The sequence below is a fragment of the Eleginops maclovinus genome, chromosome 2, assembly GCF_036324505.1.
Source record: "Eleginops maclovinus isolate JMC-PN-2008 ecotype Puerto Natales chromosome 2, JC_Emac_rtc_rv5, whole genome shotgun sequence".
NCBI classification, from domain to species: Eukaryota; Metazoa; Chordata; class Actinopteri; order Perciformes; family Eleginopidae; genus Eleginops; species Eleginops maclovinus.
Window position 1 is genome coordinate 5,254,651 of NC_086350.1, and position 254,261 is coordinate 5,508,911.

Here is a 254,261-nt window from a genome sequence, read left to right on the forward strand (position 1 = left end):
AATGTCTCCACAGGTTATGGCTTCAGACCAGATGGAAAGGTTGGGGTTCTTTGAAAATAACAGACAAAGCAAATGTTTAATCAGAGACATAATTACATTAGTATAAAGTAATACGTGTTAAGAGCAGACTTAAAAACACAGTTCTGCACAATTTAAAATGAAATTCATTTACCTAAAGACAAATGTGACATCAAAGTATATAACAATGCATTTTTCCTGAGGATGTCCCCAGTATTTAACTTTTAAATTACAACTCAATCCCTCCAGTCACACACTGGTTTTGTGCCTCTTTTTTTTTCTCAAACTACTAGTAGATCAAATCATTTTTTTCATCCCCAAACTACCTTATGAAGATCTAGCATCTGTAAATGTGCCTCTACTTTGCCATCTGCTGGACAAGCAATGTTACAACACAGTTCCTGAGCTTCTCCTTTTTTTCTGTATTTTTTATTATTTGATAAAGTCTATACTCATTAGAACTCAAAAAGCTGTACAGACTGAAAATGTGATTTTAATCTAATGTTCTGCATTTAGGTATGAATGGGTCAGGTCTTCATTACAGAACAGTTACCAGAAAAATCTAATGAGATAGTTTGAGAACAAAAAAAGGGCAAACTGTATCTTATCAATACTTTAAAAGTGTGTTAAAGTGTTGAATGCAAGCTAAAAGAGGAAAAAAATCAGGGTTAACTTTATATTATATGCTTCGAATAATAAACAAGTTGTGCCTAACTGAATTTTGTACTAAATCCACTTGCTCCCCTGCTGTATAACTGAGACTGGCCGTAATAATAGCATCATTTCCCATAAAATAAGTAGTTTGCATGATGGGTATTTGTACATATATGGGTCTTCTAGTGAATTAGATGGCATTTGATGTTTGATTACAGTATTTATTCCATTAAAAGTGCTGAAAGATTCAATTCTTACAATGGAGACATGACTGCTGTAGAGGGAGGAATATTTAGTAAAACATAAAGCATGAAATCACTTCCTGCTAACGAAGGGAAACCCAGGTGTTGGTGATTACATCGTTAGCTAATTAGCATGCTGATGATAAACACTGAGATGCCTCTAATTACTATCTCAGAAAAACATAGATTTACATTCTGTAGCATTTATATCTTACAGCACATTTCAAAAGAAATACAATTCTTACCAATGTTTAGATGTAGACTGGCTTGGTATATTTGGTTTGTATTTGGGGTTAATAGGTTTTAAATATTTCTGTATGGTACATTATTTCTGTCCTATTCTGGCTATGTTATTAAGACACATTTTAAACCCACAGTGTCTGGAATCGGATAGCATTTCACATTATCTCCAGTTTGTCTTATGATTGTACTTTAAATGTTTGTTATTCAAATTAAATTGCAAAATGGAGAGAACAACACATCTCTGGTCAGTGTTTGGCAGCAGTCTTGTTCAATATTTGACTTGAAGGTAGCATGGACAAATTGTACCGCTCAAATCATCCGTTTGCTCGGGAATCTGACCTCTGTGTGTGGATGTCTGTGTTTGATGGGAAGATGCTGCAGTTATTCTGAGCTCCAGACTGAGTGACAGACAGAGCCTGGAGGAAAGACACAGACGGACAGGCGGAGTGACAGACAGACCGTCAGCAGATTCCCCACAGAGAGAGCGGTCACTATAAGGTCAGGCTCTCCTCTGTCCTAAAATAAAACTGATGGAAAGTGTGAGAGTCTTTATCAATGATGAGAAAATGGCTTCCATGAGTAACATTTCTCCAGTATAATTAAACTGTAAAAGAGGCCCTCTATGCTTTTTGGGGTTGTCCATGTCCTGTAGTGTGTTGAATGCTGTAAATAGCCTCCATTGGACTCCTTTGTTTAATTCTGTGACATCACTGTGTAACACTTGAGCTACTATTGCGCTCCGCAACTTGTACCAATCACAACAGAGCCGGCCAGCTACCCAATCAGAGCAGAATGGCCTCTGGTTTCAGACAGAGGGTGAAAAGAGGTGCTGCAACACAGGCAGTATGAGAAAAATAAAGAGCTTTTTGACCATAAAAGCATGGAGACATGTCACAGTAGATGTAAAAAATACAAATATGAACCTGAAAATTAGCATAATATGCTTCAATACTGTATGTCTACATCTGCTAGTACCCTCCTTTTAGTTCAGAGGGTGCCATCCTTTTTATTTGCAACAGTTTAAAGATGAAACATTTGAAATAAGGCCAGAATTTTATCAGAAAAAAGGAAATGGTCAACGGTAGGTGCAGAGGTTAAAGCTTTGACGTTATCCCAAAGACATCTGGTGATATCTTCTGCTAGCATGCTGACTGCCTTCAAATAAAAACAAAACAATGAAAAATAAAACATTATAGCTGCTTCTCTCGTACAAACCCACATATTGTTCTAGATAAATTGTAGATCATTTTGTCAAACATTTACAAAATGATCCACAACTATTAGGATTGTTAGAAAAAAGACAACTACAGCTTCAGATGAAAGCAAAGCATTTTATTAGATGATGAATCCAATATTGAAATACAGAAGGCACTGAATTATTTTCTGTCATATCAACGCAAACAGTGATGTGTGAATGAATACAGATCTTGTGTTGTGTAATGAAGACTAAACCATAAACAGGAGATGAATTGAAGTGGATGTTTTTGAAACAGTATATGAAAACAACACGTGTGCATGTTGTTTAATATAAGGAATCCTGTAGAAAATATACATCAGTACGAAAAATAATTTAGGGCGTCTTTGACTTGGTTCAAGTAGACAGAGCGAGCTGAAACTCTTTCAAGATGCAAAGAATTTATTAAAAATACAATACCATATCTGCATACTGGTGATGTTTGGAGGCTGGTTCTCGTTAAAGAAGGGTACGTTTAACTTTATACCGTTCTAGAATAAAATGAAAATCAGATACACTACAAACCTGAATAGAGGGGTACAGTTTGAGATGTTTTTCCCTTTCCACAGCGACTGATTTCCATACTGTTAATCTACGTGATAAAATAAACAGTTTTGTCTCCGAGTATAAGCATTGAAAGCAAATGAATAGGCTCAGCCCATTATAGCATCTACTTTTATTCCATTTCATCAGCAAAATGCTCCATTTCCGAGTCAGAAATGCTTTGGTTTCTTAGGAAATGAATCTTGAAAGGCAGTGAGCGAAGAAGAATTGGAAGCAGCATCATAATCATGTATATTATAGGAAACAAAAATCTGATGCAGAGTGAAATCAAATGATCTCTAATTGTATATTTCCTCCATATTCTTAATTAAAAAAGAAATTAAATTAGCTGTTTACAAGCAGGAAAAAAGCAGAGTACTCTATGGTCGGATGTTAATGTAGAAATTGGTCTTATGTGATACCAAATACCAAAATATACAGTATTTCAACACATTTTCTGAGTTTGGTTCCAGAGAAAAGTTAAAGGCACATGTTTAAAACATTGTACTGCACTCTCAAAGGGATGGGGATTTTTTTTAATTAACCTCAGATTTGAATTCATATTTACAGTCATTTCCCCGAATCTAAGGCCAGGCAGATCACAATTAAGAGCATGAATTATAATTTTGTTCGTTATTAATTTTGCAGCACACTTAAGAGATGGTTTGCCAAAAATATTTTCAACAACAAAGAGAATTCGTTTGAGACAGAACAACGCACTTCCATTATTTATATTACAGGATCAGGGTCCACTAGTGTGGAGGAACAAAAGCGTACTGCGCCCACAAGAAGACATGTGATCAGCATGCCAGCACACACACACGCACGCGCGCGCCCACACACACACGCACGGGCGCACACACGCTTATATTACACTGAAGAGCATTGCCAAAAAAGTGCACCAAAAATATACAAAGCCGGGACAAACGAAATAGCTATCAGTCAACTTCATTCATGCTTTCCACCCCATAATGCACTTGATGTGTTACTTCCCCCCCTCTGGACTGCTTTTTACATACAGAGCCGATGCAGGCAGGAGACATGCTGGAGGTGAAAAAGTTACCATGGGGAGTTACATGTGCATTGACAGTGGGAGTGAAAGGAGGGAGGCTAATCATGTAGACTCACCTAGCTCAAGGTCTGTACGTTATAAAGTGAGATTAAAACCTGCCGCCTCCGATAACACCCAGGAAGTTCTCAGTGAACCTCAGCTTCCTGATACATTCAGCTCTGATTTAGTGAATCATCTCGACTTGATAACATATAGACCTTAGTTTCCCTGGAAGGCTCCCTGTGCGGCGGAGCTTGCCGCTCCAGAAGCAGCCGTCTGGAAGGTTTTGTTGGTGAGGACGCCCTGCGAGAACTCCTGCTGCGCCTTCACAAAACTGGCCCCGGTACGGCGGTACATGCTGTGGACCTGAAGAGAAAAGGTGAGGAAAGGACTTAGGGTTAAGGTTGCAGCATGATTCCAGTTCCACAGTATTCCATGGTATGAATATGCAGATATCACACAGGTATTTGCTTATCAATGGTGTTGTTTGGGGAGTGTGGGAGTTGAAGGTTAAGAGAGGAACAGGCTGGCTCGGCTGTTTGAACCTACAGAATATCTTGAGTGAGAAGCTTACTTCTTAGTTAGACACATGCATTTTCCAGCATTTTGGACTACCTAAGTTGCAAATGTATTATATCTTTAACTTAAACACGACATCTATAGCACGTCCTGGCAGAGGGATCCCTCCTCTGTTGCTCTCCCTCAGGTTTCTGCCATTTTCCCCCCGTAATTCTGGGTTTCACAGGAAGTTATTCCTTGTATGATGTGAGGGTCCAAGGACAGAGGGTGTCATGTTCATATTCTGTACAAACTGTAAAGTCCATTGAGACAAAAAATGTGTGATATTGGGCTATATAAATACACTTTGATTGATTGATTGATTGATTGATTGATTGATTGATTGATTGATTGATTGATTGATTGATTGATTGATTGATTGACTGATAAAAACCCTATGCTGAATTTGTCTGAGATTATAAGAACATTTGCAATGTTGGAGTCACAGTGCGTAACTCAAATGTTAATTAAACAACACTTTTGCATACTCTTTATTATATGATTACATTAGTCACACAAATGCAAATAAAGTATCACACAGATTTGTAATAGCTAATGCATAGCTCTTTCAAGCTATCCTAACCTGTAAAAAAACAACACACAACTAAATCAAACTCTCCATTTCAACAGGAGATTAGTCAAATGACTGCTAACACATTTCATGAATGGTATAAAAAAAAAGTGCTTAAGTCTCACCATCTTGAGCAGGATGATGGAGAGCACGGAGCAGATGGTAAAGAGGATCGCCACGATGATCATGATGGCTCCCACCGCCTTGTTGGTGCTGATGATAGTGAAGGCAGCGATCCAACCACTGCAGGCAACCAATACAATAACAGGATCTCATAACCAACGCTAATTACACTGCAGGTCATCTTTAACAGGATTCAATATTAGGGTACACAGAGCATGTCATCTGAAGATGGGTTAAAGGAAGACAGAAGGGAAGTGAAAGAAAAGCTGAGAAGAGACGGAGAAGAAGCAGCACAGGTTACCAATCTTAAATGTGGGATAACATCAATCAATGACGAGCAGAGTAGATGTGGATTTATCACAAAATGTATCTCACATATTAAATAAACACATATGAAAGTGTGTGCTCTTTAACATCCTAAAAGTGCCTTTGTTGTTTTCAGAATACGTTGTTGAAAGTGCGCTTCAGCTTGATTTGCATCTCCTCTTGACTGCGCTGTTTTGATGTTATGCAAAGCCATGATGAAATGAGACGAGTCATTATGAAATGAAACAAAAGGGAAATGAAGAGCCACTTCGATGAGGGTCACTCTGGAAAAGTGTTGCTTTAAAATCAAAGGTGTTGTTTCAGCCGCAACCTCAGCCTTTTTACATTAAACATCACCAAACGAGTCTGACAGGTTACAATTAAACATCAGACTCACTGTGGGCCTTCACATGTAGAAATACATATATACATATAGGAAGCATATAGGAAGGACCACAAACACCATTATCAGAGCTGGGACTAACACTCCAGGAAATTCATGTTTGCAACCTTGTAAGGGGGAGTTTCCTCTCCGTCATTCATGTAAAATTCATGCTCCGGCTCTCAATGAAAGTTACTAATCAGCACCCTTAAACCAGCCGACAAGCTAATGTTAGCATAGCATGTCATGGGCAGAGTGGAGTTCAGAGCTAGACAGAGGAAGAGCTGCTCCCTTGGACCTATTCCCTGTTATCGAAAGGGATGTTATTATCCTTTTTGGGGTTTTCCCTTTCCTGTAGCGTGTTATACATGTTTTGGTGCATGTAAATGGTCAGCAAAGGCTATAATCCTAAAGAAAATTATAATATTATGTCCTTTTTAAAGGAAATCAACTGAGCAAATGACTGTATTAGAAAAAAAATTCCATCATAACCATACAGCTCCGGAAAAGATTAAGAGACCACTCCATATGTTTGTTCAATCTTAATCTCTACATGTATGGCAGCCATTCCAGTGTTTGTTGAATTCCAACACAGAAACATGTTGTCAGTAGTTTATAGAATACACTACAAAAATATAACAATTTAACTCAAAGACATACCTATAAATAGCAGAACCAGAGAAACTGATAATGCTGCAGTGGTCTCTTAATTTTTGTGAAACCGGTAACTTGTATTTTCCAAAACCAAAATACAAGTTAATAAAGACAAAGCAGGAAGAGAGGGTCGGCAGAAGGAAGCAGAGACAGAAAGCAGCAGAAACTTACAGAGTTAGCAGCGGACAGAGAGGCAGCAGGCTACAGGCTGAAGGAGGAAAAGTCTCTGTCAGAAGAGATGAAAGAACGCAGGAAATGAGAAAAACTGAAAGAGGAAATCTGCTCAGAGGACAGCTGATTGGAAGTGCTTCTGAACCTAAAGGCAAGCAACCAAAGGACACGAGACATTCTTTTAAATCCATCAGTAATCTGTAGGTTCAAAAGACAAGTGTTTTTGCTTTTAGTTATAATCAATTTTTTCCTGAACCCACGTATTCGCTTTTCCTGGCCAAATAAACAAATTAAATGAACGGGATTTTGAATTAGACATCAAATCTTTTTTTCATTTTCAATGTTCTGCCATCTGAATTTGTCTTGAGTTTGACAGAAATGTCAGCCCCATATATCTGAGCACATGAACCCTTCGAAAGTCAACATGTAACAACAGCGTGTGACTGACCTGTTGCCCCACTTGGGGATGCCTACACTCTGGATGATGAAGACCGCCACTTGGCAGAAAAACACAAAGAAGAAGAAGAAGAAGCTGAAGGAGCTGTCAGTCCTGAAACGAGAACAAAAAGCAGGTCGGATTAAGTATTACACATCCAGAAAAAACTAAAAAGTTGATTAAAAAAGCAGGAGTTCTGCATCTCTGACCGAGTCGTATAACATTATGAGGTGTTGAGGTAAAGCACGAGACTGAGTCAAAGAACAGGAGCCATTTCTCTCAAGAGTCCATGTATTATTTCACAATATTAGATGACTGTGTTGTGATTGCTATCTATTGAATACATTTGTTTGTGCTCATTTTTTTAGCCTGTCCCTTAAATTGTAATGTGCTGCAAGAGAATATATGGTATTGCTTTAATTTCCTTAAAGTTATTTGCTTGAAAGACACGCAAACCAAGGAAAGAACTGCATTTTTTTAAGGCCATCTTTTAATTATAGACACGTCTTATTTACAAAAGTTAAAAGAAATTATGAACATTAAATGATTTTTCCTACCAAGTTACATTTAGCACTATCACTGATGAAATAGCTCACTATGTAGGGTGGGTTTTTAATAAATGTATAAGTTCTTTAAGTTGCATCTTCTTTGGCCCTTTTTGCATCACTAATGAGGATTGCATGGAAACACAATGGCTTATAGTCACACGGTTTTCTTCTCACAGTTATTTAGCTTTGATTTACTTTTGAAGGAACAGACAGTATCATATTTCTTTTCAAGATAATTGGCAAAGTTAATTGGTTGTGGTATTACAAACACAAACAGCTTTGATGAGAGGACGCTCACTTGAAGGCCTTGTAGACGGGCCGGTACCAGCAGAGGAAGGAGCAGGGAGCGAAGAGTATGAGCCAGAGGATTGAGAGGCCGAAGTCCACCCCGTACGAGGCATCGGTGGTGAAATACGCCAAACACGCCAGCAGGTTGAGGAACAGAGTCACACAGTTGACTGAGGAAGCAGTGGAGAGACATAATGACGGTCAAAGATCATAAAACTACTGCTCAGCACACACCTATCGTTTAATGTACTCACACATCCAGAGATAGTACATCATCTTGCAGACTCTCTGGTACTCGACGGGGATTTCCTCTGAGAAGTCCTGATAGAAACACGCCTTGATGGGGAAGCTCTTGGGGAGTGGAGGCCAGTTGTTCGCTTTACCTTTCGGGACGAGAGACAGCATATTCCCAGTTTGATATCATTTCATTTTAAGCAGCCATAGAAACAGTTGGATCAGATATCTAATGGGATGTATCTAGGAAGTTCAAGAACAGCGTGTGTTTGTACAGTATATAGAGCTGTGGCTCTGGAATAACTATACAGCTCTACTAATGGAAAAAAGAAAGCTTTAACAGAGAATGCAGATTGACTGAATAGCTTTCGCGGGGCAAGATAATGCACTCTCCATCTGCTGCATCTTGTACGTGCATTCTTTAAACCGTAGTGTATGCATAAATGTTTTCCATTCCCCTCTCTGATACATATTGCAGACATTCCACATTGTTTTCCAGTCTCAGTGAGTTGTGCTGCAGCTGATAGTACCGCAGAGAGGGGGCTGATGTCTGCACTGACCTGTGGGGCCCCGGCTCTGCAGTTCCTGCTCTCTGCGGTCCAGCTCCGCAGCTTTCCTCTCCAGCTCCTCCTGCTGCCTCAGCAGATTGGCCTGAGCTGCAGCAGCAGTCGCCTGAGGAGGAATCGGGAGAAGAAGAGTCAGAAACACTTTACTCAACAAAAAAACGTGAGTGAAGAGGAATTTATCTTGCTGGCGTAAGTGCAGAGGAACACCAGCAGCCCCCCTGCGTTTCTTATTACATAGAAACAGTAACAGGACATTACACAGGAAACAATGCAAAACCAATCATTTCATATATCATTATACTTTCGATACAACATCCAAGAAAGGGCTGAACCATTGTGCATTATTTCAGAATCTGTAGCCGTTCTGAACATTACAAATATTTCATAAAGGCATATTGTGTTCATTTTTAAAAGTCGAAGACACTATTATAAATATTTATGATCCCTTGTATCTGATATCTGACTTAGCAGGAAAAGGAAGGTCGAAGGTGATCTGCAGTACCATTCATGAATATCTATGTGAGTATCAGTGAAACCACGCTCATTATATTATTGTGTAAGTGAGATTATTCACTATTTTAGTTGACCATGTTCCCTGTTCTTTCGTACTGCCATTATTTTGTAGAGACATACAGCGGGATCAATAACAGAGTTGCCATTTATATGACACACAAAATGGAACAGGACCTGGGGAAGTACTGTACTTGTGAGTAGTATTTTTGTACTGCAGCAGCTGAATGAAGGGTAGGTTGAGCATGTAGGAGACTGACCTGTGAACTGGGCTCTGTGGATGGCTGTAACACGGCGGGCTGGTAGGGAGTGGTGGAGGCTGATGTGGTATGAGTTGCTAGGTTGTCCTGGATAAACAATAAAAAAGCAAACGATTACTAGGAGATGTAAGAGGATGACACAACAAGAACAGGAAGAGACAGAGACAAACCGGGAAATGAAGGAGGGCAAGGACATGTAAGTAAGGAGGGTAGGGTGGACAAGAAGGGGAGCATTAGAAAACCAAAACATACATAAAAAACAGCACAAGAGATGGAGGTCCAGATCAAATGAAAGAGGAAAGGGGAGACAAAATTAAGGACAAAAGGCTAAGATTGGGTAGTAACAGGGGATTCAGAAAGGATAAAGATAAAATAATGAAGGTAGTGAAAGATGATGACTAAGAAGAGAACAAAAAGTCACATTCAATATAGAAAAGAAGAAGAAAAACAGGTAGATAAAGACACATGTTTCAGATGTCTTACTGTGGGATTAGCAGGGAAAGGGTTGAACTGATCCACTGGCTCTATGTTGACGCTGGTCACCTGTGTTACCGACGGGTCCTGAAACACAACAAAACATGAGTCTCTTTGATATCACCTCAAACATATCGGTGTAAACCTAATCAACCAAACACATTCCAACAATTTTGACTTACATACTGGTGGTATGTGTGATTGAATTTGAGTTGTTAGTAACAGATGCAAAACAGGTCAAGATTTTCAAGCACTTTGTTGTATCGGATGAATATAATACCTTTAGTTTTGGTGGATTTTGATGGAATACATTACTCTGGGCTTTGAGAAATTATAGCCTTCATTTTATTTTATTTTAATCATATTTCTTCAACGACTAATGGAGAAAATAATCAGCAGATTAATCAATCTCTAGCCCAGGTCAAATCTGTAACTGCATTCTGTTGCAGCAGAGTGGATTATGGGTATTGTAGTATACTAACTAAATCACTACACAATAAAACAGTTTAACAACACCATCAGCTTTTTTTGTGTGCCAGCTCCTTTATTTGTTTGAGGTCGCCTCACATGACAACCCGTCACTCACTGCACATGTGATTACAAAATGTGACGCTACTCACACTTACTTATCTGCTCAGCACACATCTGTTAATATACCCAGCAGGAAACACAGGGAGCATTTTCACACTTTTATACTGTTTGAATGGGGCATTTAGGAGAGAAATGTGGCTCAAAAAGCATTTTAACAGTTCGAAAACTCTATTTATTCACCTTCAACGTGTGATTTTCAAAAATATAATTTTGCCTCGGTAAGTTTCGTATGATAAGTGATGTCTTTTAAGAAGTGTTTTTTGATCAACAAAGGCTATGGAGGTATTCAAAGCAGAAAATTACGCAAAATGTCTTATGCCACCATAAACCACAGTCTAACATTAGGAAAATACCTGCTGAGTCACAACTGTGAGTTTAAATGATTGAAGAAATCTATACACGCCAAAATGATGACAAGTAAGCCTCTCTGAAATAAGGATTAAGATGGGAGAAGTGCAAAACAAGACGACACTGAACTCAAAATAGCATCAACAAAGTGTGTAAGACAACACAAAACACTTCTCCATTGATACTGATGGGAAGTTCTTTAATGTTCAGACCTAAAATTGGTATTCGTTTTAACTTAATACTTTGTCAAAGTTAATTAATCAGCATCATATTCTGGCGTTTAAGTCTTTTACCAGGAAACAGGATGTGATAAGCAGTGATTGCCCAGGTGTGGCTGTGGTTCCCATTTCAAAACCACACTGGGATATTACTAAATAGACTTTATATTGCATATTACATCCTTACACTGCCAACTGATTTAGAAGTTCATGATCATAAAAGGACAGATTATTGAGTTGAAAACAGCACGTCAAGGTCATAAAGGGAGGAAATTTAAATAAATATGCAGTCGCCTGCAGTCTTGAATGCATATAGGCCCTTGATAGTCACTGTTACAATACAGCAAACGCATCATAATCCAGCTGCTATTAGGTTATTTATTCAGTCACTTACACACCCAGCAAACCAACAGAAACCTACTCCCCACTGACGTCACGGCCATTGTGCACCTGATGTAAAAAGAAAATGTGACTCTGCACTACTGTAAGAGATCTTTTCAATATAATAAAGATGCGTAATATAATCATAAAAAATCGTTTTACAGACTCTGTGTCCATTCTGAGCGAGGGAATACCCATAAAGCCCCATAAATGTAAATAAGGCAATATTTAGAGCAGCAGAAATAAACATGTTTTAAAGTTGACTGCAAAATATATTCTCTTTAGTTGGGCTGGGCAATATGTACACATTTAAATATCATCACATGTACCACTACCATGACCATTTACCAAATACCATGACATTTAAATAACAACTGAGTGAGTTAAGGCAAATAAAGACAGCTCGAACAGCCTGTAAGATTAGACAAAAACATCATTTTATGTAATGCAGCTTCCAAACTTTAAGACCATATCTAGTCTCATATCAGATCAGAATATGGGTATATTGCCCAGCCCTACGCCGCATATAATTACCATGCTCATGACAATTAAACAGGGGGTTAATCTTACAGTATTTAGTCCATTTAAATTATAATAAGAGAAAAAGTATGCATAATTCCTTTCTGAATAGTGTGAGTCGTGTTCATGCTAAACTCTGTCTACATTTTGCACACCGCTCCTCTTTAAAATACAATCCACTGTAGTTTGCCATATATTGCCATATTTTCATTGTCCTTAATGTTTTAGTTCTTTAGCTTTGAATGTTCTTGTAGATTTAAATTTAAATTGTGTGTAAATACTTTAGCACACTACTGTCTTTAGCATTTTCCTTTTTATTTAAATGCCAAACAGTTTCTTTAAAATACTTTTGACCTACTTACAACTTCTTTTCTTAGATTGTTTATGTTTGCACCACCAAACACTGAAACATGATATTGTATTTTTCCAAAGGCAGTGTGATCTCTGTGGACATTATCAACTCTCAGCAGTGATTAATGTGTTCAAATTAAATTCCCCTTTCATGCTGCATTTCAACCCCGGCTTCCTAAAATTGGAAGCTTGTCATGACCATGATGTTACGCTTCTAATTCTCCTATCAAAGCAGGTAAGCAGCAATAGGGAAAGGGTTTTGCCTTTTAACGTTTTACTTACATTTCAAACTTCATCAACTACATACCACCTAAAAAGGGTCACATCTTAATAGACAAGTCTGTTGAGGATCCAGACAGACACCATGGATTTTCGTGAATTAGGAAAAAATAAAAAAGATAACCCTAAACCACTGTGGGATGTGTACAAATATTAATTAAATGAAATGAATTATGTAGCATTATTGAAGTTTGACATAAATTAGACCAAATAAGAGTGGGATTTCTTGCCCTTTGCTGCCTTTTGAGGACCATTTTTATTCAGTGTAGTGCATGCAATAAATCAAACACCCGAGAGCCTGTGTTGACATAATGTAAGCAACAACAAAGCATTCATCTTGTCTTAACTTTCAGAAAGTCTGGAAAACAGCCTTCATTTGTAGGGATACAACCCAAGGACCATTTCAATTACAGCACATTTGACTTAATAATCAACCACTGTTAACATGGAAGCAACAAGTGCTGGGTGGCCTTTATGTGAACATTAGACTATATGAACTTAACGCAGCAGTCTATCCTTTAATTGAATTGAACACAGGTTTAGGACTTAATAGACTTGAAGGCCACGCGTAGTTTAGAAATACGTTACACAGCAGCACCAATGGAGGAATAGTAGTTAGCTTGAAATTGAGTGTCTTATGAGTAATTTACAGAACTCTAAAAGTATCTGAAACAATACTAAATATTTAAGTAACACAATTCAATGATAAACATCCATTTAAAACTGAATACTAGCGGGTTTCAATGTGGTTAAAAAAGGGTTTGACACACATTCCAGGTTGGCTACAGTTTAACTTCCTGTAACCGAGCTCACAGAATGCTCCGCCCTCTTTTTTAAACAACGCCCGCTGATTGGTTGAAGCACTGCCAATCATGGCATCTTTGTCCAATGGTATTCAAGAGAGCAGAATTAGATCCCTCTCCGACAACGTCGTTTCCTGACGTGCTGGCTACCTTTTAACTAACGATATGTCAGCAGCAACTGTGCCTTAAAAGCTTAAATAGAAACTTAAACATCACACTTACATTGAAAGGATTGTCAACGGCAGGATCTGCGAACGGGTTGCTATCAAATCCCGACATGTTGATAAGGCTTTGGGCCTGTTTGTCCTCTCTAAACGCAGAATAAACAACAAACTCTTCTCCGTCGTTTGAGTTGCCTCTCTGCCACTTCCTTCGAATGAATCCACGGCGCATGCGCACTATGCCACTTGGACAGTGACGTGTATTCTTTTACTTTTTTTAAAAATAATTTCTTTATTAAATAAAATTAGTACAAAAGACAAAAAAAGCAACATTAAAAACAATTCCACTAACATAAAAAATGCCAGGGGGACAATATACATATACATAGGCAGAGGACCTTAATAATTAAAATAAATAAAATTATGGAGGTGGACAAATGATTGTCTGAGTGGCCTTCTTGATTTTAGAAGAGTACATTGTTTTCATGTATGGCTTGGTTTCATTTTCAAATACCATAAATCAAGGTTTATCGTTGAATATATGGATATAAAATGTTTGCTAAAAGAATGAGTGGGTTAATAACTTTGTTGTCATTACATTTATTGAAACAGAACAAAAGCAAAACATCAGAGCACATTTTTTAAATAATAAATCTACTCATGTCCAATGTCCTCATTCACCAAGAAAAGCACTACTTGAAGAATGCAGTTTAATATATAGTAATGGGTATCAGAAGTATAATTAATCTATACAATTCAAAATAGAAACTGTAAAAAGTGAGAAAAAGAAACTTAAGGTCTACACAAGCAATAAAAGAAAGCAGGGTTTATCAGAAATCAATCAAAATCTGAATAATTTACTCATCCCTGGGGAAATTGGGTTTCGTGACAGCCCCACTTAAGAATGAAATAAATAAAACATAACAAGGTATAGTTATAAGAAGTTAAAGTACATGTGTGCACATTGAATTACAATATATTACATGACAATACAAACAGTTGTATCAAAGTAATAATAATAATAAAATAATAATAATAATAATAATAATAATAATAATAATAATAATAATAATAATAATAATAATAGTAATAATAATAATAATAATAGTAATAATAATAATAATAATAATAATAATAATAGTAATAATAATAATAATAATAATAATAATAATAATAATAATAATAATAGTAATAATAATAATAATAAAAATATGTTATTTATACGCAAGTAAAGAAAAACAAAAAACTAATACATAATAAAACTTTTAAGTTGTATGAATCCTACATTGACTTTTTTGTAGAGCTTTAAAGATTTTTTCCCAAAAATGATAAAATACTGATAATCGCATTTTCGTTTTTCCGTGACGTATCTGACAAAAAGTATTGAGTGGAGCCGTGACGTCACCGACGCTCTGACAGGCAACGTTGCAGCCATGGAGGAAGTGAGAGGTGAGTGAGATCTGATCCTGCAAAAAATAACTCTTTATATAACCTTCTGCTCCGTTACATTTAGCAACCTTAATCTGCAACCCATTATTTACATATCACCATACCTGATACGGGTTATTGACAGAATGAGCGTGAACAGTAAAAAGGCTCGTTGTTGTTGTAGCAGCATCCACGTTAATATTTCATTCGGCGTTTTGTTTGTTTAAAGAGAGGCGGCGAGTGTTTAGAGCAGCAGTGGCAGCGCTACAGTGAAATAACAAGTCGCAACGCCTTTTGACCACGTATGCAATGTCTGCAGTGTGCTTTTTAACCAGCAAACCTACTTAGTTTCTCGCTAATGCAAACCAGCTTACTGTGAGTGTTTCTGTCATTGCATCGTCAGCTGGCCGGTATTCTGCCAAATAACGTACCCCATGTTTTACTGATTTAAAATGAGGCTGTACAGTATATTTAGGCAGGTTGTGTGTGATTATTTCCCCCTGTTAAAGTAAGCCACGCCTTATTGAACTATGCAGTTGCCAGTGTCGCTACTAATCCAGTTTATTAACGTCCAACCTGTATTTTTAGGAGGTAGTGCTTTCAGAGATTTTCAGAATCAGAATTCCTTTAGTCGTCCCACAGAGGGGAAATAATATAGATGGAGACAAACACTATTAGATCGAGGGCATGCACAAATGATTTCAAGAAAGAAAAGTAGCAGCAGTATTTATAAAATAAATGAAGTGTAACATGAACAATGTAGTGTGGTAAAAGCTATATAACAGAAGTTCAAATTATATATTACTTACAGATTCTTGTTAGAGTATTAACATGTTCATCTAAGTAGTAAAACAGTAATAATAAAACACTTTACCGCGTTCATATTGCACATCAAATGTTTCTTTCTTTTATATTGGGTAACAATGTGCTAATAGGCAGTCAGTGGTAGACACACAAGCACAAAATGATGCACCTGTGGGAAGGGGAACAAAAGAGCGGTGTGTTTTCACAGGTTGTAAAGGGACTGGCGGCCCCTGGAATACACTGGGTTCACTTCTGTATTTACCTTTAGTTTTAAGGATTCCAGCACTAAATTTGGTCTCTCCGTCCCCAGTGTTTCCCCTGACCTGTGCTGTGCAGAACTATGCGTGGGGGAAGCTCGGGCTGGACAGCGAGGTGGCCAACCTCATGATGGGTGGTGACCCGGTCGCTGTTGTAGAGGATCGAAAGCCCTATGCAGAGGTAAGGTATCACTGGGAGAGTTACTGCTTCAAATCACTGATTTAAAGAAAGGAAGAATAGAATGCATGAACATGTTTTTGACTACACATTGCAGGTTGTACCAGAATGATTCTGACTGTCATTTAAAAATAAGTAAACATGTAAAAACAAAACAGAACTGTAGCATATATTTTATTTTGAACAGCAGTTTCAGGTCAATGAATTTTATTCAAAGCACCTTAACAGGGTTGAAAAATTGCTTTTGCTCTTCGGATTTCAGACCTAAACACTTACAATTGATTGGACATTAAATTGTAGTTTTGCTATTCGACATTTGGTCTAGATTGTTAAGATAACTGCTATGTGTTGTGATGGAAATAATACTCTCAGCTGAATAGTGTCTTCAAGATGTAGAAATGACACGTATCTCTATTGATTCCTTCCAAATTTAACAAATCAGATGAGCAATGTGAAATATTTTTCCGTGTTTGAACCACAGTGTTTCTTTCTAAGTGTTTTGGCAGAGAGCCTGGTTCCCTCCATGCTTTCTCTTACGTACTTCTTTATTTAGCTGCAGCAGCTCTGCAGGGTTTGTCATGAAGGTCATTATTTCAGGCTGTGACATTTAAACGTACCACAAGCAACATTATTGTCACATGTGGTTATATTGACTGTACTGTTTATAGTCAGACGGTGGTATAGATGTTAAACCTACATTATAGTATGTGACCTATTGTGAGAATTGACCATGATCCTTGTTTGATCATTTATAATTTATATTTCAGTGTTTTTATTGATTCGACATGTATGTGTGCAGAAAGAGAGTGCAGGTCAAAGTTATTGTGCAAAAGTGCAAGAGTGCAGGCTTTATGTGCAGTCCGGGTTGTTGTCAGTGAGTTACATGGTTAACCCCTTGTTGTGCGGCCTGATGGCTACAGGCACAAAGGAGTTTCCCAGGCGCTTAGTGCTGTGCTGAGGTGGGATGAGTCTGTGGCTGAACGTACTCCTCATCTTCACTAGCTCTGCATGGAGGGGTTGTGAGGGCGTAATATCATGTTTTCTTGCGAATAACCACCTGTGTCAACCTTTTTTCCTCACATACCTAACATCGGTTGCAGGATTAAGCCTCACTGCGGCATATTGTTTGTCCACCAACAAGTGTGTGTCCTTGAGAGACAGTATCATTCATTCACAAGTGGTATACACTCTGTGAGATGGATCGGATTATCCTTCCTTCTCACTGGAGATAAATCACTTTGGATTAGATCAATTGATTTAATGCATGATACTCTGTCTTTCTCTCAAAGGGGACAACTGGGATTCCCTTAAAAAGCTTGTTTACAAAGATAAAGGAGGCAAGCAACAGAAATGCCAAGTTTACATTTGAATATTAAATCTGGATGGGTTCATTTTTTATCTGGATTCAGCTTAAGGTTTCATATTTTTCCCCATTTGATCAGGATTTTGACCGATCACCCAGTCACCTGAAACCTACTTCTGCCTCAACCCACTCACTTGAAAGTCCAATATTTGACTTTACCCATCCCTCTCTGCTCTCTCTCCCAGCTGTGGATGGGTGCCCACCCAAAAGGTGATGCCCAGATTAAAGACAACAGGATCGCTCAAACCACGCTGGGCGAGTGGATCGCACACTTCCCCGCCTGCCTGGGCTCCAAGGTCAAAGACACCTTCCAGGGTCAGCTGCCCTTCCTCTTCAAAGTCCTGTCTGTCAATACTGCCCTGTCCATACAGGCACATCCCAACAGAGTGAGTATACACACACACACACACACACACACACACACACATACACACACACACACACCAACGCAGTGTTCAAATTCAGCGTAAAATGACTCATTTTTCACCATGCTGTTTAAAATCTGAACCAGAAAACTGTAAACCAAAGTTCCCATAGAATATAAATGGGTATCAGAATATGTTATATTTATTTAAATATAAATTGAGATACATTTCCCTCATCAGAAATTGCATTGAGCTCCATACCACCTGAAGACATTGTTACTTAAGACATTGTGTGTGAGTGTTACCCAAACCTTAAAGAGGAAGTGCACACATTTAACACTTAAAAGTCTGTCTACAGGTCTTGATGAGCATTACTCCATGTTTGTTGCCTCCTTGGTTCCAGAGACAGCTTTGAAAAGTCTAATAAATGTCTTTGAGTGATGTGACTTTAGTCCAGCAGACCTGTAGAGCTCCTAATCGCTGCTTTAAGTTTGCGCTACATTAGCTGCTACTAGCAAGCACCAAAATGAACTGAACAGACTTCAGTCCACCCGCTTTCCTCCCTCACTTCCCTCTCTAGTAACCCTCCTTTTCTGTCTTCATGGTTTGGTCAGGAGTTAGCAGCTCGTCTCCATGCTCAGTTTCCGGAGCATTATCCAGACAACAACCACAAGCCCGAGATGGCCATCGCCCTCACCCGCTTTCAGGGCCTCTGCGGCTTCAGACCGGCGGAGGAGATCCTTGGGTTCCTCAAAAGTAAGTCCCGAAATCCCACAGGATCATTAAGAGGATTTGGGATTGAATTTGTGGCAGTTACTAGAGAAACAAGGACGGAAAGATGGTGTTTAATGGGTTCAAACACATACAGTGTGTTATATTACGGGTGAAGGGCTAAAGAACTGTACTTTTAAGGGTATAAATCAAATGAATTCTGACCTTGTGCATGTGTGTGCGTCCACCAGCCGTTCCAGAGTTTCATGCTCTGGTGGGCAACGAGGCAGCAGATGAGCTGAGGGGCAGCGTGGGAAATGTGGTCCACATGAGCCAGGTGCTGAAGAAGTGCTTCACCAGGATGATGAACTGTGAGAAGAAGGTGTTCGTGGATCAGCTCAACATGCTGGTCAAGAGAGTCACTGAAGAGGGTGAGGAGGCTGAAGGAAAGCTGGAAACAGAGACAGATTTACTGGTTTTAGATAGTGGTTAGACATTTAGCTTTACCAGAGTTTAAAGTTAGAGGTATAGCATTTTATCCACTTCTTTTCTCTGTCACACTCAGTTGTTTTTTTGACCATTAGACAATTACTTAATATGTAGCTACAATCTTGAACCCATTAACTGAAAAAATAGGTTTTTGTTTTTAATTCATACTATAATAAGACTCTGGGCTTCTACATGTAAGACTACTGTTTTTATTCTATATATTGAATTACATTTGGGGAAAAACAGCACCATGTGCCCAAAGAATAGTAGTAAATACAGGGTGTTAAGTAAATGGCTGTATCTAAGAAACAAGAAGCACAATAATGTATTTGGTATCTATCAACTCACAACATGTTAAATATCAAAGATAAGCACACATGCTGTCTACAAATATTCCATATGGAAGACATACTGTATACCAAACATTCTGTTTCCCTCATTTTATAAAAATCTCATGACTTTGATCATTGATAACAGTGGGATTTTACTTGTGATCTAAAAACATCAAAGCTGTACTGTTAAAATGATTTTGTTTTCTGTAAATTTGACCAAACTTATCTATCTGGTATCTGATGTCCATGTTTTAGAAAGAGAGATATCCATCAGTTGTAAAAAGTAATAATCCACCATTCTGTGGTACTTAATGAAGCACAAGTAACACAAGTTATCATTAAAAAATGAGAGCCAGCACCATCATCGATAAGACCAAACACTGAAATACATTTCATCAAGTGTCCCAGACTAGGAAGGGGAGTAGTGCTTTGAATTACCACCAGGATGCGCAAAATCAGAAATGTTCTTACCCTACAGATGGGATTTTGTAAGGCAGTTGTTTTTCTTTTTTAAAACAGTTTTCACTAACTAAATAACCCTCATTATGACCCGTTCAGGTGCAGCAGGGAAGGACACATCAAGCAGCAACGGGGACCTGCTGCTGCATCTCCACTCTCAGTATCCCGGAGACATCGGCTGCTTCTCCATCTACTTCCTCAACCACATGCTGCTGGAGCCGGGCCAGGCCATGTTCCTGGGAGCCAACGAGCCTCACGCTTACCTCTATGGAGGTCAGATGATGCTTTTTGTTGTGCCTCCAGTGCTCCTGTATAACAGTGAGGCTGAGTGGTGTTAAAGGATAAAGCTGGTGTTATTCTATAGTTTCCTTTTTGTCAGAAATTGTGACAATGCGTTCATGTCTCTCTCAATATTTGAGAGACACACCTACTCTGTCTGGGGCACTTACCCGAGAGCCCATCGGTTCCTACTGAGAACATAGGTCTTTTAGAGTGGCTCACAAATATAACATTTCATATTTTTCAAAGCTCAGTTATTTCCTTTGTAGGTTATCTTTGACAAATGTCAAGAAAAGATGACATTTGGGACTATGTTCTGTCGAATTTCCAGCAGCAGGACAGTGTGTGTGGAAATAGGACAAAGTAAACTACAGGCTGCAGGGGTTTTTCTAGAAGAAGATAGTATGAGGATGCTAACGTCACGTCCGGTCTTCATGTCTTAAAGATGCTGAGTCATATATTGCATCTCAAAGAGTTACGTTTCGTTTCTTCCTCTACAGAAAAATCCCCTATTCAGAGTTCCTGTAAAATCAAAGCTGTCTCTGCTTTCTGACGCTTTATTTCACAAGACTTTCATATTTCTGGAGTAATTGTACAGTTTTTGACAAACAAAAATATTGTTTTCTGGCACTACTTTAGACAAAAGCATGTGTTTGGTGGAGATCACAGTTATTTGGCAGGGTTGACCTTTTGTAAGTTCACACCCAAAGTCAAAAGGCATTCTTGAGTTGTTGGAGGAGCACGCGACATAAGATTTTCATTGCCAACATATACGCTGTATCTGCTGTGCATATGACAAATAAAACCTTGAAACCTTGAAACCTTGGAAATCACTAACAACAAATGTGGAGTAGAGGAGAACAAAAAGCTCCTGTAATGCTTTTAACTTCACAAGCTCAACATTGTAAGAGTAATAGAGGATTGATTTTCCTGTTTGAAGGAGAGTCCACTGCCAATTCTGCTTATTTAAAACTTGCTTTTGCTTTTCTGTGTCTTCATCCATCCATCTAGACTGTGTGGAGTGTATGGCCTGCTCAGACAACACGGTGAGAGCCGGCCTGACTCCCAAATACATCGACGTCAACACGCTTTGTGAGATGCTGAACTACAGTCCGGCCCCCGCCAGCTCCAAGATCTTCCCCTGTGTCCAGGACGCCTCAGACCCCTGTGTTTCTCTGTACGACCCCCCCGTGCCAGACTTCACTGTCATGAGGATACAGGTAGAAAAAAATAAATTATAGAATGATAACACTTTAGGAGAAACAGTGTATATAACATATGGGGATTTGATTGGTAATCATAAACAATCCTCACACCTGTTATTGCAAGTCAATATGTCAGACGTGAAAAAAAGTCTGTTGTGGTCGCTTCAAGTTTTGGTGCCTCACCCATAATGACATAACTTGGGTGGTGTCGAAACTTGAAAGTGTATTTATTGGTCTCATGTTACATAATGAATACACTAGCACTAAGGAAAACATCATCAACATATTCCAGTCAGGGAACAGCTACACAATATATAGAAGAAGACAAGAAGAAGAATCACAGTATCGATATTGCTACGATATTGTTGTTCTTTCATAAAATATTTTGGGGGGGGGAGTGTGTGGAAGAGAAACTCACTCGGGAGGGAACTTGGAGATTTTAGCCCTTGCAGACCATTTACATGCACACAAACCTATAAAACCCTAAAAAGCACAATAGGGCCCCTTTAATAAAATAAAAAGGCATTGCTTTACAGTAATGAAGCCTTTAATACCAGGAAGAGAAACACTCATCCCATGTCACGATATTCAAAATCTAAGACAATATTTTTAGCCTCATAGCAATAAAATATCAATATATCGCCCGTCCCTTACATAGAGACATTCTCACCTGGTTTCCTCCCGTCCTCCTGCAGGTCCCAGCCTCGGTGAAGCAGTACACTGTTGCCCCTGTCGACAGCGCCAGCATCCTCCTGGTCATCGAAGGCGACGCGATGGCGACCTCCGCTGCTGCCCTCTCTGACATCACGCTGAGGCGGGGCACCGTCCTGTTCATCTCGGCCAATGAGAGCGTCTCCCTGCACATCACCTGCCCTTCCGGGATGACCATGTTCCGGGCCTGCTGCCTCCTGTAGCAGCGAGTCCGAGGCTGTGTGTGAAAGATTCCTGTGTGTGTGTTCCTAAAGGTCTACGCTGACATCAGGATTTAGCCCAATGATCGCTGTGCACCTTACAGTAGGCAGTACGTTAAAGGAGCTTTCAGACACAGATGCCCCCTCCCACCTAAACCCGACCTTCTCCAGCAGTGTTCTTTAGCTTTAAAATCTACAGCTGATTTGAACTGTCTTTTTTACCTGGAGCGGTGTAATTTACATCTGATTAAAAAAAAGCAGAGGCTGTGCTCTCATGAATTCTCTAAAGGTGCTGGACAGAGGACAAGATTATGTTGCATGAAAGGTTATTTTTGAACTAGAAAACCACCTTTATAATATCTATTTGGTCGCTTTTCTGGAGCTTAAAGGGACTTCAAATGCTCAGAAGAATTTAAAATGTGCAATTCAAGGACCGCTAGGTTTCACTTTCTCATGATAAAGATCATAGAATATGATCAAATCATCTAGAACAGCACATAAATAAACCTTTGGGCCATTTAAAAAAACAAATCTTCACACCTGAGCAAGCTCCAACCACAGTGAGATGCAGTTTGACACGTCGATAAAGCTATTAAATAATCCTCAATGCTCAATTTAAATCTGGTCCTTCTTCAGTGTTTATGACATTTTCCTTTTTAGTCATAACACACTTACAGCTGCACGTTTTAATCCTATTATTATACTTTAAAACAGCACTGAAGCAGGGTGGAGGGTAGGTTCACAGTGGTGCAGTACACCACCATCACTCACTGCTTTGTACACCTACAGAACCACTGAGGACTGAGCATGTCTGTTATATGAACCAGCAGTCTTTAGTTTAACATGTAAATATCTAGACCTGGATGAAATGTATAGTTGAAACAGTTGAGGGTATATACAGTAGTGTAATACTGAGAGACCTGTGCATGTTTGACTTTGAGTAGTAATACTGGAGAGGGGCTTTCAATCTCGACCGGGGATACATTTTATTAGCTTTACCAAAATCTCTCTTTATTACCTCCACTTTTTTATTTTTAGATCTGACCAACTGTGATATTTTTGTGGGAGAAATCTAAAATTAAAAGACTGACATCTGAGAAGAAAAGTTGGATTTTATTTCCATTTTTTTTTTTTTACATGGGGCCCTAATCTACTTCCATACAGCTGTTCTGTTTCTCAGTCAGGAGGGGGAATAACTTAATTCAGTTAAAGTAAACAAGGACCAACCAGGACTTGGGAGAAGGAAACAAGATTATATTTTGGCTAAACTAGATAGACTGAAATATATATTTAATCTGATGATTTAAAAAAGACCTAAATGTCAATATTTTCATTGATAAAAATCATAGAAAGTTAAGACTCAAAAGGCCTTTTAGTCAACTAAAATGTGCCTTTAAAAATAAAGGATGAGGTTGGCTAAATGTGATGGTAAATTATAAAGGACATTTGACCAGTGCCGGCGCTAAGGGGGGGCATTCGAGGGCCGTGCCCCCCCTAGCGGTCATTGATGCCCCTCCTACCAGCTGTGAAGCATATTCTCGATCTGTCACAATCAACTATAATTGACGCTGAGTTCGAAGTTGCTAAAGAGTTTTTTAATGTCACAAAAGCAAGCAAGCCCCCCCCCCCGCCAATGACCCAATGCCCCTCCAGTAGATCTGCTCTGGCGCCGACTCTGCATTTGACACAGGACTAAGACATGGTAGCTTATAAATGTAAGGAAGTGAAGTTGACCCTGGAAAGTGTTACTGATTTTAACTGTTACAGCGCATGTTTACGATATGGAAACACTTTTTAAAATATGAAACAATCATAAAGATAAAAACTAACAGAGGGCCATTAACCACCACCGTCCCATTATGAGCGACTGTATTTTAAAGTTACCCATGAATGAAAATGCACTACTGCTGCTCGATGCTTACTTATACAATTTGACCGAAGCCCGTTAACACAGATCTTGTACATTGTGTACAACAAAATGCTGCATTCAGTTTTATAGGATTATCGTAACAAACATGTCTGTGTTTCTAAGTATGTGAAGCTGGGTTTTTTTTACAGGTGTTGCATGTGTTGTTGTTTGTACTGATTCATTAATACTTGACCTTACATAATAGGTGAAATTAACCCTTGAATGATATAGTATTGTAAGGTTTTATCATGTAGTGATCCAACCTGTTGGTAGAATATTGGAAGTACATTATTTCAGTATGGTGCAAATTTCTGGATAATATTCGACTTTGTATCGGGGTCAATCTGAATTAACTCAATCAATGAAGGGAATTTTTTTGTTGTAATTTATCTTGAATTAATTATTGGAGTGAATGCTTTCACTGCCTGCCTGCCTGCCAGTGAGTAGATATGTCTCCTATAGTTTGAATGAATGACTACAGGGAATGATCCAATGCTTTTTCCCTACTTCATGACCATGTGAGTGATGTCGGTTGATTTCTAAGCTTGTGCACTAAACCTTTTTATTTGTTGCTAAAATTGTTGAAAAAGGGAAGAATATTTCTGATGTTTTTAATTAAAATCATGGTCTTCTTGATTAAGAAACCATTCCTTGAATTCATCCTGCTGTTTAGTATTCATGTCAAGCAATAACTGATTTAAATATAATTTGAGTTTTAACTTTTATTCACATTCTCGCATCGTTGTTACTGATCTTGTTTTGAGTCACCTTATCGTTTTTAAGACACTGTATGTCCAGATTTTGCACGTTTGTTAGGTCCACTTTTAACTCCTGTCCTTCACGGTGCTGAAGGCCCGAGTGGTTTAACTTAAGGATTTTCTTCAACTCTGCTCTTGGAATATTTCTCTAGTAAAGAGGCATGGTTTAGGATTTTTAAATATGGTTATGCCTGGGACTGCAAATAACATGGGTGTAGAAGTGGTTTAATAAAGCCGTGTTCCATTACTACAAATGAACTCCTTTTTCTTGCATCTACAGTTTGATGTACAATTTTAAAAATGACATAATGGGCCTGTTCGTTATAATAAGTAGATGTGTCCCAACCGTTAGCTATCGCTGATCCAGACGCTAGCCGCTATGGTGAGAGCTATTTCATTCTGTCCTGTCTCTACCCGACACAGAATGGACGATTAAAGCATATTTCAGTTTGTTTACACCATGGGTGTCCAAACTACGGCCCAGGGGCCATTTTGAACCGGCCCTCAGCAAATTTGAAAACTATAACGGAATACAGCCCACAAATGAAACTTGTGCTTGTCTTATATTATACTTCTTAAATATTTATGTAAACATATATTACACAGTATTCATGTGTTAATAAGCCCACTTTTCAAATGCATTCAGTCAATTCAAGTTGAAAATATTTTCTAACAAATCTGAGTTGATAAAAAAGCACAATAACTTATTCGCATAACAAGCTTGAAATAGACCCTTCATATTTCCCCTTATTTTCAGCAATCTGAGGCTTCGGTTTTAAGGAATGAGCTGCCAACAAGATAAATGAAACCCTACAGAGAGCTGGGATGTAGGCTGTTAGCATTTTCCTACATTTGATTGATTTTGCTAACTTATAACCTAACTTATGAGGCACTATACATCACCTCGAGTGAGGGGCCCACCCCTTTGTATATTTTTCTGTATGTGGCCCTTGGTGAAAAAAGTTTGGACATCCCTGGCTTACGCTGTTTATTTAAATCAACCTAGTATAACAAACTGTCCAACTACCGTTCATAGGTGTCACACTCTAACAAGTCCGTGTTGAAAAAAACACTACATATCAATACAATTGTTACAAGAGCTGTGTGGAAGTAATCTAATCTGCTGCGTACTTCGTATTGAAGGTCAAAAAAGTCCTGAAATCAGTGAACATGCTTAAAATGCGAAATAATCTTAAAATACCATGTGCTATCTTTGTTGTAAGTTGTTTGATTTAACGCAGAGAAATTATTTGTTTACTTGCTTACAGACATAAGCAATGAGAGAAATGTTGAGGCATACCTGATTTAATTTGGAAATGCTTGACAGGAAATACTTTTATTTTGAAGTGCAAGTCTCTGTGTTTTCCGGATGTTGAAAAAGAATCCGAGCTGTGGTGCGCATGTTTCCGCTACAACCACCGTTCTACTTGCTGCATTCATTCAAAGTGAATGTTCAGTTTGGACTTGGCCCGCTTTGTTCATTATTCCACTACACAACGATCTTTGACTTTAATGGTATCATCTTATTACATTATTCCAAATAATTGACCAAAATATTCACGTATTAACAAAGCAAAAATGTTGCATTCGGGACACGTAGAAATACAATACATTTATTAGCAGATTAATTAACATTTTAGCGCAGGGAAAAATTTAATTCAGATAAAAACAGAACACATTTTCTCAGTAACAGACAATATACATTTTAATTTTGCAAATAGAAAATAATTTCCACAACCCTCTTAAGATTCCCATAATGCAACATATTTTTTTGTCTCTTTGAGGTAGGTATTGTGCAACAGATTTCAGTGCATGTATAAGGCAGTGGTAACAAACTAATGGCAACCTCATCTACAGGGTTTCAGTGCTTTTTTGTTTAGTGCTGCATTAGGCAGAAGGAAGACTTCTATGTGCATGCATTGTCTTCAGTGTACGCTTCTCTCACCTTTCAAAGTCATGGTATAATCCCATTTGTGCTGCAGTTAATTTTTCATTCTTTCCACCATCAATCATTTGAGGTAACTTACAGCTTCACAAGACAGCAGCCATTTTTTGGTATGTGTAATGAATACATCCGGATGGTTTCACATGTTCTCATGTGTGGCTTCGTCTTCTTTACTCGCTGTAATCTTCACCGTCTGTCGGAAGTTCTCCCTCAGGGAGCACTGTCCTTTTGACACTTTAGATTTAGCAGCTGGTTTGTCTGTCATGGTGTCCAGGGTAAACAGATGCCTGCAGATCAACTCTGGCGTGGGCTGAAGCACACTGTACAGAGCCTGCAATGCCCGCACATCTTCCAAAGCATCATGGGCCTTGTAGTTCACACCCAGCAGCTCCATGACCAGGTTCTCCTGTCGGAAACTCTTGAGGCCACGCTCCTTCAGCATCTCCCGGGCCAGAGGCAGAGTGTCAACACAGCCGGAGACTGCGGCCTCAAACTCTGCCCTGAGGTCCAGTTCATCCAGAGCTCGAGCCAGCAGCGGACAGTCGAAGCGGCGGATGTTGTGGCCGATAACGAGAGGCCTTCCCAACATCTGGAGGAAAGCTATGAAGGAGACCAGGACCTCTCGCAGGGAGTTGGTAAAGACAGGCTGGCGATGGAGGTACAGTCTCTGTCTACGGACCCTGAAGCCGGTCACTTTGGACGCCCCTCGCTGCATTTGATAACGAGGGATGACGTAGAGGTTGAGTGAGTCACCTCCACTCACTGCAGCCAGCTGGACGATCTCACAAGTCTTACCTGGAGGAAAAAACACAGCAGAGCTTCAGGGGAAAGTATTCCTGGGGAATAGGCCTACAGGTCAAGCTTTGACGAATTACAGGCTGTAGATTTCATCAATTTAGAACCAGTCAAATACAATTCAGAAAATAAAACACCTCACCAGTCAATGTGCTTCACTAAGTAGAATGCAGCACTGTCAACGGGATAACATTTCTGATTATTTTCTATATAACCGATTTGAATTATCCAAAAGCAGGAAATCTCAATTTTTTGAAATGATCAGAAACACATGATTATTACATACATTGTTAATGACTGTAAAATAGTTCAGAATTAACTGATTGATTATTTAGCTAATCAATTAGTTGACTGATTGTTGCAGCTCTACATTGCCCAGATGGGCCCTTCACAAGTGGGGATGTAAAGGTATGATAAAACAGTATATATAATACTTTTAAACAGACATTATATACAATATAAAGCTTTAGGGTAAGACTAAGTAGGCATTATGCAAAATGTCCGTACACTTTTTACTGGGTCATTCAATGTAATGATGAAAGTCAAACTGAATTAAAAGTTATGCTGTTGGTCTCCACTGTGATTTGTCTGAGATAAATTGCCTCGATAAAACAAGGACACTTTAAAGCAGAAACATTAAGTTGTATCTGTCTGAAGCAGGTCATAAGTCCATATAAAGTCTCATTAAAGTATCTTACTCAGTCCAGTTGTCTCCAAGTCGAAGAAAACCAGCCTCTGTTTTTGAGAATTCCCTGCTCCGTCTGAATCTGAGCTCTGCATCCTGACACATCCGGTTCAAGAATATGACAGCCACACAGTTTGGTAAAATAAAGTGAAATAAAGAAACACTAGATACTCTACCAGTTAGTATTCATCTACATATCATCGTCAGTGGAAAGTCGCCTGAAGATTTTCCCTCCGTGTTTTTGAATGGCAGACATTTTCAAAATAAAAGCATCATTAAAGTTTAATTCATATAAAACAACCTCAAACAAATGAGTTGCAGTCTAGGCTCTAAACATATACACTGACTAAAGTGTTTATGTTTGTAGCAAATGTTACTCGTGTTTATCATGAAAAAAGCAGCTTTCCAAAATTTCCATTGGGTTTGCGCATGCGCGAAGGAAACAATTCTTCTTCTGTGAAAAGATTTCACAAACACCAGCGTCTCAAGCTCAGTGATGCTCCCTGCAGGATGTTAATGGAAGCGCATCAATAAATACTTACAGTATAGCCATACAGTGTACACTGGTAGAAAAAGTACTCAGATCTTGTATCTAATTAAACGTGCAAGTACAAGAGTGTAGGAATACTGTTAAAGGTACAATCTATGCGATCAAAATGTTACTCGGGTAAAAGTACAAAATGATTAGCTTCAAAATAAACTTAAAAGTACAAAAAGTAAAAGTACTCATTATGCAGATTGGCCCATTTCAGAATAATATATATTTAATATGCGTTTATTATAATTGTTAGGAAAAATATCAATCAAAACCGGCTTGAGAATCAATGATCATGTCCCAATGTATTCTTCTTATGACCTGCGTACGGCGTATAGGTTCTCTTTACGCTAGTCAAATGTTGCTCTCTGCCCTAAAGGAGACAACTCTAAGGGAATGCAGGAGAGAACAGTCTCTTTTCTCCGTGGATAAACAAATGAATCAAGTCTTGGCACCTCCTGTCTCACGGGAGGCATCTGCAAGGTCAAGCACAGTTCCAACAGTATAAGATAACAGTAGCAAACTGTATTTTCCCCCAACAGTAATTATTGATGCATTAAAGTGTTATCAAAGCTGGTAAAGGTGCAGCTAGTTTGAAAGACTTTGGATTCTGTAGGGTAGCTTGTGAATTTACTCCAGGTGTAACTAAAGCCTGATGTAGGTGTTGATTATATTTCACATCATTAATCCATATGTGCAAAGAGCAAATGAGTACAAAATGTACCTCTGAATTGTAGTGAAGTAGAAGTACAAAGTAGCATAAAATGTAAATACAAGTATCTCAAAGTATAGACTAAGTTCAGTACTTGAGTAAATCTACTCAACACCACTGAGTATATATCTCTAACAATTATGTTGTTGGTGGATATAAAGCCACTGAATGCTCAGCGTAAATGAGTACACCCCCTTTGAAAAGTAACATTTTAAACAATGTCTCAATGAACACAAAAACTATTTTCAAAATGTTGACAAGACTAAGTTTTATATAACATCTGTTTAACTTATAACATGAAAGTAAGGTTAATAATATAACTTAGATTACACATTTTTCAGTTTTATTCAAATAAGGGTGATGCAAAGATGAGTACACCCCTTTTTAACAAAAATCTACCACAGGTGAGTCTAATTATTCAAAACACAGGTGTCCAGCAGACAGTTAACTATAAAAGGGTGTTACTTAAAGAAAACTCCTTCCCATTTCATGTTGTTAGCAATGGCACCACATGGAAGAGAAAGAAAATAATTTCTATACACCACAAAGGTGAAGGCTACAAGAAGATCAGCAAAGCTTTTGTGGTGTATTAAATCTGGTCAGATGTACAGGTAGTTAAATCGCTCCACATATACAGTTAGGCACTCTCAGCGGTCATAGAGAGTGCAGAGAAGAGGTTGTTTAGAAAGTCCCATGTGGGGTGCCATAGGAGGTTGCATAACAACATCTGGAATACGTAAGAAAGAGACAAACGTATATCTCACCTTATTTGGGTACACGCAAGACATGGTGGACAAACGTATAGCTTTCTCTAAAAGAGGTCATTCTTGAAGAATGGAAAAAGATTGATGTACTAAAATGTTTCCAACTTGTTCATTCCATGCCTAGAAGATTTTAGTGCTGTCATTAAAAATCATGGAGGCCAAACAAAGTACTAGTAATTTTTGTTGTGGGGTGTACTCATTTTAGCATCGCCCTTATTTGAGTAAAACTGAAAAATGTGTAATATAAGTTATATTATTAACCTTACTTTCATGTTATAAGTTAAACAGATGTTATATTAAACTTCGTGTTGTCAACATTTTGAAATTGTTTTTGTGTTCATTGAGATATTGTTTAAAATGTTACTTTTCAAAGGGGGTGTACTCATTCACGCTGAGCACTGTAGTTGTTCACAAGTTCATAACTACGGGTTGAAAAGATAATAAATATAGTGATATATGATGTTGTAAAAACAAAGCATGCCTTGAGGTTGCTTTGCATGATTGTCTTTTAAAGAGCAGACATTTCTCCCTGAATGAGGGCTAGAAATGAGTGGAAAAAATAAGAACATGGATAGAAGAATCAAATTAAAGTTTAATCGTAATTCGTGGGAACATTGTGCTACAGTTTCAAGGAAATAAAAAATTCAAAAGTGTTCAAAAACACTTTCGAGCATGACACAGAACATCGAACAGTATGAGCAGTATTTAACATAGAGTTCAAAGTGTAACATGCATTATTTTGCTAAAAATCACAGTGTATTTATGTCGATCTGTACCACCACCTGTGGGTGCATGATGAAAACACAAAACAAGACTTCCGGTGACGTCATGACCAAGGCAACAGCCTGACTTCAAAGCTCCTGAGGAGAGTCTTTTAAAAACTAGCCAAAACGTAATTTAATTTTCCTTTTTAATTAAAAACAGTCATACCAAGTAATCATTATGTCGAATACTCGAAAAGAATCGGAAAAGAAGACCACCAAACCACCAAAGACGACTAAAGACCAACAAACTGATTCTGGGCTAAGCTAAGATGCTAGCATGGCGGCGGTGCTAACCGAGCTACGCATATTAAGGAAAGAGCACACTGAAGCTTCTAAGGAAACCAAAGAATCCTTAACGAGGGTAGAAACTACTCTTAGTGAGGTGGCGGACAGGACAACACAACTTGAACAACGAATGACAGACGATGAAGAGAGACTGGTTGACACGGAGGAAAAAAATCAGCGAAATGAAAGAGCCCTCCGCTATCTGCTCCACCGAGAAGCTAGCGTAACTGCCAAGTGCGAGGATCTCGAATCAAGAGCGAGAAGGAAAAACCTACGCATCTACGGAGTGAAAGAGGATGAAGGAAATGACAACAACATGTTGGATTTCATAAGCGACCTTATTCGAACATCACTTGCGTTGCCTGAGGACCTGAACTTGAACATCGAGAGAGCACATCGTTCTCTGACCATGAAGCCCAAAGACCCGAAGAAACCACCCCGGTCCATTATGTTATTTCCTACTTTTTGGCGATCCTGCAGCCTACAGGCCATAGCAAAGACGTTGGACTTGCGTATAGCCTCTCGCACATAGTGCACACACCCGGAGAGACCGGTCACAACTCTCCGTCCCTGTGGAGACTGATGTGTTTTAAATCAGTCGGTTTTTTGGAAGTCAGTTCTTTCTTCCTGTTGATTGTGTGTTATTGTTCTTTACATTGTTTGTTTATAAATGTCAACGGTTTATCTGTGCAGTCATATAAGGTGCATCATGTTTATATAGAAGAAAGGGTGTTTATTTTAAAAAGTAAGAAGGGGTACAGTCGTCTATATGAATAAGTTAAATATAGTCAGCTATAATGTCCATGGTTTAAATCATCCCATAAAGTGGAAAAAAATATTCAATCAGCTGAAAAAAACACATTGTTCAATTGCTCTGTTACAAGAGTCTCATTTAAATGAAAATGAACATAAGAAATTAAGAAGGGAATGGGTTAGCCTAGTATATAGTGCTTCACATGGAAAGAAAAGAGGGGTGGCCATTTTAATAAACAGAACTGTGGCTTTCAATACTGAAAAGGTGGTACAGGACAAATTAGGAAGATTTGTGATGGTAGTGGGAATTGTGGGAGAACTTGAATTCTCGATTCTAAATATATATGCCCCAAATGAGCATGACCCAAGTTTTTTCAAAGAGCTGGCAAATAATATAACAGATAATTCCAAAGGAATGTTGATAATAGGAGGAGACTTTAATGCAGTACAAGATGGAAAGATGGATAGGACACCAATGGAAAAGGGACCTCCAAGCCCTAAGACACATGTTAAATAATTGTATTTCTGGATTGGGTCTTGTAGACCCATGGAGAGTTAAAAACCCCAAGGGGAAAGACTTCAGTTTCTTCTCCAATGTCCATGGTAGTTATTCTAGAATTGACTTTTTCTGTATTCCCCCACAATATATGTATAAGGTAATTGATTGTCATATTGAACCTATAAACAAAAAAGATTTCCTTTAATATAAAAACATCTGTAGCTTTTTTTTAATGTTTAGATCCACTTGGTAACGTTCCAGATGTCTTCATCGTTGGGATCCCAAATATTGAACAGTTTTTCCAGCAGTTCGGCATCGTCGACGGCATTATGGCAATTGTATTCCCCACCCAGGAAACGGTGGGCCAGTTTCTGCAGAGAATAACCATGCAGATCAGGGTAGAGGTCCTTGCTCAGCAGTAAGGTATCCACAAACCCAGACACCACCTTTTTGAACCGCTTAAAGAGGGAGAACTTGGCCAGCAATCTCATGAGCACAAGTTCATCAAATCTCCTTGAATTGTGGGCCGCCAGCAGCACGGGGCCGTGGAAGTCGCCAAGGAAGTTGATGAAAGATTTTAGAGCGCGATAAACAAACACAGTTTTCACACGCTGTCCGTAGACAAACAGGCGGCCCCCACTGACTGTCATGCCCGTCAACTCTGAAGCTTTCTCCTGGATAGGGATGCGGGGGAGGATGTATTGATCGAAGTTGTAATCTTCATAGCTCGCCCCCAACTGGGTGATGTGACACCGTTTAACGCCTGCAAGCAAAGAAGGAATTCAATAAATTAAAAATATAAAAAGATGTAGTCAAGATGATATAGCGGTCATCTTTTTTTCAGCAAACTGCTTAATGTTTCACATTGGAAGAAGTGGCTGAAAGCCACCATACACAGACATCTTGTGTACTTTAGCATATTAGCGATGATTTCAACTACATTATTACAGAATACCTTAATGTTCTGTAATATAAAGGACAGATCAGCAGAAACTTAGCGACCAAATTGAGATACATTCTTTTCAACTTTAAAGACTTTGGTTTACGACCCTCACAAATTCCTGTGACCCAGATAAGAAGCAGACCCTAGGAGAGCTTTGAAACAATATAGGATGGGGGCTGGTGGAGGTGTTTCATCCTTATCCCCCTCCTAATCTGTGTCCATTCTCCCTCACCACATCTAAAGATCTCCTTAAAATAATTAAAAGCAACCAAGAAAAATAATACACAATTAATTGCAGAAAACTAATTATGAACCTTTAAGCTCAATAAAACAATACAAATATTAATAAATACTGTTAACAAGATGATCTATGGCATACGGTTGCAACAAACAACCATTTGGACCTCCCACCCACTTTAATTTTGAAATATATCAATGAAATTATGTTAGCAGAAATGTCTGTGTTCATTTCAGGAACCAAATCTACACGAGCCAGCAACATGTTTTAAATTGATCTAACTATATATAACATATACTATATATGTGAGTATGTTTGCTAATACTACAACTGAGTTTTGTGTTTGTTACATTATGCAGTCAGACCACTTTTGTAAATGCAGTATCAAACTTCAGTGTGGACATGTCCTAGGGTGCATAATTATGACCATACTCAATGTTTTGACGTTAGCATCCACTGAAACTTACAGGACACAAGAACATTTTATGACCAGAAGGATCACAATCTGGCAATTTGAGGGAGTCAAGGCAAGAGGCAGCAGAGTAATGTGTGTGTGTGCGTGCGATTTCCTGCATCTGTGGATGTTCATGTCCGTTGTGTCAGAATGAGAAACAGTAATTCACCCCCCCCCCCCCCCCCACACACACACAGGGTTAGTTCAGGGTCAATTCAGAATTGTGGGTACATTTTGAGTTTAGACAAGAGTGAAAAAAAAAAGTTTTTTTCTGTATTTTTTTCTTTCATTTCTCAGAGAGAATACTTTATATTTTACTCTTCCAGTATTTGCCACGCTTAATCATGTAAGAATTTTAATATTTTAACAGATAATCGGTGAACTAAGAGTAAAATCTGTCAACTCTGTTATGGACAAAGTGGGTTGAATATTTATTGTACTAAAATGCAATACATGTTTAAATGATGTCTTCCCTGAGAGAACATTTGTCCCTATATCAATTAATTAAAACTTAAGCTTTCTAGGATTAATATTATTTTTTCAGGAGTTAAAACACTGAGACGTTTCATTGAAAAGTTGCCAAGGGCCCTTTCATTTTCTCATAATTATAGATTTAAAAATTAATCAAATACTTAGAAATGTCCTGTAATGAGTAAGTTAGTCATGACACATCTTCTGTTTTTTTGTTGACAATAAAATGCATTTAATTGTCTTTTTTTTTTAACAAAACATAGGACAAACAGAGTTGACGTGACTCGAACAGAGTTGACATAACAGAGTTGACACACCATGAACTAAAGTCCAAACCAGTAACATTGCAATTTTAAAAACTTGTCTTTAAAAAATGTGAACACATTTTACATGACTGGTAGCAACATCTATAAAGTTGTACATTTTAAGTTGTAAATTTGTTTACATTGTCAATATCACAAAATCACAATATAACGAACCCCCTCCACCCCCAACCCACTTGTAGGCCACCATCCTGTTCATCTATAAACTCATTGATTTGATCAATAACAATGCAACAAAATAATAGTCCCTGCATAAAAAAATATTCAGCAATTTCAGACCATATTTCTTTGTCTATTTCAACATGGCGCGTTGGCACTTTGGTAGGTTGTGGGATGATTCTGAGGGAAATTGTAAAAACTTGTCTTTCAAAAATGTGAACACATCGTACATTAACTGGTAGACTGCATCAGAACATCTATAAAGTTGAAAATGTTAAGTTGTTAATTTGTTTACATGTTGTCAATATCACAAAATCACAATATAACACCCCCCTCCACCCCACCATCCTGTTCATCTATAAAATCATTGATTTGATAATTGATTTGATCAATAAGAATGCAACAAAATAACAAATGCACCCTGCCCCCAGTCCCTGCAGTAAGAATTATTCAGCAATTTCAGACCATATTTCTTTGTCTATTTCAACATGGCGCGCTGTCACTTGGGTAGGTTGTGGGATGATTCTGAGGACATCATCAAAGGGATACCATAAAGTGTCCTCACGAATTGGCCTGTAGAACCTATTTTTCCCAGCCTTGTGCATGCATGTGACTTTTGCATGCGTCTCATTGACCTCAAGAATGGTTCCAGGATAAACGTCATCGTCATATTTAATGACGCACCATTGTCCAATCATCATGTCTTTGCTCCCCCACTTGATTTCTGCTGTTTGCTGTTCAGTGCAATCAGAGGAGACTGGCATGGGTTGTTCTTCAGTGCTATCAGGGAGGACAGGCTGAACAGGAAATTCAAATTTCTGCTTCAAATCACTCCTTGTTCTGCATCTTTGCTGAGCCTTTCTCCAATATTTCCTCTTCTGCCTCTTCCCCCTTTCAGTCAGAGTAGCCACTTGGCCAGTTGACCCTGCATCCCTTCTCTTCATCCATCTCTCCCTGTCTTTTTTCAAATTCGCTGCCCTCCTTTCAGGGTCAGCCTCTCGCCGTGCCCTGTACTGCCGTTGCCTTTCTGCTGGCGACACCATCTTCAATTACATTTTAATGACCTGGAAAGCGACATCACACATCTCACCTTTACAGAAAAATAACTCTCAATGATATATTAACTACAGCAAAATGGTCAAAAGTGACTGAAAACGTGACTGTTAGTCGCTGTCAACTCTGTTATCATGAAAATGTAACAGAGTTGACAATAACAGAGTTGACATTTTCCACCATTTTGTGTCTAACTCCATGTGCTATCTTAGAACCAGACAACACATGCCATGACTAAAACCACAACTTTATGAATTTCCATCATATATATATTTTGTAAGAAATGATGGAGAGATTCACTAAAACATCATACAAACAGAGTTGACGCTTAATAAATATACTCTTGGTTTGTTCTCAACATTTTGCACAAATTATTAAGAGAGAAAGATAAACATACCATTGTTCCCTCCAAGGAAGAGAGGAAAGGGAAGTGACATGACTTGGTGCAGGTCACATGGTTTTATTTGAATGCTATAGGTTTTTTTTATGTAGTTTTATGCCAGACATAACAGAGTTGACAGAGCTCTGGGACAGGTACATTTTTTATTTTTTAAATATCAAGATCAGCTGTGTTAGAGGAAAATAACATTCTGTGCAACTGATTATATACATATTTATAGATTTATCATAAAAAATCTGCAAATTTTGGTGAATTATGTAATATTTATTCAAGTTGAAAATGTGAATTTCTGTCCTGGGACAGGCAATTTTGATGGTTTTGGAGGGTGTGGGAATCATTTGATGAATATTTAACAAATAAATTGTGCATAAAATGTACTCCAAACATTGTTTTTTTTTTACATACAGTCTATTTAGTGATAATATTGAAAGCAGGGTCTGAAAATATTTTTTTAGGAGAAAATAATTAACATTGTTTTTGCTGGGACACCAAATGTAACCGCAATTCTGAAATGACCCATATGTGAAATAATAAAAAATGTATCCTAATAAGCAACTGTAATAAGTATTAATAAACACAAATAATGTAAATGTTAGTTACACAATCCTGTGGTCTCCAGATCAAAGAAAACGATGGTAGGACTATCCCAACAGGCCATCTGCACAAATCAAAAGAAAAACAATAAATAATCAAAATAAACAGAAACGATATTGACACATTTCTCAAAGCATCAAAAGACAGTACTCAAAAAGCGTTTTAGCTTTCAAGATGTATGCTAGTTAATTAAGAGTCGCAGTGAAGTTACTTCGGCCATTAATAAAGTGAGAAATGTATAAAAAGATGCCAGAACTCACCGTGGACGCTGCAACAAGTCTGTCGGTGCCACAAAACCTTCACAAACTGAACTCAACAAAGAGGAATCTAAATGTTTTTGTTGAGTTTTCTTTTTCGTCGTGTGTTGAATGATCTGCCTGTTCTGTTGTATCCGGCGCAGCAGCAATACCAGCCAAGGTTCCAGAGAATGGGGTAAGTTTCTCTCAGTTCGTTTAGTTTCAGTTTCACTACCGGTGTGAGATAATTGACTTTATTTGGCCCAGAGTTTAGGATGCTGTCGACCCTGTTTTGTGGGAAACGAATGAAAATAAAAGGGTATATTGGTTTTAAACTAAATAAACATAGTGTCCCAGACTGCATGTGAGGAGTAGTACAGGGGATGACTCTGAAAATGGGGAGTGTAAGAGCCAATTAAGCACACAGTCATATTTGGGGAACATGTTTATGTTAGCTTGACATATTACATGGTGCCAAATTCCATTTATACTGTTATTTTTGTATAGTTTCGTATATAGTGATATAGGTGGATTATGCTAAGGTTATGTTTCTGTTTACTACTTTTTGATGTAAAATGCTAGGTTTCCTATTTCCAACATGGTATTAGGGCCTTGAACGCAGCTTTCAGGACACATGGGGAAAAAAGAGTTTTAGGAGCTATGCTGGGCTAGTTGGATGCTGGAAGTCTGCAAGATAGGATCGCAACAACTTTTTGACCGTGTTTACTGTTACGTGTTATATCAAATGTTCAAGTCGGTATTGGACCGAACGAGATGTATTTGTGGATGAAAATCACCTGCAGTGACGCTGTATTTATTTTTGAATAAACCCTCGTTCAAGTTGACATGCCTCCCGTGACTACATTGGGTCTTCACAAAAGGTTTGGAATTAATTGGAACACAAGTCAGAACCAAGAAACATTGCAGACTAAGTGGCCTAGGAACTTTGGACCATATTAAAACGGCCACTACAGGGAGTGTTGACAATCTGCTGTTTAAGTGGCCTTGACTACTACAAATCCTGCCTCTTTGAAATGTACCATTGTTATCTACATTTAGGATTGGTTTTAGTTTGTTTGGATGGAAAATAAGTATTTCTCATAAATATTTTTTCTAGACATCCAAAACCAGAGTCAGAAAGATTCAATACAAATTGTTAGAATAGTGGACACTTTGAGGTTCAATCGCGGTGAAGCCAGAAAGCAAGAGAACAATGCTCACAGGAAGAGAGTGAACAGTGTACTGACATGATTTAAGCTCTAACATGCAGAGGCATCAATTCTTAGCGATAGTTGACTGTTTTACAATGTTTATTACTTTAAAAAATGTAAGAATAAAGTGTGTTTTCAATTGAGTTAAAATAAGTTTAATTTCATAAATGGACTTTCACATGTATGTGTGGTGGGAAAAGGGAAATGATCATGAGATGACTGTTGACTCTTGTGTATGACATTGTGGATAAACTTGTCCTCTGCTGTAACTCGTGACACCAAGGATGCACTTGTCTTCTGTTTCAACTTGTTGCCCATACGATGCATAATTGAGCATGACTAATCGTCACAAATGCGTACATGTAGGCAGAAGTATAACCCAGGATGCCATTCATTTCGTTTCCTGTGTACTATGACAAGAGTGTGCCTTTATTTTATGGAAAGCCCCTTTGTGCAAGTACTGTTGGCTCTGTTCTTTTAACAACTTGTCCTTTCTTACGACTGTGCTTGTTAATAGTTCCCTGTTAGATGGTTTCATCTTTGAGATCCTTTGTACTAATACATGTGCATACCCTGATGAAAGTGTTGCTCGCTGAGTTTGATTCTTCTGTGAGAAGCCTAATAAACTTAGATAGACAAGCCTCATTTTTTCTGTTCCCTTCATTGAAGGATTTCCACCACATATTGTTATATTCAATTTGATTAAAATTGAATATAATTTCTATAATCTTCATTTGTTTTTGTTTCTAATTGTTCAATAGTATAAACTGAAATGTGTAACATCCCTTTTAGAGAAAGTAAAGGGGAAACAGCTGATGAAGAGAGGGTGGAGGGGTGAAGGTTATAAAAGATGTGTGAAGAGAAATGGGGTCTTTTGGGTCTTTTTGCCTTGGATAACTTAGGCTTTTTGTTTTTCGGGAGGTATCGTACAAATGTTTCATACAGTAGGCTATATTGTAATTTCCTGCCTTGGGTAGATTTAGTCCCAGTTTAAATGTATACAGCATGTTAACTACGGCTGTCCTTCCTGGGCCTTTTTACACATTAAATACAAAAGACTGGCAACCGTATGTCTTCTCTAGCATTTGACAGACAGGAGGTTGCCACTGGTCCATTATCGGGTTAATTATCATGCGGATGTTACCTGTTACAATTAGCATGTCTAATGTCTCTGTGTTACCTGCTGTATAAATGACTTTTGGTTTCTGTGAGACGGGGTCAGATCCTTGTACCACACAATGGTGCAGGGTTATCCGTCCATCCAGCTGGAATTGAATCTGTGAAATGCTATCACTCTTTATTAAATAACACAACTTCTGAAGCTTGTAGGTGTGTTTATTTCTTACCAGAAGATGAAAGTGGAATTTCCACCACAAGAGGCTTTTGCCTTTTTGGGTTTGACCTTGTCCCTAACATAAACTCTTGTATTTTATTGTATTTTTTGGGATCCTTTTATACTGTTGTTGGTTACACATCCTGTGCAACACACATCCTATGTAACAAACAGAACCTCCCGGTTGTCTATCCACTCCAGACCAAAGAGTGTGTCACTACATTACATCTGGAATTATCCATTTTTTCGAAAAACCAATAAAACCAGTTTGTACTTAAAACATCTCAACACAATTTCTGGTCTCATGTGATCTTTGAAGGTGTCTGCTTGTTCTTAGAGTAAGCTAAGAATACCCAGAAGTTGATCATTTTAATTTCAAATGTTATGGGAAATAGAAACCATACGAAGGTTAAACTGTAGTTTCATATGGGTAACAGTGATGGATTTGGTTTTGATTGATGCTGAGATATGATTTGTGCTTTGCTGATATTGTAATACCAAGGATGGAGGGTCACACCTGAAGATACTAAATGTTGTGGCATCTGGACGAGTGACTACAGAATATTATAGGTTCAGCAGAAGATAAAGGTCATGCAGCGTGTTACTAATAACTTTGTGATGAATCTTTCTGAATGGGACATTTCTCAGGCTGAGCACAGCTGTGCCGGTGAACAGAGATTAATCTCAGCACGCACACATCACACAGTAATGTCATTTAAATAAATAACTGACTAAAATCACTTTTATGTTACATGTTTGCATGGCGTAATGTCAAAAAGTGCATTTTCCTCATAATGCCTGTGTTGCGGCCTGAATGGTATGGATTTGGACGAAAAACGCTGGGTTCAGCATTCAATTTAAAGAGGACATACACTCAATGTGTCCCACCCCCTCCAGGACAACCTGTCCGCACTGTGCAGCTCCTTCAGCGACAGGCTGCTGCACCCGCGGTGTCTCACGGAGAGATACTGCAGGTCCAGCGGTCAGACTCTATAACCATCATGGCCCCCAGTAGACCCCCACACATATAACTATAACTATAACACCCCCTGTTGTGTCAATGACTGTGCAATACATACCTGGCTGCTATATATGGTTTCTGAGGCCTAGTTTTGTGTATTTTGTCAATTGTGTGCTTCTTGTATATATTTTTTGTATCTTGGGTGTGATATTAAGCTGTCTTTGGCTCTTTCTGCTGCACTAATGAAAATGTCCCCTCTGTGGGACGAATAAAGGTATTCTGACTCTGATTATGAATAAGCAAATGTATTACGCCACCTACACATTACACCTACAGGTGCTTCCCATTCCAAATTCCTACTTGAAACTTTGTGCTTGATTCTTCGATTCTGTCCAATGTGGTGTCCTGTCTGGCTTTATTCTAGGGCCCCTGTTATTCTCGTTGTATTTGCTGTATTTCGGGCAGATTGTAAACAGCTATTGTTTAAGATCTGTCCAATATAGTAATGTCAGATACTATATGCATGCATGCAGGGCCGGCGTTAGGCACAGGCGAACTAGGCACCCGCATAGGGCGCCGAATTGGTGGGGGGCGCCCTCTAGTGGCGCCCTTAAGCATACATCTTTCTCTTAACAACATTGATTAACGAAACAAAATGAAATAAAACCCTGGTGAAATAAAACCTGATTAAAACAAAAGAACATGGTCCTGCTGACTGGCCAACCCTGTCTGACACAGTGAGGACTGAATTAATCAATCATTTAGTCAGATCTTGGCCAAGTTTGACCCATTCCTCAGACAACATGTTGCTGAGGCTGAAAGAGGAGGAATGCACACAACATACTTAGGGAAGACTATTCAGAACGAGTTGATTGACTGTATTGGTGACAGAATTGTGCAGCATATGAGTAGGGAAATAAAACAATCAAAAATATTTCTCAGTCATTTTGGATTGTACTCCTGATGTGAGCCACCAAGAGCAACTGTCGGTTGTACTTCGAACCGTCGCGATACAAGAAACACCAGCAGTAAAAAAGTACTTTATGGGGTTCATTGAAGTGGACAAAGCCTCTCAACCCTCATTCTGAGAGAGCTGGAGGTGTTTAACATTCCCTTTAAAGGATTGTCGGGGACAATCATATGACAATGGTGCAAATATGAAGGGAAAGTCAAAGAGAGTCCAAGCCAGACTCCTGAGAGTAAACCCTCTGGCTTTATTTGTTCCATGTGGAGCCCATACTCTAAATTTGGTGGTAGCAGATGCATCAAAAAACTCAACCGAGGCCAAAGATTACTTTGACTACTTACAAAGGCTATTCACACTATTCTCTGCTTCCACACAAAGATGGGAAAGCCGGATAAACAGTGTCCAGGCTGTAAGGTTTCAGACAGCCGAGGTCAGAGAGGCTCTGCTAGAGGTGAGGAATACAGCCACAGATGCAGTTATTGGAACTGAGGCACAGTCCTTGGCTGAAGAGGTAGGATCATACAGATTTTGCATTTGCAGTGTGGTTTGGTATGACATTCTTGCCAAAGCTCAGCATGTCAGCAAAATGTTGCAGCCTGTGTCCATGCAATTATATGTGGCTCTTCAGCTCCTTAAGACTGCAGAAGCCTTTCTCACCACCTATAGAGGAAATGGATTTAGTTCAGCCCAGGAATCAGCCAGAGAACTCTGTGAGGAGATGAATGTGGAAACTGCTCTGAAGCAGAAGAGGCTGCGAAAGAGAGAGTACTCCTATGAATCACCTGATGAGCCAGAGGCGGATGCACTCAAACTACAGGAAATGTCCTTCTTTAATGTGGTGGTTGATGTGGCGGTGGCATCATTGCAAGATCGTTACAAAACCTTAGGTGATGTTGAAGATAAGTTTGGAGTGCTGGTGAACTTCCCAAATCTCCCAGAATAAGAGCTCACAAAGAAGTATGAAGCCCTCAGTCAAACCCTGAGCTGTGGTGGGCAGTCAGACCTGCTGGGAGGGAATTAGCAATGGAAATGCAGAATTTTCCCTTTTTTGCCAAAAGCTAGCAAATCTCAGTATCGCCTAGGGCAGCCAATGGGCTAGGGCCGGCCCTGCATGCATGCGCTTTCTTACCTAATGAAAATAATGATAAATGAGGCTTTACAAACAAGCTTGCTGGTCTTTTGAGGAGACATTTCTCAACAGATTAAAGTGTAATAAAAAAAATAATCAGAGTTTCTGGGAGAATCAAATACAAGTTTAATCTTTATTATTTAAAGTGCAAAAAATGTAAGACAAACACTTGTGATTTTGACACATGTTACATTAAACAATAAAACTAAGCTTTATGCAGAACGAACAGTGTAACAAAGAATATTGATTTATAAATATAATATATATTTTTCTGTATCTTATATTATTTTTTAAGAACCAACTGCATTGGTCGAATAGGTCAGGTCGAGTAGGTCACCCTGGAGATGTTCCTTTGGTTGGGACTCCATGAGTTGAACAGCTCCTGCAGCATCCTGGCGTCCTCCACTCCGTTGTGGGCGCTGTAGGACTTTCCCAGGAAGTGACGCACCAAATTCACCTGAGAATAACTGCTCAGACCCCGATGGAGGTTCTTGCTCAGCGGGAAGGTATCCACAAACCCAGACACCACCTGCTGGAACTCATTAAAGAGGGAGTGCTTACGCAACCATCTGGTGATCACAGGTGCATCAAACCGCATTGCACTGTGGGCCGCCAGCAGCACAGGCTTGCGGAAGGAGCGGAGGTAGTCGAGGAAGGAGGTGAGAGCATCCACAAGAGAGACAGTTTCCACCCGAGTCCCGTGGAGAAACAGACGCCCATCCCTGAAGGCCAAACCTGTCACCTGTTTGGCGCTCTCACTGAGGGGGCGGGTCGGGAGAATGTAACGATTGAAGTCCATCCGTCCACAGATGGCCGACAACTGGATGATGTCGCACACATGAGTGTCTGAAAGTAGAGGGAAGGAACACATGGAGGTTACAATATGGAAAATGTACATAAAAAGAAGAATTAGAATCAGAAATACTTTATTTAGCCTGGGGGAAATTGTGGGAGTTGTTGCATTTTAGAATAAAATATTACAAATAAAACAAACATAAGACAGAATGTGTAGTAGAAAGATACAACAAAAAAAAAATTAAGTCTCATCTTTACTTATGTGTGATACTTTTTCATTATATTTTGGATTATTAATCTCAGACTGAATCGTCAATGGAATTGTAAATCATTTTTAAAAAGTTGTTTAAAAGGTAAATATTTGTCTCTGAATTGTTTTGACTTGCATTAATGCGTAAACATGTTTTGTGTGTACACCTGAGTTACTTTTAATCATCAATTGACAGAAAGAGATTATTATTATTTAAGGGTAGCCGGCGCCCTCTAGTGGCATGTGCAGACATGGCATGCTCATACGTTACGAGTTTCAGCCGCTGCCCATGAGTCATTTGCATAACAGCATCAGGAACTTCATTTTAAAGTCACGATGATTGTTTTCTCAGCTTCTGGTTTTACCTACAGCACGGCTTGAAGGGTTGAACACTTCGACGGGAAGGTTCATTTTAAAAACCAAGACTGGAACTTGTGTATTATCAATAAACTCAATGAATTCCTTTATTATTTAGTCTTCAAAAAGTCCTTAATACTGACAAATGTAGCTGAAGTATTGAGTCCTAGTCATTGTATCCATCACTAACATACACATATGGAGGTCTGTGTGGCTCGGCAGTAGCTGCTTTTGCAATTCAGCCCTAAATGTTGCCGGTTTAGTTTACATAATAAATGTGCATGTTGCTTCTTGTGTTAGAGTCTGTAGTGCAGCTGAGGCTTTCCTGTGGCACAAGAGGAGCCTTTTTGTGGTTTGGCATGGACGTCATCTGTGCTGTAATAGTTTTTGTGTAACGTCAGTCAGGTGATACTCCACCCTTTTTATTAGCAAACAGAGACAGATACATAGGGTGCTATTTGGAACCAATAAAAACAGGAAGTCGTCCTTGTCACCTAATAAATGACAGTTGGCGCGTGCCTGTTAACAGGAGCAGCCTTGATAAAACAACTATATGATGTTGGCTTATATTAATGGGATTTTTATATATCCAGTATACAATGAAATATTAAACACACAACACTTTTATCTAGAGAACAAGGTGTGTATGTTGATTCAATGCTAAAGTATGCACTGGTTTTAAAGCAAGTCAATTGTAGTCATTCATTTTGTGCCATATACACATATAGGACAAAACAAAATATGACTTTGACGTCATATTTTTAGTTATAATAAAGGCAACAACATGTGGGTAAAAGTTCTAAAGAGTTGAGCATATCAAATAGGAACCTTTAAACCCAACGAAATAAATAAATGAATCATAAATGAACATAAAAAGGCTGAATATTATAAAATGTACTGTTGTGAAATGAGTGAGGGATATCTAAAAGGTGATCTAATTGATGACATTGTATTTGTGACAAATAAACTGTGGTGGATAGTAACAAGGTTCATTGTACTTTACCCTATTTTTTTCAGATTATGCTACTTTATATTTTTTACTCCACCATATTTATTTGATAGCTTTAGGCACTAGTTACTTTTCGATTTAGGTTATCAGCCAATACAAAAATAATATATCAATTATTGAATAAACTTTGACAGCAGCAGCAAATCAAGCAATTCAAATTAGCTCTAATTTTACCAGCTGTAATAAACACACCAGCATCAATAATCATAAGCCGGTAAAACATCTTTTATATAGTTCTGAAATGTACGCATAGCGAGCACTTTAATTTACTTTATGTACATTTTAATGCCAATCATTTGGCAGTCACTTGTAACAGTGTATGTTTACTAATTAGTATTGTAATTTTTACTGAGTACTTCTTCCACCACTGCTAATAAGTATGAATAACCAGAAAAACAAACATAAAAATAATGACAGTTACCTAATCCAGTGGCCTCCAGGTCAAAGAAAACGATGATTTTGTCACCAGACATCTGCAAGAATTAAAACAATATATAAGCATGAAGAAATACACCCAGACAGTAATATCTATTTCTGACACAGCACTAAAAATACGTTTATAAAAGCTTTCAAAACTTAAGCAAGCCAGTTAAAAGTTAATGTGAGGTTATTTTGAACGTATTTTACCGATAAAATAAGGAATAAAATATGAGGAATGAACTCACCTTGCAGTGTGTGTGTGTGTGTTGTGTCAGCTGAGTTGAGTGACAGATTTCATGTGAAACCAGCTCGGTTTTATTGTGCACCGGGAGGAGTTACCATTAGGTGAATCACTGCCACATCATATCAACACCTATACGACCCTAGCATTGAGTTTCATTTAGGTGGAAAAGAAACTCAATGTTTTCCATAACATCCGTCCACTGTCAGCTGCATAACTGAGCAGTGTGCGTGTGTGTGTGTGTGTGTGTGTGTGTGTGTGTGTGTGTGTGTGTGTGTGTGTGTGTGTGTGTGTGTGTGTGTGTGTGTGTGTGTGTGTGTTTTAATATCTGATCGCATGGCGACAGGCTAGCCGCATATTTGCAAAACAAAACCTAATTTCACGTAAAGGTGGAAATTTCCCTGCTACTCGTTTAGTTTCAGTTTTGACCCAGCATGAAGAAAGAGGATGCACCTTATGTGACTTTTTAAACAAAACAATAACAAAATAGCATCCGATAGAATAAAAACATGACAATACAACAAATTAAGATGTTGTGTTCAATAATATAATGATAGTTAATAAACACAAGTTTAAGAGGTAATATTAAGAGACCTCTCCCTGATTTTCAGTTTATCTTATCTTATTTTCTCCATAAATCCATAGATAAAATCAAACAATATAATAGAATACACCTATAGCTTTAATGTAAAATATCAGACCAACCGGCTATTCATATTAAGTCCCCCTTAAATTGATATGTGAAAATCGATACCAAAACAGCGCACCGTTTTTTGAGCAATAAGACTGATACCAAATGAAATAGCAGATGAACCACACCATGAATTTACATAATACGCAGTGTTGAATCAATGACACGGATACACCCAGCCGTGTCACCTGAGGGCAAATGACGTCATCTAATCCTCAGTCTGAGCAACGCAAAACCTTTTGACATGTGATGGTGATACATTAATGACTAAGGCCTTCAAACTGCAGCAACTAACACAACAATCACCTGGTTATTTTGGATAATTCATACCTTAGACATTTCCGTTTTTCAAAATCTTTTCTCTCAAAAACGTGTCTTAAGAAAAAAGGGCTAAACTGGATTTAGAAGAGTATTTCAATTTCCTCATTTGAATGAGGATAGGGCCCCTTTAAGGTTCATAGTGCTGTGTCGCAAAGATCACACAGTCCTGTTGGTGGCAGTCACGTGAAGAAATACCAAAATTCACCAGCAGAGTCAGAGTGAAGAAGACCTCAAACTAGTGAAGTGTACATTTTGAAGTTGTCTGTTTTGCTTTGTTATGACTTATCTCAGACTAATGGAAAGAAACCAATAGATTTATCCCAAATTTAGCACAAAAAAATAATAGAGAATGTGTCATTTTTATATTCAAACATAAACCTGCGGAAAACTTGTTAGGCAAAAATGTGTCTTAATGTACTGAAGAAGATGATGTATATTTACCATACTCACCTTAAACACTCCCAGTGTTTTTGTAATTGTCTTTCCAACGAAGGAATGTACATTTCTTTTTAGATGTCAAGAATATCCACACTGTTTTACTGAGAAACAGAGCATAGCATGGCACCTTTAACTTTACCCTATAGTGGAAATAAACACAATTGTGTGCAAATATAGCTACGTGCTGAAAATGGTAATAACAGAAATCCCAGACAAAATATTACTCCACTCTCTCGTTTGGCTGCAGTTTTGCTTTTTTAATAAGCAGATGAATTTCCCCCATAAAGTCTTGTTTTTTTACAACCATAAACATGTTTGTATCATTTAAAAAAGAAAGAAATATAACACAAATTGCACCTTATACATACTGTGTCCAGAGTGGCGCAGACTGAGAGACACAGCGCTTTTTTTTTCTCACTTCGTAGCACAAACATGACAGACCTAGTGTGGCCTGTTAAAATGTTGCCATGATTAATAGTAGATAATGAACCGTACACAGGATAATATATCCTTTTATAACACCTTTTATAACAGATTCTTTTAAACCAATGTACACCCCAAAAGCATGATCATAAATAGTACATACACTGTGTATAAAAGAGGAACAAAAACAACCAGAGAAAGCAGAGCATGCTTTCCAGTGACAGGTACATTCACTTTTTTTTTGTTTTGTTGCCTTATTGACAGCCTGGACATGTATCCCATTAAATATCAACTCAAAGATATTCGACCAGGAAGTGTCCTTTCAGCTCACCTCTGAAACAGTTTTTTTTTTCTATCTTTACAGGTCTACAGTTTTATGTTGTAAAAAGACAACACACTTGCATTAAAACGGAGATCAGCACGGTCTTCAAAGAGACGTCCAGCTTCAAGGGAAAGTCGTTTAACACTGATTGTGTTGTGAGATCCGGGCAGAAGCTGCTCAAAAGCATCGTATCACAGACGCTGCAAGCAAGGAGAGATATTGCAGCTAAAGTACGGAGACATCTTTGCTGTTAAGCTACTGAGTATGCCCCCGTAACAAAAGGAATATTTTACTGTTAGAATATGCAGAAACATGTGGACGTCTGAGTTAGATGCTACTTGTTTTTGTCTGGTTAACAGGCAGAGTAAATAATGCTACTTTTCACAGCCAGAGCGGCGAGAGAACAGGATGGAAGAAAAAGAAGAAGAAGAAGAAGAAGAAGAAGAAGAAGAAGAAGAAGAAGAAGAAGAAGAAGAAGAAGAAGAAGAAGAAGAAGAAGAAGAAGAAGAAGAAGGAGAAGGAAAAGGAGAAGGAGAAGGAAGAGAAGGAGAAGGAGAAGGAGAAGGAGGAGAAGGAGAAGAAAGAGAAGAAGAGTATTCTGGGTGGCTCGGAGGACATTGTGGACGGTATGAAAGCGTGCAATGAGTGTTAGACTTTTTAAGGATTAGATAAGTCTGAGTTAGTGTCACCTAAAGTCATTTTCACCTTTGCAAGTAAACATGTTCAGGGGGAAACACTAGTGTATGTTTAATGAAGACTACACAAAGTGGGAGCTGATACAGAGGAAGGAATGACTCATTCGTTCATACCCACACACACACACACACACACACACACACACACACACACACACACACACACACACACACACACACACACACACACACACACACACACACACACATACAGAAAGGAAAGAAAAAATGGCTTTCATCTGAACAAAAATAAACAGTATTGACAACAAAAAATGACATCTTCGACATCAATAACAACACCTATAATACAGCAATAATATATATATTTATATAGATGTATACAAAAGAAATTCAAGTCCTGACGTAGTAACACTGATGGTTCTGAGTAAAACAAAAGGGGAAAAAAAAGCTTGCAGAGACAATACACTTATGGCTGATTGACATTTGACACCTCAGTTAAAGTAAACGTGACACCACCAGACTCGTAGCCCGTGAGCGCACACCCACAGCTTTACTTTCTATTATTATTTCTCGACAGTACGACCCGAGTACACCTAGCGCTGGCTCTGTTCATTGTGTAACAGGAAAAGAGAAAGGAAAGCACTCAAATGACGGTAAACCGAGCAAAACACCCAGCACAGAAAACAAAAGTGGAACCTGAATTCCTGACACTTCACATTGTCAAACTGAAAAACAGGAAGTAGAAATATTAAACTATGAACAAACCAGGGGCAGCACTGGAGTTTCTTTCTATGTACATTTGTATCCTCTGTAATAATAATAATAATAATGTAACATATTTCTGTACAGTCTCTTCAAACTGCCGTAAGGGAAAGGTGATGATGGAGATGCATGCAGCCTCGGGGCTGGTGTGTTCTGTGTAAACGTGAAAAGCAGACTTACTCGGCGCAGGTTACAGACAAAGCGTCCGCCAGTTCAGTCAGTATGGCTACATCTCTTCTGGGTGGCTTTATCCACCTGCCCACATGCTAAAAAATAAAGATGGGGCCCTGTAAGATTTGGCTTTTGCAGGTGTGGGTTTTTCCTCAATCGTCTCAATCCTTGGACCGACCCCTGGTGCTTCGGCACTGAGACACATGCCTTCACTCGGTTCCAGAATCCGCTTTCTTTTTGTCCCTCTTTTACATTTTCCCAGTCCTTTTTTATTCCCACATCTCACTGCTCTGACTCTAAAGAAGAAAAGAGGCATTAGGAGGCGATACTAAGCACATATCTTGCCTCGTTAAACCCCGGCCTCTCCTTCATCTTCCTCATATCCTACTCTTGTGAACCCGGCGGCTCCTTCCCCTCCTCGCCTTCACACCATGAACTCATTGCTGCCGTACAGTACCAGCTGTTGTGGCCCCGAGCCGAAGTCCGAGTCCCTCCGGTGGCTCCCCGAGGGTTCGCGAGGCGAGCTGCGACTCAGCCTGAGCCTGTGGCGGCTCTTCCCGGCTCCTTGGCCACCCTCTGCTTCTGCCAACGGGGCCCCCAGACCACAGGAGGAGAGCAGGGGGCCGGAGGAGGAGGAGCGGAACCGGTAGTGAGGGGAGGGAGAGCCGGAGGCGTTTGAGGACAGAGAGGAGGATGGGTGGTAGGAGGAGATGGTGGAGATGGAGTCTGCAGAGTCCTGTGAGTCGGGCTGACGGCGTAAAGCTCGTCGGCTTTTTGACTCTGATTTTCTGCCATGAAAAGCTGCAGAGAGACAGAGCAGCGGAGGATTAAAACTCACTCCCATAACAAATACACTTTTGTGTGTGTTTTGGAGTAATTAGTAGGGGCACCCACACACACACACACACACACACACACACGCATACCAGAGGGGTCTGATGTGGCTCCTTCTGTCTCCATGGTGATGTTCTCAGAGCTGTCTGCTGTGCCGATGGAGGCTTCAGATTCAGGAGTCTCATCGTCAGACGTCCGCGGCTCCAGGATCAACATCTCATACGTCAGCTCCTCCCTGCACAAACACACACACGCACACAGATACCAGGTTACAAGCTTATCTAAATCATTTGATTTATAATTAAACTTAAGGGTGTTTCTTTGCTTTTTAGAGAGACCATAAAATCCTGCTAGCAATCCCTATTAAAGATAAAGGTCAGTGTTGTCCTGATAAGAGATGATGTGTTTGTATGTCCCTGAAGGGATCAATGTGACAGATTGCTTAATAATGACGCACTATAAATAAACACTGCTACTAGTTTACCTGGAAAAGTGGATTGTTTGATGCATTTCCTTAAACTAAAGTCCCAAAAGTTATGTAGAAACAGCTACTCAGATAAAACCAAGTATTACAACAAGAAACCTGAGTTTTCTATGACATTGTTTTTGTGGATTTACTGTATGTCCTGCACTGAAATCATCCGTTTCAGGGTATGCTTTTACAGTACACCTTCCCTGTGATTTCATAGTTTTTTGCACAAACGTTATGAAACAAAACACATCTGGCTTTGTTAAAGATTAACCAAGGGTGACGCCATACTTTTCTTTCTGCAGGCTCTCGATCTGCTCGGTGAGGATCCTCTCCTCCTGCTGCATCGCCATCTGCTGTTGATCAGTCAAACCGGGCTCTGCTGCTTCCTCTGCTCCTCCTCCTCCTCCTCCTCCTTCTTCTCCTCCACCTCCTTCACCTTCTCCACTTCCTCCACCTCCTTCACTTCCTGCACTGTCTCCATCCACCACCATTGGAGGCACTTTAGGGCTGAGAGGCGGCGATAGCGTGTTGGTGCTGCTTGGCCGAACGCGGCCTTTGCACTGCAAGTTCACACAGAAATCACAGATAGCATGTTAGCGGAGGCCAAGGATAAATAATAATATCAATAATCAGTGTTCTGTTGACATTGACAGCGATGGAGTACAGACAGCGGACTCTTTATAGACACGGTTGGATGTTTTGAACAAAAAGCGACTACACATTTTGACATTCAGTTCACGAAAACACGCCTAAATAAGAGGTCAGCTAATTATCACTACACACACACACACACACACACACACACACACACACACACACACACACACACACACACACACACACACACACACACACACACACACACACACACACACACACACACACACACACACACACAGGTAGGCATTACCTTGAGTTTAGCTGTGTTAGGCTGCATGATAATAAGTCATGGAGCAGAAACAAAAAGCAGTAAGTGCTGCACCCTCAGACCGGTAACATTAACTTTAACATAAAGAAAACTTCAGTACTGTTGTTGAAACGCAAAAAACATACATCAATTACAGTCAGAAACATCCAATAATAGTATACATTTGTCCCACATGAACAGTAATGCTAGCCTGATAGCACTGTTGTCATGTCTTACAATGGATGCCGAATGCAGCTAGCAAAAAGCTAAGTAGTTAGCTTAGTTTGATTCCACAAACAAAAAGCAACAACGCCACGATGGAAACTCTTTTGACAGTTATTTGTACACAGCAGAGCAAGTTAGATGTGGAACCGTTTCTTAGTTTGAATTCAACAATGTTATCAGATGCGACTCAGATGCTGTCATGTAACCATGTTGCAACACAACAGAAAGGAACACACAGACAGAGGGTCGGACAGCTAATAGAGAGCTACAGACAGACGGGACGGGGACTGTGACGGACGGTATGAGTGGTTACGGTGTGAGACGGATCAGACTGACAGACAGGACAAGTGGCGATGGCGTTGTTGGACATGAGTGAGAGGGGCATACATACCGGGGTGGCAGTGCGGGCTATGCTCATAAACCTAACAGCAATTAGTATGGGTTTCTGGAAGGAGGGGGTGGGGGAGGAAGGAAGGAAGGACAGATTAGGGTTAGGGAGCGGTGCGGGAAATAGAGTAAGTATGGGTTTAAAGACAATTTGGTTGAAACTGAGCTTGGCTGGGAATTTATTTTTTCCTTAACTATGTGGTGTTTACATGTGAGTGCATAGCAGTTCAGTACTATTGTAAAATATCATTCAGAGATCCTGAATTTCGTGGAAATCTAGAGATTGGAGGTGACATAATGTTGAGAAATGTCACTAATTTGCAGTTTTGAATGACAGCTACATTTAATTTACATTTTCACAATTATATACAGTTCAAATGTGTTGCGAAATGACTACAGAAGAAGTAAAGTCAGCTGTGTTTCTGCTTTCTTTGCCTGTTACCTTGTTTTCTCCTTTTGCTATTTTATTAAGATGCATTCATTTAAATGTCCAAATAGATTCACAGCTGGCGAGGGGCCCGAAGCTACTTTTTCACTCTTTATAGTCCTTTTATTTAAGGAAAAGCTACTGATAGTTAATAGCTGCTGTGACTTTGAGGTAAGTTAGAAGATAAGGAACATGCAATAAAAGTAAAAGGGCTATTAGTGAGTTAGACATATTGCTATAGAAGGGAGGACTGTCGCACATGTGTAACGTTAAGAGTCATTTCTATGTAAGATAATATGCTAACAGCCTTATCTTTACTATGCAAAGTGTCCCGCTGTTTATATATTTCTAATGTATACCCCCAAGTGTGTGTTTTTGTCCACTTTTTGCTTGTGTATCAAAAAGTTTTAATGAAAGATATATGAATGAACTCCTGCCATGGCTGTGTGAAAACCATGCCAGCGGAGTCACCATTTAAATGATGAGTGAGAGGAGGAACGGGTTGGAAAAACATCCATGTCGATGCCACGCAGTGAGGATTATTTTCCATGAACATGTTTGTGTCTTGGTCTATGAAATGAGCTGTTGACAGTAGTCTGGTCTTACCATGGACCTCCTGATGTGGGTCAGCCTGCTCTTGGCTTTGCTTTCTGCAAACTCCAGACTGCTGATGTCCTTCAGACGAGCTTTGTACTTGCTCATTTGCTCATTGATGATCAGCTCCACACACCTAAAGGGAAGAGATTCATTTAGATTAGAACGGTATTCAGAAACGATGTCTCCCAAACAGGATTTTCATCCTCATGAAAAAAAAAACAGGATTTCTATAGGGGTTAATACGTTGAAAAGGCAAGGGACTCCCTGCCCTAATTTCCCTTTTCTGTATTTACATTTGTATAATTTGTATTATTGGATCATCTTCTGAGGGTGGAAGATTTAATAAAAAGTTGGTCACAATTTTTTTTTAAAAGAATCAAATTCAAGTAAAATTGAGGATTCGGTTTTTGATTGAGGTTTCGGTTGCACCAGTTTTAATAGTTAATTACTCAGTGTGTTTAAAGTCCTTCTTGTGAAGCTTGATTCAAATTAAATGATTCAGCTTGCAACACCAAACATCATTTTAACCATCAATTTAAAATGATAAAATAGCACAAAATACTGTTTTCGTTCCTCTTCTTTTCTCTTTTTGTCTTTTCTTTATTTGTTTTGTTGTAATCACAACTGGTATCCACTGTGCAAAATTTGTGCAATACATAACCCTGAATAAAAAACAATCTTAATGAGTAAAGCCTTTTGTATATAAACGGGTTGCTGCATAAGATTATTGTAGATTGATTTGAAACTTTATTGATCTCCCAGGAGGAAATTCATGAGCTACCCGGCAGATAGAGTATTGGTAAAATGAGTTACACTTTAACCAGCTGCAACATCAGAGTGATACAAGGAGTATCAAGTTATGGACTATTCTCAAACTGTGTCTCTACATAAAGGGTTGGTGGTAACATTAAACCATCACAACATTTGTTTCAACATCTAATTGTAGTTTACACTTTGTGTTTAATCTCTTGTTGCAACACTTTAAGTGGGAGACCAATAAGAAGTCATGCAGGTAGAAAACAATACACCTCAACCTTTAAGAAATAGAGATGGAATTAAGTGAGACATTTACTTTGTTTACTATATTTGTATTCTGTTATTGGCAATTATATTGTGTACAAGCCCTTTTCTATCCTATCCCTATAAAAAGTTGTACATATTTTTTTTTAATCACATTTTTGTATATTGTGTGCACCATACACCAAGGGATTCCCTGTAAGTGAACAGTATACTTGACAATTAACCTATTATGATACTGATTCTGTGAGCCAAAGAGTTGTATTAGGAGACATCAGAGGATAATTGAGGAGAGAGGACGTACGCTGTGGTCTTGCTGATGTCTTGGACACTCTGCAGCGGGTCGATGGTGTCGGGGCAGCGGAGGATGCAGGGAGCGAACACGATGGCGAGGGCGTTAGCCGACATCCTGTTAGTGTCCTCCTGCAGGGCGATCCTGAAACACACCACAGTGTAATCCTGTTAATCCTGATGTGGATCTCTCCAGAGTATGACACACAGATGAAACAAAAGGCAGGGCAGCATGTGACGAGAAAGCTACTCCAGTGTTTGAGAGAAAAACAAATCAAAGAGGATCTATAAACCACTATCAGACATTTTGCTTGAAGGGGCTCTACTGTGACATGTTTACATGCTGTTCAAAGCATGTGTGTGGGAAAGAAACTACAGGAAACTTTGGAATTTAAGCCTTTGCCGACCATTTACTTGCACAAAAACGTATATAACAGGAAAGAGAAAACCAGAAAATGAATTATAGGGCCTCTTTAAAGGAACTCAGGGTTTGGGCAGTCCTCAGCTGTTCAGGAAGTTTTTTTCCACGTCTGCTTAGCATCAAAACTAAAAGCTGTTCCTTAAACATGATGATTTTTTATCACTTCACTTACCTGACCAGATGGAAGATGAGGCGCTCCAGTGTGCTGAGGTGAGTCCTGCTGAGCTGATCAATCACAGAATACACTCCTCGGATCACCTCCCGCTTATCTGACTGACCTGAAAGATAAACAAACACACACCATGAGACCAGGTCACACTTAAATGTGTCAAACTCTCAGTCGGAGCAGCCTCTGCACAGACAAACAGCAACACGGAGTCACTAAATAACTGATTATAAACGTACCCATGGCCCTGAGGAACTCCTCGTACAGTTCAAAGGTCATGAGAGGGCTGGGCAGGTCACGCAGCCACTGTTTGAGAACACTGGCGATGACGTGGATGTTGTAGTCATCCAAGTTCACAACGTTCACATCTGGTAAAACACAGACACGTTACATTTCTGTCACGGTATTCACAGTAGCCTACAGAACATTTGAAACTGGTAGAAAAATACCCAGTAGGAGCAGGAATAGAAGAGGAACATGTAGTAGTCATAGTAGATGAAGAAGAACAGAATATATTTGAGTATAGTGTAGAAAATGCATAGTAGGTGACTCCTTACTCCTTCAATCCTCACGTTAGCTAGTATTATAGCAGTCGAATCACAAAGTGTATTGATAAAAACTCATAATTAATAATGAGAAAACACAGGTGTGTGAAATTAAAGTTGTCAGTGTCAGGCTGACCTGTGTCGAGCCCCTGGCGCAGCTCTTTGATCTTATTGGTGGAGCCTGACTTCCTGTAGATGCCCTCGGTGTAGAGGCCGTGCATCTCAATGTAGTTGATGAGTTTCTCCACCAGCTGCGGCACCGCTCGCTCCTCGCTGGTCAGACGGGACAACTCCACACCGTACTGCCTGGACGACAGCTCCGGATCGTACTACACAACACAGAAACACGTCACTCTGCAGTTAGACTACCGTGTGTAACTTCAAGATGAATTGACCGCTAAAACGTGCTAACATTAGCTACTATTAGCTTCAAACCAGATCAAATAAGCCTGAAGCAGCAAAACCTCTGAGGGTATTAGACCGAGTACTTACCTTTTTTATTGCTCATGAATTTAAATGTATTATAATAAGAATCAGAATAGCTTTATCCGGCCCACAGAGGGGAACTTTACAAGAGATAATAAGACATTTCATTAGTTTTTACAAAAATGTAGATGTTTTTTGCTTAAAAACAAAGGAGTTTGCTTCTGTAAATACTTAGATTTAATGAAACAATAACAGATGTAACTTCTCATAGAAGAAGATCCAAACACTAACAAACAAATCAATAAAAACAATTAAATGTTTTTTAAATTGCTGCCAGAGCAGCAATCATGTTGCTTATTCATTTTAGTATTTAACTACTGTCTAACTTTATATTTTAAAGAGTTTCCAGAGAGAATATCTACATACATATAGCAAAACCAAAAAATATTGCCCAAAATTTGACAGGCAAACATTTATTTGTTGTTATTTAAATGACATAAAGCGACACAATAAATGAAATAGGCTTACATGTGATACCTGTTTTGATTAGTGATTAAACTGATGTACTAGTATATCCATTTCTAGTGTGATTGGTTTTGTGTTTCTGTAGGTATTTGTAAGCAACTGTGACTGACAGAATATTGCTTTTTTATTTGACTGTTTTTAATAATGGGCAGGTAAAATAAGATGTTCTTGTCCCTGCTACTTTCCACCATGTGCTATACAATTTGTGTACATGTTTTGTTTTAAAATAACTGCCATGTACTGTAGGGAATAAACAAATAAATAAATAACACACTAGTGATATCACAGCATCCTGAAACCATAAACCTCCAGATAAATAAAATCTCCTCTTACCTTTTTACTGCACTTGGTGGTCATCTTGGAGCAGCACTTCCTGTGGCAGGCGTAGCGACACACTGCAGACAACAGATCAACACAATGAGACTTTTAAAAACCTCCGCACAACAACAACATCTGCAGTGAGTCCGTCACGACCTCGACGAGTCAAGACTCTGCTGCGCAGCGTTGAGGTCTGGCACATGGAGACAGTAACTTGATAGAAGATGGATTTATGAGGTTTAATCACATTTTTCTCACACTCAGTGAGGCAGGGCAAGTGTGTGTGTGTGTGTGTGTGTGTGTGTGTGTGTGTGTGTGTGTGTGTGTGTGTGTGTGTGTGTGTGTGTGTGTGTGTGTGTGTGTGTGTGAAAGAGTAGGAGGGAGTGTTATGTTCTGTGTGGGTGGAAATAAAAGCTACACAGGCTCAGGAGTGCCTACGAGTAAGTGAGTTAGGAGAACATTAGGAACTTCTAGTGGTGTGTATTACTGTCTTTCTGTGTGTGTGTGTGTGTGTGTGTGTGTGTGTGTGTGTGTGTGTGTGCGTGTGTGTGTGTGTGTGTGTGTGTGTGTGTGTGTGTGTGTGTATGTGTGTGTGTTATTGTCCATACTTGCAGATATTTACAGTCGGCTTTTATGGAGACTAGTAAGGTGCAAAAGGCAAGAAAACACCATTTACAAAGGGAAAGCTCATTTCCTTACCTTTTGTATTTGGTAAGTGTGTGTGTGTGTGTGTGTGTGTGTGTGTGTGTGTGTGTGTGTGTGTGTGTGTGTGTGTGTGTGTGTGTGTGTGTGTGTGTGTGTGTGTGTGTTTTGTGTCCAATCCTCACGTTTACAGACGCAGGCCCGGTCCATCATCCAGATGAGGGAGGAGCAGTACTCGCAGTACGTGGGGATGCTGTACTGAGTGGATTTAAAGATGTGGCCGTTGTGTTCTTCCACCTGTGTGAGTGTGTGAGTGTGTGTGTGTGGGAAGGGGGGGCATCAGTTAGTTCAGCACAATCATTGTTTTATGCAATATTTGTCATTAGTATACCATTAAAATAACCACTCACAATGTCTGTTTCCTTCTTTCTTGACTTCTTGCGTTCTCGTTTAGGAGCCTGGACGAAGAAAAGTGTGTTACTAACATTTTGAATCATTGATATCTATAGATAATAATTGCATAATAGTTATCATCATTTCCATTAATCAGTTAACAGCTTTCTCACCCTGCCGATGGTTCCCTCCATGGGCTTGTACTCGGTCATAAACTCGTCCAGGAACACCTTGAAGGTGTTGACCCACACTTTCACGGGCGACTCGCACCAGTCCCTCTGCTCCAGGCGCATGGTCTTCTCCAGGATGTGCTCGAACAGGGCGTACAGATCCTTGTAACGGATACTCTTCCCATCGTCCATCTGGTGGGGAGGACAGGAAAGGAAATACTCAGAATCATCACTGACCACTAACGTACCAGTAAACACTATTTTGGGTTTTTCAATTTGAGTTTTAAACTTAATGAGTCCCAAACTGAATTTTTTGGCAACCACAGGAAAGCATTCGAGAGTCAACACAGTATTCTTTACTGTGACTGACTTCCCTATCTCCACCTTTGTGATGCACAGCTGTAAAGACATCGCGTGGTGCTTAACGCAGCTGAGAACCAACAGAAAGAGAAGAGCATGGAGGACTCACTGCCAGGGCGGTGGAGTACGAGTTGAAGATGTTGATCCTGAACTCCCTCAGAGCTTTCTTGAAGACGACGTCCACCATGGTGTCCTTCTTACCATCCTCTGACTCCAGGTCGGCGATCTGCAGGGACAAATGGTAATCAAGTTAACAGCTAAGCTCAAGACAAGTTATATATATTAAAGATAACAGAGCTTTTGGAGAACCAAACACAAATACTACCTCGGTAAAACAGTGTGTGTGTGTGTGTGTGTGTGTGTGTGTGTGTGTGTGTGTGTGTGTGTGTGTGTGTGTGTGTGTGTGTGTGTGTGTGTGTGTGTGTGTGTGTTCAGGTACCCCCTCTGACCTTCTTCATGAGGAAGTCGTTCATGGTGCGGTAGTCGTGAGCCGAGCTGAGGATGTGCAGGGCATCGTTCTGCCACTGCGCCGGCTCCAGAGCGATGCTGCTGATCTTCACACTGCGACGCCTCCTCATCTTAGGAGACGGCTCCTTGTTCTCCTTACTGTCCCGGACCCCCCGAGAGGAGGAGGCCTCCAAATCTGGACTATGAGGAGGAGAAAAAGGGCCTTCTGGGAGGAGGGAGAAGGAGGTGGAGAGAAGATGGATTCATATTAAGGTTTTGTGTTAATAAAGATACTGAAATAGTATCCTGTTCAGAGGTACTTATCATGACTCCTGCACTCCTTTTGGAGGAAGGCAACTAAAACTGTTTGCATATAAAACACTTTTTACCTTGTGTTTCTGCAGATTCGCTCCTGCTTGCATCTCTGGACAGTTTTTTCTCGCTGTGTTTCGTCTTACTCCAGAATCGCATCCTTCCTTTCATCCTGCTAAAGCAAACAAAACACAATTAATACATTGAATTAATTCAAGAACACACAAAGGCCCCCAAAAAACTGTCCTTAAATCATGTGCTGTAAGTCAATTTTGTCTCTGGAGTTGTAAATTAAACCACCACCATGTTCAATATAAGGTGAGTTTGCAAATGTATTAGATGCAACGAAAACAAGGAGGCAAAGTGTTTTACTACTTTCAAATTCACCCCTACAAACATAAACTCTTGAAAGCGTAATTTCTCTTTTGCTACATCATGGTTAAAGCTGATTAAAACAGTTAATGCTGGAGTTATCAGGAGCAGAATTTGTGTAAAAATATGTTATTTTAGACTTCATGGTGCCCTTACCTTCCATCCTGACTGGAGGTTTTCCTGAGGACTTCCACCTTGCCCAGGTCTCCTGAAGACATGGTCTTATGGATCTTCTTCTGGTCTTTGTGGGACGACTGGAGAGCAGAGAGCAACACCCGGGTGAGAAACAAAACATTATGCAGGGTATAAACTCCTCCAGGTGTCTTTTAGACGACAATGTTCAGTTTCCTGGAAATGACAGGTTCATAAAAACCATATTACTGCATCAGTGCATTGGATTTAAATCATGTAAAGCGGAACGTGTTAAGGTTAATAACTGCTTCTGGTTCAAGTGATAGTAGATTTACTGCTATATTAAATCTACTGAATCTGAAGAGATGGAGGGAATTCATCATAGAATAAGGCACTGATGTTGAGAGAGAAACAGAAGTCATGCTTTTTAAGATCCTGTTAAATAAAGGCTGTTAGTGAGAAGTCTCTCTGCTCGAGGTCTCCGGCATGCAGGAGTAGCAGACGGCGTGCAGAGCAACACGAGGCGTCGTGTTTTCAGGACGAGATCTTCAGTCCTTACTGTTAAAATCTCTCTGTGTTGTTTATAAAGAAGATACAGGGATACTTTCAAGCATTTGGAGTTTGAATGTTTTACTTTTCCTTCAATACAACGATCACACTGTGAGAAATGTTCTTTAAGTGACTAATTAAAAATAAACTAGCTCCATCTTTCCTTGAGAACTAGTGCTGAAGCCATGAGTCAATGATTTTCGATTTCTTGATCAATGGAATTAGTCAGATCTGAATCTCCATTAATCATTTATTCACCAAAAAACAACAAATACTTGCTTGTTTTCAGCATCTAAAAATCGTAGTTTTGCGCTTTTTTAAAAGTTTCATAACATCATTTATTGCAAATCTTTATCATTCTGTGATTTAAGTTGGTGAAAACAGGCAAACTGAAAGATTTTCTTTGCATACCTATCCTATTTGATGTGTTTACTTGTCTGACAGTTTAAAGATTATCTATCTTCCTAGTCAACTGTATATAAATCTTTTCTTCCATGCCAGTTTATTTCGATTTTTTGAGATGTCGATACTTTAGAATTGTTTATTTCTTCTTTTTATTTCTAATTATTTGCTATGCCTTGCATTGTATTATGCTGCTGCTACACAAACATTTCCCAGTTTGGGATTAATAAAGTACTTCTTATCTTATCTCATCTATTACCAACACAATATGTGTGTATTGAAGGAGAAATAGGAGATTAAACTCCAAAATGTTCTAGTATCCCTTGGTAAAGATTTGTTTTTGTAGCTGAAAAGAAGAGTGAAGCCTCGAGGGCTGATTTTCAGACCAGCAGCCACCAGAGCGACGTGCAAAGCCGGTGGGCCACGGTAACGAGGTGTTGGAGCGGCGCGGAGAAACATCAGAGTGATTGGTCGGACTGTAGCTCGGCAGAAACAGTCCTACAGGAGTGAAACGTACGACGGAGGGGGGGGTTAGCAGTGTTAAAAGGCTCCTCCCTGCCGCTCGTACAGCTCCACCTGAGAAGACGGTGGAGGACAGGGGGGCAGAAGTGGACAGGAAACAGTCCGTTTCTTGGAGGCCACGGGACCTCCGCAGATCCGGTGTTTTACCATGTCGGTGTCACTGTGACAGTCGGCCTCGGGGAGGGCGTGCGGGGGAGACAGGGAAGGGGGCAGCGTGTGGGAGTGGGCGGGGATGTAGTATTCGTCGTCGTCATCGGACTGCGTCGCCCCCTCAGAGTTACAGCGGGTGAGGAAGTCGGAGCGCGTCCGGGACATGCGCGCTTTCTTTTTGGGGCCCGGGCGACCCACCTGCTACCAGGCAACCACAGGGACATCAGGTCAGCTGCTAACATCAGTGTGTGTGTGTGTGTGTGTGTGTGTGTGTGTGTGTGTGTGTAACCATGTCTATTGTATTCAACAAAAATGTATCTTATTAGAGAAAAAAATGGCTAATCTTTTGCTCTGGAAGAAAAAGCTGTTGTTATTTCCACAGGTTTATGTCTATATCTTTCAACTGTACATACTAGCTGTAGGTGTTGCTATCTTCTTTATAAACGTCCATTCTGGATTGATTTCTGAAAGTCTATTTTCTGTATTCAAGGACAGAGAGCTGCTGATAAAGAAAGGTTTATGTTCATTATTACGGAATACAAAATAGTTAGTAACAGAAAGAGTATTCTGCACACATCAACACACTTTGAAATAAGAATCAAACCATGTGCTCGTGGTGTGTGAGGAGCAGGTGTGTGTGTGTGTGTGTGTGTGTGTGTGTGTGTGTGTGTGTGTGTGTGTGTGTGTGTGTGTGTGTGTGTGTGTGTGTGTGTGTGTGTGTGTGTGTGTGTGTGTGTCCTACCTCTCTTTCCTTTCTGGATCCAGATTTAGAGTCGTCTCTGAACATGGCGAGAGATCTTTCCTGGTTCACCAAATCCTTGTCTGACCTGCGACACAAAACCAGACGTTCAACATTTAACAAAATAACAAAACTACTTTTTCTTTTTCTTTATTCTATTGAAGCTTCTACAGAAAAATGTAATTAATCCAGCAGAAAAAAAGCATTAAAACATCATTTTTTGGACAATATTCAGCCACAGGCCTTAAAGCTATGCTACTGATTGAGTATTTGAGGTTTAGTTATTTAACCTATTTTATTTGTATTTATCTGATAAGTGTTGTTTCTGTGATTAAAGTTTATTTATGTATTTGTTCATTTATTTGGATTACTTTTACTTTTATGTCCTTGGCAATTGGTGAAGACTGGGTAGAAATAAACAATTAAACATGTAGAAAAACTAATTCATGCTTTATTTGTTTCTGTACACCTAACGCTCCTTCCAATCAAATAAAAACATGCTATATATGTTAGAAGCAGCTTTACGATATATCACATTTACATGGATTTTTCAGTATGGTGTCAAACTTACTTGGAGAACGGCAGCTTGCGCCTGGGAGGGGAGAACACGCTGTTGGAGGGTTTCTCCACCATGTTCACGATCACAGTTTGGGCAGAGCTCTTCTTCTGGGCTTTTGGGGGTTTGGTGTCCAGCACCGGGCTCGGGGCGTCCTGCGCCGGGCGGCTGGTCTTCCTCTCCGGTTGCCGTGGCACGACGGCGGGAATGCTGGACCGTGGCTGCAGGACAATCTGGATGTCCACTTCTGAGGAGAAGATCCCGGATTCTGGACTCAAAGACGGGACCTCGGGAGGTTTGTCCACCTCACAGACATCACTCTCAGGCTGGGTAGCAATTCCAGGAGGTTGCTCCATCTCTACAACCTCTGGGCCGGTAGCGGGGGTCGTTTGGGGACTGGATGCTGCTTCAGAAGCTCCTTCTAGGGTTTCGGCTGCCAGCAGCTCCCCCTCCTCCAATGGACTCTCCTTCTGCATACTTATCAACACCACCACAGGCCTCCGAGACGTGGACTCCCTTCTCCCGGATTTGCTGGGGCTTTCGAATGTTGGTAAATGAACTGGACTTTGGTCAGAAGCGATATAAAACGTTGCCCTCCCACCCTCTGCTTTGATTTGCTGCTCCATCGCAGGCTTTTCATTAAAGTTAGCATCTCTCTCGTGTGCTTGCATATCCAGTGCTTGGGAATGTGCAGCTGGCTCGGAGAGAACACCTCCAGAGCCTTCGGTCTCCATGTCTTCCACACTGAGGAGCTCAAAACTCCCGTGACTAGCTGGAGACCCCCGGGGGGAAAGTCTGTGAGGGTCTTCCAGAGGACAGGTGCTGGTTTCAGGGACGGACTCTTCCTGCACACTGGTGGTCCGGACCTTCAGGAGCTCTAAGCTGAACTGTGCCTGCTCCAGCTCTCTCATTCGTCGGCTCTGTCGCTTTGACCTGATCTTATCGCTTGTCTCGTCCATGCTCCTGCTCCGCTCCGAGTCCTCCTCTCTCTCCCCCTCCCCCAAGTCGAGCACAGCAGGCTGCGAGTCTTCGGACAGTTCTACTGAAATATCCTGATCGTAAACCTCCTGTCCTGAGGAGGTGAGGTCCTCCATGGTTCCTGCATCCATCTCTGCTGCTGCTGCTGGACTCTGTTGTCTTTCATGCTGCTCCTTCACTTCCCTGAACCTGAGGAAATGACCAGTTCAAAGCAGGCAGATCATTTAATATAATACACACACTATGATTTTTCTGGAATACAAATGCGCACCATTTTTGGTTTCTACAGATTTATATTTCAACCTGCAAGAAACCCAACCATATTTTCACTGTGGTTTTATTACTAATTTCCCAACAACTAGAACCTATTCCCCCTAATTACTCACCTGAGTCTCGCCAGGTGTCCCCGGCCTCTCGCCTGCAGCAGCGTCACCGTCCTGAACGTCTGACAGTAGCGGCTCCTCTCCTTGAATCCTCTCCAGGCGGTTTGGATCCTTATAGCTGCCAGAGACCTGCGATGCCGGCAGTTCCTCCAGCTCCTCTGGATGACGACAGCAGAGTCGCGCCACTGCAGGAACCTCCGGCGCTGCCTGTAGCTCCTCCAGGCCGCCTGCAGACACACCGCCGCCTCCTCTTCCTCCTCCTCCTCCGCGTCCCGGTCCATGATGGACTGTTTGAGGAGGCAGCATCGCCACCATCGCTGCAGAAGAAAGGAACATGTTTATTAAACGGAAATGGAAATACAAGTTGATTGTTTTCACATTTTTCCCAGAATGGAGAGTAGACTTCCAACCCAATCATTCTTGCTTTTTTTTAATGGAAGATTTGCCTAATTACTAGTTTTTCTCTTTATTTTTGATGTATTTCAATACTTTAATCAGCAAGTATTTCCCCTTTCTGTCCCCCAAGAAAAACCTTACTTCCTTTTAAAGGGGCCTTATCGTGCTTTGTGGGGTTTCCCTTTCCCGTAGTGTGCTGTAATGTTTTCCAAAGGCTAAAATACCAGAGTTCCCTCCAAACACATTTTTTGTTTTTGATGTTTAGTTGTGATTTTGTCAGACAGAAGAACTATTGAATGTAAGGAAATTAAGATATTAAAGGGTTTCTACTGTAAGTTACTCTTTACACATTTTTAATGAAGTTAAAATGTTCTCAGAATATGATATAACGTGTCTAAATGGTAGAAATCTATTTAGGAAAGAAAGCCGATCCCTCAAGATGACAAGTACATAACTAGTATTAACAGCAGTAAATGCTAGAGTAATAACTGGAAACTGTATGCATTGTCTTTAATGGGGAGGCTGTTGTTACATCCCTGTGTATCCGTAGTAAATGAACCACTATTAATCACTGAATGAGTAGTCCTTAATGCACTACGGAAACTTGGCTGTGCAGGATTGTTGAACTGATTCATGATGCACTTACAGCAACCGTCTTATTGTTTCAAGTGCATAAACGACATCTCAGGATCTTGTAGAATATCACCTGGATGACGAAGGCGGCTCTCCTCATTTCCACAAAGTGCTTCCTCTCCAGGACGGCCCTGAAGCGGCGCTGCAGGGTGACGATTCTCCGCAGCACTTCCTGGTGGAGGAGGGTCTGAAGACGCTGCCGTTCCGCCTCCCGCAGGAACACCTAGATCACAGGAACATTTCAATAAGCCTGGTACTAAAATAGATATGCTCGGACATCGAAGACAAAATGCTTTCCAGAGTCCGTACCATGGTGTTGCCCACTTGATACCCAGCAGGCGGCAGGTGGATCCGTCGGAAGAACTCCCTGATGCCTGACTTGGTGGGGCTCGTGCCTCGGGGCAGCAGCACGTGAAAGTGACGCACAAAGTCCTGCAACACGGGGAAGGTGTAGCAGCTTTAAACACAAACTGTATTGCTACTAGAGTAATACCAGAGTATCTCAACATCTCGCCATATTTGTGCAGCAATACCAACTAAGATAAGATCAGAATCTGCTTTGTTTGCGAAGTTTGAGTGGAGCATGAGTCATAACAGCTTGCAGTGTACGTCTACACACAGTGCCAAAAACAATAAGCAGCAGGGTACAGACAGCTTAAAAAAGATATTAAAGCTCAGTAATATAACATATTTGCATACAATATGGAAAGAAACAAAGAAAGAAACAATATAATAAACATTTAAACATGGACATAAAAAGGTTAATTAGCTGACAAATGACACAACTGACACGGCATGCATTATAGATCTGTAGTTAGATGGTAGAGGTGGAGGGTTACCTGGAAAGTGTACTTGATGCTGTATCCTGACTGTCGGATCCGCACGGTCTCCAGCATCCCCGTGTATCTGAGCTGTCTGAGCACCAGGCTGTCATTGAAACGCAACGGCAGCTGACATAAGGAGAGAGAGGAAGAGAGAAAGGGTATTTAAATTAAGTCAGCAGTCAGTCATTAGGAGAAGCTGTTTTTAAGAATGGATGCAGCAGAACGTACCTTCTCAGCGTTGGAGCGAATACACTTCACAAAGTACGGCTCGGATTGGTCGAGAGTCTCCATCAGCTTATTGAGGGACGCCTGCACACACAAACACAAATACAGAGAACAATGTTGTGGTTACAGATTTAGATTTTTTACACTTAGGTATTTCTACTTTATCTTCCATCCATGTTTGACTTAGGATAGTAGGATGTTCTTGTACACTTATAATCATTATAGACTTTTGCTGCTGAGTCACTTATGTTGTTGTAAGTCACTGATCGTCCAGCAGGGGGCGGTGGCAGCACTGACCTGAAACTGAGCGCTGATGCTGGGCGGCTTCTTCTTCTTGTGCAGGTGAAGCAGAGACTTGGTGATGCGGTCGTGGAGCGTCACGCTGCTCAGGTACCGCAGAGACTTAATGTCCAACAAGTGCTGCGATCACAACACCAGAAAATAAATGATGAATCAAAGAACTCCAAGAATCCTGCTTCAAATAACTGCTTGATTTAGTGTCTTACCTTGGGAAGGCTCGGCTTGCTTTTGATGTTTTTGTTCCTCCTACAGGTGGAGAAATACAGAATTCATTCAAAGAAATTAACAAAATAATTCAGTGTATGGCAGCAAGTGTGTGTGTGTGTGTGTGTGTGTGTGTGTGTGTGTGTGTGTGTGTGTGTGTGTGTGTGTGTGTGTGTGTGTGTGTGTGTGTGTGTGTGACTCACAGTAGGATGCCCTGAGCTCTCTCCAGGAGTTTGCTGCTGGTCGAGTTGATGAAGATGCCTTCTTCTTCCAGGGCGGGACTTCCTGTCGAGGACACACGGCCAGCCCTGGAGCTGCGACCGTTACAGCCGCCACCAAAGCTGTCCCTTCAGGGGGGGGGGGGGATGGGAAGAAAGAGAGGGAGGGAGTGATCTTCAGTTCATCTTGGCAATAATAGCAAAGGAGAAATCTAAGTCGAAGAGTAAATATAACTTCCTCTAACCTTTACAACGCACTGAAGACAGCAACAGACAAACCCTCTACACCCTTGATCGATTTTTAACTATGAAACGTTTTGGTTTGTACTCACCAGCTGGCCTTCTCATTCAGAGCGTTGGTGCCCTGAAGGTCTGACAGAGGAGTGCGGGGATTCATCCTGTTGATACCTGGATGGCAGGAGAAGAGAGAAAAACACATAGCATCAAGACACACCATCCCCTCATCTTTACCAACAATAACCCGATTGCTTTTCCCACGGACATCCTGTGTTTGACCGGGCACTTATTATCCAACTTCCCTTCCTTCATCTCTCTTTATCTGGCTAATACTAAACCTTCATGTTGCTCTTGACTTAGACTGGCTTTACTTTTCCCCAGTTGGCCCTAAGCATGTTGTGTGTGTGTGTGTGTGTGTGTGTGTGTGTGTGTGTGTGTGTGTGTGTGTGTGTGTGTGTGTGTGTGTGTGTGTGTGTGTGTGTGTGTGTGTGTGAGTGTGTGTTTCATTGGTTTTGGCAGTACAGTATCAATAGAAATATTGCTTATGAAAACAAGCAGCTAATGAGCAGGGTGTTTCCAGTTTACATTTGTGGTTTTCTCTTAGTCTTAAACTAAATGCTTTTACCAAAATATTCCAGTAAAGAGCATAAAATACGCTTATTATCTTTAATAAATAAATAAATAATAATAACACATAAAATGTATATAGCGCCTTTCTAGAAACCTAAGGTCGCTTTAATAGTCGGGTAGGGGGGAGTAGGGGAAAAGAGGCAGACAGGTTGGGGGGGGCAAGTAGCGGAATAATAAACCTATGAAATGCAGAGAGTGACATACTTCAGATAGATACTGGGTTCCTGCAGGTTTTAACAACTTTAAGATCTTCTTTAGACCAGAAGAATAACATTTTTAAAAAAGGGGCTAATTTTCAAGTTTCATATTTGTATTTTAGAGAGATTTTGGGGATTTTAGCCTATAGCAGACCATTTACATGCACTAAAACCTATACAACACACTACAGGAAAGGCAAAAAAAAAAGAAGCCATACATTATACATCTGATTTGACGAACATAGTGGTATAAACACAGACTAGTGTGTTGATACTGATGTGTAAAATCAGTGGAATTCCCCTTTTGTGTCAGAAACTCCTTGGGGGAATTTTCTCGGAAATCAATTCCAGTTAAATAGAACTGGAGTGATGAGCATGAAAATAAAAATGCTGCTTTACAACATGTGACACTCAGAGGTTAAAACACACAACGACACACTCAGTCCCGCACGTACGCACACATATGATCAGCCAATGTGTGACAAAGGATGACCAGATAATCAGAAGGCGTCTTTAAACGCTGCCTGGTTCACACGGGACTGATTCATTTGTCTGATCGCTCATGCGTGGGAATAAAAGGGAGGAGGAAATTGGACCAGAGCTCGAAATGACCCACATGTCTGATTTCCAATATCTTATCACCAGCTCTAATAAAAACCAGTTTAGCGAGGCTGAGAATCCTAAGAGGTCCATTATTCCCCAAGTTGAACAGCAAAGACTTTTTCGATTCAACCTGGAATTAATTCCTCGAGCTGAGTGAGCGGCTTCTCATTGGGATTTTAAAAGTAGGAGCACATCGCACCTCGATTTAACAGTCCTTTATCGACAGGAATCCATGCTATTATAAACCCTATTAACACAGAGCACACTCGTTAGTCTGCTTGGATGAGTCCAGTTTTAAATTACACTCCTTTTTAATTTTGAATCCAGTTTAAAACTATTTTGATCCTGAAAGGAACAACTTCTAAGAAAAGCTGTTTCTAGGTCATTGTTTTAATATCTCAATCAGAGCGCTGAATGAAGCTAAATTAATTGGTTTTCCTTCACTGTTATTAGATTTGATGTTTAATGATTTGTTCGACCCAAATAGCAACAGAACTAAGAATAAAATGTCATAAATGTACTGAATGTAAAGCTGACGAATATATCAAATATTCTTTATATTAAAATATAGCTTGGTACAATGGCGGCCTAAATATTTTTTTTTTGTATTGCTTGTTTTTTATGAAGTAGCCCATATTTTTTGGAGCTAAATTACTCAATTTTTAATAAGAAAAAAGGTGAAATCAGCTAAAAGTATTTACAAAATGTGTGAAAATCAGCCTACAACTTACCCTGTTTTTTAATTAGTTAAATGCTGTAGAATAAAACATGTCTAAGCTGACAGTTTTACTTTTCTGTCTAAATTAACTCATTTATTATTATCAGATATACTCGTATATTCTGAGGTTGACCCGGTTAACTGTAGTTCGTGTGGGAACAATGTCCTCCTGCTGTTGGAAACAGCATGATGCGTTACGACATGACGTTGTGAGATATTTGGGGTCACTTACTGTATTTCTCTTCTTTGCATCTTTGCAGGATCTCCAGGCTCCTCTGGTGAACCGGGTGATGAAGGAAACTGAAGCTGTCGACGGTTTTCACAACAGCGCAGGGAACTGCTGCATCATTCCCTGAAACACAGGGAGGGGGAGAGCAAAAGGAAAAGAAGAGGAGAGTTAATGTTTAGCACAACGCAGATTCATTTTAGAAAAGGTTAAATAGAAGAATACACAAGAATGAAAAGGAGGTAAGAATGTGAATTAACAAAAAAGGAGGTCAAATAAGATGGGAATTAGAGAGGAAGACCAAAGACACAAACTCCTCTGAGATAAGTCAATGCTGACATTTTCATACACTCCTCTTAGTTTGAGAAAATAAACACTGCAGAAGAAGAACAAAACATCTCACCTCCCCAAACACACCCTGTTGTTCTCGGTCCAGTTTAAACAGGAGTTAGGACATCAGAGCATGAGCAAAGCTTTCTTTGAATCACAGCTTGCTTATATAATGTGTTTGTGAGTGTTGAAAGATGAAGTTAAGATCTCTATTCCCATATAAAATCCTGCAGACACATTATATTAAGATCTCAATAAGTGTTCCCTGCTGCAAACTTTGGAATAAAACCCCCAAAACAACATTTGTTAAGTAATTGACGTTTATTTTGGATCAAAACTAAAGTTTAATCATGCAGCTCGTGCATATTTTCATTATAGAATAAATGTTAAATGTTTTATTCATTTGATTAGTTTAATGTTTGGACTAGAAAATGTCAACTAGTGAATGACGTCCGTTGGAAATTGCTACTGCATGTTTTGTCTGGCTTACAGTCAAATAATTGACTTACTTGATATAAAATAATCCCCATATTCAGATGGCTATTTTTTTTACAATGTATTTCAATGTTTTTGTCCACCCACTAATCAACTAATGGGCTTATTCTCCATAATTTTAGATATTATTTTTGAACATCCGCAAGGGCAGTCACCTTTAACTGGACTGAATTAAGCGTAAGTTTTGGGTTAAGTGAAACATGGGTCTTTTTTTTTTACTGTAACTTGTCTTTATTTGTTTCTTGCATAGCTTTAAAGCTTATGGCTTTGAAACATAAACTATTCATAAAATAAGCAACAATCACTTAAAAAAGTATTATGTTATTACTATTTATTTGCAGCCAAAGCTTACCTGCTTTAATTAGTTTTCATTATTTTATTTTATTCATTTATTTTATTCATTTATTTAATTAATTTTCATTATTTTATTTTAATTATTATTTTTTAATTTTAAATTTTCATCATTTAATTTAATTAATTAATTTAACTTTCATTATTTCCTTTAGTTTAATTATTTTATTTCATTTATTTATTTAACTTTCTTTATTTTAATTGTTTTATTTAATTTATTTAATTTCAATTATTTAATTTTTAATTATTTAAATAATTGTACATTCTTATTCTATATGGAAATTGACCGTAAAAAAGGAAGCTTTGAAGCAATTTACTGCAGCTCAAAGTACGGCTATAAGGGATTATTAACAAGAAGAGTGAGAATATGTTTTCCGGGCTTTCAATTTTAAAGCTGCTCCTAGTTCCATCTTTTCATTGAACTTGAAGACATTTCCTCACCAGTTTTCTTGTGTGTGTGTCTGCGGCCGGCCTCCCTGAAAGCCACCATGGCTCTGAAGTACGCCCGCAGCACGGCCCAGCGGAAGGTCGCCACCGGGTCGATTCCCATCAGGCTGCAGATGAAGGCGTTCTTGCTGCTCTTGAGCAAAGCCACGATGTCGGGGCGCATGTGGTCAGTGTTCTTCTCCCTGAAGTCCTGAACAAATGGAAGACACATGTGTATCCACTCAGGCGTTAGTCACTCCTCTTAGGACCGAGTTTTGTAGCATCATAATTATACACAGACAGTCAGAAACAGTCTTTATCTTCCTGCTGATATTTCCTGAGCAAACTAGAACAATTAGGGCAATTGTTTCTATAACTACATACAAAAATCAAACATCAAAAATCATTAAAGAGGAAAAATATTGCCTTTTTTTTGTTAGAGTTAGACAATATATGAAGATAGCTTAGTTTAGCATGTTGTCATGTTGTGTTATTTACTAGGGAAGATGTTCCTCAGACTTTTACATTAAGATGTGCGCCTATGGTTATTAAAGTTTAATCCCCCCTTGCTTTAAAAGTGCTGTGGAAACTGATTTTGGACAAAGCAAGGCTAGCAGTTTCCCCTTGTTTCCATGCTTTGTGCTAAGCTACGCTAAGCTAACCATCTGCTGGCTCCAGTCACATGTTTTCCAGACCTACATTAGAGCGGGATTGATATTCTTATCTAACTTACAAAAAGAAAGTGAATAAACATATTTCCCTACATCTACAACTATAACTTCGATCTCAATCGGAGGAAAACGAAACAAACAAGTCAGCGCTTATTTATGTAATTTTCTGTACACCTTTCATTGCCTCACATTATAAACCAGATGCAGAAACACACCAGCCTCTCTTCTTGTCTTCTCCTGCCTCATGTGTCTGTGAGTAAGACTAAAGCTGTGCTATGATAACAGAGCTATGAACTATAAACCCCTCAACATATTCTCCGTCTCCATATGATTCGAGTCAGCTGCTCCTTCACTACCCAGCCGACATCAGACACATTTCACAACTGTGGCTCTCGCTGCACATTTCACACCAAACAACTCCTGGCTCTCGGCGATACGTGGGATACGTTTCCACCGCCACGATAACCGACTGTTATGGATTTATATTATACAGTCACACAACAACACGCTCGCCCCGTTCCAGCACATGTGTTTCTGATCACAGTGCAGCTGGAGAGCAAGAAGGAGAATTTAATTTAGCTGAAAAAATAATGAACAGAACAACGAGAAGGTCTGCTGCAGGGATTGATAAAGGTGCAGGTGAGGCGTCCATCCCCTAATTACAGCTCTCAATTTAGTCTTTCACCTTTTTACGAGTTCTTTAATTGATATTTTATGTATTGGGAAAAGACCACATCCTGATTTACAACATGCACCACACCTGCTTCACTTCTGTTTAAGGGGCCACATTATACTTTGATTCATTGTTAGATTGTCAAAGCTGTCTTTCTCAAATATCCTGACATGCAACAGCTGCAAATAAGGTTCATAAGGAACTGCTTCACTCGCACCTTCACTTTTCTGGAGCAAAAAGATTAACAAAAACGTTCTTTCTTCAGGTAAATTCAGCTAGTTCTTCAGGATACTACTCTGTGGTCAGTCTCTCAAAGGAAGAAGAACAATAACCAAATGCAGGTGACCGTGTGATTGATTTGTAGCATTTGTATTAATATGAATTTCAAAGATTAAACACTGCGTAGATAACTGCCGAAAACCTGCGTGGTTTGAACAGACCCATAGAGTTACCTGTGAGGCTTTGCACCAGCTAAAAGGTCATTTTTCATTCAGGTGATAACTCAAACACTATTATTATCATCTTGCAGGATGCCAAGAGAGTGCAAACCAATAACGTACGTGCATTCTCCTACAAAGAAAACCAGCGTCTGACAGGCCAGCGTCTCACCTTGACTCCGTACTTGACCTTCCCGGCGTAGTGTCTGATGATGAAGGCCGACTCCATGACAGCGGGGAACTCGATGTAGCTGTTTCCCTCATGCTGACGCTTGAACTTGTCCAGCAAGGTCTGATTGGAGGCCTGGGGGAAACTAGAGGCAACGGGGATAGCGTTAGACGCATGTTCGATGCAAAATAACGTACATTAAAGCTTTTATTCTTAACGATATCACATACAATAAAAAATATAAAAACGATCAAAGGGGAAATTTCAAAAATGAAGTCTCTGAAATGACCACATCTTAAACTTTAGACGTTTCCCCCCCAAACATTATTTATCTGGAACTCCATCGGCATTAACACACAACAGATGTTCATCTACTTTTGTGTACAAAGCCTTTCTATTGAAGTATTGCTTGATTTCACGCTGTATTTCTCCCTTTTTCATTATATTTTATTTCATTTTACATCATTTTATTTGTATTTTATAATCATATAAAAAGGTCTAATGGATTGTGAATCTGTTGTGATTTTATTATGTTTTCTCACACTGTCATGTATCTGTTGAGACCGCTGAGACAAATACGTTTTGTGGTATTGGAGTATATAAATACACAATTTGATTTCATTTGATTTCAATAACCCTCAGGGATTAGACGTGTGTCACAAATCTATTACTTCTGCTCAATTTTACCCACATTTGCATTATTTCTTTTGCACATTTGGACATTTTATTTGTTTACCCTCAACCTAAACATACCTAAAGGGATGTTTCCCATCATATAAACCTTCCCTTGGTATCTGAAACCCACTGCTGGTTGAAGTGTATCCGCGGGGGTCTTACAGATTGACGCTACTGTAGAAATAAACCCCCCACACTCGCCCTCGATCCAGCAGTAACCTAATCCACGTCTCCAGAGGCCCTGCAGCCTCCCCTAACTGTGAAGGATGAGATCTCTAAGCGTCTTTCTTTCTCTCTGTGTAATCATTTAGCTTGAAGCTTCTTCCAGTGGCAGAAAAAAAAAACCCAGGAGAGACCGGGCCCCTCCTTATTTCCTTCTATAGAGATCCCCCTTTGACCCCAATTCTCCAGAAGTGCTTCCCAATCACACACACACACATGTATACACAAACTGTACACACCATTTGGTCCATTCCACACATAATAAGATCCAGATGAACCAGCTATCCTAAGTGGAGACTAAGATGACAGTTGACGATAAATACGGCCGTGTGTGTGTGTAGCGCCTGATGTGTTTTTTTATGCAACGAGGGTGGGAGGAGGGCTGAGTTTGATTTATGGGGGAAGAAGATGCAGGAGGAGAGCGCTTCACAACAGGAAACGGAGAGAAAAACGTGACCCAGAGATGCTGGCGGAGGGATAAAAATGTCTTTATGCTTTCACTGAGCTCTGCTAGAAGCTCCAGTGTTTGGTATCAATCAAGCTAATGAGGAGAAGTCCTGCACAGGGAGCACTCCACGGTTCACCAGCTGGGGGATAAAAGGTGCGTCTGCAGAGTGATACCAAGAGAGCACGCTACAGTGAAATATGTTTGTCTCTCCACATAACTCACACGAGCTAGGGATGTGAATTATTAATGAGTGGAGCAAGGGATGGGAACCATACACAGGAGTTCACACTTTAACTTTGACACCCAACACCCTCCTATTGATGCTCTTATCGGACGCCAAACAACCACAAATAATGGATGTAAAAACAAAGGCATGATTCCTACAAAACACCCTTTTTCTTATGTTTGATGCTTCTTAGAAATATCATTTGAAATAGTGGAAAATGTGTCCTGATAGTGGGGCTAAAAATAAGGGACTTAGGGTCAAAAACACTCATGAGTAAAGGTTATCAAAACTCAGCATTTGTTATGATTTCCAGTAAATCGAATTGGTAACGGACAACAATAACCACAAAAAAATCTGATATACTGTATTTAGAGAACTGAGATTTTTTGCAGTGTTTTGAATTGGAGTAAGCATACAATGCATGACTGAAAAAACCTAAATAATATTTTGCATGTAAAACTCCAGGAAAGCATGCCATCCTACAACCAGAAGTGTAAAACCTTCTATAGTGTAAACTTGAATTCAGCAGGTGGCGTACTTGCACTCCTCGTCCAGCAGGTGGAACAGCGCTGTGGGTTTCTTGCTGATGAGGTTGAGGCAGCCGCTGTTGTCGATGTACTCGATGTGATGCCAGGTGATGCCCTCTGCACGGTACTCCTCCTGCAGGGATGGAGGAAACAGTTAGAGAGGAAATTCATTTTGTAGAAGTTAGTGACTGTGTTTAAACTTTACCTGAATAAGTCTTGACAATTTACCATACATCTTGATGTTCACACACACCACACTAACATTGGGTATTAAAATTGTATATTAAAGGGGCCCTTTTATGCTAATGTTCATATTTGTATTAAATGCACTCTACTCGGATTGGTTAGCTGGCTCTGTTGTCATTGGTCAACCGCTAGATATGTCCCGCCCCTTAGCCTATAACGTGCAATGTGTTGGAGTCATAGCCAATAGAAGTGTCAGATAGTGATAGTGATGTCACTATGTTTCGGAAGTAAACAAAGTAGTCCAATAGAGGCGTATCCCTCTGGGGGAACTTTTGGATTTTAGCCTTTGCAGACCCTTTACATGCACACAAACCTAAATAACACACTACAGGAAAGGAAAAACTCCAAGCAGCAAAACAGAGCCCCTTTAAGAGGAGAAGGTCATGCTTTCCTCTCTTCAGCACTGAGAGGTTCAAGTTAAGTAGTTTTCCAACAACTATCAGGTGCCAAATTTGCTCTTGACTTAGAGGGAGACCTGTTAGAGTAAAACATGAAGTAAAGTGTGGCTCACATCCGCGAGAATTTACTATATTTGTGTGTATTCCCACGGTATGAAACCAAAACGTCTAAGCGATGCTTTCACAGCACTAAAAAAACCTGAATCCCCCCCATGAAAACACCTGGCTGCTGGTGACGTCTATTAACCCCCATGGGCCAATGACAATGAAGTATGAGCCATGGCATTTTATTACCCCTCTGAGGGACACCAGTTACAGTTAGAAAAAGGGGGAGGACGTGGGTAACGGTCTCCTTTCCGTTAAAAAAAGCTGAATTTAAAGATGTGCAAACAGTCTCTCTCCAGGCGCTCCGCAGGTCACTGTGTGTCTCTGTTGGACTGCAGGGGAAGAGCGTGCGCACTCAGCAAACTGAAGTATAAACACTAAGGGTCAGCACTAGCGGGGCAGGGCACCCAGCTGCGCGAAAATAGAAGAGAATGAAGGTGTTTGTATCAGGGAAAATCAATTACAACAACGATTACAGAGCTTATGGCAGCCGACAGATTTCTGCAATGTCCTTCATAGCGCCTAATACCGAATGATGGAGAGAACAACGCGCTGCTAGTTACCTGTTCTTAAAGTGTTGCCAGATTAAGAGCAGTGGGATCATTAAAAACAAAATGGATTTATCCCTCTGGGAAGCACATTGTTCTCTGAATATCGGGTTACGTAATATCGTGTGCAATGCTGACAAACGGCTCCTCTGAGAGACATGAATGCACTCAGTACATTTCAGTACATTTCATGTTACTCTAATATAAATGTTGTGCTTATGGTAGTGGTGGAGCATACAGTAACAACAAGAGTCTCATCCCGAGTGCCATGCGATTTCAAACTATAGCATTACAATAATGACGGAAAAATGCGACTGAGTTGGGACCTGATCACTGAAACGAGACAGATGTATTAAAAAGCAGACACTTCTACACGTCGGCCCTCCCCTCTTTTTTCAGGCCGCTGAATCACCGACGAGGCGTTCAGAACATGTCGTATGTTTGGTTCCTCTCACCTGATCTAGCAAACATAACAAGAGTCACATGATCTTGTTTAAAAATGTCATCAAGCCGAGCACTCACGGATGAGTGACTCGGGTAATCTGTCTGACTTTGTTGTGTCTGCGAGAACACGTGTGTTGAATAACGGGGAAAATTGGATGCAGGCGCACAGGTTGAGAGATAAACACACGTGCACAGATTTACATAAACTGCCCAAACGCACTTCATGGGAACCATTCCTCATACTGTACTCCATACTGTAGGCTTTGTAAATCCCTCTGGGGAATTTGCATATTGCCATTCAATGCTTCCTCTTTTTAAACTGCAGAGAAATTCTGATATACTGGATATATTTTCATTCACTTATCACATTGCACTAACTTTTTGTAAAGATTTATTTTTAGTTTCGTACTGCGAGTGCCTTCGTGTTTCTCATCCTGGTTTCTATTGAGGCTCGGTTTAAACTTGAAGTCCAGTACAATGTCCAGGTGCTTGTACTTTATTTGAGTAATGCTAATTTATTCTTAAAATCCACTACAAGAAAGAGGCAACACTTGCACCTGTTACTTCAGTTCTTTCAACGCGTAGTTATTATGCAGAATGAGATTATTAACGTAACCAACGAACCAATCATGATGCACTGTTGTAGGTTAAACTATCAACAAGTGCTTTACGCAATAATTATAATCCAATAATATGATTCAACTTTAAGATTCAACTTTATTGTCATTGCACAGAGTACAAGTACTAGGACAACGAAATGCGGTCTCTGCATTTGACCCATCCTAGTGTAGGAGCAGTGGGCTGCCATTATGTACGGCGCCCGGGGAGCAGTGTAGGTAACCAGTGTCTTGCTCAGGGACACCACGGTGGCACTTGGTCTTTCGGGGACTTGAACTGGTGACCTTCCAGTTCCCAGGCCAAGCCCCTATGGACTTTGCCACCACCGCCACCATTCACTTGTTACGTCATGAAATGGGAAATAATCAGCTCCAACGAAGAGTGGAACAATGAATATGCCATGGTGTGTTTGTGGTGGTATTTGGTTGTCAACCTATTTTTTGTTTATGAAATATTGAAGTGATCCAACTGACTGTATCCTCATTTCTTCTGGGTTTTCGTTTTTGTCTGAGATGGGAATGTCATCTCCTATATGTTATTGTTATGTCCATGTTTGTGTTTTTAGCCTGTAGACAAAAATTAAATAAAAAAGGATACATTTGTTGGATTTACTGTTGGTAGATTAAGTATAATTTGATGCTAATACTTACTTTCATCCAACATTTTAAATGCAGGACTTCATTAGCAACGCAGTATTTCTTCACTGATGTAATGCTTCTTCTACTTCATTAAAACAGTCCCTGGTTTCCATCATATGCCTCCTTTAATGAGGTTAGTTAGTGTACAAAAGAACTTGCAAAATTAGCAATCCTTTCCTTTAACGTTTCCCCTGACCACAAATAATAATAAGTAAAGAGAGACATGACAGATTTTGGGACGCAGCTGAACATAGAAATGTGTGAGCAATAACAGCTAGAAGACGTCCTGCTGAGCTGAAGAAAGCAGGGTTTTATGCTGCGGTCGACGAGGTTGGCCGTCCCTCCATATTTTATTGAGCTCTGAGTAACAGAGGCTGTTTGTGCTGCGATCGCTCTATCTCTTCTTTCTTTATATATTTCTCCCTCCCTCTGCGCCCTTCTCTCCTGTTATGACAGCAGAGTGTTTTTATTGAGCAGACAGGAGGAGCAATCAGGAGAACTGGAGCAAGTGCTGGTGTGTTTTTGAAGCACACACACAGAGAGAAACTGTTGGGACTAACAAAGACGTAGATAGAAGAAAAAGACATGCTGGCTGTGTGGTGTTTAAAGCAGCCCGATTATGACCATTTTCACGTTCATATTTGTATTGTGTGCCTCTACTGGGACATGTCTCCATGCTTTAATGTTCAAAAAGCTCTTTATTTTTCTCATACTGCCTGTGCTGCAGCACCTCTTTTCACCCTCTGTCTGAAACCAGAGCCCCGTCTGCTCTGATTGGTTAGCTGGCCTGCTCTGTTGTGATTGGTCAATCACTTCAAGATGTCCCGCCCCTTAGCCTATCACGTACAGTGTGTTGGAGCGCAAGCCAATAGAAGCAATAGTGTGACATAGTGATGTTGTTATGTTACCAAAATAAACAAAGGAGTCCGAAGGAGGCGTTTATCTACATTTGGGATTTTAGCCTTTGCAGACCATTTACATGCACCAACACCTATAACACACTACAGGAAAGGAAAACCCCAAAAAGCATAAAAAGGCCCCTTTTAACTCTGTGAGTTCTGTGATCCGACAAGTGAGAGTTGGACCTTTTTTGACCACCATGACTCACCAAATCACATCAAGAAATAACAAAATCTGCATTAAAACATCAGCTCTGCTTTCACAATCTATGAATCAAAAAAGTATCCTATTAATTACTCCTGGACAAAGAACAGCAGAAGTCTCCTTTATATCAGATGAAGGTAAACCTTTCCTCATGTGCTTTATTTCTTTACAGATACCTCACAAGTTAAACATCACACGTGTTTGTCTAAGGCGGTGGCCGTCATGTTTTCTCTTTAACGTTGATATCGTCCTCACATAGAGAAGAAATCAAGCACCAATTGGCACGTTGACTGTAAACACTTGAGGCTCACACACACACACACACACACACACACACACACACACACACACACACACACACACACACACACACACACACACACACACACACACACACACACACACACACACACACACACACACACACACACACACACACACACACACACACACACACACACACACACACACACACACACACACAGCAGGACTTGGTTGGTGTGGTCCTATTAGCTTTGGCCGCTGTTCCGAAGGTAAAAAACACTCGCTGCTGATAAGACCAACTGATTGGTCGGAGGGGAGTAAAGCCCGCAGGAAAGACAGGAGGAAAATCCCCCTGATGGAAAATCACCTCTCAAAGTCAGACTAACGGACAGGAGAGATACCATGTTGACACCACAAGAACCACAGTTATTAGCCTGTGTTTTCTCTAAATCATTTCTGATGTAGTAAAGAGTAGAAGGTTGAAAGTACTGGGGTCGGCGGTAACTTAGTCTGTAGGGACTTGGCTTTATAACCGAAGGGGCACTGGTTCAAGTCCTGATCGGACCAAAAATAAACTGTTGACTGGTAGCTGGAGAGGTGCCAGTTTACCTACTGAGGTGTCTTTGAGCAAGGCATTGAACACACAAATGCTTTCTTTGCTTTGACACCTTTCAATGCATCTCGAGTGCAGCGGTTAAAGGCTGAGCGCAAAGGATCAAACAAGGTGTGGAGCGCTTTCCCTCCTCTTGATGTCAAACTGAGGGTAGAGGGGTTTGGGGCGTGAACTGCTAAACTTTATTCAAAACAAAAATCAGTTCAACCCTCGATTAGGAAGCTCTACCGTCCTGCCTCTGAGGGGCCTCTGAGGGGCACCTCCACTGTTGTCCTGTCAAATAAACTCAGGACAGGCAGGGAGCCAAAAGGTTGGGAGGACCCCGGTGATTACAGGATAATAAACGTGAACTCTCCTGGAACAATATCGGTCAGAGTCCTGTGAGGGCAAGCGTCTCAGAGGCACTTTGACACTTATTAGTTGAACATAACACGAGAACAAAAACCCTCGAGAGAGAGGTTCAGTAAAAACAGAGACAGCGGTCACGGAGCACCTGCTGACACACAGGGACAACACCATCAGTAAACCAATATGAGGTAGGAGGGCTTTTATGATAATTCAGTATACGGAGTTGTAAGCCAATTACCTTTTTGTTTGCACCAATTAAAACACATTTTTTGGGGAAAAATTGGGATTTTATCCATCATAATACAGTTTGAATAAAGTAGTTATTCCTTAAAATATTTATTTATAGATCAATTTGAAAAGACACTTTTCAGAAACAATAATGTAGTGCATTATTTGATGTTTGTTTCTGGCTTTTTGGTAAAGTTGATAAATAATAGAAAACACACAATACACAGTTTGTGTAAAGTTGTCTTATAAACTTAATAACATGATTTATTTCCATAAGTGTGATTGCCTATTTTGGGTTAAGTATTTGTAAGGGACTTAAACGTAAGAAGAATAATATATATTGTTTGGTGCATATTTTTGCCTTAATGGCAGCTCCTTCAACTGTTTCGATATTTTTAACGCTGAATGACCAATAGCTTCAGCAGCAGAACATCTAACATTAAATTGAAGCCATAGAGTGCTTAACCATCCATTTTTAATTAACAGTAACTCATCCTGTTTGTTCGTACACGTTACATCCTGCAGTGTGTGTGTGTGTGTGTGTGTGTGTGTGTGTGTGTGTGTGTGTGTGTGTGTGTGTGTGTGTGTGTGTGTGTGTGTGTGTGTGTGTGTGTGTGTGTGTGGGTGTGTGGTGTGTGTGTGTGTGTGTGTGTGTGTGTGTAGACCCTGAGGGCTAACTGTCAGAAACAGATAACAGGATCATTACTGCAGCGGCAGCCTGTGATCTTCATAGAGACTGAAGGGACGTTATTGCGCTCGTTTACAGAAACACTGCTCTCTCTCTCTCTCTCAGTTTTTTAACACTCTGTTCTTCTCCTTATTCATTCAGTGATTTGCCCGCCTGCTAAGTTGCCACAGCCAATCAGGACTCAGAATGAGGACGACAAGAGGCGACAGGCTCATATAGATTGAGGCTCATTATTTCCTCCGAACGTCCTTCATCTCTGCTCTCTCTCTCCTCTCCCTCTCTCTCTCTCTGATCTCGCTAGTTCAATTGATAGAATTTGAAAAAAAAAAATACACACTGAGTATTAAGTAGCACTGGGTATCTGAATGAATGAGAATAATGAATAAATAATGTAGCTACATGGTCAGGGATCAATGCTTCAGTAATATTCAATTTTAGTCGAATGAAGGGCAGGTCTCTCCGATAAACAGTGATGAAATTATACCAGAAAAGAAAAGAAAAGAAAGGGAGGGTGACGCCATTCAGAGGCACAAACAATCCAATAGTTGGAGAAAATAGACACAAATATGAAACGTTGACTGCAAAGTTAACCTAGCTACATAATTATAGCTGCTTCTGCTGTAATGTTTGGGGCATTGTGGCTGTCCAGCACGAAGCCCTCTTGCAGTGCAAAGAAATATTTAACAATGCATAAGCAGCATTACAAAAGCAGCTCCTCACACACATGTGATAAACAGTATTGTGCAGAAGAGGAAGTCATCTTTTTTTATTTCAAGTTTGACGCAACTGCGATCAGTCCATTCATCGCTCCATCAGCTGGATCAAAACCGTGCAAGCATTTTTGGAAGAATTCGTGGCAGCAACAATAATGTGTTTCTGCGTGAACTGATGTCACTACGATACGAAAACACACTTTAGAAAGAACGTTGTAAACATCGTCAAACAGATACAATGACGTGTTATCAGCAGCTGCAACAATAGCCATGCTCTGAATGGTAGAAAATGGGCAAAATGGCATTGAGAGAAGAGGAGAATCAAGTAGAGTAGAGCAACGTGTCCACTCACAACGGTTTGTTTGGTTTGATTTATGAAAAGCTTTTTTGTATTTTTGTGTGTTTTTTTCTACGAATGACCTGCAACAGGAGCGATCACTTTGCCACGTGTTTTAGGAAATAATGATGGGGTTTATGTTGAAATAAATGGTCAAATGTTTACGTATTTAAACATATAAATACGTAAGTAAGTTAACAAAATGTGTTAAAATAAGCGAACACTGACTTCTGGTTTCACACGAGAGCTGAACAGTAGTCTACTGGGTTTAAATCCTGTTTTTCTTTTACCCATCCATTCACCACAGACTTATGCTAGCTTTATTATGCTATAATTATTCACTAGACTTCCTTAAAGGCTGCCCAGTAAGCTCACAATGAAGTGGCTTATATACAAATTGTTGCATAACTTTTTGTGTGTGTATTAACGCAGAAGGAAAGGGTAAAGCTTGAGGGGGGAGTAGAGAGGAGCTTAAACCCTACCTGCTCCAACTTGAAGATGTGTTGGTTGAAGTAGTGCTGCAGTCGTTCGTTGGCGAAGTTGATGCAGAATTGTTCAAAGCTGTTGTTCTCATAATCCTCAAAACCGAAGATGTCCAGGACTCCTATCGACAGGGTCTGGAGGGAAACACACAGACAGCTCAGTTTCCTTCTATATTTTACACATTTATATGATCAGGATATTAAAACAAAGCCCTGTGGCAACGCTGGTGTTAATTATTTAGAGATATTTGCATTGTGTTTCGTTTTACGCCTTATTCTTTACAGCGCCGGTGACCCCGATGCCCCCTGGGTGTCAGTGAGATTCATGACATCATATTTCATTAACATGCGCCATCTGAAGGAGGCGTCCACTCGAAGGGGGACTTTAATTATGAAATGGGCCGTAAAAGCTGTTTCCAATTAAAATGTATTTTTTTCGGCCGTGTTTTATTTCTCTCTGAAGGGCAATGTAGTAAAAACATACATGAGCACACACACACACTTTAACTGTTATCTGTACATAAGAACAACGACCTTGACAGGAAAGTGCAACCTCATCGACCCCCTGACAGCCGAGAGAGAGGACAGACACACACACACACACACACACACACACGGATGATGTCAGTGCCAAGGGATACACACACACACACACCCACACCCACACCCACACACACACACACACACACACACACACACACACACACACACACACACACACACACACACACACACACACACACACACACGCAGTGAGGGCCGCAGGGGGTAAACTGAGCTGAGGGGAACCTGATGCCATCTGCCCAAATGTTCCTGGCACACACACCCACCCACACACACAATTTTCTAATCCTTTAGATGCACCCACAGGGTTTGACTTGCCAGCTGCCACTCCAACACACACATATACACATATACTGTACACACACACACACACACACACACACAGTGGAATTTTTATATCACACTGAGAAAGCCATAGCAGAGAATAAACTCATGACACGTGATAATAATAACATGTTGTTTATGTTACTCTATTCATGAAGTTTGAAGCAAAGAAGATCTACAAATATTGTGTTTTGTTTGTACAGTAAATATGTGTGTGTGAGTGTGTGTGTGTGTGTGTGTGTGTGTGTGTGTGTGTGTGTGTGTGTGTGTGTGTGTGTGTGTCACACCTACCTTTGAGTTGTCCTCTAGGTCCTTGTTGTTTAGCAGAGCATGGTTGGTCCTGAACACGATCCAGTCAAACAGAGCGCTGTAGAGTGACTTGGCCATGGAGTCTCTCACTGTGCCCGCCTACACACACAAACAAACAAACAAACAAACAGATACACGTCAGTTTTTTCATGATCCAAATCATATGGATTTCTAAATCTGGAACAGGAGCCAATACTGTTTTCTATCCTCACCCAAACTGAGGTGCAGTAACGCTCAGCTGCTGCTCAACCCTTTTTTCAGTGTTCCAGTGTTGCTATGGTTGCCCACAAGTGCAGCAACCAATTAAATGTTTCTGTGTTTTGTTTATTGACTTTTTCCGTTGTCTATCTGTGCTGTGCGCTGCCGTTTTGCAAAGTCACTCTGCAGGGTGGCCGTTGGACGACAGGAACCTGCCGACTTCACTACATCAAACACAAACACCTGCCAACTTAGGTCAGAGCTTCTCCTCAAACACAACAATAATGGTTCCCTTTCTCCTCTCTGGAACTGGATCAGTGTCATGTTAAATGTGTGAAATGTGCAGAGAAGAGGTCTAATGAACTGCTCTCACAAGGAGAGGCTGAGTCATCTGATGGGACTCACTGAGGGAACAGAAAGAAAGAAACCACAAGGAAAAGCAGAGCAGCTCAGAAATACTGTGGTGAAAAAATGGAAAGTGGAATGGAAAGTGTTTTGAATCAAAAATAGGACTGTCGTTAATTTGACATGGCCACTGTTTTCACATTGTTACTTACACGAATAATTAGTTGATGACTGATAATGATTTCCTAACAAGTGTTTAGGTCATTTATAAGGATTTTTAAAAAAATCTTTTACATTTGCTGTTGAATCACATTGTTACTCCTAATTTACTCCTTTACCAGAATTAGGTTAATAAAAGATATCAATACAAATCTCATTTCTGTATGGTACATTTCTAACTATTGCCAGGAGGCTATTAGCTTAGATTCCAATAAAAACTGGCTGAGGGGAAAACAGCTGACCTAGTTCTGAATAAAGTTGTTAACTGTTTTGTTCCATTCAATTACTATTCATTTAGCACATACATGGGAAAGAGACACGTTTTTGGTGGTTTTATGGAGTGCTTGTTATGTTGTAGCCAGGCTAGCTTTGTTCCCCTGCTTCCAGTCTCTATGCTAGGCTAAGCTAAGCTAATTGCCAGATGGTTCATCATACTTAGCATTATTTTATACACATGAAAACGCTATCAATGTTCTCCTCTCACCTTCGTATCAAAATACCAGTGAATAAAGAAACCATAAATCATCAATATGTGTATTAGGATACATTATTAACAACACTAGAGTAGCACCAGGCTGCCAACATCAGCTAGCATTCATCCCTCTCACGGGACAAAAGTAGCCTGCCTTTTAGCTCATGTACCATCAATGCTAACAGTCTGAAAACAACCATTCATCTGTGATTTAGAGTTGGGGAAATGCCAGGCTGTTGTTATTAATAAATTGTCAAAGGGTTAATGACATCAGCCACATTTTATTTAAAGGGTAAACACGGGCTGTGTTAAAGCTCCCGCGCTGCTCATGACTCTGAGTTACTGTTCATATGTTCGGGAGCCTTGCTGAGCGAAGTGTTGTAATATTTTAGGTGTTTTCATTCAGGAGCCAAAGCTTTAAGTGCCTCCAGACCTTCAGATCAGTATTTGGACAACTCTTTTTATGGATCGCCCTTTTTGATCCATTAAAACAACACTGCCAAAAGGAGCCATTATTACGCCTCTACAAGCCAAAGAGCAACTATGCTTTCTCTTTAGGCATGATGAAAGGCATGCTAAGCTAACATAAGCAGAATTAAATGGAGACTTGGACACCAGTGCCGGGTGTTTGGCAGCAAAACGTGTTATGATTGAATGGTGAGAGGAACAAGACAAGAGTCTGCTTAACTAGGTCAAACATTTTCATGGCAGGGGCCCCGAAACAACTGCATTAAAACACAGATCCCAATTTGAAGAGACTAATCCAAATCACAGTATAATTTAGCAGAGATTTAAACCAAAACCAGGGTGAAAACACAGACTGCTGTTCCTAAAAGACCCTCTAAAACCTTGAGAAAATGCCCCTGGATTTCACAATTTTACTTCATTAAACACTTAACTGTGGTTTAGTGAGGACAAAAGGATGTTTGGTTTGACTCATGTGAAGATGTTTACCAGAAAAAGCATCTGGTTTCACAACAAATGTGTAGTCAAAGTTTGTCTAATGCATTACCATCCTTCCAAACAGCTCAAGAGGACGCTCCGGACAACATCTGAATGTAAATTCCTTTCTAACATCTTATCTCAATCATCAGTCCGGGAATTAATTAATGTCCTTCACTTTTTCTGTTAACTTTGCTTAATCATAACATCTCTATCAAAGCTGAAATGCCAGACGCATGCAGAGCAGATTTGTTTTCGCGATTCTATGGAGGAAGAGTATTTCCACCAGTAGGAGAAATCAAATCAGCGCTTTGCTAGTGCAGGATCAGAAATGTGACGTCATCTTCCTCCATAGATTTATCTATTTCATACTCATGGTAGTAGTTTAAATCGAAATAAAAGATTCACAATAGAAATATGACTCTATTTTTAGGTTCCTTTACGAAACAGAAGCAGAGAAATTGACTTTTACTGTGCCTGCTTGTTCTCTAAAGACATATTAATAATATAAATAGATGCTCTTTAGATTTCAGTAGCTTAAACACAGTCTATGTTTTTTTGATTTGGTAGTGGATCTCATATCAGTCAGTATAAACATGAGAAATGCAGCCTTTCTACAATCATCCCAGAGGCATATTTCTTCCTTGAATTGATTTGCCTGATTAAATGAAGATTTAAACTAAAACTATCAGCAGCATACACTGTCACATCCCTGTTTCTGAGGTAAACAAGTTCAGACAAACCCAGTTGGTGAGAGGAAGTAGGTCTGAAGCTTTACGAAACAATGACCAGAAACTGGCACACAATCACTAGAGGAACATTAGCAGTGAATACATGTCCTAGATCAGTTATATAATAATAAAAATATATATTTAAAAGGCCTTTGTAGGACGCTGATGAACCTTAGAAACACCGCCCGCCAACAGCCGTGATGAAGCAAAACTGTTCGTTATAAAAGCCGCCTCTCACTTTTGCATTATTGATTGTTTGGAGTATTTTTAGCTTGTGACGTTCCTGCTCCCACAAAGTTATGTAAGAGTGTTATGAATAATACAACATTTGATGACTATTTAAATGCTTCAGCAGGAACTCTGGGGATTGTCGGATGAGATGTGAACATTTGACGTGCTCACTGGGCATGAATTGTCTCTGTGTTTGCCGTGTAATTTAATTATTCACCACAATGGGACCCGTTAGGAACTAGGAGGGAACATGGCACGAAGCAAATGTGTAGAAAATGTTTTGCTGGAGGGCCATTCAAGACACTGTCGAAATAATTAACACGACTTTATGTAAAAGTCTTTTGTAAAAAGGTCCTGGCTTTTATTCAAAGTATTAGCCGGTGTTCATGATTATAAGGCTCTGCTGAAGAAAGGGAATTGTTGTTCTCTTTCTTTCCATTTATTTCTCTCTCCTCGAAACAGCAGGAGGTGTGAACCACCAGCATGAGCTCACGCTACACGTGGCCGGCTAGCTTTCTCCCTGCAGGAACTTTTGTGTGTGTTTCACCACAATATGCTGCACATGTTTTTAATTTACATTTATGGAGTTGTTGTTTTTCTCTATCAGTGTACATTCATTATATTTTACAATCCCTCAGCAATGGGTGATTACCTTTCCACTCATTATAAGTAGAAACTGCAACGCCTCTGAAACTTTTAAGATGAATTGAAAGCAAATGAATGAGCGTCTTGTTGCTCCCACCTCACTCCCCACTGCACCATGTCTGCCTTTGAACAGGATGAAGGAAGTGGTTGAGTCTATCTGGAGTCACATCAAATATGTCAAAGTCAGATATCACGCCTTATCTTGACAGACCTGGGTTCACACGCATGTGCACCTTAACACACACACATGCGATCATGATCTTGCTGCTCTACACAAACTCTGATGTTTTTCCTCACTTCTCCAGGTCTTAAAGACAGAACTTGAGCTTTACCACAAAGTTCAAGATAAAAATTGCCGAGCATGGCTGAATAAAAGCTGGAATTCCCCATAATCTTACCATAAATGTTATCAATGATTGTACAAAGGCCCATCTGTTTTGATCGGACATTCTGTAGAGGTTGCCACCGGAAACTAAGTATCAGCATCACTCCTCCATAACAATTCTTCTCAATGATAACTTAATAAAGGTGTTTCTTTTAAACAAGGTGATACCCTTTAACATAACACCATATATTGTTATATCCTTCATAATTGGTTTCAGTTGTATTTCTCTCTCTACAACGTCTAAATGCACAGTGAATTTTATATGAATTTAACAAGATTTAGAATCTACAGTCCACAAAACAAGCTCAAAATGATGTTATCATTTGCTAATCATCAAAACTAAGGCTATTGTGTAAAATGTAAGTAATCTGGATGACAGCCAGGCAACGATCCCAGATTGTCTCAATTGCAGAGCATGACTGAAAATACAAACCATGTTTCTCTACCTTTTCTGAGAAAGCATTATTAGATTAATGCAATCCTAAAACAGGAAGAGGAGGGGGATTTTTGATTAAAAAAACATGTCTCTTTAATGTGCAATATCAATTATCGAGATTTAAGAAGAAGACAGAATAAGGGGAAGCTTAAGTGTTGTACTGTGATGACACATCCATTCTTCGAGCAAGGCTGAAACAATATAACAAACCCCAGATTATGACTTCCTTGGAGGTTGCCAAGCACAGTTTCCCTGCATGAAATGGGAAATAGTTCGTCTCTCATTATTACTCAAAGTGTTTCATAAATGCATTCCACCTGACTCAACCACGGCCCATCCAATGAAGTCAGGAATCTTATTGGCTCAGGTTGGGGGAAAAACCGGCTCCTCTCTACTCTGCAGCCCACCGAGGTTCAGCAGGTCACGAGCCAAAGCCTCCACATCTCAACTGTGGGTGGATGGGACAGCTGCTTAGCACACTTACTCAACCTCCCTCATCCAAGTAGGAAGAATTCATTTCTGAGAAGAAGCGGCAACAATTGCCAGGTTCTTTTTCTCCACATCTCCTCTGAATAAAAGCAGGCGTGTTATGGATTAAACAGGTGGCTTCAGCTCGCTCCCACGGCCCGAGTCAGATCAGAGCGAGGTTTCATTTCCCCTGATCTCCTGGTGGGCGGTTATAAATTCATCTTTTGGATGACCAATTTCAGTGTTACAGGGAGTGAGGCTGGTCTTCACTTCTTCAAAAGCCTGTTTAAGTGTTTTTAAAGGATTAAAGATGTAAGTATAAGTAGTAGTAATATAAGACCTGGGAAGAGGCACATAGTTCTGTTAGCTCAAATAAGGGTTATTGGCTAGAGGATGCTTATTACAAATGAGTGGATAGGTGTAGGTATTCCTGACCTTATTGCAAGCTAACTTCCAACGTCAGCTCAAAGGGGCCCTATTATGCTAATTTTGAGATTCATATTAGTATTTTGTACCTCTAGTTTGACATGTCTCCATGCTTTAATGTTCAAAAAGCTCTTTATTTTTCTCATACTGCCTGTGCTGCAGCACCTCTTTTCACCCTCTGTCTCAAACCAGAGCCCATCTGCTCTGATTGGTTAGCTCGTTTGCTCTGTTGTCATTGGGTAACTGCCTGGAGATGTCCGCCTCTTAGCCTATCACGTACAATGTTTTTTAGCACTAAACAATAGAAGCGCGTGTTACATAGGGATATGACTGTGTGTGGGAGAGAAACTTTGAGATTTTAGCCTTTGCAAACCATTTACATGCAGACAACCCCCTTTAAATTAACCCTTTTTGTATCTGTCAGTCATCAGTAGACAACATGAACTGTATGTAAAAAGGGATCTCTTGTTGCAGAGCAAGTTGTTTAGAAGCAAAAGCAAAAGAGTGCTTTATTCCCAATGCATGCTCCCAAATATTAAGCTTGGAAATGACAAAGTTAGTCTCTAGATGCTGAATATTTGAGAATGGAGCGGCAAAGATAGCATTTATGTATTTTAAGCAAGATGCACTTAGGTCGAAAAACATTTTAAGAGTCCATTAACAGCTTATTTTGAATCCCAGAATTGCTGGGAGAGCGATACAAAACAGCTATATGGTGACAAGTAAGAAAGCTGGGGATTTCCCGTTATGCTATGCTATCTTGTTTATTCAATCTTTTCCTTTTATGGTCAATGGGGGACTTCTAGAGATCCAAAGGTCGGCGCCTCATTCTCTCCAGGTCTTTCTATATCCCCTTACCCCTTGCTCCTTTCAAGATAACACTACCTTGTGAAGAGCAGGAGGGAACTTCCATGACTTGACACCATAACCTGCAGGACATGGCTTATGGTAGCTACAGCCCCCTCGTCTAGGATTACGTTTCTGATCATGTTTCTGATCACATTGTCTGAGTGTTTGTTACACAGCTAGTCAATAAAAAGGGGAAGTATGTGTTTGGAGAAAGAAAGACACACTCAGAATCTGGCTTTTGGACTCCATACTGTATATTCCAGTGGAGGTTGCACATTCCTCAGACCACACCACATGACTGTAAGGATCGGGGGGTGAGAGCGGGAGCTACCATTGTTGGGCTAAACTAACACTTAGATCAGATGGGGGGATTGAACTAGCGTAACTATGAGTAGCATTTCCTTCCTCAGAGAAAAAACGATTTCACTTCTAAGATTTACCATCAAAAGCTCTGGGGACAGAAAGATAGACAAATAAATACTGAATAATCATTTAAAAACAAACAATGACACACTCTGTGATTTTGAGACCTTTGTTACGGTGCATTTAGACCTTATGGAGTGACAATAAATAAACTGAAACCAATACTAAAGCCTATAAAAGTACATGGTCTATATAAAGGACAGGAGTCTATCCAAACCCAAGCTCTACCAGAGTTTAACCTCACATTAAAAACAGATTTATCAAGTGATCACAGATTAAATTACGGGGATCTTCATCAGTCATCTGAAGCCCGATGGAGGTTCAGATTCTGTATGAACGAGGTTGCCCTGTTCCTTGCCTCGACAGGAAACAGGAAGTTGCAGAGGAAAAAACCTCTATCAATAGAGCCTTACATAGAGAAGTGGGGGGGGGGGGCTGGGGAAGTACCACAACAAACTCCCCAGCATGCACACACAAACACAGAATCTCCTCTCCAGCTGACGCACTACTAATGCTTTCTTGAGATTGACTGGATTTCACGCCCATTTCGACTGTAAGTGGTTATATGTGTTGAAAATAACCCTCAATGTTTAGCAAAGTTTCCAAAAAAGCGTATTTGCACATTAAAGGGTTTTACCAGTAATAGGTAATCAGTTTTATGACAGATGAAGGCCAGATAAAGTCTCTGTAGTTGAGACTGAAGTTGTTAGATGTCACATGTTGTATGTATATGCTGTGATGGATAACATTTTTTACCTCAGCGAGTTTGTAGGGAACGATGAGCCTCTCTCCGACTGTCACCGTCTTCCTGGTGGTCAGAGCTTCCAGCAGCATCTCCTCTTTGACCTGATGAGGGAAAAAAGACAAGGTCAAGGTCAGTGTTTGGTGTCTCTAATACCATTATCAACCAACATTGGCTCTTTTTTGCTGGCCTTTTCTATTTCACATAAGAACCTGCGGAAAAACATGTGATCAATTCCCCTTCCCATTGGCATCAGACGAGTATGTGTAACATTTAGAAGGGAAAGTAAACAGTGGAATTGTTCTTCTTATTTAGTCTGTTTATAAAACCTACAACCCAGTTAGTGTTTGTTGGAAGTGTTTGAAGTTGTTTGTGTTGAGTTGAACTAAAGTACGTTTTCCAGTGGAGAGCCATTTTTTTATGTTTGGTATATGAATGATGTTATTGGTCCAGAATATATTGACTTAAATACATCATAGTAATATTTAAAATACATAAAAGACTGCTGCAGTATAATTTGTCCCAGGAATAAATTCAAATTGAAACCATTTCCATTAAAGACAAAAGCCAGATGGTTTTTTTTTTGTCCGGTGGGAGAAGTGATTCAGAGATCGTACATGTTGCCGGAGAGATTGGTTGTTTAAGTTGTGACCTATTCAAGTCAAAGGATTGCACACAGCATCAGTAGTAAAACAAACCTTGTTAGCATTAGACGTGGCTACTGATCATACCAAAAGTCCTTTCTCTGCGGAGAGCTGTGAGAATTATTTCTGTGATAAACCTTCTTTGATGGTTGAAAGCGATGAAGTCATGGGAACAGTAAGAACAAAAACATGCAGCAATGTCCGGGTCCAATAATGTCCAAAGGCAAAGTTTTTATTAAATGGGTTGTCCAGAAATGTAATATTGCTCTTTCATAAAAGCTAGAGGACTCACAAGAGACCGATAAAAAAAAAGAGGAATGGTTAAAATTTAAACAACAGAAGCTGAGCTAAAATCATTTAGATCCATGTATGGGTCTGGCTCCCAATAATGCAGAATACTACATTTCCCATAATGCAACAGATTTTTTTTTTTTTAAGACCATGCCTCCAAAAATAAATGTCCATTTACAGAACGTGAAGTAAGGCATATAGATGTGATGGTTAAGGAAATGCATAATACAAATTAGAGGGTAAATGTGGTAGGTAATCATGACACCAGTGCATGCTATCCTAACATAAAGCAGCTACATTTTAATATTTCGGTATTAAAATTTGATTACAAGTCTACATGTATGTGAAAAGGTCTCTCGTGTTTCTCAGGCGAGTTGTTTAAAGATGCAACAGGACGTTTTTTGAGCAAAAGAGCTCTTTAATCCCAATGCACGCCAACAAAGAAAGTGACTACAAGCTGAAGGTATTGGAAAATGTACTGGCAGACCCCCAGGAGTTACAGGGGAATATAAAACAGAGCTCAAACATAAGTTAATATCATAAACACACATAGATAGCATTTATGTTTTTTGGAACAAAACCCTGGAAGTGGGTTGAAAAGCGCTATGTGAGTTCAGTCCAATTACGGCTTGTTTCTACTTCCCCGAATTGAATCTGTTCTGAGAGCAATACAAAAGAGCTTAATGGTGACGGGCTATAAAACTGGGGGTTTCCCGGTGTGCTACTGTATCTTGTTTTTTCAATCTTTCCTTAGTTTGTTAAATGGGGGACGTTGAGAGATGTATGTAATGCAGGGTTTCTCTCCAAAAAATTATGTCATTTTAGTAATAAATTGAACTTTGAAAATAAGTAACATATCAAATAAAATAAATTAAAAAGAATATCAACCTAAAATTAAATTAAAAATAAAAGTAATACTATAAAATATATAACCAAACAACAAAAATATACTTAAAATTATAATACAAAATAATCATAAGCAAGAACTATGCGAAATGTGATGAATATCAAAGATATGCATTACGTACATTATAACACTGGACAATGAGTGTATACTGCAGACCATTAGACAAGATGTCATTACACTAACTGTTTAAACAAGATTATTATTCATTTAACATATGTGGTACACTATGCTGGACATGTGCAAATACTTTCATCAATGTAGAAGCTATTTAAACACAGACATTTGTTTATTTCTATGTAAGTCGCCTCTCTCTATTGACTTTCCAGGAAAAAGTGTCACACAGCAGACATTACCCTGATGACAGAAGACTTTATCCACATCACTCATCCCTAACGATCTACTAAGCTGCTGCTCACAATAACTGTGCTGATTATAACCGACGCAGCTGGCCAAGATTAGCACGTGAACACCGCTCTCTGCCCCCTCTCGCACATTCGTACAGTACGACACTATGTGGCGAGTTCACACTGCCTCTAAACTTGGCCCCAGACGAACCATTGATGACAGGGGCCACAGTGAGAGAAGCAGATGTCACCACACCAGCTCCTACATCTACAGGGATTACGGGAGTGGGCCAAACAGCTGCTGCCCAGACCATGTGGGTGTGTTTGTGTGTGTGTGTGTGTGTGTGTGTGTGTGTGTGTGTGTGTGTGTGTGTGTGTGTGTGTGTGTGTGTGTGTGTGTGTGTGTGTGTGTGTGAACACATGTGGCAGCATGTCTTTGTGTGATGGCCTGACGTCTTCATGCAACAGTGTCATAGCTAATACCATTATGGATCTATTTTTGTCAACTCGCTCCTTTTGTTCAGGCTTTGACATGAACAGACGGGGGGGGGGGAGGCTGTGTGTGTGTGTGTGTGTGTGTGTGGGTGTGTGTGTGTGTGTGTGTGTGTTTTGAGGGGTGGCATAATCAGACTTCATTTCACACTGCCTGGTAATCCCTCCACTAAAAGCAAAGCCTATTCTGCAGCCTGGAGATTGGTCTTTAGCCGGTACATATCCATGTATTAGTCGCTTGGTAACAGCCTTGCAGCTCCGGCTATGATCACATCCCTAACACCATAACACACAGGGGTTTGAAAGCACTGGTCTGGGGTCAGTGATTCTGTTGTTGTTTAATCCTTTTTAACTTTTCCCCCTGAGACATGAAAAGTTGCTGATTCAGAGCAAATCTTAATCTCTGACAGATGCTGTTGTCTATTTTCTATGTTTCATAAAGCAAACACCAACATTCAAATACCCTTAGCTCCGCCTCTTTTCTTTAATACACCAATCACAGCTGTGCGTGAACTTGGACATCACCAGCCTTTCCGCTTTTAACATTACATGTCATTGAAGGCTGAAATATTCATAAAAAATGCTCATCAAAAACTTAATTTATTGAAAGAGTTTCAATTAATTGGTATTTTATTGTAACTGCTATGTCTGATTCTGATGAGGCGGCCTTGGGCTTATAAACTGTGTTATCAGATACTGTTTTTAGCATCAACAAATGCAGGCTTCAGTGTGATTTGTTCTCACAGTAAGCTACTCCCTGTGGACCGGTTACTAGTTTGCACAGGAATGTAATGCGGCAAGCTCAAATCACTCAACGCCACGGCTCAGAGGATCCAGTCTGTCAGCCGTCCATCAGCCGTCTACTTCCTCCTGCAGTTCCACATCCACAGGAAACAGGAAGTCCTGACTAGTTTCATTCCTATTCAGTCATCAATCCACACATGACTTCTACCACACTGATAGCTCACATCCTATCCTGAGTGAAATTACATTTTGCATATCAAAGCAAAGTACGGACCGATTCAAAAATAGTTCACTCATTCAAATTACGACGTCACTAAAAACCACTACTTGCACTTTAGCTTCCCAGCGGTGCATGACCCACGCGTAACTGCTTTTAAGAAACCTCAACAAGCCATTTAGCGTCTTCTCTGATGCAAAGGGTCTTAAAATAAAGTCATGCACCACCAATAAAGTGTAAGTGCTAAGTACTTTTGATGGCGCCTGTCTGGTCTGTACATCCTTTCTGTTAGCATCAAGCTAATTAAATTAGAAGATAAATTCAAAGGCACTTGCTTTTTCAATTCACAGTTAAAAGAAAGGAACCCTTTGACCTTGATATCCATTTCTCCTCCCTCATAAACATCAAACATTTGTACTTGTTCTTTCTGGAAAACACAACATTTAACTATAGCTGCATCCAACAAACAAAACCATTGCCTATGTTTTAAGTATCTGCCCTTTAAGTCAACTGCTCACGCTTATTTCCCATTGGGTGACCCCTCTTTTGTCCCATCGAAACATGATGTTGCTGCAGGAATGTTGCCAAATTAAAAAGTTCAGATCGGCCTCCAAATACAGTTTTAATGTGACTCTTTGTTTGTTTGATGTCATTGGGCTGTGTTTTGTCTCTCCTTCTTTCTTCTTCTCCCTTTTAAGAAGGTTTTATATATCCCTAGAGACAAATAGCCATCGCACCAACTAACAGACATCCAAATAAACTTGGACTTAAAAAGCTAACCCCGAGCATGTGGCCGACATGTGGCTGAGCTCGCGTCACTGAACCCTGGACCTCTGGAGAGTCAAAGAGCCCAGCCTGGATGTTAAAGGGGGAACCAGACCGGTTCTCCTCAGTCATAACATCCCCGCCGGGCTGTTGACAGGAGTCTCCGGCACACTTCGGACATGTTTTGTCAGCGACTCAACAAGCACATCCGGCCCTCGTTGCAGTTTGTAACAGGGACAGGCCACCATCCCTCAACCCGAGAAAAATCAGAACAGCATATGGAAGTTAGAGCCGTCCTCCGATGCAAGAGTGTGTGTATGTGTGTGGTTTGCAGTGTCCAGAATGAAGACACATTCAGCACAACATCATCCATTTTTTTTAACCGCTGTGTGGCACGTGAACCGTGGCCAGGAAATATTTCCGGTCATCATGTGGGTGATTAAGAGTCTAAAGAACCTGCAGACCTGATGATTAGTGTTGGATAATTACAGCATTTTCTTCTCGATTAAGGTCATGAAATATACATCATGCACAGATCAAAGCCTGAACAAATGCTTTTAACAGTTTAGTTTTTTGATCATGCAATTATTGAACCAATAAAGTGAGGTTATAAAAATATGTTAACCAGCGTGAGACTGCCCACTACGCACACACATTGTAGTCTACGAGGCAATTTTACGTCTACAGTTTGACCAAAACATTGTTGTTGAATCCAGATGTCGGCTAAACTTCATTTGAACTTTATTTGCAGAGACAAAGTGCCGCCACTGGGCAAACTAAATATGCAATTAGTAAAGATTGCATTGTGCAAGCAAGGACACTGACCAAACAATAAGCATCAATAACAGACGTTAACATCTAAGCTAGAAATGTGCAGGATTTAGTGAAAAAAAGTGGTTTACAAAACACTGCTGTTTTTACACTCATTAAATAGGATTTGCCTATGCAGGTGATTTGAGTCAACAAGGATCTGTTGTTCTTGCTGGGAAAGCTTGCCCACGCAACAGCACGGCAACACAAGAGGGCTGGAAATACCTTCAAAACAAACACTACTTTGTGGAAGCACCGGATGGTTGGACGGCTCTTTGGGACCTGAAGCACCTCTTTACTTCCACTGTCACCACAAGCACTACTTGTGTTCGGAGAGCTCTTTCCTACAGAAGGTAATCCTGGCATCAGGAATCACAATGCCTCACAGGGTTTAAAAACAAACACAGCAAAAGGAAAACTCATTCAGACTCCAATGGATGGATGTTGAAATCTGTAGAGTTTCAAGTATCTCCAGTAAGCGTGTAATAGAATAACTTTCGGGAGACAAAATGGCAGAGAAAGTATTTAGGGAGAAAAACAAGCTCTGCGGTAAAGCCCTGCTCCAATTCTTCATTTTTATTATCCTTCACAGTATTTGGACTGTTGCATTTCTGCAGTCAAGTCAGTGAAACACAATGTTCTGTGTTTTCTGACAAGGACAAGTGGCTTTTCCATTGGATTTCCAGATGAAAACTGCATTATTATTAACCATTCCATGGCATTACATACAACGTGTTCACGGTTTATGGATGGCCAACATATGAACTTGTATTCTTAAAAAAACGCTGCATCATGTCGCTCACCTCGAGCAGCTCGGAGACGATGGGCAGGCCCTCTGGGTTGCAGATGTCGATGGAATCGTCTCTGTAGGTCTTCTTCTTGTAGCGGATGTTTCCCAGGTGGAGGATTGCGGACAGCAGGGAGAAGATCCTGCAGACAGAGAAAAAGAAAGGCACTTATTGTGAAGACATTAGCTAAACTACTGTCCTTTTGAGCATGTTTTACTGCACTTGCTCAGGGTTCTTTACCAGGACACCTCGTAGGGTTACATCCTGTGACATTTCCACTACTAGATGTCTCTTTATAAACCTGAAACTACTTATCTGACTAAATATCTATCCTTAACAGTTTTAAGAGTGGATAGGACATAAACTGGATGTCAGTTTTACTCATAAATTCGGTTTCAAGCCGAGCATTTTGAAGAACATGACTGTACAAAAGTTCCTAACCAACAACCTTTTTAAATATTACATTTAAATTACTTTAATGACTTTATTCGTCTCTTATTAAGGAATAGTTTACATTTTGGGAGATAAAGTACTCCTATTTGTTTGCGTACTTTGACTAAGATGAGAAGATCAATACCACTTGTTTGTTTTTCAAATACAAAAGTATTGACGAGTACCTGAACGAACATCAGAGAAAGAGAGGAGGGGTACTAACACATAGATCTGTGTGCTTCATAATATTCTACCCCAAACAAATACATTTTAGTCTACTTACACCGCTTAATTTCACCGACAGGGATGAGTTTTTATGATCATTTATGGGGAAATGCAATGATTGTTTTATTCTAGCTGTCGTTGTTTTCTTTAATTGTGGAAGTCATTCTGTAATTCTCTTTAATTGTTGTTACATATTTTCAGATTTCAGGCTGGAATTTGTTGTCCAAGTTCCTCTAACCATGTTGGAATAAAAGTGCCTTACTTTCCCCTTTTTGGGTACCTTTGATTCTGTGACTGATTATCCATAAAACCGATCAATCATTTATATAAATAGCAGCCGAACAGCTCCTCTTACTGTTTGCGTGTGGTGGGTAGGAAGCCGACCATCTCCATGGCGAGCTGCAGACGCTCAAAGTCGTGCTTCAGATCCTCTCCTTCCACTGTGAAGCAGTCCTGCTGGTGTCAGGTGGAAACACACACACACACACACACACACACACACACACACACACACACACACACACACACACACACACACACACACACACACACACACACACACACACACACACACACACACACACACACACACACACAAACACACACACAGAGAGAGAGAGAGAGAGAGACAGGGAAGAGAGAGAGACATCAGCATCATAATGGATTCTTTTTATGAAGTTTCAACATATACACTTCGGGCTTAAACCTGCATGATAACAATCCAAACTACTCCTCTGCAAATAAAGATGACTTGGAGCTTTGTGAAACTAATGGACGGATGTTTCGGAGCTAAATGAGGGTATCTACTGTCCTGCAGAATATACATAGGAGTGTGTGTGTGTGTGTGTGTGTGTGTGTGTGTGTGTGTGTGTGTGTGTGTGTGTGTGTGTGTGTGTGTGTGTGTGTGTGTGTGTGTGTGTGTGTGTGTGTGTGTGTGTGTGTGTGTGTGTGTGTGTGTGTGTGTGTGACTAAGCAGGGTTTCCCCCTATACATCAAATGCTTCAAAGTCGGCCTCAGCTATTACATGAAGTTAATCCACCATAAAATAAAACAAGTTATAAAATATAAATATCATATAATCATTCAAAGTAAAACTTGTAGAGTCGGTTTGGAAAATTGATATTTTTGGTCTTAAAAGTTTCCTCAATCTATTATTCAGATTCATTGCTTATGATTTAGAAACCCATTATTATCAACATCATTATTATGAAGTTGGGTCTTCATGTGATAATGTCCTTTTCTGATTTGCTGAAGTCTAAAGTATTTAAAGAAGAGAAAGATAAAGAGTTGATTTTGACGTCTTTGAATACTTTATAAGTCAAAGGATCCTTTTTAATCGTTGGAGTAATTTCAAGGCACATGGTGAAAGTTCAAATTAAGTCCCGAGTCAACCGTGTTTAAGTCCAATTTAAGGTTCAAGTCCTGTATTTGAGTCTCAAGTCTTCAAATTTGTAATGCCTTAAAGTCCTGTGACCCAAATCCCATCTTACTCATCAGACGGACACATCTTTAATGGATAACCACGTAGAAACTCAATTCTCTAGAGGGGACCTAACAACGTGATGGCCACTTCTGTTAAACAGTTCTGGGGAAACCCCGCTTAGTGAACACATGAATGCATTTCTGTGTAACCGGTTGACACATATCTTACAGTGATAGTTTCGTAGTGGAAGAGTGAGGTATATACTGTAGATGTGTGTGTGTACAGTGACTGTGTGCGTGTGTCTCCTCAGGCCCTCCGGTCGGTCAGCATGTCTCTGTCAGGCTGTAATTAGCACATACCACAGCGATCGGCCAGCGAGAGAGACACAGGAACCCATAATCCACACTCTCCTCTTCTTCTACGCTTTAACATTCATCGCTCCTCTGCCTCTCTATTGTTTCCTTCTGGCTCAGAGCTACTCAGGAAGTGTGGAGCCAATAATCGCCGTATTTCTCCTGCGAGCTTCTCCAGTTGCAACAAAAGGGTTTTGAGCCTTCTCCAGCCACGGTGAGACCCGTGCAAAGGCAGTTTTCAAATTGCTGGGTATGTAAGACCTCAGTGCCAAGCAGCACAATGTGATACTTTTAAGATAGTTAAGAAAATAAAGAGATCAATTATGGCCTGTTGAGAGGGAATACTGTGGTTGAAAAGCAACACGAGGTGCTTCTTGAGTGCAGTAAAAGGATGATTAGGAAACAATCTGCTCTTCTTCATACGGATTTTAAACAAAGAAGCTCTTCTCACTCACAAAATTGTGAATGTATGCCAGTTGCAACACTTCTGGTGCAGGCTTACACCAAATTGAGTCAAGTCGAGAGCCCAGCTGACGCAGCACATGCAGCCTTTTAACAGATCGCTCGTGGATCCAGTTAAAAGTTATGTGCCGTCCGGCCGAGGCTTACTTACCATGACTTAATCATGATTTATGTCAACAAGGTACCCTGTTGATTCTGTGCCAAAAGCAGCATGCCATCCCGTCACTACACATTCCACACGACCATAAACCATAGACACCAAAACAAGCACAAAATGCATTAAAATGTTTTAAAAAAACAAAGCCACAGCGGCCCGAAACCAAACACCCGACTGCACACATCAAACACAAACATCCAGAACATGTTTGGTCTTTGGGATCTTTAGTCCATTTTTCATGAATTCACATTGGTTTATTTTCAGTTTTCAGCTCCAGACATTGCATCTGGAGTCTGTATACACACTTGTCTAGAGCACTGGGTGTCTCTATTTACTGCAGCGAGTCCACCCACCCCCCTACATTTGCCAATGGAAGAGGTCAAGGGTTAAAAAGACCCGAAGGGCTAGTCAGATGCTCAGACAGCTGTCAAGTGCTGCTGTGTGTGAGTGTGTGTGAGTGTGTGTGTGTGTGTGTGTGTGTGTGTGTGTGTGTGTGTGTGTGTGTGTGTGTGTGTGTGTGTGTGTGTGTGTGTGTGTGTGTGTGTGTGTGTTTATGGGTTTGTCAAGACGGTGACATCATTGCATTGAAGCGGGGGTCACAGACTGATGTGGTCATTGACCGACCCATGAGGGAGACAGTGTGTCAGCAAACAGCGATGCGGGATGGTTGGGTAAGGAAAAAATATGAGAGCAAAGAGCCGAGGGAACAAGCGTCAGGGAAGTTAAAGGAGCAGTTCAATTACGCAAAGGAGCTTTATAGGCTGCCTTTGCAAGAGTGAGAGAAGTGAGAGGGAGAAAAGGTTGTGAAGGCAAAGTAAATATATTTCTATGTTGTGGCCCCTAGTAATAACAAAGCAATTCAAAACAGCTTAAAATAAAACAAAAAAAGGCCAAATAAGACAAAAGTTTTGAAGAATACAAAAGAGGATAACGATTCAAAAACATGAAAAGAAACAAGTCTATGGGATCAGGGCGTGGTTTAAAAAAAGCTAAGACTTTCTGAAGCAGCTAGCCTGATTCGCTAAAGCTGACTTGATTGCATAATGTTTTAATGCGTTTCATTAATACGTTGTTACAGGGTCTATTTATCGACTCACTTCACTTTATGGCAGTAGGCTGTAGTCTGGGTTTAAGGTTATCGTGCAACTCCATCAAAAAGCAGAAATGGTCCTTCTTACATTTGTGTGTTATGTACACAAACTAAATACAGTATGTGAAAATAGCATCTTAAGAGTTGTAAGTGTGTGTAGTTTTTTACATTAGAAACAGCCACGTAAGCAATTTCTATGCTAAGCTAGGCTAAAACACATCCTGACTTTAGCATCAATCATGTCGATCCTTTATTTTCACTGTTTGTTTTTATAATGCTGAAGTATTTTTTTAAAAGGATAGTTTTATTTTGACTATCAAGTATTCTTTCCTATAGGCTGGCTCTGAAACACTTGGAGAGTTGTAGCTTTCTCCTTTTTAGAAAACGGAAGCTGCTGCTTCGTTCACAAAAGTTGAAACAGTTTGACATTTGACAGTGAAAAGAAGAACTAAATCAAAATCAAAGACCTCTCTAAAATCCTCAGCAGCACAAGCTTGGTTTGCATTTTTACTATGTGAGAAAAAAGCTTAAATGTGTCAATAAATGCTATTTTAATTTGAGCAATGAAGTGTTTTTTGGGATTTAGGAAATGTACAAAGACAGATTATGTTGTTTTGACATTTGGATCATTGCATCCACTGGGTATTCAAAGGACGACAGCATTTCAGAACCCCATAAAGAATACAATCGTGGGGAGAACAGATATTTAAAAAGTGCAATACTCCTTTAACTTGATGAACGTGAAACAGGATCTACATCTCCTCAGAAAACCTCTCCTGGATAAAAAGTTCAAAGGAAGTGGGGGAGAACAAGCCAAAAATCAAGAGGGAGACCAACAGATGAGTCGTATTTATTCTGACCGACTCTCATTTCTAGTGTTTGCTCGCCGGCAAAGTCAAAGTAGCATAATCTCCTATTAGGAGAGACTGAATCCCTGAACCACACACAACATATCCCACTGACCAAACATTACTCAGGTGGAGACAGTGGCTCAAAGAACGGCAAACACACACACACACACACACACACACACACACACACACACACGCTGGACCAACACACACACACACACACACACACGGACACACACACACACACGCTGGACCCACACACTTAAAGGGAAGTTTCAGGATGTGATCGATCCCTATTTAAATAAACTGCATGTAAGGAATTTATCTTTTAGGAAATAGCAAGTAGTATTTATAACTTATACTAATTATAAGTAGACATTTCACTCCTGGTTGATTATACCTACATTACAGAAAGGGTTGATAGTCAAAGTTACTGTTCAGATGTAAAATGACCTTCCTCTCTACATATTTTAGAACCTTTTTGACACCATTTATGGTCAGGAACTCTTTAAATAGTGCATCGTGCAGGAGCAGGATCCACAATCCCCTAGCTGGACTCTAGTTACATATCGACACACGAGCGAAACCCGGCATCTGTAATTTTATCTTATTGATCCAAGCATCACTGCTCACTTTCATTCGCCCGAATAATAGCTATATTAAGTTACTGCGTATGCAAACCTAACGTTTGGCAAGTAAGACAGAAGACATTTGTTAGCTTTTACTGTTGTTTATGTCTTTAAACTATTGGATTTTCTCAATTATCTATTGGGAAATTACTTTTAGTATTGATTTCTACTGACTTATACATGCCTTATACTACAAATACCAAAAATGATATCCTAAAAACTAAAAGTGATTGAAAGAAATTCCTCCTCAACCCATTGCGTCTGTACGTGAAGACATATGCCATTCATCTGAAGTCTTCTTAACCTACCTTAGTCCAAATCAAATCTGAATTATATTTCAGGCTCACAGATTTTTCATGTTTTTTAGCTCTTGAATTCAACATTATGCTAAGGTGTGTTTTTGTTATAATAACCCTATGATTATTCCTTCCTTTTCGGTATATTTAAGATAATTAATACAAATGTTTAAGGTGTAATCCTGAACTTTCCCTTTAAAGACAGCAGATCCCAGGTGTATCTCTAATGTCCCGACAGCAAAGCATCCAAAACCAAATGATAGTTTAAAGGGATTGCTTTATGTTTGAGTTTTATTGAGCTTATTCCCATATTGAATATAAAGTAGTGGTAGCTTTGTTTCAAATGAAATAACAAATTAAAGAGCTCAATTTCACCTAATCTTAAAAGGAGATGTGTTTTTGACAGAAAACCTCCGATATGTCTCCGATTTCAATTTCAAAATAAGGAAATTAAACTCAAATCACGATTAGAAGTGTCAAGTTTTACTAACACCTCAAATTAAATGTATACAAACCACATAAATATCTTAAGACAATTACAGTTTTTAAGTCTTTACATTGAAGGGATCCCTTTAAACGTTTTGTTTTCTGAGTGTGACCAGCTGAGGTCACTTCAGGTTGCCTCTTTGCCTTTGGTCCAAAGCAGGCGTGCGTGTGTGTGTGTGTGTGTGTGTGTGTGTGTGTGTGTGTGTGTGTGTGTGTGTGTGTGTGTGTGTGTGTGTGTGTGTGTGTGTATATGTGTGCACAGCGGTGAGAGAACGAGAACAAGACTGGCACCAAAAACCCCGAGCACAACGACACACCCAACGACACACCCAACGACACACACAGACGAGTCGTCATCCACACGATACTGACCAGATCGCTCTCATAGTAATTGTCCCAGTGGAGTTTGTGCGATTTCTTTGTCATCTGGAAGCAAGGCAGAGCGGGTTAAAGAAGGCAGGGATTACACTCAACAACAACAACAACAATATGCACACTGAGAGAGGTGACACATGCTGTTAATGTGTGAGGAAAAAAGTACAAATCCTCACACACATGGAAACACACACAGCCAGAGCTACAGTCAATTAATCCAGAGGTTTGAATTGGGTTATATTTCTGAAAACTGCTTCAATTATTTCACTGACTTTCTTTCATTATTTACACAGGTGAGTTACAGGTGACAGGTGAGTTACTGCCAGAAACGGAGCAATGTTCATTTAGAAATATTTCAAAATCTGCTAAATCTAAATCTTGCTTGAGTAAAAGTATGGAAGTTTTAATTACTACTTACGCATTAATCTGGAATTAGCATTTTACTGTATTAGCTAGTTGAGTTAAGAGCTATTTTTTACTTTATTGTGTAGTGTCCAGTAATTGTAGCTGTCAAATAAAGCATGATAGCTGTCCCTCTGACACGCAGACAATAAAATAAGTAACATTTAGTACCTAAAGGAAAGTACAGGTACTGATTAACGTCCAAATCCTAATAGTCAAACCATTATATATATTATTTATTGTCGGACGCCGAGTGAATCCCTCTCTTTAAACTACTTTTTGTTGGTCCAAAGAGAGCCATTGTAACGCTGGATATAACATTACCTATTCACCACAAGGCATCGATGTAATACAGCCCCAGTTTTTGGCTATTTACATTATATCGGACGAACTGTTTACTATTAATGTATTTCTAATGTCATATTATATTTGTTATGGCACTCTTTAGCAAACTTTGTGTCTGGTGTTTGCTGTTTTTGAGGAAGTGTGAAGTGGGTTTAAGAGGTAATTCAGTCACCTGCTGCAGCCGCTAAATGGACATTATTATTGTTAAGAGAGCTGAGAGCTAAACAATGAGCTGTAACTCAAACTAAGCTCTGTTCAGCTAATCTTTTATATTGAAATGTATATTATTATTATTATAAATACTGTTGGTTACTTAAGGATTACAGAAGATAGGGAAACGTACTGCTGAGAGTATGACAGGAAGACGGACACAGATGAACAAACAGAGAAGAGAAGAGAAAAATATGGATAATCATTTTGCTCCTGTGACACCATGTGTTTCAGGAGTGTGTGTGTGTGTGTGTGTGTGTGTGTGTGTGTGTGTGTGTGTGTGTGTGTGTGTGTGTGTGTGTGTGTGTGTGTACGCGCGTGTGCCTGCATGTTTGTGTGTCCCTAACAAACACCAGGCCTGCTGCGTGTGCACTCACACACGCGCGACCGCCGGCGCCCTCTGCGCACGAGAGCGAGTCAGCGCCAGATTAACTCCTGAGTATGTGTGGTTGCCATGGAAACAGAGCTGCGTAGTAACAGGAGGATGAGGATGAGGAGGGTGGTGGTGGGGGGGGGGCGGAGTTTGTTGTCGTGGGGGATTAACGGAGGGGTAAAAAAAAACAAAAAAAAACTGTGACTTTTTGGGGAAGCCAAAAGAGAAGAACAAAGGAGATTTTCTGTTGCATCCCAAGTGTACCGATATAGGACGAGGGAAATTAAGTCTTACACATCTGCTGCCAACACACACAGATGTACCGTAAAAGATGCACACATATGGGCTTCTGGCACGTCAACACACGTATTTTGATGACACACACACACACACACACACACACACACACACACACACACACACACACACACAAAGATACAGGGTTGACATTTCATGAGATCAACACTTCAGAGGAGCGATCCAGTTCTGATAAATGAGTGAAGAAGAGAGAAAAGGAGGGAAAGGAAGATGCTGATGTCCCTATAATCATCTTCACCGTCCATCAGTGTCTCTACTTAGTGCCTTCAAGCCTCATTTTTAAATAATAAAGTACTTTTCTGACATTTAGGATGAATTTTCCCTATTTGTGAAGAGAGAAATCCTTATCACCACTTCAAATGAATTCTTCGTAGCGCAGTAAAACTAAAACATCACTTGTGAGAAGCGAACAGTTTTGTTTTTATGTGTCAATAACGGGTGATTTAGAAGGATTTGTGGCATTCACCAATTTCCTCACATTGGATATGTTCTCCTAGGTATGAAGGAAATATGTGAGCGGTAGAGTGCTTTTAATTCAAAAGAAAAAAACATTAACATATATACTTTAAAAAGTCTCATTTTGATTAATGTAGAGTTTAAATATGAGGCCAAAATTAACTAAAAGATAAGGAATAGACACAATGTTTTCCCCAAAATTACAAATGAGGTATTTGATGTTATTGGTTAAGATGGCTCACTTTGTTACTCACACTCTCAGAGTCACTTTCACTTAAAAAGTCATTTGATTCAATAACTGATGTTTATCATCTTTGCTATCTGCGACTTCTGATCTCAAGACAAGAAGTCATATAACATGAAATGCTTTTTAAAATGGCTTAGTTCTGATTTTGTGGATCACTTCGTTGTATGTTGAACATGTGAGACTCATTGTTATTGCTGCGTCTTTCCATGACACCTTTGAAAAACGACTTGAGATCTCTGTCGTGGTTTTATATTGGTTAATATACATAAATCATAAATGTTAATTGTAGTCATTGTAAGTAGATGATTTTCAAGAGCATAGTGGCATTTGGCAGCAGCTGTTTCCTCTTTCTTCCTCCTTTGCATGGTGGCAGAAACAAGATTTTAATCATATGAAAGCACACATATCAGAAAGGCAATAACATGTTTCACAGATTTGTATTTCTATGTGCACTGAACACTGTGTTTCTGCTTTGGTGTGTGTGCGCACCTGGTTGAGGTAGTGGTATTCCTCAGGTTTGAGCAGGTGGAAGGACTTCCTCTCCTCCTCACTGGCTCCGGCCAACAGGTAGTAGAAAACATGGTAGTTCCTACACACACACACACACACACACACACACATAAAAAACAATTTAGAGGGAGTGATTCTACAACATGAAATATTTTTCCTACATTGATTTCTTGAATCATTCAAAATTCCACGAGAGGTGAAAATGAGGACGGCAGCTTTCACGTCTGACACGACGCCTCGGGGAGAAAACCCCATTCAAAGATTTGGAGAAGAGTGCAATGAAAACCATCTGTCTGCTGCCTGTTCCGCAACTAAATCCTGTAGCATTTAACAAATAAGTCACACCTTCTCAACCCGGCATTGCTCACATTTCAAGCCACACAAAGCAGCAGCAGCAGCAGCAGCAGTGTGTTGTGTTGGCTGCAGGACAGGAGATCTGGGGCTAACGCTGAGGCTCCGGCCAACGCACAGAGAGGTCATTTCATTACATCTGGAAACAAGCTTCACTTTTCTGCACAGAGCCTGATGGAGTGGTGGAAAGTTAAAAAGCCCAGAGCGGATATTAAAGAATCCCGTTCTGTGAATGGTGGATGAGGAGAAGGATGATTTTAATTAAAAACTAAGATGTAGCACGAGTGGAGCTTTCATTTTAATACAATACTAAATATTATATTTTCCAGGTCATTATTCTGGTGAAACTTTGAAGCTTTTTGACATCTTTCCTTTTGGATCTTCCTTTTCTAAAGTCACATTATTTGGATTGTCTTTGTTGTATTGTATTATGTTATTTATTGTTTGCGCACATACTGTACATGTAATGCTGTCTAGTCTCCGTTTCTCTTGCCGATGTTTTGATTTTTGTGTTTCTGTTGGTTTCCTTTGCATTGCAAGGTCAGCGGGGGTTAAACAGTATGCTCTTCAGCCTGTTAAGCACCCCTAAGACAAATGGGTAATTGTAATATTAGGCTATATAATTAAAAGGTGATTGATTAATTGATAAATGTATGATTTTCATGACCGTCTTCTCTCCTGTTGTTATTTCAGCCACGTTTAGCCAGGAAATAGGACCTCATGAAGATGCTACCTTGTGTTTTCTTTCTGTGTAAACTTCAAACATTTCTCAAAATAATACATTGAATCAACCCAACAGTATTAACTCTTAATAAACATTCATTCTAACAAACACTGCTTCTAAATAAATCCCCTAGCCGGCTGCTTCTGAAATCCCAGCAGTAAACAGGAATGCCGACATGTGCAGATCAGGTTTCTTAATGATCACATTGTTTTCAGGGCAAAGGGGACTCGTTATTTCCCCGAACACATCCATTACAGACATGGATACAAAACCTAAACCAGTGCCCTTGACCCCAAAAAGATTTGTGCTGACCCGCCAAAGGGATCGACTTCAGGCTGAGATTAGGCTAGCTGTTTGTGCTAAGCTAAGCTAACTGGCTGCTGGCAGTCATATTTAGCATCCAGATGGGAGAGATTATTTCATCATGTCAATTCTGCCACTGTTAATGATCCTCAGTGACAGAAGGATACAACACAATATATTAAAAGTAAACATACTTAGATGTTTAGGCAGAACCACGTTATTTTAATACAGTTAAAGCTCTTCACTTGAACCAACGCCCGTCAAGGTTAAGAGCCATGAAGCCTGAGAGCGTTACTGGAAAGCGCAGCTAGTTCTTATTTTCCTCCTCTAAAGGTCGTACAGAGGCAACCTGTCATGATGCCGGAGTTTTAAGATTTAAGATAGTTTGCATTTCATCATCAGTCTGTCTTCTCCCCCACCTCTGTGCTTCGTCTGGGGGGTCCCGTCTTCAGTTTCTACCCTATCAATATGGCTGCCAGCGCCTGTCATCAGCATGAAACAGAAACCCCGGGCCAATCAGGGTGAGAGGGATTAGATGACCGGCGGAGGCTTTTACAATGTTTCTTTTCCTTCTCGTAAAAAAGAAAAACCCATTACGCTGGTGGGATCAGAGTTTTTGTTTTGTTTTGTTTCTCCTGTTGAATGATACGGAGACGGACCCAGAGAGTTTGTGGTCTGAGAGAACAACCATTATTCTAGGGATGTGGGTACAGGTGGAATTTCCTATGCATGTGTTTATGTTTAGGTGTTAGCTGCATTATAGGATGTTCAGAAGAAGTCAACAAGAAGTGAGAGCAGACAGGGTAAACTAAACTGAACACATAAAAAAGAGGAAATTATCTCGAATAGTTCTGCTGTGTAATTGAATGACTGAACTCAGGGACACATGATAGTTTTCAGTGTTAAATTAGAAATCAGAGGGAAGAGGCGCATCTCAGATGGACACCTGATATACTGGATATCCTCAGCTTGCAGAAGAAATTAAGGCTATTTCAGTTTTGAGTTTCTGAGACAAAGAACATATCCATGCAGAGATACGGATTTGACATCTTATCTCTCAACAAGTAATAATACGACTCAAAGTTTCACATTTATCTTCTTTTAATTTGTGGCTGTACTGAGGTTCCTTAAAGGGGCCCTATGATGCACATTTTCAGTTTCATACTTGTGTGTTGTACCTCTATTGTGACATGTTTACATGCTTTAATATTCAAAAAGCTCTTTATTTTTCTCACATTGCCTGTGCTGCAGCACCTCCTTTCGCCCTGAGTCTGAAACCAGAGCCCAGTCTGCACTGATTGGTCAGCTGGCCTGCTATGTTTTGATTAGTCAACCGATTAGAGATGTCCCGCCCCTCAGTCTATCGCATACAATGTGTTGGAGCACCTTTAAATTGTTTACTGGAAGACAATGTGTATTTCTAAAGGAAGAGAATGGCTTGAACTGATTTTCACGTGGATTTGTTTATCGACTGACAATAAAAATGGCTTTCTGCTGCAATAAGATTCTGTTAACATGATCCAAAAATGATTTAGTGGATGGAAAGTGAAAAGCCAGCAGAGAGTGCATGTAACAATGATGGTGAATTTGCACGTTATATCCACAAAATAAAATAACATGCTGGGACGTTTCGGTACAAAATCTTACCATGTGAGCATGTCAGAAATGTGTTAACTACATTACAATAACCTGGTTCTAATAAGTCAACACAAAATCTGTCAGATAGTAATTAAATGATCAGTGCACAGAGAGATGTATTCAGATATTTCATCCCCTCTTCCTGCTCTCAGTCTGACGCGCTCACCTCTCATTATGCTCCTGGTACACCAGACGGGATTTCTCCAGCAGGTATTTCTCCACATAGGCTCTGAAGATGAAACATACAGACAGGGATATTAAAGTTAAAAGAGCCAGGTGAGAAAACAAAGCTGAAGCGGTGAGACTAAAAACAGCTGGTGATAAGGAAACAACATGCAGGGAATAAGGTTAAGGTGCAGACTAATTAAAATAGATATTAAGAAGCAACGAAACTGCAGAGAGGAAAACTTTAAAACAGTCAATAGGGAATATTAGTTTAGTGTCAATTAAATGCATTTGTGCATAAAATAACTTTTAAACTTCTCAGTCTGAAGATGATTAACTAATTAAGTCCTATGAGAAGCGGTTTTAAAATGAATCCAATGATCATTTTTAACTACTGTATAATGAAAACAGAGGTATAAGCATTTCAAAACAAACATGTAAATGACAGATAAAATGTCAAGATATTATGCGACCTGTGTAAGATATAAATCAGCTGTTTATTTAATCAAACAATTTACTAATCATAACCAAACAGACTTTAAAAAGTTTTGAATCACCATTTATAATTTATTTTATGTTATCAGTCAGTCACAAAGTATTTTAAATGTATGATTCGTGCATTAACTGTACACAGATTTCTATGTGTGTGTGTGTGTGTGTGTGTGTGTGTGTGTGTGTGCGTGCGTGCGTGCGTGCGTGTCTCTCACCCTCTGACAGTGCCACTCTCCTGGTAGTTGACCTGGATGAACTTTCCGAAGCGGCTGGAGTTGTTGTTGTGGGCGGTCTTAGCGTTTCCAAAAGCCTGAGGAGAGAAAAGGGCACGAATCAGCATGTAGACAGATATATAGTGTGTGTTTTCAGCTCATTTCGATTCAGAAACATGCTTATCAACAACTTAGAGCAAATAAAGAAGCACGAAAGAAGTTGTCATGGTCTTAAAAAAGCAGAATTTCTAAAGATATTTTTTTATGATGGGAACTGGACTGTGTTACAGAAGAAGAAAAAGCTACCAATCATAGAACTCTATTAGAGGTCATGAGGCTCAGAAAGGGGCCTACCAGAGGCAGAGGCACACACACACACACACACACACACACACACACACACACACACACACACACACACACACACACACACACACACACACACACACACACACACACACACACACACACACACACACACACACACACACACACACACACACACACACACACACACACACACACACACACACACAAACTTAGACACATCAAGCATGAACTAAACTGCCAAATTCCTATAAAGGCAAACACACTGCTAAGCTGAAAACAGACACAGCCACTGCTCATGGGAGTGTGTGTATGGGCACCTCTGCAAACACACACACGCACACACACAAACACACACACTCTCACACACTCTCACATAGTCCATCATTAGAGGCCCCTGGAGGACTCCCTCAGGTTGTTATTAGGTGTCTCAAGGGCTCAGTGGAGCTGGTTAGTTAGGGGAGAGGAGAGGAGAGGAGAGGAGAGGAGAGGAGAGGAGAGGAGAGAGGAGAGGAGAGGAGAGGAGAGGAGAGGAGAGGAGAGGAGAGGAGAGGGGGGAGAGGAGAGGAGAGGAGAGGAGAGGAGCGAAGAGAAAAAAGGAAAGGAAATGAAAGTAGACAAGGAGAGAAAAGTATAGGAAAAGACAAGGATAGGAAAGAAGAGGAGAGGAGATGAAACATGGAGAAAAGCGGAAAGGAGAAGATAAGGATAGGAAAAAATGGTGGGGAAAAAGAGCAAAAAAACTAGGATAAGAGAAGAGCAAAAAAACAGGACAGATGAGGAGGATAGGAGAGAAGAGAAGAGGAGAGAAAAAACAAGGGGAGACAGCAAGAGGAGGAGAGGAAAGGAAAGGAAAGGATAGAAGAGGAAAGGAGAAGAAACAGGACTGAGAGTGAAAGACGAGGATAGGAAAGAGAGGAAAGGAAACAAAGAGAAAAGGCGAGGAAAAGATGAGGATAGGAAAGAGAAGAGAGGAGAGGAGAGGAGAAGAGAGGAGAGGAGAGGAGAGGAAAAATGGACAGATGAGGATGTCATAGGAAAGGAGAGGGAACCATGACAGAAGAGTAGGAGAGAAGACAATGTGAAAAAAGGGGAGAAAACAGAGGGGACAGAGTTGAAAAACAAGGAGAAAATGAAGAGGACGTGACAGGAGGAGAAGAAAGGATAGGGGATAGACAAGATAACAAGAGGAACAAGGAAAGGAACAATAACAAAACTCAACAGAAGGAATGAGAGAGAGACATTGAAAAAGATGAAACAAGGTAAAGACTAAATACGGAGCAAGAAGAAGGAGTGACACATCAATTAGAAGACCAAACAAAAGATGAAAGGGAAGGAAATGAGTACAGGATGGAAGATCAAAAAAAAATTGAAATGAGATTAGGGAAAATTAGATGATCGGAAAGAAAGAAATCAAACATGTGAAGATGAAGAGAGAAACAGGAGCAAGAGAAAGAAAGGGAGCAGGCGAGACGTGAGAGACATATTTTCATATTCCAGCTCCACTGTTCACAGAAGCAGGGCTGAGATTTCAGGCTGATGCAACGAGTTTGTTGGAGTTATGATAAATGACTGGGGGAGAAGAGGGAGGGGGAGACACGGAAGGAGAAGTGGGCGTCAGATAATTGATTGTGGCTGCTGGGTGAATACTACCGCTCTGGAGTAACACGCTTTATTAAAAGATGAATCCTGCTGCACCTGATTCAGGCTTTGATCTCCGTGATGATTCATTTAAACCCCCCCCCCCCTCTCGGTACATCCTTTATTTCCAGTGTTTCTGCTTCCCTACAAGAAGATACTGTACATCCATGTTTATTTTTCTCTCCTTATTGAAGTTTTATAAAGACGAGTCGATGGGTTTAGCTGTATCAACAACAGCGAGAAAAATGGACCGACAGCGAGATCCCCTTCAATCCAAAATGAAAATCGAAACTGCTATTTACGTGATAATAACAGAGCTTTCATCCTCAATAATCCACTGGTTATGAGGGCCCTTTTGTGGCAAAATAGTTCCAGTTTAGAAGGAAAATCCACTTCCTGAAATGATTGAGTGAAATGAGCAGCGTTTCAAATGGAAACTGTCAGAGACAATTAAACGGCTGCTGGGGAAACAAATACAGCGTGTCTGTTTCTGTTTTTACAGGAAGATGTATGGAGCTCATGGTGCATGCATGTGTGTCGTGTGTTTGGATGCATATAGTGTGTGTTTTTGCTTTCTACATGTGTGTGTGCTGACAGATATTAATGAGCAGCGCGGCAGTGTCTGGATGATTTAGTGGTGAACTCTGCTTCATGGTCAACGCCTGCTGTGACCACAGCACAGGAAAACACACACTGTGAATCGGTGATTACTCTCTGTGTGTGTGTGTGTGTGTGTGTGTGTGTGTGTGTGTTTTTGTGTGTGTGTGTGTGTGTGTGTGTGTGTGTGTGTGTGTGTGTGTGTGTGTGTGTGTGTGTGTGTGTGTGTGTGTGTGTGTGTGTGTGTGCCATAGAAGAACCGAGAGAAAGAGATAGAAGGGTGCACAAGAAATAAAGTTGGGAAATTAAAACACATCAAAAAACTAATTTCTTTTGGGGTTTTTGCATATTTCATAAATAATGTATAACTTAAACTAACCACGTTTTCTTTCACCTCCCTACAGTTTAAATGCAAGGCAATAAAGCCCCTTGTAAAGATGAAAACAGCAAACATTTTGTCAATTAATTGATCATTAGGAGGTTTTTCCTTCAGTACTGCAGCCATACTTTAGTTAAACCCAATACAGTGTGGTTGGGGTATGGCAGGGTCAATTTTAAGGTAAATATTGGAAAAAGAAAAAGACTTAAAGCTCATAGAGTCATGTAGCAATTATTCTGATATTTCATTCTGAATCATATTGTTTCCTCAGTTCCCTGAAGCATATCTTCATTGCCAGATGTCGGCTTATTTGAAACATAAAGCAACAAAACCTGTTAAGAAAATACTGCAGAAAATATCAGTTTTCTACAAAAAAACATGCACAGGAACATGTCTCGTCCATATTTCTTTTTCCAAACTATCCCATCTTAAACACATTACATGGCTCTGCTTGGGTCTTGGTCTAAATTAATGGCAGAAACAAAACACAGCAAACTGTGACTTCATTTTTGATCTCTTTAAGAAACGACATGTAGCCTTGAGGGAAACATCTAGATCAAGCAGCACTGACTGGATCCATTCAGCGCTCCCAAGGACTTAAAAGACTTGTATGTTGTTTTAATTTGGAAAACAACGTGACTCAATGCAAACTGAATTAACCCCATCCTGTGGTGCCATATGCACTCCAGAAATAACTGACTTAATACTGTTGAAAACATCTCGCTTCATCGTCCACCCACACAAATGAAAGATACAGCGTTTAGCCGGCCATATGTTGGATTTAATTTTGAAGCGAATGTGCTGACCCCTAGGGCTTAACCGTGCTCTGACTGAGTGTATGTGTGTCTCTGTGTGTGTGTATGTGTTTAAGTCCGTACTGACAGTATGCTAATGTATGCCCGTGCCCCCGTCGGCTCTTCCACGCTGTCACATTACATTAGCCAGTTGTTTCCTCCGCCGCTGCAGAAAAGCCCGGCTGCTCAACCTCAAAGGAAGCAAGCAGCGGTGCTGCTGCTATTTTTAAGACAGGACTGAACATTCAAGATTCAAGATTCAAGATTCAAGATTCAAGAAGCTTTATTTATCCCGAGGGAAATTGAGGTGCCTGTTAAATGTTAAGGGGACAAACTGGGAGCTAGCTTTTCTAATTAGCATGTCAAGACCTTCTTCAAAGCAGTGGCAAATACTAATTCTAATAACCCTAATGCTCTCCCCGACGCTTTTTTTTTTTGGTCTTCTTCTCCAGTACAGCTGCAGTGTTTCCCTAAACGCTCTCAAAAACCATTTGGTGACCTAGATTTTGAGAACAAGTGGAGACGTGCCAAAACCACTGCTTGGCTAGCTTCCATTAGCTAGTTTATAGTATGTAGGGCTGAAATAATTGATGCTGGCTGCAGCGCGCTGATCACCAGGTGATGCTGACGTCTTGTTTCAGCAGACTGAGCTCTGAGTATCCAGGTCAGAGGGGGGTGACATTATTTCCAGCTTTCCAATGCATGGTACGTCTTTACTCGACTTGACTCTGCTCACTATTCATTTATTTTCCACTAGGGAGAGCAAGTCCTTTCTCTGGTATCACCTCAGTCAAGGTTCAAAGGAGCTTAAGCAATACTAGAATGTGACGTTTAAACACTAAAGCAAAGCTAACTCCTAGCTATATACCGTCATACAATGGAACTAAAAAGATAATCCAGAGAATCAAGGGCTTACAATATCTCCTAAAAGAAAATGTCCCGCTTGACATCAGTATACGCACTATAACAATCTGAAAACATTGGCCATGAGATTTACTTGCTGCAGAGACCTATTTGTTTGGCCACTTCCTGGATTTTTGTTTTGTTTTACTGCATGTACATTTTTGCCTTAAAACCAGCAGGTGGGTTGCCGTCTTCGAGCTCCATGCTGCAGATTTACTCTGACAAACCAAACCAGAAACCCCGCTCTGCATCCAGCCTGTGGGTGTGCAGGCGGCGGTGCAGCACAGACACACAGTCTGTCCTGTGAGTGTCAGTCAGGCTTATTCCACACGCTGACAAAAATGTGTTACAGATACAGTAAATGCCATCGCTTACATAGACTCAGGCTTGGTGGGAGACACTAACCCCATTTGCTGCTTCATTAAACAACTATTACATGACAGGAGAAGACAAGCCAAGTTAAACTGTGATTACACTTAAACAGGGAGACGTGCCAAACTGTGCTTTTGACAGCTTCATCAGCAGTGAAACAGCAATATGGCTAAGGGAACATACTCGTACACACAGACAGGAGTTCAAAAGAAACTTGACTTTAACTAGGGCTCTGTAAGAAGAAAAGTGGGAACGTTTTAATGAAACAGACAAAAAAAAGCAGAAAATAAGGGAAAAGTACTCTATTTCTAAAAGCACATTAAAGGGATGTTCTGTAAGCGTGTTTCTGCCCTGTCCTATAATCAAAGGCTTCCTCTTTCATAGGCGTTTTGGACTGCTTAGTGCCGGTTTACTCCAGAGCGGCTAATTTCAGCCCGCTGGGCCTTTATTAAAGCACACATCTGCTGTATAGAGCTCATCTGCCCTACAAGCACATTACAGTGCGATGAAACTGCAGACACAGACAGTCACAGCAGGATGTGGAGAGTTAGACTCAGTTAGTTTACCTTAAAGTCTGACAAATATCTCTACATAGTGTTAAGCTTCCCTCTCAGTAATATGCATGGCTGCAAAATTGTGTTTTTGATATAATTGCTCTAAAAAACCTCACATCAACTTCCATCTGATGCATATTATGTCACACTCGTGCTTCTATTCGCCAGCGCTCCAACACATTGTACGAGACAGGTTAAGAGCGGGACATCTCTAAGCGGTTGACCGATCACAACAGAGCTGGCTAGCTATCCAATCAGAGCAGACTGGGCTCTGGTTTCAGACAGAGGGTGAAAAGAGGTGCTGCAGCACAGGCAGTATGAGAAAAATAAAGACCTTTCTGAACATTAAAGCATGGAGACATGTCCCGGTAAAGGCACAAAATACAAACATGATAAATGGAAGAAGCCAAATTGAATTTCAAAATGTTCCCCAAACACGGCCAAAATAAAATTGTGATTTGAATCAGGAACTATCTAGACAAAGAGGAAGTTAACGAGATTAGAAATCAACCATTTGCTGTTCTGGTTCTTACTACAATTGAATCAAAAAGACAAGACTCACTCACTTTGTTTTTGGGGCAAACTGGTGACTAAAACCAAACAGAGTGGGAGAGATATCAATTCCCCTCATGATGTAACTTTGGATCATCACCTCTGTCTCTTTATATATCTATCTTTCCCTCCCTGTTTATTTCTGTAAAACTGCATGAGGAGCAGCAGAAATCTCTCAAAAACAATCTCTCTGAATGGACCAAAAAGCCTTTTACTTCTTCTACATTCACAGGAGTTTTTAGCGGGATGACATCACATCGCATTCCTCCAATAGCAGGTGCAGCTCGGCATGCTGGGAACACAGAGCGTGTGTGTGTGTTTGTTTGTCTGTGTGTGTATTTTTGGTTTGGAGTATCTTCAGTGCCAGTAATTTTCTTTAAAGTGTGGTCTTAAAAAGACATGCTTATGCAGGGGAGAGCAGGTGCTGTAACATTCATAGTATGCGACAAATGACAACAATGTGAGTGTGTGTGGGAGCATGAGTGTGTGTTTTGGCATTCAGCTCAAGTGTGCCGCCTCCTTAATCGGTTTGCGGCTGCGTGTGTAAACCGCTATCCCGTACGTGTGGACGCTCACAACCTCTTATTAAATAGACTAACTGATGATTGTCACACGCAGCTGAAGGTTGACTCATGCAGTGATGGGAGGAGGAAATGCTTGATTCTTTACAGGAAGAGGGAGGAAGAGAGGTGGTGTTATTACATATTCAGCAAGGCTGTATCTGACAGTCCATTTCATTATGAATAAATCTGTCTTATTCAGCAAATCAGATAGGGAAACATGCTGATCAGAAGTTCACAGAGACCTTATACTTGTCTTTATGATTTTTTTCCTGATATAAAAACAGGGTAAAGCAGTCAACTCACATTTAAAGGGGCCCTATAGTGCTTGTGTGTCCCTTTCCTGTACTGTGTTTAGGTTTGTGTGCATGTAAATGGTCTGCAAAGGATAAAATCCCAAAGTTTCTCTCCCACACACTCCCCCCCTACTTAAACGCATCCATGGGACTCCTTCGTTTACTTCCGTAACATAGTAACAAGGCTAGCTAACCAATGAGAGGGGCTCTGGTTTCAGACAGAGGGTAACGAATGAAAATAGCATGAAAGAGCCCCTTTAATCAGCAAGCAAACAAAGTTTTTTAATGGATTAGTTTGTTGACAAAATGGATGTTTACTTGTTGATTTGTGTCTTTTTTTTAGCAAAACCCTCAAACTAAATATACACCAGTATCTAAAAACATTGGCAGAAGCTGCACGTTGTTTTTACTGCAAATATTCAACTAACTAGGAAAATGGTCTGTGGTGTATGTGTGGGTTTTTACTAAGTGCAATTTAAAATAAAATACATGTAAATCCTTCATTTTTATTTTATTATACTATATAATCACATCAAGAAAGCCAGTTCGGAAAAAATCTCTTTGTGGCTATCTAGAGTTTTGCATAGTCTCATCAGGAAACATTTCAATTCCTTACACAACTGACCAGACTTCTATGACTCCATGTAGAAGTTTAGGGCAACATAAGTCGGTGCATCGGCTAAATCAAGGACGCTAATTAATGCGAACAAGTCTAAAAAAGTCTCCTCTGTACGACAGGCTTTTTACACATCAGTGTCACTCCAGACTCCCTCTCATCCCCTACCTCCCTCCCTCCCTCTCTTGCTCCGTTTGTTGACCTTCCTATACTACAGACACATGGGATGAGCCCTCCTTTCCAGGAAAAGAGGAAATAGGGGAGGGAAAAGGAGGTGAGGGGCAGGGTTACGTAATGGTGACAGGTCACACTGTGGGGGCCCTCCTCGTAACAGACAGCATGTGTGGAAAGGAGGTGAGTTTGTTTTGGTGAAACAAAGAAATCCAATACAGTGTTTGAATATGGCCCCCAAATATGCACATATTTAAGCAAACATTCACTAACGCCTACGAGTCAAAACACACCCATAGTGGGAAAAAGTTGAAGACAAATATTAATATTTCATGTGTCAGCTTCGGATTCAGGGGGGCAGTTTGACATTTCGGGGGACTCTCATTTTCTTTATGTTTAGAGTATGATAGAAGGTAGAAAAATATGAATCTACAGGAAGTTAGCTTAGCTTAGCATATAGACTGGAAATAGAAGTACAGCTAGCTCTAGCTCTTTCAAAAAGAAATGTAAGAATTACAAGTCAAGCTAACCACTGACAGATATGACAGATATATACAAATATTTCCAAAAATACATTTAACTGGTTTCTGATGACTAACAGGTGACATCACTGTACGAGACGGTATCGTTCGCCCCCTGATGAGCCATTATTTACTGCACTGTATTGACTGGTTGTCTCCCTGTCTGCTATAATTACCTCTGTATTGATCAGCCAGTACATGTTGTGGGAGTATTATTATGTACTTTTAAAAAGGGGCCCTATTATGCTGTTTAGGGTTTCCTTCTCCTGTAGTGTGTTACAGGTTTTTGTGCAAGTTAACAATCTACAAAGGCAAAAATCCCAAAGTCTAAATCTTTCTGCTATTCACTAAATTTCCCATTAATGGACATAAGACTTTATCCAAATTGAATGGTAGGTATACAGCATATGACGCATAACATGAATCGTATCGCTAGGTTATTCTCAGCTTTTGTAAGAACCAGCTTCATCCTGGCTCTCCATGTGGGTGTAGTTATTGGCTAATAGTGCTCTCCCATTAGGTGATTACGCAGTTTAGTTTCATGTGGTGACTGAGAGCAGTTACCGTCACTTACTAATGACTCATGCTTGCTTGGCATAACAAAGAAAAACCTTGCTCTGCGACCATCATCAAGCTGAGTAAATGTTCAGTTTTTATTGCCCAGTTTGACCACACCACATTTTAAACTCAGTAACAAGCTGATATTGGCGGTGGATCCACAGAAAGGGAAAGACAGACATTGTTTGAGGTTGATTTAGAGTTCCAATAAAACTAAAATGTGTTTCATGTACTTAACAGTGGCATGCATCATTAAAGTAACGGACAAATTTGTTAGAGAGCATACAGTGTGTGAGAAAAGATCCAATTTGCATTCAAGCTCATAAACAAGTCGCATTTTTCTTGGCTACACAGGAAATGTTGGCACTTTCCAGAAAGAGCATCCTTAAAAAGACAGTATAGACTCTCTGCTTGTGTTATGTACATTCAGAATAATAAAGAGGCTAAATAGCTTCCTGTGTGTGTGAAGGACAGAGTTTCTGTGCATGTTCAGGATGTGCCTGCATGAATGTAGAGTATTAGTCATCTGCAGCTTCTCATTTGAGTCTGTTGTGGATTTGTCAGGGTCATCCTTTCAACACGGGCCCATTACTCCACTCGCACATATTCACACACACACACACATGAACGGAGTCACCTTTGCAGTGTAACTTTACTTACAAAACATCTCTCTCACACACACACACATAGAAGAAGAAAGTCAAAGGAGGTTAGGCACACAAAGTTTCTGTATGGTCGAGGGAGGCACACACACAGAATAACACACAACAAACACAGATATCTGTAATGCTGTACTTGTGAGGACCCTCCGTGATGTGGTGCATTGCCTCTTCTACCATTTCTACCTCCCTTTGTCTTACAAGTTAAATTGAAATGAAGTCTAATTCAAAGAGACATCAGTTTACTTCACAGACTTTGAGCAGTCATATCAATCTGCAGAAAAAAGTCTGGTCAATTTAACCTCAGCGGTGGCTAAAAGAAAACATTATATATCCTCCTTCAGGAAAACTCAATGGAATCATTTTGGAAAATCGATTTTCATATTTGTGGAGTGTGAGAAACTCTGGATTCATAATGGCTGAACTTTCCCAAAGTAAAACAGCTCAAGAGGAGGAAAGAGGTTAAAAGACTTAAAGAGCTGGAGGTCAGAGAAATCAACAGAAGACAGTCAGAAGTAAACACTAACGGGAACACGGTACGGGCTCTGGCAGTGTTTAAAGACTGGTTAAAGGAAAATAAAATGTGAACAGACTTGGACAGTTACAGAAAACCTCGATCAGTGCTGCCGTCATTTTAAGTTGCGTTGTCGTCACCGCAGTTCCAGCCGTTGGTACGCAGTAAAACCAACGATTTTGTGTTAGCTTAAGCAATCTGATCAGTTTAAATTAATCATTGTTTAATCAAAAAAGTAATACAGTAGGCAGAATAATGTGCTCAATAAATCAGTAGATATATCTTCAGTGTATGTTTTTTCCAATTAAAACTGTTTTGATTTCCTTGAAGAAGGAATGTTAGCTTGTCTCTTAGCAACAGCAGTTCTAACATGTCAGTTAAATGCTGCCATGGAAACGAATCCCTGCTTTCCCCCCAAAAGAGGCTTAAACGCTGGATACTGTTTTTATAAATTGGTTCAATAAAATCCTCTTTTGTAAACTAAAATAATATAAACAATATCCTCTGTATGAGCATAGCTTTTCATTCCTGACAAGCAAATTCATTTCTCAGTCAACTTTATTTTGTCTTTATTCTGTAGTCAACGTTCAGACAGACAGAGAGGGGGGTGCTGGGTAGGTGGATGGCAAATAACAGAGGTACCCCAATTAAATGCGTGGTTATGTGGTATGCGTCTTAGACCACATGCCACAAAAAGTAATTCTAACCCTAACCCTTAAACCGAGTCTTAAACCCCAAACGGTTCTTTGAAGATATGAGGAATGTAAAAAATGTCCTTAACTTTACAAAAATGTCCTCAGCCTCGAGGTCTAAAACTCTAATTATTCTCCACAAAGATCCACGCACACAAACAAGGTAAGCCGTGTTGCTGAAGAAAGGCAAAAGCAACAATAAAAATCACCTTTCAAAACATGTTGCCAGCCTCTCCATCCAAGAGTCTCACATTTAATAGCCTCTGTATTAAGACTGGAAAGTAAATGTCTCTGACATATTCAATGTCCTGCACATCTGTACAGTACACGTGTTGAGAAGAGGACAATCTTACACACACACACACACACACACACACACACACACACAGACACAGACACACACACACACACACACACACACACACACACACACACACACACACACACACACACACACACACACACACACACACACACACACACACACACACACACACACACACACACACACACACACACATTTTCTCCCTCGCTCCATAAATGGTTGCTGTCACTACACTGCTCCGCCACATCTGGATCTCATTGGCCTCAGGAAGGGCTGAAAACAGAGGCCCAATAAAGTCCTCTGCCCACTGCAGAGGACTGTCAACAGACTCCACCACTGTCCACGAGGAGGAGGAGGAGGAGGAGGAGGAGGAGGAGGAGGAGGAGGAGGAGGACAGGCCCAGAGAGAAGGGGAAAGAAAAGAAGTGGGAGAGTGAGGAGAGTATGGGAGGAAAACTATAAAAGGGGAGAAGTAAACAAGGAGAAGGGAGATGTATTGGGGGAGGAGAGTGAAAAGGGAGGGAAATGACAGAGACAAATATTTGCAAAATAAAATGTAAAAAAATCCATCAACTCCCTTTCTGATATTTAATTCAAGTGGACATACTGCCTAATTAATTAATCAGTAAATGTCATTTGTTTTTGTTGTTGTTCCTTAAAAGGATGTCTGTAGGCCTACAGTAACTATGTAGCCTAGCTAGAGCTGGTTAGCATAGCAAAGACAGGAAGAATAAAAAATAAAACAAGTACAAAATGTTCCAAAAATATGGTTTACTAGCATAAAGTACATATCTGGGTTGGCCACATTGACTTTTTTCTGTTATTAAACTGCAACTACATAAAACCAGGCAAGCCAAAGTTTCTTTCATGCTAAGCTAAGCTAACCAGCTAACGTCTTCAGCTTGGTATTCACGCTACAGAGCTATATCCCACTTTTAATTTAATAACTCTAACTTATATTACAGGCACGTACAGTAACTGTGAGTAGAAGCAGCAATATCTAGCTTTTACCAGATTTAAGATATATCAGTTTTAGTTTTCTTGTGCACGAATAAAAATCGTACATAAAAACAACTTAATGGAAACCAACAGAGAAATACACCCTCGAATTTAACTGATGAAATATCTATTAATCATAGAGCTCTTATAACTCCAGAGCTGTGTGTGTGTGTGTGTGTGTGTGTGTGTGTGTGTGTGTGTGTGTGTGTGTGTGTGTGTGTGTGTGTGTGTGTGTGTGTGTGTGTCTCATTCCAGCCATACCTCGTAGGCTTAACGTTGTCTGCCAGTGTGAGTGCGTTTTAACCCTCTGCCCTCCAATATATATATATATATTGAATGTTGAATGTTCAATGTATATAAAAAAACAACTTCCGAAGAAAAAGACACACCTTTCACCAAACATCAAGACGCCTAATCGACCCCATCCCACCCCTGCTTCGATCCAGCGCTCTAACGCTGCGCAGCTTTGCATCGTTTGGCAGATCCTGAGAGTTTCTGGGAGTGTGTGCGGAGCTGGCGGAGAGCCCGCGCAGTGTGACTGACAGAAAATGTAACTCAGACTGCGAGGTGGTGTGGGAAAATCCCACGACTGACTGTGTTGAAGTGTTAATCCCTCGAGAGCTGTACTAAATGCTAAACTGTGCGCTTGTGTGAGTTTGTGTGTGTGTGTGTGTGTGTATATATCAGTGGTGGGCCGTCAGGGCCAGCAAGGCCTTCTCTGCTGGCCTAAACATCATCAGAATATAAATTAAATTTTGATACATTTTTTCCACAAATACGTATTAAATTATTCCCCATAGTCTATTCTCTTCATTTTATAGCGTTCGTCTTGGCTGCGCTGCTTCCAGCCTCAGAACGAGATTTGGAGGGCTGGCCTTTATGTTAGAGCTTTTATCCAATCATATTTCAGCCATAATGTGTTGCTAGGGTCAAAGAAATCTGCTCTTAGGCCTTCAGAATCAACAGTGCGGGCGCCTGTAGCTTAAAGTGAACGCAAACAAAACTGTGGCGTTAACCAATCAGATTTCGAGGTGGCGACAACGGGCCAGCTAGCAGGCGTACGCTAACGTTAGCACGTGCACATCTTCTGATTGGATACGCACTATTGAGAGGCAGAGCTAGGCAGTAGGCAGAGCCATACAGTCTATGGGCAAAGCTAGCAAACAGAACTAGAACTTGAGCGAGCTAATTTGTGTAGATTTCTACAAGCTATTTTTTTCAACCCACAATGGCTGAAGGAGGAGAAGAGATCTATTTGGTAGAAGATATAATTACAACGCCATTTTCAAAACGAACTTTTCAAGTAAAGCTACACATCTTGAAAAGGGAACGACCAACTCCAACGCTAGCGAGCCTAGCACAGCAGGGAAACTACGAGCGGTACCCCTGGCTCACAGTTTCCGAGAGGCACTGCAAATTGTACTGCCGGGAATGCCTGGTATTTGCAACTGATCGATTTGGTGTTTGGAGCCACACTGGATTTGCAAACTTGAGTTGTCTAACCAAGGCAGCAACGAGACACCAAAGCACGGCTGGGCACTTGGAAGCACTGGTGCTTTTGAAAACCTTTGGGGACACCCGAGTGGATCTACAGCTCAACGAACAAGTGCGCAGGGAAACGGAGCTCCACAACGAAAGGGTGAACAAAAATAGGGAATTATTGAAAGACTGATTGATTGTGTCCTGTTTTTGGGTAAACAGGAACTTTCATTTAGGGGACACGATGAAAGCGCCGAGTCCAGAAACAGAGGAAACTACGTGGAGCTTCTTTCTTTTCTTGCTGAGAACAACACAGATTTGCATTACCACCTGTCCCCAAACAACATGTTTACTGGGACGTCAGGCAAAATACAAAACGACCTGATTTATGCTATTGCTGAAGTGATGGGAGAAGAGATCAAAATAGAGATTCAAAAAGCACCCTTTGTCGCTGTTATGGTGGACGAGACGTCAGATGTGGGTAATGTAGCACAGCTGGCACTTGTCCTGCGTTATGTGACAGACACAGGTGTCAAGGAGCGGTTTGTCAGATAATCTGATTAATTAAGTTAACTGTAAATGCTGATGTATTGATTATAAATGCTTCAGAAATATTAATATAACTCTGTTGTACTTGACTATGTTAAGGTGATGCAACGCCCGGTTATACTGCGTTTCTGTCTAAATGTATAGTTTCTAGAGCCATGGCGTCATAATGATGGTATTAAGAGGTGGAATAATTCAGGTAGGACTGTGTAGGACATCACTGAAGGCCTAGGTGTGAAATGCACGGCCCGCCACTGGTATATATGTAGTATTTAAGAGATGATTAATATAGGGATTTGGTAGGGAGGAGTGTGTGTGGGTAGTGTGTGTACATACAGTAACGTCTGTCAATGCAGCACCTTTATGTTTGGATGATGTGATGTAATGAGACAAATGTTTGCTTGTGTGTGTGTGTGTGTGTGTGTGTGTGTGTGTGTGTGTGTGTGTGTGTGTGTGTGTGTGTGTGTGTGTGTGTGTGTGTGTGTGTGTGTGTGTGTGTGTGTGTGTGTGTGTGTGTGTGTGTGTTCACTTCACAAGGTCACTTAGACTTTATAGTGTGTATGAGCCTTTAGCAGCTGTAAAGAGCAGTATATGTGTGCTACATGTGACTGTATTAGACATTAGATGTATCTGAAATGAACCATTGGGATTTTTTACATCTATTCTAACATCAAAAACACCTCTTTCTTTCTCCTTAAATACAAGTTACTCAAATCACACATCTTGATTGGCATTTTTCCTAAATTAAAAACAAGACAATCATCCGTCACACCTGAGAGCAGCAATGTCTGAAAATGTATGTTGCCTTCAGTGATGAGAAACCATGCTGTATATACAGATTGATGATATTTGTCCAGTAGTGTTTGTGTTTACATGCTTGTGCTTTGTTTTGCAGGGGAAGGGAACACTAATAACCACCTCTGGCGTTTCCTCTCTCTCTCATCTTCTCTTCCTCCTGCTCTGCGCTCCTAAATTAACCTCATTAACTCTCTTCCACAGGCCCTAACACACTCTCTGCTGCTTCGTTTCCCCGTCATCAGTGCAGAACCTCTGCTTATAAAAAATACAAAGGAGGACTTGGGCACTTACACAACCTCATTGTCACATGTAGCATTAAGCAAATGGGAACAGCAACTAAGACATGCATTAAATATATTCAAAGATACTGCAGATTGTACACACAATGGCTTTGTCTTTAGCATGCATTCAAACCAAAAAGACAATTTAACCTGAACTTAAACAGTGAAATCAGTACAACAAATACATAACATCCAGGAAGTCCGGTTGGAATACCTGATTTGTGCAATTAAAGGTTAATCTGCATGCTGCATAGGTATCATGGCTGCAATTATTCACGTTTTCATAGTGAGTTAATTGCGGTGTAAACAAGTAGGAATGTGTGCCTGCATAATATGTACTTGGCCTACAAAGCACTTTACTAGATGTCGATGTGACTTCTGTGGTCAGTTCCCATTTCCCTGTGACTTTCCTCTAACTTTGCGTACACTCTTAGCATCGCATTTCTCTAAAAACCATTGGTTGACTTGCTCTACATGTCCCCAAAAGAGTAAGAGTGGTTACTTTGGATGACAAAACATGCACAATATGGCTTGATTAATGCAGAATGTATTAAGTGAGGTAGTGAGGGAAAAGAGCTTTCAAGCAATGATGAAGCACTTTTAAGGGGACAGGATACATTAATAAGAGCCATAGCATCAAAAGAAGCTGCAGTATTACGAGACAGAGACAGAGTAGTAGAAAGAATCTCATCAATCACATCAGGACTGTCTTAAAGGTCAACTGTGATGAGAGGGAAAGATGCTAAGTCATTCTGTATTTCTGGCTGTGGGCTGAAACCTAATTTCTACAACAAGAACCTCACATCACTCTCTTACTGCGGAATCACATCACTCTTCAAGTGCAAGAAAATATTTTCTCTGCTCTACACTTACACACTTTGTCATCGTGCCATTAAACCGGCAGCTAGCAGAGCCTCCAACTAAAAGAAAGGCAAAGAATAAGGCATTGTCCTTTTGCCAGGACTTAAATATCTATAAAAATATTGGATTGATGTTCATGAAATCTTGCAATACCATGCATGATCCCCCAAGTGGAACACTGATTGATTGACTAACATTACCACCCACAAGTCCATGATGCATGTGGCTAAAAACCTGGATCTCTAAGACTAAACAGTAGGAATAGCAGCTTTAAGTTCAGCTCTCACTGTCTTTTTCACAAACACAGCTTTATGAGATAAACACGCTGGATTCAAAGCTATTTTGGCCAGCCGGTCCAGTTTCCAGTTTGGCCATTTCCATGTCCAGATCATATTTCATAGTGTCCAAAAATACAAATAAATAACCCCGGCTTCACCTGAGAGTAACCCTTCTTGTCATGACTCATTGTAAGAGCCAGCATGGCAGATCTTGTGGAATTATCGTGCAATCTCGCTGCCTGTGGATGGGGTATAATGTTACCAAAGTGCGAGGGGGAGGGAAATGGGGAAGTGGAATTAGTGCTCTGTATGAACAGTGGATTCAGCACACTAATGCAATAAAGGAGCATGGCATTTCCTCCGGTCTTATCCCTCTCTCTATCTCTCTATCAGGGGAGACATCGGAAATAGGTGAAGAAACCTAAATCGAGGCACGCTCAACTTCCTGTGAGACTGCTTTATTTCATCTTTGTCTAGTCTTGTTTAACGTGGCCCTTTAATGTTCATTGTGAGCCTTTGCAGACCGTTAACATTCACAAAAACCTATTTAACAAACCACAGGAAATGGAAACACCCCAAAAAGCATGATAGGGCCCCTTTAAGTTTGGCTAGATTTTTTTTTGTTTTTTGTTACTGAGCATCCACTCACCCTTTTTCCTCCTATCTTTTACTTCTTCTTTCTTTCCTTCGCCTCTTTTGGCTGCCTTCACTTCCACCCCTCTCCCCTCTGCCTAAGCTTGATTACTTTAACTTCCCTTGTTCCATCTTATCTATTCCTGTTTCTTCCGCTGACCCGATGTGTTTCAGACTTCAAAACGATGCTCTTACTCTGTGATACAAGCAGCAACATCTATTTTTACATCAGCCGGCAGTCAGAGATGCCGCAAAAATGCACGGCGCCAATGTGAAGAGTGCAACAGGCCACTGGAGCACTCACCGCATGTAATCCCAAAAACCAGCACACACATATAGTACACACTCATAAAAACAAACACACAGTCGTGGAGTGAAGTCCTCACAACGGTTCATTTAAAGTGAATCCACGTTTACCATAAAAACAACAGCCGCGCCACAGGATTATCCAAAGTGCTACTCACAAACAGCCGTGTCATGATGCTGCCGAGATAGCAGCAAGGCACCCATGTTTATCTCAACCCAGTAAACAAGCATGCATATGATAAGAGGGATGTTGAAGAGCATGTTAAACAGGCATGAGATTGAAAGTGCAGTCATGTAATTGATTAAACACAAACGTGAAACATATTTTGAGCTTAAAGTTACTCCTACTTTCAAAGAAGTCTGTGCATGAAGAGAATAATAACATCAATGCCTGCGAGTACTCAGTCTGAATCAATATCTTTCAATTGCAATGTTTATAAAGTTCAACGTAGCTCAATATCTCTCACATGTATTCATTCCATAATCAATCACTAGGTCTAAAGTCATGTTATATATGTTTACACATGATTAAAAAGACATAAGAAATAAAAAAAAGAGCAGGAAACTACAGAAGATAATCAAGCTGAATTGCAGTTTTGGAATTACTTTATTATTCTACTTAAAAATAAATAAAAAATGTGAGCAGCAATTAATGTTTGCAGGCAGGTTAAAAATAAAGTGATGGTCTTTTTAAGGCTCGCCCAACTAGGATAAAGCCTGCGTAATACCACCCAAATCAATACAATGCATGACACTGTGAGATGCTTCCGATATTTACAAAAAGAAACAGATACAGCGTTATCTATTTATTACTTTTGACAGATAAAAAGGGGACAGAACTTCATAAAAAATCACAAATTAGTTAAGAATTAGCCACCATTTCTGTTTCATAATTTCAGTTTTTGGATAAAATCTACATCTTGTCTTCATGAGAAGTAAAGGCTGTTAAAAATGAAATGTAATCGCAGCTTTTCTTAATAAATTTGACACAATTTCTCTCATTATAAAATAGTTATCGTGAAGAAAGGCTGTCCCCTCCATCATCAGTATTCACTCCCATGTGGAGTCTCTACATCAGCAGAATCTCACCCAGTTCAGATTACTCAAAACGACCACCAAGCACATTTCTGCTCGCTCTGCCTAGTAAGTGATGCCGGGTGACTTTACAGTGACGCTCCTCTGTCGTCCTGTTTGACCTCTGACCTGTGAGTGCCGCGGTTGTTAGGATGGAGCGGGGTTTTGTTTGGTGTTTACTGGGAGGAAGCGGTAAATGCTGCAGACCTGGACTATTAAACACCTTAAAAGGTTCTTAACGCAAGTCGGAGCTCCAAGGGCACTCAGACGCACGTCCTCATACCTTTTGTTTACAAGCTGCTGAGGGGATACGGCAGGAGAATTGCTTTGCCCCCTGGAGGAATTGTTTCTGCTGCACCGCTTCAGCACCAAAGAGAGTCAAATCTGTCGGCATTACCGGCCTCATCTCGATTTCACTGAACCCCAAAACTGGGGCACGGGAGAATCACACGCTTGAAAATGACTCTCTCGCTCTCTATTTTCTAGGCATGGATTTCATCCTCCTTCTCTCATCTCCTTCCTTTACTGTCCTCTCTCTCTGTTATCCTCCTCCCCCCCCCCCATCCCTTTTATCTCCCTCCTCCCCCCACATGTGCCCCCAGTGTTGTAGAGGGGTGGGTGGGATGGAGAGAAGATGAAGGCAGGGAAGCCGGAGCTGCAGAGCGCTTTCATCTTCTCTCTGCAGGGCTGTTGCATCGAGGGGGGAGACACAGCGAGGGGGGAGACACAGCGAGGGGGGAGACACAGCAAGGGGCGGCGGTGATACAGCACATCGGTACTGTATACCACAAACATATTTTATATAGTTATAACCATCAGGTATTACATTTTACTTTGCAGGGTGTTGCAGAGACATAACTAGAGTCCCTTTTACAGAAATCAGGTCAAGTCACATGCATAGAGTCTGTTCAATTTATTAAAGAAACCCTACATTGTAAGCATTCAAAGTGAGAGTCCTGCTTTATTTCATGTTTATCTTGGACAAAGGAATGGGGATTCATGATTTTATCCTGAAAAATTAACAATTTACACATAAAACACTAATAAAATAACACTAAAGCACACTGGGATTAATTTCCCTTACAGTTAAGGTAGGTAATTATCCGTTATATTGAAAACAAAGTGTCTTAAGTAAAGTAATTATAAATCATAGGGTCCCTCTGCATAGAGATAATGGATAAATACAAATGTTTTAAAGCAACATTGTTTTTTTAATGATCATTTTTCAAATGTGGTGTTATTTTTTACTTCCCTTCCATGATATTTAGCAAGACAGTAATTAAAGGTCACACAGAAATTCATCCTGATCAACATTGATGTTTTATCTGTAATGAAATCCTATCGATCCCACCCCCACTGTGTGCGTAATATGGACTGAAAGCTATAGTCATTCTTTATTGTTCTTCTCATGTTTGTTTTTTTACGGTATACAACAGCAACAGTAGCTTTCATTGCATCATTCACACAGGAAGAGGAACTTGTGGTATGCAAGATGACTAAAAGCAGAGATGAAAAGCTAGGACTGATAGTGTAAGGACTATAGAGGGTTTAGTAGGTAAGTGAAAGCGTGGAAACATGAAAGGAGCGTTGTAAATAATCCATTTGCAGCAGGAAACAGCAACAATGGGAAGAGACGGTGCAGATCTAAACACTAACATGCTTTTCTTTGTGTATCAAACACAACAATGATGCAGGTACAGTCCCACACACACACACACACACACACACACACACACACACACACACACACACACAGGTGTGTGTACACTAAAGCGACAAACCAAATCATCAGCTGTCTGGAAACAAGTTTAAACTTCCACCAGCCACTCCTCGCCTTTTCTTTCACCCACTGCCACACTCAGCAGGCCACACTCTCAATGGCACATCTGCACCATTCATCCCCTCGTTCATTTACCCAGAACACCCTGCTTTGCCTTCAGTGTTTAGACTCACTGTACTTCATTTGTTTACTGGTTTAGGGGTCTGAAACCTGATGCATGAGGCTTTACGTACATGTATAGAGTTTTGTTATGTGAAAATGTACACAGACGAGGATTAGGATGTCTGTTGTCACTGATCCTGAAACACAAAGCTGCTCACAAACAAAAGCAAAGTAGTGTGGGCTGCACACAGACCGCTGAAGATGACCTCATGCCAATCTCATAACATGACTACTACTCAACTTGCACCACAGAAAAACTAAATCACTTAAAGAGGCCCTATTAGGCTCATTTTCAGGTTCATATTTGTATTTTGTGCATCTAGCGTGACATGTGTACATGCTTTAATGTTCTTAGCGTACAGAACAATACAGCTTACAAAGAAGAAATACAATCTGATCCTTTTACAACAAACAGAATATGAATCCCATCTTCTTTTATGCAACTCAAAAGGGAAAACAGTTACCTTTCTGTTTCACCCCAAGCCTGGTTATTTAATTGCAGTAATCTCACTCTTGCAGCTCTTTCTTTGTGCAAACCCTCTCTGTCTTTTATTCAAACTACTTTCTGCTCATGAAATAATCTTTATGGAATCTTACAGGGACACTTCTTCAGGAAAAAGAGGTCCTTTTGTTGTTCGGGCGATCAGTAAATGGCTGTTTGCGCTAGTATTACATTCAGTGTACAGAAAACAAGATCATCTCAGTCGAGGATTTATTGATGGATAAAACTGTAAGAAATTGATCATTAAATGATGTGTAATCAGAGCACTTCAATGTGTGAAAGCCTCACTAAACAGCGTCAGATTCATGTTATAATGGGCATACTTTTCCAAAAATCTGCTCCCAATAATCTTGAAGACATGATAAAGTTAAACAGAAACGATTTATGCACGGCTTCCCGGCCTCTCTGCTGTAATTGTGTTTCCAAAATGCTACATACAGTTTGGTTTTAAAACTCCCACACAAGATGCACACCATTTTGTAAAATGTTTTCTTTCATATCATTTCTGGAAATCTCCCTCTCCTGAACGTTTGGTCCATCAAATGCTGCTGCCATGCTCCGAGGCTACAAATTAGTCTGAGGCAAACCTCCCCCAGAAACTCACAAACAAAAGCGGGATTTGTTTTCTTTACAAACTTAGAATAACTCCTCAAAGGGTGGATCACAACCGCAGCATACAGAGAGAAAAGGTAATGAGTAACATGCTGCTGTGTGTGTGTTTGAGACTCAAAGCAGAAAACAGAACAGATGTAAGTTGAGAACTTTCTAGGAATGAAAATGAAGTTATGAACAAAAGAAGAAATGGATACACAGATACTGATTACACAAATTACAACAGGCGACCCTTCTTGCTGATAGATGACGCTTAATTGGATTTCGATTTGATTGATGACAGTCTAGTTAACAGGTTTAAATAGACGAGTCCACTAACGTAGATCTAGTTTGCCCAATTGCTCCCATCATACCAGATGGCCTCGTGTCCAACGACGACTCCTAATGTCTGTAATCTCATCTGGGTCTGATTGCTGCGACACCACGTAAGCAGGCACAGATCGAATCAGGCCCATTTGGACTATCAATTTCCTGTAGCGAGCCTTTCACTAAGTCTGGTGGGTGGGGTCGCACGCAGTCAGCAACACAGAGGGAAAAGGGACATGAAGAAGAAGAGACGAATGTGGCTACTAGCAGAGGAAGGGCATTTATTCAGGGTCGCAAAAGATCCATCTGGTCATGCTTTTATTTTACTATAGGATAAAAATGTACTGATGCTTTTCTACCTGAGAATAACATTAAAACTTTTTCGATTAAACTGATGATGGCAAATAAATCCAGGCATCAATCATGGTGGATTTACACAGGGATAAAACGCTGCCACTGCATCATTTCACAAAGCAAGCTGCATCAGAGCAGCTACAGAGAATGTCAGCATGTGAAGATTAAAGTACCAAAAGGCTCAGATAGGATCCATATTTATAAATCATAAATCTAGGTTTATAGCAATGCTATTACCGTGTTACAGATGAGCATGTATTTAAATGATGCTTCTTGAAGAATGATTGACTATTGTTTAATGGCATTTTCTCACTGACACACAGTACACTTTGCAATCATCTTAATCATCAAGATATCTGATTTATTTCCCAGAAAAATAACAACTTCACTGCCTTATGTAAATAGTTAAAGTGGCTTGTATGTATTTCCCTGTCCTGTAGTGTGTTTTATATGATTTAGTGCATGTTAATGGTGTTCCCTCCCGAGGGAGTTTCTCTCCCACACACTCCCAGCCTGGCAGAAACCCCTCCATTGGACTCCATTGTTTATTTCCAGAACATAGTGACCTCACTGGCGCTTCTAGTGGCTAACACATTGTACCTGATAGGCTATGGGGCGGGACATCTCTAAGTGGTTGACCAATCCCAACAGAGCCGGCCAGCTAACCAATAAGAGCGGACTGGGCTCTGGTTTCAGACAGAGGGTGAAAAGAGGTGCTGCAGCACAGGAAGTAAGAGAAAAATAAAGAGCTTTTTGAACATTAAAGCATGGAGACATGTCCAGTAGAGGCACTAAATACAATATGAACCTGTAAATAATCATATTAGGACCCCCCTGTAAACGATTACATCAACAGTTTGTTTTATTCACTTTGCTTTACAACATTAGCGCAAATCAGTAAATAAGGAAATACTGTGCTTAAGGCTAAAAACTCAAATTTCCCAAAGAAACGGTAACCATATAGACATCAAATAGGCAACAGAAACAGATTAGTAAATTAAAACGGAATAAATAATGTCCCCGGGCTGCAGAGAGGATCAGCGAGTGCAGAAAAGTTGGCGGCTGATATCACGCTGAACCTCTCTCAGGTCAACAGTGCGACCACAGAGTGTTCGAGTACACCGTGTACAGCTGTATGTGGGACTAACGCACATGCTGCTGAGCTTCCTGAGAGAGGCAAAGAGAGACTGCTGCGGAGAAAGACAGCATGAGAAGGAGATGGGGATAATCCAGCGAACAGATGTTTGGGAGCGCATCGCAGAGCGGTCACTGCCCAGAGGATACGGATTATAGGGATGGAAGTGCTAACAGGAACATAGAGGGCCTGAGGTGGGCTACGAGATTAGCCACTATGGCTACCCAACTCAAGCGTTTTTGAGGTGAAGGCCACGGCTATTGTTAAGCCACGTGTAATGAGAGTGAGACGCATTCTACTGCTGCTCGAGAGAAGCTGGGAGTTCGCCTAGTCCATTGTTGTAACACTGTAAATTGCCTGGTAAATTTCCCGTCTGCGGAACTCATAAAGGAATTCTGATTCTGATGAAAAGTAGGACCTAGATATAGGCCGTTATAATGAACCTGAGATTAGCTTTTTCAGGATTGCCAAATGCTGAAAAAGATGAATGAAAGCTGATGGGAGAAATCACTGCGGGATGCACAGAGCTACACTTCACTGCAGTGCAAAGCACAAAGAGTATAGTCTTGATAGCAGAGAGCTTTTGGTTGTCTCATTGTGATTTAAAGACCAAGGACAACGTCTCCTTTTCCTGTTGCAGAGGAGAGCTGACCGCTAACACGCTCTGACAGGCAGCTCTCGTCCACACCCAACACACACACACACACACACACACACACACACACACACACACACAGTAAAACACCTCACACACAGCGCAGTGTTGCCCTCGTTTAAGTGGGAATAAAATTGGCTCCACTACCGAACAGACATGCCTTTAGTGAAGGTGCTTTGCCAGCTCCGTCACAGGGATCCCGTTGGTCTGTGAGGTTCAGTGGGTTCAAACACAGCAGCTGTCTGTACAGTAAGTGTGTATGTACAGCAAAAGGGATTTTAAGTAGAGCTGCAACCATTCATTGACTAATGGATGTCAATCCACGAAAAAAGAAACCCCAACTGTTTTAATAAGCGATAAATCGAGCATCTATTCATGCAAATGTGGGCCCCAACCCTCAACAATTGAGATTACCTGCTTTTCTCTGTTATATCCAAGGAGATAATATCTTTAGCGTTTGGACAAACGAGACAAGACAATTTAAGGCATCGCATTTGACTTTAAGAACTAGTTTTGACCTTTTTTACATTTTATAGACCAAACGATTAATCAATTTATAAAGCAAAACAATGAGAAGATCAACCAGTAGTGAAAATAATTGCTAGTTGCAGCCCTACTTTAAATATGTAACCATTTCCAATCCGAGGGGCTGTGGTGCTGGTCAGCTTCTCAAGTCCTACCACTCTACCATATACAGGCCTTTGAACACACACTCTTAAAACCAGAGGGCCGAGGCACTACCTGGAGCCATCTATCAGCCATAAGAGACAGGCCTGTCCCTGAGGGCCTGGAGACTGGGGGGGGGCATCTGGATGGGAACCATCTGGTAAAGGGGGGGGGGGGGGGGGGTGCTCGGCGACTAATGCAGCAGGCAGGTCTGCTCACCACACCACCAGAACAAAGACGGGCTGTAATCTGGCCCCTGTGGCCCCGCAGGAGCCCTCGGTCTGTCTGCTCCCAGATACAGCAGCACACAGCTGGGGTCGCTCTCAAAGACTCAGCCGGACTTCAGGAGGATTTGAGGTGCGGATGTACGCTTGTCCTGAACAAATCTGATTTATCTAGACATTTCTGAAGCAGGGAGGAGCTGCCTTCACTCTACCCATGACAACATTGATATACTGGACAGAAGGGACTATGATTAAACAATAAGTCCAAGTTTTATTCAAACTCTGAAGGACAACTTTACAGATTTAGCGGGGATTAAATGCTACTAACATTGTCTTTGTCAAAGAGCTCCGTTGTTGTCCATTAAATGTTCACTATCAAAACACATCAATGAGCCACACAGTTTACACCTTATCATCATTAAAATAGTCACTTAATTTGATATATAAAGATGGATATTTGACCTCCACCAAGTTTTTTCCAGCTTTAAGGGAAGATAACAGGAACACTACAGGTCCAATTTTCATTAAACTTGCTACAGTGGAAAGGTGTGGTGTTGGCCAAGGAAGGATCCATTAAATATTGGAGCGGATCCAAATCAAAGGACAGATACAAGCATAATTCTTGCACTAATGGAAACGGTCTTGGCGGCGGTCTGCGGTCTCTGAGTGCCTTTTCAGTTAGAATTTAATCATTTTCAAGCTGATTTGGCATTCGAGATCTTCCCATCAATAAGTCAGACAAACATGACGGAACAGTTGTCAGTTCACTGAATCAAAAACATAAAACAAAGATGTAGAAAGTCTTGTTCAGTGTCCATCAGCAGCTGTGGACCTTGAATTGGACAAGATCATTTATCATTTACTGGACGCTTAAACCAAAACTATGAAGCTGTTTAAATAATGTCTGTTTGTCACGCACAGCATGAGGTTTGTGAATATATTTTCTGGATAAATCTTTATCTTTTTCTGATTTATGAGTCTAGCTTGAAGTCTGTCCAGCTTGCATCAGAAACAGGAATGAAGGAAATGGGTGTCTTCTTCACGAATCATTTTATTTCACAGCCACGAACAGAATGATGACAGCTGAGCTTAACACAAAAAGGTGTTATTATCAGCGAGTGGTGACACCCGCAAAACCCTGTCACACAACTGTCTGCAAACACCAGGAAAATGTCTGACATGTTGTGTGATTTAGTGTCCAAAACCAGGCTTTCTTAAAGACTATGAAGCACTAAAAGACAGACTAGGAAAGCAATCTATAAAGGTCTGTCCCTCAAGATTTTCTTAAAGAAACACACTTTTGAAATCAAGTCATCTATATAGAGTTTGAAAAGGATGAAGTCATTTCTAGAACAGCTGGGAACTGGATTGTTTTTAAACCTTGCTTGAGTAAATTGCACATTTGTAGGGACTATTTTCAGCTGTGGACTAATACACATTTAGTGCATACTGGGGAGTATTTACTGTAAAAAGTTGGTATATGAAGGATAAGGTCATTAAGTGACACTATTATTGATAATAAGATGTGCGCATTGATGTGTTTTTAATAGTGAATACTTAATAGGACAGAAATGGAGCTCTGTGACACAGACAATACTTTATTTTATCACTGCAAAATGTGTAAAATGTACCTTTTGAGTCCACATAAAATTCACAGGACACTGAATATGAAACTTTCCTGTACGTCTGATCTTTAATAATAATACACAGACATATAAAAGTCAAATATAACCCTTGTTTGGTTGTGTGAAATTCAATATGGCACGAGAAAGAGCATCTCAGATCACCCGACCAGACAAAAAGGAGTACAGCAGCCAAGTCCTTCCCATCAGCCACCAGCTGTCTTCCCGTCATCACCGTCCTGCCGTACAGTCATATCTGTGCTGTCGCCTGGGTCTGAACGCAGCTCACATTACACTGCCGTTACAGGCCATCTGCGGCGCGTTATTAAAAGGCTTTTTCAAGACACGAGATGATTCCTGCGGGCGATCAGAGCAAACAGAGAACCGTTAGCTGACACCGCTGGCGTGATGTAACTCTGACCGTCATTGTTCACCATGTGGCTGCACCACTGCTGCTGTGCTTCTGAGATGCGATCTCTCACACACACACACACACACACACACACACACACACACACACACACACACACACACACACACACACACACACACACACACACACACACACACACACACACACACACACACACACACACACACACACACACACACACACACACACACACACACACACACACACACACACACACACACACACACACACACACACACACACACACACACACACACACACACACACACACACACACACACACACACACACACTACAAAAGGCTGCACTGTAGCCAAAAGGGTCACAAGACTGATCCCTGCAGCGGCCGACGTGTCCATCAAGAGCTGAGGGTCGTCCGTCAAGACAATACAGCTCACTGAGCTCAGTCACAGTGACTCAGCTAAATGCTGGGAGTGGGACATGGAAAATGTGGTGCTGCTCTTTGTAGCCACACACACACACTCACACAGATTGTCCTTGAAAGAGGGGGTAAGTGTGGTGAAGGTTATAAGAGTCAAGTCGCTGTCATAAGTCGTCAGATTGTGTACCTGTGTGGATGTGTTTGTGCAGCACAGTAAAACATTGCAATACAAGAAGGGACAGCTATTCTGACTAAAATCAATGTATGGATATGGATATGAATACAGTAATGAGAGCTGAAACAAGAATTTCGATTGACAGAAAAACGTTTGGGAGGATTGATAACCGTTTAAGTCATTTGAGCAGAAAAATACGATACATGTTTCTACTTCAGCATCTCCATTGTGAGAATTTGCTGCGTTTCTTTTATAGTAAACGGACTGGATTTGGAATTTTGCTGGCCCATACAAGCAATTTGACCTGGGAAATATACACAGGAACCCCGATAATTAGCAGAAAGATCTATTGAGGGCTCATGTTGTTTTGCTGTTGATACACAAATGATATCTTCTGAATTTTGGAAAAAAGAGAGTGTACTCTGTCAAGGTGTATATTTATTCAGGAGGAACTGAGCATACAAGGCGAAGCATTTTACAAGAAGAAAATAGGTCCGAGCAATGTACTGGAACTTAATTCAAGTAAGTGTGTCCATGTCAGTGTGTTTGAAACAGCCCTGTTCTGCTTCAAGCTATATTTGTGAGCTATGATGCGTTTATGATCCTATTTGCTCGAGTCTGTTGGTGTAAGAGTGAGAGTCGTCCACACCGGCTCAACGGATGACTGAAATAGCTTTCACCTGCAATGCTGTTGACCTTGTACTTCACTGTAACACCAGGTAAAATGCAGAGGTGCATACAAGCGTAAAAAAGCCTTCACTGTTCAAACTGACAATAATCCCCCTTTGGATTAAGCCTCAAAGCACACCCTATGGTGCCATCAGCTTACCACGTTTACATTGTTCAATCAAAAGTGGAAGTCCTAATATGATTGTTTCTATAATATTTAAAAAGAACAAGTAGTATTTCAGCCTCCTGCAGGTTTCCCTGCCTCGCTCCTTTCGTCTAGTTGACAGTAAGCTTCTTAAGTGAATCCAAACAGAAAGACTTATCCGAGTCTACAGGCACTTCCACAAATGGGAAATTAATGCCCAACCACAGCATCTCCTGCCAGCCCAGAGACACAGTTCATCCGGAGAAATGCTTTCATTTTTATTCCAGACGCTTCCTCACACTTGTTCCCAGTTCATTTACAATTCTGGATGTCTATTGCCTGTGGTAGAGACTATTATGCTCATTGACACCTTTTTATAAACAGTCCATGGTCAAAACAAATACAGGTGTCCTTGTTTTTGCAAAGTATCTACATCCTTGGTTTTCCCACAGTTCTCCTTCGGTTGTCTTTATTTAACATTCATGCAAATAAAACCGCTATCACATGTTTCTGTGTGAACTATTTTGGATTTGTAAATTAATTTCTTCTCAGCTATGAATTGTTAGGTAGGTATTTACTGTAGATTTGTAAGGTCATATCATTCTGATGCAACATTTATCCTAAATCTGTCAGTACTGCACAACCCTCCGAATTCTGCACATTGCACATTGTATCATACCTATATTTCAACCATATTCGATGTAAATATTGCTTTATTCTAAATGTAATTATCGTTTTCTTGATAAAATGTACACATTGATTGTTTTGTCCAACAAGAGTCCTAAATATAAACTTTTAAAGAAGTATTTATATTACGATGATGTCAAATACAGAAAATAAATAGAGAGCCATACTCTAAGGGGGTAGATTGGAGTAGATGGACGGACCATATAGAAGTGATCAGCAACAATATCAGTAAACCAACAAATTGGTCAAAATTGACTCCTGTCATGCATTTGAAATCCATCCATAATGCCTTGCTGACCTCATATTGGCAGCATGACTCTGCCTCAGGCAAAAATTCCACCTCTCACAAGCTTCAGGGCAGCAGCGGCAGCATCTGACCGAGGCAAATGGTTCTGTAATTGGCATTACAACTCTGCGGAAACCAAAGAATTTAGGCTGGTTCAACTCTGCAGCCTCGTTTCTTGGCTGGTGGTAAACTTTTTTACCCCAGAGAGCTACTTCTCAAAGAAACACGTCTCAGCAGCCCATATAATAATGCCCCATAATGCATCCAGCTGTTGTTCACTGGATGGAAACAGTGCATTAATGTGGACGCTGTGTTCAGCTATGGGAAGTGTTGGGAAAGCTGCAGCTCCCAGGAGAACAGCTGGTGTTATGTGTTGTTTATGTGTGAGCAGCTGCATGGCGGGAGTCACAAGTTCATACAGTGTGATGTTGTCACTTTGCATATTTGTCCTATCAGATTGTCCTATTCATAAAAGAAGCTTTTGTAAAAATACTTAGCTGTTAATAATTTATATATATCGCAAATCCGATTGCGCTTCATGCAAAATTGGATCAAAGATAAACACACTCTTCATAAAAAGTCAATAATTAATAATACTAATATGAGCAATTATTGTTACAACTTCCTGTCAAACAGCTACAGGGGAAACATTGCAAAACATGTTGGTATTTTGGATCACTGAGGCATTGTCTGTCACTGTACTGTCACCCCACTCCCTTTGCTTGTTGCACCTTGTCTCTCACATGGCGGTCAGACAGGTGATTGATGGGGAAGTGATTACATGGGACACTGTCATGCTACCACACACAGGCCACCAAACAGTATCTAGTTCCTCAGAGGGTTAATGTTCCTCTCTATCTTTGTTATTATCAAAACAGGCCTTTAAGTTCTCCCAGCGCTGTCGCCTCCGGCACCTGACAGGTATTCAGTCACCAGCGTCAAATCATTACCTGCAGAGATGTACGACTACGCCACAGCTATGTGGTGAAAATAGCAATCATTTGCACCACAAGTAATACATCCTTTTGTTTGAAGAAGATTCTTAGGATGCACAGCAGCAGTTACGCGCCTCCAAAGCAGCTGTTCTGCAGGACATTTGAAATAAAACTCGAGCCAGAAAGCCATTCATTCTTTACGTAAGATAAGTGTAAACACAAAGCAGCTGCGGATACAAGTTTCTTCCCCCGGAAGCAGCCAGGAGGTCCAAAAGGTGATTCATGATTTCCAGATGACAACCCATATATCCAACTGACCGTGCATCTGCTGTGTTTGACTGTACAGACCTGGGACGCACATGGTGTCAACACGCACAGCTGCGCTCTGACATGACATCCCCATACGTCCTGACAGGAAGCTGCCAGAAAACAACACACCATTGGTAGCTCACTGAGTCACATTTAAAAGACTGAAGAGAGCATGTTGCCCTTGAAAAGACCTTCCTCAAACATGAAACTCCCAATGAATTCCCATAATCCATAATCCATTATTGATTTTTAATCCAGGGACGGATTAGGCGAGATTCCATCAGGAGTTGTTTTTCCTCCGCCAATGCAGAGATTGGATCCCCAGTTTCTGGGTCAAATAATATGTATAAGACTCATATGTGGTAAAGCCGGGGCTCTATATAGGTTTTCCCCCGCACTCCAGTTTCAGAGGGACATTTCTATAATCCATTTCATGCCTCGTCTCATGAGCTGACATTCCAACCCGAGAAATACCCTGCTGACTTTCATCGGGCTTTTGTCACTTCCTCTCGGGGGTGTCTAATTCACAACATATGAATTGCATGCAGTTTGGATTGATGCTTTCTGTAGGACATTTTACACTGAACAGTACCATATATGGTGATCGCTGAGAGACAAAGACAGATTATACAACAGTATACATGATAGCTATAGCAACACAACAAGTCTAGGTCTTGTAGTTTTACATTATTGATCTCAATTTCCACTCAACCTTTTAGTCTGTGTCTTGGTTTGTCAAGAGATCCTTAAAAAGATATCAGAAAAACAAAGCTAGAACGTTTACTTATTTATCTGCAGTCATTAAACAATCTCTAGAGCCTGAAGTTCTCTTTGCGCGTTCCTATATGCCTTTTTGGGAGGGCAGGACCTATGGACCATGAATTACATTTAAACATGAGCTCCTCCCCATCAATCCACAGCTAAAGTTCATAAACAGGTTTCTGAAAAAGGTCCCGCAGTACAAAAGAGGCTATTGAGGTGGTCCTACAGTCAAACCCTACAGTGAGGTACAATGCACTCACAGCGACCCTGGGCCATCAATCCTCATCAGATATTATTCCTCACAAAGAATTGAAAGCAAGTGTCATTCTGTATTAGTTCCTGAGATACTGCTCATGGCATCTTAAAGATAGAACTGCAGATTTCAACCCCAACCATCATGTGTTCCTTCATCAGAACCACATTTAGTTTTTAGTTATTTTGCTGACAAACCAACATGAGCAAATCCTCCTCGTCATTTTTTTCCGACACTGCAGGTTTTTTTCAAGCGAGTCTCTTACCTCCAACACAGGCCCGGCTCCCAGGATGATCTGCTCCACCCCACTGGCGAATCCCTTCTGGCTGAGAGCAGTCAGGTGATGGATGAGGAAGTTGGTGCTCTGGGTCTTCCCTGACCCACTCTCACCAGAAATGACTATGCACTGGTTCTTCCGTCGTTGCAGCATGGCGTGATACGCCACGTCCGCAACAGCATAGATGTGAGGCTCCAGCTTCCCCAGTGTGTGGTTATCGTACAATTTGACATATTTAGGGTTATAGATTGGCAGGAACTGAAAAGGGTTAATCACGATAAGAATACTCCCAATGTAAGTGTAGATCTTCTCCTGGCGGAAACGTGCTCGGAGGCTCTCCAAAATAGTGCGCTCTGTTAGCTCCGGGAGAGCACAGAGGTCGGACGGAGGGTCGCTCCCTGCAGGCTGGGGGAGGAAACCCCGCTCCACCAGGCGACGACGCTCCTCAGTCAACCGCAGCCACATCTGCAGGCTGCCGCCATAATGAATAGATCCATCCAGGTTCTTCTCCCGCAGGAGGAACCGGTAGTCGTCGCCACTGCACAGGCCACTGCGGTTCTCCAGGGCGCTGCGGGGCCACAGCATCATCCGCTGAACGGGGCAGTCGGAGGGGTTCAGGATCCACTCCTCCCCACCAAACTCCTTCACCTCAGCCAGCACGTAGCATTTGGTACGATCCAGGCGCAGTCGTTCGATGAGGCAGTCGATGGCTTCAGCAGCGGTGGTGTTCTTGCGGGCACAGACGGGGCAGTAGATGGTGCCCTCAGCCAGGGCGCCCGGGTAGACGCGCAGGCTGAACTCCTGGTCCTCCAGGCGCCGCCGCATGCTGCCAGTAACGCTGGCCATGTTGCCGCTGCTAGCATAGCTGCAGCCGCCATCTTGTAAGCTCATGGTGGTGTAGCAGGTCCCATCAGTACAGCGCTCTCTGGGCCCGGAGGACTGACTCAGGACATCCCAACTGGAAGAGACAAAAGAGAGGAGATGGAAGATGTTAGACTTGGCGGCAAAAAGTTCAAAGGAGGAATGTAATGGTTTCTGACATCACTTTATGACCTCGGGCATTTCAGTACATTGAGTCACGACAGGGTCAGTAGTGTCATGGCGATTTCATCTGTCCCATGACACAGTGGGTCGACTCAATAGGCTTTCTGTTTTGGATCGTAAAGGGAACTACTATCACAGACGCCACAAAAGAGGAGCATGAGACAGAGTCAAAGCGATAGACAAGAACTGATAGCTATTCAAAACAATAAGGAACAGTAGCTGCTTCATGAATAGAAAGGCTAACCGCCAGCTTATCAGAGCCGCATACCCTGAGTGTGTGTGTGTGTGTGTGTGTGTGTGTGTGTGTGTGATAATCCAAGGGCTCTAGCAGTGTGCCAAGATTAACAGCTGCCACCTTCCACACAAAAGTGGCTGTAATGAGAGCACAATGGTTTAATTCACCACTTCCCTGTTGATAGTGAACACAGCACTCCATTCTCTCTCTCTCTCCACACACACACACACACACACACACACACACACACACACACACACACACACACACACACACACACACACACACACACACACACACACACACACACACACACACACACACACACACACACACACACACACACACACACACACACACACACACACACACACACCCAAGTTTCACAGACTACAAAGCTTCAAATGTGATAGACTGTAAATGACTGTTAATTATCCTGCTGAATATGAGAATACTCCAGCACTGATATAAATAGCATGTTTGTAATGCATGGTTATCTCATTAAACTGGGTATTCCACATTACGTTTTAAGACATTTTCAGCTGCTTTTACTTTAAATTATAATATATAAATTGTGCCAAACCAGACTGAAATTCGATAGAAGTAGTCAGACGTTTTTGCAGCATTAGGTTCCAAAAATAATGTTAATAGAGTAGGTATCATTTCCTTATTGAAGGTAGATATAATCTAATTCTTTAATTAAATTCTTAGTAAGGGAGACATGCAAATGTGATATATATATATATATATATACATATATATATATATATATATACATATATATATATATACACATGTATAATAAATACAAAACTGCTCTGATGTGGGAATTAAAGCGTATTCTATTCTACTGCATCAAAACCAAATGCATGAAAGTGCAGGTTTTGTTTTGCTGGATAGTCTCTAAGGAAATAGTAAAAGCCATTACCCTAAAATGAATGTGTATTACTAAAGGTAGACTACCGACAAATGTAGGAACAAGAACTCACTTTAAATGTCAGCCCAAACCAAGACCCCCGCAGTGAATGCTTCTTGTTCGCTGCACTTCCTCATCTCATATCTGGCTTCATCTCTCTCATGCTGTTTCTGCTTCTTCCTGGTGTCTATCTTCTTGATATTCACTTTTAAAACCAGCAAATACATTACATTTTAACCAAATGTCCTTTTATCAGGAACCATGATGCAGGACAAGGCATTGAAAAAACACTTTACACTGAACTGAGGTCATTATTTGGATGAGAACATGTACCACTGTCCTTTTACGGTGTCTTAATTGAATCTTGCTCATGTTTTAATCATCTCTTCCCTTGGATGACTTTAAATTTTCTTCACCCCCTTTCTTCAGCTAAGTGCATGTGGTAGACAGATAGAGGACGAGGGAGAGAAGGATGAGAAATCCCAGACAAACCCTCCTCTCCCTCCTGCTGTCTGCAGTGATCCTGACCACCTACAGCAGTCTGCAGCAGTCCTCCACTACCAGACACAGACAGGGAGAGAAAGAGGGAGGAAATAACCAGCTGGGCGTCTGTGAGAAACAAAGAGGGGAACTCTTAGGGATGAAAGACCTAGCAGAGGCAGACAGACAGAGATGAGAGAGAGAGAGAGAGTACACAAGACTCAAAACAAACGTCCCCCACGACCGATGCATCCGCTCGTTGAGACGCTAATGAGATGTTCAAACCGGTAACAGGTCAGAGTTCAAGTGTATTATGCAAAATGTACATCCAGTGCTCATGGATTGCACGTCAAAATATGATCATTAGCATGTGAAATACAGCTAAATTAAAAAAAAGGGGATTAAAATTCAGGCTGACTGAAATAAGCAGCAAGAAGATATATCCTTATTTTCTGTGGAGATATCCACTAAAACCTCCAATTTCTTTTCTTCAAGATTGTGCATCAGAGCCAACATGGGTCGGAGTTAGGAGAATCACAACCGGCCAAAGTGAACCCCAGTACCCAAGAGTGCTAGTAGAAAAAAAGGACAATACAAGCCAACAGGAAATTAAAAATGCACTAAAGAGTTGTCTTGTAAACAAACAAAAATGTGATTCATTCATAGAAAACAGCTCCATGGCGTCACTGAGATAAGCTTCAAATTAGCCTCTGGTGTAATGCAAGCGTGGTTAGCATTCATAAAAGCACTCATTTTCCCTGTTTACCTATAAAGGGACCCCTGCCAGACCAAAAATAAAGCCAAACATCCATTCAAGTTGTTCCCCATATATCCATTTGTCAGTGTCTATGGTCAGCTCACGTCAGATCGGTGATTCCCTCCCTTTTTCTCTGTGAAGTTAGCTGGAAGTGATGTAATGTAGCCTCAGCGTTTTCCTATGAAGTGCTTTGGACTTTAAATAAATGCGTGTCAGCAATCATAGGGTTACTTGTGGGCTCTGATTAAAGTTGGTATGCATGTTAATTGTTGTTTTAATGACAAAAGAGCAGCTTCTCAGGCAGCTTAATGCAGTCAACCCAGGAAACAAACACACTGTAGTCCCTTCTTGTATCCTAGCCAGCTTAAATCATCACTTCCTAAGGTCTTTATTTCAATAGTTAGCCCTTTTTGGTTTTATGAAATTCTCAGTGACTAAAACAGGTTGTCCCAGCCTTGATCCAGCTCTCCGGTTGCTTCATCTTCATCAGTTCTCTTCCTGAGCTGTCAGTCTAACTCAGGGAGTCTCTAAGATAAGAACTAGTGACTTATGACTGTGGACTTCATGTCTTTGAGTCATCGGTAAAACGTTACCTCGGAAAAAGACAGGCTACTTTCACAATGAGAACAGATGACAGATACAGTAGCATGAGAAAGAGTGTGTGGGTTTCAGTAAGTGAAAACCAACTGTCCATATTTCTTCATAATGGACCAAATAATACATGCTGTGTGTCACCCAGGGTATAAAATAAAGAAAAAGCAGAAATACAAAAGTATTCACAGTTGGTCTGAGCTAATTTTCCCGGATTACTTAGCTTGGGTCAACGCAGTTATGCAGACTTTGAGTAGTTATTAAATGCTGGATCTGAACCAGTCGGAAAGTGTGCAACCACACGGGGAATGCACCATGAAACAACATGCTTTTGTTGCCTTTTTTCTTTCACTGATTGATAAAGATCTGCACATTTTCTACATAGCTGGAGGTTTTGTTCTCCAGGAAAAATGTAATTTAGACACAAGGTAATTGGGTTTGTATATTTAGAGTCAAAGCAAAAGTGATTTTGTTGTAATTAAAAGGAAAATACAAAAAATAAAAGATTGAATCAACATTAAAACAAAAGGAAACTGACATTACAGTACAGTAAGTAAGTCTGATACTCCAATTATCTCACGGAAATACCATTCACAATCACCACAGATGAGACCAAAATAAAAGGATATTGCGGCTTACCAGTTAAAAGGATAGAAGGGGAATCTAAATCCCTGCTTCTGGTAATTTTCCCCAAAAAAACAGATATTTCCCGGTTTAATTCGTCCCTGCCTGGAAAGCTATGATCCCGGAGTAAACCTCCAGCATAAGATCACCGGACTGTCTGCCGAGACTTCAGGAGAAGCTGCGAGGATCAGGGGTGGGGACTGATGGATGCTCTCTTACGGGTCAAAAGTCAGAGCGAGGAGACCAAGGTTACATACCAGCTGAGTCACTGACAAATCACATGTGAGTTACGAAGCTGGAAAGAAAAAAAAAATCGTTTCTGGCATTTCTCACGCGGTGAGGTCACGCAGGCAGGAACTGGACGGCTATGAGACGCGTTGCACAATGGACAGACGTGACCTTCATACTGTACGTTCAGCACTTACAGCGACAGGGTTTTGATGATGATGGATGGTAGCTGGATAGTGATACAAGTCAGGCAGAGGGAGGAAGGGAGGAGACGACACGGGAGGAGAAGAAAGGGAATGAAAAGAGGCGGTGAAGTGGAGGAGTCTGTTACGTCTTGTTTTGACACGGTCCAATGCGAAGTGCTGACAGCGAGCGGAGATAAGGCTGAGGCCGACGCGCTGGAGGAATGAGTTTTGTGCCGTAAATTGGAGAGAGATTGAAAGGACGTTTAATGAGAGGGTGCCCGTCATGAGACTGGTAGGCAGGTTCAGCCCCGGGTCACGGCCATACAGAGCCAACACTCAGGTGGCTAGCGTTAGAAAACAGAGCTCCTTCCAAGAAAGCATTAATATTTAAAGAGAGAAGGAGACAGATGGAGAGAGTTCATAGAGGAGAAACAGCAGAGGAGATAAAGTGACAGACAGGAAGAGTTATTTTTACGAGTTATTTATTGATCATTGTCTCCAATTTCAGAAGAATGTCAAAGAAATTGCCAATAAAAGCTTACTATAGACCAATTTGCTGTTCTTAATTGACTTTTACTCTCCAACCAGCAGTCCAAAACTAAAAAATACTATCAAAGATGACTAGAAAATATTATTTCTATAACTTCCACATGAATATCAGAGGAATATTACTCAGAAAATGTGTAATATTCAGTTTTTAACTGTTACTTACGTCTTTATTGACAATACCTTTCAACACTTTCTTTCCTTTATTTAGTTTACCTACTTATCCATCTATCTAGGTTGTTTTTTCTGGATTGGTGTGGTTCGTTCTGAACCGAGAAATATGAACATGAAAGGAAGTTCATCGTCTTAATGACGTTATCTGTCCTCCAGCAAGAAATATGACAAGGAAAGCTTAAAATCCACAGATTTTAAAAGACAACAACGGCAAATATTTGTAAGTTTTGGTTGAGGAAAGGACAAAAAACATTCATTTATTTCCATCAATCATCTAGTCATAAGATTGTTTCATCGTCAAGAAGAAAGGAAAAGTAGATTCCTGTTTTAAAATGTTTACACTGTAAATATGGCTTTGTGGCTTTGATCCAAGCAAGAAATGTTTTGTCAACTACAACTTCCCAGAAATCAGCATTAAGAGTCTCCTCCATGAAGCCCGCAAGTCTGCATTGTGGTTGCAAATTGCCATTAGTTACTGCATTAGACGTTTATTAAGGGCATTAATGTCTTTTTATTTGTTCAGGAAGAAACATTACTACTTGGGTACAGTACAGCTTCATCAGGAATGTGCAAACTTGACTACAAATGTACTTTAGTAGTTCCTAGAAATCTTTGGTTAAAGGGGCTATAAAACATAAACATAAACAAGATTTCTTTCTCTAATAACTGAGAAGAAGAGGTATGCTTCCCATCTTTGAAACTCCTTCACCTCCAGACTGCTGTGTGGCACGGCGAGAGAATAAAGCTGATATTTTACAGCAGCGGGGCTACCTCGCAGTAAATTACTCCGCCTCTATAACAAATGCATCACAGGAGACAGGGAGTCTTTAGGATCGTATAAAAAAGTTGAGAAAGCTGCCAGCGACCGGCACGCATCCAAGATATTAAACACAGATGAGAAGCTCAACTCGTCCTGCAGGTCTTCAGGAGTCTCGCTGGAAACACCCCCTCCTCTCTCACAGCCGCTTCTCACCAGTTTAACAGCAATAAACACCAAACCTCAGCATTCCTCGACACTGCTCACACACACATAAACACACACACGTTCACTTATCTTTAAATCTTTAACACAGAAGGTGTGTTTTCTCCCCCATCCCAAAACTGAGGGTTTACTTTGCTTATTATGACAAAAATGATTGCATTAGTGGAGTAGCTACTACCTGTGAACTGTGACTAACACACTTAATTCATTTCTGCCTCCACACACACACACACACACTCACACTCCCTCCCGCCCCTGATCACTCATCAGAGAAGATCATTAAAGGATTACAGGCATATTCCCAACTCCCTGTGGGTTTACTCCTCACTGCTGCTGATCTACAGCAGGTACTGGAGCTCCACACACACACACACACTTACACCCACACACTACCAAAGCATCAGCTCAGACGAACACCACACCCTGTGTTCATACAATCACCAACGGCCCCCGGATTCAAAACTAAGAAAGGTGTGTGTGTGTGTGTGTGTGTGTGTGTGTGTGTGTGTGTGTGTGTGTGTGTGTGTGTGTGTGTGTGTGTGTGTGTGTGTGTGTGTGTGTGTGTGTGTGTGTGTGTGTGTGTGTGTGTGTGTGTGTGTGTTTTGCATGCAGCTGGTGCTATAGAGGCCTCAAAATCAACTGGAGTTTTGTCTCGTTCGTTTTTATGCAGAATATTTGGAAGTCTTTCATCCTCTTTTTTTAAATACTCAACATGAACAGTGCCATTTGTCCTGGATTTTCAAAATAAATGAGCCACATAATGCCAAACATCTCTTCTTATCTTCGTATCATACTACAATAAGTTATTTTGTTCTTCTGATACTTGAAGGTCAGACATTTTCTTCACACTATATGTGGAAAATGAAGGTGGAGGAAGTAAATACTTAAAATTGTTCTTGCCTTAAGTGTCTACAGTTGCCGATGTGTCCGATATAACTTGTAACTTCTGAGAAAAGCAGCAGGATTTTAACCTTACTCTCTCTAGCCCTTTTTTATTCTTTCTTCAAAGAACTACACTATATAGACAAAAGTTTTGGGACACCTACACGTCACACCCAAATGCCAAATTTGTATGCATTAATAGGAAGTTGCTTCACCCTTTGCAGCTCTAACAGATTCCACCCTTCTTCAGGCTTTCTACAAGATGTTGGAGTGTGTCTGTGGGAATTTTTGCCCATTCATCCAGAAGAGCATGTGTGAGGTCAGACACTGATGTTGGACGAGAGGGCCCGGCTCGCAATCTCCGTTCTAGTTCATCCCAAAGGTGTTCAGTGGGGTTGAGGTCAGGGCTCTGGTTTTTCCACACCAAACTCATCAAGCCATGCCTTTATGGACTTTGCTTTGTGCACTGGGCCTTCCTCAAACTGGTTCCACAAAGCTGGAAGCATAGAATAGTCCAGAATGACTTGGTATGATGAAGCATTAAGAATCTCCCTCACTGGAACTAATGGGCCTAGGTCAACCCCACAAAAACAAACCCATATACCAGAGTGTCCCAACATTTTTGTCTATAGTGTATATCCAACAAATATCAAATGTACAACTGAGCTCAACGCCATGATCGTCTTTGGAGAGAGATTGTCTGAAAGTAAGCACTGTTATCTCCATCAGTTAAGCCCGTCTCCTAACTCACTGCGGCCCGTCTATGAAGGCTTTTTTTATTTATATTTTAAACACTTTCCCCTTCATACTTAGTCGGAAAACTTATACGTTAATAAGAAACAGTGAGCCCTTAAGACGTTGCCTCTCCTGCAGCATGTACTGCTGTGAGTGTGAATGTGACACACTGTGTTAGTGGAAAACAGAAAATGTGTTCAGGCAACTGTCCCTGGAAAGTAACATGGGAAAAAAAGAGCTAAATGATAAATGCCTTGCCTTGTATGTGCCTGTGTGTGTGTGTGTGTGTGTGTGTGTGTGTGTGTGTGTGTGTGTGTGTGTGTGTGTGTGTGTGTGTGTGTGTGTGTGTGTGTGTGTGTGTGTGTGTGTGTGTGTGTGAATTCCTGGATTCCAGCAGGCCAGCAGAGCTCACAGGAACTGAGCCCACACAGACACAAACATCTGCCAGAAACTCATGCACGCAGAGACACAGTGCCGAGTCATTCAGTGTGTGTGTGTGTGTGTGTGTGTGTGTGTGTGTGTGTGTGTGTGTGTGTGTGTGTCAAAGATGCAAAAAGTCTTGGTCCAGACGCAGCAACACCTTTAGCATGTGATGTAGAGGAACAATTAACATAAACAAAGGGGACAACTGGCCTACAAAATATTTAGTACACAATAAAACAACTTTATCTTTGTATGATCTGAATACCAGGGGGGGGGGGGGGGAGTAGAACAACCAAAGGAGGATAAACAAGATAAAAGCTAGAGGATAAACAGGAAGTGTAAGACAAGAAGAAGCCTGTTTAAAGTACTTGTGTCTTTACATGTCATCAACACACATGTGGTAAGGTCCATTCAGAAGGTCATGTGTGTGTGTGTGTATGTGTGTGTGTGTGTGTGTGTGTGTGTGTGTGTGTGTGTGTGTGTGTGTGTGTGTGTGTGTGTGTGTGTGTGTGTGTGTGTGTGTGTGTGTGTTTGTTTATGGACTCGATGCAGAGAGCTACTTCCCCATCCTCTGCACTATTACATTTCCCATTGGGAGATGACATCACCTCGACCTACACTACTCTCCTCCTGGCACAGTGAAGTCAATATACACACACACACACACACACACACACACACACACACACACACACACACACACACACACACACACACACACACACACACACACACACACACACACACACACACACACACACACACACACACACACACACACACACACACACACACACACACACACACACTAATGGACCATCAGTTTTTTAAAAGCACCCTGTGGGGAAATGTATTGATTGCAGACCCCCTCCTCATTACACTCAGATATCTTCTAAGCATATCTGTTGCCCGTGGTTACAGGCTGATTGAAATGAGGTAGTGCAATGTGCATCCTGTAACTGCTCTATGATTGTGTTTACTTCGTGCTGCATCATTGTTACACTGTCTTCAGTCAAGGACTATAATGGAATTCCCCTTTGGTTGTGGGTCAACATGACACTGGAACTGGTTTTTTGTTATTGTGTCTAAATCCCAAAATTATTATTATGAGCTTTTTGTCGACCTGATGAAAGCAGAACAGGCTGTAAGCAAACCATAACATCTTATATCAGCTCCTAAATGTGAGTAAACTGTGCTGCACAAAAGAGCAGGTTGTCTCCGGCTCTCTGCTTTTCTATTCCCTCCCAGGATACAGCTAACGAACCCCCGGAGACACAGACGACTCTATAAGTGATGAACAGCGAGCGGTTATTGATGCAAGGTTGTGGCGGGGAGAAAATGAGGACTTCGCCTGCAGGATGGCGGGGTGTGTCCTGCAGACCTGAGGTTTAGCCTGAACATGACCGACAGGAAGCGAGCCTGAAAAAGACGGCCAGTCTGTTTGTGTCCGGGTGGGTTACTGTGCATTATGTCATTAAATGTGACGGGTCGAACATAATGTTGGTTTCGGACAAAACATGGGTAATGCATCCTGTGGTTAAGTGTTAGGACAGACTGATAGGTTTGTACATTAACAAAGCAGGTCCCATAAAGAGGTCTCACAAGGGTCACAACCTCAACCTGTGTGATGCATATTTTAAAGGGTTAAGAGATAATTCATTATTGTTTTCAGAGGAGGTTTTATGTAGTTACGTTTGTGTTTCAGCAGGTTTTTGAAGCTGTTTTCCTGTCGGAGATATTTATGCAAAAGAAGATCAAGAAGCTCTCTAAAGAGTGCAGTGCTTTGAGCTAAATGCTAATGTTGAGCTAATGTTTACAAGCTGTTGTTAAGCATGAAAAATGTCCATCATGTTAAATATGTTAGTTTAGGGTGTTGATAACATTCACTAATTAACAAATAACAGCTCAGGCTGATGGGAATGTTCTTATTTTTGCAGGAATTTAAATAAGAACATGTGCCATGTTATGGTAATGCCAGTTATTAACTGAAACCCATCTTGCCAGAAATTGCAACTAAAAATGTGGAAATGTAAAATAACCTTGAACTATTTCATCCAAACATCAGCAATATTACTTTTGCAAAATGTTGTGCAGGAATAATCTGTAATTTATACCAAGTTTTCATTTCAAACTGCACCTAAAGTGATTGCTCTGCTCTTGCACAATAAAAGTGGATGTGAGTTTAAGCCAAGGACTAGTCTGGCCTACATTTCTCTCCCACAACCTGAGCGAGGCCAACAGAAACAACCCCCGAGTGAGTTTGCATTAAAGCAGCTTTGCCCCAGACCTGCAGAATAAGAGATGATCTGCCCGCAGATTTGGCTCTGGAGACGCGAGTTATTGCTGAGTAACTACTGCACACCGCAAAGCTGTGGAAAATTGAAGAGTATCATTTAATAGGGCGGGCAAGAACAATAGACACGTATCAAAGCGTGCAGAGCCGCTTCAATATAAGCGAGGAAACCTGCGTCTGAATATGTCAACAGAATGACCAATCGGCTTTCTCTACAACCACTGCACCATCAACAGCCCAACTTTCCAAACTACCAAAACCAATCAACCCTAACAGGGTCCCAGTGTCACTAATGGCTCCATCATCCTCATTGATTCTCCAGTTTCCACCTCTATTTCCCGTCGGTCCCGCGGCTCTATGCTGGGATTTGTGTCTGCGGGACAGTGATCAATACCTGCCTCTCTGTTCAGTGCATTAGATGTCCATATGTTTAATTTTTAAATAATCAATGTGGAAATAAAATCAGATTTTTTATTTCCGAGAGCTTAGAGATGAACGGGCCGGGGCAGGACAGGCTAAACTAGTTGACATCTTTAATTTCATACTACATTAATCACTCAGCTGTCACGGTAATGTATGTCCATACAAATATGAGACCAATTAAATGCCCACAAAAGAAGCAATCCTCTTTCAACCTTTAATTTTTTCACTTCCGCTTCTTTCCAATCATACCAAGGCTGAGTAATGCTTGCGGACTGACGGCTCCTCATGCATCATTTCTGTGCTGTAATGAATGGCGGGTTCGTGGCGGTTAGGGAAGATCAAAGAAAAGCAAGTCTGGCCTTAATAATGGCCTTCACTGCGCTGGACCCGAGAGAACTAAACATGTCACGACCGGCATGTGTTTGTACGGGGAACAGAGGATACTCGCTTTTCAGTGCAGATGCAAACCTCTGCTTCTCAAACCCTTCAGGCTTTTGTGATCTTGCAGAAGCTTTTCAGGAAAACGCAGTCACGTAAAGAGCTGTGTGACGGGTAAAGTGAGGGTTTATTCTGAACACTTCCTCTCTGCGGGCCTGTCACATCGCTTTCACATCAACAAACGGCCACACCTTTGTGGATGGACAAAACAGCTCAAGAGCTAACCCGTGTATACATTATTGTGACTGTTTAAAAAGCAAATGGATCTGAGATGAAGAGGTCTGAAGCAATTCAAATAGAAGCAGCTTAAATCAGGACACTAGTTGCCCCACAGCCAGAAAAAGGCAAAGACAAGCAATCCACATGTGCCACAACAATTACCAGTCGCATGTTTTTTGGCAAAAGATGGTGTTTGACAACCATCAGAGGGGATGTCCAGGTACATGTTTGTGCTCCAGCTTTGACATTGGCTCTTAAAATACATGAATTCAAAATGACGTGCCTTCTTCTGGAGCACCCGCCTTTTTCCTTGTTGTCTTTGATCAGGATATAAGCCGTACGTCTGTAGTCAGTCTTGTTTTTAATTCTAACAATTCCCCATGAAGAGACAAAATCTATACTGAATGTATCCCATTACAAGTAGTGCCTTGATAGCCCCTTTTCAAATGTATTCCTCTCAGCTTGTCATATCAGCAAATTGGTGTAAACACTGAAAACATCAATAAATATAGTTCCTGCCAAACTGTCTCTGCTGCCAAATAAATGCCAAGTAAATGCAATCCACAACAATTCTCTGAAGCTCTAAAAGTGTATTTTTATCCATCTCGAAAGGCGCTATAAAAACGTTATCTATTATTATTGTTATTATCAACCAACATTACTAAAGAGATGTCCGTGAAACCGTTGACACCTTCACCTGCAAACTAGTCTCCAGGCTTTCAAATGTAAAGTAAAATCCAGACATTAGTACACTTCATTAGGACACTGTCCCAAGTGCTTTAAACCTTTAGTGTTTTTATAGGTGGCTTTAAAGTAATGCACCCAGGAAACTAAGGAAAGATGTTACAGAGTGGATTATCTTGGTGAAAAAACAGGATTAGTAATGTGCTTTGGTTTTGCGGAAGCGTCAAATATAAATGATCTGTCGAAATGAATGACGCGTGTTTGACAGTGTTGGTCTTTTGATGCAGGTAAGTACAGCACAGAGTGGGTCATAATTGCATCAAAGGCACAGCTGAATTATACCAGGCTGCAGCTGGAGTAGAAATGGATTGTTTGGATGATTAATTGTCCTTTAAGGTTAATTGCTAACAATGATAAACGATTAAGACCACCATTAGGAAAAAGAAAACCAGGTGAACATACAGAACATAAAGCATGAGGATGTGTCGTTTTAGAGCTTGATAGGAAACAACAGATGAAGAAGACTCCTGTCACAATGAGTCACGATACCAATCATGGAAACATGGCGGTTAAGTAGTGGCGTCATTCAAGTGACGGGAAGAGGAACCGCTATGTTCAGCAAGGACAGACGGAGGAAGATGTTCAAGGTCGACCCACTTAGCAAAACACCAGATGAATGTTAAGAGCATTTTAATAAAAAAATGAATGGATATGAAGTGTTTTAGGGGTTAAATGGGAGAATACACAAATAACTATCAGTTCCCAGGTGTAAGATAATGGCTTAGAGGTCCCTTATTAGAGTAAAAACATCACATATTCTTGGTTAAAGACCCATGTCGAATACATTCACTGGGGGACTGTAGGAATTTCTTGGGCTAATGTTTAGTATTATTGTTGTCTGGGCCTTAATCCAACCCCAGGCAGAGTTCATGTTTGTAAAAGGGAGAGGGGGGTCGTCCAAAAAAATGTGAGACCACTGGACAAAAGATATTTGAGCTCTGTCAGAGAATCTTCACAGGCCTGTAAACACTTCATTCAAACGCTGAGGCGGGAGAAATCTCAGCCTTGACCTCTGACTCCGTACACAAGGCGACAGCATGTACGACAGGAGAATAAAACGAGGAGGTTCATTAAAGGAAAGACTGATTACCGTACGTGCTTAACTGCTACTGCAGCTTCCAAGAAATGCCCGTTTGACATTTTGATTTGTTTTCTGAGGAAATGCCTGCATTGTTGCTTCAAACCTACCTATTGTGTGAACCAGACCTTGTGTTTGAACCAGGCTGCACACAATGCGAGGGCTTTGCTGTGGTACATTCACTGGCAGCCGCTCCACATCGTCTTACTCCCTGTGTTTCCGCTCTCTCTCTCTCTCTCTTTCTCTCTCTCTCTTGAAATTAGAAGTTTATCTATGTTCTCAGTTTTCATTTCGATGCCCCGGCGCACCTCCCTTTTACACCCGAAATCCAAAAGGAAATGAGTCTCTTATTAGGGAAAGAGGAAGATGCTTCAAGGTCCTCTTTTCGTTCTGGTGAAACATGACACGATAAGAAGCGAGGCGAAAACACGGCACTGTGGTCACTTTCACTTCCACCTCAGCCGCAGAGCGCTCTGCCTCGCTTTTGTCTCCTCCACGTGAATCATTTCCTGTGATGGTCAGTCTAAATACACCAAGATTAGCCCACTCCTTCAGTGTCTCTGGCCTGCCTGAGAACAGGACATTGAATTACGAGAAACCTGAGAGTCTGAACTTGCAGGACGGCCTACAAACCTCCTTGACAAGCTGCATTGTTGGCTCTGAGCAGGTCAGACAGCGGGGGAGGGGGCGATGACGAGCAGAAGAGACAAATGTCAAGAGCAGATCTGAAGCTGTGGTCAAACGGCAGGTAATGACGGCTCTGAGGCCGCAGGACTGGTTCAACCCTTCATTACAGCCGCAGACCTGCTGCAAATGAATCGACTTTGAGGAGGAACATAAACTGAGGCTTTACTTTAGATGTTAACAACAAAAAGGCTTTGCAATGCACAGGAAGGGAACTTCTCAGCAGACTAAAAGAGCACTGAATTGTCTCAGAAAAGCCAAAAAAAGCCTCAACCTAACATGAAACTCCTCTCCAAAGCTTCCCCACACTTTGTGTTTTGCTGCGTTTTCACAGGCATGAACATTTTTGTTTCCAAGTGAACATTTCTGGTTGCTGCTGCTTTCCATTTGGGAACAGCAGGAGGGCTTTACTGTGAAGCAGCTTTAGGAAGTGTAAGGAGCTTTCCTTATTGGTACTATGCAATCCTTAAACTGTTCACATAACATCATCTATGGACCTTTTTGGCATTAATTAGTCAGTGGATTAGTTTTAAATATTGCAGGGAGTAAAATGTTTAATAAAGGGCTGATCAAACAAGGTTCATAACTTGACAACACCTCTGGAACTAAATCTCCAACTCAGCGCTACTGAAGTCCTGCAAAGGACACGTACATGATATCTAAAACTGACTGAACTGATGTTCCTTCAATCAATTAACTTACTGACTATTTTCTTGGATTAGATGTTGTTAGAGTCAGTATTTAGATTTTATAAATAAGGCCACCTATTGGTGACGTATATGTAGTCCAAAAAGTATAAAGGACTACAATTCCCACGGCGCCACCCTCTAAATGATAGATGGGCAACCTGTGGAAAAGTTATGTTATGTTTCTAAGTTATACTATCCTTTAAATAGAAAGAAAGAGAGACAGGGCTACCTAAGTTTCATTATTTTATTAGAGTTTTGCTTCTTTTGTTTGTTTTGCTTCTTGGCTATTGTAAAGGTATCCTCTGGGGCTTTCTTTGTTATCTGTGTACAAAGTTCCTTATTTTATTTTGAGCAAACATCACGCAATGTGACCACCATCTGAGGCCAAAACAAGTCACCACAAATGTAAGTAAAACAAATACAAGGAAAGAAAAACGCGTTAGAAAATGTCTGTTTAAGGCGTCTAGTGGCTTAATAGGAAAAGAGAGAAGGAAGCCACGACAGATGTTATTTAACAGAATCAGTCATAAATTACCAAAGCTCAGGTTAACATTTCCATCCTGCTTCTATAATTCAAGTTAAGAGTCCATCAATAGCAATAAATATTCACTTTGGAAAAGCTGAAACAAGTTCATATTTTAGCATTACTGCTCAAAGAATGACAGAACAGTTCGACCAATTATCAAAACTTCTGCAGATTCCTTTTCTGTGCAGAGCTTCACTCTATTTTCCAGTGCCACATTTTCCCAGATATAAAGTTGGCAGTATCTGCAGCACTGATCATTCACTATCATATTACATTAAAGCAAGATACCACGAAGCAAAAACTGACCACTGTTCTCTAAATGAGGGCCGATGGTATTCCCGAAATGTCTTCCTTGTGCACAACTAAAGGACTCTTCTGAGAGGAAACACAGCAGAGAGAAACAGTGAAAATGAACTCTGAATGATCCCTTTTAATTCAATAACCGTATTATGTCCTGAACAACTACAGTTTCAGGTCTACAGGAATGGAGCGAGAAGCTGAATGTGGATCTGATCCTCATCTTCTCTCTGCGGTCAAGTGATTACGTTATTAAATGAAGACCTCTGGCCCTGAACGCTCCACTGCGTCCTATTATTGAGAAATGGATAAAAAAAAAGGTGCTAAAAGAGAAGGCTGCTGAGACGGTGTTTGGTTCTGACCCTGGAGGCAAAGATGGGGACACAAAAGGCTCTTTGGGCTGAGATGACTCTAAATAGGGTCGTAAATCAAGCTCTTACCTCAACAAGATCAGCCGCTGGTTACAGTTACTTACTCTCACCTCAAGTATGTTTTGTTGGAGTCGCTCCAAAAGATTTATAAACTAAAGCTCCTGAAACAGTCAATCATGCATGAGGGCGTTAACTTGCAATTTACTAAATCTTCCATCAAATGACTTTTCATATTCATACTCTTCTCTTGCCGTCTTTTGATTAGAGACTTTGAATTTACAAGATACATCTGATATCTTCTTTTGAGAGTCCTTAAATATTTCACGCTTTATTTCCAAAAGGAATAATTCAACATCTCCTCATCTATTTGCCAATTGTCTTCCTTGTTTTCTTAGACCTGAAAAGAGAAATACTACTCTCGTATCTGATTGTCAAATATGTAGAAAGAAGTGCAGTTGTTTTATTGTGGATTCAGTCAAGGAGGTTAATGTGCAAAGTCAAAAAATATACAGTTAACTACCACTTCAGAAAAACTATCCTCTTTACTTCAGTTTTGTACAGATTAAAATATACAATTCACTGAGTTAATACGTGGGATTGAGAGGTGCTGATTTTTGGAGGAGCAAAAAAGTCTATTTCCTTGTGTTGTCTTCATGCTAAGCTAAGCTAGGTAAGATAACCAGCTGCTTCTTCATCTTACTGTACAGACACGAGACTGGTGTCAATATTCTCTTCTTAATCTTTGTTTAAAAAAAAGGGAATAAGTATGGTTCCCAAAACATGTTACTGTTGCTTGAACATTTCGGTAGCTATTTATCCAGCAAAACATTTGGTTTTGGTTCCAAAACCAAGGTTTCATATCGGCAATACTACAGCAATAGAAGCAGCTCAGCTGGGGTGAGATGATAATCGATAATGGAGCTACAGAAACCTTTAAAGAACCATCTCGCTCCGCTTCTCCTGAAACCGGATGATTGGCCCAATGTTAAACCCTGGTCCTGTTGTAACCATGGCAACAGCCTTGGCTCATTGACCCTCTCTCTGAACCTCGCAGTCCGATCCTGGGCAGGTTTCGATACGACCATAAGTCAGAGAACTGTATCCTCTGGGGTTATATCTCAGAAAACAGAGACGCAGTGTGACGAACTCCCAGCTGCACGCTCCAAACTACTCACAGGATGTTTTATAAAAGCTGCGTGTCGCCTGAAGACCACATGTCTGCTTTCTGTCAGCTAGAAAAACCTTGGAGAGAAGATGCAGAGGAGAGAGACTGGTATCAAATTATTCAGCCGTGCTTGCCACATATTTCTGGATGATGTCAGCGATGCGCAGACACTTTCACTGCAGCGATAAAGCTAAATGGCTAACAGCTATATATGATTTGAACATTTAGACGCACAGTCACAGTCAGGGTGACATTTTAAAGAGCGACCAGTCTACTTCCTGCTCAGAGAGCCTGAGGGAAGACACAAGCTTTTCACGAGTGTGTGTATGCCAGTGTGTGTGTGTGTGTGGGGGGGGGGATATCAATGACTTGGATTAGGTACACTCCATTTAGTCCCAAGAATGCAGCCAATAGGCCAAACACATCTCCCACAAGGACCAGCCTCGGGGCACGCTTCAGAAAAAAACAGGGTGGGACCGAAGGTAGTCCCCTTCCATAATCATCAAGCCCTGGCTGTTATAACCAAGCCATACACATCAATTTATACACACACACACACACACAGACACAGCTCTATCCTGTGAATTTTCACACACATGACCACGTGCTGATGAATAATACAAAGGACATGTGTGAGAATCCGCAACGCTAACAGACAAGATGATAACATCCTCATCAATAAATAAAGTATGCATGTGATGGGGTAATGGAGAGGAAATCCGCTCCACCATGAGGATCCTCTCAGTGAAGAGACACGCGTTGATCATGTGGAACAAGTGGAACAAGTGGCATGAAGAAAGAGGAAGTCTGCTGGTAAAGGTGATTAAATGCACTCCTATTTCAGTCCAACATCACATTAGTACTCAGATTTGAGTGCCAGAAAAGTGATGAATAACTGTATCAACTGAAGAACCAGAGCTCTCTGCTTCCTTTAAAGACAAACCACAAACTCTGGCCACCACCGACACAGACACATAAGTTAAAAACAGCCACAGAGTGCGTCACAATGTGCTGCAGCAACAGCTAGTGATGAAAATGTGATGAAACTTCACATCAACTGACAAACACATCAGGCCCAGCTTTTAGTAGCACACCAAAACTAAATGTCCTTTTCTACCATCTTTCTTTGCATCGCAGGAATTAATCCTGTTCAGTTTTGGATCATATCCCAGCATGCACTTGGTTAGAGGCATGGCATAGACCTGTGCAATCCGTAAATACCTCCTCTGTTTTGATGATGCAGCATTGGTGCTTTGAGAGGCATCTTTAAGGCTGTGATTTTGCAAGAAACTGGTGAAAAGACATGCATTATGAAACGGGAGTTAAGATTCAACATATTGCATGAAATCTGAGTTAAAATGCAAGAATAAAATAAGCAGGAAGTGCATTTATCTCAGTGTCTGTAGCATCCAAATCCAATGCACGTTTTGTCTTATCTGAGCCACTGTGTGCTTCAAATCCTGCAACAAAACTATTAATAAAAATGTCATTCAGTACCACAAAAGATATAATGACCCTCCCCTTATGTAAATCTTCTGAAGTGCCAGTTTAATGGCATTTTATCTTTATTTATTTTTGTACATATGGTGTTTCTATTATTTTGTTTACAACATCTATATCAAGGGGGGCAGGCTTAACAAAAGAAACCCCTCTCAAACTAAAACTGAACATTACCCCCATTTGTTATAATTAAATCTAGACTATGCAAAAATGCTCTATTTCCTTTTTGTATATTATGAATTTGTCGGTGGAACGACCCAGTTTTCTCCACATGGATCATTAAAATGTTATCTTACACACACACGCAAACACCAACACGTGTCCAACACATTGCGCAGAACTGGTAAAACACACACACACACACACACACACACACACACACACACACAGATCTTGAAAACAAAAGGCACATCTAATCACACATGGTCCACAAGGCGATGTAGACATGTAGTGCAGTCGACGTCTCCCCTCCCCCTTCCATCCCCTTCCTCCAGCCACCAAATCCACTTAGAGGCCAGTGTGTGTGTGTGTGTGTGTGTGTGTGTGTGCTGATTGTTTTCTCTCTGGCAGCAGCTGCTCTGCCTCCCTCCTCTGTCTCGACCACCTAATCAAGCGGCAGTCAGGCAGAGATGGACTGGAGAGGTGGGAGATTTAAATTCAGTAATCATCACTGAAGCCGCCGGATCATATGCACAGGGGTATTGAATACTGGATCCAATAGATTTCCATGTAAATAAAGGGTCATTTCTAACTAAAAAGGTAGGATAATAGGACATCAAAATACAAAAAGTCCACGTTATGTTTGAGCTGAAAGAGGAAAATGACTCTTTGATGCTTCAGACGTTTCGGTTTTGCTCGTATGACCTCGTGTTTTCTCAGAAGACCAAAGGTTGGAAACCTCATCTGCACACAGGAAGTGTGGTATAGTATCGCTGGAGGGTTTCACAATTTCTTTCAAATCCATTTGCAATGATTGTCAAGTGTGGGGGCATCACAGCGCTGAGGTAAATCAGCTTTAAAGGCCATGATGTCATCTCATTTTCACAAGCCAATATATGCACGGATGAGATTGTGTTCAAAACAAGCACAAGCACACACACACACACACACACACACACACACACACACACACACACACACACACACACACACACACACACACACACACACACACACACACACACACACACACACACACACACACACACACACACACACACACACACACACACACACACACACACACAGAGTCTTAACCAGATCGATGGTGTAGCTCAGTGAACTAAGGGAAAGGATTATAGAAAGGACAATCCTGCAAATTGTGCCAAATTATTAGTTTGATAATCAAAAGTGGATCAACACACAAAGAAAACGCTCTGTTTTCAGGTTCTCTGATGAGAGGAATACCTTGTTTTCTCAATTTTAAAATCATAATAAATGTAATATTTACTCATTCAAATGTAAAACTTGGTCAGCCAAAGAACAAAATCTGACTAATTTTATTACATTTTCTTATGTCTTTTATATTAACTGATTACAGCTGGCTGTAGAGTGCTATTTAAAGCAAGATTATTTAACATCATTTTGGATTAAACGTTTGATTTGTCAGTCTATATTTTCCCCTCATAACAGTCACACAGTGTAGTTTTAAGGTTTCCTCTGTAAATAAGCACTCAGGTGTGGGATTAAAACAAACAAGCAATGCAGCAACAGCACAAACCTGGACATTCTGGCACACCTAAATAAAACTTTTGTGATCGTGCAAGTGTATTATCTTGAACATCATTGCAGGGTGGATACTTCAGCTCTCTTTTTCTGTTGCTTGCACAGCATCCGACACAGAAGAAGAACAAAGAAATGAATGAACAAGATAATGAACTGCCATTTTTATACAGATGGGAGATACAGGCTAATCTCTGACAAGGCAAGAAAGTCAACATACTGTAGTTTAATAGTGTGTGTGTGTGTGTGTGTGTGTGTGTGTGTGTGTGTGTGTGTGTGTGTGTGTGTGTGTGTGTGTGTGTATGTGTGTGTGTGTGTGTGTTTGTTTGTAGAGCATTTCATGACTCAAAGACCCTTCACCTTCATTCACACCCATGCAGCCGCAGCAGGCCATGCTTTCACACCTCGCCCGACTGAATTAAAACCTGCTATGCTCACCTTGAACCTCAGCTATTAAAAAACACACACACACACTGAAACAAATATACTAATATACTTTCTGCTTAGACTTTTCAGCACTGTGACAACAGCCAACCAAATTGTGGCTCCTCGGAAACGACCAGCCAATCGCCTGCCTCCCTTCGTTTGTCACCGACCAATGAGAGTGCTCGCGTGTATGGCTCATTTCACATGAGCAGCTTTCATCATTGTTCCGGAGGAGAGGGTCGTTCGGCTGCCTCAGAGGACACGGAGACCTTTTCATTAACACAACAGCTGTAAGAGTCCCTGCTTGACGCATAAATCACATTTTACCCAAGAACATTATGGTCTGCAGCCCCTTATTCAGTCTCTACTGCACATCCTCAACAGCTCTTTGTTATCAGGCGTTATTGTTGCATCAGTGTGCGTTTGCTTACATATCTTGTATTTCGCACATTATTTCCAGATACATACTGATTTTGTTTCTTTAACTAACAGCGATAGTCTTTATCATTTAATCTGCCAATTATTCAACATTTAACAGATGTTTTGTTTTGTATAACGAACAGTCTTAAACCCAATTATATATCAAATGTACTGACAGATGACCAAGAAAATCTGAAAATGTTCATATTTGAGAAAAGAAAACCAGTGAAATCACTGCATTTTTACCAAATAATAACATTTAAATTCATAAATATATTATCAGAACGCTTCCCAATTAGGTTTCTGTTGAATGACTAATCAACTCAGCGCTACTGCTCTAGTGTTTTTTACAATGATAATACAAAAACTATCATCCTTAAGCTACCTACTGAACCCAAATTCACACATGTTTCAATTAATATGGCATCTTTCAATATTACAGTAAGATGCAGCTTTCTATATGTGGTTGATAAAGCCAGTCATCATTTAGAAATCAATAAAAACAACCACAGCACAACTGAACATGTCACATTTCCCCAGGAAAATGTGAGGGGGAACTGTGCAGCAGCCCGCCTGAAGCGACTGAGAATATTCCTTTTTTCATTCAATTTGACTAAATAGAGTGTAAAATTAAATGATGAAGAATCCTCCTTACCTGAAGCTGTCTCTGATGAAAATATTATTAGAGAAGCAGCTCAGTGAAGAACCAGCAGTGACCCTTATTGTTTCCAAGTAGCTGATTATAGGAGAGCGAGAGAGAGTCTGGCTCCTAGCAACTGCTGCCTGTCAGCGAGGCTTTAAGAGGTGTGTTCCCAGTATAGACCTGAATTAATCAATGAATGCATTCATCAGGGAATGGATGAATGATCTGTAGAAGAAAAAATTAAGGAAGAAGAGCGACGGTTTGAGTCCCTGCAGAGAACGTGTCATTTACATATGTATCATGATGAGAAACACACATGAAAAGGAAGCCAGACGATGGAAACACAGCAGCTGAGTGTTTATGGACACAAACGAGACAGAAATCAGCCAATGAGGAGACTAATAGAGTATGGAGCACGACTGTTGCTAAGCTGCTTTAGGAATACAACTGATTATGATACTTTATTAGCAGTTTATGTGTTGATTTTTGTCGAAACTACGTCATTTAGTCTTTAAATGGTAAAAAAGTACAAACGTTTCATTCAAAAAGTCATCGTTTCAGCTCTAAATTGTTTTATTTACATATAAAGACGAGGGAAACAGAAAGGAAGGGTCTGAAAAAGAGTGTCATGATACTTTGTCTTTTGTGGGGTTTTAGTGTTTAAGGAGCCAAACAAAAAGGAATCACCGTTAGTGAATCTAACAATGTCAAATGTGAAGATTATAATTAATGTCATTTCATTTCCAATCAAAGTCACTCAGCGCCGAATCTCCAGTTTTCCTTTATGTCTAAACAACCCTCCCAAAACAGAAGAAAGCAGCGAATACTGAAATGTATTAACATTTAATCATAACCCAATCAGGAAAAAGAGCCAGAAAAGTGACAAAAACAAGTCTTATTTGTCTCCTTATGTCCTGCTGAGTGTTTCTGAAGACCAATAAGAAAGACATCTTTAATATAACAATGATCTTAAGGAGGAAAAAAAGATTCTGGCCTTGTGTTTAACAGCATAACCACATTACAGGCTCCTCTGCGTCACCTTCTGCGCATTAACTGAGGTGAGATAAAAGTGGGTTATTTTCATTTTAGGCAAATTAGCTGCCAACCTTATTCTGAGAACTATAACCAAGAGCAATTTCTTGCAAACCACAAATGTTTTTGTCTTAAGGAGGATGAAAGTCAATCCTGTAGATCCCGTACCTGCAGTGTCCGATCTACATTTCACGTGACTTTGAGCCAGAGAACCGCCGGCTCCTACCTGCTATATCCGTATCGTGGCGTCCTAGTTTAGAGTCGAGCACCGAAGTGGGACAGACTGCAGAGCGGAGCAGCTTTCAGACAACCTTGGCCGAATGACTAAGCTTTTAGTGCCAGGAAAACAGAGACAGGAGGAGGGAGAAATGAAGAGAGGAGAGATCTGCAAGAAAACACGAACAAAAGGGAGAGGCAGACGAACAGAAAGCTGATATAAAAATGTGTCGGTGTTATTAGAAAGTATTTATATAAGTGTCGATTACAACTACAGTAATAAAAGTAACACGTTTTTGAGCTTTCACTGTGAGTTAAATAAACATGTTTGAGTTTATTTGAGTACCATACAAGGACTAGAATTAGGGCTGCAAACTAAGGATTGTGTTTTTGAGAATACTTTCTCAGTTAATCATGTCTATAAAATGTCAAAGCATGTGAAAGATGTCCTATAAAGCCTGAGGTGACGTGTCTGAATGTCTCATTTTGCACAACAAAACACCCCAAACACCAAAGAGACTCTCGGTTTACTACAACATAAAACTGAGAAAAACTGAACAATTCTCACAAATTATGATTCCATGCTACTCTGAAACATCTGTCCAGAGGCAACATATGAACAATAGCCTCTTGGATAACTCTTCAAGCACTTTTCCAGCAATGTGTTTTTTACATATTTGTAATAATACGCACTATCCCTCTTGAATGAACTAAGTAATAAACATGGAGGCTGGAATAAATGTAAGTATTTGCTGTAGAAAATTAAATAATGAATGAAAAAGAATATGACATTTTCAGAACTGAAATCATTACGTGTTGATGCACAGCTGCAGCCACAAATAAAAGGACGCGTTTCAGACTTTCGTTTGGTGCTACTTCATCAATCCTAGAGCCACACCCAAGTCCTCTGGTCTCAGCCTGCTTTGTTCTGGCCAACACTCTTTCTTCTCTCTCTCTCTCTCTCTCTCTCTCTCTCTCTCTCTCTCTGTCTCACACACTGCCAAAGTCACATTGCAACGAAGTCGGGGCAGACAGCAGGTCACACGCTCGTCCTGCCTGCCATTTGTTTCGTGCATGTATTCAAATTCCTCTCGCGTGTGTCTGTTTCTCTCCAGCAGGACATCATTTGGCTACAACCCGCAGTCAGTCCACAGCGACTGAAACCAGACGTTGCACAGACGGCACAAATATGAAGCAGGCACTTATTAAAGACAACAATTTAGCTTTCAGGGGGAGTGACATGAGCGTGGAATAACGCAGCCTCCAGAGTCTGCAGGCAGGCTGTCAGAAATGTTTAAAAGCAGAACCACGGACACATGTGATATGTGACATTATCGGCTGCCTCCGAACCACAAAATGACACAGTGCTAATTGCAGAGGGGGCGAGAGTTTTGCGTATTACTGACTTACCCTCTAAGGTGTTTTTTCACAATCTGGCTGGCTTTAGAGGAGAGTGGCTGGCTGAGCTAGATCTGTCCATCTGAGCCACAGCTCCATCAATCTGCTGGCAACACAGTGAGACAAACAATGCAACATCAGCACCAGCAGCAGAGCTCAAACACACGCTGTAAGTGGCGTTCGAGGTACTAGCTTTTGGGCTGGTTAGTGACCGTCATACATCATGATTTCCACACATAAGTCGAACAGATGGGAGCTTTACTGCACCTCTTTTTGGAATAAATAAGAAGACTTTTCAGTGTAATTTGTGAATCACATTCTCCGAGCCTCAAACCGGCGTCCATTGTTTGGCTCCCGGCTAAACTCAGGATAAAAACACAGTGTCCTTGTTGGGTAAACAAAATGATTAATGGGATTTTTAATTGATCGCTTTAGGGAAATTCCCTTTGCTTGTCTGCAGACCTCTGGGCGGTCGCGGGGTCAGCTGTAACGCAATGACCTCGAGGCTTTCAGGGATCCATGGAACGGATCAAAGACACTGCGGCAGGGCAGATGACTCCTGGCTTAAATGATTGGACTGGGGTCATGTGGATCATGTGGATGGGCTCTGAACCACCCAGAAGTCGACAAGGAGAGATAATGGAAATAATTCTTATTTGATTCTTTTGGCGATCATTCCTGGTGGTAATGATTATATTGTGACCACCATGTTCATGTCAGATGATCATAAAGGTTTTAAATAGAGAAAAACAAGGTTATCTTGGGTCATTTTGAACAAAACAAAGTTGAATGCTGACACCAGGGTTCACAGATTCTCAGTTCCTGATTCAGCCGTGCTCTCATCTTCCATATACTGTATATATATATATATATATATTATAAATGTTATAAGTTTAAATTAGAAACTGTGAAGGCGAAATGTGAGTATATGAAAATGTTTACAGCTGGTTTCTTTTGCACTTAAGTTGCCATTAAAAGCAGTAAATGCTCCAAATCTGCAATCGGAAGTTGGAGTTCACTCAAACTGAATCTCTCTATTAAGATTCTGCTTATGGATCTAGATACTTTGGGTGTTTTCAACCTCAATGATTGCAGTTTGAAAGCTAAAACTATGCAATGCTAACTAAAGTTCCTTTAAAGAGGAACTATTCAGCATGTTGAGGTTTCCCCTCTCCTGTAGTGAGTTATATACATGTATTTGGACACATTTGTTTACTTCCAGAACATAACAACGTCACTATGCTTCACTCGCACTTCTATTGGCTAGCGTTCCAACACATTGTACGTGATACGCTAAGGGGCGGGACATCTCTAACAAGCTAACCAATCAGAGCAGACTGGGCTCTGGTTTCAGACAGAGGGGGGAAAGAGAGTTGGAATCCGATAGAAACAGAATATAAAGAAGCTAGAAGCACCGTCCTGTTTCTGCAGAGCGAGCCTGTTGGCAGGTAGATTTAAAAGGATTCCCTCCACATTTAATAACACCTAAACTCCTTCTCTTAATCATCCCTGCGGCCTGTCAAACCCTCTGCTCTCTTCTCTCCATCTGCAGTCAGCAGAGCAGGACGGCAGGGAGCGTGGCGGTGCTGCTCTTTGCCCCCGGGCAGTGCCAGGGGACTGATCCATGCCCTGCACCAGCTGCTGCCTGTTGCAAAGAACAAAATCCTGATCTCCAACTCTCTAAATCTAAATATCTCTAATCTTTTAACACTGTGTTTATGCCTAAAGCAGAAACAGCCATAGGAGGAGGTTAAATGAATAATACAAAGAGATGTGAGAAGCGATAATAGATGCAGAAATTCACAGAGGGCCGGCTTTGAACAGCTGAAAGAATAACAAACAGCAGCGTCCTGCGAAGAGTCAAACCGAAAGACTTCTGCTATCATGCTAACAATCTGCCCCAGTGAGACTTAGTATACTGCAGCAACTCCTTTGAGGGAGACTGTGGAAAAAGTAAAAGAAATTCTGATATTGTTGGACAGCCAAACAAGAGAGAGGTAGGGTTTCTTGCTGGCTGTCCTTTCTGTTGTGGACACACAGTGTCTTTAAGTGTTATTCTCTCAAGAAACCCGACAAGAAGAATGTGTTCATGAATAAACCTCGACTATAGGGGAAGGCGTCAAAAAAGGAGCGAGTGTGTGTGTGTGTGTGTGTGTGTGTGTGTGTCTAACACTGTGGTCAATCTGATGGGTCTCATAAACACTTAAAGATTGGCAGCATCAACACTGTGATAAATCACTTTACGTCTTCATGTCACATGACTGTCACAGAGGTCAGCAGAAGTGTGTCAGCGGTCACACCATAGCTGACTGAGTCGATATTCAGGAGCTATGCAGCATCCTGATTTTATTTAATGCAGCAGCGTGTGTGCCTATGTGTGTGTGTGTGTGTGTGTGTGTGTGTGTGTGTGTGTGTGTGTGTGTGTGTGTGTGTGTGTGTGTGAATGCTACAGGGTGTTTGTTAGGAGCAATAAAGGACACACAGTGTGGGAAAAATGTGGCCAAAGTACGTAGGCAACACCCATAAAGAAAAACAGCATAAAGCAGCATGTTTTTTTTGCTGGGTTTCTATTTTCTAAATCATATAGAGTGAATTAATCAAACTCAGAAGATATGAAATAATTACTCAAACTACTTAAGAGATAATTCAGAAGTTCTTCTCTGTCTATATATTGTGGACACATCTCATAGTAAGACCAAAACCAACAAAGCATTTCTTCCACTCTCAAATTTTTCTCCCATATTTGTGACTCTCTGGTTCCTCCTTTAGACATATATTTGTCTTTATTCATATACTTTAACTTTTAAACTTAAGCTATCTTGGCATTGAGATTTTTTTTTAATGATACTCTGACTGGAGTAAACAGTACAATGCTTGGGGACTATTTTCAGCAGCGGATGAATACACATCTACTAAAGTTCTCTATATACTGCAGCAGGATGTGTACGTAGGATCAACACCCAAGTAGACCATCGTGGCCTTGTTTACCATAATTGTAAACTTGCCAAATGCATAGATTTATGAAAAACACACAGCGATGCAAACATACTAAGAAGAGGAAGACATGCTGATTATTACGCCACTGATAGTTGCCTCAAACGCCCATAATGCATTGCAGCAGCATGACCTGTTTTTGTTTAGTTTTTTTGAATGTGAGCTGAGAGACTTTTCTTCTCTCACTTGACAAAGCAACACATAAATCCACAGCTTTATGCATCTACGTCATGCTTTGGGGTTGAAAAGCATTCTGGGAAATCACACTGCAGCAGATGCATATGAACACAGAAAATAAAAACAGCTTAAACGTCAATTACAATACGCCTACTATGAACATCACGGATTAAATATGTCTTACTGTACAATGCATTGCCTTGTCTTTTTAAATAATACAAGTCTCTGCTACAATTTAAGCAGCATTTCCTGCAAGTTACAGGCTTTCAAGTCCAAGATTGTGCAGATGTTCTCTGATAAACAGCAGTGATAACAATGGAAACCCAACTACTTTACTGTAGTATCAATTCAAGTGTGTCCGAACAAAGGCAGATGCTATTTAAGATGACCAACACACACACACCACTACCTCCAGCACCATTGTGGAAGTGTCTATAAATACACCTGGTTACAGATGCATATAGCCGCGCTGACACGGTATGTGAGACATCGACCTCATCCTGGTATTGTCTTTCATGAAACCCTGAGCGATGCGGCAGCAGGTTTGAGTGTGATCCGACTGCTCAAGCGAGGGACGCCGCTGGAATGGAGTCGCAACAAAACAACACAACCATTTTTCTTAAAAGCCATCACTTCAGGAGGTCAGACTGAAGAGAAAAGCGGGTCAGCAGGGTTGGCTGACTGAAATCATTTTTTTTAGACCTTTACAGTAGATTGATGTTGGAAGCCCTCCCTAAATCTGCTGATGAGATTATCCCCATGATCGGATACAGACTTCATCCTCAGAGCCGGTAGATTATGATACATCTGTGAGAAAATTGATTGGATGTCACCGAGTATAAGTAAAGGTTAACTGTGAAGTGATTGTGTTTTATTGAAAAAATGAAAGAGACTATGTCCACATTCCTATGACGCTGGGGTGCTGCAAAAAATGGCGCTTTATTCCCTTAAAATACAACATAATACAGCCAGTGATTAGATGTATCACACAACATAATTGGGGATACAATTAGCTTCTTTAGATGTGTTATTTATAGGTGATAGTGTTGACTATTTCAACAGGGTTTCAATGGTGTGTTTACATCATGTGTGAATCATACATTTTGTTTATGTGCCCCTCAGTCTGCATCCAATCAGACACAAAGCAGACCCACTCAAAGATATGGGATAGGAGCATGCATTTGCTGACCAACTGAAGACAAGAAAGTGATCTTCTAAGTGCCCTGTGCATTTATTCAGGATCATTTGGCAGTCAAACGCACCAAAGTCACATTGAGTCTGGAGAGAAAGTAGCTTAAACAGTTTTAAAAAGTAGGGGAAATGTAGCAGTCTGAGCTAACCGACCACAACATTATAGCACCGTCATCTCGTCACATTTCTGATTCCGGATTTAAATTGTGGTTTCGAATCAGTGACCGCTTCCTAAATATGACATTCACAAACCATTTCCACTCCTAACTTCTCCAACTACACCTCAGTAAAGAAGCTCAAATCAGGAAGACATATAGGCACAATTTTCTTCCTGTTTATGGATAAAAGGTGAGAATGTAGTGGATTAGAGACGGTTAATGCTGAAGTAAGCTCAAACTGAAGATGCACTGGTCTTCAAACAGCTCCATAATGCTATATGAATTATTAAACTGAAAGATATTCCTATTCAAACACCATTATCCTTGCATGTGGTTGCTGTTGTGATGTTTTTATCCGACTGTCACTAAGTAGGAACAGCCACTGGCTCCTGCCGTGACGTCTTCATGAGTTTAAAAATTAAGCTTTAGGAGCCGCTCATGAGCGCCTTCACTGGGCAGCTGGAGCTGTCAGAGCAATGTTTTCAGTCTGGTTCTCGAGAGCTTACGTAATAACCTGAATGAAATGTTAATGTCAGCAAAGTTGACATCGCAATGAGGGAATTTTCCTGCCTGAATGAGCAGCAGGGGAGTCAGACTGCACGTCACCTGCAGGAGGTGGGAAGAACTTGTCTGTCCTCGCGTTTCTAAATAATTCAACTGTAATGACTTTATCTCCTTCCCTGTGGCATTTCATGAACATCGTCACGTGCAGCCACGGCTCCTCAGTGCTGTTGCTCAATACTGACACTTCAGAGGAGGACGAGGACGAGGAAAGGGGAGGGAGGGTCACCTCTTGAAGCATTTGGGCTTGTGGACAGAGACCTCAGGGGGGCTGCTGGTCTGGCTGAGGCCGTGCAGGCTTGTCTTAACATGTCAAGTGACTGAAAACAACCTCATTTCAGCTCCAACTGAAGCGTTGAAGAAACAAACCAATATTGTTTGCTACTGTTTTATCAAGTCTGTGAACTCTAACATGAATCATCGTGTTGAAATCACATTAAAAATAGGTAAATCCTCCTGAACTGCTGCTCTTAATCATTCAACATTTACTGCATTGAAACACCTTCTGTAAAGCACATTGGAACACAATGACCTAGATGTAAAGGTGTCACTGCATATGATCTGTATAATTAAAACTGATCGTACTGTCCTCTTAATTTGACATGCTTCTTGACAAAAGCTGCACCTACCAACAATCCCGGATTAGTTGTAGCCTGTCAGTGTTTGGTAAATTAACCAGCAGAAAATATAAGAAATGCCCAAGGAATCATCTGCATATTCAGTTTTTGGTCCACCCTACAGTCCAAAACCAAAATATATGTGGTTTGATTTCATACACGACTCGAAATCTGCAAATGATCACATTTGACGAGCTGAAATCAGAGAATTCCTGGCATTTTTATCTAAAAATGACTAAAGGTGCGGAGTCCACTGACTGAAGAAATACTTCAATAATCAATTCAGCTCTAGCCTTCAGGATGTAACCGCACACTTTTTGCTATATGACAATATATTGTTTTGTTTTGTGGTGTATTAAATCTGTTCAGATGTACCCTCAGTTTATCTGTGGCTGTTTGTTGTGATCAACAGGAGACAGTTTACACACCTCTACACAAACTACATTAAGCTCCATCCATTCACAGCAGCTGAACATCCTGGTGTCCAGCTGTAAAAAGCCTCAGCCATGCCCCATCAGGCAGCAGCAGCCTGAACGCCTCACACATGACGAACAATGTCACAACCGTCCGTGGGCACCTGGTAGCCCAGAGAGCTGACACAGAAACAGAAGACTCTGCAGAGCTCCAACACTCCTCTGCGACAGTAAAACCCAGCTCTACATTATGTATCATCATCCATTTCCAACAGTGCGTCACGTTTATTACTCCGCTGCACTGTCAGAGACACACACACACACACACACACACACACACACACACACACACACACACACACACACACACACACACACACTGAAGCCCAGATGTGGCGTCCAGCATACAACATCTGTAACTGCACATTTACGCATTATGTAAGAAAACAGCGTGACATTTATACGAGGCGGTGGCGATGGAGGGGTGAGGTGAGAGGGGAGGAGGGGGAGCCTGGAGCCCTGGGTGCTGCTGCTGGAGGGTATATTGACCATACCGTTCCATTTCTTTCATAACCATACGTGGTGTCATAACACATTTGAATGGGAGAGCAGCTGATGTTAAATTGACAGACAGCGAGAAACCCGCAAAAAGGATGTTTGACATTCCGAGCTCTGCTATATTCTCTGACAGCAAAATGTAAATACTGAGGATTTAAAAAAGGGGGAAATGGTGCTTACCTCCTCCACTGTGCCTTCAGTCTGCTGCTCCGTAAACCTCCCCGCTATAAAACCTCTTTTTCTGACGAGGAAGAGCAGGCAAGCCGTGCGCCTCCTGTCCAAAACTCTGGCGGATTTTACCGCAGGGAAACGTTGTCGTGCGTAATAACAGTCCGCACCGCGTCTGCACAAATCTCCCAAAAACCCGCAGTAGATATGATCCCGTTTCTGTGTGTGTCGTAGTCCTGAGAGCTTCTGTATTTGTATGAGGCGTCCTCCTCCTCCCACAGCTCCTTTCTGCTGCTTTTTCTGCTACAATCGCCTGCCTGTCGTCGTACCGGGCGTGCACTCGCACTGCGCGTCCACGTGAGGAGCGTGCAGGGTGGGAGTTAATATGTGTTATGGGTGGGTGGGATTTGGGAGGACCCTCCTGTGTGAAATAACAGTAATTGTTTTCAAGTGAATTGCCAATTCAATTAGGATTTTATTTCGTGTTTTTAAACGGAGTGATTGTGCAGGGGTTGATAACAGGCAGTGTCACTCAGCACATGACTGACAGGAGGGCGGGGCCAAAACACACACACACACACACACACACACACACACACACACACACACACACACACATACACACGCACGCACGCACACAAATAAATTTTAAAAATTGGTGACTTATAGATAGATGTATTTGTTTCATTATATCATTATAACTAAGCATGCTTGTAATGTAATTGGATGGTTTTAGTGATGTAGGCTAAAATGTGTGTGTTTTTAACTCTTCTTTCTCAAGCATGGCCAATGTACTGATCATATTTTCCTTTTGCTTCACTGCATGTTGTTTTTTGTTCTGTTTATCCATTAATTGTATTTTCTTTATTACTCAGCACTTCGCAAAGTCTTTTTTTCTATAAAAAAAGGAAAGTAAAATGATGACATTATTTGGACATACTCTAACCCCATTTATAAATATAAAGTCTTGAAATCAGCTTTAAATCAGTTAGTATTTAGTCTTTAATATGATTGTTTTAACATGTGTTATCGTATTACATTTATGTTACATTATTATTTGATATACATTTTTGTTATATTTGATCATGTTGTATTTATTTATTTTTGAAATGTTTAGTTAATTTTTGATATTTATTTGATATTCTATTTTATTGTTTTAGATGTGTTGGTTATTATTATTTTTATATTATATTATATTAATTTATTTTATATTTATTAGTGTACTTTTTTACCTTTTGTTAAAACTGCTTTCAGATGCAAAGCCTACATTACAGCCTGTTCTTTGTTTTATTCTATGTATGCTTCATGGAAAACAATTGTCAACAAATGGAACAAAAGAAATTGTGCAAGGCAGTTCATTAAAAGTCATTATTTGATGTTGCTTCATCTCAGTTTTGGAAACCATGGAGTATTTCTGTGACTTAATTATAAGAATGAGTAACAAATCTGAAATGTGTTGACAGCAAGCCCTCTGTGAGTCAATACTGCCATCACACAACACACCTCCCTGTCATAATGGATTTATCAGTTGAAAGGTCAGAGTGGTTTCCTTTTCGTTATCACCGTGGGGGGGGGGGTCGCTGAAATTCAACTCTTTTTGAGGTGCATAGAAATAACACACACAGAGAATCTTTGGTGAATCTAATTAGGAAAGATATACAGCGGTAGATCTCAGATAAACTGCTGCAGGGTGTTCCTCCTAGCAGACAATACCTCTGCTGGCAGGGGATTGACACTCTTTACCTTCAAGTGTGTGTGAGGGAAGAAACAGATCGCACACACTCCTGTGGCCAGTTTGAAAACATCCCACCTGTTTTCATCGGGATCAGTTTCCAACTTGGTGACATATTTACCAGCCAGACATTTTGAAAGGGAAATCCTCCCTTCGGCCCTGAAAGGTGGAATCCAACTCCTAGTCAAGGGGCCCTCGGCGCGAACATAGAGGCAGGCGTCAGCGTCCATAATGACAAGAGCTTCTCATAAAATAAAAGAGACAGTAGCTGAGGGCAGAGGGGGGGCTGCTGGAGACAATGGACCGGAAAGATTGACATGATGGGGAGCACATAGAGGACGGGACTCTTCTGTCAACGAGAAAACTGAGAGGGGATTCTTAAATAATCCATGACAAAAAGAGGACAACAAAGGGGCCTCTTGGAATTTCAACAATTGATTTCAACAATTTGATTCTTTTGCTTCTGTAAAATAAAACACCATATGCAAAAATTCCTGGATTGGTTTGAAAATTATTCTCATGCACACTTAAGATCTAATAGCCTTAGTTAATTGCTACTGATTTCATGTACATTCTAAATGAAGCTACAAGCTACTTAGCTTAGCTTAGCAAAGAGACTGAAACAGGGATCAATTTCTTCCACCATTTTCATTTTTTCAGTTTGTTTTTCTGGAAATTTTGAGTGTTGGCATATGATGGTGGATATCAGTGTATTTAGTTGGTCAGCAAATATTAAATATGCTTGCTTTAGGGCGGGAAAAAAAATGAAGGGAACAATATTTCACAACCAAACTCGTTTCTCAATATGTGGAAAATATCGTTAATGGAATCATCTTTCTTCAGAATTGAGAAATGTACCACCTGACGTGACACTAACACCTGTCTCAGTTCCAAGAAATGTCGGACATGCCACCAATTAATAATTTCCAGCTAATTTTTGCTTTGTGTAACAGTTTTGTTATTATTTCTCATGATGTAGCTGGGCAGATTAAGTAATTAAAAAAAACTAAAATAGAAACCAATTTGATAAAAGATCCTTTACGAAATAACACACATTGACAAATTGATACTTCACCTAAATCAAAACAGCAAGTTGATAAAGAGTCGATGTCAGTCTTTCTGAAACTGAAAGTTGAATGTCCATCAACAATTGTTGTTTTTTTTTAAAGTACAAATCAAATGAAATCAGATTTCTTAAATTCCTAATTTGGACTACTTTCATAGGTAATCTAAATCGTACTAATATGATACATGTCTCTAAATGGAGACTTGTAGCAGTCCTGCACTGTTCAGAGTCTTATGGAGAGAGACACTGAGTGATGTAGTTAAAAGTAACCTTTGACATCTGTGAAATGTGATTCAGTGATGCCATTCACCGTCCCACCACTCCTGGTTCCGACTCAACATCCACCCACATTTCTGCGCAGAAGTAACAGCCATTGTTTCACAAAAAGCCAAAATTCAGAAGATAGCTTTCTTACCCTCATTTTTCTTCTTCCCGGACATCTGAGTAGTAAATCGGGAGTGAGCAGTTAAGCTTGTGTGGCTGTAACCTTATAGACTAACAGTGTTTTCAACTAGCTAACAATACAACCAGTCCTCTTGACTGGAGTGGTGCCGACAATATAGGAAAAATAGAAAGGCACTTGGAGAGCGCAGACTCGACCAAGGACAGCATCTTATATTGTTTGTTTTTTTACCACTGCTTGAACTGAAAGATGTCTTCCATGAAAAAGATCAATGTGACATTTCCTTATTTTTGAAATGTGTACCAATGACATTGCAACTGGAATTTGTTGCATCCATTGTTTGGGTAGTTTGACCTTTCACAGCAGGCGGATCCTTTCCAGCTCAGTTTTGCTTTGTGTATCAGTTTTGTTATTAGAACCGACTAAAGTGGATTTTTTCCGTGTAAGCTGGCAGGTAAATACATGTGAAAATAAAATATTGCAAAGAGAGATAGGAAGCGTGACTGTGATTGTATAAATGTTTGGTTTATGTGTGGATCCGTGCCATCCTCCCCACAGTTATTGGTGTCTGGCAAACGCTGCATCCTATATTTCACCTGGGTGCTCGGCACCGTTTGCCCCTGCGCTGAGTTTATAGGGGCCAATAAAAATCCCTTTGAAGCGGGCCTCCAGCATTGGCAGCTAAACAATTATTACAACAACATAAACCTCTTTAGTGATACCAAACAATTAGAGGCCAAATGAGATGGATGGTTCACATCTATCACTTATCCATAATCCTGTAAGATGAAACAATATGGGAGACTACTCCTGAGCAGTCATAAAACAGATAGTTTGAGTTCAACAAGATGTTAAAAATTACAGCAAGCAGGGAGAATGTGTATCGGAGCCCTTTTAAAGATGAATGTGGTGAAGGAGCTATAAAGTGTCTTCAGGCCGATGCAGGAGGATCTGTGAGCCAGCTCTACAACGAGCCAACAAAACAAATCAAAACGTTTTATGGGTTGTTTATTGAGGCGTTGCAGCTGAAACTCTCTACTTCCCTGCGCCAATCCTCGGAGAACAATGTGAGGATGTAATTTTTTTTGATAATCTCAAGGTAAGCTGCAGGCTGTGGCAACTCTGGCCTGAGAAACCTCAAACAAGAAACAAAAAGTGTTTTGTGTGCAGTACTGTTTCTCCTTTTGAGTAATGTATCAATCATGGGACGTGCTTTCTCATGGAATATAAAGTCACATTTGAAGAACTTGACAAAACAAGCTCACCTTTAGGTCTATTAAATAGCTATCCTGGATGCCACCCCTCAGGAAATTGCATATTATAATTAATGTTTTAGGAAAATATGTATTCAGGATTGAGAGGACTTAGAAAATATCAGCAGGATAATTCATTCGGATCGAAATGTGTGCTTGTTTTTTTAGCTGAATTAACTGTGGAAAAAAACCTCTTCTGTTTCAGTACTAACTCATACTGTATATAATCATGATTGAAACATCCTACCCTTTATCCAAATACTTTGAGCACACTGTCTAATTGAAAAGCAACGAAAACCAACCACCCCTACACACATCACACACAAGCACACACACACACACAAACAAACACCACCAGCAGCAGCTGACCAGAAAGGTCAGAGGTCAGGGTCAGCTAAACTCCTGATTTACAGCACTGACCGTATATCAGCAGTTTAGCAGCTGTAAGGACATAAACACTAGAGATGATTCTTCACTGTCAGTTGTATAAAGTGTTTTGCAAACAGGGTGCAGTATATCCCACTTTGAAGTGAAAGTAAGTGGGCTTTATTTTACTACACACACAAGAGACCCCCGGTGGTAAAGATTAATCATTACAACACTAGTTTTCCTGCTCTCCACCTGCCAAAAGCGACTTGAGTTTTTGCTATATCTAGCCAGTTGAAAGAATTCACACCTGAAACCACATGTTGTTAATTAAAGTACCAGTAGTTATAGTTTCATATGCGTTTACTTTTATTCACCTTTTCATTAAAACTGCATTTAAAATACATGACGTATTTCACCAGATTTCTGTCACCTGAGCGAAAACAGACATTTTTTCTGATACAGATTTTCAATTTTATTACGGTTTTTAAATTTAAGAACTAAACACAGAAATAAAGTGTCGCTTCTATATGTCGTCGACACAACGCTTTTCGGTGACGTCATTACAACGCGCCATTCAGAAAGCTCTCTCAGCGGTAAGCATTTTGATGTTTTGCTAAATAAGATCATAACACTGTCTTTTTTTACCATCAAAGTCTTCTTTATTTGTTTGTATTTGGAATATGAATAACAATATTTAGTCACTATCTACCTTAGTGTTTAAGAAACAAGCGCAGGAGGGGGGGGCTAGATTTCTGTTGATTCATCTCCGTTTGTATCAACAGCTACGCACGAGCCTTTTATTAAAGCATACTAAACATGAACAATATCAGATAATATTAGAGTTTATTACTGACTTCAGTTATTGTTAGATACATGTTAGCTGGCTATTTGACAGGACAGTGTTAAGCCTTTGTTTTGGTCTCTTTCACTTTCACAACCAGCCGCAGATGACCAAGCGAATCCTCTGTTAAATGTGTGTAGCTAACTGTTAGCTTCAGTTTCCTTCACTGCTTCTGTGGAGATAATCAGATTACATGTGTGTTTATTATTTTACAGTGGAAGAGTGTGACTGCAGACTGCAAAAATGGTGAGTTAACTCAAATGTTTTCTGTTTTTGTGATGTGAGATTAAAAACTGAAAATATTCCTGCAGAAATTCAGAACGTGGTTAAGTTTGGACTGAAACCATGACAACTGCTGATGTCCCCCTTGAGATTGATTTAGTTTTGGCATATATTGGTAAATATCAGTATATTTAGTTAGTTAGCCAATACTAAATATGATTACTTGAAGGCTAGTAAAATAGATTAAGGATACCGTTTTCACAACTGACTCGCAATTTACCGTGGAAATAGATTCTTTCTTCAGGATTGAGACATTTTTAGTCACGTACCACCTGAGGTGACACACTAACCTGTCTCAGTTCCAAGAAATGTGACATGCCCGCATTTCATAATTCCAGTTAATTGTTGCTTTGTGTCAGTTTCGTAATTATGTCTCATGATGAAGTTGGGCAGATTTAATTCATCTTGTTTTTATGCTGCTGCAACATAAACATTTCCCAAATTGGGATCAATAAAGTAATTCTATTCTAATAAAAAAAACAAATAGAAACCAACTTGATAAAAGGTAATGTGGGAAATAACACACATTGACAAACTGATACTTCACCTGATTTCAAAATAGCAAGTCGATAAAGAGTCGATGTCAGTCTTGTGAACTAAAAGTTGAATGTCCATCACCTGCGTTCACCCAAATGTCTTTTTTTAATACAGTGCAACTCTTCAAAATTCAATTTTCAACTCCTAATTTGGACTATATTCATATGTAGTCCAAACATAATTTTGGGTTGTTGATTTGTATTAATGATGCGAGATACAAACAAAAACATCTCTGCAGAAACTCAGCTCGGCAAGTGGTTTAGTTTAGCCTCTAACTGAAGCCATGCTGATGTCCCCTTTTTGTCTGTCTCTCCAGAAGATCACTATGGACTTGTTTTTGGCGTGGGCTTTGTAAAATGAAAAACTAACTTGTCTTCAAAAATAATCAAATAATAGCTTGTCATTTTAAATGTTGATGCTGCATAACTCAAACATTCTTCAAAAGATCTCAACTTAAAGGCTCAAATGATTCCTTTGTGGAAGAATATTCATTATTTATATTTCACCCAGTTTGACAATAACCTCTTAAGTTTCCAAGAACCCTTTGAATTGGTTATTTATTGGTAATTATATTCCAATCAGCATCCACTCTGTTCATGTGTAGCTATGAGAAAAAGGACTGAAACATGGGGAACCTTTTTTAGGCAAAAACCTGTTGAAGGTGTTATTTATGTCTTAGAGCAAGCTAACAGTACTTCTTGTCCCTGGGGTGTTAAAGATAAAATGATCCTTATCACCTCCGTTGTCTTCTTTATTTTAAGTCAAGTAAGTTCCAGTTAGGGTTAATGTTTTTTCTGTTTCCTTTCAGTCCCGTCGATATGATTCAAGAACAACCATCTTCTCACCGGAGGGTAGGAGCCTTTTCAATAATGCATCAGATGAGGCTGCATGTTGTTTACTGTGTGAAGAGTATATTTTAATCCTTATTTTATCTTAAGACATTTTTCCTACAACCTTTCCTCATTTAAACCAGGAGCATGAAGCAACATTTTAAAAGTCTTGCCTCTTAGTGCTCATGCTCACGTCCTGATCCTGACAGCATTGTGTTTTATTTTCAGGCCGTCTGTATCAGGTGGAGTATGCCATGGAGGCCATTGGTCACGCCGGCACCTGCCTGGGGATTTTAGCCAATGACGGAGTCCTGCTGGCTGCAGAGAGGAGGAACATTCACAAGCTGCTGGATGAAGTGTTTTTCTCAGAGAAAATCTACAAACTAAACGAGTGAGTGACTTCTGCTTCGACCTATTGTCGTTTTTTTTTTATTTATTGGATGGCAGTGTGCACATTTTTACAGATCTTCAACTTTAAAAAAGGCATCTCATGTGACCTAATAACCTGGATTTGTTTTAAACAATATGCAGTTGCCTGTGTTTGTTTCACAAAAGATTATCAAACACATACAGGGAGAATTTAGCTTGTTGCAAATATCTTTCCATTTCCTTGCAGAGACATGGCATGCAGCGTAGCAGGAATCACTTCAGATGCCAACGTACTGACCAATGAGCTGAGGCTTATAGCACAGAGGTGAGATCCAGGCATAAACACATACTTCTTCATTTCTGCTCTGCCAAATGTTTCTTATGGGACAAAATTCAAGTATGGATATGAGTGTGATGGTCTGTGTTTTAGGTACCTACTGCAGTACCAGGAGCCGATCCCCTGCGAGCAGCTGGTCACGGCTCTGTGTGACATCAAACAGGCCTACACTCAGTTTGGAGGTACACAGTGGCGGCAAAATTTCGGTTTTGATAGGAAGAGACGCATGTTTAATCTGCATGCAGATTTTAACTCCTGATGAGATTTGAGATTATCCACACAGTGGCTAAATTATGATTTTTAAATAATTGTTCCTGTTTCTCTAATAATAGGCTGTCTTTCTTCTATTTGGCACTTGTAATGATTATTGTAGTTTTTTTGGACTTAGTTTAGTGAGCTTGTTGTGACAAAACCCAGGTTGAGATAAATAGGAACATTTCTTTTGCATCTTTAAAGCAATTTTATTTATTTTTACAGTCCTGTCCATAGGCATTACTTTGATTGATTTTGATACCAAGCTTATTAGTCATAATAACTAGTTTGGTTATTTGAGGAAATTGTAATCTTTGCATCTTAAACATTTCAACATAGTTTGGATTTCTGAATGAATCGACATGTAAGCGCTGTTAAATCAGATTCTAAACATATACAGTTGAAATTAAAATCAGACAAAACATAAATATATTTTTGTATTAAACATCTAAAATGGTCAAATAAAAATGAGGTATTGTCATTAAAACGTACATTTATGAAACTACTTTCACAAAAGCGTCAATTTCAGTAGTTAGGCACAACAGAAAAACTTGATTCAGTATAATGTAGTGTATAATGTATATGTGTGTTCTCTCACAGGAAAGCGTCCCTTCGGAGTCTCTCTGCTCTACATGGGCTGGGATAAACACTACGGCTTCCAGCTGTACCAGAGCGACCCCAGTGGAAACTACGGCGGCTGGAAGGCCACCTGCATCGGGAACAACAGCGCTGTAAGTCCCACCGGAGTAATGAAGGAAACACATATCTTTACATCTGATGTTTAGATCTGAACACTGCAGGGTTCTTCACACAAGAGGTGAGGGAGATAAAGCTGCAGTTCCACAGTGGGACACCGGGGGGCGCAGCTGCACACAGTTCATGAGCATGGTGGAAGGAAAAGGACTGGACATAAACAGACGCTGTGGCCTACTTACTGCTGACTCTAGGGGCAGCTTATTGTCCTGATTCATGGTGGCTTTTCAAATCTCAGTGGCTCTCCCTGTGTGAAGCCAACATAACGCATTGTGGGTAACGGAGCTTCCTCGAAGGACTGTGAGAACGCTTTGTTCTCTTTCAATACCCTGAGTGCATGGATGTCTTGTTTAGGTGTCCCCAGTGAGGAAAGACACACCTGATTCTGACAGTGAGCGCTGTGCTCCACACAGTGATGCGTTCAGGAGCACAGATAAGGAAGGTGGTGAAAGACTAGAGAGAATCAATGAAGTTTAAATGAAATCTTCACCATAGAGAACAGATGGGAGACAGTTTTGCACGTCCTTCAGCAGTGAACACAAGAAGTATAGTGTTCAAGTGTTTGGTTTTTTACCTCTCTGTCTTTTCCCTCCCTCCCAGGCTGCTGTCTCCATGCTGAAGCAGGACTTCAAGGAGGGAGAGATGACACTTTCCGCAGCCCTCGCTCTAGCCGTTAAAGTTCTCAATAAAACGATGGACGTCAGCAAGCTGTCTGCAGAGAAAGGTGCACATTTCAGAAGCTGGGAAAGACTATGACGTTTGAAAAGGCGTAGATATGTTTAGATCAAAACAACAGTTACCGTAAACACACAACCAGCATACAGAAACACTGCATGTGTCTGAACACCAATAATCAAGCAGCGAAAAGTTATATGTACTTATCTTAACGAGAGGTCAAATTACTATGATGGGAGGGGGTGACTCATCCCACAGAGGAATCTGAAAGAGCTGATTCACTCAGTTTTACGGCCCTCAAGTTAACTGTTTCTAGTAGAAACACGGGGACTCTTTTTATACACACACTAATATGCCTTTACTATTCTGGATCTGATATGGGTCATGTAGACATGAAAAACCGTCATTCTGAATGGAGCATTCTCAAATTAAGACATGTGAAATATGCCGATATTATTTGGGGTTTGAGAAGCATTTTGGTTTTTATGTTGTGTGTCTCAATGGCTTTTTAAACGCTGTTTGCAAAACACAAGGCCATTTTTGCCAAATAGGCTGTGAGTTTGCACCACTGTTGGTTGAATTGAAATTAAAAACTACTTTAAAACATTGTGAAAGGAGAGAATTGTAAGGGCGTAGGAAGCGGGTCGGAGAATGCACGGACGGAGTATTCATTTTCATTAGCCTCGCAAACAGCTTTTGTAGGAACATTTTGAGCACATTAACTTAGTCAAGACACTGGTAGGTGAATACAAAAAGTCAGTATTTAATGTGCGATCATCAGGTGGACAGAAACACGACTCTGAATGAATGCAAATGTTGTCCCGTGTTTGCTGGACGTGTAAACAGGTAACTGTTTGCTATCAAGTTCACACAATATCTTCATTGGGTTTGATTGTACAGCTTGTTCTGCTGCTCAATTACTTACCAATCCAGCATCAATTGAACTGAATCAATCAGCTGAAGAACTTTAATGCGACTTCTACCAACTAACAGCTCAATTACTGGATGTTTTAGTTTGTTAGCCTCGGGAAAAGCAAATGTGTTTTATGGCCAAAGACTGAGACACAGCCTTAAATAACGGCACTCCCTAAAAACAATAAACCGCCGGTTGTTTTCAGTGTCGGGTTATTTGTTGACGTTGAATGCACCTTGTCACATGGACGGGTCTACATGTGACTGTGTGACTAAACACAGATGACACTTGGCCAACCTGTATTGCTGCAGCTCATGCGATCATTATGTCACACACTTCCTGTTCCAACATGTAACAATTATCTTCATAACACCTGGCATTCCTCTGCAGTATCTGGCAATACGGTTCGTCACCTTCCTTGTGTTTTGTTTCAGTGGAGCTCGCCACTCTTACCCGTGAGAACGGAAAGACCTGCATCAAAGTGCTGAAGCAGAAGGAGGTGGAGGAGCTGATCAAGAAGCACGAGGCGGAGGAGGCCAAAGCGGAGAAAGAGAAGAAGGAGAAGGAGCAGAAGGAGAAGGACAAGTAGAGACGCTGACGTTTTGTGTGTGAGGATGAATGAAGTCTGTTTGTATTTGTGTTGTTTGCTACAATAAATCCACCCGATGAATTATCCACTCGATCTGTCTGTGTCAAACCCTCACTTCAGTCCATCAAAACAAGCGCTGTTTATTACTTCTCACCCATAGTGAACTTATGTGCACATCAAAAGAGATATGTGAAAGAAACTGATTCAACCCACTTTTTTAAAAAGGAATAAAATATACTTATCCCTGACTTTACTTTGAGTCGTGGATTTACAGTTGAGATCATTTCAGATTAGAGCTACATGTCCGCCTCCTCTAGTGTAGAGCAGATGGTCTTGATGTGTTCTGCATGAATTGTGTAATCCATACTTTAAACTGTTGTGAAATACGACGCCATGATTACAGCTTGATAAATACTTTCGTTTTGTTTCAGTAAGGATTGCATTTTGTTTCCCTGTGCTTGTAAAACAGGAAGTTTGTTGTTCTCTTTTTGGTTGAGCAGAGTCTGATATGTGGATCATTATATGGCGATATCATGCATTTAAAGAGGAAGTTAATAACCACTGGGCGTAAATAGAAAACAACTTTGCCATATCAGCTTAAAAATGCGCTGACACTTTTTCTATATTAAAAGGGCCCTACTTTTTGTGGTTTTCCTTTCCTGTAGGGTGTTATTTATATTTGTGTTCATGTTAATGGTCTGCATCTATAAGGAGTTGACCAATCACAACAGAGCTGGCCAGCTAACCAATCAGAGCAGACTGGGCTCTGGTTTCAGACAGAGGGTGCAAAGAGGTGCTCAGGCTGTATGAGAAAAATAAAGAGCTTTTTGAACATTAAAGCATGGAGACATGTCACAGGAGAGGATCAGAATACCCTTTAAAGCATCCTGCTGAAATCCTTTAATCATTTCCCCCTTTCTTCACTCGAGACCAGATAATGACGAAGCCTAAATAGGATTTTAGATAAGTGAAATTTCACATTTACCTATAGTCAGACCCTTCACCCAGTACTGAGTTTAAGCACCTTTAGCAGTGATAACAGCCTCCGGTCTTCTCTGCAGCACGGTGTGCTCACCTGGATTCAGGTGTGTTCTGCAATCCTCTCTGCAGATGCTGTCGCTCTCAGTCAGTTGGGATGGGGACCTTTGTCCCTTTCATGCCACTCCCACATTGTCTAGGCTTTTAAAATCGGGCTTGTGAAACTGATGCAGCCTAAAATTGAGGTCAAAAAGTTCTCTCAGTTTTCATCAGACCGGGCTTTTCTTGTCTTCGTTGAGGAGAGGCTTATTTTTTGCCAAAAATAAAGAACATATCTTTGAGTGTTTCACTGATAGCTGTCCTTCCAGAAGTTTCTTTAGGTCTTCACACTCTGGGGCTCATCCATTATGATCTGTTTGACCAGGTGGCCTGCTCTAGGAAGGATGATTCACAAACGTCCTCCAATGAACAGTTATGCTCTTGGGAACCTTCAATAAAGCAAATGTAATGTTTAAGCTCTCCACCATCTGTGCCTCAACACCATCCTCTCTCTGAGCTCTGCAGGTAATTGTGTTTCGCTCTGACAGGTGTGCGCCTTTCCCAATTACATCCAATCAGTTGAATTTAGCACAGGTGGGCCCCATCAACGTGTAGAAACATCTCAAGGATGATCAAGGGTAATTGGAAGCGTCAAACTGTCTGAATTCTTATACTGTTGTGACATTGGACTTTTTTTCCCTTTGCACAAAAAACACGAGTTAGGCAAAAGGTTGCAACATACAAAAACATGTTACATAATGTAAGATAATATAAAAACTAACTCAAATGAGATTGTTTGGGGGATATGCTGTTTGTTAGTTCAAGAATGCAATTTAAAGGTGCCCCTATTCTGCTCATGTATCTGCTTTCATATTTGTATATTGTGTCTCTACTGCGATATGCTTTAATATTCAAAAAGCTCTTTATTTTTTCTCAAATTGCCTGCGTCTTTTCACCCTCTGTCTGAAACCAGAGCCCAGTCTGCTCTGATTGGTTAGCTGGCCTGCTCTGTTGTGATTGGTCAACCGCTTAGAGATGTCCCGCCCCTTAGCCTATCATGTACAATGTGTTGGAGGCTAGCTAATAGAAGCGAGAGTGATTACAGTGATGTCACTATGTTATGGATGCAAACAAAGGAGTCCAATGGAGGCGTTTCAGGCGCGAGGGGGGGGGGGGGAGTGAGAGAAACCTCCTCTGGAAGGAACACAGGGATTTAAGCCTTTGCAGACCACTAACATGCACACACACACACACACACACACACACACACACACACACACACACACACACACACACACACACACACACACACACACACACACACACCTATATAACACTATACAGGGAAGGGAAAACCTCATCTGCTGATATAGATCATGTGATACCAAACCTCCAGAACCGACCTTGTGGTGAGGTAATTTTGTCAGCAGTAGTGACACCAGGAAGAGACGTACATTACATCTGATCTGCTCTTCAGTGAGGTCTTCTGAGCGGATTAGTACCGACTGCTTTAAACTCACTTACTCACCGGGTACTTTTAAACGGAGGGTGGTATATTTCTGAGTAATGTGCGCAGGGAGTGAAGCTGATGTGGTAACCGCTCATCTGCCTCACGCGGAGGTGAGTTTATATAAAGGCAGAGTAAGATTAAGGCCAGCAGGATTTAGTCCAGGGGATTACTGACTCAGCTCGAATGCCTGACTTCAGATTTTAAATGGGAAACAGCAGATACAGAAAGAGGTATTCATTTTACAGAGAGGCCCAGAGACACATTTCTGTGTGGATATTTGACCACTAGAGATGCTAAAATGAGTTTTCACCTCTAACAGGGAATTTTCTACACAGTCTTGATGTGGAGAGGTTAATTTGTGTATTTTTAGGTGTTGTTTTGACCCCAAAAATGATAAATGCTGCTGTCAAAACAAGGACAGAATTGTATAAAAGCATATCAGAATCAGACGTACATTTAATTACTCAGTGTGTTATGTACCTACAAGGCATTACCTCCGTGTTTGGTACTTTTAATAATCATAGAAGGAGGAAATCAAATATAGGCAAGGTAGAATTTAGAACATAGAGAATCGAATGTAAAAAATAAAAAGACAGTTAGTTTATTAAATAACAAAACCCAATAGTAAACAAAGAGATGCCTGCTTGCAAGTAAACATGATGCAGGATGTGCAAATGTTTCCTCTTTGGAGGGAACTTGTTTGTTAAGCAAATTGCTATTTGGTCAGAAAGTGGAGGTAAACCTTTGCTTGTTTACAAAGAACACGCAATAGGACACCTTCACTATGTTGTTTTATTCTATCTTGCTGGTTAAAGAAATATGTTAACCCGGAAAAGGTTTAGTATTTAGCTTCGTGCTTCTCGTGTTGTTGTTGTTGTTGTTGTTGTTGTTGTTGTGTTTTGCACCTCAGCAGGTTAAAGCCATGACAGACAGGATAGAAAACGGACGTTTAAAAGCAGGTTGCTGCTGCATTAGAGCCGCAGATATCGCACAGCTGAGTCCATCCTGAAAATAGATCTGTCAAATGACGTTGTTGCGGTGTTTGGCGGGAAGCCAATGGAGAGTTGAACTAGTTGGAGATTAGCGCCTGAGTCAGCTACTGTTTATAAAACAAAACACTTTATGAAGTTAAATCTGTATCGTCATAACTGATTTCCACATTTTCTTTATCTCGTATCAGTCCTAATTTGTCTGCCGTGGAGTTCTGCTCGTATAATTGAAGTTATTTTAAGGCCTCCAGTGTGGCTTCACAGTTTCGTTTGCTTGTTTTCTGGTTTTAACAGCGAAATTCTTTCTGGAAAATACCAAAACGAGTTCAACAAAAGCCCCAGAGCAATGAAACATGTGCAGACATTCCCCGAGTCTGACACTGCATTCACCTTTTCCTCTGATTTCCAGGGTGGGGGATATTGTTACTCCTAATGTTGTTTGTTCAGTGTTTTAAACAACAACTGGATTGTCATTCGTGTGAATTCCACCGGTTAGGGATTATTCCGATTATTAAAGAAGGACCTGAATGCAGCACCAATGCTCGCTCTCCGGGCCAAAAAAAAAAGGCCACACACTCTAATATTCGTTGGACCGCCTTCAGTTTTGATTTAAGGCCCACATTCACTGTGGAGTCGTTTCCACAGGCTTCTGCAATGTCACAACATTTATTTCTGACCAGAGTTGCATTCAATATTATTTTTTTGATCTTGCCTTGATGACGGGAGATTCGGACCACTGCACAAAGTCTTCTCCAGCACATCCCAAAGATTCTCAATCGGGTTCAGATCTGGACTCTGTGGGGGCCAATCCATGTGTGAAAATGATGTCTCATTTTCACAATTTGAGCCCGATGGATCCTGGCATTATCATCTTGGAGCATGCTCATGCCATCAGGGAAGAAAAAATCCATTGATGGAATAACCGGGTCCTTCAGTTCAGGTAGTAAGGTGACCTCATTCTTTGGGCACATTGCTGAACCTAGACCAGACCAACTGCAGCAAACCCAGATCATAGCACTGCCCCCCACAGGCCTATGAGCCTTTTTTTGGCCGGGCAGTGTATATAAATATATATAAAACATCATTTGTGTATCTGCACCAAATCACATCTACTCCAAAATTTAAAAGCTTTTTTTTCTTGGCTCTTGGTACAGCCTTACACCAAATTTCATGAAAATCCAACCTATATTTTTCCTTAATCCGGTCAGAAAACAACACAAAATGCCAAAATGAAAAATCGGAAAGTCTCACAAAAACAAAGCAAAAGCAAACATTAGGATAACAACTTTTATTGTTTTTTCCCCAAGACAAAAAAAATCCAGAGTATACAATAGTGGATTGTCATTAAATGGTGGCTAGCTATGTCACTGAGGACAAAAAAAATCCCTAATCTATCACAGTAAACATTAGAGAAATATACATAGATAAAAATATACCTCTGAGAAAATTCATTTATTGACATTTCCTAACAGCTTATAGTTGGGGGCTCAATCAGTAGCAAAGAAGACTTGTATGATGTGAAGACATGCAGAAGAAGAAAAAGCACCACCTCCCCCCGCCCACACACACACTATCCCAACACCAATATGGAAGAGACTACTCTGGGGAATGTAGGTTAATATTGCTTTACATACCATAGGCTTACATCAGCTGGATATTGAACCGGGTGTTTACAGACATCGGATTCTTTGGCGTTACTCTTATTGCATATATGGTATTCACCTGCTCCTGTTGTACCTCTACAAGGAGCTCCTTTTCCTCACAAAGGTCTGAATCAGCATGGGATCAAATAAAATAGACACATTCCTCAATAAGACTCTACAGTAAAAAATGTGAACATTGCACTCTTCTCTTTAGGCACAAAAAGCCTCGTTTCAACCGAGCGTTCGACTGAGAAGATTCTACAGGCTGAATGAAGCCCCAGTTTGTGTCTTTCGCATTCCTAAATGTATATTTTTACATACAATGTGTTTTCTGTGCTGTATGGAAAGGGCTTAAATGTATTTCCTGCTTTCACTCCATCAATACAAAATGGAACTAGAAGAAGATGTTTAACGCTAAATGTGATGTAATGAAAATACATGAGGCCCAAACCGGGGCTTCACAAGATTAAAACATGATGTATTTAAAATGCAAAGTAACTGTAATTATTAAGATTACAATCTTTGAAAAAAAACAAAGCAACTCGAAGCGCCGGTTTCAGTGTGAAGGGGAAACCAAACAGAGACCGCTCTCCTCTTCCTCCCGTCTGAGTGACAGGTTGATTATCGCCAAGAGGAGGAGGGGGGCGGTTGACCTCGACGAGCGTGTTGCGACTCACTAACAGGGTGGTTTTCATACCTTTAGACGGACTAACAGGGTTTTCTTGTGGCTAAAAAGCTTGAAATAGACCAAAAGGTGCTGGAATGATGCCTAAACATGAGTCAGGAGGAAGAGTAATACTAACATGGGCTCTAATGTAAAATGCATCACCCATCTTTTCTATGAAGTAAAACATCATTTTAATAATCCATAATTCCCTCTTTTTATCCCTACCGAACACAGCTTGCAGGACATAGCGCACACAAAGTCTCATTTCTCATCAAACGGTCAGAGCTGTCAGGAGAGATATATCCAAGAGAGGAGCCACTCAGCGGCAGGAAAAGTCAAGAAAAAGCCCAAATCCCAAGATGCACGTGATGGCTTAGTTCAATCTCCGTCGCTCCCTGTGTATCCCATCTGCAGATTTCCTCGTCACATAGAAATCTGCCCCCCCTTCATCACAAGTCTATTAAAAAAAAAAGGTGACACCTCCCAGTCAGTGACTCTGTGGGACGTTTGTGTCAGATCGAAAGGAGAAAAACAGGCAGAAGGTGTGTTTCTATGGGGGGGGGCTGTAGGGTGAGAGAGGGAGTTGTCAGGGGGTGTCGGTCACTCCTCGTCTGAGCTGCTGTTCTCCAGAGAGTAAACCATGAAGGCCAGATCAAGCCGGGCCGGTACCATGGGGTGTCCCGGCTTCACCATCTCAAAGCCCATATAGTGGAACGTCCTGATGATGGCCGCTGAGGGAGAGGGGGAGGGACAGGGAGAGAGTCAGACATTTAAACGCAGATGTACGAATGAGACGCCTCAGGTACACTGCAGGTTAAGTCGTTATGGTAATTTAAAACAGGAAGTGCGCTGCTGTGTGCTGTTCTTTTGATCTGTTTGTCTGAATATTCTTATCTTTGTCCCGTATGAATGAAACAAAGACCATGCTTTTGTTCTCGGTTCTATGGATTGAGATAAATCCCAGTTCAAATGTACATTAGACATATTGTCTTCAGTGGTTTTAAATGTCTGTTTCCTTTTATCTTCCCTGCTGTAATCCAAGAAACATTTCAGACTTTACCTGACAATAAAGTATTAGTGTGCCGTAAAATTATAAATTGGATAAAAAGATTGTCCACTCCATTTTAGGTGTACAGATTAAATAAATAAGATAGAACATGTTAAATAATGAGGTTAAGGTGTTAAAGGTGGAGATCAGTGTGTTTTTCAACTTCAAAATAAGATTTTTACCCCCTTGAGTTCCTAAACTGGCTCAGTCAAAAGCAACGTTTTGCCTCACAACGGGAAATCCTTTTAGTAAAATCTAGATCATTGATGTTTTTTAAACTCAATTTAAAAAGGTTGTAAAAAGCAAATACTGCCTCTAAAAAAGAAAACAGTTTTTAGAAAGAAGAAGAGCTCTTACATCGATCCTCTCTGTTTTTATGGAACCACAGGAACACGTAGCTAACTTTCAGCTTCTCCTCCACAAACTCCAGCAGCGCCGTCAGCCTGAGGAACACACAGACAGAGAGACGGATTACTTTCTTCAGTCTCTTTTTAATTTGTCTTTTTTGTCTGTTGCATTCAAACCAGAACAGCATATTGAATGAAGTGAAAGAGTGACAGAGAGAGAACCAGTTCTAAACAAGTAGAGTGGTGAGCACAGCGTTTTGTTTCCCCTCTTTACATAATGATGCAGTGGCAGCTGCAGAGCTGTGCTACCGCAGCGAGCGAGGTTACTCTGCCTCTGGCATCGATTACAGCCCGGCACAAAGCCAGGTGCTGCAAACCAAATTTATTAGCATTCATTTTAATCTGAGCTGCACTGACGGACTCAAAACAGGATGATAGCAGCCTCTCATGTCCGATATTGAAAAAGAATTCCCCTGAATCTCCCCTGTGGGCTTGATATAGTTTTTGTGAATTTGAATACATTCAAATGCAATTTTTTAAACCAAAGAGAGTGAAGTAAAGTGGTAAAAGGTTCCCCCTTAGAGGCTTCGTTCACCTAAACATTCTGTAGGGGTCTGAACCGGTCCTTACCCTTCTTTGCTCCCGTCCACCAGCGCCCCGGCGGGGATCTCCAGGAAGAGGCTGCCTCTTGATAGAAACGTATCCCAGGAGGCTGAGCGGCGCTCATTCAGCTGGTACTGGAAGCGTAGAAAAGAGGGGGTCCCACTCGCTGTATTGGCCTGCGTTACTGTCAACTTCTCATCCTGGAGCATTAGAGATAAGACACAACAGAAAGACATTTAATTACTTAATTCAATTGTATTTTTTGGCTTTAATGCTGACATTTTAAAGTGAGACCCTTAAGTTTGAGCTGTAGTCACATAGCAGGCTTAAGAAAATGTCATTAATGTTCTTCATTTTCTCCATTTCTTAACTCTCCACTCAAAAGACAGACTTGTTTTACCATCCTACTTCAGAAAACATAATAATTTATATTATAAATCAGGCATTAAAAACTGCTGCTTTTAGTCATGATCATCCATTACCTGTCAGATAATCAAGGGAAATATTTCATGTTGTTTCCACCCAATAACAATGATCAAATACTTAAGGGTTAATTAATGTGGGCGGGACCTGCGTGGCTCTGAGAGGCTGTTTACAATCTGACTGGATTTAGGAAGCCGGTCTGAGCTGGAGATATTGTTTGTCTGCAGTAAATATGTGAACGCAGGGATAGAAGCAGCAATGCCATCGCTTCAGTACTGCACAACACTGAAACCTAAGCTGTCTGTCAATCCCCAGGTAGTAAAGAGGAAATTATAAGATATATTGTACCAAATTTGGGAGAAATAGCAGGTTAAACGTGTCCGTGATGGTTCCTTGGTGTTACTCCATCACTGGGTTCTTTAAAGTTTAAAAAAAGAACACCGCTTTCTGCCTTTGAGTCTGAAGAGTCAAACAGGAAGTGGTTTTGGTGGAGTGGGTATCTTTAAGAAGCAGCATGGAGTATCGTGCGAGCAGCAGACGAGTCTTCCTCTGTAACTGATGTGTGGTGAAACCTCTTCTGGTTTTATTAACTGACTAAGATATAAATCTGAAGATATTTAATGTGCCGTATGATTTGGTAATTATGGGATGCGACAAGTTTGCACGAACACACATCAGTCATGAAAAACCTGATGAGGAGGTCAGTGTGACAGTTATGACTCATCTGTCTGATCCTAAATCTGTAATCCTCGGGGACAGTCAGTCCTGTGTACATTTTGACACACACGCACACACACACTAGATTGGACATGGCGGTTTATGTAGGGAGGTTTAGGCAATCCACACTTTCATTTTTACGGTCTGATGTTCTGTCTATGTGAACAAACTCAATGCTCTTAATTATAAACCCTGTTCCGGAACCAGGTGAATGAAAGAGGTCATGCAGCAAATCCATCGCAGGTGCAGATGATGAGCAGGAGACGGATTAAAGGATTTTGAAGCTTTAAAAAAAAGTGATTTTGCAAAATGAGGGTACAAGTCATTAGCACGGTTATAAGAAGGGTCCCTGAAGGATAAAGCACTTAAACGGAATACCTTAAATGGTGACAGTGAATAAGAACGACATTATTTTTACCTTCAGAACCAATTTGCTTTAAAAAAAAATGTCTTCTAAGTCAAATAAAAGTCTTTAAAATACAGAAGAAAGACTCTTTTAATAACCGTTGGGTCCAGTTTTTTTTCCTTTATAATTAATATGACAATAATGGGCCAGATATTTGCTTTCAAACTCAACCAGAACATCACTGCGACTGTTTTATCAGCAGAACTTTTTGTTATGGGGTTTGGATGTTCTGTGGTTTTAGGTTTGCGTCCTTCACCAGGAAGTGTGAGTGTGGACTGTCACCTTGTGTAGCTGCACCCCGACGGAGTGATCCCTGACAGTCCCTCGCCCACCCGGGATCTTTAACTGTGGGTGAGGGGCATCAGGAGCACCACTGAGGCCCCGGAGACTGAGGGTTGGAGCCGGGGAGCCGTGGCCCCGATAACCAGGAACTGTGGAGAAAAGATGAATCTGTCAGAATTTCCGTTTCAAAATATCTTCCTGCACACAGAACCATTATTACGATTACCTGCAGCTGCAACGTCCCTATCGCCTAAGACACACTGGCCAGATGAAGTATTGTATCACAATATTTAAATGTACCTTGGAGATTTTAAAAGCTAGAAGCACTTTGTAGAAATGCATTTATATTCCCCTTATTTCATCATTTCTTTGCCTACTATTCTGGGGATTGTAACATACACACTAGCAAGTATAGCTACATAATTATTCTAGGAATAAAGCAACACTTGTAATAATCGCTCAATTGTTACAGTACATTTTCAATCCAAAAATGGCAACTAAAAAGCCAAAATCAGCCCCATAATGATACAAAATATCTTGGGAGTTTTGGACTGACAAAACCAAAACCAAATACTCAATCTAGCGCAGTTCTATCTGAATCCTTCGACCACAGGACGCCGGTTTGTTTACAAGGAAATGAAATTCAAACGCAAACTCCACAGAGCATCTGATCGTGTATTAATGTCACTCTGCTTCTGATGTTAGTCTCTGAGTGTGTTGCCTCACACACACACACTCCTCTCCACTTCATTAAGCACCTCCTTGTAATCACCCAACACAAAGCACCTGTGTTAACATGCTCCACCAATGACGTCTCAGGGACTGCCAGAGGGACTGAACATGATCAAACTGCTTTGTTTCATAAGAATCCTACAAGTATCTATTCAAACAATAGAAATCCTGACAGAATAAATTCCTCTAGTGTGACTGTAGTCTGTGAATCAATACTGCCTCAGGCAGAGATCAGACGAGTCTCTAACCAGAAGGAACTTAAACTGTTTGGCCTTAAACATGAGACACGGTGGTCTAAGTAGTCCAGCCATGTTGGCTATATATAGATTTGGGCATTTTTTTCTCCAACCCTGTGACCATGATTCAAATCATAAAACACAAAGCAAGACTGATCATGTGATGTGGGCAGACCCCGACAAGTTTCAGCCTATTGACAAACCATCCCTGATGTTTATGAGCCGGTGAAAGACAGAATTAAAGCCTCTGATTAATTGTCTGCATTCAAAGAGCTCCTGACGCCTTGAGCGAGTGTCCTGTAAGGCATGCATCTCAACAAGCACATGATCTGTAAACACGTCTGCAAATAGCTGTAGAGGCTTTTGGGAACACACATCCCCGGCGCTTTGAGTTACAGTCGTGCTACTCTAACCAGGCATGATGGCAGAAGGCCGAGTAGCCCGGATACAAGGGATGAGGATTCTCACTTATTTTGAAAATGTTGGCCTTTATTATTATTTGACCCTGAGAGAGTCTCGCACCTTTAAAGCAAACAAACAGGATCTACATCTTCTGTTTGAAGTGCACGAGCTGCACCAAACTGTTATTGGGTAAATAGACAGATATGACCCGAGTCACGAGACAGCTGACAGCCAGTTTCCCTGCAGAGCGCACAGGTAACCTGGACCACCTGACCTGCATACCTGCAATACGAACAAAAAGGTGTTTATGTCACACCGCTTACTCTGCAGCAGAAACTGTGCACACCTTTTCCCCGTTTCATCATGTAGCTATTGGTGTCGACGATGACAAAAACAAATGAACTGAACTAGTGTTGTCACGATACCAACATTTTTGTTTCGAAACCAAGTCCAGAATTGCGATTTCGGTACCTTTCTTAGAAAAGGGGAAGCCGTCTTAAATGTCATTATTGTGCTTTATTTCAAACCTGGGAGAAAACATCTGTTAAACAAACTACTTATAGTAGATGAACTACATTATTTAAAAGTTGACATTTGAACTTTGGATCATAACACGGGAGAAATAAATGGAGTGCTCTCTTTTCCCCTCTCTCTCTCCCTCTCCTCTCCTGACAGTCACTCATACCCGTCTCATGCAGCTCAATGATCCAGCAATGAGAGACCCGACAGTGAAGAATAAACCTATTTATAACTAGTTTAGCTAGTTCCAGATGTAGATAAGATAGTTAAGTGTGTTAGGTCCTCAACTTGAAGTACGTGTTTTGCTCCGCGCACGGGTCCGGTCGCAACTGGCGGAGCTGCGGCGGTGATCATGTAGAGCTGCGTGTTCTCCGTCAGCAGAGATGAAACCAAAATATTTCCAAATTTTGTTTCTTGCGTCTTTTTCGTCAACATGCCGAAGCCCATCGACAATTGCACTTGCAGCCATGCTCTCGTTTTGTCACATGATATGACAGCTAGAGCGTGCATGAGAGAGGGGAGGCACAGGCACGGCTGCAGGGAGTGGAAGCAGAGCGCTGAACACACACAGGAAATACGGCTCTTATTAAAACATTCATTCTTAAAGTACCGATACTGATGAAATGGGGGAATCGTTGCGTTTTTAACGGCAGGGTATCGCGATACCTTTCTAGTATCGGCGCACCATGTAACACTAAACTGAACAGTTGAATCCATAATTAACTCAATAAATTGTCAGTATTATCTAATGTTTAATGGACTAATAATGAAAGTGATTTACTTGTTTGTCCATATATTGCAATATTATGTATTATTCATCAACTGCTTGTTGGTAATTTATTATATTTAACATGTTTGTATGTCATCTTTTATGAAACTTTGTAAATGTTGACATGCTTAATGTAAATTTCCACCCCCACTCACTCATTACAAACAATTAAGAAAAAGAAAGTGCGTGATTTGGTAACAAAAAAGATTTTAGGGTGCAACGACAATAGAAACATACTCAATTATAAGTCCTGCATTTAAAATGATTCATCATACATGAAAATAAGAAGCAGCAAGACCTATTAAAAAGTAGTGTTTATGCAGGAGTAAAACATAATCTTTTTTAAGATGCATGAACTCATAAGCAGGATAGTCACTAATATAATGAACTTGTTGGTGCTTTAATCGCTAAGAATTCATAAGATTTTATTGAGTAATTGTAGTTTTCAAGTTGTAAGCAGTGAAATATAGTTGGGCTGGATGCAGAAATAAATGGAAATAGTTCAAGTACCTTCACATTATAGGTGCAGTACATTACTTAAATTCCTCTACTGACCACTGTACCACAATCTCCTCTAGCAAAACATGGAAGTCGTCAGGAGTTTTAAAAAAAAAAATTCCACAGAAACAAAAGTGAACCAGTGTTTGGGGATGGCAGGTAGGGGGAAGAGATTAGCACGCTTGCCAAGATGTCAAGACCAGCTTCTCTTTTTCCATGTTCCCTTCCAGAGCAGACAGGAGAGCCTGTCCTTGATGGAAATGCCAGCTTGTTTTGAAAGACGACACTTTGGTCTTCTGACATTTCAGACACACTCTAAGCAGCTCTCCTGCCCCACCGCCCCCTGTGCCATGATGCCCCTCTAGCTTCAGTCTTTAGCACACCAAAAGGTTACAAGGTTATCCTAAAACAGTATTTAGGTTACGTTTGAGAAGGTCAACTCTATGGGTTGAAAAAGTGTGCAGCACTGTGTGAAGGAATTTACACACACACACACACACACACACACACACACACACACACACACACACACACACACACACACACACACACACACACACACACACACACACACACACACACACACACACACACACACACACACACACACACACACACACACACACACACACACACACACACACACACACACACACACACACACACACACACACACACTCACTCCTGGCCTGTATTAATATGCTGGTGAGGATTTAATCATCTGTGTGTTGGAGAGAGACTCAAAGATGCCAAGTGCGTCACTGTCCAATTCTGCCAGACCTCGAGGGGTGAGGACATGCAAGAGGAAAAAGTGTTTTACAGGATTAATGCTTCCACTGCTTGCTCCCTGAACCGAGTTGTTTTGAGAGCTGCTTTCAGGTGGATTGTTTCGGGGCCCAGTTGGCCAGCTAAGGCGGCAAAGTTCAGCCGCTAGCCAAGAAACACACAACTCAACTAAAACAGGAAGTGCTCTGACAGGTTCTCCAAGAATCCTGACACACCAAAACAACCTCTCACATTATAATTAACAGCGTAACTATGGAAAAAGACACAACTTAAACTTAGATTGTCCACACAAACATGGCTGTTAACCCCAAAACTGGTTTAGGTTGGAGATATAAAGATAAACAATGCATTGCTGGTGAGAGAAAGTAAACAGGAGAGTCGTCGGACCTCTTCCGACCCCTGGAAGTTTGGCAGAGCAACGTGTCGGAAATACGTAGAGACAGAAACAGGAAGGATGGACGTATCCCTGTCCAAACACCACGCACTGACACAAACTGTGGCTGTGAAAGGCTGGACTCACAGAAAACAACAATAACAACCAGACCAGTCTAAATAACCAGGACAGTGCAGAGCGAGATATTCAAATCAGCAAAGTGTAGAGGAACAAATGGGAAGCGCAAAAACACACTGTGGAAAGGAGGAGGATGTGAGTAGGAAGGACTACCACTTTGGAAAAGTAGAATTAGGGCTGGGTAACATATCAATAATGAGATCAGAGTACATGTTTTTGTGTCTTAAAGGCTGCATTAAGTAAATAAATGTCCCTTTCTAAACTTACGGAGCAGTTCTATTATCTGCCTTCACCCACTTCGTTAATATATCCACAATACTGTTGGTTATTTATCAAAAATCTCATTCTGTTAATGATTTGTAAAAAAATATGGTTCATGTTATAACAGTAATTAACGAAGCCGCACCAATCAAAGACCTACCAACAGGCAGCACTTATATGGAGCACATGGCAGTTAAATAACATCCCTAACACAGACATTTGCCACGCCCGAAACACAGGAGGAGTTTGTGTTCACGGTTCAAAGCTCCAGCACAGCTTTGTCAGTACAGGCACAGTTTGGTAGGCCTATGGCAACACAGAATAACAGTGCGATACCAAACTGAGGGAATAAGCAAACAAGGCTGTAAATCATCTTATCACCGCAGCATTTTGGTCTCCATTTCATTTTCTTGCCAGGGAAAAACATCAACCCGTCAACCCACCAGCAGAAAGGGTGTGTCGGGGTGTTTGGCATGTGTGTGTGGGCGATGATGTGCCACATTAAAAGTTAAAAAACCATGAAATGATCATGGCAGGGTACGAGTCTCAGAAAATATCATGGAAAAAGGACTGTAAAGAGGTAAAGGTGACCAAAGAAATGGCACTTTTCACATCCGTTTCCCACTTTTTCATCTTATTAATAATAAAATGATTAGAGCTGAAAGAAATCAGTGAATTCATCAATACGACAATCTGATTTCCAAAAATAGCTGTTAATTAATTTCCTGTCACCTAATTATGTCAACTTGAGCTTTGAGAAATTCGGATAATCCTGTTTAAAAGGGTCAAACAATCAAGAAAAACTCATTTGATAAACCGATAGGGTAAATAATCATTACTTGCAGCTCTGAAAATGTTTGTTTTGAGCACGTGAAGAGCCTCTTAAAGTCATTCTGCTACTGGCAGCCATTTCCTCCCGAGTGTGGTCATTTCAAGCCCATCTGCACTTTGTTACCGACATGTGAATGCTAATAGTCTGCATCACAGCCTGGCCTGCATCACTGCCCAGTCTGCGGTTTCAAAATAAACCCTGAGGTTATAATCTCAAGATCAGAGCTGAAAACGGATAGCACAGTTTCGTTTTCGATTCGGAAAATTTCTCTCCGATACAGACGCTTGCAGCAACCGATTAAAACTGCCAGTCACTTAAAGTGGCACTCAGGTAGGTCAGGTTAGATACTCCAGCTGTTTCTGAGTGAAAGCAGCCATGTCTCTCACACACACACACACACACACACACACACACACACACACACACACACACACACACACACACACACACACACACACACACACACACACACACAGACAGAGAGAGGAGGTTATGCAACCAGGCTGATGTAGGCCAGTTGATGCCTTTAGCTGACATGGCCATAACAGAGGGAGAGCTAATATAGTCATCAAGAGGCACCTCTCCCTCTCTGCATGTCATATGATCAAACTCAAAGCAGACAAACATCATCTTTTTGTAAACCTCACACTATGATCTAGCCATGTGATTGTTCATAAAACAATGTAGCTTAGATTTACATTAGTATCCCCTCTCACATAAAAGAGTAATGCATATTCAACACATATAACTATCACAGCAACACCAAACCTATATAGGAGTACAAGGTCGCTAGTCAAGCACATGCACAGTCAACTAAGTCCAACATCTGAACAGAGAAGGGACTAATCCATCACATTTATAGCTTATAACTTGTTTACCATATGTTCTTCCAAGCTGCTCAGTGTGAATCTTGGATGCAGCAATTTGATAATCAGGCATCCTTATTATAAATATATATGTATGTATTTATCATCAAAGGAATCATACATTAAAGTGTCTGTGGGCTGCAGTCGTACAAGTAAAATAACACTTAGTTTATACTTGGGATTTAACTAGCTGTGATGGGGATTTAAGTAGGAAATAGGTTTCCTGTCTAGGGTTTAAAGACTATTCTGGAGAACTTTAATAGCCTCCGACATCCACTTTGGAAATGAATAATGGTAGACTTCACTTCCACTTTGCAGTCATGTGTTAAGGGATCCTTTCGTTGTTTAACATGACAAGAAAAAACACTGCCAAATACTTCTCTTTCTGAATGATTGAGCAGCTCATGTTTATGTCAGGTCTGTTTACTGCACATTATCTGCAGTGGTGAAATTAAACCAAGTGTATTAACTGAACTTACAGTGAATACAATTATGAGGTCCTTTTCTTTAGTATTTCTACTGCATATTACTTTCTACGTCTTCTACACCACAGCTAGGTTTACTCCACTACTTTGTTTTTATTTTGCTTTGTTTTAAGTATAAGCAAAGTCAACGTTTATAATATTATTTTATGTTAAACTTCCCAGTATTTTTGAGTGTATCAGAGTCATTTCTACTTTTACCATCAGTGTAATTACATTTACTCAAATACTGTAAGTACTCATTTGAGAGAGTACTTTACTCGAGTATTTACATTTTGTTGCTACTTTTTGCTTCTACCCCACTTCAATTCGGAGGGGAATATTGTACTTGGTTACTTTGCAGATTTGGATAATGATGTGAAATTTAAACAACACTTAAATAAGAATTTAGTTAAACCTGGAGTACATTTACAAGCTACCCTGCAGTATACAAGAGTCATTCAAACTAGCTGCACCTTTACCAAATTTAATAACACTTTAATGCATCAATATTAAAATAAAAACGTATTATATATATATGAAATGTTCCAATTTCCATAATTAGTACTTTAACTTTTGGTTCTTTAAGTATTCCTACACACTGGTAATTCTGCTTTTACTTAAGTACAAGACCTGAGTAGTTCTTCCCCCTCTGGTAAATGTAGTGAGTTACATTACACCACTGTTTATATATTTACATTTATTTCCTGCTTTTTGCGAGGTAGCTAGAACTACCTAAAACATTTTTTTATTAACTAACACTACTTTAAGGAGGTCTATCGACTCCATAAAAACTAAACAAACAAACAAACAAACGTCTAAGTCTAACTAAATTGCACAACTGACATTGACACAATCAACGTCTCCTGGATGTTTCTAGAAGAATATCAGCATCCTCCTACCTTTCCTCTGTGTTCAGCATGATAGCTTCGAGGAAACACGGGTCTTTCGGTCCTTTTTGACAACTGAAAATGTTACTGTTCGATAAAAACTCGACAGAATAGTTCACCATTCGTAAATGAAAACAAAACCTTGGAGAAAGTGAATGTTTTTCTAGCTCTGTTTTGACGGAGAGGTTTAACACATCGCTCTGCTGCAGCAGCAAGTCTGCTGTCTCCAGACACGGAGGGGGTATTTATAGCCGCAGCAAGGCATCATGGGAAATCCCAGAAAGTAAACAAACTGACAAAAACGGTAACAAAACAAATATTAAAACGGCAGAATTTATGTGATTATCATGTTTTATTTCAAGGATAATAATAATAATAATGATATTATAAATGAAACTATAAATAAGCTATTCTGTTAAGAACATTTTTTATATAATATCTTCGCTAGATACAGAACAAAGTAACATTTGAAAAAACACAACTCATGTTCAGTAACTGAGTACATTCAATAAATTACTCAAATTAATGTAATATTTTACTTACTTTTCTATCAATGTATGCCACTTTATTATACTGTACTTCTACTTTTAGTTTATTGCATTTAAAATGCAAATATGTACTTAACTATACCAGGTTTGAGAGCTGTAGTTACTTTTCAGGATAACATCAATCGTGCACAATATCAATAAGTATTTTGCCCTTAAGGATTGACCCACTTCTTTAGATTTTAACTCCATAAAGCAGGATTAGCTTACTCGTGGCCTGACTGAGGTGTCAATCATGCAAACCCTCACTTTTTTAGGATAGCCATGGAATTTGCCAACTGTATCAAATATGTTATGTTGCATGGAACACACATGAATGAGGTTCATTTTTATCCATGGCTCGCAAATCTTACCATTACTTGAAGGCTACTACAATTGAGTAATGTCTTTAAGTCTGGATGATTTACAGGACATTTTGACACTGCCCTTGTGGATTCAATTCAATGTATTATCCAAACAGCTGATGTTGTTCATGTTTTTATAATGTAAATATTTGAAATGCCTAGTCAAAAATTGAGAAAGACAATGCCATAAATATAATGTGAAAGTATAGCTTAGTCTGAAGCTAAGGTGTCTGTATTTCAGGAGCTCAAGAGGCCACTGGCACTATTTGTTGACTTCTGACTTCTCTGAAGGAAAACCTGGGTATGGATCAAGGTGAAGTAGGTAAGGAGAGATAGCACAAGCTTAAAGTTCCTACAAATGACCACAGCTTGCTTTGCTTCGTCTAAAACTGTCCCACTCTCCTTCACAGTGGTCTGCCTTTGGCCAGACTCTCAGCCAGAACTAGAACATAGACCCAGTTATGTAAACTGGAATGGAAAAGAGCCTCTGTGCCAAACAGATTATCAGATTAGTAACAAGATAGCAGCGCAGCTACTTGATCCGCGCACATCACAGCTCTGATGTTGGCGGGACATCTTGCCTGGGTAAGCAGGGGACATGGGGTCATTGCCAACCGACAGTCACCCTGAAGCAACTCCCTCATCATGAGGTAACAGTGAGTGAAACCTGACAAGGACGTCTGTGTACAGTTAGTACATGAGAGCTGTATTGCCAAGAGGGACTAAAGCAGGTTTTATAAAAGAATCAGCTTCATTTCAGCCTCATGAGCTAACCCATCTTAAGAAGTTTCTTCCTTAAACCCACCAACGGGGAGACATTGACCAATGTTTTCCAAGATCAGAATCCAAGCACACCTAAGAGCACACTTTTGAGTGTTGGCAATTAAGTTTAATTTCACAGTTGTAAAATATAGGATTTATTTTACAAAACAGATTGGGAATCACACTTTTCTTTGTTAGACATCTAAGTTAGTTATTATCCCAGACACAACAATGAATATGATTTTAACTCTGACTAGACTGACACATTTTGTTTACTCATGTCTGAACAATTATTCATTTCTTTCCCTTCCCTAAGTAAAATAAACCCATAACCAAGTGCCAGAGTTTGAGCACGCCATATGTTTGTTATCTTATTTCTTATATACCTCAATCAAATCATATGTTATGGATTTTCCAGTTCAGGATTCTCTTTTAAAATCAGGCACACATATATATATATATAATTCAAATAAACATATACAGCATCTCTTTATTTAGACTTAGAGAAATCTGTACTGAACTTCAGGTGAAAACTGAACAACTGAGTTTTCCAGGACAGACTGTCCCTCGCTCCGCTTGACGACCTCCAGCGCAGCGTTGCAGAGTTGCAGAGTTGCCCTCAAGATGCTTGCTGGAAAACATCTCTCGTGTTTCAACCTGTCACCACGATGCTGCTTGAGACAGACACCGCTGACCTGATATTTTGTTTTCTCCACGGAGCTTCTCACACCAGAGACAAAAGGCAGATTGTGTGAACGGCACCGGACACTCTATCTGTGCTTTGGGGATGAAATATTCAGCAGGAGTTCTGTGGGGAATAGGAAAGAAAAACAGTTTCTTAAAGAGCGGCCTCCCGATGTGGATTCTTGAAATGGGCCAGGGATGCTGTCAGAGCTGGAGGATGTGTCATGCAAGTTATACACTTACTCATTTTTACTTGCTCAGCCTGTACGCAAAGACATGCACTCAACAAAAAAGAGGAAAACACTCGTCATAGTTTTCTGCTCGGCTGACAGAAGGCCCAAAGTAATTTGCATTCCCTTTGAAGTAAGGTACAGGCTGTGAGGACATTTATACTCAAGTAAACCTTTCTAACCCCCTATTGAACACAGTTTGACAGTGAGAGCATCAACACTTATCTCCCCAAAAAAGACTGAAAGCCGCTTCACTTAAGACTCCTGTTGAAGGAGCTTTTTGCCAAAGAGGAACTTGGATTTGAGGGCTTGATCCGGGCAGCAAGACCTACTGAGGACAAGAACAGTAAGGGGTCCTTTCAAAGGCTGATACTGTTATTTTTAAGACTTTCCGTTCTCTTAGCTTGACTACTTTTGGCCAAGAATAGTGAAAAGCTAACACTGTGTTTACAAAAACCTTTAAAACATATTTTCTCAATTACATTCTCATGAGAAATGGGGTTGTTTATAAGCACACGATCTCACAGTGCAGCCTGCTGCAAATAAAACATTACATTTCCTTGTATACATGGCAAAAAACAACAACATATGTAAGGAAAAAGATCATTTACATATACATGTCTTACGTTTTCATGCTTGTGATTAAACTGTCTCTAGTACAAGAAGAATGAATAAGTGCTGTGTGTGTGTTTGTGTTTGTTTGCCTCTGTATGTGTGCTATGAACAAACTCTTGATCTAATTAAAGTTTCCATTGTTCCTCGCTGGCAGCGTCCCATGTTCGGTGTGGGGAAAAGTGAATTTACTCCCAACCACAAACACACTGACACAATAAACATCATGATTCTCACAATTTCCCACTTTCTTTCCATGTCTAAATATATCTACAGCTTCTTCACTTAAATTGTTTTCTTGTAACGTGCAGATAAAAAGAACCAGTCCGTCTTTGTCAAATTTTCAGTGGAAGTTATGAAGTCGATGATGATGTTGATAGTGATTGTTGTGGGCGAGGTCCTCGTCAACAATGGAGCCATCGAGCGAGTATAGGCGTCTACAGGAAGGAGACGTTGTCCATTTTTGTTCTTCAGATGATTTCAGGTTGTTTACATGTACTTTTCTATGTTGTATGGCGGATGCTGTTACACAGAGCAGTGTACTATTTTGGCGGCTGATCTATAAAAAAGGACATTTGAGAGGGTAAATCTAGCTTTCTGTTCAAAGACAAATTGACAGTTGCAAGGTGATGGTGCCTTCCACACTGTCACCTCTTTTCTCTCAGCATGTTACCTGTACTGGATTAATCTCCTGCTGAGTTCACCTCTGAGAGCCATGCTGTTCTCCCTCTGCAGTCACACTCAGCACGTTTTATAAGCTGATTGTCTCTCTGCTATGCAGCCCTGCAAGTATGCTTTTCTGTTTACAGGTAGAGATGTCAGTTTTCCCCACATCATTTATAGAAAGTCTGAAGCAATAATCAGGTACAAGCACGCTAAAGAGGGTTGCTTGTGAGCTTAAAAGGGTCCCTATTATGCTCGTTTTGTAATTGTGTTTTGTGTCTTTACTGTGACATGTCTCCATGCTTTAATGTTCAAAAAAATCTTTATTGTTCTCCTACTGCCTGTGCTGAAGCACCTCTTTTCACCCTCTGTCTCTAACCAGAGCCCAGTCTGTTCTGATTGGTAAACTGGCCAGCTCTGTTTTTATTGGTCAATTGCTTAAAGATGACCCGCCCCTTAACATGTACAATGTGTTGGAGCGCCAGCCAATAGTAGCACGAGCGTTACATAGCGATGTCACTATCCAGAGGGAGGGATTTTAGCCTTTGCAGACCATTTATACGCACAGAAACCTACACACAACAGGTAAGGGAAACCACAGATAGCAAAGTATGGCTTCCTGAAAAAATGTATAAAAGTTGAAAATTACATTCACTGTAATGCAGCCTTTAAAACCAGGAACACTTTTGCCACCTCACGATATCCAAAAAATCTTAGACGATATTTAGTCACTTGTGAAATGCTAACGAGCTAGCAGCAGAATTCTGAATGTCTTGAGGCGGTCTGCAGGAACTGTGTAAGTGGGTAATCTCTCAGTGGGCTCCCCATCGGACTGAATATGTCGACGCCTCAAGTGCCAACAGAGCTGCTCGTTCTAAAAGAAGCCCACATCGCCCCTCAGCTCTGCACTTTATTATGTAAGTCCCACTGCCCCATTTCCACCCACCATCCTGTATGTGCACCACAGAGGAGCCAGAAGAATCAAGTGTAAATATTACAAGTTAAAGTTCATTTTTCCAGTGTGTCAATCAATTTGTGATTGAAATACACTTACTTTGACTTTTTAATGCATACAGACTATTTTTTCATATTTCTCAGCCAGGGCTGACCTATCCCGTGGCATCCGGGAAGTGAAACGACTGTACTCCCGGAAAATAACACAACACTTTAATGACAGCAGAGACACACAGAGTCTGTGGCAGGGTATTTGGACCATAACAGACTACAAACCGCCACCACAGACCTGCGTCAGTAACTCCTCTCTGCTTAACAATCTCAAAGGCTTCTTTGCACGCTTTGAAGCAAAGAACAGCACACCTGCTGAGCCAGGCTGTTCTCTCGTGCTTCATGGAAACCACCATCATACCAGTGCCGAAGAAGTGATCTCCATCCAGCTTAAATGCTACCGCTCCGCAGCACTGACTTCCACCATCATGAAGTCCTCGCTGGACCCGTTTCAGTTTGCATATATGCCATCTCCTCTGCTCTCCACCCAGCCCTCACCCACTTGGACACTAAAAGCTCCAATGTTTGGAGGCTGTTCATAGACTTTAGCTCAGCATTCAACACCATCATCCCTCAGCAGCTGGTTTGTAAATTAACAAACCTGGGCCTCAGCCCCTTTCTCTGCAACTGTCTGCTGGACTTCCTCACTGCGGGACCCCAATCTGTACGGGTCGGCAACAACACATCAGACACCATCACACTGAGTACGGCTTCCCCCCACGTTCCGCAACCTGAGGTCGACCTCCACCCGACTGAAAATCAGCTTTTTCCACCAGGCTGTCAGGAGGCTGACCTCTCTTCCCTCCCTCCCACCTCTCCTCTCCTCTCACCTCTCCACCCTGCCCCCCCTGGACCTGGACTTTAACACCCCCCACACACAGAGACACAAACATCCAGCACCAGACCCTTTTAAGCTGCTATGGTCAATATTTTGCACTCTCATTACACTATGTACATTTTAAAAATATATCCTGCATACTTTCGAAGTAACGGTTATTTGTGGGTTTTTTTTACACTTTTTCATGTTTATGTTTATGTATATACTTCAATACCTCGGGACTGTGAGAAACAGCATTTCGATCTTTCTGTCTGTACAAAAATTGAAAGATTGACAATAAAGTTGACTTTCACTTGTGGCACCAGGTTCATTGCTGGAGGAACTACATTAAAATTGAATATTTTAAACTCTTACACAACCCATTCCCGCCCTCTGCCATAACACTGTATAACAATTCCCCTCTGGCTGACAGATAACGCTCTGCTCCATAGCTTCACTGTGATAACTGGACTCAAACCATACTGTACATTCTATATTTATTCTATTTAATATTCCACACCTTCACACTTATTGTACATATAATATCCTGCTTTATAGTTTTTGTTTATGTTTTGTGTACATTTTTTGTCTCAAATGTATATTTTCTACTCTCTTTTTAAATGCTATTTTATTGTAATTACATTGCCTTGTTTTTATGCTGCTGCAATGAAAACATTTCCAAAATTGGGATCAATAAAGAACTTCTATCTTCTATTTATCTACCTCTCAATTTGCTAGTCAGCATAACCCAATGCAACTGCTATTACCTCGCAACATGAGACCATGCAGGAATGCAGCAGCACTTTTATTGTCTCTATCCGAGCACTTAACAGTGTCCCCATGCCACAGCTTTTATCATGTCTCCAGAAATATGTGTCCAGTCTGGGGCTTTAATTAGATAAGTGCAATGGACTGAGTGTACAGAGCATTACGGCCACCTGGTCTGCACAGGGCAGGCGGAAAGCTAATGTCTGTTGTGGTTTTACTTATTTTCAATATATTCCTGAGGCGGAGATGGAGATGATGAGAACTGTAGTCCTACAGCAGTTCACTCAGGAGGTTATGGGGGTTTTTTTTCCGGGAGGGCTGACAATAATCAATGCTGTGTGGGCATGATTTAGACTTGTAAACATGAATGTATTTATAGAAAGATGGGAATTATCTTCATAACCAGCAAAGAACTCACATTTCCCAGTGAAGGAGGTTAGAGGTCCGGATAAGGGGTTGCAGTGCTTCCTATCTTTTTTTATCCCATAAAGAAAGACATTGGTTCCCAGCCTCGGAGAAACATATACAAATCTAAGCATATCCTCTTTCCCATCACAAATAATTATGTTCAACACATATAATTTGACATTACAGTTCCCTCACACATTTGACAATAGTAACACAGGCTTTTATGTTTCCCTACAGATGGACAAACTCTGCTTTAACTTGTTTTTAATAGAATGAACTCTGGTGCATGTAGGGATCTAAGCGATTATTAATGAGATCTAAATGAGATAATGAGATCTAAAAGAAAACATGTTTGTTTTGCATTTCAAATTGACTTAAATGCTGTATCGTGGACCTGAAATATACTTTTTTTTAAAGCACAGAGCCCCAGCAAGCTATGTCCATTAAACTGACAGTCCTTCTTGTACTTTGAGTTGATTACCCATGAATTCTTGTTTGAGAGGCTCAGCCCACCCTAACGTGAATTCCTAAAAACTGTCCCTGGCGCACACATCTCTTTTTACTGGTGATGAGCTTCAGCGAAGACACGGGCACAGGCACATGGTCTTTTTCTTTTTACGTAATTCCCATTGAAGACAATAGAAACCCAACAGTGCCGCTCCAAATCGACACACATTCTCCATGGCCTTGTTGCACTGCTTCCTGTTCAGAGCGGTGAGCAAGCAGTAACTCTGGAGGAAGGGCAGGAGATCGTGGGAACCCGGCCAGTCACCACAGCCTCGGAATCGTCCAGAAAGAAAGCTCCGTCCAGAAAACAACATGACAAACCTCTGCAAGCAGCCAAGGAGGGGGAAAGAAACCAGAGAGGAAACTGGAGAACAATGAAGAAATGGACGTGACACTACCCACCCGGCACAGGTTTGGGTGGGAACCCAAAAGTCTGCCGTACCGGAGTCGCAGCCCAACTTTCTGAAACTCATTGACAAAAACACAAGGCCCAGTTCCCACAGCGACCTTTCCCACGCTGCTGCTCATATTGTATATTTATACTTCTCTTGTCGGAACTGCTTCCCCTCTGATTTGTTCACTGTGTGTTTGTGTTTCCTTATCTTTGTGGACGTGACTCGACTGTTGTTATGTTGAACTCGATCCCGACTTTTTTCAGGCCTTTCAACTCAGAGGGTTACGAGTAAGTTGTTGTTCTCTGCAGTCAAAGTCACTGTTATGTTCTTTCAAACCGGCTTGTTTCACATGCTTTCTGGTACGAGTACATGTGTCTGTCCTTGTTGTTGAATAATTTCAAGCATTACAAGTTCTGCAAGGCTGGTCAGGTTCTATTTAATTTAGTTACATTTGAGAAAAACATTACCCACAATCAATGATCCAATTATTGCCAATCCATGAAGTTAACTCATACATCGGAGGTGGATTTGTAGACAGGCATTTATGATACATTACAAAAGCATCAAAAGGCCCACAAGGAGCACCAGGACTGTAAAGCTGCCAAACACAGTACCTGAGCAAATGAAGCGTCCCTTTATGACTTCTTCTGGAGAGGCTAGAAGCTTCCAGAAGTAGAAACAATCTCTGCAGCACTTCGCCATTTAGGTCTCTACTGCAAAGAGTGTGAGAAAGAGGATAAAAGGAACCAGAGCTCACGTGATGAAAATACACATTTCATTGTTCAAAACACAATAAAAGACAACACAGGAGGAGTCTCTGTGTCCTGGAGAACTCCAGCCAATGTATGAACTTCAACCCTGTTGTAATGTCCCTATCTGCAAACCTGTTTAAAACATTAAAAGAAAGATCAAACATTTTCTTTGATCTAATTCAAAAGGAGCGTTAATCTAATGTTCCCCTTTTTGGCCACTTGGGGAAGAACTCCACAACTAGCTGAACATCCTACACGCATTTCACATATAACTACCTCATAGAGATGTTAGCAAAAATGATCTTTGTTATTTTTATATCCATCCATCTTCTCCTGCTTATCCGTCAGGGTCACGGAGGTAACAGCTCCAGCGCAGAGCCCCAAACTTCTCTTTCCCTGGCCACATCAACCAGCTCTGACTGGGGGATTCAAGGCGCTCCCAGGCCAGCGAAGAGATATAATCCCTTCACCTGGTCCTAGGTCTACCCCTCGGTCTCTTCCCAGCTAGACGTGACTGGAACACCTCCCTAGGGAGGCGCACAGCGGTTCTACTCCGAGTCCCTCCCGGATGACTGAACTTCTCACCTTATCCCTAAGGGAGATGCCAGCCACCCTGTGGAGAAATCCCATTTTGGCCGCTTGTATCCGCGAGCTCTGATTCTCCGGCCCATCTCACGCTCTATTGTTCCCTCACTCGAGAACAAGACCCAGAGACACTTGAACTCCTTCACTTGGGGTAAGGCCTCATTCCCTACCTGGAGTGGACAGTCCATCGGTTTCCTGCAAATTTGGAGCAACATTAGTATTCATTTGGAGTTGTGTTTGAGGACATACAATGCATGTAGTAAATTCTTCTGTTTGGTTTTGAGCAAGTTGTGTACAGTTCAGAACTTTAAGCTAAAAACAACATTAAACAGTTAGAGCCTTTACAGGGGGAAGCAGTAAAGGGAAATCTGGATGTGTTGAGTTAGAAATAAGTGAATTTACTTGACCTTTGTAGCCGACTTCTTATCTCTGCGTCTAGACTAACTGCTACTACGTTAGCTGCTACTAGCATAACACACCCAATTCTTCGTCTCTTTACAATCTTTTAAGTTGGCTTGAGGGTAATGTTTGAACAAGATTGTCACAAGGAAGACTCAAATACGGATTCAGAAAGATACCCCTATCCCCAGACTTCTTGGGGTTGACTGTGTTTAAAAGAGTGCAATGCTAAGTCAGTAGAGTGGTCTCCATTTCTGACGCAATATGCTAAAGGACTCTGTAAAGCTAAGAGAATCGTTTATGTTTGGTGGGTTTGAAGTAATTTGATTAATTGTTACTTTAATAAAACTGATTTTTGCAGCTTTGCCAACCAAACAGAAGAAGGGGTTCTGCTTACTTTCTGAAGGTCGAGTCTTGACCTTGGGAGAATTCATCTTCTCATCGAATATTACATTATATTTTCAGGAGGTATTCCAAATCACAGCAGATGGACCTGTTATTTATCAGCTATGTTCAGACAATATGATCCGCTCGTCCCTGGCAGGAGGGTAGGATGTGGACATTCAGTCCTCCAGTGTGACAGAAAACCTCCACGCTTGGTGTTGTGATTCTCTCCAGTGTTCTTTTAATCTGGGTGACAAAGCCTCTTGCAGGAAGCTATGCCAGATATGTCCGGCTTTTCAAGCAAAGCCAGTAAGTGAAGAATAACACTGTTTCACCGGACAATCCCCAATCGCCACAAACAAGGCCAAACCCAACAACAGAGGGTTTAACCAAGACCACGGTTGTGCCTACTCCAGGGAATTCTTTCCATATTTTCCTTCTCGTGAGTCACTGGACGCCTGAGTGAATCTGGGCAAAACAAGGACTGTCGGGCAAAAACACACTTTCTGTATCTCATCGAAAAAGGTATTTTTTCTTGGCTGGATTAAGAAGCGTATTTCCCCTCCATTTATTATTTTAAACCATTTTATTGACAAATATGAAGTTTAAACCCCTTGAAGCTCAATAAACGTCTTAGAGCAAACGTGGGTCACATCATTTAAGATTATGGTGGGATAATCTTTCCAAATGATGCTGTAATTATAGCGTTTACACACTCCTCTTTAATTATGCAACTACATCTTAAAATAAAGATGGACTTTCCCAGTGGTGGGATGTCTTTTCAGTCAGGGTGTGTACCTGTAGTATTAAAGGATCTTAGCCTGTCAACAATCTTTAATAATGTCTGAGGGTTTCATTTCTGATGGTTGAGGCTGATTTTAATCTGGAGCATAATAATCAATTGCACCAGAACTGAAACCCAAACTTCGAAAGCTGTTTACAAAAGTAAAAAAGCATCAGCTTGACATTTCGATAAACATGTTTGGCTACTTTTTTGCTGAATTTTGATACTGCATCTCCATATGCACATACACCAACCTACCAATGACTTGTGGGTCCAGTGTGTAGGACTTAGTGGGATCTTCTCATTATGGTATAATCACCAAAACAGGGAATAAATGGGTTTGTGTTGCCTATAACTTTGTCCTTCATATTTTCTAAGGGAGCTGGGCCACTTCTACTGAGATGAACATAATGTCTCCTCACCAACCCCAAACGGGAAAAACCAAGCTCTGGCTCGAGAGAGTGCCTTTCATATTTTGACAACAAATCTGTTGATGTGAACACACCTTAACACCGCTCATTCCCACATTGTCAAATAACAATACATGGACACACCCCTCGGCTTCTGATCTATAGACTGGTTACCCTTTGCTCTCTGTATGAAACACAACAGGTGTTAAGTTAATCAAATGCAAACCCATCCGTGGCAATATTACATCCATCAAAGCATCTTCTCGGGCCATTAACTCCCTCCCTGTATGGAGAAGGAGGTGTAATCCAAGCACAGGACTTTCAACCAAAAGAAATCATTGACTTATATTAGGTCACAGAAGTGTAAATGACATGCGTAAGGTACGTAACTCACGTTAGGTAACAAACAAAATATTTATTGTATCACAAATTGTCCTTAATTTAATGGGGTGTTTTTCTGTATGGAAGTCATTTTAAGTTAAATCACATGAACTCTACATTAAAAAAACATATGCTCTTTAAAAATAAAACATTAACTTGGAAAGGAACAAGCAGATGAGTGATTGACTTCTAAAGAAATGAAACTAGACTTCAGTCATGTTTGGGAATGCTGATCTGTGACCTGGCTCTGTTCCCATGGCCTCTGGTTCTGACAATGCTTCTAAAAATGGCTTCATGAGAATACATTACTTTATATGGCATTAAAATGAATCATTGTGTGGGGAATACAAAAAGGAGGCTGTATTGTACACATTGTAAATATTATTGATGACACAGCCCCAAATGTACGCCTATTTTTATAATTAATTCCCACAGAGGGCATTCAGAGTTTTGTTATACAGAGTAAATGAACTGCTTTCTCTGAGATGTCCTTGTATTGATGCGAAACAGGTGAGCCGTCACTATAATCAATAATGTGCTGTCAATTATGACTCATAAACAACATGCACTGACTCAGAACATACTTTACAGATGTCTAAGGTTTTATGAAGCTCCAGGCGGGAGTGGTTTTGCCACATGAGTATCAGGAAGATTGAGCAATAACAGGAAGGTGTGTTCAACTTTTTCTGTAATGACGACTAAACACACTGTCCTGGTAAACGAAATACTGATGATCTATCACACTGATGTTTCCTTTGGTGTGATACAATTGATAGGACGTAAAAATCCAGACATCCACAACAATTTCGATTGTACCACAGAAATGCACAATCCTCATTTTTGCAGTAAAATCTCACGTGAAACCACAAACACGGACTGCCTCTGTCCTGCAGTGAGCTGGGATCTCCTGTGTGAGGGCGCCCTCTAGAGGTCACACACACACACACACACACACACACACACACACACACACACACACGTACACGTACACACACGTACACACACGTACACACACGTACACACACACACACACACACACACACACACACACACACACACACACACACACACACACACACACACACACACACACACACACACACACACACACACACACACACACACACACACATTAATGTGATCTGTAAAAAGTGAACTTGAGTGCAGAGGTGACACTATGTGTAAGAAAAAGTTACTCTGCAAAATGAAAAGGAAATGAACGTATTTAAATCATAAAGTTTATAGATTATTGTTTTAGTTTTTTTTGACAAACTGGGGGGGGGGGGGGGTGTCTACTCAGAATTAAGTTTTGGGTTCTTCATCAACAGTAAGGGTGTCAATGTGGTCCAAAAAAGGCTGCCAGGTTTTATGGAACGTCGTCAGGGAGCCTCTAAGGGAGAACCTAATCCTTTCAAGCCTAACGCAATACAAGATTTCGTGTATCCATCTATTATGGGTGGGAGGAGAGGGATGTATCCATTTAAGGAGAATAAGCCTCCTCGCAAGCAGAGTGGTGAATGCCATACTCGTCGTGTGGTAATGTGCATTGGGTGACGAAGGAATTCCGAAAACGGCAGTGAGGGGGCTAGGGTCCACTGTCTCACCTAAGACCATCCCGAGTGAACCAAATATTGCAGACCAGAACTCTGATAGTTTAGGGCACGACCAAAACATGTGCATGTAGTCAGCCGGAGATTGTTTACATCTGTTACATGCGTCAGACCTGTCAGGACACATCCTAGCCAGTTTTGCGTTAGTAAAATGTACGCAATAAACTATGCCTTGCACATATAGAAGAGGTGTAGGTCTAATATATGTCCCCACTGATCATCTGACATGTTAATCCCGAGGTCCTGGTCCCATACAACTCTAAGGGAATGTAAGCAAGTAGGATAAATACCTGCAAACGTACTGAATTTATATAACAATATTTATGAAAGGGAAAATTCTGCCCAAAAAGAACTTTAATAGTGTTATACTTTTAACCTAAACAAAGTATTGGTTAAACTGTGACTTGTATCAGTCTTTTACAAACTCATTTTAAGCATCAAATCAAATGAAGTATAAAAGAGATGTTTGGCCTCCAGAAGCCGATTATAATAATCGCATAAAATGGAAATATTCAAATGAGGGAAACAATATCTTACCATTGCAGTGAAATCAAGTTTTTAATAAATGACTTGGTATTCTTCTTGTAGAAATATATGCTATATAAAGATAAAGGTTTAATGAAAGCATAGGATAATATATCAGAGTGAACAGCGCTTCTAGGGGTCATAACAAGTACTGTCATAAAGTGTGTGTGGATGTAAACAATGTGTAGAGTGATTGGAGGGTTTTCCAGGTGCTTATAACCATATCTTCTGTCTGAATATAGCAAGGTAAACCAGGAGTTATAACATTCTTCTCAACATGTACAGCCAAAACATGAACCTGCTACCTGGTGTAAAGAAATCCACTCAGCATTTTTAACAAAAATTGAAACCTTTATTTTAGATTTCTTTTTTTTTTTTACAAAAACAACAACGAACAGTTGGTTGCACCTTGGAATGCTCGTTGGTGAATGGACCCAAAGTGGCGTCATGATTGCTCGATGCTCCTCCGGTGCTTTAAGACAGCAGCCACCGACACAGAATCTCCCAGAATCCCCTTCTGCAGGACCACAGGGCTGTTGTGGTAATAAAACGAGGTGGCCCGCACAATCCCTCCCCCCCCCCTCCACAGTCCTGTTCCGTTTTCCCTCAGTAGTGCTCTACTCCTTGGCAATTGCGAAGGGCTTCTCCACCTCAATTTTGCCACAATCGTGGATCATGACATCTTTAAGAGGCTTATCCCGGCCGTCTGTCTTGGTGGCCTCGATCTTATTCACCACATCCTGGAGGAAGTAAAAAAAAAAAGAAGGTAGGTCATTATATTGATTCAGCACTGCCAGAACACAAATGGACAAAAGTTTACCTAAAGGGGAACCATAAACTAGTATTGTGATTGTTCTAGCTTTTCCGTAGGGTTCAGGTTCTTTCCTCAAATTTCAGTAAAACGTACCCTTTATGCAGAAGGATCCCCTTCCATGTGTTGGTTTATCATTACTGCAGCATTTATGCACAAGCATTAGTTTAATCGTGTAGTGGGAGGAGGTTATACATCTGTTTTCACTATGAGGCAGTTTAATCTGTAACACGTCATTTGTGACCTAAACTTTACAGTCCTGCACGCTTCTCACCATCAGTTTTAATATTTGAAGACTTTTATGTTCTTGATTCAAGTCTGCGACAAGTAAATCAAAGCCTCCCAACATAGGAGACGACTGAGATTCTCAGTGTGCAGTTCTTTTGTTAAAACAACTAAACGACCAAAAGACAAAACCACAAGAAAAGTAAACACCCTGACATCTGGGAATGTTCAGGACCAAATTGATGTGACAGTTTCCGATTTAGATGACACGATAATTTCTATTCATTTCGGTGCAATTCGGAGTCACTTCGCACCATCATGATTATATGAATATGCAGTTATGTGGAGGAGCAGGAAAACAATGTAATTAAATCCAGGGTTTAAACACATTTTAAGAACACTTAAAGCACTTCCAAAGTACTGCAACAAAGATCTCCAGAAGCTTTATAGTCACTTCTAAGTGCAACTGCAAGATATTAAGTGTCCAGAATCCCTTTACTCCCACAGCAATGATTAAAACATGCTCTTTTGAATTCCTGAAGGCCTCTTGATTTGTCTCTTGAACATGGGTAGGATAACTAGGCGAACTTTACAGACCTCTTAAACTCTGCCATTAAAATATACTGGCAGATTACAGCAAGCCTAATAGGTTTAAGACAAGTTTATTGGCTCCAAACCAGTTGGTGGAAACGCAGCTAATCCCCGTTGCGTATCTACAACTTTGACTCAACAACTGACTACAGCCACAGTTGACATCCTCTCAGTGCCGCGCCTGACACTCACCATGCCCTCCAGGATTTTTCCGAAGACGACGTGTTTGCCGTCCAGCCACGGGGTCTGGATGGTGGTGATGAAGAACTGAGAGCCGTTAGTGTCTTTGCCGGCGTTGGCCATGCTGAGCCAGCCAGGGGCGTAGTGCTTCAGCTTGAAGTTCTCATCAGGGAAACGGTCTCCATAGATGCTCTTGCCTAGAATTAAAGAAAACATACATCTTATTTATCCCATTTAACTCGGTGCAAGATAAAGTAGTTGATGTTTAGCATATGTACACATAGTCGCTTCTCATTTGAATTGCTGCCAAATGTTTATCTCTACTTTATCTGATGACATTTTATTATTCAAAAATACTGAACACTGGGTCATTGTGAATAAGAGCATCTGCCAAATGTCAAATAACCCCGACTTATACGAGCACTAAAAGGGCAGCAACCCTTAAAATACCTCTTGGCACAAAGTTTATGATAAGCTTCGGTGCTTAATTCAGAACGGTGTCTCTGAAAATGCTCATTATGTTTTATATATTACAATGAATCTCCAATTTAGTAAAAGAAAAAGCAAATTGGGTGCCCGCATTTTATCGAAACAAAAAAGCGAGTACTAGAAAGTTGGAATCATCCTGAGAGCTTGCACTGTGGAATTATTTTTTTCTAAAAGTAACAAGACACCACGAAAAATGTGAAACATGCCTTAAGACCTAAATGTCCAGGACAGCATATTTAACAAGTGGGATCTTGTAGAGACAACGTCTGACCTAAATGCCACTCTGCAGGCATCGGTGGCCAGCTTACCTCCAGTGCCGTCTCCTTTGGTGAAGTCTCCACCCTGGATCATAAACTCCTTGATGACTCTGTGGAACTTGCTTCCTTTGTAACCGAATCCTTTCTGTTTAATTAGAACAAACACAATGTAAAGTTAAACACACTTGAGGGCTACCTGATGTCAGTATTTCACATGAAATAGTGCAATTATTTGTTCAAAGTGTTTCTCCAGGACATGCAGGTTTATGGTTTGGGCAAGTAAACAAGGATGTTGACTCGGATTGATTCGAGTAAACATTGCAAACTCAACTCAAGACCCTTTCTATGAGACACTACTGTGTAAAAAGAAGAAGGGACGACGCCTGGAATTTCCCCTCATTTAATCTGCAGTCACTGGTGAGTCCTTGTCCAAACGAATGCTCGCAGACTGTCACACATTACAGACTGTGATGCTCTCACCTCTCCTGTTGCCAAAGCGATAAAGTTGTCGGCTGTTTTGGGAACCGTTTTCCCAAAAACTCCGATGACAATTCTTCCAACTTCTTCATCCCCAATTTTCATGTCAAAGTACACCTAGAAAAGAAGTCAAAGCATAACGTTATTTTACACCCCTTGGTCTTATGGTAATGAGATTGACTCCATGCAATTCTTTTCATGACCACTGTCATCAAGTTTTCCTTTGTTGAGGAGTCAGCCTGCAGCCATTCTCACTGATGGAATTCTGGATAACAGCCAACTGGGTTTTAAAGAGATATTCATTGTTTAAAGAAAGTTTCTCCTGGAAATAACGCTTTGAATTAAAGTTTTACTAAACCCACTTTATCTTGCAATCTATTAATTAGTTTAGTTTTAACTGACTCTAACTCTTCACTTACAGTACAAAACACAAGAAAGGCGGCCTTTAAAATAAACATGCATTTATAAAGAAGGCTTGTCAGTCTTTCTCCACAATAGTAGTTTGCATGTGAAGAGGAGTCATTGTAAGTTTTGCACTGATGTAAAAAAAAGAGCCTCTCGGCATTGCAAAGCTTCCCGTTAACTGCAGACGTGGACAAACCTGCTGCACCCAGACACAACAACACCTCAATGTGTCACAGCGGGTTAGCCACAGATATCATTAATAGACAAAGTCTGAACTCGTTACTTCCTAAATGGATGTAGGACATTTATAATATGTGCATTTGGAAACAGCGACAGTTAGGCCAAAGTTCTAGCTACGATAGCTAGCTCCACTTACATTAGCCAGGATTTTAAAGGAATGTGCTTCTCCACTCATTTACTGTCTGCTAACCTGGTTTTATGCCATTGAAAACGATTGTAAACTATGTTTTGCATTACAATTAGCCTCATATTAGCCGCCTGTTAGCTAAACGAGACAATAATGAGCCGTGGGAGGCTAACTTGTCTGTGACGTGGCGTAGCAGTATGCAGCTAGCTTTTAGCATTAAATGGGGATAGCTGATTTCCCTACATTATCCAGCTAGCAGGCGAGCTAGCGGGCTAACACGCTAACACCTACCTTCGCTGTTACTTTGGGGCCTTTCTTCTTCTCGTCCGCAGATGAGCCATTAGGGAAAGCGAGGAAAATCAGGGATCCCACAATGATCGTAACGGCGACAAGGAACTTCATCCTTCTCTCGCAGAGTCTAACCATCAACGAGAAAAAACGCTGCCCGGAGACGGCCCTGTAAATCTTGCTACCTTTATATGAGCCGGGGTAAGGAGAGTGGTATCCGGGGTGGAGACTGTGCCAGGCGGCCGCTGCTGCTCGGGCCTGCGCTTCCTCCACGACCGCACCAGGGGCGGGACTTCAAACACAGCGCACGACGCACAGGCCTCTGATTGGTTCATGTATCTGGCGTTTGGGCCAATCAGATGCATACGCGTTAGAGCGTTGCGAGAGATTTCCCAGCATTCCTCAGCATTGAATTCAAGTATAAACTATACATTTTTGTGCAAAACACACTTTAAATGTATTCACAATCTGTAAACATTAGCTTCTACTTCTATATTTTTGTAAGGTCGATCTTTGAAAAATATATATTGCTACTTAAGTTTTTACCATGTACTTATCTGCTATTTGTTTTTACGTGGGCCTGCTTTTTTATTTAATATGTTTGTTTAATATACTGTTTTTACTTAATCTGCACAATACTTATGCTGTTTTAATACCCTATATGTCCCCACAAATAAAATAATTCTGATTCTGAAGTAGAAATAATAATGATATTTAAAGCTAAAAAGTGATTACTGCATGCATCAAATAAAACAAGAGAAATTGTATTCTTCTGTGATCAGACATATTGTTTTATCACTTTTTTTTAGCATTAAACGTTTAATCATTTGACTCTGTTCTTTAATATGCTCATATACTGTAAACTCAATCACATTGGGTTAACTTTTGTTGTTTAACATTGATTTATACACATTTTTATGATGCAGTTATGTATTTCTTATGCATTTCATTCGCATTGGTGAGTACACGACTAATACATTTAAATGTTTTTTCTGTCAAAAAATACATGTATCCTGTCACCTTTAAGTTAACTGTAATAAACAGATGTATTAAGCAATATGCACAATGTCAGCGCATCAACAAATCTAGTGTCACCAAATTTCCAGATTAGAACGTTTTCATCTTTTTTTAAATGTTTATTTATTTACAAAACGTTTGAACTTGGACTTTTAGCGACAAACTTATCAGCACTTTTGTTAAGTTCATCTTGGCATTGACAGATATACACAATAACCTACAACACCACAAAGAGGCCATTACTCTCCATATATATTTTAATGACAAACTACATGAAAATGAAACTTGACGGTTACAATTGTTAAAAACACGAGACACAAATTATGAAATGAGTTAAGATGGATAGATTGTACTTGCTAGAAATAAAAGAGGGGTTGGGGGATTCAGAGTAAAGGTTACATTCACCTCTGCAGGCACACCTGCCCCTTCGTACTAGTGCAAATAATCATCTCTGTTCCACAAAATGCCATTCTTCTTCTTGTCGCTGTACATTTGCATTAAGACTCCATTATTGCATGCCTTCAGCGGCCATGTGAGGTATACAAGAACATTGTTCTTACCGCTATGCAATGTATACTAACATTTAGCAGGCGCTCCCAAGTAAGTTAAAAAAACAGCAACCCAAGAAACAGCATAATGTACCGAAGGCTAGAAGCTCATGTAATAGGTCAGCCTCTAAGATGTCCCAGCCAATTGTGTTACATAATCACATTTTATAAGTGAGAGAAGGTAACAACTGAAAATAAGAACCGTGTATAAAAAACACAGTAAACATTAAACAAAGAAGTACAGTAACCAGGATAACATATGGTGTACAGCTCATTTTGGAATTTAATGTCACCTTTATCTGCGTTTTATCGCCATCAGAACCGTTTAGTTTTACCATCCGATGCATCCGATTGTAAACTCAGCTTTACTGCATAAAGAAGGATCCCCTTCATAAACCACAATATCATTTCTAAGTGTAGAATCTCATTATTGATCATAAAATGTATACAGATAATGAATCAGGAGTGTTTAAGCAACAGAGATCATAATAACTGTTACTATAAATAATTTAGAACCTTTAACATCTTAAACAACTAGTATTTATCTTTTAGTGACAAATAACAAAAATGTCAAGTATGTCTAAACATTTTAAACATTATTACACGTAAATAAGTCACCCATTGAGTTGAAGAAACACAGAACATCAAGATTTCCTCCCAGATATAGTAAGACGCTCATCAGTTTCCAGTCAAACATAATTGTTTATATGTGTGTGATGTCATATGTTTATCTCAGAAGGGCAGCGGATGTGATGCTAAGTGGCTCTGGAATATGAATAAGGTATTATTATAACTTCTTAAACTCTTATTTTCTAAAGGCACAGCATACCTAAGATATGCAGGTCAGAGTAAATTAGGTGAGCCAACAGAACTCTTTGGAGTTTGTGAACATGGCCGGTGCATAGAGTCAGGTCGCCTCGCAGGCCGAGACACGTCTGTGACACTTCTCAGTTTCTGTGTCTGCAGGAGGATTCGATGAGGAGGAACCGAGGAGAGCTGGCTGGAGGACTCATCAGGCAGGATTTCAATCTATCACCATCGATCACATCCTAAACTCAGTTGAGCTCCGGACAGGAAGACACTGGTTCAGGAGACAGAAGCCTGAACAACCCGAGAAACTCCGACCTAACATTCTCAGACTTCCAGATTAAAGGAGTGTCAGACTGAAGCAAACCTCAGAAGGGCTGCTGGGTCTCTAACTCGGAGTAAACAAGTCCCTCTGCTGAGATGGCATCCCCGAGCCCGACTGTCCTCAGAGGCTGCCTGCACACCAGCACGGCGGTCAGGTGGAAGGTGACGTTTCCCCTCTGCCACACCGTGACCGGCTGCGCTGGGTTCAGGGACAGCTGCTCTCGGGGCTCAGTGTGTGAGCTGTAAAACTCCAGCGGGGCTTTCAGCTCCACCTTGCTGGGGTCCACAGCCTGGAGGCCACAGGCTTGACTACTGGCAACCCGCGCTCCAGCCATCACCGCAGCCGCCTGGTTCCCCCAGTATCCATCTACGGTGGCCATGATGTGGTAGGCCAGCGTGTGGAAGTGAATGCGAGTCAGGTCCGCTTCGGAGGATGGCTCGCTGCGGCCGTGCTGCTCCAGGATCCACAGCAGGATGTCGCTGACCCGGCCCACATCTGGGATACCTTTCCAGGCTACCATGTCTGCATGAGGCCCCTCTCCGGCCTGAGAGAGGAAGAGCAGCTCCTGCTCGTTCAGCCCGATGGAGCTGACAATGGGCATAACCTGCTAACGGGAAACAGAGAAATACCTGAATTAAAAATACATCACTTTTTTTAGGAACATGTGGCTTTTGAACACACTTATTCTCCCTGGGAAGTTCACGACATACAACACGACAGTTTCCGGACATGTACCTCCTGCATGATGCTGTTCATGTAGTCTTTGTCCGTCATGCTGGCCAGCTCCAGGTGGATGGGAATATCTCTGCGAATCTCAGATATGGCGGACACAGCCTGAGAACAGAAAACACGTAACAGATCAGAAGGAGAACTAAAACAAAGCAGGAACGTTTTAAAAAGGCATGTTGGTGTATGCTGCATGTGGACTTTGAAATGCCTTCAGAACCTTCTGATCAAATCATAGCTTTTCAATGACGGATTTCTTTCATTCATTTCCCCCCGTATAAGCTAGAGTAAAGATGGGTAATCCTTAACCTGTATGTAATAACCAGACATCAACAGTCAATGTTTTATATGACAAAGGATGAAAACTTTATACAGTACATTGTGACTGGAAAGCATAAAAAACAAAGACATTAGTGAATAGGATTTGCAGGAAAATAAGACAAATATGCAAAAAACCCATCAGCTCTGTTGTTCAATTCAAGGACAGTTTTCAGCCTCTGACCTCCTTGAGTCTCTCCTCCCACAGCTCCCGGCCCTGCCCCTCCATCATGTGCAGACCCGACAGCACCACCAGCTCCGGCTCAAAATCGTCCAGACTCGCCACGAACGTCTCCAGGGAGCTCATCTCCCCGTTGGACACATCGTGAGAGAAGATGAAGCGGTTAGCTTGAGGTGCCCGAGTTGAACCCCACTGTTCACCTTGAGACAGAAAACCACCTTTATATTAACACATCTCTACAGACTAAAGGAATCCTGGAGCTGCAGCTTGCTCTTCTCTTCACCTGCTTTATACTCCAGGATGAGGTGATATTCATCTGTCTCCTGCAGAGAGCCCGGGGGAACGACTATCTGCTCGTCCAGCATCTCGTGAAGTTTAGGACCGATCGGCCCACATAACAAAACCTAAAAAATAATATTTACAGTCATTTCAAGGTGAGGGATTCAGTTGTCACTTCAATACAGTGTTAGGAGGGCTGCAAAAAAACCTTTCCATTATTTAAAAATGTCTCCTCTTGCAATACACAAATGTAGCAATGTTTTCAATGTTAATTGTTGTCTCTCCTTTACCTAAGACCTTTTACCTCTTGCAGTAAATGCTTATCTGGGAAAGAAGCCTTTAGATATCTGGCCCCATATGAGTAGAAACATGAAATCCTAATGTATCTATGGTCCAATTATAATAACGATTATTGTAGTATTATTTAGTCGCATTGTTTGCTTTTGTATTTGGAGGCTGTGGATTAAGGATGTATATGCTGACTAACTAAAAAAACAAAAATAGTGTAAATGACATTATTTAAATACCTGAAATAGATTTCAAAGACCAGCTTAGATACACACACTGCCTGGCCAAAAAAAAGGTCACACTCTCTAATATTCGTTGGACCGCCGTTAGCTTTGATTACGGCACGCATTCGCTGTGGCATCGTTTCCACGAGCCTCTGCAACGTCACAACATTTATTTCTGTCTTGCATTAATTTTTCGCCAAGATCTTGTATTGATGACGGGAGATTCGGACCACTGCGCAAAGTCTTCTCCAGCACATCCCAAAGATTCACAATTGGGTTCAGATCTGGACTCTGTGGGGGCCGATCCATGTGTGAAAATGATGTCTCATGCTCCCTGAACCACTCTTCACAATTTGAGCCCGATGGATCCTGGCATTGTCATCTTGGAGCATGCCCGTGCCATCAGGGAAGAAAAAATCCATTGATGGAATAACCGGGTCATTCAGTTCAGGTAGTAAGCTGACCTCTTTCTTTGGGCACATACGTGCTGAACCTAGACCAGACCCACTGCAGCAACCCCAGTCATAGCACTGCCCCCACAGGCTTATGACCTTTTTTCTGGCAGGGCAGTGTATATTTCGAAGCTGGTCTACAATTTTTTTTAATGTAGCATAAGAAAAATAGTTTACAACAGAAGTTTATGCTACTGTACCAGGAGATCAGGGTAGGAGGCGAGCTTCTGACCAATGAGGGCAGCGTTCCCTCCCACATACAACTGCAGGAAGACAAAAGGTTATCAGGAGATCAATTTAAACTTTATAAAACAACAAGAAAAACTTTGTGGAGTAAGTTATCCTTGCCTTGGCTCCGGGGTACTCTGCTGCTGCTCGTGCGATCCTCTGAAACACCTCGCTGTCGCTGAAGAAGCGCTCGGCTGCAGCTCCGCGCTCCATGTAATGGATAAAAGCTTCTTTCAGGTCCTCTTTGGAGTGCAACACCTCGTGGTTCAGGCCGGAGCCAGGATCCACAGCCAGAGCCTGCAACAGCCCCACGCCTGAGACCACCACATCCACACAGGCATTCACCCTAAACGAGAGAGGAAGAAGGACAGTATTATATGATCGTTAAAACTAAATGAACCTCTGAGGACGTGTTGGACTATATTGCCAAAATTGGTGGATTGAGCAGCTGTTAAAGGCCTAGAATAAAGCTGGTCAGTGGATTTTGTGCAAAAACAGACAAATTATTAAAAATGTAAACAGGTCAACTTGTTTTAAAGACACAGGAACCCTGCATTAAGTGTTAGCTTCTTATTGTGTGTCAAATGTATTTAAAACATATAATCGTGTGTGCTTCAAACTAAAATACCTCTATTTTCTTCAGGTACATTTAAAAATGTACTTTATTGATGCGTCTTAGGAGTGTTTATATCCAATTAAAGACGACAATCATTTGGAAAATCTAAATTTAAAAACTTTAAAATCAAATTTCAAAGATTGTATTTAAATCCTTCATGTAATGAACCCCGTTGGTGTTGGACTTTGCTGCTTTCACAAAATATTTACAGCTACAGATACACACTTATACAACTCTCAAGAGCTCTACACTAATTGTGGAAGTGGCAAACACATTTGGCAGACAAAGGTTTAGTGACCTGCCACTAAACGTAGTTTCTCTTTTGTTTAAATCATATGTTGACAGTAAATGGGACAATATGGTAAATCTTAATTATGTTAGCCAGCATAATGTTCTCACCAAATGTTGATATCACCCACAGTTCCCCCCCGTTACTCACCCTACGGCCACTTTGCGCCACTGCCGGGTGGGCAGAGTGATCAGAGTCTCCCAGGCGGCAGAGATCACCTGCTCCAGGCTCTTCTGGCTCTCCGGGGATGTCTGGACGTTCGGCAGGCTTATGTACTGCAGGATCTGGTCCGGCAGCTCCGGGCCGCCGTAGTAGAAATACCCGACAGCCAACGACAGCAGGGCCACTGCTGAAGCTTTCCTCCACATGATGCTCACACACACACACACACACACACTGCTGCAACACAACACAATCTGTCACCACTCTGTCCAATTTGTTCTTGCTATCTGTTAAGGACTTTAGAGCTACTAATGGATATGCAGTGTTCAAAGACATAAAGTAACATAATAATAAATAAATAATAATAATTAAAAAAGTACAAAAATAATCCAACTCATGTGTGTGAAACAAAACATTTTAACAATGATAGATTTTGAGTCGCTTGCAATAATTAAGGTGAAAAAAAATGTGTATATAATATTTTTTGATACGACTCAGCAAAACATGTATTAACAATAGTAGTTGAATTACAGGCTTTTACAATTAAATTTAGTGTCGAAATATCCTGCCACAAGTAAAACTACTTATTTAGGTTGAAGCAAACAAAAGTATACATTTAAAACACCATATTTAAACTACTCAATATGCAAAATGAAAAAATAAATCACTACTTGAGTCCTTAATAATTACCTATAACCACTGCTAATATGTATTTCATATAATATTAATATTCTACAAGACATGACATAATGAAAGGACCAATTCTGCACAACAAGTTCTCTCACTTCTGAAAACTTAAGTACATTTTGCTAATGTTACTATTGGAATGTAGTATTAGTACACACAGTGATATTTATACTTCTACCCAAGTAAAGGATGTGGATACTTCTTCGTTAATACCCAGAAGGAGTACTTTAACCACACTAATACTAATGTTATTCGTTAAGTGGCACTGCCCTTTAAAATACGAGTTAACTGTGCAGTATGTACTTTACGGTACTACAGCATGCAGGGGTAAAGTTACTGCTAACGTGAACATAATTTGTGTTAGCTCACATGCTAGCAGCAGCAGCAGCAGCAGCAGCACAGAGTCTTTAGCTTCACTTAATCAAAGCTAATCTGTCAGTAGCAATTAGCCTAAAGCTAGGCTTAGCATGCATTCTAATTGAGAGTAGAGGCGAAATACTTTTCTCTGCACACACCTCAGCTTTAATAACAGCTTTCCAGTTAAGAATAGAAGTAGCTTCGCAGTTGTTAGCGCCACGTACCGATAATGTTGTGCAGGCTTCAAGTTCAGTTGCCCGGGGAGAGGATACTGTGTCCTGGTGAGTCACATAAACAGGGTTTAATGTGCAGATTCCGCCGGTGCAGCGACAGTAACTGAAGAGGTCCGTGAAGGAGCAATGACTGACAACAGCTTCCGCCTGACGCTCTGCGCATGCGCGGCAGCAGGGTACATCCACAGTACAGAGTGTGAGGAACACAGATGGTGAAGTAAAGTACAAACCATAAAAAAAAGGACAACTTTTTTTTAACTGTACATAATATCAGACAAAGATCTTTGACTTGAGAGTTTGGGGGTTTTATATCAATTGTATATGTTGTTAAAATGTAGAAGAAGCAACTACACATCACTTTTATTAATATCAGTAAACAGTTGGATTCTGGCAGGAAATATATATATAGGCCTACAGTGAAGGAAATAAGTATTTGATCCCCTGCCGATTGACTTGCAAAAATATGAACAGTCTATACTTTTAATGGTAGGTTTATTTTAACAGTGAGAGACAGAATATCAAAAAGAAAATCCAGAAGTGTTCTTTAATCAATTAAACCGAGTAATCGAGTAAACCGGTCCAATCAGATCTTTAATCTAACCAAACAGGATTCCTGGGAAAGCAAACAAAAACTAAATAACATGATTAAAGATCTAAAGCCCCTCCTTCGTGCCTTGGGCAAAACTAAGTTATTGTTCTGTTCGAGCTGCGTGTTGCTGCTTGTCAACTATTTGCCTCCAGGGTTAGGTGAGGCAGCTGAAAATTGACACCTTTTACTCCCTCCTGCTGCAATAAATCTAAAACACCACAAACTGAAATCATCATTCACTATTCGACATAGTTTCTTAAAGCAAAAAATGTACCTTATTTTTTAATCGTTCTGTGTCACTAAAAAGACTTGGGGTTTTTCTAAGCAAAAATAACTTGAAATTTACAACAAATTCCATATTTTTTTGTCTTCTTTTGCATTTAGTTGATATCCTGAAGGATGATTATACATAACTTACAATTACTTGTCATTTCAAGCAATATAAAAGACATTGCAACAAGTGTTTGGAATACAACTCCAGCCAGATATGTGTTTTCTGTCTCGCTGTGTTCAAAAACTGCAGGTCAGCTTCCTTCTGAGTGAAATGATCCGACATGAATGTGAATTTCTTTGCAGAAGGTCAAACTGTTTTGGTTATGTAACGTGAGAGATTCCCTTTGCAATGCTTTTCCTCTTACTGGCTTTAACTTGCACGGACCTCTGGGAAATCTATTTTTCCTCGAACTCTGATTGTCACTTATTTAATCATTAATATGTAATTCCATAGAGAAATGATTTAGTAAAAGGGCATCTATTCCACACGAATAAGCCCTTTATCATTTCGTAATTTTCACCAATTTCTAAAAGAAGATGATTAGGGCCACATGAAGGAGTTAGAATAATGAGAAAAATTGTGGGACATTTTGAAAGGTTCTTTAAATAATCTGCCATATTTAAAAGTCGACATTTAGAAAGAAAGTCAGAAGTTAGAAAAAAAAGTCAGATCTTTAAGGAAACAAGTTATCATTTTGAAGAAATAGTTGGAAATTCAAAAAAGTAGAGGTTCAAATAGAGAGACAGGGTGAGATGTGTCTAATTTTTTAATTATAATTTCAATACAAACAACCTCATACAAAAGTACAAATAACTCCACAAACATGTGTTGACACTAAAACATTGCTTCAGTAGCAGAGGCATCAAAGGCTCATTGTGATTGACCCAACACTTGAAGATAAAACTAGGTTCAAAGAATTCAAGTTACTACAAAAAGTTTTAAACATCTATACAAAACAACATATAAAAATACCTCTATCTGCCGCCTGGATTTCAAGTAATGTTCTACACTTCTCCTCAATTAATTCAGTAATTTAAACTAAGCTACAGTATGGCTTGAATGAATAAAAGCCAGTCAGCCTGGGGCCTCCTTTCCCTGCCACATCTTCATTTAAACTGTTTGTGTGCTTATTAAACTGAATAAAAACAAACTGAGTGACTCATTTCAAGATTCATTTTGGGGTAATGAGTTCACTTTAGTAATCTCAAAAGGCAACATTTGTTTTGAAAAAAACTACAGATAAAATGACGGAAAGTTTGGGTTTGAATCCCACTGGAGCCGCTGATTTCAGACAAAAGGATGTGACCCATTCCAGGCTGTTATTCTTCTGTATCATGCACCATGGCTTTTTAGTTGTCCTTCTTTCTAGCATTGTGTATTTAACTGTATTGTCTGCTATTTTAAAACACTAAACCTAACATGAAGCTTTCATTTCAGGCGTCTATAGAAGTGCTGGGGTGTCGGGCTCGGTGAGGACGGGGGAGGTGAAGCTGACTCGGACGTCCCGAGTATAAAAACCCTGCAGAACTCCGTCCGCAACAACATCTGGAAGATCTGCGACACAAGACAGAGCTCAGGGTTTATACTGCGGGAAGACCGTTACAGAGGTTTTTAATGCCAACAACAAAACACACACTTCTATCCACGTCTATCGTACCTGATGTGCGTTCAGAGAGATAAGGATCCTTAAAGAATCCAAACACTCGCTGATTTGATAACGGGTAACTGAGGAAACACAAGTTAAATATGATTGATTAGTCATGAGAAATTAGTCACAGAAATAGTTGTGCGTGTCAGAGCACCATGTTGTGTTATGTGCACCATTTCTTTTATTGTTGAATGTGCCTCAAGTAGATCTGTTCCTGATACCAATAACGCTTTTATGCCGAAATTAATGCGTATCCAGATTTTTTAAACACATGAAAACTCAGTATTCTCCTTTTGTACCATGGCCACTAGACGGCAGATTTGTTTTCCTCTTGTTTCACATTCAACTTCTCCAATGTGCCAGATAACAGGGTTAATAAAAGGTTCAAAAAGATGCAGTAGTTACTTCTGTTTTGTATATCTTACTTGTCCCGATTGGGTCGATTTGGGGAGGCTTTAGAGCAAGTACTAAAAAAGTAATCTTACCCGTAACCCTGTCTGTCCAATTCGTCAAGTGATCTGAAATTAGAGCACATCATTTCGAGATTTAGAGGAAGATACAGGTTATTCACACCCCATTCATGCAGAGAAGTAACACTTGCTCTAGGAAAGCTAACATTCACACACATCTACACACCGTTGGCCATCGGGAGTAACTCAAGGTTCAGTATCTTGCCCAAGCGTACATCGACATGTTGACTGCACACGGGCTGGGATCGAACCCACAACCCTCACAGCCCCTTATAAAAGAGTATAATAATCCCACCCTCCCACTTACAGTCTGTTTTATTCTACATCATTTGTTTTTAAATTATATACATACACTTATACGTGCAGTAGAAACAAAATCTCAATCTCAGGATGTTAAACAGTTTACTTAATATTTCTGTTTGTGTCTTCCCCATCTTCTCTCACATGATAGTACAGAGTCATTGATGCTCTCCACACCAGAGTGAAAAATCTCTCTAAAGTTGTTTTATGTTGCTGCATCGCCCCCAATCCCAAAATAGAGGAGCTAAATAAAGCAACGCGTCAGACGGTCCTGCGTGCAGCGAGAGGACAGAGGACTTACTCCATGCTGCTGACCTTCATCCCAGTGTGGAAGTGTTTCAGATTGAGGAAGTCCAGCAGCACTTGCGGCACGTCGTCGTTTTGGTAGATGATGTCCTGCAGCAACGGAGAGCAATACGACTTATAAAGACTCATTTGTAAATGTTTGTTTGGTGAAGCTACACTCTTTTGACACATTGCCTTGGCAGAGTGACATTGCATAATATAAACAGCAATATGATGAATTAATCCGGTGGCACATTTGAATATTCGGAGGTGCTTTAGTACATTTCACGTTTGATCTCAGTGTTAATAATCTACGGTTCAAATCAGATTAAAAAATGCTTGAACTAGAACAAAATGTAGATCACACTTTACACTAGTTTTTTTTTAACTTTCTTTCAGACCAGTTTTTCTACATTACCTCTGACTACTGAAACTCAGAATCAGAAGATCTTTGATGTCATTACACTCTTGCACAAGGACATTTCGCAGGCTCTATGCATTTTGAAATAGAAACAAATAAATGAAAACGGTAATAAAAGCAGTCATAGCAGCAAAGAGAATACAAAATAGAAGGGACTATTTATATTTAAAGAGAGGGCTTTAGGATTTTTGGTTGTCTAAAGCTGAAAAATAAAGGTGATTGTAGTTTCTCTATTGTTGCCAATCAACTCTTCAACAACCGCTTTCGAAGTCTCAGAGAAGAATCTTTAAAATCCTCAACAGGCATCTTTTCATTCTTCTTAGCTGTATTACTTTTACCATGAGGTTGTATTCAGATTTCTACTGGTTTAATTATGTTTCTTCTGGTTCATATTATCTCTATCCTTCAGCTTTTCCTTATTCCTATAAAGCCCTTTAACTTCTGTTTTGCAAAAGAGTTTAATACGAAAGTTAAATTGTCACTTGCTTACAAGAAATCAGTGTTATCGATGAAGAGATCCCTGCACAAGGGCACTACAGCAGGACAGAGACTGCTGTTAAATGATACTGGCGGCTGATTTCTACGAGTTGCTGAAGCAGTCCCCCTGACTGCTGGAACACCTGGTGTTACCTGGATGTAATCTTCCAGCTCCTGCCTCCTCTGCTCCAGAGGTTTGGTCCTCAGATGGGGGTTCCTCTTGCTCGGGAGATCTGGAGTGTGGATGATCTTCCTGAGCTGCAAGGAACGACAACGTACAACTTAAACCTTCAAATAAACTGTGATAAACAGGACATGATGGCACACTACGCAGGAATGGCTGGAATTAATATGTACTAATGATATTGAGGTTAAAATGAATGGATTTTGACCACAAGAAGCACAATTTCTCATCTTCTTGTTCAACTTGTTTTAAACAACAATACATATTTTTGTATACAGGCAAGAGACCACAGTGAAGCTTCCTAAGCCTCCTATCTATCTGTTACAAATAACACATAATCAAATAGCATGATATGCAACACCAGCTAAAGGGAACAGTGGTTCAAAAACATGTGAATAAAGCGACTTACTTTTCTGTGCAGAGTCTGGAATTCGCTGCTCCTTCTGAGCACGAAATGTTTCCTCCCGTTGAACAAGACCTCAACTCGGAAAAGCTGCAAACAAAAAACACAAGGAGGCTTTATTTACAATCTGTCGTTTAGGACGGTTCATTCTGTTTAAAGCAGAAACGGTAGACGTGTGAATCACAAAACAACATCATCGTTTCTCCACCAGGAGGAGGCACAGAGCTTCATTAAGGATTTGTTTCCACTTTCAATACAACACAAGTACACTGTACTGTATGTAGGCTAAGATGTAAACTACTATTAATCCTATTCATCTGGAAACAAATCCATTTCTTTATAAACTTCTAAAGACAAAACCTGAGTGATACAATTAGTTTTTAAAAAGTTATGCAAACAAACCTAAAAGAAAAACACTCATCAAGGAGAGATCATAGCTGCATGAGAACACGGCGGAAATATTCCAACCATTCTTTAACATAAAACTCTCCTGATTATCATCTGAATGTTAGCGTTCATCTAAACTCTTCTTGCAGCAAAATAAAGTGTAAACCACAGGAATAGTTCATGCTGTCCTCTCCAACAGAAGAATACATTAGAGGGAAATCAAACATCAGCAAATAAGAAATAATAAAAAGAGCGCTGGGGAGAACTCGAATGCTTAAGTGTTGAACAAACTGCAGGACGTCCTTGTGGAGTTACTTCTTCCTTTACGGTAATGTAAACATAAAGAAGACGAGTCGGACGTCTTGAGTGTGACATTATAAAACTGAACAGAGGTCAGTTCAGCACACTGCAGCACATTCCCCAGGCCAGTGTCATTGTTTGCCCACTATTTTGAAATGTATGTGTGAATGCAATTTGTTCCACCTTCATATCGTGGTGGCAGTTTTTGTTAACGATGTCACTTCAGCTCCCTGAGTTTGAGTTTATTATAGTGCCAGTAAACTAGCATCACAGAGGACTTCAATAAAACAGCCTTGATGAGTTTACCACTGGATACACCCAAGCCTCTGGTTCCCAATGTCTGGTAGTGTGTGTGTGTGTGTGTGTGTGTGTGTGTGTGTGTGTGTGTGTGTGTGTGTGTGTGTGTGTGTGTGTGTGTGTGTTCAGCAAGGGATGGGAACATGCAGGAGTATAATGTCACAGCTTCCTGCAGTATTAACTGTTTGAAAAAGGAACAAAATAAGGTTTTAAAGTACGGAAAGTAGAAAAGCGCTGTTCTAGTGTTCTCGCGTAATGTGTTACTCGTACACAATATGTCAGAGGAACATATTGTACTTGTTAGCTCTTTTGGGGTTTAAGATTGCATACACAAAACAAATGATGACATAATAAAATGTGATGATTTGTTATAAATTCACCTACCAAAAACTTTATGAAACAGTTAAAATGATCAACCAATTGCAGCTTACTTACTGGTACTGGTAATACTATAAGAACAACACATTGTGCATAGTGAGTACTTTTACTTTGATATTTGATGTACATTTTGATTACAATTTATAGAGTGTGGTATTTATTGTAACAGTAAATGGTGTTGAGGTACTCTTTTTTTTAAATTGAGTGTTGAAATATTTTTCCATTATTAAGTATTTCAGTATTGTTATAAAAATGTACTCAAAGTACCAAAAACAAAATCACTCTTATGCAGAAAAATGTATATTAATTAATGGTCATTTTAATTAACCAAGTTGAATCCATCTATACTAACACAACATTAACCTTGTAACTTTAAGTAACCAAATCCTTTTGGAGTAGAAAGAACAATATTTTAAAGTAGAAATACAAAGTAAGCCCAAAATGGTACTTACAGTAAGTACAGTAATTGAGAAAATAGATACTTACTTTTTCACCACTGTCTTTGAAGGCAACATTCAAATGCACAACTTTTTACTTGTTTTTATTTGGTGTTTTTAATATGGATCTGTACTTTTTGGATTTGAATTGTATTATTATAACGTGCCTCTTTCTTTTATATGCTGTATTTTCATATTATGTGTGTCTTTTACCTGTACTCGCTCTTGGCTGTAACGATGCCTAAATGTCCCTGGTTAATACATAATGTCTGATGATAACTTTGATTATTTAAGGAGTTGTGTGTGTGTGTGTGTGTGTGTGTGTGTGTGTGTGTGTGTGTGTGTGTGTGTGTGTGTGTATGTGTGTGTGTGTGTTGCACCTCTGGGAGAAATCGGAAGGAAATCTGACCTCGCTCTCACTCTTCCTGCAACACCTGGCTCACCTGGTGTCGCACTTCACCTTTGATACCAAACTAAAAACAAGCGTTAAGCTACTGCAACACCGCAGAAAGGGACCATGGTGGCAGAAAGGGACCATGGTGGCATAAAACGTTTCGGACGCTGCTGAAAAAAAGCGAAATCAAGGTAAAAGTCAACTCACCTTTCTGGATTTCCCCGCCTCGTCCTCTTCCCTCTCCATGGAGGGGATCGATACCTCAATCATCGGGAATTCCTCCTGCCAAACCATCGGACTTTATAGCAAGTCTGCGGGTAATCTCCTGCAACTCAAAGGTAACTCGACTCGGGTTTTCCGCGTCAGGAACAGAACAGATAATCTCTCAGACGGTCCGTCTGCCTCTGTGTGTGTAGTGTCGCTCTCCAGTTTTCTTCCTGTGCTCCACCTACACACTAATTGGACGAGCACAACCACACGGTGCGTTCAGGGACGTTAAAGGTGCAGTCCGACATTTGGGAGCAGAGTCCATGCTGGCTGCTGCTGCTGCTGCTGTGTGAAATACAAAAAGGGAAGTTTACTGAAACTGGACAAAAGACAGGACTGGAGTTTACTGTGTCGTTCAGTGGGTGTCAAAGCAGTGCTCAAATTCAACTTTCAGTCACTGGTATCATTTCATAAATGTGTACAAGCTTGAGGTACTTGGTCAGTGTAGGCTACACCGTACCTGAGTATTTTAACTTCACACTACTTTATATTTCAAATAGACTACCTTTTAGAAGCTAATATTGTTGTACGTCCAACTACAGATAAACCTCTCAGAATTAAACAAACACATATTGCTATTTGTAGTTGAAAATGACAGTATTTATTATACTCCACTTTTGTACCTTAGCTGCTACGTTATGATTCTAATCGACTACATTTTAGAAGCTAATATTGTACTGCTACATTTATTTCACAGCTCTAGTTACCTTACGGATTCAGATTGTTATCCAACACAACTTATAAATCAACATATTGACATATAGAGGTTAAGAGACCCATTTTATAAAGTAGAATTAGCTCCACCCTTTTCCAGCTGTGATGAACACATGAATGCATCAATAATCATAATGCAGTAGCTTTTTTATTTATATTATTCTAAAATGGGCCATAAGGCATGACAAGTACTACTACTTTTGGTACTAGAGTATGTTTGATACTGATAATACAGTTTTCACAACTTGGATGATATAAAACCACCAATGGAGAATCACATTTGAAAACACTACTTGAATAAATGTCTATAATTTCTGTCTTGTGATTCAACTGCACAATAAGATTCTTTTGATACCATTTGGCCACTTGAGCATAGAGAAGCGAACATAAGAAAAAGCAGATGTACTTTGACATTGTGTACAGTGGAAGTTTATGAGGAGAATTCAAAGAGGAAACACCAGATCCCAGGTCAGGTCAGGTGACAATCCTTATCTTTAAGAGAGTTCCTGCAGAAAAGATACACAATCGACTGCCGATGATCTATCTCACGTATCTGCTGATACAGAAATGGATAGCAAAGCGAGTACATTGTCTCAGAAAACAGTGGAAAAAAAAGATGGTTAAATAACATGCACAGATGCCTTTTGCACCATTTTGATGAAAGACTTTCTGTCACTCCCAATTCCTGTTTAGTGTAATTTATATAACACTATTAACAGCGGTATCAGAGGTGTGTAAACTGTAGACAAAGCTCCAAACACAGCCTTCAGAAAGCAGCAATGTCATATTTCCCTTTCAAATCCAGATTCACTTCCCACTGAGCATAAGACACAAACCAAAACAAGAAGAACTCATTGGATATAAAAAGGGATGTAAACCCAGACCCACAACACAGGACTTCAGACTTAATACTCACATCCTCTCGCTTGAAATCCAAACTTTGCTTGGAGAGGAAATAAGGCAGCACATTGTAACATAGCATAGCAGATATCAATAAGTGCATTTGAACTAAATCTACGGCAAAGTAATTTTGAATAGTAGTTACTCTAGTTAAAGATGTCTACATTTCCTTTCTTACAAATCCAATCCATTCTTGATGTTGTTCATTGTAGATGTGGTTTAATTGTTCTGTAGTGTGCTCCTATTTTTACTTATTTACAGATTATAATCTTTAATTCAGCTCAGTCCAAGATGTCATATCCATCAGTTGTTATTTTCCCTCTCTGACTTTAAATAGCATGTGCATCTCATTTTCCACGTGCTGTCTGAGCGGTCATCATGGGATTTATATTTTCCTATCCCCGTTGTTGCTCACTGTTTTAAACAGACAGAACAGCTTACTTCAGCAGCTCTCTGTGACGATGTGTGACCCTTTACTCATGCATCACACCGCCTGGGTAAAAATATAACAGAGATTTTCGTCATCAGCGTGTTTTACTACGACTCATGAGAAACCTTGCAGTGCTGGTGAACACGCACTGTGACAAACCCTCAGTCAGCAGAAACAGGAGGTACACATTAAGAAGGAAGTTAGTCTGTTTTGTAGCTGCGAGTTAGACTTTTTAAACCGTGAGCATAACTTTTGAACATATTCCAATTCGTTTTAAGTGTTTTTCTCTTTTAGATTTGATTTAAAGACACTGGCCTCGACAAAAAGTGCAGTGTAATGGCAATATTGAGTTGTGCTACCTTGTTTTTAGCTTTGTGCGTGCTATATTTGTTGATTAAATGAGTGTTTAAAGGGTTTTTTACACGCTATAAAAGATTTATGATGCGAGGTTTCCATTATCTTCAGTATTGTGCACCTTTTTAAAGAAATGTCTTGAGGTCACATTAGTTAAATCAGGTTAAAACAAACTTAATTTAAAGGATACTTCAAGATTTTGGGAAATGGACTCATTCTCTTGGCCAAGAGTTGGTGCCACCCTCATATCTGTGTATTAAACAGCCAGGGGACGGTTAGCTTAGCCTAGCATACAGACTGGAAACTGTTGAAACACAGTTTTTTTTTAGCTGTTTCCCAGCTGTATGCTAAGCTAACGGGCTGTATCTTTATATTTACAGGACAGATGTGAGCATGTTATCTATCTCTTCAAAAAGTAAATCCATGACTTTAACTCTCACTGTCAGTCTCACCCCTAAACTGCAGTCATCTGGGACTTTTTGAGTAGTCATACTAGGGAAAAGCTCAGGTGCAAACAATGGTTGAGTAATTTTCAAGTAGTGGGAGAGTGCCAGTGAGGCAGAACGACCATACCTGCAAAAAAGCAAACAGGGTAAAGTCTGAATCTTGTTAATCATTTTGCAACCAAATGTATCCTGTGACAGTCGGTAGGAGTGAGTGATCTACTTATATAATAAACCTGGTGAAACAACAGTGTGTGAATCAGATAACTTGATATCTGAAAACAGAAAAATATTATAAATGAGCAGGACCAGAGTCAACTATTCCACACGTGTTTTGGCATTTGAATCCCCCCCCTCCTGAAACTCATGTTGAGGCAAGTCTGCACAACTTCACGCGCGGCAGTTTGTCATTTATAGACATGCCAGTTGGTCCGGGGAGCGTGATGCAATTTGTCCGAGCCAGTGAGTGAATGAAAGAGAGCACTGTCATCCAGAATAACTGCGTTAGAGGTCGCATTCTTGAGCTTTGCACGTGAACGGTGATGTTTACTGATAAAAAAAATGACTTGTTGCAAATAAACTACTCCTGCTGAACAATTCGATTAAATAATGACTGTAAATAATGTATAAATATGAATTTCTGATCACATAAGGGAAAAGGGACATTGCTTCAAATAGAAGAGCATAGGATGCACACCTCTCACTGATGCAATGCATTTCAGAATAAAATCTACCTTGTTTTTAAAATCCATGAGTGTGATCTGCCACTAGCGGTCTCTCTAGATCTTAAAATAAGTTCCATTAGTTTGTCATCATCACAGATTGAGAAGATCAAGTGTTTAGATCCCAAGCCAACCTAAAGCCACTTCCTTTTGGTGTACAAAACAACTGTTTACATTATTCCATCTAAATTCATCTTGTTATTACCACCGTAAATAAGTGCTGCACCTTCTTGAAGTCTGCCCACCAACAAGAACAAGAGGGTTAGATTTCACTTCTTAATTATTACAATTTGATTGGACCACTTAATGAATCCCTGAAATATGTCTGAAGAGCTCTTGCAGTACTTTTTCGAAAACACTTTATTTTATTCCAGCTGAAATTGCATTTTATTGTATTTATACTTTGCATTTGTGTGTATTTGTGTAAAGATATAAATGACACTGAATAAATATACAACTAAACAGTTATTTTATATATTTTTTACATTTTCCTTCAATTTACAAATCTTTTGATAATGAAACTAACGAAAGAGCATTAGTATACCACACCTGTTTCATAATAAATCAAATGTATTGAACTTTTACATTGCAGTCACTGCAAAAGCTGCACTTTCTAAAAGCTACCTGGAAACCACGAAGCGAATGATGTCATCCAAACTTTCCACCTGAAAGAAAAAGCAAGCAAGATATTTTGTAGTGTATTAAATGCACACTACTGTGATTTAATCCTCTCATCACTCATATGTATATACATTTTTAAATGCGGTAGAAGTGGCTATCTTGAATCAGATCTGTGTCACTCTAAACCCAAAGATTTATCAGGTATTCTTTGAATTCTAGCACTCTTAAAAGTAATCTAAAAACTAAATCACTTGTATTGTCTTTCTCAATAATCATCCCGCATCCTTCCTGTAACTGCCTTGTGTAGAAGAGCTTTAGGGCTACATGTAACTCAGGCCACCTCTGATTTACCTGCTTGTCTTTTCCCATACTGAGGTTCTTTAGCTGGTAGACGGTCACTTCTCCATCAATGTCCCCCACCAACACACAGTCTGTCCCTGAGGCAAACAGCAGGGACGTCACCCCAGCTGCAGCATGGTGCACGACGCTTGGGAGCATGCTAAAAAGAAATGTATTTAGTGGACACAGGATTATGTCTGGCTCATGTTTCAAATCAGATAAAAGCATCACATAGGAGCTCTCAGATTATCTGTCAGTCTGACTCACATGTTTATATTCAAGTCCCAGATCTCCACCTGCTGTCCGTTAATGGCTGCAAATACCGTGGAGGAGTTTGGGGACCACCTGACGGTGTATACGGTCCGCTGGGTGGATTTGAAGCTCATCACCGGGTTGGAGCAGTCCTGCTTCCACAGCTGGATGCTCCAATCAGAGGAGCAGCTGAGGAACACATCGGGACTGAAAGGAGACCATTCAACGTGGTTCACAGGGCACTGAGGGAGACACAAGATTTAATGAGGGAATAAACTGAAACTACCAGTAGCTATTTGTAGTAAATGTGAAGCAGGCAGCATTACTGAAGTCACTGAAGTCACCTACATCCATATACAGTATTTATACATTATTAGAGTACACAGTATTTATTTTAGCGGTGGGAATCACCAGGGTCCGCACGATACCATAGTATAGCAATTCTACGATATGCTAAATATTGCGATACGGCGCATTTCTGTATCGATTATTTCCCCCACCCCTAATGTAACAAAGAAACCAGCAGTAAAACAGAATAAATACCAGGTTGCTGTTATTTATGTCAGCTCAGTATCAGCAGTCCCCACATGTGTACACAAAGCTGCCTCTCATCCACTTGAACTAAACTCAGTACTGTGCAGCAGAGACTGTACGTAGGTTTTTAGTGCATCCAGATTTAATGTAAATAATGTTCTATTTCTGAACGCATCTTCTGTGTGCAGCAGTTTCTCTGTAAGAAAAAGTCACAATTCTGAGATTTTATGAAAAAAATCTCAATTCCAAGAATTTCTGAAAAAAGGAGGAAAATGTAAAAATATGATATAATATATAATAGTTCATATAATAAAATACCGATACTTGGCGTCCATGTAATGATACAATATCGGCAAGCAAAGCATTGCGATACTATGCTGTATCGATTATTTCCCCCACCCCTAATTTATTCATATTCTATTGTATTCTATCTTAGTCTTAACAAACTTCTTCCTGCATTTGCATCATTATGTCTCCTGCACTATTTTGGACTTACGAAGTGTCTTTTGTACGTGCCGAGGACGTTCTGGCTGTTGGAGACGGAGCATTTGTGGATGAGGCACTCCGATGTGCCGGCCAAGTAGATACTGGAGTCCTGCAGGACAAGTGCAAACCACAGAAATGTGTGACAACCCGAAAAAAAGATAGTGTTGAATTGAATTGAATTGGCTGTGTGTCTGGGGAAGACAGCACCAACTTACTTTTGGATGGAAGTCCACACAGAGACCAGGAGTCATCGCTGAAACAATGGGTTCTGACTTCTTCTTGTTTTCCACGGGTTTCTTCTTCAACGTCTGACTCTTCTTGAGCTTCATCAGGTCTAAGAACACAGGTTTGAAAAACATTATATAAAATATATATATTCTTTTAAGAAAATCTATACAAAACCATGATTTCTTTAGTAGAATATTGTTCTCTGCAGCCCAACAATACTTCATTTAGATATTCCAACACATTTTACCATTGGATGTTGCTTTAGTGATAACATTTAGATAAACTGTGCAGCCCTAATAAGCCCCTTTAACCTGTAAACTATTTATGAGATCTTTCTCACAGTGTATTGTTTGTATATTAACTGTTATAAAACTAAAGATAGTGATTTTTGTCTTGCCATCTGCTTTGAAGTTCCAAAATGGTTAACATAGTGTGCCAACATCCCTTGTTGGATGGGATTTAATATAAAGTAAGGTCAACTGATATAATTCATATCCTTGTTTGTTTTTCTACCTTTGACAGATTTGTCATTATGGAACAATGTCCCGTTTACATCTGCACCTACTCTGTTTACTCAAGTGTGTTTCAAACCTTTAACCAGCTGCAGACTACAGTACCTATGCAGTCAAGGCCACTGCTGGAGAGGAGCCACTTGGTAACCCTTCCATCTGCCGACACAGCAACAAGCGCCTCCACCCTGTCCTCGCCTGACAGCGCCATCTCCTGTTTGGTCCAGCTTACCTGCCACACTGGATGCAGGTGCTTTTTGTCACATGCACTATAGAACAGAAATATAAGGGATGCTAAAGAAAAAGGGTCCAATAGTCATTGTTGCTTTTGTGTACGGTAATAGTGTTTTTGTCCCTCCGTTTCTTACCTGCTGTCGGTGATAAATGTGGTGTTCCACCTCTGGACACTGTAGATGGCTAAAGTGCCGTCCAACATCCCCACAGCCAGCTGAGCGGGGTTATTGGCTGAGAAATCCAGGGACGTCACGCAGCTCTTACAGTGGAAGACTCGCTCCGGCCACTGCACAGGAGGACATTCAGTTATATAGCTCAATGTCCTGGGCATATTATGAGACAATGGGACATGCAACAGGCCCCACTACTTGTTCTATATACTGTGGGAGTAAAACAAGCAGACTTTATCATTGTTAAGCCTCTTTTTGTAGCGATTACTTATCTATTTGTAGGTTTGTATCTCTATACGGTCATCTTGTGCCTCTTTTGTTGCTTTGTGTCTCTTTGCACTCATTTTGAGTCTTTTTGTGGTTGTTTTGTCCCCTTTTCATAGTCACAATGAGTTTGTTTGTGATTTATTTGCAGCTGTTATTGTGTCTGCAACGTTTTTTAGTGTCTCTTTAAATTAAAATGTACAGGTGAAGACCGGGGGGGGGGGGCTGCTGGCCCTTTGAGCCTCTGTGTCTGTGCCCGGTAGGCCGTTTCAATAATCCATCAATGCTCAAATTATATTATATAAATTCAACTACAGGTTGAGATAAGGCTCTGAAGAATGTTGGGTAAAAGGGCAAAAGAAATGATAACCATACCGTGGGGTTTTTGAGGGACCAGCAGCAGATCAGACCTGGCTTCTTTGTCTCGAGGTCGCAGTCACCGTATCCCACTGCCAGAATATCCTGACAGGGTAAACACAGATTTAGGTGTGAGACTTGGCTTTAGACTTACCAGAAATGTCTCCACAGTTTAAACACATGTGTACTAAAGTGCAAACTGTAGCTATACTACCATTATTAAAAAGTGTCTCAATTGTTGACCATGCAGAGTGAAGGTAAGACACAGGAAAAACTTAAGATGACAAGGTCTTTGTTCAGTGTTACCAGGTTGTCCTTGTGCCAGGCCATGCAGGTGATGTTGTTTCCTCTGGTGAGCTCACAGCTGAAAGCCCAGAGACGCTCAAGAGTTGGAGATGAAGAGCTCGCCTCATCCTCCTTGCTCTGCTCCTCTATCCCAGGCTTCACTGTGCGGTCAGGGTCTAACACAACAAACAGTGTATACAGTATTTATTCAAATACACTCACGAGAAACAGAAAGGACAAAGGATCAGATTCCTGTCCTGCCTCTTGAATGCAATTTATGAAAACAAAAACAACTTGTGTTCACCTTGTAATATGGGCAGCTTTTTGTAAGCAGCCAATTTGGGTTGAAAGATGTTGGTCACGACGCTCCTCTCCATCACCAATAGGCTGTTTTGGAACGACTCTGACAACAGGATCAGCTGTAAGTCAGCCTCTGTGTTTGAACTGTTCTCAGGCATTTCCAATTCCAACGCGGAGCTAATTGTGCTGCCTGAGGAAATGAAGTAGGGGGAAATGATTGTTAATCCAAAACTAGTCTAATTAACATTAGTAATGTATTCATTATATGACCTGTCAGTCCCAAGCATTTGCTGGAACGAAAGACAAACCTGTGCAGACGGTGCTGCTGCTGCTCCTCTCTGATCTCTTCTCTTGACCTTTGATGGTGTTCCCAGCTGTCTCTGTTTTGTCGGCATTTTCACTTTTTTGGGTTTCATTTCGGACGCAGAAAGAGTCATAGATGTCCCAGTTAGAAGCCATGGTGCCTGTGGACATAAGAGAATATTAACTAGCTGATTTTCTGGGCTGATTTAAAAAAAAACTGAACACTATAAACTCCTTCAAACCTACAAAGATATGAGTTTTATCTAGAAACTGTAGCTAAAGCTTTATTAACTGTGATGCAAAAGTCTGACGCTGAATGTCAACTGCGCCAATCTGACAAATTCTTTTTTTTGAACCAGTGCCATATTGCCAGATTGACATGTGTTCAATACTTGTTAAGGTTTCATTGTCAGACAACATATTTGAGCTACATTGTAATCTAAAGGTTAGAAATTATAAATTGACCATTGCCCATTTGATGATACTGAATAAGTCTTCCAGTATTAAGAAAATAAGCAATATGCAAAAACGCAAAGAGGATAATTCGGCCTGACCTTCATCCACCATCACAATCTTCTCAGTCTGGATCCGTTTCTTTTTTGCTGTTCCATTGGATGTCTGCATTGATCGTTCCACATACTTATCGTTGCCCATTCGGTTTCTGCAGAGCTCAGCATACTGAGTGTTTTTTTCTCTGTGAGAACAAGGTGAAAATCAACCGCTTGTAACAACCAAAGAACGCTAGTTAAAGAGTTCCACATAATGCACTCACTTAATAGCTTCTGCATCCTCAGCATCCTCGGACATAAAGGTGCTGGGTATTTCCAGCAGGGAAATGGTTTCTGACTCAGAGAGGTAGATGTAAACTTCCTCATCCAACATCTCCTCTGTCACAGTGTGTTTGACATGTTCTCCTTTCCTTGGCACATCTGGCAGGGAATGATAGAGAAGAGAAATATAAATGCTAAAAATACATGTATAAAAGACCACAAAAGACTACTTGCAGGACAAATGTAATTCCTTCACTATGTTGAAGGTTAAGTTGAATCCTTTACTGTTTTCAATATTTTATTATACAGTATAACATTTTACTACTGTGATGTGAGCAACTGATCATACTACACATGTTAAAGGCCATTGTAAATAATGGAGAATATAAAAATCATGAGGATAATACCTAACACAATGACTGTATTTTCAAGGTATATTAAGCAGCTTTTTCCTCAAAAACAATATCAAGACACATTTAAAAATAACCCAGAACAGATGCACAGGGTTATGCAGAACTGTAGGTGTGTTTAAATTTGTTTTAGGAAGTAGCCGCTGTGAAACGATGGCAATTTTTTTTATTATTCCTCTAATACTCCGCCTTTTTATTGTTAGCATCACACTTTGAATTCTGTGTGTTTACAAACAGAAAGGCAGCAATGCTATCCATCTACAATGCCTTTAAAAGAGAATACTTACCGCTTGTAGCTGGAAGGTTTATTGGTATGTCCCGTTTAGAATAACAATCCTCAGTCTCCCTAGTCAGTGACGCTAAGGTAGACTGGCTAGAAGGGAGGGTGCTACTCCAAGTTGAGCTGTAAAACAAAGTCTATGTTCAAAGATATAGGGCTATAATAAGCTAAACCAGAAAAACATTAAAGTGCGAAACAGATTTAAATGATAAAGCTATTGTGAAATGATTACTTCCCCCGCCATTACTTTCCCCTTTATCAATACATCTGTACATACAATTTTTGATAAAGTTGTACCATAAACAAATATGTTGCACAGCCTCCACTCTCATTTAACTTCCCACACATGTTACCTTAAAGCATGCACACTGAAGCTTGAGGTGGATTTAAATTGGTTTGATCCTGAGCTGGAAAATATTTCATCCAGGACGATTTTGTCTGGTTTGGACTTCACGTCTGCTTGCTCTGCTCCATTCATTGGCTGAGGAGTGACGTCCGTGCCATCGTCGTCCAACACCTGCAAAGGAACCACAGCCAGAATCTGTTATGGTTTACTCTATCATCGTAAAATGTGGCATTATGTTACAATTGCTGGGAAATACACTGCCTGGCACATAACGTTGCTGAACCTAGACCAGACCAACTGCAGCAACCCCAGATCATAGCACTGCCCCCCACAGGCTTATACAGTAGGCACTAGGCATGATGGGTGCATCACTTCAGTCGCCTCTCTTCTTACCCTGATGCGCCCATCACTCTGGAACAGGGTAAATCTGGACTCGTCAGACCACATGACCTTCTTCCATTGCTCCAGAGTCAAATCTTTATGCTCCCTAGCAAATTGAAGCCATTGTTTCTGAATAGCCTCACTGAAAAGCTACACAGCTGTTTAGTCCCAATCCCTTGAGTTCCCTTCGCATTGTTTGTATGCAAATGCTCTTACTTTCACTATTAAACATAGCCGTGGGTTCTACTGTTGTTTTTCTACCATTTGATTTCACCAAACGTTTAAGTGATTGCCGATCACGATCATTCAAGATTTCTTTCCGACCACATTCCTTCCTCAAAGATGATGTTTCCCCACTGTCCTTCCAGTTTTTAATAATGCGTTGGACAGTTCTTAACCCGATTTTAGTAGTTTCAGCAATCTCCTTAGATGTTTTCTCTGCTTGATGCATGCCAATACTTGTACCCTTCTGAAACAGATTAACAGCTTATCCACAACCACAGGATATGTCTTTCGACATGACTGTTTAACAAAAGAGAAGCTACTCACTGCATCAGTTAGGGTTAAATAACTTGTTGCCAGCTGAAACATAATCACCCATGCAGTAATTATCCAATGGGAGGCTCTTACCTATTTGCTTAGTTAGATCCAGGTGGTGACCTTTTTTTGGCCTTGCAGTGTACATTACAACTACAACTGTTAATATAATTAAAACTAAAAAAAAGAGGAGGCCACTACCAAATGCTATTTTACCATTGTGACAGGAAATGATAATTTAATCAATGTATCTGTCCTGTTTAGTTATCTCACCTTTACTCTCTTGGGGGCTTGCTCGGTGCTCTTATCCAGGGTCCTGTGTTTCCTGTTGCTCCCACCGGCCATGATGGAACTTCTTCGGCTGTGTGAACCAGTGAAGCTCAGCATGTGTCTTGAGCCTTGGCTGACTGGATGAAGTCCTGAGACTGACTTAGGCATTGCCCGTGAAGATCTGTGGGAAAGTTTTAACACGTCAACATATCAGGTTAGCATAAGCACCACCATTAGCTTAGCAAATGTAGCGAAATGCTAAGTGTTTAACGTAAGAGTTTTAACAAGCTAGCATAAAAACAAACACCTGTGAACTTACGCGTTGGGCAAGAGATTACTTTTCTTTTTTGTTTCCATAGTACGTCTTTGAGTTAGTGTGAAAACGCGTCTGTCTCTTTTACTAACTTTAAAGGCTAGCTTATTTCGCTCTGTTTTAACCTGAACGGCCAATCTCCCTTTGCTTTATGTTGCTATGGAGACATGAAGACACTGCTGCACTGTCAGTTGGTCAGTGAGATTGCGGTTGGCTTCATACAGGTTGTTTTTATCACGTCTGTTTTTACTTAACAGCAATGTTTTCTTTAATCTGAAACTGACTTTGAGTTACATACAATCAGGAATTTCTGGAGCGTTAAAATGAGCACCTTTGTTTATTACAGTCGATCATAACAATCATAACTTCCGCCCACATGCGCATGCTCACTGCAACGGAAATGCTATATTAAGAACATTTCAACACCTAAAATACTTTACTGAAGTGCTGTATTTGACATTCAGAATTAAAGTTCTTGTACTTTATCTGAGTATTTCCAGTTTTATGCTTTGACTACTTTTTTACTATTCTACTCTCATACATTTATTTAATAGCTAGCTTTACTAACTGTAAATGTACAGGAAGATAGAATAGAATCGGAGGATGAAACCCTCTTTATTAGTCACATACATGCACACGGCAGAGCACACAATTGAGAGTGAATTTTGTCCTCTGCATTTAACCCATCCTAGTACTAGGAGCAGTGGGCAGCTTGCCCGGGGAGCAATGGGGAGGGGGGGATTGGAGGTGTCCGGTGCCTAGGACCTCAAGGACCTAGGAGTTGAACTGGGACCTCTCCAAGTAGCAGTCCACCTTCCATATTTTCAAGTCTGTTTGGGGACTTGAACCGGCGACCCTACGATTCCCAGTCCAAGCCCCTACTGACTGAGCCATTGCTGGTAATATAGGATATAAATGAATGCATCATTAATTATACCCCAGGAAAATAATATGATTCTAAAACTGGCCTGACATAAAATTCTTGTTAATGCATGGTTTATGGCTAAAGCAGATTGAGGATTATTGCATGCAGCCCATTTCTCCACTAGGTGGCATTAAAAGAGTGAGATACAACAGCTATAGACTACTGCAATTTACCTGTACTGAACTACTGCTATTGCTTTAAGTTAATTTGCTACATCTGCAACAGCTACTGCTGCCTGTGTTTCAGATACTTGACTATAAACATACTTTACACAGCTGAAAATAATTTTAGTAACTCAAATTATTATTTAAACTACCTTAGTAAAATGTAAAATATTTCCCTCTGAAATGTAATGATGTGACATGTAGGCCACTTCAGAATTGTACTTAAGTACAGTATTTTATTATTACTTATTTGGATCATTATCAGCTTCGACAAAGTAGTACGTTTTCCCGGGGTCCACACAAATATATAAATATAAGTTCTTAAATAAAATCAAGAAAAGTCTGAAAACACCATTTCATAATTTCTATGTTTTGATGTAATATGTATTAATTCAATCCACTATTCACTATTACATTACATTAACAATAGTTGTTTTAGCAACAATATTGTATAACTTATTGTCAATAGTAATGTTTTGAATCTCTCTATATATTAAAAAAATGCATAGTCAATAAACCTAGAAATTCTGAATTCAAACAAAAGGTCAAACACTTCCGGGTTTAGGGATTTAACAAATCACGTGACCTGTGCATCGTTCCTCCCCATCCTCCTTCCCCCATCATCCCCCTCTGCAGCGAGCATCTCTCGGATCCTGGTGGTGTGTCAGTGCGCCTTTAAGAGCCCTATATCCCGCTGCCCTCTGCACTAAACCTCCATCAGAGAGAAATCACACACAAAGCCACAGACATGTCGGCCAGCTCCGCTTTCAACGATGAGAAGGGGGGCTCGTCCAGCGTCGGGGAGCCGGAATATGGACACGACCCGGCGAGCGGAGGGATCTTCTCCTCCGACTACAAAAGGTACGGAGCCACCTGGTGCAGCTTGACACGGATTTTATCTGTCGTGTTGTGGGAGGTGTACCGGTGCAGCTAATGGCGGGGGAAGTGCAATGTGTGTGTGGTGTCCTGTACGTTGAAATGCATTTTAAAACCCTTCTCTAAGTGAACTTGTTTGCTATTAGGCCCGTGATTTAAAATCGGTGGGTTTTTATTTTGTGGTGGTGAAGCTCTTACCGTGATTTCTTCGCTGGAGCAGCAGCGTCAAATGACAACCCAACGCTGGTGTTGACTTTCAATACATGTGCATTCCCTGGTGTGTGTTTAAAAGCGTTGAAATGTTTGGAGTTTGCATTTATTTTATGTTTTGTGAGGTGAGATTATATGAAAGGCCTGTCAGAGGAGGTGCCAGGCCTCAGAGCCAGCTTTTTTTCAGCACCACCCCTGCTGGACAGCGCGCAGAGAGGCAGCACAGCGTCACATTATACACTTTATAGTGTAAATATAAAGACACAGAACTCGTTTAATGTGACCTGGAATAGGTTTTTAGTATCAGAATTACATGTAAGACCTTATTCAGTAATGATTCTATAAATAAATAAAGGTTTACATGTGTCTGTGTGAGGATGGATGAAATAATGAGGGTTCTGTCCTTCTTGTCATGTAGTTTTTCTGCCATGAATAAAGTGGCTTGACATAACCATGCATCAAGCATACAAATAATAATCATAATAAGGGGTTAAATAACTATAATGGTCAGTACTCAATTAATATGCGGAATTGATTAATTGTGTAGCCTATAAAACACATAAAAGTTCTCAAAGCCAAAGATTAAACCGCCTCCTTTTAATGAGTTTGTTTAGTCCGAAAAATAATATTTTTAAAGGCTCATACAGTTATCAATAGTTAGGAGTTTAACACATACACAATATCATATTTCCACTATGAAATGGTATTCTTCAGGTTGATTTGTTGCTCTTTTCTTTACCCAAAGATCTTCAGTTTACTACCAAACAAAAAAGGAAAGCGTCCCTCTGCTTATCAATTTGCAAACTTAAATCTCAATATAAAATGATAATCCAGTGATAAGACTGAAGTAAGTTTATTATAACATCCGACAGCAAGCCTGGTTATTCAGTCTCACTCTGTAACCCTGTTTTTGAATCGGTTGAACCTTCAAAATATGTCTTAAAGTTCAGCAAAACCCTCAATAAAGCCACACAGTATGAAACAAACAAGACTTAAAGGTTACATTAGTCCGTCTTAAGGTAACTCTCACACACCAGAATACTGTTTCAGATTCATTTCTTTCTGAGGGCATGACTGTAGTTTATACTTTCGAACGTGTGAGCATGTCAAGACAGCCAGATGCACAGATTAAAATCCCTATAATTTATCTGACCAATAATCCATGTCAGACACAAACCCGCTAAACCCAAACAAACTGCATTGACGGATTGTTCATTCTGCAGGAGAACTTGTCCTCATGAGACCCGATCGGGAACAAATTGTTCTTTCCGATACTTTTCCCTTTTTTTGGGGCAGGATGTTGGAAGACCTACTTGAAATGAACAACTGACATTGATATTAGTACAACATCATACCTAAAGTGACCAGCAGAAATGTGTTACTAGACATATTGATAATACCCTGATTGATTTAGTTAATGAGGACGTCATGTTCTGCATTTAAAAGAAGACTGAAAGAGTCACTTGGTGTAAGTTGGCGGTAGTTATGGAATATATTGGTATTTAATAGATAATAAATGCCGTGATTAATTCATGGGCTCCATCGAGCACCCTATTCCCGGTTGAATAGAGTTTATTTTTGACTTCTGTACAGCTAGCACAGACTCCAGGATGTAAATATGGGGAGCGTCTGACAAAAGATGAAAATCTATACCAGTTATATTTCGCCCTCTATTACCATGTGATCATATTAGGGATAACATCTGAGAGAGCAAATGGGCTGTGAGTTAAATTCCTTCCAGCCACCTAAACTTAGAGCTTTTGTAAAGCAGCCTTTGCTCCCAAACATGAATTAAATCATGCATACATAGATACACAGAGGACGTTTCTCTGTGAAGGCCTATTCTTTAAAGCTGATATTTTGACTTGCCTTGTTAATCAAGTCGTCTTTTTATTTATCTGTGCTGTCTTTGTGAGACATGTCACCATGTATTTAAAAAAATGGCACATTGAAAAATAAGGATTCAGTACACTGGACCCCACAGGGAAGAGTTCTGGTTAAATACAGTAATACACTAGTATTGTAAAGTGTATCAAAGTTCCAAACTGCTTAATTTAATAACACACAACAGCTTTCATTTGACATATCTTTTAAGTGTATGTTTCGACCAGAATCTTTTCACTGAGACGTATCATAATATTAACTACCTTTGGAAGCACAAATCTCAGTATTAGTAATATTATGTGTGTCGAATCAAATGTGAGTGATTAATCATGAGAACATGCTTTTCATGTTCTTTTACTCTGTTTCAAGAGCATCTTTGAAAGCCACACATCCACACAGTCATGCGTGTCTTTATAGTCCTATGACGCTAACACACAGGTGAAATCCAGCTCATAAAAGATGTCTCAATCCTGTGGTGTGTCCCTGCAGTAGGCCAGCATGTACAACACAAAGCCCCGGAGCTTGTTCCCTAAATGTCATGCAGTCATTATTAATGTCGGCTTTTCCTGCAATGAATGACATGCCAAAATGTCTGCTGTGAAAAAGGCCTTGTTGGTAAAGTGCTGCGGGGAATTATGCACTAATAGGAATCAAAATGTGCTTCTGTTGTTTTTATTTGACTGAGTCTGCCCCTCTGTCACTTGTCACTTCCTAGGTCTTATTCCACAGACAGTCTGACTTTTCATTGCAGGAAAATCAAAGCTGTAACACTAGCAATGCCTGTGTTGCATGGAACAAAAGCAGGACCTTGAATACAATCAGTTCAATTGATTTCATGCAGGCATCCTTCTTATAATATGAATGGTCTGAAACTACATTAGCTAAAAGTAATGCTGCCCTCACACATTTTATTAAAGACAAATGTGTTACCTCGTTACCTGCCTAAATGGCTTCTGTTAAAAAGGCCAGCATGCACCCCCGCACCGTCAAAGTTGAACTAAGGTGAACTCTGAATTCAGAAACGGTGAAGTCTTCAGTAGATGGGAGAAACTAAGTGAATATATTTGCTGGATTAAAGTTAAATGTGAACATACAATAACTTAATAAGTGCAACAACGTTTACAGAGGGAAACAGAATGTAAGGTCAGCATAGTTTGTACTCGCACTCAAAGTCCTGAGAAAAGGTTTCAAGGAGCAAAATAAGTGAAAGAAAGCATGTCTTCTATGTCTTTTTTAACCTAAATGGAAAAAATCCCAACGACAAGGAAAGATGTGTAGGATAATTAATAAAGAGCCAGTAAAAAGACGTCAGTGGTGCTAAAACACTCTAAACTTAGTCTAATTAGTGCGTAAATATGTGATGGTGGATGATAGAAGAAGTAGAATCGGAGGATGGAACCCTCTTTATTTGTCACATACAT

General features: G+C 40.5%; 11 protein-coding genes across 19 annotated transcripts; 2 read left to right on the forward strand and 9 right to left on the reverse strand.

The window, feature by feature from the left end:
- Nucleotides 1-2,474: 2,474 nt before the first annotated feature.
- scamp2 (secretory carrier membrane protein 2) lies at nucleotides 2,475-13,937 on the reverse strand. Its single transcript, XM_063907474.1, has 9 exons — nucleotides 13,779-13,937; nucleotides 10,076-10,153; nucleotides 9,593-9,679; nucleotides 8,817-8,928; nucleotides 8,277-8,405; nucleotides 8,033-8,192; nucleotides 7,199-7,300; nucleotides 5,240-5,357; nucleotides 2,475-4,351 (listed from the first exon to the last, which is right to left on the reverse strand). The coding sequence occupies exons 1-9, from the start codon at nucleotides 13,833-13,835 to the stop codon at nucleotides 4,205-4,207; spliced, it is 990 nt and encodes a 329-aa protein (XP_063763544.1). The 5' UTR covers nucleotides 13,836-13,937; the 3' UTR covers nucleotides 2,475-4,204.
- Nucleotides 13,938-15,062: 1,125 nt separating this feature from the next.
- Nucleotides 15,063-25,067, forward strand: mpi (mannose phosphate isomerase). Its single transcript, XM_063911650.1, has 8 exons — nucleotides 15,063-15,166; nucleotides 16,260-16,387; nucleotides 17,933-18,133; nucleotides 18,727-18,868; nucleotides 19,075-19,254; nucleotides 20,203-20,376; nucleotides 21,394-21,602; nucleotides 22,283-25,067. The coding sequence occupies exons 1-8, from the start codon at nucleotides 15,151-15,153 to the stop codon at nucleotides 22,499-22,501; spliced, it is 1,269 nt and encodes a 422-aa protein (XP_063767720.1). The 5' UTR covers nucleotides 15,063-15,150; the 3' UTR covers nucleotides 22,502-25,067.
- Nucleotides 25,068-26,762: 1,695 nt separating this feature from the next.
- plex9.2 (PML-like exon 9.2) lies at nucleotides 26,763-29,089 on the reverse strand. Its single transcript, XM_063899866.1, has 2 exons — nucleotides 28,604-29,089; nucleotides 26,763-27,905 (listed from the first exon to the last, which is right to left on the reverse strand). Exons 1-2 carry the CDS (start codon nucleotides 28,683-28,685, stop codon nucleotides 27,250-27,252), a joined length of 738 nt encoding a protein of 245 aa, XP_063755936.1. The 5' UTR covers nucleotides 28,686-29,089; the 3' UTR covers nucleotides 26,763-27,249.
- A 2,084-nt stretch (nucleotides 29,090-31,173) lies between these two features.
- On the reverse strand, nucleotides 31,174-38,173 carry LOC134883770 (DNA polymerase III PolC-type-like). 2 transcript variants are annotated; one of them, XM_063912184.1, is made up of 4 exons: nucleotides 37,798-38,173; nucleotides 37,544-37,601; nucleotides 33,307-33,665; nucleotides 31,174-33,174 (listed from the first exon to the last, which is right to left on the reverse strand). In XM_063912184.1, the coding sequence occupies exons 2-4, from the start codon at nucleotides 37,599-37,601 to the stop codon at nucleotides 33,139-33,141; spliced, it is 453 nt and encodes a 150-aa protein (XP_063768254.1). In that variant the 5' UTR covers nucleotides 37,798-38,173; the 3' UTR covers nucleotides 31,174-33,138. The 2 variants fall into 2 exon arrangements, with proteins under 2 accessions (XP_063768254.1, XP_063768248.1); XM_063912178.1 differs by having other exon boundaries at nucleotides 31,174-33,665; nucleotides 37,798-38,170.
- A 9,959-nt stretch (nucleotides 38,174-48,132) lies between these two features.
- Nucleotides 48,133-175,816, reverse strand: LOC134882861 (unconventional myosin-IXAa-like). 4 transcript variants are annotated; one of them, XM_063910858.1, is made up of 45 exons: nucleotides 175,518-175,816; nucleotides 143,571-144,540; nucleotides 111,970-112,064; nucleotides 111,264-111,326; nucleotides 108,061-108,160; nucleotides 105,218-105,271; nucleotides 99,454-99,554; nucleotides 98,457-98,583; nucleotides 92,454-92,543; nucleotides 84,910-85,026; nucleotides 83,731-83,865; nucleotides 75,968-76,089; nucleotides 73,862-74,003; nucleotides 71,924-72,119; nucleotides 70,313-70,432; nucleotides 68,028-68,103; nucleotides 67,681-67,824; nucleotides 67,480-67,519; nucleotides 67,271-67,393; nucleotides 66,977-67,057; nucleotides 66,764-66,874; nucleotides 66,234-66,356; nucleotides 65,998-66,147; nucleotides 64,899-65,212; nucleotides 63,550-64,701; nucleotides 62,982-63,066; nucleotides 62,237-62,437; nucleotides 60,641-60,738; nucleotides 60,190-60,287; nucleotides 59,803-60,026; nucleotides 59,463-59,579; nucleotides 58,997-59,185; nucleotides 58,841-58,888; nucleotides 58,616-58,727; nucleotides 57,804-57,865; nucleotides 56,656-56,848; nucleotides 56,214-56,342; nucleotides 55,981-56,086; nucleotides 55,401-55,532; nucleotides 54,089-54,212; nucleotides 53,060-53,113; nucleotides 52,447-52,467; nucleotides 51,825-52,096; nucleotides 51,157-51,299; nucleotides 48,133-51,031 (listed from the first exon to the last, which is right to left on the reverse strand). In XM_063910858.1, the coding sequence occupies exons 2-45, from the start codon at nucleotides 144,471-144,473 to the stop codon at nucleotides 50,655-50,657; spliced, it is 7,464 nt and encodes a 2,487-aa protein (XP_063766928.1). In that variant the 5' UTR covers nucleotides 144,474-144,540; nucleotides 175,518-175,816; the 3' UTR covers nucleotides 48,133-50,654. The 4 variants fall into 4 exon arrangements, with proteins under 4 accessions (XP_063766928.1, XP_063766935.1, XP_063766953.1 ...); XM_063910865.1 differs by lacking the exon at nucleotides 52,447-52,467; XM_063910883.1 differs by lacking the exons at nucleotides 52,447-52,467; nucleotides 53,060-53,113 and having other exon boundaries at nucleotides 60,190-60,284; nucleotides 99,454-99,551.
- A 5,016-nt stretch (nucleotides 175,817-180,832) lies between these two features.
- On the forward strand, nucleotides 180,833-186,799 carry psma4 (proteasome 20S subunit alpha 4). Its single transcript, XM_063874051.1, has 9 exons — nucleotides 180,833-180,921; nucleotides 181,385-181,415; nucleotides 182,797-182,839; nucleotides 183,047-183,209; nucleotides 183,435-183,512; nucleotides 183,618-183,706; nucleotides 184,377-184,507; nucleotides 185,130-185,253; nucleotides 186,552-186,799. The coding sequence occupies exons 2-9, from the start codon at nucleotides 181,413-181,415 to the stop codon at nucleotides 186,704-186,706; spliced, it is 786 nt and encodes a 261-aa protein (XP_063730121.1). The 5' UTR covers nucleotides 180,833-180,921; nucleotides 181,385-181,412; the 3' UTR covers nucleotides 186,707-186,799.
- Nucleotides 186,800-191,495: 4,696 nt separating this feature from the next.
- On the reverse strand, nucleotides 191,496-204,338 carry oaz2a (ornithine decarboxylase antizyme 2a). The gene is given in 6 exon segments (XM_063904010.1): nucleotides 191,496-193,263; nucleotides 193,938-194,023; nucleotides 194,558-194,730; nucleotides 196,359-196,439; nucleotides 196,441-196,507; nucleotides 204,134-204,338. Coding segments are annotated over 6 exon segments (648 nt in total). The 5' UTR covers nucleotides 204,244-204,338; the 3' UTR covers nucleotides 191,496-193,132.
- Nucleotides 204,339-218,021: 13,683 nt separating this feature from the next.
- Nucleotides 218,022-222,041, reverse strand: ppib (peptidylprolyl isomerase B (cyclophilin B)). The gene is made up of 5 exons (XM_063903566.1): nucleotides 221,785-222,041; nucleotides 220,725-220,838; nucleotides 220,296-220,389; nucleotides 219,511-219,695; nucleotides 218,022-218,431 (listed from the first exon to the last, which is right to left on the reverse strand). The coding sequence occupies exons 1-5, from the start codon at nucleotides 221,917-221,919 to the stop codon at nucleotides 218,309-218,311; spliced, it is 651 nt and encodes a 216-aa protein (XP_063759636.1). The 5' UTR covers nucleotides 221,920-222,041; the 3' UTR covers nucleotides 218,022-218,308.
- A 996-nt stretch (nucleotides 222,042-223,037) lies between these two features.
- adpgk (ADP-dependent glucokinase) lies at nucleotides 223,038-229,663 on the reverse strand. Of its 3 annotated transcripts, none has more exons than XM_063903547.1 (8): nucleotides 229,510-229,663; nucleotides 228,230-228,478; nucleotides 227,295-227,520; nucleotides 227,147-227,209; nucleotides 225,987-226,107; nucleotides 225,707-225,903; nucleotides 225,214-225,312; nucleotides 223,038-225,082 (listed from the first exon to the last, which is right to left on the reverse strand). In XM_063903547.1, the coding sequence occupies exons 2-8, from the start codon at nucleotides 228,445-228,447 to the stop codon at nucleotides 224,522-224,524; spliced, it is 1,485 nt and encodes a 494-aa protein (XP_063759617.1). In that variant the 5' UTR covers nucleotides 228,448-228,478; nucleotides 229,510-229,663; the 3' UTR covers nucleotides 223,038-224,521. The 3 variants fall into 3 exon arrangements, with proteins under 3 accessions (XP_063759617.1, XP_063759603.1, XP_063759610.1); XM_063903533.1 differs by having other exon boundaries at nucleotides 223,038-225,085; XM_063903540.1 differs by having other exon boundaries at nucleotides 223,038-225,085; nucleotides 228,230-228,475; nucleotides 229,510-229,661.
- A 1,466-nt stretch (nucleotides 229,664-231,129) lies between these two features.
- snx22 (sorting nexin 22) lies at nucleotides 231,130-237,287 on the reverse strand. Its single transcript, XM_063903578.1, has 7 exons — nucleotides 236,970-237,287; nucleotides 234,576-234,659; nucleotides 234,136-234,240; nucleotides 233,101-233,195; nucleotides 232,515-232,547; nucleotides 232,039-232,106; nucleotides 231,130-231,935 (listed from the first exon to the last, which is right to left on the reverse strand). Exons 1-7 carry the CDS (start codon nucleotides 237,054-237,056, stop codon nucleotides 231,823-231,825), a joined length of 585 nt encoding a protein of 194 aa, XP_063759648.1. The 5' UTR covers nucleotides 237,057-237,287; the 3' UTR covers nucleotides 231,130-231,822.
- A 3,602-nt stretch (nucleotides 237,288-240,889) lies between these two features.
- dnai4 (dynein axonemal intermediate chain 4) lies at nucleotides 240,890-249,014 on the reverse strand. Of its 3 annotated transcripts, none has more exons than XM_063903504.1 (17): nucleotides 248,788-249,014; nucleotides 248,472-248,649; nucleotides 247,288-247,451; nucleotides 246,942-247,057; nucleotides 246,247-246,403; nucleotides 246,029-246,168; nucleotides 245,480-245,635; nucleotides 245,176-245,361; nucleotides 244,893-245,047; nucleotides 244,605-244,691; nucleotides 243,930-244,081; nucleotides 243,670-243,830; nucleotides 243,040-243,158; nucleotides 242,835-242,933; nucleotides 241,820-242,046; nucleotides 241,565-241,712; nucleotides 240,890-241,257 (listed from the first exon to the last, which is right to left on the reverse strand). In XM_063903504.1, the coding sequence occupies exons 1-17, from the start codon at nucleotides 248,823-248,825 to the stop codon at nucleotides 241,213-241,215; spliced, it is 2,328 nt and encodes a 775-aa protein (XP_063759574.1). In that variant the 5' UTR covers nucleotides 248,826-249,014; the 3' UTR covers nucleotides 240,890-241,212. The 3 variants fall into 3 exon arrangements, with proteins under 3 accessions (XP_063759574.1, XP_063759591.1, XP_063759582.1); XM_063903521.1 differs by lacking the exons at nucleotides 248,472-248,649; nucleotides 248,788-249,014 and adding exons at nucleotides 247,674-247,767; nucleotides 247,878-248,180 and having other exon boundaries at nucleotides 240,892-241,257; XM_063903512.1 differs by lacking the exons at nucleotides 248,472-248,649; nucleotides 248,788-249,014 and adding an exon at nucleotides 247,674-248,180 and having other exon boundaries at nucleotides 240,893-241,257.
- Between the last annotated feature and the right edge of the window lie 5,247 nt (nucleotides 249,015-254,261).

What these genes read in the sequence shown, in the direction of transcription:
- scamp2 (XM_063907474.1), bottom strand. Translation starts at nt 13,835, where the DNA reads ATGTCGGGATTTGATAGCAACCCGTTCGCAGATCCTGCCGTTGACAAT. An exon ending in CCACAGAGCCCAGTTCACAG is followed by an intron (nt 8,929 to 9,592) that starts GTCAGTCTCCTA and finishes ATTCCTCCTCAG; the next exon opens with GCGACTGCTGCTGCAGCTCA. An exon ending in GATGTACTATCTCTGGATGT is followed by an intron (nt 8,193 to 8,276) that starts GTGAGTACATTA and finishes CTGCTTCCTCAG; the next exon opens with TCAACTGTGTGACTCTGTTC.
- mpi (XM_063911650.1), top strand. An exon ending in GATCCTTGGGTTCCTCAAAA is followed by an intron (nt 18,869 to 19,074) that starts GTAAGTCCCGAA and finishes TGCGTCCACCAG; the next exon opens with CCGTTCCAGAGTTTCATGCT. An exon ending in TCACTGTCATGAGGATACAG is followed by an intron (nt 21,603 to 22,282) that starts GTAGAAAAAAAT and finishes GTCCTCCTGCAG; the next exon opens with GTCCCAGCCTCGGTGAAGCA.
- plex9.2 (XM_063899866.1), bottom strand. Translation starts at nt 28,685, where the DNA reads ATGCAGAGCTCAGATTCAGACGGAGCAGGGAATTCTCAAAAACAGAGG. An exon ending in CTTGGAGACAACTGGACTGA is followed by an intron (nt 27,906 to 28,603) that starts GTAAGATACTTT and finishes TTTTTCCTCCAG; the next exon opens with GTAAGACTTGTGAGATCGTC.
- LOC134883770 (XM_063912178.1), bottom strand. Translation starts at nt 37,601, where the DNA reads ATGGCCTGTTGGGATAGTCCTACCATCGTTTTCTTTGATCTGGAGACC. An exon ending in TCTGGAGACCACAGGATTGT is followed by an intron (nt 33,666 to 37,543) that starts GTAACTAACATT and finishes CTTTGCTTGCAG; the next exon opens with GCGTTAAACGGTGTCACATC.
- LOC134882861 (XM_063910858.1), bottom strand. Translation starts at nt 144,473, where the DNA reads ATGAGCTTACAAGATGGCGGCTGCAGCTATGCTAGCAGCGGCAACATG. An exon ending in GAGAGTGGCACTGTCAGAGG is followed by an intron (nt 111,327 to 111,969) that starts GTGAGAGACACG and finishes TTTCATCTTCAG; the next exon opens with AGCCTATGTGGAGAAATACC. An exon ending in GGACACCTGGCGAGACTCAG is followed by an intron (nt 64,702 to 64,898) that starts GTGAGTAATTAG and finishes TCATTTCCTCAG; the next exon opens with GTTCAGGGAAGTGAAGGAGC.
- psma4 (XM_063874051.1), top strand. An exon ending in AAAATCTACAAACTAAACGA is followed by an intron (nt 183,210 to 183,434) that starts GTGAGTGACTTC and finishes ATTTCCTTGCAG; the next exon opens with AGACATGGCATGCAGCGTAG. An exon ending in CAAGCTGTCTGCAGAGAAAG is followed by an intron (nt 185,254 to 186,551) that starts GTGCACATTTCA and finishes GTTTTGTTTCAG; the next exon opens with TGGAGCTCGCCACTCTTACC.
- ppib (XM_063903566.1), bottom strand. Translation starts at nt 221,919, where the DNA reads ATGGTTAGACTCTGCGAGAGAAGGATGAAGTTCCTTGTCGCCGTTACG. An exon ending in GCCCCAAAGTAACAGCGAAG is followed by an intron (nt 220,839 to 221,784) that starts GTAGGTGTTAGC and finishes CTTCTTTTCTAG; the next exon opens with GTGTACTTTGACATGAAAAT. An exon ending in GAAAAATCCTGGAGGGCATG is followed by an intron (nt 218,432 to 219,510) that starts GTGAGTGTCAGG and finishes TACTTCCTCCAG; the next exon opens with GATGTGGTGAATAAGATCGA.
- adpgk (XM_063903533.1), bottom strand. Translation starts at nt 228,447, where the DNA reads ATGTGGAGGAAAGCTTCAGCAGTGGCCCTGCTGTCGTTGGCTGTCGGG. An exon ending in CAGAGTACCCCGGAGCCAAG is followed by an intron (nt 227,210 to 227,294) that starts GCAAGGATAACT and finishes GTCTTCCTGCAG; the next exon opens with TTGTATGTGGGAGGGAACGC. An exon ending in TGAACAGCATCATGCAGGAG is followed by an intron (nt 225,086 to 225,213) that starts GTACATGTCCGG and finishes GTTTCCCGTTAG; the next exon opens with CAGGTTATGCCCATTGTCAG.
- snx22 (XM_063903578.1), bottom strand. Translation starts at nt 237,056, where the DNA reads ATGGTTTGGCAGGAGGAATTCCCGATGATTGAGGTATCGATCCCCTCC. An exon ending in AGCTGGAAGATTACATCCAG is followed by an intron (nt 233,196 to 234,135) that starts GTAACACCAGGT and finishes CCGTTGCTGCAG; the next exon opens with GACATCATCTACCAAAACGA. An exon ending in TCTCTCTGAACGCACATCAG is followed by an intron (nt 231,936 to 232,038) that starts GTACGATAGACG and finishes CTTGTGTCGCAG; the next exon opens with ATCTTCCAGATGTTGTTGCG.
- dnai4 (XM_063903504.1), bottom strand. Translation starts at nt 248,825, where the DNA reads ATGGAAACAAAAAAGAAAAGTAATCTCTTGCCCAACGC. An exon ending in AAGCCCCCAAGAGAGTAAAG is followed by an intron (nt 247,452 to 248,471) that starts GTGAGATAACTA and finishes GTTCCTTTGCAG; the next exon opens with GTGTTGGACGACGATGGCAC. An exon ending in TTCAGTGTGCATGCTTTAAG is followed by an intron (nt 247,058 to 247,287) that starts GTAACATGTGTG and finishes TTTGTTTTACAG; the next exon opens with CTCAACTTGGAGTAGCACCC.